The sequence below is a fragment of the Scyliorhinus torazame genome, chromosome 19 (assembly GCF_047496885.1).
Source record: "Scyliorhinus torazame isolate Kashiwa2021f chromosome 19, sScyTor2.1, whole genome shotgun sequence".
NCBI lineage: Eukaryota > Metazoa > Chordata > Chondrichthyes > Carcharhiniformes > Scyliorhinidae > Scyliorhinus > Scyliorhinus torazame.
The window spans coordinates 43,513,122-43,792,664 of record NC_092725.1 but is presented as its reverse complement, the minus strand read 5'-3'; the positions used below and the strand labels follow the sequence as shown (position 1 = coordinate 43,792,664).

At 47.3% G+C, this 279,543-nt stretch overlaps 2 long non-coding RNA genes across 3 annotated transcripts; one reads left to right on the top strand and one right to left on the bottom strand.

Moving 5' to 3' along the window:
• Positions 1-40,429: 40,429 nt before the first annotated feature.
• On the bottom strand, positions 40,430-163,070 carry LOC140396099 (uncharacterized). Its single transcript, XR_011936449.1, has 6 exons — positions 163,002-163,070; positions 145,535-145,670; positions 125,859-126,481; positions 70,071-70,293; positions 42,429-42,503; positions 40,430-40,933 (listed from the first exon to the last, which is right to left on the bottom strand). It is a non-coding gene; the product is annotated as an uncharacterized lncRNA (long non-coding RNA).
• Positions 69,592-85,538, top strand: LOC140396100 (uncharacterized). Of its 2 annotated transcripts, none has more exons than XR_011936450.1 (3): positions 69,592-69,654; positions 70,734-70,953; positions 85,302-85,538. It is a non-coding gene; the product is annotated as an uncharacterized lncRNA (long non-coding RNA). The 2 variants fall into 2 exon arrangements; XR_011936451.1 differs by lacking the exon at positions 69,592-69,654 and adding an exon at positions 70,134-70,224.
• Positions 163,071-279,543: the final 116,473 nt, after the last annotated feature.

Genomic DNA, 279,543 nt, shown 5'->3' with positions numbered 1-279,543 from the left:
TAGATTGCCTGCACCATAGCCTTATAACTTTTATGGTCCTGAAAATCTTATTGTGGTTATTTCATTTTTCCATTCTACATGCTCCCCTTTGGCAGATCATCTAGACAATGTCAGCTTTAGCACCACTCCACTTGTTCCTGCACGCTGCCACCTGTGTTACCACATAACAACATCTGTCTGTTTTCTATGAGCTGCAATTTAATCTACATGAATATTGGAAAGACTGAAACCCTCCACCTTTGGTGCCAACACAATTGGATTATTCTTCTCATAGATCCAGTCATGGCTTTCAAAGTGGCTTATTCTCTAAAGAACGAAAATTAAGTGCTGGACTACGGTATAAGGGCCCGCGCTCAGAGAAAACGTCCTGCTCTCTTTTTCCTTCTATGTTTGTCTGTGTTGTGTGTGTGTAGAGGGTGATACGGGATAAAATGGGGGATTATGAACTAGATAAGAGTTAATCTGTAGTGTTAGCTGCATATTTAATTATTATTATTGTTAGTAATAAAATTAATTGTGTCTAAATTTTCACATTTGGTGATTGTAGATATTGTACACTAAGGGCCAAAAACATCAGATTAGTTCCCAAGAAATAGTTTTAAAATTTTAATTGTGTTTTGACTCTGGGTTAAGTGGGGCTGGAATTGAGCACGCACTAGCCCAGGGTGTCGTAAAAGTGGGCAAGGTGTGGGAAGCGGTACTTGGTGCATTATTCTTTTACAATGCCAGTGCTGACACACCTGGCTCAATGACCTTGTTTGCCGTTGTAATTATTCCAAGATTCCAGGAATATTTTAAGAACATAATAAGAACATAAGAACTAGGAGCAGGAGTAGGCCATCTGGCCCCTCGAGCCTGCTCCGCCATTCAATGAGATCATGGTGATCTTTTGTGGACTCAGCTCCACTTTCCGGCCCGAACACCATAACCCTTAATCCCTTTATTCTTCAAAAAACTATCCATCTTTATCTTAAAAACATTTAATGAAGGAGCCTTAACTGCTTCACTGGGCAAGGAATTCCATAGATTCACAACCCTTTGGGTGAAGATGTTCCTCCTAAGCTCAGTCCTAAATCTACTTCTCCTTATTTTGAGGCAATGCCCCCTTGTTCTGCTTTCACCCGCCAGTGGAAACACCTTGTCAAAATCTTTCTGGAAATCCAGATATACCACATCCATTGGTTCCCCGTTATCTACCGCACTGGTAATGTCCTCAAAATTTTCCATCCTGATTAGGCCATGCGACCTGAGACGCAACTCAAACCCCTTTTATCAATTGATGTTAGCTTTTAATATCGCATCTACCCCACGCCAGAACTCACTCTGCCCCTATCTCAATCCAACTAGCACTCGACCTCAAAACCACAAAGCTGTAAATTCCAGATTCTCAAGAATTATTCCAATTCAACGTCACTTAATTCATTTCATGCAATCCCATCTTTTGTTAGGAATTCCATTATATGCTTCAACATTTAATTATCTGCTTGCTGCCATTCAATTTCACCTGGTGAAAACAGCAGCTCAGATTTCCACTCTTACCTCATTAACTTATTGAACTTTCACCACCCCCGTACCAACTTTCTTCCAGTTTCCCCAAGTGTAATAACTGCCAGCACTTCCTGAGCATCTCCTTAGCAGCGTGCCCTCTTTCTCTTCCCACTCCTCCCGCAAATCCCATTTTCCAGCTCCCCCCCACCCGAACGCAACACCCGACCGCAACACCCGACTTGATGGCTGGCCGTCGCTCAGCCCAGAGGTTCGAGTCACGCGATGTGGAGGCGCTCCTGGACGCGGTGGAGCAGAGGAGGGACGCCCTGTATCCCGGGCACGGCCGCAGAGTTGCCCCACGCCACAGCCGGCGTCTGTGGAGGGAGGTGGCAGAGGCCGTCACCGCTGTGGCCCTAACACCACGGACAGGCACCCAGTGCCACAAGAAGGTGAACGACCTCGTCAGAGCAGGCAGGGTGAGCCTCCCCATATCCCCCCTCCCCATATCCCCCATATCCCCCCTCCCCCATATCCCCCATATCCCCCCTCCCCCATATCCCCCCTCCCCCATATCCCCCCTCCCCCATATCCCCCATATCCCCCCTCCCCCATATCTCCCTCCCCCATATCCCCCCTCCCCCATATCCCCCATATCCCCCCTCCCCATATCCCCCCTCCCCCATATCCCCCATAATCCCCCCCTCCCCCATATCCCCCTCCCCCATTTCCCCCCCTCCCCATATCCCCCATAATCCCCCCCTCCCCCATATCCCCCCTCCCCCATATCCCCCATATCCCCCCTCCCCCATATCCCCCCTCCCCCATATCCCCCCTCCCCCATATCCCCCATATCCCCCCTCCCCCATATCACCCATATCCCCCTCCCCCATATCCCCCATATCCCCCCTCCCCCATATTCCCCCCTCCCCCATATCCCCCATACCCCCCTCCCCCATATCCCCCATATCCCCCCTCCCCCATATCACCCCTCCCCCATATCCCCCATGCCCCCCTCCCCATATCCCCCCTCCCCCATATCCCCCATATCCCCCCTCCCCCATATCCCCCATATCCCCCCTCCCCCATATCCCCCCTCCCCCATATCCCCCCTCCCCCATATCCCCCCTCCCCCATATCCCCCCTCCCCCATATCCCCCTCTCCCCCATATCCCCCTCTCCCCCATATCCCCCTCTCCCCCATATCCCCCATATCCCCAAGTGAATCCAGCCCTAACCTTAACCTCTGCAATGCACGCGCAACCGATGGCGTGCATTCATATACCTGCCTAACACTGTTGCCTTTTACCCCTGCCACCATCCCCCCCCCCACAGGAGAAGCGCGCACACAACAATAGGGAGCATGTGAGGACTGGAGGAGGGCCCGCTGATGAGAGGCCACTGACCGTACACAAGGAAAGGGCCCTGGAACTGGCTGGCGGACCTGAGGACCGGGAGGTTGCTGATGCAGAGGTCGGGGCCCCACGAGCAAGTGAGCCACCAACAGCCCGTCCCCATATCCCCCCTCCCCTATATCCCCCTCCCCCGTATCACCTGATCACTGCCTGATGTCTAACATGCTTCATTGTGTATCGCAGGACCAAACGTCCAGGCACCCATCCCCGCAGATGCAGACCGCCCGCAGGATGCCCCTCGGAGACCACAGGAGACGGAGAGACCCGCACCCTCCAGCATGCGACGCCCGCAGGATGCCCCTCGGAGACCACGGGAGACGGAGAGACCCGCACCCTCCAGCATGCGATGCCCGCAGGATGCCCCTCGGAGACCACAGGAGACGGAGAGACCCGCACCCTCCAGCATGCGACGCCCGCAGGATGCCCCTCGGAGACCACGGGAGACGGAGAGACCCGCACCCTCCAGCATGCGACGCCCGCAGGATGCCCCTCGCACACCACGGGAGACGGAGAGACCTGGAGCAACAGGGAGACGACACCCCCGTCACGTGCGGGAGCGACCACCCAGCGATGAGGGGGGCAGCCACAGGCCCCCGTCACATCCGAGCCAGGACACCACTACCCAGGACACCACTATCCAGGACACCCCTACCTGGGACACCACTACCCAGGACACCCCTACCCGGGACAGCACTACCCGGGACAGCACTACCCGGGACAGCACTACCCAGGACACCCCTACCCGGGAAGACGAAATACCGGACAGTGACTCAGAGTGGATGGGTGGAGACGAACCCCCACCCCAAAGTGCCATGGACTCAGAGTGGGACGAAGAGCACGACACAACGCCACTGCTGTCACCAACACCCTCCACCATCGCAGAAACACTCACCACGGTTGGGCACTTTAGTGATGAGGCGTCTGGTACACTCACTGGTGCGCACAACACAGCCGTCCCGGTACAGCAGGTGGAGGTAGGAGCAGCAGAGGGACCGGGCGGTCGGAGGGCAGCCCACGCCAAGCGAACATCTGCCGCCCAGATGGATCCCGGGTTCCTGCAGTTACCACACCCACACATAGATCCGATGCAACCACCGACACGGAGACGAGCGAATAGGGTGACGGGTGGCTTGCGGCGGCTGCGGTCGCAGGTGGAGGAGTCCACCCGCGTCCAGGAGCTGGGAGTGGTCCCGGTCATGCGTGCCACCCAGGCTGACACCGCACGGGTGGCGTCCGCGGTGGAGGCAATGGGTGCGACGGTGTCAGACATGGGGAACGGTTTGCAAGGCCTGGGGCCTTCCGTGCAGGCGGCGTCTGTGGCCCAGGAAATGGCTGCCCTCTCACAGGCGGCCATGAGCCAGTGCCAGCGCCAGATGGCAGAGGCGCTCAACGCCATAGCCCAGTCTCAGCAGGCCATGGCCCAGTCTCAGCAGGCCATGGCCCAGTCTCAGCAGGCCATAGCCCAGTCTCTGCAGGCCATGGCCCAGTCTCTGCAGGCCATGGCCCAGTCACAGCAGGCCATCGCTGAGGGCATCGGCGCCAGTGGCCATGTGCGAGCTGGCGTCGCACTGTCGCAGACAGGGTTCGACAACCCCCTGGGCTCCATGGCTGCAAACCTGCACGGGCCTCCAGGACTGGCAGCGCCAGATGTCGGGGGCACGTCGGATGGCCAGTCCGTTCACATCCCCCACCCATGTAGAGGCCTGGGGGCCATCGGGCACCCCGAGGGAGGGGAGGTGGTGTGGTCCGTCCCGGCTCCCTCTGTAGGGGAGGTCCCGGTACACCGCGACACCTCGGACTCCCCCCCTTCCGTCCCAGGTGCATCGGGTGGGCAACGGGCAGGACAGGCTGGCAGCTCGCCATCCCAGTCGCCCGGGCCGCAGCCTGGCCCATCTAGGCCAGGACGCCTCAGGAAACGGCCGCCAAAGGGATCCGGTGTCAGAGGGCAGGAATCACAGGAGTCCACCTCCAGTTCTGCTGTACCGTCTGGGGAACCACGTAGACGTAGTCAAAGGGCCCGTAAGGCCAAACAATTAGACACTGAGTAAGTTGGCACGGGTGCAGGGCACAGATGAGTTTTAGGGGCTAGGGCACGTGCATGAACTCCTTTGGTTATTAAAGTCAATGTTACACCAAAGCTGCCTTTGTGCTCTGTCCAAAGTGTGCGGGCGTGTCATGTACGTTGAGCGCAAGTGTGTGTGTGACGGGTGGTCTTACCTCAGCCCCAGGTGAGTCTGCCCCCTTCCCCCTGGGCCGCCATCAACATCCCCCGGGCAGAGGACGGGACCGTGCGCTGCAGTGTCACAGCCGCATGCAGGGATGGTCCGGGTGGATGGTGGTACTGTGGCCATGGGTCAGACATAGTCCAACGATGTAGAGCCAGGAGCTCATCGGAGGCGGGTTGTCACCATCCTCCATGGCCTGCGATAGACACGCGTCCACCTGCAACTGGGTGAGCCCGGCCCGTTGTGCCGCCGGTGGATCGGCAATTGGGGGTGGGGGGGTGGTGTGCATGCGGGTGGGGTGTGTGGGGTTGGGGAGGGGGGTGAGGGTGCTGGGTGGGTGGATGGGTGGGGGGTGTGGGTGGTCGGCTGTTGTCATGGTGTGCGGTCTGTGGCCATACTACCCGATTCCCACGCCTATCTAGTCAGTGAAGCGGGCGTCTATCAGTCTGTCCCGTGCCCGCTGGGCCAGCCGGTAACGGTGGACAGCCACCCGCCTGTGTCTACCCCGTCTGCCCTGACCATTGCCCCCAACCCCCTCATCTGGGGAGGACTGGGCCTCTTCCTGCTGCTCCTCCACTCCGCCCTCCTCTGCCTGCGGAACATCGCCCCTCTGCTGGGCTATGTTGTGCAGGACGCAGCACACCACAATGATGCGGCCGACCCTATCTGACCGATACTGGAGGGCGCCCCCAGAGAGGTTCAGGCACCTGAAACGCATCTTCAGCACGCCAAAGCACCTCTCGATCACTCCCCTTGTCGCTACATGGGCATCATTGTAGCGGTTCTCCGCCTCATTGCGTGGCCTCCGTATAGGCGTCATCAGCCACGATCGCAATGGGTAGCCCCTGTCGCCCAGCAACCAGCCCCTCAGCCGGGGATGGCGTCCCTCGTACATGCCGGGGATGGATGACCGCGACAATACGAATGAGTCGTGTACACTGCCTGGGTGACGGGCGCAGACGTGCAGGATCATCATGCGGTGGTCGCAGACCACCTGTACGTTCATTGAATAGGTCCCCTTCCTATAAGTGAACACGGCCCTGTTCTCTGCAGGTGGCCGCACGGCGACGTGCATCCCATCGATCGCGCCCTGGACCATGGGGAACCCGGCAACGGCAGAGAAGCCCACGGCCCGGGCATCTTGGCTGGCCCGGTCCACGGGGAAGCGGATGTAGCGGTGCTCCATGGCATAAAGGGCATCTGTCACTGCCCGGATGCACCGATGCACCGATGTCTGCGATATGCCGGACAGGTCCCCACTCGGTGCCTGGAATGATCCCGTTGCATAAAAGTTCAGGGCCACCGTAACCTTGACGGACACGGGGAGAGGGTGTCCCCCGCCAGTGCCACGCGGTGACAGGTGTGCCAGCAGGTGGCAGATGTGTGCCACGGTTTCCCGGTTCATCCGGAGTCTCCTCCTGCATTCCCGGTCCGTGAGGTCCTGGTATGACTGCCGGGGCCGGTACACACGGGGCGCCCTCGGGTGCCTCCGTTGCCGTGGGGCCACGACGTCCTCCTCCCCCTCCTCGTCCTGTCGGTCAGGTGTCCCTCCAGCCTGCGCGGCTGCCGCCTGCCCCTCTGCGGCAGCCTGCGCCGCCTCTCTGGCACGCTCCTCCTCCTCCTCCTCCTCCTCATCCAGGGCAACATAGACATGAGCGGCTGCCACCACGGCGGCCAACATCGCTGGATGGTCTGAAAACATGACGGCCTGGTGGGGGGAGGGGAACGACGACATGTCATCATTGCCCATATCCCCTCCTACCCCCAGCCAGGTGGCATGGACCGCATGGGTCCAACTGTTGGAGGCTGGCACCTGGCCAGGTGGACCAACTCATTTGCCCTCCCATCACCCACCCCGACACGGACCCCCTCCCCAACCCCCAACCTCCACCCCAGCACGGACCCCCCCCCCCAACCTCCACCCCGGCACGGACCCCCTCCCCAACCCCCAACCTCCACCCCAGCACGGACCCCCCCACAACCTCCACCCCGGCACGGACCCCCTTCCCAACCGCCAACCTCCACCCCAGCACGGACCCCCCCCCAACCTCCACCCCGGCACGGAACCCCTCCCCAACCCCCAACCTCCACCCCAGCACGGACCCCCCCCAACCTCCACCCCGGCACGGACCCCCTCCCCAACCTCCACCCCGGCACGGACCCCCCCCCTCAACCTCCACCCCGGCACGGACCCCCTCCCCAACCCCCAACCTCCACCCCAGAACGGACCCCACCCCCAACCTCCACCCCGGCACGGACCCCTTCCCCAACCTCCACCCCAGGACGGACCCCCCCCCCAACCTCCACCCCGGCACGGACCCCCTCCCCAACCCCCAACCTCCACCCCAGCACGGACCCACCCCCAACCTCCACCCCGGCACGGACCCCCACCCAACCTCCACCCCGGCACGGGCCCCCTCCCCAACCGCCACCCCGGCACGGACCCCCTCCCCAACCTCCACCCCGGCACGGACCCCCTCCCCAACCCCCAACCTCCACCCCAGCACGGACCCCTCCCCAACCTCCACCCCGGCACGGACCCCCCCCCGAACCTCCACCCTGGCACGGACCCCCTCCCCAACCTCCACCCCAGCACGGACCGCCCCCCCCAACCTCCACCCCGGGACGGACCCCCTCCCCAACCCCCAACCTCCACCCCAGCACGGACCCCCCCCCCAACCTCCACCCCGGCACGGACCCCCTCCCAAACCTCCATCCCAGCACGGACCCCCCCCCAACCTCCACCCCGGCACGGACCCCCTCCCCAACCTCCACCCCATCACGGATCCCCCCCAACCTCCACCCCAGCACGGACCCCCTCCCCAACCTCCACCCCGGCACGGACCCCCTCCCCAACCTCCACCCCAGCACGGACCCCAGCACGGACCCCCCCCAACCTCCACCCCGGCACGGACCCCCTCCCCAACCCCCAACCTCCACCCCAGCACGGACCCCCCCCAACCTCCACCCCGGCACGGACCCCCTCCCCAACCCCCAACCTTCACCCCAGCACGGACCCCCCCCAACCTCCACCCCGGCACGGACCCCCTCCCCAACCCCCAACCTCCACCCCAGCAGGGACTCCCCCCCAACCTCCACCCCGGCACGGACCCCCTCCCCAACCTCCACCCCGGCACGGACCCCCTCCCCAACCTCCACCCCAGCACGGACCCCCCCCCAACCTCCACCTCGGCACGGACCCCCTCCCCAACCTCCACCCCAGCACGGACCCCCTCCACAACCCCCAACCTCCACCCCAGCACGGACCCCCCCCCAACCTCCACCGCGACACGGACCCCCTCCCCAACCTCCACCCCGGCACGGACCCCCTCCCCAACCCCCAACCTCCACCCCAGCACGGACCCCCCCCCCAACCTCCACCCCGGCACGGACCCCCCTCCCCAACCTCCACCCCAGCACGGACCCCCTCCCCAACCTCCACCCCGGCACGGACCCCCTCCCCAACCCCCAACCTCCACCCCAGCACGGACCCCCCCAACCTCCACCCCAGCACGGACCCCCCCCAACCCCCAACCTCCACCCCAGCACGGACCCCCCCCCAACCTCCACCCCGACACGGACCCCCTCCCCAACCTCCACCCCGGCACGGACCCCCTCCCCAACCCCCAACCTCCACCCCAGCACGGATCCCCCCCAACCTCCACCCCGGCACGGGCCCCCTCCACAACCCCCAACCTCCACCCCAGCACGGATCCCCCCCCCAAACCTCCACCCCGGCACGGACCCCCTCCCCAACCCCCAACCTCCACCCCAGCACGGACCCCCCCCAACCTCCACCCCGGCACGGACCACCTCCCCAACCCCCAAACTCCACCCCAGCACGGACCCCCCCCAACCTACACCCCGGCACGGACCCCCTCCCCAACCCCCAACCTCCACCCCACCACGGACCCCCCACAACCTCCACCCCGGCACGGACCCCCTCCCCAACCTCCACCCCGGCACGGACCCCCTCCCCAACCTCCACCCCGGCACGGACCCCCTCCCCAACATCCACCCCAGCACGGACCCCCCCCCAAACTTCACCCCAGCACGGACCCCCTCCACAACCCCCAACCTCCACCCCAGCACGGACCCCCCCCCCAACCTCCACCCCGACACGGACCCCCTCCCCAACCTCCACCCCGGCACGGACCCCCTCCCCAACCCCCAACCTCCACCCCAGCACGGACCCCCCCCCAACCTCCACCCCGGCACGGACCCCCCCCCAACCTCCACCCCAGCACGGACCCCCTCCCCAACCTCCACCCCGGCACGGACCCCCTCCCCAACCCCCAACCTCCACCCCGGCACGGACCCCCCCCCAACCTCGACCCCGGCATGGACCCCCTCCCCAACCCCCAACCTCCACCCCATCACGGACCCCCCCCAACCTCCACCCCAGCACGGACCCCCCCAACCCCCAACCTCCACCCCAGCACGGACCCCCCCAACCCCCAACCTCCACCCCAGCACGGACCCCCCCCCCAACCTCCACCCCGGCACGGACCCCCTCCCCATCCCCCAACCTCCACACCAGCACAACCCCCCCCCAACCTCCACCCCGGCACGGACCCCCTCCACAACCCCCAACCTCCACCCCAGCACGGACCCCCCCCCAACCTCCACCCCAGCACGGACCGCCCCCCCCAACCTCCACCCCGGTACGGACGCCCTCCCCAACCTCCACCCCAGCACGGACCGCCCCCCCCAACCTCCACCCCGGCACGGACCCCCTCCCCAAACCCCAACCTCCACCCCAGCACGGACCCCCCCCTCAACCTCCACCCCGGCACGGACCCCCTCCCCAACCTCCACCCCATCACGGACCCCCCCCCAACCTCCACCCCGGCACGGACCCCCTCCCCAACCTCCACCCCAGCACGGACCCCCTCCCCAACCTCCACCCCAGCACGGACCCCCCCCAACCTCCACCCCGGCACGGACCCCCTCCCCAACCCCCAACCTCCACCCCAGCACGGACCCCCCCAAACCTCCACCCCGGCACGGACCCCCTCCCCAACCCCCAACCTCCACCCCAGCACGGACCCCCTCCCCAACCTCGACCCCGGCACGGACCCCCTCCCCAACCTCCACCCCAGCACGGACCGCCCCCTCCCCAACCTCCACCCCGGCACGGACCCCCTCCCCAACCCCCAACCTCCACCCCAGCACGGACCCCCCCCCCCAAACTCCACCCCGGCACGGACCCCCCCCAATCTCCACCCCAGCACGGACCGCCCCCCCCAACCTCCACCCCGGCACGGACCCCCTCCCCAAACCCAACCTCCACCCCAGCACGGACCCCCCCCAACCTCCACCCCGGCACGGATCCCCTCCCCAACCTCCACCCCAGCACGGACCCCCCCCAACCTCCACCCCGGCACGGACCCCCTCCCCAACCTCCACCCCATCACGGACCCCCCCCCCCAACCTCCACCCCGGCACGGACCCCCTCCCCAACCCCCAACCTCCACCCCAGCACGGACCCCCCCCAACCTCCACCCCGGCACGGACCCCCTCCCCAACCCCCAACCTCCACCCCAGCACGGACCCCCCCCAACCTACACCCCGGCACGGACCCCCTCCCCAACCCCCAACCTCCACCCCACTACGGACCCCCCCAACCTCCACCCCGGCACGGACCCCCTCCCCAACCTCCACCCCGGCACGGACCCCCTCCCCAACCTCCACCCCGGCACGGACCCCCTCCCCAACATCCACCCCAGCACGGACCCCCCCCCAAACTCCACCCCAGCACGGACCCCCTCCACAACCCCCAACCTCCACCCCAGCACGGACCCCCCCCAACCTCCACCCCGACACGGACCCCCTCCCCAACCTCCACCCCGGCACGGACCCCCTCCCCAACCCCCAACCTCCACCCCAGCACGGACCCCCCCCCAACCTCGACCCCGGCACGGACCCCCCCCCAACCTCCACCCCAGCACGGACCCCCTCCCCAACCTCCACCCCGGCACGGACCCCCTCCCCAACCCCCAACCTCCACCCCGGCACGGACCCCCCCCCAACCTCGACCCCGGCACGGACCCCCTCCCCAACCCCCAACCTCCACCCCAGCACGGACCCCCCCCAACCTCCACCCCGGCACGGACCCCCTCCCCAACCCCCAACCTCCACCCCAGCACGGACCCCTCCCCAACCTCCACCCCGGCACGGACCCCCCCCCGAACCTCCACCCTGGCACGGACCCCCTCCCCAACCTCCACCCCAGCACGGACCGCCCCCCCCAACCTCCACCCCGGGACGGACCCCCTCCCCAACCCCCAACCTCCACCCCAGCACGGACCCCCCCCCCAACCTCCACCCCGGCACGGACCCCCTCCCAAACCTCCATCCCAGCACGGACCCCCCCCCAACCTCCACCCCGGCACGGACCCCCTCCCCAACCTCCACCCCATCACGGATCCCCCCCAACCTCCACCCCAGCACGGACCCCCTCCCCAACCTCCACCCCGGCACGGACCCCCTCCCCAACCTCCACCCCAGCACGGACCCCAGCACGGACCCCCCCCAACCTCCACCCCGGCACGGACCCCCTCCCCAACCCCCAACCTCCACCCCAGCACGGACCCCCCCCAACCTCCACCCCGGCACGGACCCCCTCCCCAACCCCCAACCTTCACCCCAGCACGGACCCCCCCCAACCTCCACCCCGGCACGGACCCCCTCCCCAACCCCCAACCTCCACCCCAGCAGGGACTCCCCCCCAACCTCCACCCCGGCACGGACCCCCTCCCCAACCTCCACCCCGGCACGGACCCCCTCCCCAACCTCCACCCCAGCACGGACCCCCCCCCAACCTCCACCTCGGCACGGACCCCCTCCCCAACCTCCACCCCAGCACGGACCCCCTCCACAACCCCCAACCTCCACCCCAGCACGGACCCCCCCCCAACCTCCACCGCGACACGGACCCCCTCCCCAACCTCCACCCCGGCACGGACCCCCTCCCCAACCCCCAACCTCCACCCCAGCACGGACCCCCCCCCCAACCTCCACCCCGGCACGGACCCCCCTCCCCAACCTCCACCCCAGCACGGACCCCCTCCCCAACCTCCACCCCGGCACGGACCCCCTCCCCAACCCCCAACCTCCACCCCAGCACGGACCCCCCCAACCTCCACCCCAGCACGGACCCCCCCCAACCCCCAACCTCCACCCCAGCACGGACCCCCCCCCAACCTCCACCCCGACACGGACCCCCTCCCCAACCTCCACCCCGGCACGGACCCCCTCCCCAACCCCCAACCTCCACCCCAGCACGGATCCCCCCCAACCTCCACCCCGGCACGGGCCCCCTCCACAACCCCCAACCTCCACCCCAGCACGGATCCCCCCCCCAAACCTCCACCCCGGCACGGACCCCCTCCCCAACCCCCAACCTCCACCCCAGCACGGACCCCCCCCAACCTCCACCCCGGCACGGACCACCTCCCCAACCCCCAAACTCCACCCCAGCACGGACCCCCCCCAACCTACACCCCGGCACGGACCCCCTCCCCAACCCCCAACCTCCACCCCACCACGGACCCCCCACAACCTCCACCCCGGCACGGACCCCCTCCCCAACCTCCACCCCGGCACGGACCCCCTCCCCAACCTCCACCCCGGCACGGACCCCCTCCCCAACATCCACCCCAGCACGGACCCCCCCCCAAACTTCACCCCAGCACGGACCCCCTCCACAACCCCCAACCTCCACCCCAGCACGGACCCCCCCCCCAACCTCCACCCCGACACGGACCCCCTCCCCAACCTCCACCCCGGCACGGACCCCCTCCCCAACCCCCAACCTCCACCCCAGCACGGACCCCCCCCCAACCTCCACCCCGGCACGGACCCCCCCCCAACCTCCACCCCAGCACGGACCCCCTCCCCAACCTCCACCCCGGCACGGACCCCCTCCCCAACCCCCAACCTCCACCCCGGCACGGACCCCCCCCCAACCTCGACCCCGGCATGGACCCCCTCCCCAACCCCCAACCTCCACCCCATCACGGACCCCCCCCAACCTCCACCCCAGCACGGACCCCCCCAACCCCCAACCTCCACCCCAGCACGGACCCCCCCAACCCCCAACCTCCACCCCAGCACGGACCCCCCCCCCAACCTCCACCCCGGCACGGACCCCCTCCCCATCCCCCAACCTCCACACCAGCACAACCCCCCCCCAACCTCCACCCCGGCACGGACCCCCTCCACAACCCCCAACCTCCACCCCAGCACGGACCCCCCCCCAACCTCCACCCCAGCACGGACCGCCCCCCCCAACCTCCACCCCGGTACGGACGCCCTCCCCAACCTCCACCCCAGCACGGACCGCCCCCCCCAACCTCCACCCCGGCACGGACCCCCTCCCCAAACCCCAACCTCCACCCCAGCACGGACCCCCCCCTCAACCTCCACCCCGGCACGGACCCCCTCCCCAACCTCCACCCCATCACGGACCCCCCCCCAACCTCCACCCCGGCACGGACCCCCTCCCCAACCTCCACCCCAGCACGGACCCCCTCCCCAACCTCCACCCCAGCACGGACCCCCCCCAACCTCCACCCCGGCACGGACCCCCTCCCCAACCCCCAACCTCCACCCCAGCACGGACCCCCCCAAACCTCCACCCCGGCACGGACCCCCTCCCCAACCCCCAACCTCCACCCCAGCACGGACCCCCTCCCCAACCTCGACCCCGGCACGGACCCCCTCCCCAACCTCCACCCCAGCACGGACCGCCCCCTCCCCAACCTCCACCCCGGCACGGACCCCCTCCCCAACCCCCAACCTCCACCCCAGCACGGACCCCCCCCCCCAACCTCCACCCCGGCACGGACCCCCCCCAATCTCCACCCCAGCACGGACCGCCCCCCCCAACCTCCACCCCGGCACGGACCCCCTCCCCAAACCCAACCTCCACCCCAGCACGGACCCCCCCCAACCTCCACCCCGGCACGGATCCCCTCCCCAACCTCCACCCCAGCACGGACCCCCCCCAACCTCCACCCCGGCACGGACCCCCTCCCCAACCTCCACCCCATCACGGACCCCCCCCCCCAACCTCCACCCCGGCACGGACCCCCTCCCCAACCCCCAACCTCCACCCCAGCACGGACCCCCCCCAACCTCCACCCCGGCACGGACCCCCTCCCCAACCCCCAACCTCCACCCCAGCACGGACCCCCCCCAACCTACACCCCGGCACGGACCCCCTCCCCAACCCCCAACCTCCACCCCACTACGGACCCCCCCAACCTCCACCCCGGCACGGACCCCCTCCCCAACCTCCACCCCGGCACGGACCCCCTCCCCAACCTCCACCCCGGCACGGACCCCCTCCCCAACATCCACCCCAGCACGGACCCCCCCCCAAACTCCACCCCAGCACGGACCCCCTCCACAACCCCCAACCTCCACCCCAGCACGGACCCCCCCCAACCTCCACCCCGACACGGACCCCCTCCCCAACCTCCACCCCGGCACGGACCCCCTCCCCAACCCCCAACCTCCACCCCAGCACGGACCCCCCCCCAACCTCGACCCCGGCACGGACCCCCCCCCAACCTCCACCCCAGCACGGACCCCCTCCCCAACCTCCACCCCGGCACGGACCCCCTCCCCAACCCCCAACCTCCACCCCGGCACGGACCCCCCCCCAACCTCGACCCCGGCACGGACCCCCTCCCCAACCCCCAACCTCCACCCCAGCACGGACCCCCCCCAACCTCCACCCCAGCACGGACCCCCCTAACCCCCAACCTCCACCCCAGCACGGACCCCCCCCCCAACCTCCACCCCGACACGGACCCCCTCCACAACCTCCACCCCGGCACGGACCCCCTCCCCATCCCCCAACCTCCACACCAGCACAACCCCCTCCCAACCTCCACCCCGGCACGGACCCCCTCCACAACCCCCAACCTCCACCCCAGCACGGACCCCCCCCCAACCTCCACCCCAGCACGGACCGCCCCCCCTAACCTCCACCCCGGCACGGACGCCCTCCCCAACCTCCACCCCAGCACGGACCGCCCCCCCCCAACCTCCACCCCGGCACGGACCCCCTCCCCAACCCCCAACCTCCACCCCAGCACGGACCCCCCCCCAACCTCCACCCCGGCACGGACCCCCTCCCCAACCTCCACCCCATCACGGACCCCCCCCCAACCTCCACCCCGGCACGGACCCCCTCCCCAACCTCCACCCCAGCACGGACCCCCTCCCCAACCCCCAACCTCCACCCCAGCACTGACCCCCCCAAACATCCACCCCGGCACGGACCCCCTCCCCAACCCCCAACCTCCACCCCAGCACGGACCCCCTCCCCAACCTCGACCCCGGCACGGACCCCCTCCCCAACCTCCACCCCAGCACGGACCGCCCCCTCCCCAACCTCCACCCCGGCACGGACCCCCTCCCCAACCCCCAACCTCCACCCCAGCACGGACCCCCCCCCCCAACCTCCACCCCGGCACGGACCCCCCCCGAACCTCCACCCCAGCACGGACCGCCCCCCCCAACCTCCACCCCGGCACGGACCCCCTCCCCAACCCCCAACCTCCACCCCAGCACGGACCCCCTCCCCAACCTCGACCCCGGCACGGACCCCCTCCCCAACCTCCACCCCAGCACGGACCGCCCCCTCCCCAACCTCGACCCCGGCACGGACCCCCTCCCCAACCCCCAACCTCCACCCCAGCACGGACCCCCCCCCCAACCTCCACCCCGGCACGGACCCCCCCCCAACCTCCACCCCAGCACGGACCGCCCCCCCCAACCTCCACCCCGGCACGGACCTCCTCCCCAACCCCCAACCTCCACCCCAGCACGGACCCCCCCCAACCTCCACCCTGGCACGGATCCCCTCCCCAACCTCCACCCCAGCACGGACCCCCCCCCAACCTCCACCCCGGCACGGACCCCCTCCCCAACCTCCACCCCATCACGGACCCCCCCCCCAACCTCCACCCCGGCACGAACCCCCTCCCCAACCCCCAACCTCCACCCCAGCACGGACCCCCCCCAACCTCCACCCCGGCACGGACCCCCTCCCCAACCCCCAACCTCCACCCCAGCACGGACCCCCCCCAACCTACACCCCGGCACGGACCCCCTCCCCAACCCCCAACCTCCACCCCACCACGGACCCCCCCAACCTCCACCCCGGCACGGACCCCCTCCCCAACCTCCACCCCGGCACGGACCCCCTCCCCAACATCCACCCCAGCACGGTCCCCCCCCCCAACCTCCACCCCGGCACGGACCCCCTCCCCAAACTCCACCCCAGCACGGACCCCCTCCACAACCCCCAACCTCCACCCCAGCACGGACCCCCCCCCCAACCTCCACCCCGACACGGACCCCCTCCCCAACCTCCACCCCGGCACGGACCCCCTCCCCAACCCCCAACCTCCACCCCAGCACGGACCCCCCCCCAACCTCCACCCCGGCACGGACCCCCCACCCCAACCTCCACCCCAGCACAGACCCCCTCCCCAACCTCCACCCCGGCACGGACCCCCTCCCCAACCCCCAACCTCCACCCAGGCACGGACCCCCCCCCAACCTCCACCCCGGCACGGACCCCCTCCCCAACCCCCAACCTCCACCCCAGCACGGACCCCTCCCAACCTCCACCCCAGCACGGACCCCCCCAACCCCCAACCTCCACCCCAGCACGGACCCCCCCCCCCAACCTCCACCCCGACACGGACCCCCTCCCCAACCTCCACCCCGGCACGGACCCCCTCCGCAACCCCCAACCTCCACCCCAGCACGGATCCCCCCCAACCTCCACCCCGGCACGGACCCCCTCCACAACCCCCAACCTCCACCCCAGCACGGACCCCCCCCCCCAACCTCCACCCCAGCACGGACCGCCCCCCCCAACCTCCACCCCGGCACGGACCCCCTCCCCAACCTCCACCCCAGCACGGACCGCCCCCCCCAACCTCCACCCCGGCACGGTCCCCCTCCCCAACCCCCAACCTCCACCCCAGCACGGACCCCCCCACCAACCTCCAACCCGGCACGGACCCCCTCCCCAACCTCCCCAACCTCCACCCCAGCACGGACCCCCCCCCCAACCTCCACCCCGGCACGGACCCCCTCCCCAACCTCCACCCCATCACGGACCCCCCCCCCAACCTCCACCCCGGCACGGACCCCCTCCCCAACCTCCACCCCAGCACGGACCCCCTCCCCAACCTCCACCCCAGCACGGACCCCAGCACGGACCCCCCCCAACCTCCGCCCCGGCACGGACCCCCTCCCCAACCCCCAACATCCACCCCAGCGCGGACCCCCCAAAACCTCCACCCGGGCACGGACCCCCTCCCCAACCCCCAATCTCCACCCCAGCACGGACCCCCTCCCCAACCTCCACCCCGGCACGGACCCCCTCCCCAACCTCCACCCCAGCACGGACCGCCCCCTCCCCAACCTCCACCCTGGCACGGACCCCCTCCCCAACCCCCAACCTCCACCCCAGCACGGACCCCCCCCCAACCTCCACCCCGAAACGGACCCCCTCCCCAACCTCCACCCCAGCACGGACCGCCCCCCCCAACCTCCACCCCGGCACGGACCCCCTCCCCAACCCCCAACCTCCACCCCAGCACGGACCCCCCCCCAACCTCCATCCCGGCACGGACCCCCTCCCCAACCTCCACCCCAGCACGGACCCCCCCCCAACCTCCACCCCGGCACGCACCCCCTCCCCAACCTCCACCCCATCATGGACCCCCCCCCAACCTCCAACCCGGCACGGACCCCCTCCCCAACCTCCACCCCGGCACGGGCCCCCTCCCCAACCTCCACCCCAGCACGGACCCCAGCACGGACCCCCCCCCAACATCCACCCCGGCACGGACCCCCTCCCCAACCCCCAACCTCCACCCCAGCACGGACCCCCCCCAACCTCCACCCCGGCACGGACCCCCTCCCCAACCCCCAACCTCCACCCCAGCACGGACCCCCCCCAACGTACACCCCGGCACGGACCCCCTCCCCAACCCCCAACCTCCACCCCACCACGGACCCCCCCCAACCTCCACCCCGGCACGGACCCCCTCCCCAACCTCCACCCCGGCACGGACCCCCTCCCCAACCTCCACCCCGGCACGGACCCCCTCCCCAACATCCACCCCAGCACGGACCCCCCCCAACCTCCAACCCGGCACGGACCCCCTCCCCAACCTCCCCAACCTCCACCCCAGCACGGACCCCCCCCCCAACCTCCACCCCGGCACGGACCCCCTCCCCAACCTCCACCCCATCACGGACCCCCCCCCCCAACCTCCACCCCGGCACGGACCCCCTCCCCAACCTCCACTCCAGCACGGACCCCCTCCCCAACCTCCACCCCAGCACGGACCCCAGCACGGACCCCCCCCAACCTCCGCCCCGGCACGGACCCCCTCCCCAACCCCCAACATCCACCCCAGCACGGACCCCCCAAAACCTCCACCCGGGCACGGACCCCCTCCCCAACCCCCAACCTCCACCCCAGCACGGACCCCCTCCCCAACCTCGACCCCGGCACGGACCCCCTCCCCAACCTCCACCCCAGCACGGACCGCCCCCTCCCCAACCTCCACCCTGGCACGGACTCCCTCCCCAACCCCCAACCTCCACCCCAGCACGGACCCCCCCCCAACCTCCACCCCGGCACGGACCCCCTCCCCAACCTCCACCCCAGCACGGACCGCCCCCCCCAACCTCCACCCCGGCACGGACCCCCTCCCCAACCCCCAACCTCCACCCCAGCACGGACCCCCCCCCCAACCTCCATCCCGGCACGGACCCCCTCCCCAACCTCCACCCCAGCACGGACCCCCCCCCAACCTCCACCCCGGCACGCACCCCCTCCCCAACCTCCACCCCATCATGGACCCCCCCCCCAACCTCCAACCCGGCACGGACCCCCTCCCCAACCTCCACCCCGGCACGGGCCCCCTCCCCAACCTCCACCCCAGCACGGACCCCAGCACGGACCCCCCCCCCAACATCCACCCCGGCACGGACCCCCTCCCCAACCCCCAACCTCCACCCCAGCACGGACCCCCCCCAACCTCCACCCCGGCACGGACCCCCTCCCCAACCCCCAACCTCCACCCCAGCACGGACCCCCCCCAACGTACACCCCGGCACGGACCCCCGCCCCAACCCCCAACCTCCACCCCACCACGGACCCCCCCCAACCTCCACCCCGGCACGGACCCCCTCCCCAACCTCCACCCCGGCACGGACCCCCTCCCCAACCTCCACCCCGGCACGGACCCCCTCCCCAACATCCACCCCAGCACGGACCCCCCCCCAACCTCCACCACGGCACGGACCCCCTCCCCAAACTCCACCCCAGCACGGACCCCCTCCACAACCCCCAACCTCCACCCCAGCACGGACCCCCCCCAACCTCCACCCCGACACGGACCCCCTCCCCAACCTCCACCCCGGCACGGACCCACTCCCCAACCCCCAACCTCCACCCCAGCACGGACCCCCCCCCCAACATCCACCCCGGCACGGACCCCCCCCCAACCTCCACCCCAGCACGGACCCCCTCCCCAACCTCCACCCCGGCACGGACCCCCTCCCCAACCCCCAACCTCCACCCCGGCACGGACCCCCTCCCCAACCTCCCCAACCTCCACCCCAGCACGGACCCCCCCCCCCAACCTCCACCCCGGCACGGACCCCCTCCCCAACCTCCACCCCATCACGGACCCCCCCCAACCTCCACCCCGGCACGGACCCCCCCCAACCTCCACCCCAGCTCGGACCCCCTCCCCAACCTCCACCCCAGCACGGACCCCAGCACGGACCCCCCCCAACCTCCACCCCGGCACGGACCCCCTCCCCAACCCCCAACCTCCACCCCAACACGGACCCCCCCAAACCTCCACCCCAGCACGGACCCCCTCCCCAACCTCCACCCCGGCATGGACCCCCTCCCCAACCTCCACCCCAGCACGGACCGCCCCCTCCCCAACCTCCACCCCGGCACGGACCCCCTCCCCAACCCCCAACCTCCACCCCAGCACGGACCCCCCCCCCAACCTCCACCCCGGCACGGACCCCCTCCCCAAACTCCACCCCAGCACTGACCCCGCCCCCAAACTCCACCCCGGCACGGACCCCCTCCCCAACCTCCACCCCATCACGGACCCCTCCCCACCAACCTCCACCCCGGCACGGACCCCCTCCCCAACCTCCACCCCGGCACGGACCCCCTCCCCAACCCCCAACCTCCACCCAGGCACGGACCCCCTCCCCAACCCCCAACCTCCACCCCAGCACGGACCCCCCCCAACCTCCACCCCGGCACGGACCCCCTCCCCAAACTCCACCCCAGCACTGACCCCCCCCCAACCTCCACCCCGGCACGGACCCCCTCCCCAACCTCCACCCCATCACGGACCCCTCCCCACCAACGTCCACCCCGGCACGGACCCCCTCCCCAACCTCCACCCCGGCACGGACCCCCTCCCCAACCCCCAACCTCCACCCAGGCACGGACCCCCCCCCAACCTCCACCCCGGCACGGACCCCCTCCCCAACCCCCAACCTCCACCCCAGCACGGACCCCTCCCAACCTCCACCCCAGCACGGACCCCCCCCAACCCCCAACCTCCACCCCAGCACGGACCCCCCCCCCAACCTCCACCCCGTCACGGACCCCCTCCCCAACCTCCACCCCGGCACGGACCCCCTCCCCAACCCCCAACCTCCACCCCAGCACGGACCCCCCCCAACCTCCACCCCGGCACGGACCCCCTCCACAACCCCCAACCTCCACCCCAGCACGGACCCCTCCCCCAACCTCCACCCCAGCACGGACCGCCTCCCCCAACCTCCACCCCGGCACGGACCCCCTCCCCAACCTCCACCCCAGCACGGACCGCCCCCCCCCAACCTCCACCCCGGCACGGACCCCCTCCCCAACCCCCAACCTCCACCCCAGCACGGACCCCCCCACCAACCTCCACCCCGGCACGGACCCCCTCCCCAACCTCCCCAACCTCCACCCCAGCACGGAGCCCCCCCCCCAACCTCCACCCCGGCACGGACCCCCTCCCCAACCTCCACCCCAGCACGGACCCCCCCCAACCTCCACCCCGGCACGGACCCCCTCCACAACCCACAACCTCCACCCCAGCACGGACCCCCCCCCCCAACCTCCACCCCAGCACGGACCGCCCCCACCAACCTCCACCCCGGCACGGACCCCCTCCCCAACCTCCACCCCAGCACGGACCGCCCCCCCAACCTCCACCCCGGCACGGACCCCCTCCCCAACCCCCAACCTCCACCCCAGCACGGACCCCCCCACCAACCTCCACCCCGGCACGGACCCCCTCCCCAACCTCCCCAACCTCCACCCCAGCACGGACCCCCCCCCCAACCTCCACCCCGGCACGGACCCCCTCCCCAACCTCCACCCCATCACAGACCCCCCCCCAACCTCCACCCCGGCAAGGACCCCCTCCCCAACCTCCACCCCAGCACGGACCCCCTCCCCAACCTCCACCCCAGCACGGACCCCAGCACGGACCCCCCCCAACCTCCACCCCGGCACGGACCCCCTCCCCAACCCCCAACATCCACCCCAGCACGGACCCCCCCAAACCTCCACCCCGGCACGGACCCCCTCCCCAACCCCCAACCTCCACCCCAGCACGGACCCCCTCCCCAACCTCCACCCCGGCACGGACCCCCTCCCCAACCTCCACCCCAGCACGGACCGCCCCCTCCCCAACCTCCACCCTGGCACGGACCCCCTCCCCAACCCCCAACCTCCACCCCGGCACGGACCCCCTCCCCAACCTCCACCCCAGCACGGACCGCCCCCCCCAACCTCCACCCCGGCACGGACCCCCTCCCCAACCCCCAACCTCCACCCCAGCACGGACCCCACCCCCAACCTCCATCCCTGCACGGACCCCCTCCCCAACCTCCACCCCAGCACGGACCCCCCCCCCAACCTCCACCCCGGCACGCGCCCCCTCCCCAACCTCCACCCCATCATGGACCCCCCCCCAACCTCCACCCCGGCACGGACCCCCTCCCCAACCTCCACCCCGGCATGGGCCCCCTCCCCAACCTCCACCCCAGCACGGATCCCAGCACGGACCCCCCCCCAACATCCACCCCGGCACGGACCCCCTCCCCAACCCCCAACCTCCACCCCAGCACGGACCCCCCCCAACCTCCACCCCGGCACGAACCCCCTCCCCAACCCCCAACCTCCACCCCAGCACGGACCCCCCCAACGTACACTCCGGCACGGACCCCCTCCCCAACCCCCAACCTCCACCCCACCACGGACCCCCCCCAACCTCCACCCCGGCACGGACCCCCTCCCCAACCTCCACCCCGGCACGGACCCCCTCCCCAACCTCCACCCCGGCACGGACCCCCTCCCCAACATCCACCCCAGCACGGACCCCCCCCCCCCAACCTCCACCCCGGCACGGACCCCCTCCCCAAACTCCACCCCAGCACGGACCCCCTCCACAACCCCCAACCTCCACCCCAGCACGGACCCCCACCAACCTCCACCCCGACACGGACCCCCTCCCCAAACTCCACCCCGGCACGGACCCACTCCCCAACCCCCAACCTCCACCCCAGCACGGACCCCCCCCCCAACATCCACCCCGGCACGGACCCCCCCCCAACCTCCACCCCAGCACGGACCCCCTCCCCAACCTCCACCCCGGCACGGACCCCCTCCCCAACCCCCAACCTCCACCCCGGCACGGACCCCCCCAACCTCCACCCCGGCATGGACCCCCTCCCCAACCCCCAACCTCCACCCCAGCACGGACCCCCCCCAACCTCCACCCCAGCACGGACCCCCCCCAACCCCCAACCTCCACCCCAGCACGGACCCCCTCCCCAACCTCCACCCCAGCACGGACCCCAGCACGGACCCCCCCCAACCTCCACCCCGGCACGGACCCCCTCCCCAACCCCCAACATCCACCCCAGCACGGACCCCCCCAAACCTCCACCCCGGCACGGACCCCCTCCCCAACCCCCAACCTCCACCCCAGCACGGACCCCCTCCCCAACCTCCACCCCGGCACGGACCCCCTCCCCAACCTCCACCCCAGCACGGACCGCCCCCTCCCCAACCTCCACCCTGGCACGGACCCCCTCCCCAACCCCCAACCTACACCCCAGCACGGACCCACCCCCCAACCTCCACCCCGGCACGGACCCCCTCCCCAACCTCCACCCCAGCACGGACCGCCCACCCCAACCTCCACCCCGGCACGGACCCCCTCCCCAACCCCCAACCTCCACCCCAGCACGGACCCCCCCCCCAACCTCCATCCCGGCACGGACCCCCTCCCCAACCTCCACCCCAGCACGGACCCCCCCCCAACCTCCACCCCGGCACGCACCCCCTCCCCAACCTCCACCCCATCATGGACCCCCCCCCAACCTCCACCCCGGCACGGACCCCCTCCCCAACCTCCACCCCGGCACGGGCCCCCTCCCCAACCTCCACCCCAGCACGGATCCCAGCACGGACCCCCCCCCAACATCCACCCCGGCACGGACCCCCTCCCCAACCCCCAACCTCCAGCCCAGCACGGACCCCCCCCAACCTCCACCCCGGCACGAACCCCCTCCCCAACCCCCAACCTCCACCCCAGCACGGACCCCCCCCAACGTACACTCCGGCACGGACCCCCTCCCCAACCCCCAACCTCCACCCCACCACGGACCCCCCCCAACCTCCACCCCGGCACGGACCCCCTCCCCAACCTCCACCCCGGCACGGACCCCCTCCCCAACCTCCACCCCGGCACGGACCCCCTCCCCAACATCCACCCCAGCACGGACACCCCCCCCAACCTCCACCCCGGCACGGACCCCCTCCCCAAACTCCACCCCAGCACGGACCCCCTCCACAACCCCCAACCTCCACCCCAGCACGGACCCCCACCAACCTCCACCCCGACACGGACCCCCTCCCCAACCTCCACCCCGGCACGGACCCACTCCCCAACCCCCAACCTCCACCCCAGCACGGACCCCCCCCCCAACATCCACCCCGGCACGGACCCCCCCCCTACCTCCACACCAGCACGGACCCCCTCCCCAACCTCCACCCCGGCACGGACCCCCTCCCCAACCCCCAACCTCCACCCCGGCACGGACCCCCCCCAACCTCCACCCCGGCATGGACCCACTCCCCAACCCCCAACCTCCACCCCAGCACGGACCCCCCCCAACCTCCACCCCAGCACGGACCCCCCCCAATCCCCAACCTCCACCCCAGCACGGACCCCCCCCCCCAACCTCCACCCCGACACGGACCCCCTCCACAACCTCCACCCCGGCACGGACCCCCTCCCCAACCCCCAACCTCCACCCCAGCACGAACCCCCCCCAACCTCCACCCCGGCACGCACCCCCTCCCCAACCTCCACCCCATCATGGACCCCCCCCCGAACCTCCACCCCGGCACGGACCCCCTCCCCAACCTCCACCCCGGCACGGGCCCCCTCCCCAACCTCCACCCCAGCACGGACCCCAGCACGGACCCCCCCCAACATCCACCCCGGCACGGACCCCCTCCCCAACCCCCAACCTCCACCCCAGCACGGACCCCCCTCAACCTCCACCCCGGCACGGACCCCCTCCCCAACCCCCAACCTCCACCCCAGCACGGACCCCCCCCAACGTACACCCCGGCACGGACCCCCTCCCCAACCCCCAACCTCCACCCCACCACGGACCCCCCCCAACCTCCACCCCAGCACGGACCCCCTCCCCAACCTCCACCCCGGCACGGACCCCCTCCCCAACCTCCACCCCGGCACGGACCCCCTCCCCAACATCCACCCCAGCACGGACCCCCCCCCCAACCTCCACCCCGGCACGGACCCCCTCCCCAAACTCCACCCCAGCACGGACCCCCTCCACAACCCCCAACCTCCACCCCAGCACGGACCCCCCCCCAACCTCCACCCCGACACGGACCCCCTCCCCAACCTCCACCCCGGCACGGACCCACTCCCCAACCCCCAACCTCCACCCCAGCACGGACCCCCCCCCAACATCCACCCCGGCATGGACCCCCCCCCCATCCTCCACCCCAGCACGGACCCCCTCCCCAACCTCCACCCCGGCACGGACCCCCTCCCCAACCGCCAACCTCCACCCCGGCACGGACCCCCCCCAACCTCCACCCCGGCACGGACCCCCTCCCCAACCCCCAACCTCCACCCCAGCACGGACCCCCCCCAACCTCCACCCCAGCACGGACCCCCCCCAACCCCCAACCTCCACCCCAGCACGGACCCCCCCCCCCCAACCTCCACCCCGACACGGACCCCCTCCACAACCTCCACCCCGGCACGGACCCCCTCCCCAACCCCCAACCTCCACCCCAGCACGAACCCCCCCCCCCAACCTCCAACCCGGCACGGACCCCCTCCACAACCCCCAACCTCCACCCCAGCACGGACCCCCCCCCAACCTCCACCTCAGCACGGACCGCCTCCCCCAACCTCCACACCGGCACGGACCCCCTCCCCAACCTCCAGCCCAGCACGGACCGCCCCCCCCAACCTCCACCCCGGCACGGACCCCCTCCCCAACCCCCAACCTCCACCCCAGCACGGACCCCCCCCCAACCTCCACCCCGGCACGAACCCCTCCCCAACCTCCCCAACCTCCACCCCATCACGGACCCCCCCCAACCTGCACCCCGGCACGGACCGCCCCCCCCAACCTCCACCCCAGCACGGACCCCCTCCCCAACCTCCACCCCAGCACGGACCCCAGCACGGACCCCCCCCAACCTCCACCCCGGCACGGACCCCCTCCCCAACCCCCAACCTCCACCCCAACACGGACCCCCCCAAACCTCCACCCCGGCACGGATCCCCTCCCCAACCCCCAACCTCCACCCCAGCACGGACCCCCTCCCCAACCTCCACCCCGGCATGGACCCCCTCCCCAACCTCCACCCCAGCACAGACCGCCCCCTCCCCAACCTCCACCCCGGCACGGACCCCCTGCCCAACCCCCAACCTCCACCCCAGCACGGACCCCCCCCCAACCTCCACCCCGGCACGGACCCCCTCCCCAAACTCCACCCCAGCACTGACCCCCCCCCAACCTCCACCCCGGCACGGACCCCCTCCCCAACCTCCACCCCATCACGGACCCCCCCCAACCTCCACCCCGGCACGGACCCCCTCCCCAACCCCCAACCTCCACCCCAGCACGGACCCCCCCCAACCTCCACCCCGGCACGGACCCCCTCCCCAACCCCCAACCTCCACCCCAGCACGGACCCCCCCCAACCTACACCCCGGCACGGACCCCCTCCCCAACCCCCAACCTCCACCCCACCACGGACCCCCCCCAACCTCCACCCCGGCACGGACCCCCTCCCTAACATCCACCCCAGCAGGGACCCACCCCCCAACCTCCACCCCGGCACGGACCCCCTCCCCAAACTCCACCCCAGCACGGACCCCCTCCACAAACCCCAACCTCCACCCCAGCACGGACCCCCCCCCCAACCTCCACCCCGACACGGAACCCCTCCCCAACCTCCACCCCGGCACGGACCCCCTCCCCAATCCCCAACCTCCACCCCAGCACGGACCCCCCCCCAACCTCCACCCCGGCACGGACCCCCCTCCCAACCTCCACCCCAGCACAGACCCCCTCCCCAACCTCCACCCCGGCACGGACCCCCTCCCCAACCCCCAACCTCCACCCCGGCACGGACCCCCCCACAACCTCCACCCCGGCACGGACCCCCTCCCCAACCCCCAACCTCCACCCCAGCACGGACCCCCCCCCAACCTCCACCCCAGCACGGACCCCCTCCACAACCCCCAACCTCCACCCCAGCACGGACCCCCCCCCCAACCTCCACCCCAGCACGGACCGCCCCTCCCAACCTCCACCCCGGCACGGACCCCCTCCCCAACCTCCACCCCAGCACGGACCGCCCCCCCCAACCTCCACCCCGGCACGGACCCCCTCCCCAACCCGCAACCTCCACCCCAGCACGGACCCCCCCACCAACCTCCACCCCGGCACGGACCCACTCCCCAACCTCCCCAACCTCCACCCCAGCACGGACCCCCCCCCCCCAACCTCCACCCCGGCACGGACCCCCTCCCCAACCTCCACCCCATCACGGACGCCCCCCCCAACCTCCACCCCGGCACGGACCCCCTCCCCAACCTCCACCCCGGCACGGACCCCCTCCCCAACCTCCACCCCAGCACGGACCGCCCCCTCCCCAACCTCCACCCCGGCACGGACCCCCTCCCCAACCCCCAACCTCCACCCCAGCACGGACCCCCCCCCCCAACCTCCACCCCGGCACGGACCCCCTCCCCAACCTCCACCCCAGCACGGACCGCCCCCCCCAACCTCCACCCCGGCACGGACCCCCTCCCCAACCCCCAACCTCCACCCCAGCACGGACCCCCCCCCAACCTCCACCCCGGCACGGACCCCCTCCCCAACCTCCACCCCAGCACGGACCCACCCCCCAACCTCCACCCCGGCACGGACCCCCTCCCCAACCTCCACCCCATCACAGACCCCCCCCCAACCTCCACCCCGGCACGGACCCCCTCAACAACCTCCACCCCGGCACGGACCCCCTCCCCAACCTCCACCCCAGCTCGGACCCCAGCACGGACCCCCCCAACCTCCACCCCGGCACGGACCCCCTCCCCAACCCCCAACCTCGACACCAGCACGGACCCCCCCCAACCTCCACCCCGGCACGGACCCCCTCCCCAACCCCCAACCTCCACCCCAGCACGGACCCACCCCAACCTCCACCCCGGCACGGACCCCCTCCCCAACCCCCAACCTCCACCCTAGCACGGACCCCCCCCCAACCTCCACCCTGGCACGGACCCCCTCCCCAACCTCCACCCGGTCACGGACCCCCTCCCCAACCTCCACCCCAGCACGGACCCCCCCAACCTCCACCCCGGCACGGACCCCCTCCCCAACCTCCACCCCAGCACGGACCCCCTCCACAACCCCCAACCTCCACCCCAGCACGGACCCCCCCCCCCAACCTCCACCCCGACACGGACCCCCTCCCCAACCTCCACCCCGGCACGGACCCCCTCCCCAACCCCCAACCTCCACCCCAGCACGGACCCCCCCCAACCTCCACCCCGGCACGGACCCCCCCCCCAACCTCCACCCCAGCACGGACCCCCTCCCCAACCTCCACCCCGGCACGGACCCCCTCCCCAACCCCCAACCTCCACCCCGGCACGGACCCCCCCCCAACCTCCACCCCGGCACGGACACCCTCCCCAACCCCCAACCTCCACCCCAGCACGGACCCCCCCAACCTCCACCCCAGCACGGACCCCCCCAACCCCCAACCTCCACCCCAGCACGGACCCCCCCCCAACATCCACCCCGACACGGACCCCCCCACAACCTCCACCCCGGCACGGACCCCCTCCCCAACCCCCAACCTCCACCCCAGCACGGACCCCCCCCCAACCTCCACCCCAGCACGGACCCCCTCCACAACCCCCAACCTCCACCCCAGCACGGACCCCCCCCCCAACCTCCACCCCAGCACGGACCGCCCCTCCCAACCTCCACCCCGGCACGGACCCCCTCCCCAACCTCCACCCCAGCACGGACCGCCCCCCCCAACCTCCACCCCGGCACGGACCCCCTCCCCAACCCGCAACCTCCACCCCAGCACGGACCCCCCCACCAACCTCCACCCCGGCACGGACCCACTCCCCAACCTCCCCAACCTCCACCCCAGCACGGACCCCCCCCCCCCAACCTCCACCCCGGCACGGACCCCCTCCCCAACCTCCACCCCATCACGGACGCCCCCCCCAACCTCCACCCCGGCACGGACCCCCTCCCCAACCTCCACCCCGGCACGGACCCCCTCCCCAACCTCCACCCCAGCACGGACCGCCCCCTCCCCAACCTCCACCCCGGCACGGACCCCCTCCCCAACCCCCAACCTCCACCCCAGCACGGACCCCCCCCCCCAACCTCCACCCCGGCACGGACCCCCTCCCCAACCTCCACCCCAGCACGGACCGCCCCCCCCAACCTCCACCCCGGCACGGACCCCCTCCCCAACCCCCAACCTCCACCCCAGCACGGACCCCCCCCCAACCTCCACCCCGGCACGGACCCCCTCCCCAACCTCCACCCCAGCACGGACCCACCCCCCAACCTCCACCCCGGCACGGACCCCCTCCCCAACCTCCACCCCATCACAGACCCCCCCCCAACCTCCACCCCGGCACGGACCCCCTCAACAACCTCCACCCCGGCACGGACCCCCTCCCCAACCTCCACCCCAGCACGGACCCCAGCACGGACCCCCCCAACCTCCACCCCGGCACGGACCCCCTCCCCAACCCCCAACCTCGACCCCAGCACGGACCCCCCCCAACCTCCACCCCGGCACGGACCCCCTCCCCAACCCCCAACCTCCACCCCAGCACGGACCCACCCCAACCTCCACCCCGGCACGGACCCCCTCCCCAACCCCCAACCTCCACCCTAGCACGGACCCCCCCCCAACCTCCACCCTGGCACGGACCCCCTCCCCAACCTCCACCCGGTCACGGACCCCCTCCCCAACCTCCACCCCAGCACGGACCCCCCCAACCTCCACCCCGGCACGGACCCCCTCCCCAACCTCCACCCCAGCACGGACCCCCTCCACAACCCCCAACCTCCACCCCAGCACGGACCCCCCCCCCAACCTCCACCCCGACACGGACCCCCTCCCCAACCTCCACCCCGGCACGGACCCCCTCCCCAACCCCCAACCTCCACCCCAGCACGGACCCCCCCCAACCTCCACCCCGGCACGGACCCCCCCCCCCAACCTCCACCCCAGCACGGACCCCCTCCCCAACCTCCACCCCGGCACGGACCCCCTCCCCAACCCCCAACCTCCACCCCGGCACGGACCCCCCCCCAACCTCCACCCCGGCACGGACCCCCTCCCCAACCCCCAACCTCCACCCCAGCACGGACCCCCCCCAACCTCCACCCCAGCACGGACCCCCCCAACCCCCAACCTCCACCCCAGCACGGACCCCCCCCCAACATCCACCCCGACACGGACCCCCTCACCAACCTCCACCCCGGCACGGACCCCCTCCCCAACCCCCAACCTCCACCCCAGCACGGATCCCCCCCAACCTCCACCCCGGCACGGACCCCCTCCACAACCCCCAACCTCCACCCCAGCACGGATCCCCCCCCAACCTCCACCCCGGCACGGACCCCCCCCAACCTCCACCCCGGCACGGACCCCCTCCCCAACCCCCAACCTCCACCCCAGCACGGACCCCCCCCAACCTCCACCCCGGCACGGACCCCCTCCCCAACCTCCACCCCGGCACGGACCCCCTCCCCAACCCCCAACCTCCACCCCAGCACGGACCCCCCCAACCTCCACCCCGGCACGGACCCCCTCCCCAACCTCCACCCCGTCACGGACCCCTCCCCAAACTCCACCCCAGCACGGACCCCCTCCACAACCCCCAACCTCCACCCCAGCATGGACCCCCCCCCCCAACCTCCACCCCGACACGGACCCCCTCCCCAACCTCCACCCCGGCACGGACCCCCTCCCCAACCCCCAACCTCCACCCCAGCACGGACCCCCCCCCCAACCTCCACCCCGGCACGGACCCCCCCCCCAACCTCCACCCCAGCACGGACCCCCCCCCCAACCTCCACCCCGGCACGGACCCCCCCCCCAACCTCCACCCCAGCACGGACCCCCTCCCCAACCTCCACCCCGGCACGGACCCCCTCCCCAACCCCCAACCTCCACCCCGGCACGGACCCCCCCCCCCAACCTCCACCCCGGCACGGACCCCCTCCCCAACCCCCAACCTCCACCCCGGCACGGACCCCCCCCCCCAACCTCCACCCCGGCACGGACCCCCTCCCCAACCCCCAACCTCCACCCCAGCACGGACCCCCCCCAACCTCCACCCCAGCACGGACCCCCCCCAACCCCCAACCTCCAACCTCCACCCCAGCACGGACCCCCCCCAACCTCCACCCCGACACGGACCCCCTCCCCAACCTCCACCCCGGCACGGACCCCCTCCCCAACCCCCAACCTCCACCCCAGCATGGACCCCCCCCAACCTCCACCCCGGCACGGACCCCCTCCACAACCCCCAACCTCCACCCCGGCACGGATCCCCTCCCGGCACTCCCCCGGAGCCCAGCCTACTCTAACCACCCCCCCCCCCCCCCCGCCGCACACACACACAAGCCGAGACACACCTCTCCTCACGCAATCAGTCTGCGGCCACGCCATTTCCTGCCCAGAGCCAACCCCCCAAGCCGTCACTCACCTCCTCGCTGGTCGGCATGAGCCTGGAGCACCGGGTCACGCCGATGAAAAGGAGGTTTGATTGACGTCGACAAGAACGGTCATCACGTCGACGGGACTTCGGCCCATCCGGAAGGGAGAATATCGGCAGGCCGAAAATCGACTGCCAGGCGCAGACCCGTGACATTCTCCGCGGCAGCGGTGCCATTAACGCCCCGCCGACTTTTCTCCCTTCGGAGACTTCGGCGGGGGCGGGGGCGGGATTCACGGCGGCCAACGGCCATTCTCCGACCCGGCGGGGGGTCGGAGAATGACGCCCCAGGTGTCAGCTTTCAGGAACCCGGCATGGCGTTTGCATACTGTGTCCAGCGCAGCCACAGTCGGGCGGGAACCATGCTGCTGGCCGGCGGGGCTTCCGCAAGGATTAGGGGGACTTGGTGCCTGGTGGCCAGGGTGAGCCGGGGGACACTATCTGGCAGATCGGGTCTGCGCACGGCCGGCATCATGTTTTACCGCGTGACCGCTGCAGGTTATCTCACCATGCGCTGCCATGGGCCCAGCTATTCTCCAGCCTTTTATATCATGGGAGCCGGGGGGGGGGGGGGCGGTTCGCAGCATGGCTGCTAGCACCTCACTGGTCACAGGATACTGATTGGCAGTGCCAATTTGTTTCCACATAAAACGCGACACATCCTCCACAATCAGGCTCAAAATCGGAGTATCCAGCCCATTGTCTATCCCGAGGAGGGTCGAGTTAGTGAAATCAGACTGTGTATAATCGGGGAAGATGGTGCCAGTGGGATCAGACAACGTGCAGGCCGGTGATGATGGAGTCAATGAAATTAGACAGTGAGTAACCCGCGTAGGATGGAGCCAGTGAGATCAGGCCATGAGCAACCTGGGAATATGGAGCCAGTGTTACCCAGTGAAGTTAGATGTAGCGAGATCAGACAGTGCGTAATATGGGGATCATGGAGCCAGTGAGAGTAGAATGTTTGTAAACTCGGAATGATAGAAACAGTGATATGAGACAGTGTGTAACCCGGTACGGTGGGGCCAGTGCGATTAGAGCGTGTAACAGGTGAGGTTTAATTCAGTGAGATCAGTCAGTGGAGAACGGGCAGGATGTTTATTTTGTGGCCAGGATGGGATCGGCCATGATCACATTGAGGGTGTTTAGGCTTGGAAGGCTAAATTGCCGACTCCCACTCCTAGGTCATGTGTGCTAGGAGGAGATGCTCTGGCTGATTTTGCAATCCAGCTCTTGGTCAGTTACATTGTAGGGAACAGATGAGGAACATATCAACCTAATTCTGCTTGTATATTTTATGAATTTATGAATTTATAATCCGGGGAAGATGGAGCCAGTGAGATCAGACAGTGTGTAACCCGGGTTGATAGAGTCAGTAAGATCAGACAGTGTGTAATCCAGCGGGAATGGAGCCATTTACATCAGGCAGTGTGTAACCCGGGGAGGATACTGCCAGTGAGATCAGACAGTGTGTAACCAAGCGGAGAACTGAGTCCGTGAGATCGGACAGTATGTAACCCAGGGAGGATGGTGCCAGTGACATCAGGCAGTCTATGACACGCGGAGGATGGATCCTGTGAGAGCAGGCAGCTTTTAAACTGGCCGGATGGAGTCAATTAGATCCGAAAGTGATGATATACATGACCGTTTTTCTGTAACCATGTGTCCTAGTTACACAGCGAGCTTACATCCATGAACCTTAATCTGTAACTGTGGACACGATTCTCCGGAAAAGTTTCCATGTGCTGTAGCGAGTGGGAATTTCTGCGTACTTCCCAGTGCTTGTTGTGGCGCAGTGGGCAACATTATTCAACATTACTTGGTCCACTTCACGGGGCCTCACGAGCTCCCATCCCCGAATGCCAGCTTGCCAGCTGATTTGCCAACCCCGCTTGCCATTCCCCCGCTAACAAAGTTGAGCAGCACTTAAGCTGATCTTGCCCAGCCAACCCCAGCAAGCCCAGAACAATGGTGCCGAGGAGACCAGCCCCAAGATTCAGGGATGCTGACTTGGGAGGCTTGTGGGCGCGGTGGAGACCAAGAAGGATGTCCTTTCCACCCAGGGTCCCGGAGGGTGTGCCACAAGGCAGCCAGAGCTGCCTGGGACTGGTGACGGCAGCAATCAGCTCTGGCAGTGTGACCAGGAGGACTGGCCTCCAGTGTTGGAAGAAGGTCAATGACCTACACCGGACAGCCAGAGTGAGTCGACACCAACATCACACCCCTAACCCCCCAACGGAGCATCCCTCCAGGTGTGTCCCAATCCTCCCTCCATCCCCCTACCCCTCAAACCCTCCCTCCACCCCAACCCTACCTCCCACCCCCCCACCCCTCCACAATTGTGAAACACACATGGGGCTAACGGTGCCCTCTCTGTGTCCACTCAGGAAAAGCTCTCCCATAATTGGTGGGAGAGGGCCCAGACTGGTGGAGGAGTGCCGGATCTGAGGATCCTCACCTCCTTCGAGGAGCATGCCCTGGAGGTGAGTGGGGTGGACGAGGACAGGACAGTCACCCACGTGGAGGCTAGCAGACGCTGCAGAGATGAGGAACCACCAGGCCCCACGGGAGGACATGTCAAACGGCGTGGGTGGTGGCTTGATATTACAATATGGTAACGTGGTAGAGTTTATAGTTATGGAGGTACCGTAATACCTCCGTACAGCGTTTTGTAACTATTTACAGATTCATAATTAACTATATACTTTAAAATTAAGCAATCAGTCGATCAGGGGCCTTGGTCATCCTCTGTGAATGTCGAAGCTTCGGTGGTGACTCCCGTGGAGGCTCGGGCGTCTGTGACTCCGGGAGCGTGGCCTCGATCTCTGTGGCAGCTTCAACGCTCCTAGATGGCGCTGGTAGGGAAAACGGTTGACCTGGCAAGGGAGCGTCTGCGGGGTGCGTCGGTGGGTGGGGGAGCATAGACGGGGCCGGCGGAAGGACCGATCCTCCTGTAAGGTGCACTGGTGGGAGGGAGGGTGGGACTGGTGGCTGGGGTGTGCGCCAAGATCCGGAGGGCACCAGGTCTCGTAGGGAGACCGTATCTTGTCGGCCGTCGGGATACGCCACGTAGGCGTACTGGGGGTTAGCATGAAGAAGATGAAACCTCTCGACCAACGGGTCCGACTTGTGCGCCCGCACGTGTTTTCGGAGCAGGATGGGTCCGGGAGCTGCCAGCCAGGTCGGGAGCGAGATCCCAGAGGAGGACCTCCTGGGGAAGACAAGGAGACGTTTGTGAGGTGTTTGGTTGGTCGTGGTACACAGCAGTTACCGAATGGAGTGGAGGACATCCGGGAGGACTTCCAGCCAGTGGGAGACTTGGAGATTCCTGGACCGTAGGGCCAGTAGGACGGTCTTCCAGTCCGTTTCATTCTCCCTCTCTACCTGTCCGTTACCCCGGGGGTTGTAACTGGTCGTCCTGCTCGAGGCGATGCCCTTGTAAGCAGGAATTGACGCAGTTCATCGCTCATAAAGGAGGACCCCCTATCACTATGTATGTAAGCGGGGAACCCGAACTGTGCAAAGATGCTATGGAGGGCCTTGATGACGGTGGTTGCGGTCATGTCAGGGCAGGGGATGGCGAATGGGAACTGAGAATACTCGTCAATCACATTCAGGAAGTACATTCAGGAAGTCGGTGGAGGGGAGGGGGCCTTTGAAGTCCATGCTGAGGCGTTCAAAGGGACGGGAAGCCTTTATCAGGTGCGCTTTCTCTGGCCGGTAGAGGTGCGGTTTGCACTCCGCGCAGATTCGGCAGTCCCTGGTGGCTGTCCTGACCTCCTCGATGGAGTAGGGCAGGTTGCGGGTCTTGATAAAGTGGAAAAAGCGAGTGACCCACAGGTGGCAGACGTCCTCGTGGCGGGCTCGGAGGCGGTCCACTTGTGCGTTGGCACATGTGCCGCGGGACAGGGCATCAGGAGGCTCGTTTAGCTTCCCAGGATGATACAAGATCTCGTAGTTGTAGGTGGAGAGTTCGATCCTCCACTGCAAGATCTTATCGTTTTTTATCTTGCCCCAACTGTGCATTATCGAACATGAAAGCGACCGACCGTTGGTCAGTGAGGAGAGTGAATCTCCTGCCGCCCAGGTAATGCCTCCAATGCCGCACAGCTTCTACTATGGCCTGGGCCTCCTTTTCGACTGAGGAGTGGCGGATTGCGGAAGCATGGAGGGTGCGTGAGAAGAAGGCCACGGGTCTGCCCGCTTGGTTGAGGGTGGTCGCCAGAGCTACGTCAGGCGCGTCGCTCTCAACCTGGAAAGGGAGGGACTCGTCGATGGCGTGTATCGTGGCCATTCCAATGTCTGCTTTGATGCGGCTGAAGGCTTGGCGGGCCTCTATCGACGGGGGAAAACTGTGGATTGGATCAGGGGACAGGCCTTGTCTGTGTAGTTTGGGAACCACTGGGCGTAGTAGGTAAAAAACCCGAGGCAACGTTTCAGGGCCTTGGAGCAGTGAGGGAGGGGGATCTCCATAAGGGGGCGCATGCGTTCAGGGTCGGGGCCTATAACTCCATTTCGCACTACGTAGCCGAGGATGGCTAGGCGGTCGGTGCTAAACACGTATTTATCCTTGTTGTATGTAAGGTTAAGGATTTTTGCGGTCTGGAGAAATTTTCGGAGGGTGGTGTCGTGGTCCTGTTGGTCGTGGCCGCAGATGGTGACATCATCGAGATACGGGAATGTTGCCCGTAAACTGTACCGGTTAACCATTCGGCCCATCTCACACTGGAAGACACCGTTGGTGACACCGAAGGGAACCCTTAAGAAGTGATAGAGCCGCCCATCTGCCTCGAAGGCAGTGTATTTGCGGTCACGAGTGCGGATGGGGAGCTGGTGATAGGCGGACTTAAGATCCACCATGGAGAAAACCTTGTAATGTGCGATCCTGTTTACCAGGTCGGCTATACGGGGGAGAGGGTACGCGTACAGCTGCGTAAACCTGTTAATGGTCTGACTGTAGTCGATGACCATCCTATGCTTCTCCCCGGTCTTTACCACCACTACTTGAGCTCTCCAGGGACTGTTGCTAGCTTCAATGACTCCTTACCTCAGTAGCCTTTGGACCTCTGACCGAATAAATATCCGATCCTGGGCACTGTACCGTCTGCTCCTGGTGGCGACGGGTTTGCAATCAGGGGTGAGGTTCGCAAACAGGGACGGCGGATCGACCTTGAGGGTCGCGAGGCCGCAGACAGTGAGGGGGGGTATAGGGCCGCCGAATTTGAAGGGTAGAGTTTGGAGATTACACTGGAAGTCTAAACCCAGGAGTGTGGCCGCGCAGAGGTGGGGAAGGACGTAGAGCCGGTAATTTCTAAACTCCCTTCCTTGGACTGTGAGGTTTGCTGCACAAAACCCCTTTATCTTTACTGAGTGGGAACCGGAGGCCAGGGAGATTTTTTGATTAACAGGGTGGACGAGGAGAGAACAGCGCCTTACCGCGTCGGGGTGTATTTTTACCGTGTCTTTTTCCAGCAATCGCTGGCGGATTTGGGAAGACAGCATACCTGCCACGAAAGCGTCCCGGTTCAAGAGTTCCGTGTGTTCGCTCGCTGAAACATGCGGGCAGCTGCAGTTTCTCCCCAACACCAGGAACGCACGGTAGAATTCTTCCAGCGATTCCCCAGGGATTTGTTGCCTCGTTGCTAGCAGATATCGGGCGTAGATCTGGTTTACCAGGTGAATATAATGTCCTTTTAGCAGCTCCATTGCTGCATCGAAGTCGTCCGCGTCCTCGATGAGGGTGTAAATTTCCGGGCTCACCTTCGAGTGCAGGACTTGCAATTTCTGTTCTCCCGTGGGTGTGTTTTCGACCGTTCCGAGATACCCTTTAAAAAACGCCAGCCAGTGCTTGAAGGTTGCCGGTGAGTTCGCCGCGTGGGGGCTGAGTTGCAGACACTCCGGCTTGATTCGGTGCTCCATCCTTTTAAATCTAGCTTATTAAATTGATGCACGATCAATGACCACTAAAGCGAGGTTGTAGTCGAACTGAAGGCTTTAATAAGCTAGATGTTTCCCCCAGCAGCTCAGGTACAGAAAGAAGGCTGCTGGGGCAGCACGGGGTCTTATACCCCACCTTGCAGGGTGGAGCTACCACACATCTTGACCAATAGGACACATACAATATCTACCAATGGTGTTCCAGCATTACTAGGTACAGTAATATCTCTACACAGACTACCACACTACGGTACAACAGAACTTTAAGATACTCATCAAAATGCTCCAACAGCACAGTTCATTAAAAACAATTTCGCCTCATAGAATCCATGCTGACTCTTACTAATCAAACCACATTTTTCGATGTGACTATTAATGCTCTCAAAATTAATATTTCTCGAAGCTTCCTCACCAACGACTGGGCCCCAAATGTTGTGCTTCTCCTTCCAAACCTTTTTGAACAATATCATATTTCTATCATTATCAATCCTCTAACACCCCCCCCCCCCCCACCACCACCACCACCCCGTGTCCAACAAAGATTGAAAGATTGAAATGGTAAAAGAGGCAAAGAACCAACAGCGGCTATTGGAGTTGAGACACAGTCGTGAACAAATGAAACAGGAGAACCACGACGATAGAAAGAATGACATCCTCCGGTCTCCCTGAAAACGTTAAAGATTGTGTACGGACAGATATACACACTTCAAGCTGTTCAAAACAGTCTTCAAGCTGTGAGTTGTAAGAACTTACAGTTGTACCTGGCAGTCTTCCAGATTGCATATTGCGAGATGCACTAACCTCTGAAAATCCAGTGTCAAGCTACTTAGACGTGTGCAGTGAAAGACTGCACACGTCTAAGTGGTAAGGCTCCTCATATGCCGCTGATCTCGTCTCAGTCACAATGAGTGAACTGAAATGCAGAATATCTTTATATGGACGCACATAATGTTCTGTTGTAACTAATTGCACCCACACAACGCGAATGGAGTGCAACGTGGGAGGATTTAATGGACAGTTCATTAATTCAGCCCAATATTCACTGGAATCGAATAGTTTTGTTTATTTATTACCCCCTTTCTATGATCGCTCTCCTTCATCACGCAATTTACTCCCTCTTAATTATTTCTCCAATTCCTTTTTGATTTAAGTTTTACATATCCCCTAATCATCCACCAAAGTAAGTCACTATTGGGAGAAGACTTGCGAGACCTCACAGGAGTCCTGGGTTCAAAATTGTTATCAAAGATTTCTCACTCAGTGTCCCATTTCTTTTGGTGAGAGCTTGCTGTGTGCAAATTGGCTGCCACATTTCGTACAATAAGCACTGACTGCTATTTGGCATGCCTTCATTGGCTGTAAAGAACTTTGCAACGTTCTGGTTAAAGTTCCTGTATAAATGTGTGTGCATCCATCCATCTCATAATCCCCACTTTCCCCTTCATCTCTGCCTCGCATTACAACTATGAGGTGTTTATAATTATTAAGTTTTCGGACTGTATGATTTATTAGAATCTGAAAGTTTGGCTCGATATCTCTAAAGGTACGGGTACCAGAAGACGGCAATGTGCTTTTTTGTGGAGCACAAGATGTACAAGCCTCTGAATAGAGACTTGTACATCTCAATACCTGACTCCTTCAATACCTGATACGTTGCAAAAACAGTGTTTTCTTTCAATCTCCACAGATTCACAATGAATAGCTGAAGCAGTGGAGCTTTTTATGTGTACACATGAATTGTTCTGCAGTTAATAATCAAGCACAGATGTCTCAGGGAGGCCCCGTCGCTAACTTGCTGAGGGGACAGTTCACCAACTGAGTAGAAAACAAACTGAAATCAAGTATTATGAAGGTCACTGGCAGATTTGAATGATTCTGAACTTACAAACCTTTGCAGGAATACGTTGCTGAATTTCACATAAAAATTAAGAAAAAAAAGAAACTATTCGACTGTGCCTCTGGCAGCTCTTTCAAACAGTCATACTTGCGCTCCCAATTCTCTCTTTCCATCACACTTTGCCACTGAATCAGCATCCAGTGATATTTCAGAGAGCGAGTTCCAGAGGCGAGATGATTACCCGTCTAAGGACAACACAGCAGAATAAAGGTCACCTACCCCAGGTCACCAATCTGGACTTAGAGTGAGGAATCACCTGGGAACGAGTTCTCTTGAGCTATCTGAATTCGTGTTCACGAATGGAAACTCTGTAAGTGCATCAATACAACTGGCAAAGAGAATAAATTAACCTGAACCTGCTTCTGGCCCGACACCTTTTAGTATCCTTTAAATGAGGTCAAGAACATATATTTTATACTCAGATGTGGAGCTATCCTTAAAATAAATGTTATGGGATACGTTAGACTGTTGTGTGAATTCTGAAGTTTACAAAGAAATATACAGAGAAATAGAAGCAGGCGGAGACCATTCGGCGCTTCGAGCAGGCTCTACCATTCGTTATGATCATGCCTGATCATCAAGTTCAATTCAAATCACCCTGATAACACCTTCCTCCATATTCCTTGATCCTGTTAATCCCAAGGGCTATATCTAATTCCTTCTTGAAATTACAATGTTTTCACGTCAACATTTTTGTGGTAGTGAAGTCCACAGATTCACCATTCTCCAGGTCCTCACCTCAGTGCTAAAACTTATCCTCAAACTATGACGAAGCGTGAAGGGTCACATTACTGCGTCGTCTTCGTTCTGACCAAACGGGGCACCCATAATCAGGCTCTGCTCTGCCCTATCCTATGAAACACAATTTTACCCAAATCATTTTAAATACATACATTATTATAACACTCTACGGGGCGCTATGACATTAATGCATGCATTGCAGAAAAATAAAAAAACTGGAATCTCTAACTATCCTCAATAAACTCTCCTCACTCAAACAATCCCAAAAATAATCTATAACATCTTAAACTGTACAAAATAGCAGCACACAAATTTATCTGGCCTGGCAGTCAGGCACAGAGGTTTACATTTCTTTATTTAACAGAATACATAAAGAGAAATGCACTTTAATTCATGTCAAGGGGTTTGGGGGTTTGGTGAAGTCTGAAAATTGGGGACCTAAACGTGTATACCGGGGTGCGAGAGCGATAGGATCAGAAAATGGTGAAGGAGAGCCTAAGTGTCTGCACGACACTGCAAAGTATCGCCAGTACTAAGAGGGCTTCTACTACATACGATAGTGAATACCAGGTGATAAACCTATCACACCAGGTCGGGGTATTGTTAACTGTCGCGGGGCTAACTATCTGGGGGTTCTGTGTATTGCGGGGATGGGAATCATTCACGGCTTGTGTGGTAGGGGTCAGGAGGGTAGCGCCTGTGCGCAACTGAAGGGATCCCGCTAAGATCCAGGTGAAAAAGATGGAGGTAGTCTTCATCTTTCCGTTTTCTGTCTGCTTCTTTGTCTTCCTCTGGGGTTCCTGAGGTTCCGGAGTTCTGAGGACACAAGCATAATATCTGTTATTATCTTGCTTAAGATCTCGTATGCCTGTCTGTCTGTCCTTTATTACCAATTTCCCTTTATAATTGGTCACCATCTGTGACTCCCTCATTTTTATTTTAAACCGAATATTTCGACAAGACATCGGAGAAAACTGACATACTGCGAGCTGTCTCGCAGACTGTGCGATTTACCATCCTAGTGTCTTAGGATGTAAATAGCATACGGAAGCAACCTAAGGGTTGCCAAAAACAAACAAAAGAGTTTTGAACCGAAAATGCCAAAATGGGGTGCGTGCAGGTAAGAAATGGGTGGAACCGGGTAGGACGGTGATCAATGCCGTTTGTGCTCCACCTGAGCGTAGCTGACCAGAGGGGGGTCCTCAGGCAGGGCAGGGACCAGTGCCGTTTCTCCACTGCCTGAGCAACCAGCAAGAATGGGTAAGAATGTGGTCATCGTGGGGGTTGCCTTGTTGTCTGCTGACAAACTTGTCTGGCTGAACAGGTGTCTGTCAACAAACTTGTACCTCTAAACTGGTCTGTTGACAACTAGTTCCTCTGAACTGGTTTCTGTTGACACACTAGTTCCTCTGAACAGTTGTCTGTGGACAAAATTGTTCCATTAACTGACAGGGGTTAAAGGCGCCGTGAAAAATTTTCAAGTTTACAAACAAAACTTAACATTAACACTAACGAACAAACATGGTGTAGGTTCCATCAGAAAGGACACCATATCTCTCCATCGGTTCCTTTTTTCCATCATCTGGTGTAGCCACCTGGGTTGGCCAGTTCCCGACTTTAAAATGGAGATCCGCTAAGAATGCAGGGAAATTCAGTCAAACGCAGGGAAAACAAGCAGGTGCAAAGTTTCCTGTATATCAGAACTTGCAGGAATCCAGACAGCACTGAAACTAACAACCATCTACATATTGATGATCCCCGGGAACAATTGGAAACAGTTAAAATAAACAAGGCCAAGCCAGACTCCTCGGCGCCAGCAGGAGCCAAGACAAAGGAATGGACACTTAGGAACCGCCCAGCGATCAGGGAACAGCTCCAGTATTGGAGAAATCGATCCAAGTGATCACAACTTAGTCCAATCACTTGGAACCAGGTACGGGGCCCACCCAAAAGGGCGCGAAGCCCCTGGGGACTATAAAATAGAGTCCCCAAGTTCAATTCGTCCTTCTTGGCAGGGTCTCTCAGCAGATCGAAACAACCCTTGATAGTGACCTGTCTAGTAGCTGCACCAACCAAGTAAGTCTCCAGTCAATGCACACTATGAGATAGGTGCTCCTAGCTACCAGTCGATACCAGCTTTGAAGCCTGCAGACTCAGAATCGAATGAAAGGCCATTTGTTCCCTTGACCTGGTGGGCCAGTTCCAAAGCTAAGTATAGGCCTTTTAGTGTTAGAGATAATCTAGTAAGGAGTGTTTTATACATGAGTAGTGATTGACTGTGTATAACAAATTTGTTTTATTTGAAACTTACTAACTGGTGCATTGAGTTAATGATCAGCACTTGAACTTGAACCTCGTGGTGGTATCATAAAGATACCTGGCGACTCTAGAGCAAAGGTTATAAAACAGAGCAAATTAAGTAAAGACACAACGAGCAACACTGGACACCTCATTGCTCAATAGCGAACAGGGTTGCAAAGGGCTTTGTTTGGTGGGAGTCAGACTCTATGTCATCATCTTCTCCCGGTTGCCAAACTCTTGTCTGTAGTAACCGTGCTAAAGCTGCTTGGGGTGAATTGGGGTCCATTTCATCATTCCAGATGAGCCTGAACGAATTGTCTCATTGCCAGAATCGTGTGCAGAGGTTGGAGCTACTAGGTTTCAATCCGTAATCGTCGGGCGGTGGGTCTGGGTCAAGGGCTTTGATATATGTAATCTCGAAGGGGGCAGTGGAATCATGCTCGGATTTGCTGGGAGTAGGGCCTGGTACAGGGGAATAATCGTAACGTGTTGTGTTGTGGCTTTCGTCATTGTGATCGCTGTCGCTGCTGGTTGAGGGAAGGGAGAGGCGGAGTCGTGCCTCTGGGGGTGGAGTTGAAGTCGTGTCTGAGGACGGGCTGAACTGGTTGGGGGAGGGTAGGAAAACATCTGTGGGCGGGGCATGCTCGTCTGCTGCTGCGAGCAGGATGTGATGTATGTGGCTATTCTGCGAGCCATAAGCCTTGAGCTGGTTTATGTGAAACCTAGCAGACTTGCCATTGGGATATGTAATCTTGTGTACCGAGGGGCTGACTTTGTCCGAAATGGAGTACGGTCCGGAGAATTTAGGGGAAATGAATGAACTGGGGTTGTATCGGGAAAGCATCACTTCCTGCCCTATTGCAAACTATGTGGCGTGTACTGTTTAGTCGAAACAAGCCTTGCTCTGTTTCTTCCTGGTCCCAAGTCTCACAGCTGCTGCGAGCTGGGCTGCCTTTATGTTCTCTATCAATTGTTGTACAGCATTTTCATGCGTGAGGGCGGTGACTGCGGGGCTGGCCAAATCCAGTCCTAATAAATACTGTGTCCCTTTCATGGGGCGTCCGGTCATGAGAGTGTGGGGGGTGTATCCTGTGGACGTGGATACCGTGTTCCTTAGAAACATTAAAGCAAATGGGGGAACTGAAACTCAGGTGCTGTTGTACCATTTTCCTGAGGGTGGCTTTTAATGTCCTGTTCATCCTCTCTACAATACCACTTGACTGGGGGTGGTATACTATGTGAAACTTTTGTCCAATGCCGAAAATCGTGAGGACGTTTTTCATTACACGTCCTGTGAAATGGGAGCCTTGATCGGATTCTATACTATGGGGGAGGCCCCATCTTGTAAAGATGTGCTGTGTTAGTATTTTAGCTGCTGTTTTGGCCGTATTAGTTCTCAACGGAAATGCTACCACCCATTTTGTGAAGGTATCGATGGCCACCAACACATACTTATAACCATTTCTGCAAGGAGGTAGGGATCCTATATAGTCTATCTGTAGATTTGTCCAGGGACCATTAACGGGCCGGGTATGACTAAGCTGAGCCTTTCTTACATATCTGTCCGGATTTTTCTGGGCACAGATTAAGCAATTCTCTATGTAGTGGGTAACATCGGCTTTTAAATCAGGCCACCAGCAGAGCGGTCTGAGGGGGGTTAGGGTGGGTTCAATACCTTGGTGTCCATGATTGTCATGGAACTGACAAATGATCTGGTTCCTGTCCTGGCTGGGAACTATACAAATGCCATCCTTTAAGTGTGGCTATTGCATTCTTGTATTTATCATACGGGGCTGGGAAGGTACCCGTTAAAATGTCCCTGAGTTTCTCATCCTCTTTCTGTGCCTTCGCTGTGCCAAGATCCTGAATATTGGTCTGTGAGACCTGAACTGCGTGTCCTGGGGTGCTTTCGGGGGGAGGGATCCAAAAATAACCATGCCTGGAGCCTGCCTTCGCTAGGGCATCTGCTTTAACGTTACCAGGGGGGGAAGAAATATGGAATAACCTTAATTATTCCATATTTTCTGCCCTTCGCTGTCTCTAAGATATGGCAGAGTAATGGGGCTGAGGGTAGGGGTTTAACGTCCGCGGAATCAAATCCTCTCGTTTCCCACAGGGGTAGGAATTCCTTCAAACTATTGCAGACATACAAGCTGTCCGAATAGATATCTGCTGGGGTCGGGTATGAGTCGGGGTGTAAGCGATCGCTGCCAGTTCTGCTGCCTTGCGAGCCTAAGTGTCCTGGCAACTTTAGTGAAATCTCATCTAGCGGCGTCCCTGTGCGTCCTCTATGTAAATATGGTGATTCTCTTTCCATTTAAAACTGTGGAGGAGCCATCCACATAAATCTTCAGAGGTGCGCACGTGTCTGTGGGCTGGGGTCTCTGGGGTGTATTACCTGCTTTCCTAGGGGGTGTTTTGGGGATAAATGGGCCTATGTTGTGTTTTGTGGTGATGATCTCACATTCATGAAGGGTGCCTGCATACTGCAAATTATCGGCAAGGAAGGTGTGGGTCTTGGATCTTTTAACTGTAATGTCCCGTCCCTGTAAAAGAAGGGTCCAACGGGCTGCGCGGATTTGGCTGAGTGTGCCATCTTTAAGTCAGCCGTCTAATAATAGCTGTGTTGGGGTGTGTTCTGTGAGGATGGTGAGGGGGTTGAGTGCTGTAATCTAGGCGAAGGACTGTACTGCCCAAAAAGCTGCGAGCAGGTGCCTTTCACAGGCAGAAAATCCTTGCTCTACGGGGTCTAACACGCGTGAGGCATATGCTACGGGGCGTAATTGGTCATGGCGTTCCTGGAGGAGCACGGCCGAAAGGGTTCGGTCGGTGCTTGCTACTTCGATAGAGTCCGGGGAAAGTGGATCTGGGACCTGTAATGCAGAGGCTGTGCTGAGTGCTCTTTTTAAAGCATCCACGGCATCCGTATGCTGTGGAAGCCATTCCCAGGGTGCCTGTTTCTTGAGAAGGTCGGAAGTTCCTTGCTTTAGTGGCGAAACCGTCAACATGGTTTCGGCAGTAGCCAACCAGTCCTAAAAATGACCGGAGGGCTGAGACATCGTGGGGAAGGGGCAATTTGATGATCGAGTCAATTCTCTTTTGCTCGATCTCATTTACCATGTGTGATCACTGTTCCCAAGTAAATCACTTTCTCTTTCAAAATCTGGGCCTTCTTGGGGTTAACTTTACAACCAATTTCTCTTCGGAGCCCTAGGAGTTCGGCAAGAAGCGAAATGTGCTCTCCCTTTGTGTCTGTCTGTACTAACAAGTCGTCTACATACTGGACCAGACAATTGGGGCGGTAAAACTTTGCTAATCCATTTGCCAGCTGTCGGTGGAAAATGGAGGGGGAGTTGTGGAAGCCTTGTTGAAGGCACGTCCATGTATATTGTCCCTGGAATGTAAAGGGGAATTTGTACTGGCACGCTTTAGCCAATGGAATGGACCAAAAGTCGTTGCTAATGTCCAAAACCGAACTTTTTTTTGACTGGAGTCCCTGTTTGAGCATGGTCTCGGGACTCGTGGCTACGGTGGGGGCTGCTGCTGGGGTTACTTTGTTCAGCTCCTGATAATTAATGGTCGGTCGCCATGATCCATCCAGTTTCCTGATGGGCCAAATTGGTGCGTTGTTTGTGGAGGCTACTGATCTGAGTACGCCTTGCTCCAACAATCTCTCTATTACTTTGGAGATTTCTCCCTCTGCTTCCTGGGGAAATCCGTACTGCTTCTGGGGTTTAGGGTCGGGACCTGTAACGTTCACAAAGCCAGTCAAACTGCCACAGTCTTGCTTGTATCGCTACAGGGGCTGTGATGTGTCCCTGTTGTAAATGACCAGTAAAACCGCTGAGTGTGCTGGTGTCTGTTGTGGGCCATGAGTCTCGTTGAAACATCGTGGAGGAATTGAGTGTGGTGCGGGACCCTCCTGTGACCCAAAGAAATTCTATGGGGTGTCCCCGGACTTTGCCTGCTACTACCGGTCTACCGGACTTGTCCCAAAGGATGTCACAGACCCAAGTTGGGGAGCCCAAACACCGTCAGTCAGTGCTGTTCATGTCTGCATTCTCTGAACGGGTGCCAACACTATAGATCGGCTTTGCCTATTCCTGTTTAGGGTGCCTGTCTGTTGGTTTCTCTGCTGCTTTTGGGCGCGTTGCACTCTCATGCAAAGTGTCCTAACTGACCACAATTGTAACATTCGTGAGCTTTGGGCTGGGGTGGGCTGTTCCTACTCTCATTTACCCATGTGGAGTTCTGGTGCACTTTAACTGGATTCATGTCTGCCTGCTCTTCATCAGGTTTTATAAATGTGGTTTTGCCTTGGACTGATTGCTCCCAAGCGCGGGACAATAAGAGGGGTGGGTTCCCTGGTTGCTGGGCGTGTCCTAGGTGGTCGTTGGTCTGCTTTGTTTTAGTCTCCTCTGGCACCGGGACGTCTGTCTGAGCATTGTTTACCTAAATACCTGGGAATTTGAACCTAGGTGGGAATTGAATCCTGGGAATTGAATACCTTGGAATTGAATCCAATCCAACCAGTAAGGCAGTTCCTTTTAAATTTCAGGAGTTTAAATTTATTTCAATTGATCTAGTATTGTGCAGTGTAGGTTAACAAGGGCTGCCCCACCCACTCACATAACTGGTTGGCAGTTAAGTGTCAGTCACTTTAATCTACTTTGATCTAAAAGCAGGTGGGGGAGGGGAGTCAACTCAGGCCAATTTAAAAAGAGCAACTTGTAGCTCACTCCCAGTGAGCCAGAGAGAAGACAGCCAGGAGTGAGAAACAACCTCCCTGGTAAGTAGTTTTTCTTTTCCATTGTCTCATTTATTTATTCTTTCTTTCGTTTTTTGGAATTGTAGTTGTATAAGTTGACCTAAGGTTTAAGACATGGCAGGAGATCCCAGACCCGTGCCATGCTCCTTGTGTGCGATGTGGGAGCTCAGGGACACGTCCACTGACCCTGGTTCCTTCACGTGCAAGAAGTGTGTCCAGTTGCAGCTCCAGTTAGATCGCTTGACGGCTCTGGAGCTGCTGATGGACTCACTTTGGAGCATCCGCGATGCTGAGGATGTCATGGATAGCACGTTTAGCGAGTTGGTCACACCGCAGGTGAAAGTTACTGAGGGAGATAGAAAATGGGTGACCAAAAGACAGAGCAAGAGTCGGAAGGCAGTGCAGGTTTCCCCTGCGGTCATCTCCCTGCAAAATAGATATACTGCTTTGGATACTGTTGAAGGAGATGGATCACCAGGGGAAAGTAGCAGCAGCCAGGTTCATGGCACTGTGGCTGGCTCTGCTGAGCAGCTGGGCAGGAAGAAGAATGGCAGGGCTATAGTGACAGGGGACTCAATCGTAAGGGGAATAGTCAGACGGTTCTGCGGACGCAATCAAGACTCCAGGATTGTATGTTGCCTCCCTGGTGCAAGGGTCAAGGATGTCTCGGAGCGGCTGCAGGACATTCTGGGGTGGGATGTTGAACAGCCAGCTGTCGTGGTGCACATCGGCACCAACGATATAGGTCAAAAACGGGACGAGGTCCTAAAAGCTGAATTCAGGGAGTTGGGAGTTAAACTAACAAGTAGGACCTCAAAGGTAGTAATCTCAGGATTGCTACCTGTGCCACGAGCTAGTCAGAGTAGGAATGTCAGGATATATAGGATGAATGCGTGGCTTGAGAGATGGTGCAAGAGGGAGGGATTCAAATTCCTGGGGCATTGAAACGGTTCTGGGGGAGGTGGGACCAGTACAAACCGGATGGTCTGCACCTGGGCAGGGCTGAAACCAATGTTCCATCTGGAACCGTGTTTGCTAGAGCTGTTGGGGAGGGTTTAAACTAATGTGGCAGGGGGATGGGAACCGATGTAGGAAGTTGGAAGGTAGTAAAACAGGGACAGAAACAAAAGGCAGTAAAGGGAAAAGTGTAAAGCAGAGAAGCCATAGTCAAAAATCAAAAAGAGCGACAGTACAAGGTACAGTGACTGAGGGGAGCTCAGTGAATAGGACCAGGAAGACTAAAAGGAATAAAACGGGAAGTAAAAACATTAATGGTAAGTGTTACCATTAATGGCAGGTTATTACATGAAGATATCAGTTCAACGACAAGGAAAATTAGGAGAAACGTTAAGAGGAAATATAACTTAGGAGAGGTTACTGATCGAGGTGCTAAGATTCAAAACAGAGGTAAAAAAGCCAACATAAGTGTACTTCACCTGAATGCTTGTAGTATTTGGAATAAGGTAAATGAGTTGATGGCACAAATCATCGTGAATGACTATGATTTAGTGCCCATTACTGAAACATGGTTAAAGGATGGTCACGACAGAGTTAAATATCCAAGGGAGTTAAATATGGTGGGGCAGGCAATAAACAAAGAAATAATGGATGCATATAGAAATGGTACAGCAGTTATCATGGGGGATTTTAATCTGCATGTCGATTGGTTTAACCAGGTCGGTCAAGGCAGCCTTGAGGAGGAGTTTATAGAATGTCTCCGCGATAGTTTCCATAACAGTATGTAATGGAACCTACGAGGGAACAAGCGGTCCTAGATCTGGTCCTGTGTAATGAGACAGGATTGATTAATGATCTCATAGTTAGGGATCCTCTCGGAAGGAGCGATCACAATATGGTGGAATTTAATATACAGATGGAGGGTGAGAAGGTAAAATCAAACACTCGTGTTTTGTGCTGAAACAAAGGAGATTGCAATGGGATGAGAGAAGAACTAGCTAAGGTAGACTGGGAGCAAAGACTTTATGGGGAAACAGTTGAGGAACAGTGGAGAACCTTCCAAGCGATTTTTCACAGTGCACAGCAAAGGTTTATACCAACAAAAAGGAAGGACGGTAGAAAGAGGGAAAATTGACCATGGGTATCTAAGGAAAATGCATACAAAGTGGCAAATTTTAGTGGGAGACTAGAGGACTGGGAAACCTTTAAGGGGCAACAGAAAGCTACTAAAAAAGCTATAAAGAAGAGTAAGATAGATTATGAATAAACTTGCTCAGAATATAAAAACAGATAGTAAAAGCTTCTATAAATATATACAACAAAAAAGAGTGGCTAAGGTAAATATTGGTCCTTTCGAGGATGAGAAGGGAGATTTAATAATGGGAGATGAGGAAATGGCTGAGGAACTGAACAGGTTGTTTGGGTCGGTCTTCACAGTGGAAGACACAAATAACATGCCAGTGACTGATAGAAATGAGGCTTTGACAGGTGAGGACCTTGAGATGATTGTTATCACTAAGGAGGTAGTGACAGGCAAGCTAATGGGGCTAACGGTAGAGAAGTTTCCTGGCCCTAATGGAATGCATCCCAGCGTGCCAAAAGAGATCGCTAGGGAAATTGCAAATGCACTAGTGATAATTTACCAAAATTCACTAGACTCTGGGGTGGTACCGGCGGATTGGAAATTAGCAAACGTGACACCACTGTTTAAAAAAGAAGATAGGCAGAAAGCGGGTAATTATAGACCAGTGAGCTTAACATCGGTAGTAGGGAAGATGCTGGAATCTATCATCAAGGAAGAAATAGCTGGATAGAAATTGTCCCATTGGGCAGCTGCAGCATGGGTTCATAAAGGGCAGGTCATGCCTAACTAATTTAGTGAAATTTTTTGTGGACATTACCAGTGTGGTAGATAACGGGGAGCCAATGGATGTGGTATATCTGGATTTCCAGAAAGCCTTTTTGCTGCATAAGATAAAGATGCATGCCATCAAGCGTAAAGTAGTAGCATGGATAGAGGATTGGTTAATTAATAGAAAGCAAAGATTGGGGATTAATGGGTGTTTCTCTGGTTGGCAATCAGTAGCTAGTGGTGTCCCTCAGGGATCAGTGTTGGGCCCACAATTATTCACAATTTACATAGATGATTTGGAGTTGGGGACCAAGGGCAATGTGTCCAAGTTTGCAGACGACACTAAGATGAGTGGTAAAGCAAAAAGTGCAGAGGATACTGGAAGTCTGCAGAGGGATTTGGATAGGCTAGGTGAATGGGCTAGGGTCTGGCAGATGGAATACAATGTTGACAAATGTGAGGTTATCCATTTTGGTAGGAATAACAGCAAAAGGGATTACTATTTAAAGGATAAAATATTAAAACATGCTGCTGCGCAGAGAGACCTGGGTGTGCTAGTGCATGTGTCGCAAAAAGTTGGTTCACAGGTGCAACAGGTGATTAAGAAGGTGAATGGAATTTTGTCCTTCATTGCAAGAGGGATGGAGTTTAAGACTAGGGAGTTTATGCTGCAATTGTATGAGGTGTTAGTAAGGCCACACCTGGAGTATTGTGTTCAGTGTGATGGATATCACGTTCACCGCAGAATTTGGATTAAAAATAAGGCAGTAATACACAGCATTCTAAGTCAAGGTGGAATAAAACCACTCCAGCCAAAGGTCAGATAGAGGTTACCACCTGATGGGAGAGACTCCAAGCTGGTTCCAATGACATTAGTATCAAACAGTTAGAAACTCTTCTTTGATAGACCATAAATCCGTTGAGACGAACTCCCCTCCCGAGAAGTATTCAAAATATAAGGACAGGGAATTCTCCAGATAAATAGATACACAAATCTTTCCATAACTATACCTCTTGACACTTAGGATAACACCCTCACAAAAGTGTCTGTTTTGATATCTGTAAAAAATGTCACCCTTACAAGAGGCAGGCACCAACCAGTCCCTCCCTTGCCAATATATCTTAGAATCTTTGATTCTAAGCCAGAGAAAATGGGTGAGGTACTAAATGAATACTTTGCATCAGTATTCACCAAAGAGAAGGAATTGGTAGATGTTGAGTCTGGAGAAGGGTGTGTAGATAGCCTGGGTCACATTGAGATCCAAAAAGAAGAGGTGTTGGGTGTCTTAAAAAATATTCAGGTAGATAAGTCCCCAGGGCCTGATGGGATCTACCCCAGAATACTGAAGGAGGCTGGAGAGGAAATTGCTGAGGCCTTGACAGAAATCTTTGGATCCTCACTGTCTTCAGGTGATGTCCCGGAGGACTGAAGACTAGCCAATGTTGTTCCTCTGTTTAAGAAGGGTAGCAAGGATAATCCAGGGAACTACAGGCCGGTGAACCTTACTTCAGTGGTAGGGAAATTACTGGAGAGAATTCTTCAAGACAGGATCTACTCCCATTTGGAAGCAAATGGATGTATTAGAGAGAGGCAGCATGGTTTTGTGAAGGGGAGGTCGTGCCTCACTAACTTGATAGAGTTATTCGAGGAGGTCACAAAGATGATTGATGCAGGTAGGGCAGTGGATGTTGTCTATATGGACTTCAGTAAGGCCTTTGACAAGGTCCCTCATGGTAGACTAGTACAAAAGGTGAAGTCACACGGGATCAGGGATGAGCTGGCAAGGTGGATACAGAACTGGCTAGGTCATAGAAGGCAGAGAGTAGCAATGGAAGGATGCTTTTCTAATTGGAGGGCTGTGACCAGTGGTGTTCCACAGGGATCAGTGCTGGGACCTTTGCTGTTTGTAGTATATATAACTGATTTGGAGGAAAATGTAACTGGTCTGATTAGTTAGTTTGCAGACGACACAAAGGTTAGTGGAATTGCGGATAGCGATGAGGACTGTCAGAGGATACAGCAGGATTTGGATTGTTTGGAGACTTGGGCAGAGAGATGGCAGATGGAGTTTAATCTGGACAAATGTGAGGTAATACATTTTGTAAGGTCTAATGCAGGTAGGGAATATACAGTGAATGGTAGAACCCTCAAGAGTATTGAAAGTCAGAGAGATCTTGGTGTACAGGTCCCTGAAAGGGGCAACACAGGTGGAGAAGGTAGTCAAGAAGGCATACGGCATGCTTACCTTCATTGGCCGGGGCATTGAGTATAAGAATTGGCAAGTCATGTTGCAGCTGTATAGAACCTTAGTTAGGCCACACTTGGAGTATAGTGTTCAATTCTGGTCGCCACACTACCAGAAGGATGTGGAGGCTTTAGAGAGGGTGCAGAAGAGATTTACCAGACACTTGCCTGGTATGGAGGGCATTAGCTATGAGGAGCAGTTGAATAAACTTGGTTTGTTCTCACTGGAATGACGGAGGTTGTGGGGTGACCTGATAGAGGTCTACAAAATTATGAGGGGCATAGACAGATTGGATAGTCAGAGGCTTTTACCCAGGGTAGAGGGGTCAATTACTAGGGGGCATAGGTTTAAGGTGAGAGGGGCAAGGTTTAGAGTAGATGTACGAGGTAAGTTTTTTTTACACAGAGTGTAGTGGGTGCCTGGAACTCGCTACTGGAGGAGGTGGTGGAAGCAGGGACGATAGTGACATTTAAGGGGCATCTTGACAAATGCATGAATAGGATGGGAATAGAGGGATACGGACCCAGGAAGTGTAGAAGATTGTAGTTAGTCGGGCAGCATGGTAGGCACGGGCTTGGAGGGCCGAAGGGCCTGTTCCTATGCTGCACATTTCTTTGTTCTATGTACTTTGTTCTAACCCTGGACAATTACACAGACATTACAACCATTAAAAGATCTATCAGTAATAGTACATCCAATTAGACATTTGGCTATAGGTAATTAACCAACAATAAATGCCAAGGTAACAAATGCCTTCCTGAACCGATAAGCAAGTTTCATGCATAAAAGGAGGAGGCATTTTAGCAGAAGAGCTAGAGTTCTCTCTCCTTCCGTTTTCTGACCCCCGGTAGCGCACAAAGACTCACGAGAGACGAATGGCGATGAAGTCGATGAGGCTTTATTCAGCGTGACTTGTTCCCTGCAGTTCAGCAACAGACTGGCCTGCGGGGGAGAACTCCTGGTTCTTATACTCCGCCTTCAGGGCGGAGCTAGAGATCAACAGCCAACCAGGACCCGGGATCTGTCAGCCAATGACATCACGGCTTCACAGTCCCACATGACCCCTAATGCATACTACCACACCCCCCTCTTAGGGCAAGAGTCAGTCAGTTCTCAAGAAGCTTGTCTCATCGGGCAAAACCTGTTGTAAGTATGGTTCTGCAATGACTTCTTAGAAATGTACTAAGAAACTGATAGAGATGTTTTAAGGATTTTGCCATGTTTAGATATCTCATTCGATTGAGAGAAGTTAGTATGTTAGTAAATAACTAGAAGGACTGTTTAGTCCACTTATACTTTAACTCTGCAATTCAGGATGTATCTATTGGTAGTATTTTCACAATAAAGATACTTGAATTAAAATCATACTGTGTAAAAATTAATCTCGAGGTTGAATTCTTGGACACCCATTTAGGATAGGACCCATGACCTCAAGAGGTATCGATTTAGTTATGAGTGACGAATCTGAGCTCTCCCTATAGAAAGTAACTGAAATCCTGTTTAACTGTCTGAGACCCGGAAAAGCATTCTTCCTTCGAGAGATCTATTCTGAGTCTTGGCAGGAAAACAGGTTTTAATAGGTTAATCTACGGCATAGGTTAGTAATAGAGTATTATCAGATCGGGATAACCTAAACCCACGACAGTTGGCGCCCATAACGTGAGGCAATGTTACTATCCTCATAAAAATAATAAATATTAAAAAGTAATATTTAAAAATAAAGCAGAGAAAAAACGGTGTGATCCCTAAAATAGAAAGCGTTCAAACCTGTAAACATGGCAAATACCCCAAATGCGGGAAGAATATATAAAGTTGCCCAAGGAATAAATGAACTAATAAATGGAACTGCCCTATTCCAAGTTGCAGACAATTAATTGTTTACCCTTAAAATTTTAAAACAAAGTCGCATCCATAGAACTGGATGCTGCATGTTAGTTAAAGCAGAAGTTTCTCAAAGGGTTAACAGCAGCCAAAGTTAAAGACTACAGACAGTGCTTATCACACAGGCCTTGAGATAACAGGCAGTAATTGGTTACCTTCCTTTCGAGTCAGTGAAACTCCAGCAAAGTTAATTTTTGAATTAATTAAAGGAAACCAGTGGATTTCCCCACCTCTTTGATAACAGTTAATTATTTTAGCAAGCAATTGATTGAAATTGCCAGAACCTTAAGTTTGAATTACTTGGAATAATGTTTATTTCATTTTATTTGTGAATTAATAGAAACTTAAAGAAACTCACTGACACCATTTTAAAAAGTGTAAATCTGGAGATGACAGTTGACTTTGCTCCGCTATAAATCACCGCAGCTAACTGCTCCCTCATTGGTAGCAGCCAACATTTTCGTGAATGTAAGAAAAACTTGTTAAAAGAAAAATTGTTAAGATAAATAATTAATTAAGTTGTAAAAGTTATACAAGTTTGTGTTAAGCAAATCTTAAATTCAGTTCTGTGTTGAGATCAGAACTAAGCTTGCAGTTTGCAGTAATTCAATTTGAATTTTCAAACATTTAAAGTTTTAAAAGAAAACTGTTAAAACCTTTTTTAAATAACTTTGCCAAGGAGCAAAAATTGCCATTGGTTATAAATAGGCAAATAAATAAATAAAAAGAGAGCTAAACGATAGTGGACTCATAGCAGCAAACGATTTAAAAGACAATCTCCTAAAAGTAATAACTGTAAATCACAGAGACCTCAGTCACATAAATGACAATTACTCTCAGGAGAATTCTCCTCGGCAACAACCACAGACACAGCTACCCCCGAGAAAAGAATTCCAAATTCCAGATATTACGGTAGCCAGTGGGAAAATCAAGGACAGACTCCCCGCACACCGAAAAGGCAGGGAGGAAATGGAAATCGCCAGAGTCAAACACCTAAAGCTCAGCAGACTCCAACACATGCCCGGACTAATATGATAAAAATTAAACAACCAGGGAATTCCCAGCATCAGATTAAACAACAAAAAATTGACTCACCCAGCCCAAGGCATAGGAGTCATTACCCTTCCGTAGATATTAAAATCAGGGATTTATTTGGAACAGCGTTAATTGATACAGGGTCAGACATTTCAATTGGAGATCCTCAAGTAAGCTCCAAGTGTCAGCTAATCGGCCCCCTAGATGAAATTTAAATTGTGGGTATAACAGGACAATCACAGTCAACTCAAATTTTTGACTGCCCATCGAATTAAATGGCATGCAGCACACTTTAAAAACTGCAATGATAGGCATTAATCAAATATCACCTTCTGGTCAAAAGGTCTTGTTATTAATTGGAGCTAAAGATTCAAAATTGTGGTTTAACACTTTTCCTGTTAATTCTGACATAGATGAAAGAGCTGAACACGTCATCAAACAGCTAGAATACCAGACTGACTCCACAGCGCGAGCAAAATTAAAACACCTCTTAAATCATCTCTGGGAATCTCTGCAGCAGCACGCAAACCATTGCGGAAAACTGCAAATTGAGCCTACCCCACTAGGGGTTAACCCATTCCCTGTCCAAAAGCAATGGCACATTCCAGAACATCGCGGGAGAACCAGTCTTATTAAAACAATTGACTCACTTGAACAACAAGAATTTTAATTAAAAAGCCCTCACGATACAATTCCCCGATGTTCGGCGTTGCTAAAGCCAACAACAAATGGAGTCTTGTGATTGACTATACAAAATTAAACAAATACACTGAGCCAAACTCAGCTCAGCAGGCAAGTGCCCAACAGATGGTAAGTCAATTAGTTAGAAAAACGTACAAGTCTTGCGTGGCCAATGGCTTTTGGTCACACCCAATTAAGGAAAGTGATCATCAATATACGGCTTTCACAGCACCCAATGGATATCAATATGTGTGGACTCGCCTTCCAAAGGGATTTAGAAAATCCCCACAAATCTTTTCAGCCAGAGTAATGGAAATATTGTCGGACTTACCACAAGTCACTAGTTATGTAGATGACATCTACCTGACAACAGACAATTTGGATGAACACTTTGGACTTTTGAATTAAGTTTTTAAACGACTCGCTGACAATGGCTATCTAATCAAAGAACAAAGAAATGTACAGCACAGGAACAGGCCCTTCGGCCCTCCAAGCTCGCGCCGACCATACTGCCCGACTAAACTACAATCTTCTACACTTCCTGGGTCCGTATCCTTCTATTCCCATCCTATTCATATATTTGTCAAGATGCCCCTTAAATGTCCCTATCGTCCCTGCTTCCACTACCTCCTCCGGTAGCGAGTTCCAGGCACCCACTACCCTCTGCGTAAAAAACTTGCCTCGTACATCTACTCTAAACCTTGCCCCTCTCACCTTAAACCTATGCCCCCTAGTAATTGACCCCTCTACCCTGGGGAAAAGCCTCTGACTATCCACTCTGTCTATGCCCCTCATAATTTTGTAGACCTCTATCAGGTCGCCCCTCAACCTCCTTCGTTCCAGAGAGAACAAACCGAGTTTATTCAATCGCTCCTCATAGCTTATGCCCTCCATACCAGGCAACATTCTGGTAAATCTCTTCTGCACCCTCTCTAAAGCCTCCACATCCTTCTGGTAGTGTGGCGACCAGAATTGAACACTATACTCCAAGTGTGGCCTAACTAAGGTTCTATACAGCTGCAACATGACTTGCCAATTCTTATACTCAATGCCCCGTCCAATGAAGGCAAGCATGCCGTATGCCTTCTTGACTACCTTCTCCACCTGTGTTGCCCCTTTCAATGACCTGTGGACCTGTACTCCTAGATCTCTTTGACTTTCAATACTCTTGAGGGTTCTACCATTCACTGTATATTCCCTACCTGCATTAGCCCTTCCAAAATGCATTACCTCACATTTGTCCGGATTAAACTCCATCTGCCATCTCTCCGCCCAAGTCTCCAGACAATCTAAATCCTGCTGTATCCTCAGACAGTCCTCATCGCTATCCGCAATTCCACCAACCTTTGTGTCGTCTGCAAACTTACTAATCAGACCAGTTACATTTTCCTCCAAATCATTTATATATACTACAAACAGCAAAGGTCCCAGCACTGATCCCTGTGGAACACCACTGGTCACAGCCCTCCAATTAGAAAAGCATCCCTCCATTGCTACCCTCTGCCTTCTATGGCCTAGCCAGTTCTGAATCCACCTTGCCAGCTCACCCCTGATCCCGTGTGACTTCACCTTTTGTACTAGTCTACCATGAGGGACCTTGTCAAAGGCCTTACTGAAGTCCATGTAGACAACATCCACTGCCCTACCTGCATCAATCATCTTAGTGACCTCCTCGAAAAACTCTATCAAGTTAGTGAGACACGACCTCCCCTTCACAAAACCGTGCTGCCTCTCACTAATACGTCCATTTGCTTCCAAATGGGAGTAGATCCTGTCTCGAAGAATTCTCTCCAGTAATTTCCCTACCACTGACGTAAGGCTCACCGGCCTGTAGTTCCCGGGATTATCCTTGCTACCCTTCTTAAACAGAGGAACAACATTGGCTATTCTCCAGTCCTCCGGGACATCCCCTGAAGACAGCGAGGATCCAAAGATTTCTGTCAAGGCCTCAGCAATTTCCTCTCCAGCCTCCTTCAGTATTCTGGGGTAGATCCCATCAGGCCCTGGGGACTTATCTACCTTAATATTTTTTAAGACACCCAACACCTCGTCTTTTTGGATCACAATGTGACCCAGGCTATCTACACCCCCTTCTCCAGACTCAACATCTACCAATTCCTTCTCTTTGGTGAATACTGATGCAAAGTATTCATTTAGTACCTCGCCCATTTCCTCTGGCTCCACACATAGATTCCCTTGCCTATCCTTCAGTGGGCCAACCCTTTCCCTGGCTACCCTCTTGCTTTTTATGTACGTGTAAAAAGCCTTGGGATTTTCCTTAACCCTATTTGCCAATGACTTTTCATGACCCCTTCTAGCCCTCCTGACTCCTTGCTTAAGTTCCTTCCTACTTTCCTTATATGCCACACAGGCTTCGTCTGTTCCCAGCCTTTTAGCCCTGACAAATGCCTCCTTTTTCTTTTTGACGAGGCCTACAATATCACTCGTCATCCAAGGTTCCCGAAAATTGCCGTATTTATCTTTCTTCCTCACAGGAACATGCCTGTCCTGTATTCCCTTCAACTGACACTTGAAAGCCTCCCACATGTCAGATGTTGATTTGCCCTCAAACATCCGCCCCCAATCTATGTTCTTCAGTTCCCGCCTAATATTGTCATAATTAGCCTTCCCCCAATTTAGCACATTCATCCTCGGACCACTCTTATCCTTGTCCACCAGTACTTTAAAACTTACTGAATTGTGGTCACTGTTACCGAAATGCTCCCCTACTGAAACATCTACCACCTGGCCGGGCTCATTCCCCAATACCAGGTCCAGTACCGCCCCTTCCCTAGTTGGACTGTTTACATATTGTTTTAAGAAGCCCTCCTGGATGCTCCTTACAAACTCCGCCCCGTCTAAGCCCCTGGCACTAAGTGAGTCCCAGTCAATATTGGGGAAGTTGAAGTCTCCCATCACCACAACCCTGTTGTTTTTACTCTTTTCCAAAATCTGTCTACCTATCTGCTCCTCTATCTCCCGCTGGCTGTTGGGAGGCCTGTAGTATACCCCCAACATTGTGACTGCACCCTTCTTATTCCTGATCTCTACCCATATAGCCTCACTGCCCTCAGGTGTCCTCTCGCAGTATAGCTGTGATATTCTCCCGAACAAGTAGCGCAACTCCGCCTCCCCTTTTACATCCCCCTCTATCCCGCCTGAAACATCTAAATCCTGGAACGTTTAGCTGCCAATCCTGCCCTTCCCTCAACCAGGTCTCTGTAATGGCAATAACATCATAGTTCCAAGTAGTAATCCAAGCTCTAAGTTCATCTGCCTTACCCGTAATGCTCCTTGCATTAAAACATATGCACTTCAGGCCACCAGACCCGCTGTGTTCAGCAACTTTTCCCCGTCTGCTCTGCCTCAGAGCCACACTGTCCCTATTCCCTAGTTCTCCCTCAATGCTCTCACCTTCTGACCTATTGCTCCCGTACCCACCCCCCTGCCATACTAGTTTAAACCCTCCCGTGTGACACTAGCAAACCTCGCGGCCAGGATATTTATGCCTCTCCGGTTTAGATGCAACCCGTCCATCTTATACAGGTCACACCTGCCCCGGAAGAGCTCCCAGTGGTCCAGAAAACGGAAACCCTCCCTCCTACACCAGCTGTTTAGCCACGTGTTTGTCTGCTCTATCTTCCTATTTCTAGCCTCACTGGCACGTGGCACAGGGAGTAATCCCGAGATTACAACCCTCGAGGTCCTGTCTTTTAACTTTCTGCCTAGCTCCCTGAACTCCTGCTGCAGGACCTCATGCCCCTTCCTGCCTATGTCGTTAGTACCAATATGTACAACGACCTCTGCCTGTTTGCCCTCCCCCTTCAGGATTCCCTCTACCCGTTCGGAGACATCCTGGACCCTGGCACCAGGGAGGCAACATACCATCCTGGAGTCTCTTTCACGTCCACAGAAGCGCCTATCTGTGCCCCTGACTATAGAGTCCCCTATTACTATTACTCTTCTGCGCTTTGACCCTCCCTTCTGACCATCAGAGCCAGCCGTGGTGCCACTGCTCTGGCTGCTGCTGTTTTCCCCTGATAGGCTATCCCCCCCGACAGTATCCAAAGGGGTATATCTGTTCGAGAGGGGGACAACCACAGGGGATTCCTGCACTGACTGCCTGCCCTTTCTGGTGGTCACCCATTTCTCTGCCTGCACCTTGGGTGTGACCACATTTACATAACTGCGATCTATGACGCTTTCCGCCACCTGCATGCTCCTAAGTGCATCCAATTGCTGCTCCAACCGAACCATGCGGTCTGTGAGGAGCTCCAGTTGGGTGCACTTTCTGCAGATGAAGCCACCCGGGACGCTGGAAGCCTCCCGGACCTGCCACATCTCACAGTCAGAGCACAGCACCCCTCTAACTGACATTGCGTCAATTAATTAAAATTAAAATTTGTCTCTTTTTTTTTTAAATACTTTTTTTTTTTAAATTGCAAAGTTACTGTCAACTATCTGTTTCCTAGCACTAGATTTCTAATAGAAATGCGATAGCTAACTATAATACTCTCCGATCTCTGGCTTAGATATCCTCTAAATTATAATTAAGTTATTATGTTTAATTAGTTCCCAAATACTCAAATATTTTTTAAATTTAGGTTAGAATCCCAACCAGCCACTCAGGTCACAGCTTTTCTGTGATGTCGCTTCAATTTCCCCCCCGACACACACAATTTGAAAAAAGGTATAAAAGTAAAAATCACTTACTTGCCTTCTGAGTGTCTGAGATGTTCTCAGGTTCTCTCGCTGACAGAGACTGCTCCTCCACCACCGATCCTTGACCTGCACAATGCTAATAATATAATATGGCACTTACCTTACACGTGTAGTGTCTCGGGTTTCCTCTCCACCAGAATTTATTGGTTGGGGGGGGGGGGGGGGGCACTTGCCAGAGGTAGAACTTCCGGTTCCCGCCTTATATAAAAACAAATAAAACTGAAAAGAAGAACAGACACGGGACCAGGCAAGGCTTTTGAAACTAACTACTCACCTCCCAGAAGGCCCCTGCGCACCGCTGCCGCCGAAATCCAAAGGGCTGCTCCTGTAAAGGTAAGTGCTTTTAAACTCACTACTCACCTCAAAGAAGGCCCCTGCGCACCGCTGCCGCCGAAATCCAATGGGCTGCTCCTGTAAAGGTAAGTGGTTTTAAACTAACTACTCACCTCCCAGAAGGCCCCTGCGCACCGCTGCCGCCGAAATCCAAAGGGCTGCTCCTGTAAAGGTAAGTGCTTTTAAACTCACTACTCACCTCAAAGAAGGCCCCTGCGCACCGCTGCCGCCGAAATCCAATCTTCAAAAGTCTCAGGTATGCAGCCAAACAGTCAACTTCCTTGGCCTGAGTGTCACAGACACAGGCAGGGGGCTGACAAATGATTTTAGAGCGAAAGTTTCATGCATTCAAATGCCCACGAAACTCAAAGAGCTTCAGTCAATCTTAGGATTGTTAAATTATGCGAAGGCATTCATCCCAAATTATTCTGCATTAGCTAAACAGATGTTTATGACAGATGTTCACCAAAAAACAATCCATTCATTTTCACCCATGAGGATTATCAATCCCTGTGCAAAGAGCCATCGATTTGAATACCAGAAATAGCATTCTGCAATTGATCCTTCAAATTAAAATTGGATCAAAGACAGGGATAGCGATCGCCTACAACAAGGGTGAAATAATTCCAGTAGCTTTCTATTCCTACAATTTTACATCCACCGAACAGCGATATAATGATACTGAGCGAACCCTGACTTTTATCTTACAAGTTTTAATTAAAGTCAGGCCTTGGCAAGGAGAGAAGCCAATTCTGATACAGACTGCTTGTCATGCTTTGAAAGATTAAACAGGCTGCCAGAGAATGAAAGAAAGGCGACAGCCCTTAGATATGGTAAGTGGTTAACACATCTCCATGACCATACACTTGAGTGGGAAGTCACTCCAGAGAAATTTGATTTACAATTCCTTCCTCAAATGGAAGATGAATACCCGGAGAGCGAGAGAGAGAATGTACCCCAACACAATCTAGCAGACTACAAAGAAGCCTGGTATTGTGACGGCTCTTCAATGAAAATACTTCAACCAGATGGATTAATGAAATCCTCTGCAGGGAAAGGACTAATCAAAGGGCAATTTCAGGAGTCCAGATATATCCCAGAACAAATCATTGCGATCCCTCTCGGACCTCACACTGCACAATATGCAGAAGCAATGGCATTAAAAGAAGCAATGCAACGGGCAGATTCTAAAAATCCAGTACTAATATGCACCGATTCAGCATATGCAAGAAATGCATATGAGCGAGACCTCCCCATATAGGAAAGAACTAAATGGAAGACACATAGAAATAAGGTTATCAATCATAAGTCCATATGGCAAACAGTAGCTATGTTGAGAACAGACACCAAACATACAGGTATTACACATCACTGGACACACCAAGGGCCAGCAGCACAGCTACGGAAATAACTTAGCAGATGAGCAAGCAAAACAAGCTGTAGGGATGTACCTAACTGAGGTTAGGGAGGCCAGGGTCAATGTCATAACTAGACAACAAATAGCAGAAAATCAAGATGATGAATTAAAAATACTGCTAGACCCATATAAAGAAAACCCACCTGGATATCCTTTAAAGTACCTCTATCAAACAAATCAAGGAGGGAAGGTATTGGTATCACGGCCCAAAAAATCAGACCGAGTGATCTCTCCTAAAACAAAACGATTGGAATTAATAAGGGAAGCTCACCAAGGTCAAGGTCATCTCTATGGAGGCGCCCAAGCCACATGTGCACAATTAGGAATGCACTATTGGTGGCCATACATGATAACTGATTGTAAACGATTTGTTGCAAATTGCAAACCGTGTCTCCTCCATAATAAAGGAGCAGTCACGAGGCCACCTTTGATTCGGCCTGCCAAACCAGACCAGCCAATGGTAAAATGGCAAATTGTTTATATTGGACCATTCACCCCTTCTGTGGGTAAAAAACCTTACGGGCAAAAGAACCAATACATCTTGGTAGTGGTAGATTGTTGTACCGCATTTACCTGGTTAGTCCCGACCGCCCGCTGTTCAGAACTCGCAATGATCACAGCACTCTCGTACTCACTGTTCCCTGTTACTGGATTGCCAGCCTGCATACATGCCGACCGAGGTTCAGCCTTCATTGGTTTCAGAGACATGTGTTAACAATCAGGTATACGATTGGAATTCAGTACTCCGTACCATCCCACATCTAGTGGGATGGTGGAGCGTCGGAATCAAGAAGTAAAGAGAGGACTGGCAAAACTGATGATGATCAGGGGATCAAAGTGGGCTAACCTGGTACCTGAGGTGCAAATGTGTCTTAATAACATGCCTTTAGCTAAGTTAGGCATGCATCAAAATATTACACCCTGCCGTTTAATGTTTGGGATACACATGAATACCCCTTTATCCCAAAATGCTTTGATACCCCTTCCAGAGCCTGAGCTCACTAAGGAACTAAGATCACTAATTTCTGTAACCTCTGAAATTCCCCCACCAGGCACTTGGATGCCTCAAGTAGGTGAGTGCGTGCAGGAGAAAAAACAGTCCAAACAATCAGGCTTAAGAGCTAAATGGAAACCCCCTTGTGTCATCACGCAGGAACTCAACAAGAGAACTGTGGTGATTGAAACAGGAAGAGGGGACCGAACCACTCAGAGAACAGTATCTGTGGATAATTTAAAGCCAGCACCCAGGTACTTTGAACCTTAAACAAAATGGATCATGACAATCCATATTTAGGTCTGTATGGACCCCCTATAGAGCAAACTCCTCCCCAAATTAATGATGAATTAAAATAAACTAAACAATCAAAAGGACGGCTCACAAGCCTGTCACAAATCACCAGTTTAAAGATCAGCCCTTGCAGGCAGCCAGTACAGCTGCAGCCAGCCCGCCCCCACGGCAGACTGATAGCTCAGCTATCACAGAACACACTTCTGTGGAAATGATTCTTGACAATTTAAATCCACCAGCAGCGCCTGATGAGAGGCACGAAACATGCCGCACCCTCGGAAGGTGGTTGAATAAGAAAGGATGTCAAAGAATTTGTCAACATTGTACACTAATGTTACTTTTTATGATGGTTACCATCGCTTTAATTGTATAGACAGTAGTAATCGTGATTGGGAATGAAACCCTCCAACAAACAGTTTTTCTAGGGAAAGAACCCCAGGCCCCGACTCAATTAACTTTGGGCCGAACTATTCAAAGAGTTGCGCGATCCGCACCTCATAAATTGGACTATACAAAATTTTCCAATCCCGACAGAAATATATGGACACCTGTCCTGGAACCAACCTGTCTTTCCCCAGGAAAGGTTCTCATTCCACTAAATATAATTGTCAATTTGGGAAAATTGATAGAGAATCACCAAATAATTTCCCATGACAGCCAAATTTTCCGAATGAAAGAATTAGAGGAAACCATGAAGTTTCTAAAAGAATCTTCTCCAGAAATATCTTATAATTCTCTCACTGATCCCCAGGCACATCTTTTGGATCAGTATAGACATAGAGTGGACAGGAATCAAAAAGATAGAGCCATCTCTCGGCTCTCATTTTAAATTCTCTCATTGTACATCTGTACTAGGTGACTATAAAGGTTATGTCATAGAACATGATTAACCCATCAATCTCTATTATCACAACTTAGTATATGATTGGTCAATTCCAGCCTGGAATCAGGTAATGTTTGAAGTAATACCTTCAGAATTTAAATTTCAAAAACCAAATGTACTCGAAAATCCTGGCAACGTCACTATAGTTCGTTCATCTTTACTATATGACAGCTGGTACTATCAATCAGGAGACCCCGATAAAAAATGGGAAGAAAAAATTTCACAATGCCTATATCAAAGTGGTCAAAAAACAAATGACACTAATTTTACGGGAAAACTTAAAAGAGAATGTTATTCCTCCTGGCTCACAGATCCAGGTGAGACGCATCAAAAGAATGATGATCACAATAATCAGCAGAATGAAACCGACCTCATGTCTCTGTTCCGCATCCTGGGACCGAAACAGACATATGCCCTATGTGATATAGTATTTGGGGTAAACAAAACCATTTATGAGAGTCATGTTATACTAATGATTCTGACCCGACTCGACCCTCTAATCGATATTCAGTAAACCACACTATTGAGGCACGCTCCAAAATGTCACTGTGACAAACCTGGATGGGTGACTAGTGCGGATGCTCAACGCATGGTGTGGGTATCTAATAACTTCTCCATTTACGATTGGAAACCTGCTAATCAGTCTAGTCACACCATTCAGGCCGTCTACTCCATAGGATTGTATTTTAAACAGAATCCCTCAGTCAAACGGACTGATTTATTTAAAAATCTTCTTTTATTACCCCCTGAGCTAATCCATCAAAATCTTAAAGTGAATTATACTGATAGAGTGCGAGGATGCTTACGCAGCTATCCTAACTGTGGAAATAGTACCTCACCAATCAATAGTAAGCAGGAATCATCTCTGATTTGAGGCTCCACCACCTTTTAGGGTCATAATGAGAAATGACACTTGGCAGAATTTTGTCACCCCTAAATCGAAGAAACCAAACACATCGTATTTGGTCCCACGCTCCGCCCATCAAAGACGGAGGCCGATGAGTGTACAATTTAAAAAACACTAAACTTCTAACCTCAGCTACCTCTTCAGTCGTACAAGCCTTAGAAATGTTCTCGCGGTGGTTAAGTGAGACCACTTCGAATCTCAAAAACATATCTTCATATGTCACTATAATGACGAGTCTGACTATGGACTCACTGGTAGTACTTCGAGATCAAACATTGGCAAATAATGATCTTGTTAAAGCTAACTATAACCATATTTAAATATCTCTCAACTATTCGGCAGTTGAAGGTAATCCAGAAATCCACTTCTAGAGTCATGTTACTCAAAGTGAGCGAAATTGAACAGCATAAACCTGACAGAGTTGATACTCTGTGGTGGTTTAAATACAGAGTATGGAGAATTTCTTTAATAGTGTCCATGCCAAGTATACAACCGGACAAATGTTATTTTCGGATTTGTAACTGTGTCCAACTCGGACAAATTGCTTCCACAGGAAATTTAAAAGCACATGTACGAGTTCACACTCCGTACACTTTAATTGGTCAGGCTGGATTTAATAGAACTTCCTTACAGCCATTAGAATATTTTTCCGCTGACATGTGTATAGGGACAACCCTACGCTTATTTTGATTGGCAAAAACACCACGATTGTAGGAATGCATCCTGTTCAGTGGTTGCAACCCCTATTTTTGAAAAACTATCTAGAATTCACATTCTGGGCAATGGATCAGTAGCGATACTCACTTCTGAGTATTGTGATGACTGTCAACTTGCTCCAGGAACATGGATGTTGACGCCACATGAAAATGTAACTTGCTGTGGCTATGGCCTTAAAAAGGACCACAGACACGCAGCAGCAGTTTCCATATCCCCAGAGAATCGCATCTCATCCACCATTAGGATTTCTAAATTGACCGCTCTCTTAGCACATATGTATCATGCTCACCTTACGGTCACTTTCACTAATTATGATATAACTGAGCATATTCGGCATGCCAAACATTTATTATCCCAAGTTCAGATCTTCGATCCTGTCCATGCCCCGGACTGGATCCGTGTCCTTGGTATGGCTGCTGAAGATGTTTTTCCCAAAATGGGTTCCATTTTTCAAGGAATTACTCATGCTGCTAGTGATGTTATTTCCTATTTTTCAGGATTCTTTGGATCCTTTGGTAATGTTCTGCATTACGCACTGACTTACGCACTGCCTATCAGTGGCACAATATGTTTGATTTTACTCATTTCCTGTCTCCGCAGATAGACCCTCACCATGTCCTCAGTATTTCCAGTCCACCTTCAGGATTGGGCCGAGCACATGCAATTCCTTATTGATACAGGAAACGGCACTGATCATCAATGAGAATCAATTTTTATTTATTTATTTTTGCCTAAGTGGCTAGACAGCTGGTCTGTATTACAGAACAAGGCCAGCAGCGCGGGTTCAATTCCTGTACCAGCTTACCCGAACAGGCGCCAGAAAGTGGCGACTAGAGACTTTTCACAGTAGCTTCATACTTGTGACAATGGAAGATTATTATTATTTTTATTATTAATGTCTTTCTGAACATGAGAAATATTCTGAACAGATAATACTGTATACGAAAGGTCAATCAACCGACTCTCCCAACCCGGAAATCCTTCCGTACTTTTGTTTTCATATAGTCCCTATAGCTTATAACCTTTTACAAATGATGCCTCATCAACGTATTGATAGAAAGCCCGATAGGATCATTAACCTTCATGAAGAAGGATCCCTTTCCACCTCTATGGTAATTGTACTGTGTCCTCGTTGTAATCGACGAGGTCTCTTACGTCCTACTGTTACTACACCCAGGAGATATGGCACTCCTTTTAACATTCATGGACCACGAACGTACTGTCATCAGCAGTATGTTGCCATGACACAATCCCCAACGGGACTCAAATATTGTCACGGTTATCTTCTACCAGATCTACGTCCGTGCAGCTACGCTTCCTGGCGACCACCACAGTTTGCAGCTGCTGTGGCCCCCGCCCTTTTTGATCACTTCATGCATCATCATCTTTTTGGTCCTTTCCCGCCCCGAGCATCTATTGTTTTTTGCCTCAATGATAAAAATGGCCCCATACTGGGACTATCTCTGACGTCATCGCTAAACTCCTCACTCCCTTACCTGGAGATGAGGTTGGATGTTGAAAGTGAGCCCACCGCTGCCGGTTCATCTTCTCCACCCATATCTGTATTGCTCCACAGCCAGGCGGATGATCTTGCAACAGTTGAACGTCATATCACGGATTGGCGAGACCTTAATGAGGTACCTTCAGATTTCGCACCTCTTACGTACCAAGGTGCAATATCATCAATGATATTGAAATTCCCGGCCTTTATCAAGGGGATCTGACACTGATGTCACCAATATAAGGTGCTGCACAGGGCACACATGACCGGGACAAGGATGAGCAGGTTCTTTGGGGGTGAGGACAGGTGTGTTAGGTGCTCAGGGAGCCCAGCAAATCACACCCATATGTTCTGGGCATGCCCAGCGCTGGAGGAATTTTGGAAGGGCATAGCGAGGACGGTGTTGAGGGTGGTAGGATCCAGGGTCAAACCGGGCTGGGGGCTCACAATATTTGGGGTGACAGAGGAGCTGGGAGTGCAGGAGGCGAAAGAGGCCGGAATTCTGGCCTTTGCGTCCCTGGTAGCCCGGCGAAGGATTCTCCTTCAGTGGAAAGATACAAGGCCCCCAAGCGTGGAATCCTGGATCAGCCGGGCTAATCCCGGTTCATTAAATTGGAGAGGGTGAAATTTGCCTTGAGAGGGTTGGTACAAGGGTTCTTCAGGCGGTGGCAACCGTTCTTAGACTTTCTGGCAGAACGATAGACATTGGTCAATGGCAGCAGCAGCTCGGGGGGTGGGGGGGGGTTACTTTATTTTTGTTTATGTTATTTACACTGGAAGGGTCTGAGGGGGTGTATACACCTGTTGTCTTAAGTCAGGGTGTTAATGTTAATTTATTATTTAGGTACGGGGGGGAGGAGTTTGGGGGGTTGCTTTTTTAGATTGTGTTTTGTACTTAACCCTGTTGGGTTCTTTTTTCTTTCTCATTTTGTTATTGATATTTTATGAAAACCTTTAATAAATTTTTTTTTTTTTTTAAATAACTTTTGTATTTGAAGCATAACCTCAGTTAGAAAGGATGGCGAGTGGTGGCAGCATACTCCGGTTCAGAAGAAAATATTGAACAAAGAGACAGTAGCTTCAAGTTTAACTGGGCAGTTGGATAAGCAGGGTGTTGCAGGCACGGGGAGGTAGCGTGATAGGAAAATGGGAAGGAGAGGGAGGACAGATGGATAATCAGAGGACACCAATGTAAGAAGCTCACTAGCCATGATGTTTTTACACAGCGAGTGGATCGAATCTGGAATGGACTGTCTGAGAGTCTGGTGGAGGCTTATTCAATCCTGTCTTTCAAAAGAGGAAATTGATATTGATCTGAGGACCAAAAATAAGTAGGGCTGTGGTGAAAAGGCCCTCGAATAGCCATCACTGAGTTACTTTTTAAGAAATGTACCGGGGCAGCAAGGTAGCCTTGTGGATAGCACAATTGCTTCACAGCTCCAGGGTCCCAGGTTCGATTCCAGCTGGGTCACTGTCTGTGCGGAGTCTGCACATCCTCCCCGTGTGTGCGTGGGTTTCCTCCGGGTGCTCCGGTTTCCTCCCACAGTCCAAAGATGTGCAGGTTAGGTGGATTGGCCATGATAAATTGCCCTTAGTGTTGGATGGGGTTACTAGGTTATGGGGATAGGGTGGCGGTGTTGACCTTGGATAGGGTGCTCTTTCCAAGAGCCGGTGCAGACACGATGGGCTGAATGGCCTCCTTCTGCACTGTAAATTCTATGACAATCTATGAAATCTTTATTGTCACAATCAGGCACACAGAGGGAGAATTCAGAATGTCCAAATTACCTAAAAGCACGTCTTGCGGGACTTGTGGGAGGAAACCGGAGCACTTGGAGGAAACACACGCAGACACGGGGAGAACGTGCAGACTCCGCACAGTAACTCAAGCCGGGAATCGATCCCCGGTCCCTGGCGCACTGACGCAACAGTGCTAACCATGATGCTAACCTGCCGCTTCAACGGGGAGACAGCTCAGGCACTTGCTGAGTTATTCTGGCACCTACACTTCGTGAGTTACTCCAACAGGGAGACAGGACAGACACCAGGTGAGTTACTCCGCAGGGAGAAAGCACAGACAGCGGGTGACAAATGATCCCGGGTTGCTCTGTAATCTTTATGTTTCTATGATGAGGCGAAAAACATGAAGCGAGAGAGAGAGACTAAGTGAGAGAGAGCGACAGAGAATCTCTGCGAGATTATAGAAAAATGTATTTGCTGGGACAAACACTGAAAGACAGAAATATAGGGAAGCCGAGATGAATTAACAGGGGGAAGGTCTAGCAGAGAAGGAGATACAGAGATAGTGAAAGAGACAAGAGAGTGGGAGAAAGAAAGAGACGGAAATACATTTGAAGAACAGAGGAGAGGCAGAGAGCGAGAAAAAATTTTTAAAACACAATTACAAGTGAGTGTAAAGTGCAATGCAGATAACGAGCTAACAAAACAACCATAAAATAGTTACATTCCTAAAACATCTTTCACAGCCTCAGAAAGTTTAAATTCGTTTCAATTGTAAAGAGTTGAAGCGCTGTTATTGTCGAATGTAGTAATCATCCAGGCCAAGTTGTTCACAGAATCTCGAACCGGCAACAACGGTATTCCGACCGGATAACCTGGTATAGTAATACTGTTGATTCATATAATATTGGTCCGAGGGCATCAGGGAGAACTTTTCAAATCTTGTTCTAATCGTGGCCACGGGAACGTCATCGAGGCAGATTCAGTAATCGGTCAAAACATATTGAAGAAAACAAGATAAACAATTAGATGCGAGAATAAATCATTTCTAAGCAGTCAATTGTGATCAGTAATTTGACCCCTCCATGTGTGGTAGGGTTAGATTCTGTAGTGAAGTCCTGAAGAGAATTTGATTACATTATTGAAATTTAAAACTCTAGACTAAGGTGAAAGAGAAGATAGAGCGCATGAATAGTTTTCTGTCCCTGTTTTAAGTGTCAGGACAGGCACGGTGGACAGAACGTTCCCCATATCCACTGCATGGTTCTTAATTTATTTACAGAAAATGACATGTTAACCTTCCCCAGTTCAAACACCTGCTTGAGATACGGAAAGCTTTCAATCGTTAATGTATTTAATGTTTGATTCTATGTTCTTTTGTTCTCAGGTGGTGGATTGCTCCTTAAGCTGATCCTCACCACCGCTGATCAGTAACTATAATAATCTTTGAGTTCATATAAAGAACTTAGTTACATCATGCACTTGATCTTCACTCTGACGAACTGAATGGAAGATGAGGAAAGCAATTATCTTGGCCCTTCAAGTCCTGCTTCTGGTATCGCCCATAACTGCCGAAGGAGGAGTGAGCGCAAGGTTTTTATACGGAGGTTAGTGCATCTCACAGCAAGAAATCTACAGGAATATTCGTAGAAACTGAAGGCGGACATTCAAATTTCCAAGCGTGTACTGTCATCCAATATGGTTAGTTAGACCATAACGATGTCTCCCAGTATCCTAATGAAATCATAGAATTTGATAAGGTTTTGTTGTTCACAGTTCCGGTTGTGCCAGAACATGAGGAGACTAAGTAAAAGAGAAGAGGAAAAAACTGACATGAGGAGGTATTTCTTCAGCCCTCTGGCTGTGGAATTCTTTACTGCAGAAGGCTGTGGAGGCCAAATCACTGAGTGTCTTTAAGACAGAGATAGATTGGTTCTTGATTAATCGGGTGTGAGGGAATACCGGGAGAAGCCCATGAGAATGGAGGTGAGAAACATATCACCTACGATTGAATGGCGAACCAGGCTCAATGGGACAAATGGCCTAATTCTGCTTAGGGTCTTATGGTGGTATGATTACACCATGAGCGCAGAGTATATTTTTACTCCCCATGTAGTTCTTTTAAACATGATTGCAGCATAGTGCGCATTTTGGGTCTCCATAAAACGTGTTCAATATCTACTATCACGTAGTGTATATTTATCGTATGCTAAGAAGTATTTTAAATGACTTCCGGTTGCGGCTATGCCTGGGTAGGTCGCACGTTCGGCAGCTCCCGCCAAGAACGGACTTTTGGGCCCTTTTGAGGAGCCCCAGCGGCAGTTGGATGACAATTCCCGGTGTGGGAAGGCAGCAGTAGGGTTCCCCCAGCATTGTATGGAGTGGACCAAAACAAACAGAGGATAACAAAGAGAGAAATAAGGAAAGAGAGGATCAAATATGAAGGTAGGCTAGCCAGTAACATTAGGAATGATAGTAAAAGTTTATTTAAATAGAACATAGAACAATACAGCGCAGTACAGGCCCTTCGGCCCACGATGTTGCACCAAAACAAAAGCCATCTAACCTACACTATGCCATTATCATTCATATGTTTATCCAATAAACTTTTAAATGCCCTCAATGTTGGCGAGTTCACTACTGTAGCAGGTAGGGCATTCCATGGCCTCACTACTCTTTGCGTAAAGAACCTACCTCTGACCTCTGTCCTATATCTATTACCCCTCAGTTTAAAGCTATGTCCCCTCGTGCCAGCCATTTCCATCCGCGGGAGAAGGCTCTCACTGTCCACCCTATCTAACCCCCTGATCATTTTGTATGCCTCTATTAAGTCTCCTCTTAACCTTCTTCTCTCCAACGAAAACAACCTCAAGTCCATCAGCCTTTCCTCATAAGATTTTCCCTCCATACCAGGCAACATCCTGGTAAATCTCCTCTGCACCCGCTCCAAAGCCTCCACGTCCTTCCTATAATGCGGTGACCAGAACTGTACGCAATACTCCAAATGTGGCCGAACCAGAGTTCTGTACAGCTGCAACATGACCTCCCGATTCCGGAACTCAATCCCTCTACCAATAAAGGCTAACACTCCATAGGCCTTCTTCACAACTCTATCAACCTGGGTGGCAACTTTCAGGGATCTATGTACATGGACACCTAGATCCCTCTGCTCATCCACACTTTCAAGAACTTTACCATTAGCCAAATATTCCGCATTCCTGTTATTCCTTCCAAAGTGAATCACCTCACACTTCTCTACATTAAACTCCATTTGCCACCTCTCAGCCCAGCTCTGCAGCTTATCTATATCCCTCTGTAACCTGCTACATCCTTCCACACTATTGACAACACCACCGACTTTAGTATCGTCTGCAAATTTACTCACCCACCCTTCTGCGCCTTCCTCTAGGTCATTGATAAAAATGACAAACAGCAACGGCCCCAGAACAGATCCTTGTGGTACTCCACTTGTGACTGTACTCCATTCTGAACATTTACCATCAACCACCACCCTCTGTCTACTTTCAGCTAGCCAATTTCTGATCCACATCTCTAAATCACCCTCAGTCCCCAGCCTCCGTATTTTCTGCAATAGCCTACCGTGGGGAACCTTATCAAACGCTTTGCTGAAATCCATATACACCACATCAACTGCTCTACCCTCATCTACCTGTTCAGTCACCTTCTCAAAGAACTCAATAAGGTTTGTGAGGCATGACCTACCCTTCACAAAGCCATGCTGACTATCCCTGATCATATTATTCCTATCTAGATGATTATAAATCTTGTCTCTTATAATCCCCTCCAAGACTTTACCCACTACAGACGTGAGGCTCACCGGTCTATAGTTGCCGGGGTTGTCTCTGCTCCCCTTTTTGAACAAAGGGACCACATTCGCTGTCCTCCAGTCCTCTGGCACTATTCCTGTAGCCAATGATGACATAAAAACCAAAGCCAAAGGTCCAGCAATCTCTTCCCTGGCCTCCCAGAGAATCCTAGGATAAATCCCATCAGGTCCTGGGGACTTATCTATTTTCAGCCTGTCCAGAATTGCCAACACCTCTTCCCTACGCACCTCAATGCCATCTATTCTATTAGCCTGCGGCTCAGCATTCTCCTCCACAACATTATCTTTTTCCTGAGTGAATACTGACGAAAAATATTCATTTAGTATCTCGCCTATCTCTTCAGACTCCACACACAATTTCCCATCCCTGTCCTTGACTGGTCCTACTCTTTCCCTAGTCATTCGCTTATTCCTGACATACCTATAGAAAGCTTTTGGGTTTTCCTTGATCCTTCCTGCCAAATACTTCTCATGTCCCCTCCTTGCTCGTCTTAGCTCTCTCTTTAGATCCTTCCTCGCTACCTTGTAACTATCCATCGCCCCAACTGAAACTTCACACCTCATCTTCACATAGGCCTCCTTCTTCCTCTTAACAAGAGATTCCACTTCCTTGGTAAACCACGGTTCCCTCGCTCGTCGCTTTCCTCCCTGCCTGACTGGTACATACTTATCAAGAACACGCAGTAGCTGATCCTTGAACAAGCCCCACTTATCCAGTGTGCCCAACACTTGCAGCCTACGTCTCCACCTTATCCCCCCCAAGTCACGTCTATTGGCATCATAATTGCCCTTCCCCCAGCTATAACTCTTGCCCTGCGGTGTATACTTATCCCTTTCCATCATTAACGTAAACGTCACCGAATTGTGGTCACTGTCCCCAAAGTGCTCTCCTACCTCCAAATCCAACACCTGGCCTGGTTCATTACCCAAAACCAAATCCAACGTGGCCTCGCCTCTTTTTGGCCTGTCAACATATTGTTTCAGGAAACCCTCCTGCACACACTGTACAAAAAACAACCCATCTATTGTACTCGAACTATATCTTTTCCAGTCAATATTTGGAAAGTTAAAGTCTCCCATAATAACTACCCTGTTACTTTCGCTCTTATCCAGAATCATCTTCGCCATCCTTTCCTCTACATCCCTAGAACTATTAGGAGGCCTATAAAAAACTCCCAACAGGGTGACCTCTCCTTTCCTGTTTCTAACTTCAGCCCATACTACCTCGGAAGAAGAGTCCCCATCTAGCATCCTCTCCGCCACCGTAATACTGCTCTTGACTAGCAGCGCCACACCTCCCCCTCTTTTGCCTCCATCTCTGAGCTTACTAAAACACCTAAACCCCGGAACCTGCAACATCCATTCCTGTCCCTGCTCTATCCATGTCTCCGAAATGGCCACAACATCGAAGTCCCAGGTACCAACCCATGCTGCCAGTTCCCCTACCTTGTTTCGTATACTCCTGGCATTGAAGTAGACACACTTCAAACCACCTACCTGAACACTGGCCCCCTCCTGCGACGTCAAATCTGTGCTCCTGACCTCTATACTCTCATTCTCCCTTACCCTAAAACTACAATCCAGGTTCCCATGCCCCTGCTGCATTAGTTTAAACCCCCCCAAAGAGCACGAACAAATCTCCCCCCCAGGATATTTGTGCCCCTAAGGTTCAGATGTAGACCATCCTGTCTGTAGAGGTCCCACCTTCCCCAGAAAGAGCCCCAGTTATCCAGAAATCTGAATCCCTCCCGCCTGCACCATCCCTGTAGCCACGTGTTTAAATGCTCTCTCTCCCTATTCCTCATCTCACTATCACGTGGCACGGGCAACAACCCAGAGATAACAACTCTGTTTGTTATAGTTCTGAGCTTCCATCCTAGCTCCCTGAAAGCCTGCCTGACATCCTTGTCCCCTTTCCTACCTATGTCATTAGTGCCAATGTGGACCACGACTTGGGGCTGCCCCCCTCCCCCGAAGGACCCAGAAAACACGATCCGAGACATCACGTACCCTTGCACCTGGGAGGCAACATACCAAACGTGAGTCTCTCACGCTCCCACAAAATCTCCTATCTGTGCCCCTGACTATAGAGTCCCCAATTACTAATGCTCTGCTCCTCTCCCCCTTCCCTTCTGAGCAACAGGGACAGACTCCGTGCCAGAGGCCCGTACCCCATGGCTTACCCCTGGTAAGTCCCCCCCCCCCACAAGTATCCAAAGCGGTATACTTGTTTCTCAGGGGAACGGCCGCAGGGGATCCCTGCACTGACTGCTTTTTCCCAGTCCCTATTACAGTTACCCACCTATCTCCAATCTTTGGTGTAACTAATTCCCTGAAGCTGCTATCTATGACCCCTTCTGCCTCCCGAATGATCCGAAGTTCTTCCAACTCCAGCTCCAGTTCCCTAACTCGGTCTTGGAGGAGCTGGAGATGGCAGCACTTCCTGCAGGTAAAATCAGCAGGGACACTAACTGCATCCCTCACCTCAAACATCCTGCAGGAGGAACATTGCACTCCCTTCCCTGCCATTCCTCTAACTTTCTACCGAGATCTGGCTAACAACTCAATTAAAATTTTTATAAAAAAACAATAATAATATCATAAAATATGGTACTTACCTCAGACCAATGGGTTTTATTATTAGGTTAGAGGAGGAGGGCGGGTGGGAGACACTACATGTGTAGTGTCTCGGGTTTCCTCTCCACCAGAATTTATTGGTGAGGGTCTTCCCAGACGTCCGCGGGTCGACTTCCTGTTCCCGCCTAAAACACTAATTTAAAAAAAAAATTTGCAGCTCCTGCTGAAATTGACTAACCAGCCAGCTCCACTCCTGCCGAAATACATTAAAAACAAACGGGAGACAAAAGTAGACATTGGGCCGCTCCAAAATGACGCTGGTAATCTAGTGATGGGAGACAAGGAAATAGTTGAGGAACTAAATAAGTACTTTGCGTCAGTCTTCACAGTAGAAGACATGAGTAATATCCCAACAATTCAGGAGAGTCAGGGGGCAGAGTTGAATATGGTAGCCATCACAAAGGAGAAAGTGCGAGAGAAACTAAGAGGTCTAAAAATTGATAAATCTCCGGGCCCAGATGGGCTACATCCTAGAGTTCTGAAGGAGATAGCTGAAGAAATAGTGGAGGCGTTAGTTATGATCTTTCAAAAGTCACTGGAGTCAGGGAAAGTCCCAGAGGATTGGAAAATCACTGTTGTAACACCCCTGTTCAAGAAGGGAACAAGGAAAAAGATGGAAAATTATAGGCCAATTAGCCTAACCTCGGTTGTTGGCAAGAATCTAGAATCCATTGTTAAGGATGAGATTTCTAAATTCTTGGAAGTGCAGGGTCGGATTAGGACAAGTCAGCATGGATTTAGTAAGGGGAGGTCGTGCCTGACAAACCTGTTAGAGTTCTTTGAAGGGATAACAAATAGGTTAGACCAAGGAGAGCCAATGGATGTTATCTATCTTGACTTCCAAAAGGCCTTTGATAAGGTGCCTCACGGGAGACTGCTGAGTAAAAAAGGGCCCATGGTATTCGAGGCAAGATAATAACACGGATTGACAATTGGTTGTCAGGCAGAAGGCAGAGAGTTGGGATAAAAGGTTCTTTTTCGGAATGGCAACCGGTGACGAGTGGTGTCCCGCAGGGTTCAGTGTTGGGGCCACAGCTGTTCTCTTTGTATATTAACGAACTAGATGACGGGACTGGGGGCATTCTGGCTAAGTTTGCCGATGATACAAAGATAGGTGGAGGGGAAGGTAGTATGGAGGAGGTGGGGAGGCTGCAGAAACATTTAGACAGTTTAGGAGCGTGGTCCAAGAAATGGCTGATGAAATTCAACGTGGGCAAGTGCGAGGTCTTGCACTTTGGAAAAAAGAATAGAGGCATGGACTATTTTCTAAACGGTGACAAAATTCATAATGCTGAAGTGCAAAGGGACTTGGGAGTCCTAGTCCAGGATTCTCGAAAGGTAAACTTGCAGGTTGAGTCCGTAATTAAGAAAGCAAATGCAATGTTGTCATTTATCTCAAGAGGCTTGGAATATAAAAGCAGGGATGTATTTCTGAAGCTTTACAAAGCATTAGTTAGGCCCCATTTAGAAGACTGTGAGCAATTTTGGGCCCCACACCTCAGGAAGGGCATACTGGCACTGGAGCGGGTCCAGCGGAGATTCACACGGATGATCCCAGGAATAGTCGGCCTAACATTCAATCGTAGTTTAGGAGGTTGAGGGGAGATCTAATAGAAACTTACAAGATAATGAATGGCTTAGATAGGGTGGATGTAGGGAAGTTGTTTCCATTAGCAGGGGAGACTAGGACCCGGGGGCATAGCCTTAGAATAAAAGGGAGTCACTTTAGAACAGAGATGAGGAGAAATTTCTTCAGCCAGAGAGTGGTGGGTCTGTGGAATTCATTGCCACAGAGGGCGGTGGAGGCCGGGACGTTAAGTGTCTTTAAGACAGAAGTTGATAAATTCTTGATTTCTCAAGGAATTAAGAGCTATGGAGAGAGAACGGGTAAATGGAGTTGAAATCAGCCGTGATTGAATGGTGGAGTGGACTCGATGGGCCGAATGGCCTTACCTCCGCTCCTATGTCTTATGGTCTTATGGTCTTATGGACCAGGAGTGGAGCGATTTAAAAAGTGGTTTTGGAGCAGAGAGGAGAACGGGTGCGGAAAGGTAAGATGGGCTCAATGGTCGTGGGAGCAGCAGGAGCTCCTGAAAAGCTGCTTTGTGGAGCTGAAAGCAGAAATGCTGGCCCCAATGAAGGCGTCGATAGAAAATCTGGTGAAGATCCAGAAGGTCCAAGGGGCAGCGATTCGAGAGGTGCAGCAGAAAGCCTCTGAAAACGAGGATGAGATTCTGGGCGTGGCGGTGAAAGTGGAGGCACGAGGCGCTGCACAAGAAGTGGCAGGAAAAGTTCGAGGACATGGAGAATAGGTCGAGGTGGAAGAATCTCCGGATCCTGGGTCTCCCTGAAGGGGTGGAGGGGTCCGACGTTGGGGCATACGTAGCCACAATGCTGAACACAATGCCTTCCCGCGGCCCTTGGAGCTGGATGGGGCTCACAGAGTCCTGGCAAGGAGGCCTAAAGCCAATGAGCTGCCAAGGTCTGTAGTGGTGAGGTTTCAGGGAGTGATAAATTCACTCAGGGACAGGGAGTGCGTCCTGAGATGGGCGAAGAAGGAACGGAGCAGCAGGTGGGAGAATATGGAGATCCGTATTTATCAAGACTGGAGTGCAGAGCTGGCTAAGAAGAGGGCTGGATTCAACCGGGCCAAGGCGGTGCTCCACCAAAAGGGGGTGAAGTTCGGGCTGTTGCAGCTAGCGCGATTGTGGGTCACTTTTCAAGATCGCCATCATTATTTTGATACGCCGGATGAGGCGTGGACCTTTATACAAAATGAGAAATTGGACTCGAACTAAGGGTTTGATGTGGGGTTGGGTTTGTTTTTTTCATTGTTGTGTGGGAAAGCGGGGGAGTGGATGTGATATGTGGGTTTTGTGCGTAGCGGTACTGTTTTGCAGGGGCCAGTCCCCGAGTGCGAAGGGGAGAGGGGGGGGCAGGAAGCCCTGGGCCGTGGGGAACTGGGGTGAGGTTGTAGGAGAAAACCTGGGCAGGCGTTTTCCCGCGCGAAGGAAGGGTGGAGGGGCCTAAGGGGAGGGGCGGTGCTGGAGGAGTGCTCACATCGGCCTGAAGGGGGGGATGGGATGGGGATTCCACACGGAGGGTCATTGGCAAAGGCGGGAGCGGCCAGGGTCAGCAGGAGTCAGCTGACTTACGGGAGTGCAATGCGGGGAGCAAAGGGGCTAGACGGTGGTCTAGCTTGGAGGGGGCGGGGGGGGGGGGGGCGGGGGACTGGGTTGCTGCTGTAATGACCGAAGGGAAGCTGGAGGTAAAAGGGAGAGTCGGGCGGGGTTTCGCCGCCTGGGGGACTGGAGTGTCCGGGAGGCGTGGGCACGTGGCTGGCCTAAGAAAGGGGATGGCTAGTTGGCAGGGGGGTGGGGGGGTGGGTGGGCGAGTAGCCCCGTGATCTGGCTCATAACATGGAATGTGAGGGGCCTAAATGGACTGGTCAAGAGGGCCCGGGTGTTCACGCACTTAAAGGGACTGAAGGCAGACGTGGTTATGCTTCAGGAGATGCACTTGAAGGTGGCAGTTCAGATCAGGCTGAGAAAAGGATGGGTCGGGGAGATCTTTCATTCAGGGCTGGATGCGAAGAACAGAGGGGTTGCAATACTGGTGGGGAAGCGGGTGTCGTTCGAGGCGCTGAATATTGTGGCGGATAATGGGGTCGATACGTGATGGTGATGTGGTAGGTTGCAGGGACCCGGGTGGTACTGATGGCTGTGTATGCCCAGAATTGGGACGATGCAGGGTTTATGAAGTGGGGAGCTTGATAATGGGGAGGGACCGAGCATTGGACCGATCCAGGTCAAGGATGGGTAAGAGGCCAGCTGCGGCCAAGGTGCTAAAGGGTTTTATGGACCAGATGGGGGGAGTTGATCCATGGAGGTTTGCCAGGCCGGTGGCCAGAGAGTTCTCTTTTTTCTCCCATGTACATAAGGCCTATTCACGGATAGACTTCTTTGTGATGAGTAGGGCACTGATCCCAAGAGTGGAGGGAATGGAATATTTGGCTATAGCGATTTCGGACCACGCCCCACACTGGGTGGAGTTGGGGTTGGGTGAGGAGAGGGACCAGCGCCCGCTGTGGCGCCTGGATGTGGGACTGTTGGCGGATGAGGAAGTTAGTGGGCGTGTCCGGGGGTGCATTCAGAGATACATAGAGGCCAATGATAATGGGGAAGTGCAGGTGGGTGTAGTTTGGAAGGCTCTGAAGGCGGTGGCTAGAGGAGAGCTAATTTCAATTAGGGCTCACAGGGAGAAAAGAGAGAGGATGGAGAGGGAGAGGTTGGTGGGGGAGATAGTAAGGGTGGACAGGAGCTATGCAGAGGCTCCCGAAGAGGGGCTGCTGAGGGAGCGACGGAACCTCCAAACGGAATATGATTTATTGTCCACGGGGAAGGCAGAGGCTCAGTGGAGGAAAATGCAGGGGGCAGTGTATGAGTATGAGGAGAAGACGAGTCGGATGCTGGCGCATCAGCTACGTAAGAGGGAGGCGGTGAGGGAGATTGGAGGAATCAGGGATGGGGGGGAATATGGTGCGGGGTGCGGTTAAAATAAATGAGGTATTTAGGGATTTCTATGGGGACCTGTACAAGTCGGAGCCCCCAGAGGGGGGAGAGGGGATGCGGCGGTTCTTAGATCAGTTGAGGTTCCCGAGGGTGGAGGAAGAGCAGGTGGCTGGCCTGGGGTCCCGGTTGAATTTTATAGGACGTTTGTGGATCTGTTGGGCCCGTTGCTGGTGAGAACCTTCAATGAGGCGAGGGAGGAAGGGACTCTGCCCCCAACAATGTCTCGGGCACTGATCTCGCTGATTCTCAAGCGGGATTAGGACCCACTGCAGTGCGGTTCTGTTGATTCCCAAAATTCTTTCTCCGTCAGTCTGGCCTCAATAAAAGTCGAGATGGATTCGCACGTAAAAAGAAGTTATTTCATTCAGCTTGCAAGCTTGATTCATTTCATAGAAACATAAGAGACATCCAGTCTCCTACATCCCAGAAAGCGAATGAACAAAGAGACAAAGGGATCTCTGCAAATCAATTCAAATGGTATCAAGTTTCACATACTCGACGCCCATAGGTCAGCCTATATCCCTCCTGACCTGTTTGATCTATTCTGATTGGCTCACTTCCAATCCCTTTCTCTGGCCCCTATCAATGCAGCATCACTCTCTTAGACACAGCTACCGCCCTAAGTACCTTATTTTTTTGTATTCTGTCAGGTAATCATAAGACCATAAGACATAGGAGTGGAAGTAAGGCCATTCAGCCCATCGAGTCCACTCCACCATTCAATCATGGCTGATTTCAACCCCATTTACCCGCTCTCTCTCCATAGCCCTTAATTCCTTGAGAAATCAAGAATTTATCAATTTCTGTCTTAAAGACACTCAACGTCCCGGCTTCCACCGCCTTCTGTGGCAATGAATCCCACAGACCCACCACTCTCTGGCTGAAGAAATTTCTCCTCATCTCTGTTCTAAAGTGACTCCCTTTTATTCTAAGGCTGTGCCCACGGGTTCTAGTCTCCCCTGCTAATGGAAACAACTTCCCTACATCCACCCTATCTAAGCCATTCATTATCTTGTAAGTTTCTATTAGATCTCCCCTCAACCTCCTAAACTCCAATGAATATAATCCCAGGATCCTCAGACGTTCATCGTATGTTAGGCCTACCATTCCTGGGATCATTCGTGTGAATCTCCGCTGGACCCGCTCCAGTGCCAGTATGTCCTTCCTGAGGTGTGGGGCCCAAAATTGCTCACAGTATTCTAAATGGGGCCTAACTAATGCTTTATAAAGCTTCAGAAGTACATCCCTGCTTTTATATTCCAAGCCTCTTGAGATAAATGACAACATTGCATTTGCTTTCTTAATTACAGACTCAACCTGCAAGTTTACCTTTCGAGAATCCTGGACTAGGACTCCCAAGTCCCTTTGCACTTCAGCATTATGAATTTTGTCACCGTTTCGAAAATAGTCCATGCCTCTATTCTTTGTTCCAAAGTGCAAGACCTCGCACTTGCCCACGTTGAATTTCATCAGCCATTTCTTGGACCAGTCTCCTAAACTGTCTAAATCTTTCTGCAGCCTCCCCACCTCCTCCATACTACCTGCCCCTCCACCTATCTTTGTATCATCGGCAAACTTAGCCAGAATGCCCCCAGTCCCGTCATCTAGATCGTTAATATATAAAGAGAACAGCTGTGGCCCCAACACTGAACCCTGCGGGACCCCACTCGTCACCGGTTGCCATTCCGAAAAAGAACCTTTTATCCCAACTCTCCGCCTTCTGCCTGACAGCCAATCGTCAATCCATGTTAGTACCTTGCCTCGAATACCATGGGCCCTTATTTTACTCAGCAGTCTCCCGTGAGGCACCTTATCAAAGGCCTTTTGGAAGTCAAGATAGATAACATCCATTGGCTCTCCTGGGTCTAACCTATTTGTTATCTCTTCAAAGAACTCTAACAGGTTTGTCAGGCACGACCTCCCCTTACTAAATCCATGCTGACTTGTCCTAATCCGACCCTGCACTTCCAAGAATTTAGAAATCTCATCCTTAACAATGGATTCTAGAATCTTGCCAACAACCGAGGTTAGGCTAATTGGCCTATAATTTTCCATCTTTTTCCTTGTTCCCTTCTTGAACAGGGGTGTTACAACAGCGATTTTCCAATCCTCTGGGACTTTCCCTGACTCCAGTGACTTTTGAAAGATCATAACTAACGCCTCCACTATTTCTTCAGCTATCTCCTTTAGAACTCTAGGATGTAGCCCATCTGGGCCCGGGGATTTATCAATTTTTAGACCTTAGTTTCTCTAGCACTTTCTCCTTTGTGATGGCTACCATATTCAACCCTGCCCCCTGACTCTCTGGAATTGTTGGGATATTACTCATGTCTTCTACTGTGAAGACTGAGGCAAAGTACTTATTCAGTTCCTCAGCTATTTCCTTGTCTCCCATCACAAAATTACCAGCATCATTTTGGAGCGGCCCAATGTCAACTTTTGCCGCCCGTTTGTTTTTAATGTATTTAAAGAAACTTTTACTATCATTCCTAATGTTACTGGCTAGCCTACCTTCAAATTTGATCCTCTCTTTCCTTATTTCTCTCTTTGTTATCCTCTGTTTGTTTTTGTAGTCTTCCCAATCTTCTGACTTCCCACTACTCTTTGCCACATTATAGGCTTTCTCTTTTGCTTTGATGCATTCCCTAACTTCCTTTGTCAGCCATGGCTGCCTAATCCCCCCTCTGATAACCTTTCTTTTCTTTGGGATGAACCTCTGTATTGTGTCCTCAATTACTCCTAGAAACTCCTGCCATTGCTGTTCTACTGTCTTTCCCACTAGGCTCTGCTCCCAGTCGATTTTCGTCAGTTCCTCCCTCATGCCCCTGTAGTTACCTTTATTTAACTGTAACACCTTTGCATCTGATTCCACCTTCTTTCTTTCAAATTGGAGATTGAATTCTACCATATTATGATCACTGCCTCCCAAGTGCTCCCTTACTTTAAGATCTTTAATCAAGTCTGGCTCATTACATAACACTAAGTCCAGAATGGCCTGTTCCCTCGTGGGCTCCATCACAAGCTGTTCCAAAAAGCCCTCCTGTAAACATTCAATGAATTCCCTTTCCTTGGGTCCACTGGCAGCATTATTTACCCAGTCCACCTGCATATTGAAGTCCCCCATGATCACTGTGACCTTGCCTTTCTGACATGCACTTTCTATTTCGTGGTGCATTTTGTGCCCCCGTTCCTGACTACTGTTAGGAGGCCTGTACATAACTCCCATTCTGGTTTTTTTGCCTTTGTGGTTCCTCAACTCTACCCACACAGACTCCACATCACCTGACCCTATGTCGTTTAGTGCTATTGATTTAATTTCATTCCTAATTAACAAGGCAACCCCGCCCCCTCTGCCCACCTCTCTGTCTTTTCGATAGGTTGTGAATCCCTGGATGTTTAAATGCCAGTCCTGAACCCCCTGCAACCATGTCTCTGTGATGCCTACCACATCATACCTGCCAGTCAAAATCTGGGCCACAAGCTCATCTACCTTGTTCCGTACACTGCGCGCATTTAAATATAGCACCTTTAATTCTCTATTGACCGTCCCTTTTTGTTTTCTTAGTGTGGTGGACCTTGGTTTACTGAGCCTTTCCATACACTGTGTCATATTTTGTGGGATGGGGTAAATCGTAACCACTCTTGAGTTTTGTCTGTTCGTGTTTTTTTTCTATTCCTAAGCAGCTGCGCTCCCCGCTGATTACTTCACCTCTTGGTTCCCTGACTTTCCCTTCCCCCCCAATCTTTAGTTTAAAGTCCTATTGACTGTCCTGTTAACTGAAATGTTTTTGCCATATCTAAAAGCCTGTTTGTAGTCTCTGTTCATAAGGTACTGCGTGTGACCTTCTCCACCCCCAAAAACTTCAGAGCCTCTAAGAGCCATTGTCCACAACACACTCCCTACTTAAACTGGAATACCACACATGAAAAGCAAACACAAATATGCCCCTCACTGTCTTTAAGCCAACCCAATCATGAAAGATCGACTTTTATCCCACGAGCCCCCAATTTATTATGGGCCAGGGTTTAGAGAACACCAAAAGTGTATCATGGAGTTCACCTGACCCACAACGTTTATGGTTATGGGGAGCACAATGGCCACTTCACAGGTGTGATGCAACAGAGATCCAAAGTATTTTCAAAACAAAATGTTAACATTTTGTAAACCCACAGTAAACATCTAACCAACTGCCAATACTGATAACCACCCAAAAAAGATACAGCCCTCCACAGGTAACCTTTAGTAACTTTCCTAACAACATCATAAGCCAAAGCACGTTTTAACAAAGATCGTCGGTTTGAATTCTCTAGAGAGAACGGTTGACACTTTTAAATTATCAAGTGATCTAAACACCTTGTTTAACAAGAGAGAGAGACAAGTGTACATCTGCTTGGTTTGAATGCAGCTCTCCAACTGAAAGTGAAACTAAAACACAGAGCCAAAAAGAGCTTCCAGTTCAAAACGAAAGTATAAAACAGAATCACATTCCAGCTCCACCCACACAATGACATCACTGCAGCCATTTTAGTCCCTTTTCTTAAAGGGACTCTCACATGACACGCCCACAGATACACTGTTCTGGCCTCTCTAAATCATATTTGTGTCTGACTGGAGCGCAATGTACAGTTCTGGTCTGCGTAACTCTGGATAAAATGCTATTCGTGCACCAAGTAAAGTTCTGTAAATCTCTGTACCATGTAAAACGCCTTGAAACATGGTTGCAGCCCAGGAAAGCTCTGGTCTCCAGAACCCCACTCAAATATGATTGGAGCTCAGAACACCCATGTTTAATCATGATTAGAGGATAGTAAGCCATCTTAGTTTCAATGTATTTGCTGAGATCATATGTGAATGACAGAGTCGGGACTGGTGAATTTAATGCACACTTCTGTATTTCAGGTGCCGTCTTTGGATGTGACAGGGTGAATGGAAATTGCAGGATGGGTCCATGTCATAGAAACGAGAATTGGTTACGTGGGAAATGCTTCTGGTTTTATAAATGCTGCAAACTCAAATGTGTTCAGAAACGGGAATATGTTCCACTGGGAGATACATCGGAGGCTCTGATAGAGGTTAACTGTAACTGAGGGTCTGCTTGATAGTGTGACCCCCAGATCTCGAGAACGCTGACCCACTCTGGCCTCAACAATGTGAATAAAAATCTCTGCATTTATCTCCGACTCTTTTCAGTGTCACATTTGTCAATGGGAGGAGAGGTCAGAATAGGAAAAGAAAATATTTTCATCTTGTACCCATGGCAGTTTGACAAGATGACTCGCTATCACCATTGCTGAACGAGTTTGTGGCCTGAATAATGCATCTAGACTAGAAGACTTGGCCTGGAAATTCCCACAGTGCAGAAGGAGGCCATCCGGCCCATCGAAGTTGCAACCTAACCCTATCCCTAACCCTCTGAAAGAGCAATTTAATTTGGTCCACACACCCATGTTATCCCTGCGCATTAATCGTGACCAATCCATCTGACCAGCACATCTATGGAGTTTGCGAGGGAATCATAGCACCTGAACAAACCCTCGCAAGCACAGGGATAATTGGCAAACTCCACCCAAACAGTCGCCCAAGCCCGGCATTGAACCTAGGTCCTGACGCTGTGGGGCTGCAGTGCAAACCACCTTGTCGTCCACTCCAATCTTGTCCACTCAAATCTATCTGCCTCGGGCACTCCTTTCTAATGGCCACATCTTCCAGTGTCTCGCCCCTTGTCCCCCTCACCAGGAGTGCTTCTGGCCATATCCAGTCTTCAAACATTATTTGGGGTGCAACGGGATAGATTTGGAGCACATAAAGCTGCTCAAATCGGGTGTCCAAATATATCATTGATCATCCGTGGCAACAGGATTACATTCAACACGATCAGTAGACTCATAACCTGGCATATCCTTCATTCTACCAGCGCTATCAAACCGAGGGGTCAAACCTCCTTGAATGAAGTGTTTAGAGAGCAGACCAGCAGGAGCACCAGGAATACAAATAAACATGCCCAGCTAAGCTAAAGTAGACAGCAGTGTGCATGGCAAGCATCTGCCTGGATTTGCGCTCAGCTGTGTGGTCACAGGGAAGGTTATTTGCCCCTTTTTAATAACATTGGCTGTCCTACAGCAGACATATCTAATTATTCAGCTACATCGAGGAGACAAGGAGAAGCTAAGTTTCTAAGGTCTACCGGAAGATTGGGACGTGGGATACCTCGTCTCTTGGGAGGTTAGTTGGACTTGGTCGATTGGATAGCGGGGCATTTAGTTTGTCAGTAGGGGGTCGTGTGATCAGGTGCTGTCAACTGCTCAGAGGTGCTCCACGGGAGGGGCTTCAAGTGGTTATTGGCATGCTGGTCAGTGGAAGATTGTATGATTAGGAGGGCAGTGGAGGAGTGAGTGGTTGGTTGTCGGGTGCTCAGTTGGGATGTCATTAACGCGGGTGGTCAGAGGTGGCTTAGTGACGGGGTTTCTGCCAGCTGGAGGGTGGCAAGTTAGACTAGAATCATCAAAGAATTTGCAGTGCAGAAGGAGGCCACTAGGCTCATCGAGTCTGCATCAGCCCTTGGAAAAAGTGCCCTTCCCAAGCCCACACTTCCACCTTTTTGAACACTAAGGGAAATTTAGCACGGCCAATCCACCTAACCTGCACATCTTTGGACTGTGGGAGAAAACCGGAGCACCCGGAGGAAACCCAAGTGGGGCTGCTCGGTGTGAAGGTCAGAATATCAATGGCTAAGTGGGGAGATGGGTAGACAAATGTAAAACTGAGTCCAGAGAGAGGTCAGGCGAGAGGGTTAGGCAGTGAACCTCATGCGTGTTCGGGTGACCACTGACGAGAGTGAGCGACGGTGGTAGTCGAAGATATTCCTTTGAGGGGGAGGAGAGAGAGGTGGCGGGGATTAGAGAGGGGGATGGTGAATCACAGATTCCCTAGAGTGCAGAAGTAGGCCTTTCGAGTCTGCATCATCCATCCGAAAGAGCACCCTACATCACCCCACTCCCCCAACATATCTCCATGACCCAGTAACCCCACCTCAACGTTTTGTATCCAAAACGGCAAATTAACATTGCCTAATTGGGGGTAGCACGATAGCATAGTGGTTAGCACTGTGGCTTCACAGCGCCAGGGTCCCAGGTTCGATTCCAAGCTGGGTCACTGCCTGTTTTCCCCTGCACATTCTCCCCGTGTCTGCGTGGGTTTCCTCCGGGTGCTCCGGTTTCCTCCCACAGTCCAAAGACGTGCAGGTTAGGTGGATTGGCCATGCTAAATTGCCCTTTGTGTCCAAAAAGGTTAGGAGGGGTTATTGCGTTACGCGGTGAGGGTAGAAGTGAGGGCTTAAGTGGGTCAGTGCAGACTCTATGGGCCGAATGGCCTCCTTCTGCACTGTATGTTCTATGATATATTAACCTAACTGGCACATGTTTAGATTGTGGGAGCAAACTAGTGTAATCAGATGAAACCCACGCAGACAAAGAACAAAGAAAAGTACAGCACAGGAACAGGCCCTTCGGCCCTCCAAGCCCGTGCTGACCATGCTGCCCGACTAAACTACAATCTTCTGCACTTCCTGGGTCCGTATCCCTCTATTCCCATCCTAGTCATGTTCAGACACGAAGAGAACGTGCAAACTCCACACAGACCGTACCCAAGGCCGGAATTGAATACAGTGTCACCGTGCCGCCCATACCGGGTGAGGTCCCATGGGTTCGGGAAGGGGGAAGGATGGTCTTATATTTCTGGCAAAGTTATACGTCATTTCAATTCTTCTGCAGAAGAACGGCTGCAGAAAGGCAGTCGAGAGGGACCTACCTACTGAGGTAATATGGGCTGAAGTTAGAAACACGAAAGGAGCAGTCACTTTGTTAGGAGTTTTCTCTAGGCCCCCAAATAGTAATAGAGATGTGGATGAAGAAATTGCAAAACAGATTATGGATAGGTGTGGAGGTCTCAGGGTAGTTGTCATGGGTGACTTTTACTTTCCAAATATTGATTGGAACCTTTATAGGTCGAACAGTTCGGATGGGGCAGTTTTTGTACAGTGTGTGCAGGAGGGTTTCCTGACACAATATGTGGATAGGCCGACAAGAGGTGGGGCCACATTGGATTTGGTACTGGGTAATGAACCGGGTCAAGTGTTAGATTTGTTTGTGGGAGAGCACTTTGGAGATAGTGACCACAATTCGGTGTCTTTCACTATTGCAATGGTGAGGGACAGGGCCATATGGCAGGGCAAGGTTTATATTTGGAGGAGGGGTAATTATGATGCGATTAGGCAAGAATTAGGGAGCATAAGATGGGAACAGAAACTGTCAGGGAAAGGCACAAATGAAAAGTGAAGCTTGTTCAACGAACAAATACTGCGTGTCCTTGATAGGTATGTCCCTGTCAGGCAGGAAGGAAATGGCCGTGTGAGGGAACCATAGAACATAGAACATTACAGCGCAGTACAGGCCCTTTGGCCCTCGATGTTGCGCCGACCTGTGAAACCACTCTAAAGCCCATCTACACTATTCCCTTATCGTCCATATGCCTATCCAATGACCATTTGAATGCCCTTAATGTTGGTGACTCCACTACTGTTGCAGGCAAGGCATTCCACATTCTTACTACCACAACCTACCTCTGACATCTGTCCTATATCTATCTCCCCTCAATTTAAAGCTATGTCCCCTCGTGCTAGACATCACCATCCGAGGAAAAAGGCTCTCACTGTCCACCCTATCTAATCCTCTGATCATCTTGTATGCCTCAATTAAGTCACCTCTTAACCTTCTTCTCTCTAACGAAAACAGCCTCAAGTCCGTCAGCCTTCCCTCATAAGATCTTCCCTCCATACTAGGCAACATTCTGGTAAATCTCCTTTACACCCTTTCCAATGCTTCCACATCCTTCCTATAATGCGGCGACCAGAATTGCACGCAATACTCCAAATGCGGCCGCACCAGAGTTTTGTACAGCTGCAACATGACCTCATGGCTCCGAAACTCAGTCCCTCTACCAATAAAAGCTAACACACCGTACGCCTTCTTAACAGCCCTCTCAACCTGGATGGCAACTTTCAGGGATCTATGTACATGGACACCGAGATCTCTCTGCTCATCCACACTACCAAGAATCTTACCATTAGCCCAGTACTCTGTCTTCCTGTTATTCCTTCCAAAATGAATCACCTCACTCTTTTCTACATTAAACTCAATTTGCCACCTCTCAGCCCAGCTCTGCAGCTTATCTATGTCCCTCTGTAACTTGTAACATCCTTCCGCACTGTCCACAACTCCAACGACTTTAATGTCATCTTCAAATTTACTCACCCATCCTTCTACGCCCTCCTCCAGGTCATTTATAAAAATGATGAACAGCAGTGGCCCCAAAACAGACCCTTGTGGTACACCACTAGTAACTGGACTCCAGTCTGAACACTTCCCATCAACCACCACCCTTTGTCTTCTTCTAGCTAGCCAATTTCTGATCCAAACTGCTAAATCACCCTGAATCTCATGCCTCCGGATTTTCTGCAATAGCCTACCGTGTGGAACCTTATCAAACGCTTCACTGAAATCCATATACACCACATCAACTGCTTTACCCTCATCCACCTGTTTGGTCACCTTCTCAAAGAACTCAATAAGGTTTGTGAGGCATGACCTACCCTTCACAAAACCGTATTGACTATCTTTAGTCAAATTATTCCTTTCCAGATGATTATACACCTTGGGCGAAATTCTCCGGAAATGGTGCAATGTCCGCCGACTGGCACCCAAAATGGCACAAATCAGACGGGCATCGCGCCGCCCCAAAGGTGCGGAATGCTCCGCAATTTTGGGGGCCGAGCCCCAACATTGAGGGGCTAGGCTGGCGCCGGACGAATTTCCACCCCGCCAGCTGGCGGAAAAGGCCTTTGGTGCCCCGCCAGCTGGCGCGGAAATGACATCTCCGGGCGGCGCATGCGCAGGAGCGTCAGCGGCCGCTGATGGCATTCCCGCGCATGCGCAGTGGAGGGAGTCTCTTCCGTCTCCGCCAAGGTGGAGACCGTGGTGGAGGCGGAAGGGAAAGAGTGCCCCCACGGCACAGGCCCGCCCGCAGATCGGTGGGCCCCGATCGCGGGCCAGGCCACCGTGGGGGCACCCCCCGGGGCCAGATCGCCCCGTGCCCCCCCCCCCAGGACCCCGGAACCCGCCCGCGCCGCCTTGTCCCGCCGGTAAGGTAGGTGGTTTAATTTACGCCGGCGGGACAGGCATTTTAGCAGCGGGACTTCGGCCCATCCAGGCCGGAGAATCGAGCGGGGGGGGGCCCGCCAACCGGCGCGGCGTGATACCCGCCCCCGCCGAATCTCCAGTGCCGGAGACTTTGGCAACCGGCTGGGGCGGGATTCACTCCAGCCCTCGGCGATTCTCTGACCCGGTCGGAGAATCTCGCCCCCTACCTCTTATAAACCTTTCCAAGGCTTTGCCCACAACAGAAGTAAGGCTCACTGGTCTATAGTTACCGGGGTTGTCTCTACTCCCGTTCTTGAACAAGGGGACAACATTTGCTATCCTCCAGTCTTCTGGCACTATTCCTGTAGACAAAGATGACTTAAATATCAAAGCCAAAGGCTCAGCAATCTCCTCCCTAGCTTCCCAGAGAATCCTAGGATAAATCCCATCCAGCCCAGGGGACTTATCTATTTTCACACTTTCCAGAATTGCTAACACCTCCTCCTTATGAACGTCAAGCCCTTCTAGTCTAGTAGCCTATATCTCAATATTCTCCTCGTCAACATTGTCCTTTTCCTGTGTGAATACTGACGAAAAATATTCATTTAGCTCCTCTCCTATATCCTCGGAATCCACGCACAACATCCCACTATTGTCCTTGACTGGCCCTACTCTTACCCTAGTCATTCTTTTATTCCTGACATATCTATAGAAAGCTTCAGGGTTATCCTTGATCCTACCTGCCAAAGACATCTCATGTCCCCTCTTGGCTCTTCTTAGCTCTCTCTTTAGGTCCTTCCTAGCTAACTTGTAACTCTCGAGTGCCCTAACTGAACCTTGACGTCTCATCTTTACATAAGCCTCCTTCTTCCTCTTGACAAGTGTTTCAACTGCTTTAGTAAATCATGGTTCACAAAAGTGGGTGAATGTCTTGTTAAGAGGAAAAAAGAAGCGTATGTATGGATGAGAAAACAAGGTTCAGTTGGGTCATTTGAGGGTTACAAGGTAGCAAGGAAGGATCTAAAGAGAGAGCTAAGACGAGCAAGGAGGGGACATGAGAAGTATTTGGCAGGAAGGATCAAGGAAAACCCAAAAGCTTTCTATAGGTATGTCAGGAATAAGCGAATGACTAGGGAAAGAGTAGGACCAGTCAAGGACAGGGATGGGAAATTGTGTGTGGAGTCTGAAGAGATAGGCGAGATACTAAATGAATATTTTTCGTCAGTATTCACTCAGGAAAAAGATAATGTTGTGGAGGAGAATGCTGAGCCCCAGGCTAATAGAATAGATGGCATTGAGGTACGTAGGGAAGAGGTGTTGGCAATTCTGGACAGGCTGAAAATAGATAAGTCCCCGGGACCTGATGGGATTTATCCTAGGATTCTATGGGAGGCCAGGGAAGAGATTGCTGGACCTTTGGCTTTGATTTTTATGTCATCATTGGCTACAGGAATAGTGCCAGAGGACTGGAGGACAGCAGATGTGGTCCCTTTGTTCAAAAAGGGGAGCAGAGACAACCCCGGCAACTATAGACCGGTGAGCCTCACGTCTGTAGTGGGTAAAGTCTTGGAGGGGATTATAAGGGACAAGATTTATAATCATCTAGATAGGAATAATATGATCAGGGATAGTCAGCATGGCTTTGTGAAGGGTAGGTCATGCCTCACAAACCTTATTGAGTTCTTTGAGAAGGTGACTGAACAGGTAGACGAGGGTAGAGCAGTTGATGTGGTGTATATGGATTTCAGCAAAGTGTTTGATAAGGTTCCCCACGGTAGGCTATTGCAAAAAATACGGAGGCTGGGGATTGAGGGTGATTTAGAGATGTGGATCAGAAATTGGCTAGCTGAAAGAAGACAGAGGGTGGTGGTTGATGGGAAATGTTCAGAATGGAGTACAGTCACAAGTGGAGTACCACAAGGATTTGTTCTGGGGCCGTTGCTGTTTGTCATTTTTATCAATGACCTAGAGGAAGGCGCAGAAGGGTGGGTGAGTAAATTTGCAGACGATACTAAAGTCGGTGGTGTTGTCGATAGTGTGGAAGGATGTAGCAGGTTACAGAGGGATATAGATAAGCTGCAGAGCTGGGCTGAGAGGTGGCAAATGGAGTTTAATGTAGAGAAGTGTGAGGTGATTCACTTTGGAAGGAATAACAGGAATGCGGAATATTTGGCTAATGGTAAAGTTCTTGAAAGTGTGGATGAGCAGAGGGATCTAGGTGTCCATGTACATAGATCCCTGAAAGTTGCCACCCAGGTTGATAGGGTTGTGAAGAAGGCCTATGGAGTGTTGGCCTTTATTGGTAGAGGGATTGAGTTCCGGAGTCGGGAGGTCATGTTGCAGCTGTACAGAACTCTGGTCCGGCCGCATTTGGAGTATTGCGTACAGTTCTGGTCACCGCATTATAGGAAGGACGTGGAGGCTTTGGAGCGGGTGCAGAGGAGATTTACCAGGATGTTGCCTGGTATGGAGGGAAAATCTTATGAGGAAAGGCTGATGGACTTGAGGTTGTTTTCGTTGGAGAGAAGAAGGTTAAGAGGAGACTTAATAGAGGCATACAAAATGATCAGGGGGTTGGATAGGGTGGACAGTGAGAGCCTTCTCCCGCGGATGGATATGGCTGGCACGAGGGGACATAACTTTAAACTGAGGGGTAATAGATATACAAAGAACAAAGAACAAAGAAATGTACAGCACAGGAACAGGCCCTTCGGCCCTCCAAGCCCGTGCCGACCATACTGCCCGACTAAACTACAATCTTCTACACTTCCTGGGTCCGTATCCTTCTATTCCCATCCTATTCATATATTTGTCAAGATGCCCCTTAAATGTCCCTATCGTCCCTGCCTCCACTACCTCCTCCGGTAGCGAGTTCCAGGCACCCACTACCCTCTGCGTAAAAAACTTGCCTCGTACATCTACTCTAAACTTTGCCCCTCTCACCTTAAACCTATGCCCCCTAGTAATTGACCCCTCTACCCTGGGGAAAAGCCTCTGACTATCCACTCTGTCTATGCCCCTCATAATTTTGTATACCTCTATCAGGTCGCCCCTCAACCTCCTTCGTTCCAGTGAGAACAAACCGAGTTTATTCAATCGCTCCTCATAGCTTATGCCCTCCATACCAGGCAACATTCTGGTAAATCTCTTCTGCACCCTCTCTAAAGCCTCCACATCCTTCTGGTAGTGTGGCGACCAGAATTGAACACTATACTCCAAGTGTGGCCTAACTAAGGTTCTATACAGCTGCAACATGACTTGCCAATTCTTATACTCAATGCCCCGGCCAATGAAGGCAAGCATGCCGTATGCCTTCTTGACTACCTTCTCCACCTGTGTAGCCCCTTTCAGTGATCGGTGGACCTGTACTCCTAGATCTCTTTGACTTTCAATACTCTTGAGGGTTCTACCATTCACTGTATATTCCCTACCTGCATTAGCCCTTCCAAAATGCATTACCTCACATTTGTCCAGGTTAAACTCCATCTGCCATCTCTCCGCCCAAGTCTCCAGACAATCTAAATCCTGCTGTATCCTCAGACAGTCCTCATCGCTATCCGCAATTCCACCAACCTTTGTGTCGTCTGCAAACTTACTAATCAGACCAGTTACATTTTCCTCCAAATCATTTATTTGGACAGAGGTCAGAGGTAGGTTCTTTACGCAAAGAGTAGTGAGGCCGTGGAATGCCCTACCTGCTACAGTAGTGAACTCGCCAACATTGAGGGCATTTAAAAGTTTATTGGATAAACATATGGATGATAATGGCATAGTGTAGGTTAGATGGCTTTTGTTTCGGTGCAACATCGTGGGCCGAAGGGCCTGTACTGCGCTGTATTGTTCTATGTTCTATGTTCTATGTTCTATGAATAAGCTAAAAAAAGGGGCTTAGGAGAGCTAGGAGGGGGCATGAGAAGTCCTTAGCGGGTCGGATCAAGGAAAACCCCAAGGCTTTTTACTCTTATGTGAGAAATAAAAGAATGACCAGAGTGAGGTTAGGGCCGGTCAAGGACAGTAGTGGGAACTTGTGCATGGAGTCAGAAGAGATAGGAGAGGCGTTGAATGAATACTTTTCTTCAGTGTTCACCAAGGAGAGTGGCCATGATTTTGAGGATGAGAGTGAGATACAGGTGGGTAGGCTGGAGAAGGTAGATGGTCTGAGGAAGGATATATTAGCAATTTTGAAAAACCTTAGGGTCGACAAGTCCCCTGGGCCAGATGGAATATATCCTAGGATTCTTTGGGAAGCAAGGGATGAGATTGCAGAGCCTTTGGCTTTGATCTTTGTGTCCTCACTGTCCACGGGGATAGTGCCAGAGGACTGGGGAGTGGTGAATGTTGTTCCTCTGTTCAAGAAAGGGAATAGGAATGATCCTGGTAATTATAGGCCGGTTAGTCTTACTTCGGTGGTCGGTAAGTTAATGGAAAAGGTCCTGAAGGATAGGATTTGTGACCATTTGGAAAGATGCAGTTTAATCCAGGATAGTCATCACGGATTCGTGAAGGGTAAATCTTGCCTCACAAATTTGATTGAATTCTTTGAGGAGGTTACTAGGTGTGTAGATGAAGGTAGAGCAGTTGATGTTGTATACATGGATTTAGTAAGGCATTTGATAATGTACCCCATGGTCGGCTCATGAAGAAAGTAAGGAGGTGTGGGATAAAGGGAAATTTGGCCAATTGGATGAGTAACTGGCTATCATATAGAAGACAGAGAGTGGTGGTGGATGGAACATTTTCAGGCTAGAGACCAGTTACCAGCGGAGTATCACAGGGATCAGTGCTGGGTCCTCTGCTATTTGTGATTTTTATCAATGACTTGGAGGAGGGGGCTGAAGGGTGCGTCAGTAATTTGCTGATGACACCAAGATTGGTGGAGCAGTGGATGGGGTGGAGGGCTGTTGTAGGCTGCAAAGAGACATTGATAGGATGCAGAGCTGGGCCAAAAAAATGGCAGATGGAGTTTAATCCTGATAAGTGAGAGGTGATTCATTTTGATAGAAAAAATTTGAATGCGAATTACAGGGTCAACGGCAGGGTTCTGAGGAATGTGGAGGAACAGAGAGATCTTGGGGTTCATGTCCACCAGACCTCTGAAGGTTGCCACTCAAGTGGATAGAGCCGTGAAGAAGGCCTAGAGTGTTAGTGTTTATTAACAGGGGGCTTGAGTTTAAGAGCCGTGGGGTTATGCTGCAACTGTACATGACCTTGGTAAGACCACATTTGGAGTACTGTGTGCAGTTCTGGTCACCTCACTATAGGAAGGATGTGGAAGCATTGGAAATGGTGCAAAGAAGATATACCAGGATGCTGCCTGGTTTGGAGGATAGGAATTATGAGGAAAGGTTGAGGGAGCTATGGCTTTTCTCTTTGGAGCGGAGGAGGATGAGAGGCGACTTAATAGAGGTTTATAAGATAATGAGGGGGGTAGATAGAGTGGACGTTCAGAGACTATTTCCTCAGGTGGATGTAGGTGTTACAAGGGCGCATAACTATAAGATTCAGGGTGGGAGATATAGGAGGGATGTCCGAAGTAGGTTCTTTACTCAGAGAGTGGTTAGGGTGTGGAATGGACTGCCTGCTGTGATAGTGAAGTCAGATACTTTAGGAACTTTCAAGCGGTTATTGGATAGGCACATGGAGCACACCAGAATGACAGGGAGTGGGATAGCTTGATCTTGGTTTCGGACAATGCTCAGCACAACATCGAGGGCTGAATGGCCTGTTCTGTGCTGTGCTGTTTTATGTTCTATGTGAAGCCCATCCATTGTGGGCGGGATATGTACTTGCAAATCTGCATATTGGAGCGACACCGCTTCTCTCACTTTAATATGCTGTTCCCCTAGGTAAGCAAAGCTTTGGGATCTATCCCCTGCTACTTGGAGACCTGGGCTGAGTGCCGTTTGTCCCTATTAACGAGGACCAGACGGGAACGGCATTCGTGGGTTCTCCCTGGGGATCAGAGGCCCCCAGCCCTCTACGCAGGGCAGTACCGTTGCAGTGCTGGTGCCACCTGAACAACTTAGCACTATCAACGTGACACCCTGGCAGTGTTTCCGCCTGGCACTGCCAAAGTGACGAGATGTCACTGGCATGGGCACGGCCAGGGAGCCAAGCTGGCATTTTTTGTGCTGTGGTGATTGGGCCGCGGGGTGCCCTGGCATGTGTGCGGGATTGGGGGCCGAGGGCACCATTATTGTCAGTTGAGGGGGCATTGTGGGTCATGCCAGGGGATAGGAGATCAGGACGAGATCAAATCTGTCCCTGCACTGAGTTTAGTCGAGCAGGTCTCCTCAGTGGGCTAAGTGTGGCCTTGGTCGTGTGGTCCACACTGAAGACACGTATCTAACTGGAGCCACGTCAGATAGCATTGTGTTCCTCGGTGCTGGGCGCACCGGGAATTACGTGGCTATGTGAAAGTTCCCATTTGCTTCAATCAAGCCCCTTATTTTCTGAAATTACTCCTGCATTAAATTACCTGATGCCTTTCAATGAGCCAATACCATTGCATCTACTTACCCTCCCTTGTTTAGAATCATATAACCCATACAGTGCAGAAGGCCCATTGACTTTGCACAGAACGTCTGAAAGAGAAACCTCCCTTTGCCCACTCCCCTGCCCTATTCCCATAACCCCACATGACATATAATAGTAAGAATAATCACTTATTGTCACAAGTAGGCTTCAGTGAAGTTACTGTGAAAATTTGTACACTAAGGCCAATTTAGCATGGCCAATGCACCTAACCTGCACATCTTGGGCCTGTGGGAGGAAACCGGAACACCCGAAGGAAAGCCACGCAGACATTCGGAGCAGCCCCACACAGACAGTCACCTGTGGCGTCATTCTCCGACCCCCCAGCGGGTCGGCGAATGGCCGTTGGCCGCCATGAATCCCGCCCCCGCCGGTTGCCGAAGTCTCCAGTACCGGAGATTGGGCGGGGGCGGGAATCGGGCCGCGCCGGTTGGCGGGCCCCCCCGCTCGATTCTCCGGCCCGGATGGGCCGAAGTCCCGCCGAGAGATTGCCTGTCCCGCCGGCGTAAATTAGAGTACCTATTTACCGGCGGGACAAGGCGGCGTGGGCAGGCTCCGGGGTCCTGGGGGGGCGCGGGGCGATCTGACCCTGGGGGGTGCCCCCACGGTGGCCTGGCCCGCGATCGGGGCCCACCGATCCACGGGCGGGCCTGTGCCGTGGGGGCACTCTTTCCCTTCCGCCTCCGCAACGGTCTCCACCATGGCGGAGGCGGAAGAGACTCTCCCCACTGTGCATGCGCGGGAAACTGTCAGCGGCCGCTGGCGCTCCCGTGCATGCGCCGCCCCGACATGTCATTTCCGCTCCAGCTGGCGGGGCAACAAACGCCGTTTCCGCCAGCTGGCGGGGCTGAAATCCCTCCGGCGCCGGCTCAGCCCCTCAATGTTGGGGCTCGGCCCCCAAAGATGCAGAGCATTCCGCACCTTTGGGGCGGCACGATGCCCGTCTGATTGGCGCCGTTTTGGGCGCCAGTCAGCGGACATCGCGCCGTTTGGGGAGAATTTCGCCCTTGAGGTTATAATTGAACCCGGGACCTGGAACTGTGAGGCAGCAGTACTAATCACTGTGCCACCGTGCTGCCCAGTGGGGGATAGTTGGAGACATTTTACTCAGCTTGATAAGATGTAGTAGCTAAGGCAAAAGGCATTTTTTTCAGAAAAGCAGATAATTCTGCTTGGTTCCCGGAAGACAAACTATTGAAACAGCTCCTCAAGAATTCAGCTCGAGTTCCCACATTATTCTGAATGGTTTATGTCTATCTCTTAAAAACGTTTCTAAGACCATCACTTCATAAAATATCCTTGAATCTGCTAGCTGTACTTAAAAGTGAATCGAGATGGGAGACAGATATGCTTCAAATCCCATAAGGGTATTTTGCCCATTGTATTTGTACAGTAAGAAGTCTTACAATACCAGGTTAAAGTCCAACAGGTTTGTTTCAAATCACTAGCTTTCGGAGCACTGCTCCTTCCTCAGGTGAATCCACCTGAGCAGTGCTCCGAAAGCTAGTGATTTGAAACAAACCTGTTGGACTTTAACCTGGTGTTGTAAGACTTCTTATTGTGCTCACCCCAGTCTAACGCTGGCATCTCCACATCATTGTATTTGTAAGCATTGTTTAATAAGTGACTGTGAGTTATTTTCTGAGTGATACTAAACACAGATATACTGTGTTAGTAATAGCATTTGCTTCAATACAACATAACCTTATTTATGCATGTAATAACTTCTGGAGCAAAGTATCTTTTCCTCACAGTCTTAGATTAAACTTGGCGGAAGTACATTTAATCGGAACAGGAGAAACAGGCCTGACAGGTGTTCTTTCCAAGGAGAGTTTGAAATTAAGAAAGCAATAGCCGTGAAACAGAATATCAAGATTCACTCTCAATGAGAAATTCTGAAGGACAGACGATGAATGATCAAAAATGTCGCCGAGTGTCTGTTAAATAAGAGTCTCGGTACCTGTACATAATAATCCCCCGCCCGTGCTTGTGCACGAATTCCATTGCCTCTGCTGATGCGAGGACATAGTACTCCCTACTCTGGAAACTCACCCAGAGTTTCAAGGGGTGCAGCACCCCGAACCGCACATTGTTCTTGGTAGCACAGTGGTTAGCACTGTTGCTTCACAGCGCCAGGGGCCCCGGTCCGATCCCCCGCTTGGGTAACTTGTCAGGTGAGGGTCCCTTTAAGAAAAGTGTGTTTTCTCAAATGGCTGCAGTGATGTCACTGTATGGGCTGTGATTCTGTCTTTTACTTTTGTTTTGAGCTGGAAGCTGCTTTGTGGCTCTGAGTTTTTTTGGTTTCGTTTTCAGTTGATGGCTGCATTCAAACAAAGCTGGTGTATTTGTGGTCTCTCTCTGCATGCTAAAGATGTCTCCAGACCACTTAATAACTTCAAAGTACTACCTGATCCGTAAGGATCTCAAACCTACTGTTTTTGTAGAAAAAGAGTGTTTGCTCATGGATTGTTGTTAGGAGAGTTATTAAGGGTTACCTATAGAGTTCTGTATCTTTGGGGGGCGGGGGGTGTATTTGCGTTGGTAGTTGATACGATGTTTACTGTGTGTTTAAAAAATGTTTACTGCATTCATAGATTAAAAATTGTTTTGTTAAAAATACTTAAAATCTCTGTTGCATAACACTTGGAAAGTGGGCCCTTGTGCTCCTCATAATCAAAATCTATTAACAGTTGTAGGTCAGGTGAACTCCATAATATACTTTGGTGTTCTCTAAAACCTGGCCCATGAAAAATTGGGGGCTCGTGGGGTAAACATTTATTTTTCGTGATTGGGTTGGCTTAGTGACCTTAAAGACAGTGAGGGGTGAACATATTTGTGTTTGCTTTTCAGGTGTGGTATTCCAGTTTAAGTACGGAGTGTGTTGTGGACAATGGCTCTTTCAGAGGCTCGGAGGTTTTTAGGGGTGGAGAAGGTCTCACGCAGAACCTTATGAACAGAGACTAAAAAAAGGCTTTTAGATTTGGCAAAAACATTTCAGTTAATGTTACCTGACAGCATACAAAAAGAAGAGGTATTTATGGTGGTCGCTGAGCATTTAAAATTGCCTGAGATACAGACCGACTAATTAGGACTGACAGAAATTCAGTTACAGATTAAACAACTTAAACATGGAAAAGAATTAAAGCAGCCCGAATATGAAGTGAGGGAAAAAGAAAGAGAAAAGGAGAGAGAAGAAAGAAAAAAAAAAGAATAGCTTCAGCAGAACAGCAAAAAAAGAGAAAGGGAGATACAGATCAGGGAAAAAGAAAAAGAGAGTTTGAACTTCAGAAAATGGCCTTGAAATACAACAGCCAGTTAAAATTGACGGATGTAAAGAGAAACGTATAGTTTGAGGAGAGTGATGAGGATAAACAGAAAGAGTGTCATAGTCGAAGGCTTGGTGGGGATCTATTTAAATATGTCCAAGCATTGCCAAGGATTGATGAGAAGGAGGTAGAAACCTTTTTCATTTCATTTGAGAAGGTAGCTAAACAAATGAAATGGCCACAGGCCATGTGGGTATTACTGATCAAACAAAGCTGGTAGGTAGAGCTTGTGAAGTGTTTGCATCACTATCAGAGGAGGTATCTGGGACGTATGAGGAGGTGAAAAAATCCATCTTTGATGCATATGAACTAGTGCCTGATATAGGGTTAGAAATTTCAGGAAAGAAACTGGTCAAACATACATGGCGCTTGAAAGGATCAAACGGAGTAATTTTGATAGGTGGATAAGGGCTTTGAAAATAGACCAACATATGAAGCTCTCAGAGAATTTACACTTTTGGAGGAGTTTTAAAATTCAGTTCCTGATGTAGTGAGAACTCATGTGGAAGAGCAGGGTTTAAAACTCCAAGATTAGCAGCAGAAATTGCAGATGATTTTTAATTAGTTCATAATCAAAGTTTGGTTTCCAACATTAGTTTCAGACTGTGAGGGATAGAAACTGGGTAAAGGAGAAATACTCAACTGGTAAAGATAAAGGGGATCTGATGGGAGATAATAAGGAGAGTGTTCCTCAGATTAAAAAGGAAATCCAGGAGGGTGGAAGAGAAATGAAAAGTTTCAAATGTTTTCACTGTAATAAACTAGGCCATGTAAAGTCACAGTGTTGGTGGTTGAAGAAAAGCACTGGGAAGGCTGAGATGGTAAAACAGGATAAGCCAGGATAAGTGGGGTTTGTTAAAGTGGTAAAGGAAAGCCCAAGTGAAGCGATGGAGGTGCAAAGGATTGTACACCCTGATCAAGAGGTGATTGATAAGAAGGTGCCAGATCTCTTTGAAGAATTTAATTGTGTGGGTAATGTTTGCTCATGTGTACCAGGAGGAGTAGGTAAAGAAGTCACAATTTTAAGAGATACGGGAGCTAGTCAATCTTTGACGATAAGCGATGAGGAGTTATGTAGTTTGGGAGGAATATTGCCAGAAAAAGTGGTAATATGTGGAATTCCGGGTGAGAAGAGTAGTGTTCCATTATATAAAGTAAGGTCCAGTGAAGAGTTGTGAAGTGATAGTAGGAGTAATAAAGAAACTATCTTGTTCAGGAATGCAAGATATAATGTAATGATACACTGGATCGTAGGTAGGAGTGATGCCTACTGTGGTTGAGAAGCCAGTGGAAAATCAGACAACTGAAGTGTTGAACATAGAACATAGAACATAGAAAATACAGCACAGAACAGGCCCTTCGGCCCACGATGTTGTGCCGAACCTTTGTCCTAGATTAATCATAGATTATCATTGAATTTACAGTGCAGAAGGAGGCCATTCGGCCCTTTGAGTCTGCACCAGCTCTTGGAAAGAGCACCCTACCCAAACTCAACACCTCCATCCAACACCAAGGGCAATTTGGACATTAAGGGCAATTTATCATTGGCCAATTCACCTAACCCGCACATCTTTGGACTGTGGGAGGAAACTGGAGCACCCGGAGGAAACCCACGCAGACACGGGAAGGACGAATATCCTGGGATTTTTCTGGATTGGGTAGTAACAAGGTTGCAAAGTCACAGCTTAAGACAAGAGGAGAAATCAAAGAGTGAAGATAAAGTTTAAGTTCAATTATCACAAATGATTTTTGATCATATGGTTGGAAAAGAACAAGAACAAGTGGAGCGTGAGGCGGATATTTTTAGTTCTGGAAAATTGGCGGAGTTACAACAGAAAAATATAGAAATAAAACGGATGTATCAGAAAGCATACACGGAACAGGAGTCTGAGTGCATACCAGAACGTTATTACCGTAAAAGTGATGTCTTGATGAGAAAATGGAGACCTTTACATATGCAGGCGGATGAAAAGTGGGCATAAGTTCATCAAGTGGTATTGCCGGTAGGGTATAGAAATGAGGGGCGGGATTCTCCACCCCCACGGCAAGTGGCCGCGCCGTCGTGAACGCCGTTGAGGTTCACGACGGCGCGGAACGGCCCCGGTCCTGACCGATTCAGGCCCTGACAATGGGCCAGGATCGGGGCCGCGTCATCTACCCGTGCCAGGCCTTGTCGCCCGCGTAGATGACGCGGCCGGCGCCCCATAACAGACGTCATCCGCGCATGCGCAGGTTGGCCGGCGGCAACCCGCGCATGCGTCGTTGCCATCCCGTCCATATCCACCCCGCAAGAAGATGGGGGATGGATCTTGCGGGGCCGCGGAAGGAAGGAGGTCCTCCTTCAGAGAGGACGGCCCGACGATCAGTGGGCACCGATCGCGGGCCACCCCACATTCAAGGTGAAGCCCGGTGCAGGATCCTCCCTTGCCCCCCCACAGGCCGCCCCCCCCCAGCGTTCACGCACCGCCCACGACTGTAGCGACCAGGTGTGGACGGTGCTGGGGGGGACCCGCCGTTCTGACCTGACCGCTCGGCCCATCCGGGCCTCAGAATAGCGGGGGTGCCGGAGAATCGCAATTTTGGGTATCTCCAGTGATTCTCCGGCCTGCGGCCCGCGAAACTCGACCGGCCCGTTCCCGCCGCTTGAGAGAATCGGGGGCGTCAGACCGGCGTCCCCGGAAATTTTGGCGGCTCAGGCGATTCTCCCAACCGGCGTGGGAGTGGAGAATCGCGCCCGAGGTGATGCGAGTGGCACATGAAGTACTGGTGGGAGATCATTTGGGAGTAACAAAAACTCAAGCTAAAATACAAAAACATTTTTATTGGCCTGGACTACATAAAGATGCAGTTAAATTTTGTCACTCATGTCACACTTGTCAAGTGAAAGGGAAACCTCCAGCTGTGATAAAACCAGTGCCCTTAGTACCATTCCAGCATTTGAGGAACCTTTTACAAGGGTCTGAATTGATTGCCTAAGATCGCTTCCTAACACAAAAAGTGGGAACCAATATCTGTTGACTATATTGGATGTGTCTACGAGGTTTCCAGAGGCCATTCCAGTACGCAATATTACAGCTGAAACGATTGTGGAGGAGTTACTTAAATTCTCTACTAGATTAGGACTACCCACAGAAATACAATCGGATCGAGGATCAAATTTTACCTCAAGGTTATTCAAAGAAGTTATGGATAGCTTAGGAATGAAACTATTTACATCAACTACGTTTTTTAAATTTATTTATTAACCAGATCTTGGTTGGAGGTTAGAGGGATGGCAGGGAAGGGAGTGCAATGTTCCTCCTGCAGGATGTTTGTGGTGAGGGATGCCGTTAGTGTCCCTGCTGATTTTACCTGCAGGAAGTGCAGCCATCTCCAGCTCCTCCAAGACCGAGTTAGGGAGATAGCAGCTTCAGGGAATTAGTTACACCAAAGATTGGAGATAGATGGGTAACTGTAAGAGGGACTGGGAAGAAGCAGTCAGTGCAGGGATCCCCTGCGGTCGTTCCCCTGAGTAACAAGTAAACCGCTTTGGATACTTGTGGGGGGAAGCCATGGGGTACGGGCCTCTGGCATGGAGTCTGTCCCTGTTGCTCAGAAGGGAAGGGGGGAGAGGAGCAGAGCATTAGTAATTGGGGACTCGATAGTCAGGGGCACAGATAGGAGATTTTGTGGGAGCGAGAGAGACTCACGTTTGGTATGTTGCCTCCCAGGTGCAAGGGTACGTGATGCCTCGGATCGTGTTTTCCGGGTCCTTAAGGGGGAGGGGGAGCAGCCCCAAGTCGTGGTCCACATTGGCACTAACGACATCGGTAGGAAAGGGGACAAGGATGTCAGGCAGGCTTTCAGGGAGCGAGGATGGAAGCTCAGAACGAGAACAAACAGAGTTGTTACATAGGTTACATAGGTTACATAGAGCATACAGTGCAGGAGGCAGCCATTCGGCCCATCAAGTCTGCACCGACCCACTTAAGCCCTCACTTCCACCCTATCCCCGTAACCCAATAACCCTTTTTGGACATTAAGGGCAATTTATCATGGCCAATCCACCTAACCTGCACATCTTTGGACTGTGGGAGCAAACCGGAGGAAACCCACGCAGACACGGGGAGAACGTGCAGACTCCGCACAGACAGTGACCCAAGCCGGGAATTGAACCTGGGACCCTGGCGCTGTGAAGCAACGGTACTAATCACTTGTGCTACCGTGCTGCCCCTTTATTCCAAATGCGGCCGTATTGTTATCTCTGGGTTGTTGCCCATGCCATGTGATAATGAGATGAGGAATAGGGAGAGAGAGCAATTAAACACGTGGCTACAGGGATGGTGCAGGCGGGAGGGATTCAGATTTGTGGATAACTGGGGCTCTTTCTGGGGAAGGTGGGACCTCTACAGACAGGATGGTCTACATCTGAACCTGCGGGGCACAAATATCCTGGGGGGGAGATTTGTTAGTGCTCTTTGGGGGGGTTTAAACTAATGCAGCAGGGGCATGGGAACCTGGATTGTAGTTTTAGGGTACGAGAGATTGAGAGTATAGAGGTCAGGAGCACAGATTTGACTTCGCAGGAGGGGGCCAGTGTTCAGGTAGGTGGTTTGAAGTGTGTCTACTTCAATGCCAGGAGTATAGAAAATAAGGTAGGGGAACTGGCAGCGTGGGTTGGTACCTGGGACTTCGATGTTGTGGCCATTTCGGAGACATGGATAGAGCAGGGACAGGAATGGTTGTTGCAGGTTCCGGGGTTTAGGTGTTTTAGTAAGCTCAGAGAAGGAGGCAAAAGCGGGGGAGGTGTGGCGCTGCTCGTCAAAAACAGTATTACGGTGGCGGAGAGGATGCTAGATGGGGACTCTTCTTCCGAGGTCGTATGGGCTGAGGTTAGAAACAGGAAAGGAGAGGTCACCCTGTTGGGAGTTTTCTATAGGCCTCCAAATAGTTCTAGGGATGTAGTGGAAAGGATGGCGAAGATGATTCTGGACAAGAGCGAAAGTAACAGGGTAGTTATTATGGGAGACTTTAACTTTCCAAATATTGACTGGAAAAGATATAGTTCGAGTACATTAGATGGGTCGTTTTTTGTACAATGTGTGCATGAGGGTTACCTGACACAATATGTTGACAGGTCAACAAGAGGAGAGGCCACATTGGATTTGGTTTTGGGTAATGAACCAGGCCAGGTGTTAGATTTGGAGGTATGTGCGCACTTTGGGGACAGTGACCACAATCCGGTGACGTTTACGTTAGTGATGGAAAGGGATAAGTATACCCCGCAGGGCAAGAGTTATAGCTGGGGGAAGGGCAATTATGATGCTATTAGACATGACTTGGGGGGGATAGGTTGGAGAAGTATGCTGCAAGTGTTGGGCACACTGGATATGTGGAGCTTGTTCAAGGAACAGCTACTGCGTGTTCTTGATAAGTACGTACCGGTCAGGCAGGGAGGAAGGCGTAGAGCGAGGGAACCGTGGTTTACCAAAGAAGTGGAATCTCTTGTTAAGAGGAAGAAGGAGGCCTATGTGAAGATGAGGTGTGAAGTTTCAGTTGGGGCGCTTGATAGTTACAAGGTAGCGAGGAAGGATCTAAAGAGAGAGCTAAGACGAGCAAGGAGGGGACATGAGAAGTATGTGGCAGGTAGGATCAAGGAAAACCCAACAGCTTTCTATAGGTATGTCAGGAATAAAAGAATGACTAGGGTAAGAGTAGGGCCAGTCAAGGACAGGGATGGGAAGTTGTGTGTGGAGTCTGAAGAGATAGGCGAGATACTAAATGAATATTTTTCGTCAGTATTCACTCAGAAAAAAAATAATGTTGTGGAGGAGAATGCTGAGACCCAGGCTATTAGAATAGATGGCATTGAGGTACGTAGGGAAGAGGTGTTGGCAATTCTGGACAGGCTGAAAATAGATAAGTCCCCGGGGCCTGATGGGATTTATCCTAGGATTCTCTGGGAAGCCAGGGAAGAGATTGCTGAGCCTTTGGCTTTGATTTTTATGTCATTATTGGCTACAGGAATAGTGCCAGAGGACTGGAGGATAGCAAATGTGGTTCTTTTGTTCAAGAAGGGGAGTAGAGACAACCCCGGTGAGCCTCACGTCTGTTGTGGGTAAAGTCTTGGAGGGGATTATAAGAGACAAGATTTATAATCATCTAGATAGTAATAATATGATTAGGGATAGTCAGCATGGCTTTGTGAAGGGTAGGTCATGCCTCACAAACCTTATCGAGTTCTTTGAGAAGGTGACTGAGCAGGTAGACGAGGGTAGAGCAGTTGATGTGGTGTATATGGATTTCAGTAAAGCGTTTGATAAGGTTCCCCACGGTAGGCTATTGCAGAAAATACGGAGGCTGGTGATTGAGGGTGATTTAGAGATGTGGATCAGAATTTGGCTAGCTGAAAGAAGACAGAGGGTGGTGGTTGATGGGAAATGTTCAGAATGGAGTTCAGTTACAAGTGGCGTACCACAAGGATCTGTTCTGGGGCCGTTGCTGTTTGTCATTTTTATTTGGCTAATGGTAAAGTTCTTGGATGTGTGGATGAGCAGAGGGATCTCGGTGTCCATGTACATAGATCCCTGAAAGTTGCCACCCAGGTTGATAGGGTTGTGAAGAAGGCCTATGGAGTGTTGGCCTTTATTGGTAGAGGGATTGAGTTCCGGAGTCATGAGGTCATGTTGCAGCTGTACAAAACTCTAGTACGGCCGCATTTGGAGTATTGCATACAGTTCTGGTCACCTCATTATAGGAAGGACGTGGAAGCTTTGGAGCGGGTGCAGAGGAGATTTACCAGGATGTTGCCTGGTATGGAGGGAAAATCTTATGAGGAAAGGCTGATGGACTTGAGGTTGTTTTCGTTAGAGAGAAGAAGGTTAAGAGGAGACTCAATAGAGGCATACAAAATGATCAGGGGGTTAGATAGGGTGGACAGTGAGAGCCTTCTACCGCAGATGGAAATGGCTAGCACGGGGGGACATAGCCTTAAACTGAGGGGTAATAGATATAGGACAGAGGTCAGAGGTAGGTTCTTTACGCAAAGAGTGGCGAGGCCGTGGAATACCCTACCTGCAACAGTAGTGAACTCGCCAACATTGAGGGCATTTAAAAGTTTATTGGATAAGCATATGGATGATAATGGCATAGTGTAGGTTGGATGGCTTTTGTTTTTTGACTTCCCATGTCGGTGCAACATCGTGGGCCGAAGGGCCTGTACTGCGCTGTATCGTTCTATGTTCTATGTACCATCGAGAATCACAGGGAGCGTTAGAAAGGTGGCATCAGATATTAAAGACAATTTGGAGGGCTTATTGTCAAGATTATCCAGAGGACTGGGACAAAGGGGCTTTGATGATAACGGCATAGAGATAATGGTTAGATGGCTTTTGTTTCGGTGCAACATCGTGGGCCGAAGGGCCTGTACTGCGCTGTATCGTTCTATGTTCTATAAAGGAATTCCATTCGTACCATTTGCAATTAGGGGTGCACCCAATGAGTCAAACAAATTCAGTCCTTTTGAACTAATTTTTGGTCATGAGGTAAGAGGACCACTTAAATTGATGAAGGAAAAATTGGTGAGTGAGCAGTCGTAACTTACATATTGGATTACGTGTCAATTTTTAGGGAACAATTAAATAGAGCAGGGGAATTGGCTGGACAACATTTAAAAGTTGCACAACATGTGATGAAACGGGTAGTGGACACGAAAGCTAAAGTTCGTAGCTTTCCCAGTGGAGATAAAGTTTTAGTATTGATACCAGTGGTAGGTGAACCTTTAAAAGCAAGGTTTTGTGGACCTTATCAGATTGAAAGGGGAATTAAGTGAGGTGAATTATTTGGTAAGAACGCAAGATAAAAGGAAAACTCACCGAGTGTGTCATGTGAATATGCTTAAGGTACTTTGAAAGGGAAGGAGAGCAAAAGGAATAGGTTTTAATAATTCTTACTCAAAGTGAAGAACCAAATCCAGATGACTTTGAATTTGACATCCCACAAATTAAAATGGAAAACGAGAATGTTCTTAAAAATTGGGATAAATTGTTGAGTTATCTTCCAGAGAAAAAGCGAACTGACCTGAAAGAGTTATTGCAAGTTTGTGGAGATAAGTTGGAACGTACTGAAATGGCTATAAATGATGTAAATGTGGGAAATGCTTTTCCAATTAAACAACATCCATATAGACTTAACCTTTTAAAATTTGGACAGGTTAAAAAAGAAATTGAAAGTATGCTTTAAAATGGCATAATTGAAGTGGGTTGCAGCCAATGGAGCAAAAGTGATGGTACTGAAACCGGACGGTACGCAATGATTGTGTGTGGACTAGAAAGGTTAATGCAGTTACAAGAACAGACTCTTCTCCTTTCCCACGCTTGGAGGATTGCATTGCGAAGGTGGGACAATCAGCTTTTATTTCCAATCTGGGTTACTGGCAGGTACGTTTATCCGAAAGGGCGAAGGTGATTTCAGCTTTTGTAACTCCAGGTGGTATGTACCAATTCAAAGTTATGCCATTTGGCATGAAAAACACTGCAGCCATATTTGAACGGTTAACTAACAAAGTGGTTTCAGGGTTACCCAGTTGTGCGGTATACATCGACGATCTGGTCATTTTTACTCAGACATGGAAAGAACATTTGAAGCATCTGATGGAGTTACTCGATCGACTTCAGAAGGCAGGTTTGGTGGTAAACCTAGCCAAAAGTGAATTTGGGAAAACTCAAGTCACTTTCCTTGGCCAATTGGACAAGGTGGAATGGTCCCACGGGATGTGAAAGCAAAAGTTATAGGGAGTTTCCAATACCTTCGACATGAAGGGAAATAATGCAATTTCTTGGCATGAGTGGATTTCACCGGATGTTTGTGCCAGATTTTCGCAGTGTGGTCGCTCCATTGACGGACTTGCTAAAGATGCGGAGCAAATTTCAGTGGGCAGGGGAGTCTCATCAGGCATTTAGGGCAGCACGGTAGCATTGTGGATAGCACAATTGCTTCACAGCTCCAGGGCCCCAGGTTCGATTCCGGCTTGGGTCACTGTCTGTGCGGAGTCTGCACATCCTCCCCGTGTCTGGGTGGGTTTCCTCCGGGTGCTCCGGTTTCCTCCCACAGTCCAAAGATGTGCAGGTTAGGTGGATTGGCCATGATAAATTGCCCTTAGTGTCCAAAATTGCCCTTGGTGTTGGGTAGGGTTACTGGGTTATGGGGATAGGGTGGGGGTGTTGACCTTGGGTGGGGTGCTCTTTCCAAGTGCCGGTGCAGACTCGATGGGCCAAATGGCCTCCTTCTGCACTGTAAATTCTATGATTCTATGATTTGACGACCTGAAGGCAGTGTTACTTTTGTGTTCGCCATCCCAAATTACACAAAACCATTCAAAGTGACTGTTGATGCAAGTGATGTGGGTGTAGGTGCGGTGCTCTTACAAGAAGACAACGAAGGACTAGAGCGGCCTATTGGTTATTTTTCAAAGAAATTAAATAAGCACCAGAAGGAGTATTCAATGATTGAGAAGGAGACTTTGAGCTTGGTGCTGGCTTTGCAACATTTTCAAATACATATTACCAGCAATTCGTCAGAAACAATTACATACACTAATCATAAGCCATTGATGTTTCTGGAGCGATTCCGGAATAACAATGCCAGACTGTTTCGATGGAGTTTATTGTTACAGCCATTTCATTTGAAAATAATACGTGTGGCAGGAAGAGAAAATGTGATAGCCGATGCTTTGTCACGAACGTGATGAAGAGAAGCAGGTTCGATGGAGGAAGAAGAACTAAACTGGACTATGTTATTATAAATGTTTGCGTGTTTTGTTTTGTTAAACAAAAAGTATATTTACTTTCAATATTTCTTAAAGGAAAATGAAGAGGTGAAAAATGAAACCACCTTGAAGTTGATTTATTTATTTTTCTTGGGGGGGGGGGGGAAGTGTCATGTGAGGGTCCCATTAAGAAAAGTGTATTTTATCAAATGGCTGCAGTGATGTCATTCTGTGGGTGGTGCAGGGCTCTGATTCTGTCTTTTACTTTCATTTTGAGCTGGAAGCTGCTTTGTGGCTCTGAGTTTTTTTGGTTTTGTTTTCAGTTGAGAGCTGCATTCAAACAAAGAAGGTGTATTTTTGGTCTCCCTTTGCATTCTAAAGAATGTCTCCATACCACTTGATAACTTCAAAGTAATACGTGTTTTCTATAAGGAACTCAAACTTTGTAGAAAAGGGGTGTTTGCTTATGGATGTTGTTAGGAGAGTTATTAAGTGTTACCTACAGAGTACTGTATCTGTTGTGTTGGTAGTTGATAAGATGTATGCTGTGTGTATATAAAATATTAACTCGATTCATAGAATAAACATTGTTTTGTTTAAAAATACTTAAGATCTCTGTTGCACAACATCTGGAAAGTGGGCCCTTGTGCTCCTCATAACCAAAATCCATTAAATGTTGTAGGTCAGGTGAACTCCATGATATACTTTGGTGTTCTCTAAACCCTCCCCCATAACACACTGCCTTTGCAGAGTCTGCACGTTCTCCCCGTGTCTGATTTGGTTTCCTCCGGATGCTCCAGTTTCCTCCAACAAGTCCTGAAATACGTGCTTGTTCGGTGAATTGGACATTCTGATTTCAGTATACCCGAACAGGCAGTGGACTGTGGTGGCCAGGGGATTTTTACAGTAACGTCATTGCAGTGTTAATGGAAGCCTACTTGTGACATTAATAATGATTATTAAAAGGACGCCTTCACTGTGGTAAATTATGCCCGGGGTTGGCCATATTTGCCCCAGTGCGCTGGTATGCATGGTTCCAGCATCCCTCCCACCTGTAGGACCGGGTGTGCCTTCCCAGTTGAGGATATTTTCCCAGCCTTGGTACTAGTGATGGCCCACGGCTGCACCCCGTCGTGGGCTTAAGTTACCTGTAGGCTCTGTCCACTGCTGGGGACTTGGGGAATCTTTCCTTTCCAACAGGTTTGCCCACCATCTGTGCCACAGACTTGTTGGGTTCTTGCCCTTAGTACTGTAGCCACCTGGGTTGGCCAACTCCCAACGTAAAAGGGAGAACAGCAAAGGCTGAAGGGAAATTCAGCCAACACAGGCAGAAACTAGCAGGTGCAAGTTTACTGTGTATTAAACTCTGCAAAAGCCCAGACAGCATCGACACAAGAAGCCATCTGCATAATAATGTAGCAACCTACATACAAATGAGCGAACCCCAGGAATAATCGAAACATTTGAGATAAACAAGGCCAAGCCAGACTCCTCGGCGCCAGCAGGAGCCAACAGAAAAGAGGTTAACGGACACCTCAAGACCGCCCATCGATCAGGGAACCGCTCCAGTATTGGAGAAGTCGAACCAAGCGATTGGAATGAAGTCCAATCACTTGAAACCAGGTATGGGATCCGCCCCGAAAGGCGGGAAGCCCCTTTACTATAAAGTAAAGCCCCCAAGTTCAAATCGTCCTTCTTGACAGGGTCACTCAGCAACGCGAACCAACCCTTGACAGTGACCTGTTCAGCTGCCGCCAAAAGACCATAAGGCTCAAGTCAACGCTCGCTACGAGATAGGCGCTCCTAGCTACCAGTCCACACCAGCTTTTGAAATCCGCAGACTCAGAACCCGAACGAAAGGCCATTTGTTCCCCTGACCTGGTGGGCCAGTCCGAAGCTAAGTATAGGCCTGTTAGTTGTAGAAGTAGCTTAGAAAGTAGCGTTTATGCATGAGTAGATTCGACGGTGTGTAAATAAATGTGCTTTGATTTGAATCTTACTAATTGGTGTATTGAGTTATGGATCATTACTTGAACTTGAACCTCGTGGCGGTATCGTAAAGATACCTGGCAACTCGAGAGCAAAGATTATAAAACAGCCAATTGAACCAACCAAAAGTTAGCTACATATTACTGGCGACTCCGCCGGGACCCGATCTAGAAGTGGCTTCACCACTCCGGGAGAACCCAAAAATTTGAATTAGAGATCCAATTGGGAACTGAAAACCACAAGTGTTCAAGCAGTTCTGATCAATCCTCATAATTAGGAAGTGTGTTAAATGCATGCGTAACTAACAGATAAGGTAAACTGATAGATTTTTTTTGTTGCGACAAAACTGTCGGGAGTTTGTATTCCGGAAAATAGCGAAAGCCGTACCCGCAATTACAGCACTGCCTTAATACCCCTTGTTCCAAATTTTAAGAAAGTATTCAGAGATGAAAGGTGGCAATGCAGGCAATGCAACGCCTCATGAACCCCAAAGAATTTGTGGTTGCAGCGACCAGCAGCAGTAGAGTAGGACAGTGTCACGTTTGGGAAGAGGAAATCAGGAAGTACCTCAAAGGGAAAGGATGGCCCCTTTGGAGCGAATTCTGTAACAATGAGGAAACAGGTCCCGGGGGTATAGGACATACTTGGTGGGAGAACCTGAGCGAGATTCACAAGAAGAGCTTAGGAAAAGCTCGCAAGCTGATGGCAATTGTGTCCTGCTTGGCACAATTGCGAGGCACAGAGGAGGTCGTTAGGATGCTCCGGAAAGAAATAGAAGGCATACATCGAATGAGCAAGGTCGAATCCAGTGAGGTAGAAAGAGAGAACGTAGAGTTAAGGAGGAAGTTGGCAGCAAAAGACGGAGAGGTGGATGATGCCAAGGGGGCACACCAGTCTTGTCTGACGCACCTAAGCAGCTTCCAGTCATAGTATGAAAAGGCCTATCAGGACACGCAACGTGCAGTCCTGGTATGAGAGGAAGCCGAGAAGCAGGTAGAGGCATTGCAGAGGCAGTGTAGTGACCTGAAGGCAGCATTAAGAGCACTCCATGCTGCCACCACGGAGCAAAGACAAAGCTCGTTAGACCACGCAAAGTGCCAGAAGCAGATTGCAGAACTGCAATCTCTGCTTTCAGTTCAAAAAGGATTCCAGGAAACCTTTGGATCACAGCTCTGGATCTTTGGAACCTTTGGAAGACGGCCCTGATTGGGAAGAATTGAGTGAGACAGCGCAGAGATATGTTCAGGGAACATGTGCGCAGGGAAAGCCCCAGAAGAGAAAAGCGCCCCAACCCCCCACAAAGCAGATAGTTCAGGCTCCAATGAACCCAGTCACCACCCACCGCACAGCCACATCGGACGACACGGAATTTCTGTACACTAACCCCTTAACAGTGACCCAATTATGGGACGCGTGCGATAAAATCAAATCGTTCCTCCCCACCTCAGACCCCCACCACTTCTTTGCCAGAGTAAAGCAGCAGGCGACCATGTACGACCTGGATGAGCGAGAGCATGTAAAGCTCACAGTTTTGAGTGTCGACCCTTCGGTCGTAGCAGCCCTTCCCGACCCACAGAATGTAGGAGGAGGCACCCTTGCAGAAATGCATACCGCGATCCTAGACGCGATCGGGTATAACAGGGGTGACCCCGTAGACGGCCTCAATAAATGCAGACAAAAGAAAACCGAGCACCCCACAGCATTTGCTGGACGCCTGTGGATCCATTTCGCAGCAGTTTTCGGAGACTTAGACCGCGCCCATTTGTCCCCAGACAACATGGCCAAATGGACCCGCACCCTTATCTCCCATGCCACAGAAACAGGACAAAAAGCTTGTGCGAATTATGATCCCTCAGAGGAGGCTCATAATGAGAAATGGGTTGTAAAAAGATTTGGAGCAATCTGTTCAAAACAAACCCACAAATAAAAATCCTGAGGAACAGCAGGAACAGCAGGCAGAAACAGACATACAAGCAGTTAAGGCACACCAGAACACCGCATGGGCAAATGAAGGCAAGAACAGCCCCCCACGGAAGCCACAGGAGTGTTACAACTGAGAAAATGCAATGCCCCACGAAAACCACAGAGTGCCCAGCAGGTAGGCACCCTGAATAAGAATAAGACAGAGCCCATACATAGTGTGAGCACCCGTTCAGATCAGACGGACCTGTACGGAACGGACTGACGGTGTTCGGGCTCCCCCAGTTGGGTCTGCGAAACCCTTTGGGATAGGTCCGGCCGACCAGTAGTTGCAGCAAAGATTCGGGGACAGCCCATCGAGTTTCTCTGGGACACAGGAGGGTCCCGCACCACAATAAATTCCTCCACCATGTTTCAAAAGGACACGTGGCCACCATCACCCTCAGCGGCTTTACAGGCCACTCACAGCAGGGACACATCACAGGCCCTGTACCCATTCAAATCGGCAACATCACCACCAAGCACCCCATAGTTTTAGTCGATCTACCCCACACAGCAGAACACATTTTAGGCATAGACTTTATGATTCCCACAACTTATGTGTCTGGAAAATGGCAAAATCCGCAATGCTCCCCATAGGAGAATATGCAAACAAAATTAGCGCAGTAGGCGAATTTTGGTTTGACCCGACTACGATTAGCACGGACAAGCAGGTTAGGGCAGTTTTACAAAAGAACAGGACAGCATTCGCGACCCACAAACACGACTGTGGCCGGATGACTGGTTCAGTACAAATCACAGGACCTGACCCTAGACCCCAAAAGCAATAGGGATTTCCCCAAGAGGCAGAGGGAGAAATCGTAAAAGTAATCGACAGCTTATTAGAGCAGGGCGTACTTAGATCAGTAGCCTCCACTAATAATGCCCCGATTTGGCCAGTGAGAAAGCCCGATGGATCTTGGCGACTGACCATCGATTACCGGGAACTCAATAAAGTCACCCCCGCAGCAGCCCCCACGGTAGCCACAAGTCCCGAGACCATGCTCAAGCAGGGACTCAATTCCCGATACTTTACGGTTTTGGATATCAGTAATGGATTCTGGTCCATTCCATTGGCAAAAGCGTGCCAGTACAAATTTGCCTTCACCTTTAAAAATCAGCAGTACAAGTGGACATGCCTCCCACAAGGATTCCGCAACTCCCCCTCCATTTTCCACCGACAGCTGGCAAATGGATTATCAAAATTTTCTCGCCCCGAATGTCTGGTCCAGTATGTAGACGACCTACTACTGCAGACAGACACCAAGGAAGAGCACATAGAGCTTCTGTCCGAACTCCTGTAACTCCTACAAGCAATTGGTTGTAAAGTCAACCCCAAAAAGGCCCAGATTTTGGAAAACAAGGTGATATATTTGGGTACAATTATCACGCACGGTAAACGCGAGATCGAGCATAAAATGATTGACTCGATTGCTAAATTGCCGCTTTCCCAGAACATTTCGGCCCTCCAGTCGTTTTTAGGACTGGTTGGCTACTGCCGAAACCACATTGATGGTTTTGCCAGCAAGGCAGCACCCCTCTCAGACCTCCTAAAGAAAGGGAATAGCTTCCGCAGCATACGGATGCTGTGGACTCGTTGAAAAGAGCACTCATAGCAGCCCCCGCATTACAAGTTCCAGACCCGCTTTCCCCCTATGCAATAGAGGTAGCAAGCACAGACCGCACCCTTTCGGCCATGCTCCTCCAGGAACGGCACGAACAGCTAAGGCCCATGGCTTATGCCTCCAGAGTTATAGATGCTGTGGAGCAGGGATTTGCAGCCTGTGAAAGGCACCTGCACGCAGCTTTTTGGGCAGTTCAGTATTTTTCTTACACAACCGGACTAAACCCCATCACAATCCTCACAGAATACACCCCCACCCAACTTTTACTGGACGGACGACTCAAGGACGGTACAGTTAGTCAGATTAGAACAGCCAGATGGACCCTTCTTTTGCAGGGATGGGACATCACTGTTAACCAATAACCTACAGTACCCCGGAACTCCCCATGAATGTGAAATTATCTCTCCACACCACAACACAGGCCCCTTTATTGCAAAAATACCCCCCAGAAAGATAGGTAGTTCAACCCAGAGCCTCAAACACACAGACACGTGCAAACCCATTAGGATATATGTGGATGGATCTTCCACAATATTAGAAGGGAAGCGCATAACAGGATGTGGCATTTACATCGAGGATGCGCAGGGACGTGCCCTAGAAGAAATAGCAAATAAACTTCCAGGACACTTAGGCGCGCAGGCGGCAGAACTTTCGGCCATCGCATACATAGTGGAACACCCAGATTCCTTCCCCAGCCCAGCAGACATATATTCGGACAGCCTCTTTGTCTGCAACAGCCTTACGGAATTCCCCTGTGGAAAGCAAGAGGATTTGTTTCCGCAGACGGAAAACTCCTCCCTTCAGCCCCATTGCTCCGCCACATTTTAGAAAAAGCACAGAACAGGACCTTTGAAATAGTTAAAGTTCGTAGTCACCATCGTTCCTCCCCCCCTGGAAATGTAAAAGCCGACGCACTGGCAAAAGCAGGTTCCAGGCACGGATATTTTTGGACACCCCCCGAAAGCGCACCAGTGAATGCAGTTCAGGACTCGCAGACTAATATCGAGGATTTAGTGCAGGCCCAGAAGCAGGATAGCAATCGCAGGGAGATTTTGAAAGGAAAATTTACAGCACCTTACGATAGGTTTAAAAATGCTCTGACCACACATGACGGTGTGGTGTTAAAAGACACCCTTTATGTGGTTCCTGAACAGGACAGGAATCAACTGATTTGTTTATTCCATGACAGTCATGGACATCAGGGAATTGATCCCACTACAGTCCACCTCAGGCAGCTCTGTTGGTGGCCGAGTTTAAAAGATGATGTAACTCACTACATTGAGAATTGCCTTATCTGTGCCCAGAACAACCCGGACAGGTACGCCAAAAAGGCTCAGCTCAGTCACACCCGACCCATTAATGGCCCCTGGACTAACCTCCAGATTGATTATATTGGACCATTGCCCCCTTGCAGGAATGGTTACAAATATGTACTCGTGGTGATAGACACGTTTACAAAATGGGTGGAAGCAGTCCCATCCAGAACGAACACGGCAAAGACCACAGCAAAGATTTTAACCCACCACATATTTACGAGATGGGGACTCCCCCGCAGGATTGAATCCGACCAAGGTTCCCATTTTATGGGACATGTCATGAAGAACGGCCTCACGATATCTGGCATTACCTAAAAATTCCACATCGCATACCACCCCCAGTCAAGTGGTATCGTGGAGCGCATGAATCGGACCCTAAAATCCACCCTCAGAAAAATGGTCCAGCAAAACAACACCACTTGGGATTCAGTCCTCCCCTTTGCGCTGATGTTTTGCGAAATACAGTTTCAACATCCACAGGTTACACCCCACACACTCTCATGACCAGACGCCACATGAAAGGCACAGAATTTTTATTAGGATTAGATTTGACCAGCCCCGAAGTGATGGCCCTCACACACGAGAAAGCAGTAGAACAATTAATGGTGAATGTTAAAACGGCTCAGCTAGCAGCCGCAGTGAAATTGGGGCACAAGAAAGAAACAGAGCAAGGCCTGTTTCGATAAGACATTGCATGAGACTGAGTCCAGTGCAGGACAGCAAGTCATGCTCTCCGTATACAACCCCAGCACATTCCTGTCACCTAAGTATTCGGGTCCGTACTCCATTGCGGACAAAGTAAGCCCTTCCGTCTACCAAATAAAGTACCCCAATGGAAAGACTGCGTGGTTCCATATCAACCAGCTGAAGGCATATGGATCACAGTCTAACCACGCACATCACGTCATGCTCGACGCAGCAGACCTCGCCCCGCCCACAGCCAACGTAACCCCAATACGTCCAGCCCAGCCACGGACTCAACCCCGACTCCACCCCCGAAATATACACTCCGCCCCGGAACGTCCACAGACTGCAGCAGCAGCGACAGCGACTGTGACTCGGACAATAGCTATAGCACGCCTCCCTATTATCCCCATGCAACAGCACCCACACCCAACAAATCTGACCACGATTCGAGTGATCCCTTCATGATCACTTTCCTAAACAAACGCCACCACCGACCACTGACCTACAATGACGACCCCGATTCCGTCCCCACAGAACTAGACACCATCTTTTGGCACCGAGATAATTCATACAGACTCGTCCGGAATGACGAGAGCGATCCCAAATCACACCATGCAGCCCTATCAGCCCTGATACACTCGAGAGTTTGGCATCCGGGAGAAGATGACGACTTTGAGTCTGACTCCCAAAACGAGAACCCCTTTGCGATTTGCAACCGATAACTGAGGTATCCAGATTATGTTTTAAAAAGGAACCGCTTGAGAGAAAACGGTGTTCTTTCTGATGGAACCTGCAGCATGTTTAATGTTGTTTGTACTAGTATTGTTAAATGTTGTATGTTAGACCGGAAATATTTTTCCATGGCCCCACGCCAGCACCCTTCCGACGCCCACTGGCAGTCAGAGAAACTAGTTTGTCCGGACGCTAGTTCAGAGGAACTAGTTTGTCCGCAGAGACTTGTTAATGTCCCAGACGCCAGTTCAGAGGAACTCGTCTGTCGACAGATGCACAGACCCCCGTTCATAACGGCCCTTCTGGTTCGAAGGAAGAACCAATACGGCAACCCCCCACGATGACTACATTTCTTGCCTGTTCTTGTCGGTTGCTCAGGCAGTGGAGAAACGGCATTGGGACCTGCCCTTCTTGGGAACCCCCCTCTGGTCAACTACACTCGGGTAGAGCACACACGGCATTGGTCGCCGTCCTACCCGGGGACTCCATCCAAATGTTACCCATTAGAACAAAGAACAAAGAAATGTACAGCACAGGAACAGGCCCTTCGGGCCTCCAAGCCCGTGCCGACCATGCTGCCCGACTAAACTACAATCTTCTACACTTCCTGGGTCCGTATCCCTCTATTCCCATCCTATTCATGTATTTGTCAAGATGCCCCTTAAATGTCACTATCATCCCTGCTTCCACCACCTCCTCCGGTAGCGAGTTCCAGGTACCCACTACCCTCTGCGTAAAAAACTTGCCTCGTACATCTACTCTAAACCTTGCCCCTCTCACCTTAAACCTATGCCCCCTAGTAATTGACCCCTCTACCCTGGGGAAAAGCCTCTGACTATCCACTCTGTCTATGCCCCTCATAATTTTGTAGACCTCTATCAGGTCTCCCCTCAACCTCCTTCGTTCCAGTGAGAACAAACCGAGTTTATTCAACCGCTCCTCATATGCCCTTTGTATCTCCTTTTTACGTCGGGAGTTGGCCAACCCAGGTGGCTACACACCCTCCTTGTGATCCTAACGCGAAGTGTGAAGGATCACATAACTGCGTTGTTCTTCATTCCCTGACCCGGCGAGCACTCTTCTATGGCCTCTACACTGACCATAACTATGCAAGAAATTTTTAACTGACAATTCTGAGGGGCGCTATGTATGGACCAGGCAACATTCTGGTAAATCTCTTCTGCACCCTCTCTAAAGCCTCCACATCCTTCTGGTAGTGTGGCGACCAGAATTGAACACTATACTCCAAGTGTGGCCTAACTAAGGTTCTATACAGCTGCAACATGACTTGCCAATTCTAATACTCAATGCCCCGGCCAATGAAGGCAAGCATGCCGTATGCCTTCTTGACTACCTTCTCCACCTGTGTTGCCCCTTTCAATGACCTGTGGACCTGTACTCCTAGATCTCTTTGACTTTCAATACTCTTGAGGGTTCTACCATTCACTGTACATTCCCTACCTGCATTAGACCTTCCAAAATGCATTACCTCACATTTGTCCGGATTAAACTCCATCTGCCATCTCTCCGCCCAAGTCTCCAAACAATCTAAATCCTGCTGTATCCTCCGACAGTCCACATCGCTATCTGCAATTCCACCAACGTTTGTGTCGTCTGCAAACTTACTAATCAGACCAGTTACATTTTCCTCCAAATCATTTATATATACTACAAAGAGCAAAGGTCCCAGCACTGATCCCTGTGGAACACCACTGGTCACAGCCCTCCAATTAGAAAAGCATCCTTCCATTGCTACTCTCTGCCTTCTATGGCCTAGCCAGTTCTGTATCCACCTTGCCAGCTCACCCCATTGCGGCCCATACGCACCTCATTTCGGCAAGTTTTGTTCAAAAAGTTTGTTTTGTTTCAGGTAACCCTTAGGTTGCCAAACCTCTGCTATTTACATCCTCAAACATTTGGATGGTAAATTGCACAGTCTGCGAGGTGGCTCGCACTGTTTCAGTATTTGTAAGTGTGTCTTGTCCTGAAATTCGTTTTTTGGAGAGAAAAAAATGAGGGAGTCACACATAGTGACCAATTATAAAGGGAGTAATTGGCACTAAAGGACAGACAGGCTATCATACGAGATATTAAACCAAGATAGTAACAGACACTATGCTTGATCCCACAGAACTCCAGAAGCTCCAGGACCAGAGAAGAGAAGAGAAGAGAAAAGAGAAAGAGGAAGAACCATGAGGACATCCTCCGTGTTGCTCATCACCATAATGGACATTTGGTTGCGTGAAATCGCGAACCCCCTGACCTTGGATGGGCCGAAGTCCCGCCCAGAAATTGCCTGTCCCGCCGGCGTAAATTAAAGTAGGTATTTACCGGCGGGACAAGGTGGCGTGGGCGGGCTCCAGGGTCCTGGGGGGGGGGGGGCGCAGGGCGATCTGACCCCGAGGGGTGCCCCTACGATGGCCGTCTGATTGGCGCCGTTTTGGCGGGCGGGCCTGTGCCGTGGGGGCACTCTTTCCCTTCCGCCTCCGGAACGGCCTCCACCATGGCGGAGGCAGAAGAGACTCTCCCCACTGTGCATGCGCGGGAAACTGTCAGCGGCCGCTGACGCTCCCGCGCATGCGCCGCCCCGAATGTCATTTCCGCGCCAGCTGGCGGGGCAGCAAACGCCATTTCCGCCAGCTGGCGGGGCAACAAACGCCATTTCCGCCAGCTGGCGGGGCGGAAATCCCTCCGGCGCCGGCCTAGCTCCTCAATGTCGGGGCTCGGCCCCCAAAGATGCGGAGCATTCCGCACCTTTGGGGCGGCGCGGTGCCCGTCTGATTGGCGCCGTTTTGGGCGCCAGTCGGCGGACATCACGCCGTTGGGGGAGAATTTCGCCCCAGATATGAATTAACAATTGACCTGGGTGAATTGCCTTTTGTGGAAGAGAGTGTTCTTGCCCTCAGGTTAGGTCATCAACTGACGTGGTGGTCAAATGCATTCTTACACGAGATATATTGTACAAATCAATCTTTATAAGTATTTGTTGATTTACTGATTACTTGTTCCAAAGAACCGCGCGTCATATGGCTTGGACTCAAATACAACCGTTTCAGGTGAGGTGACCAATCTCACTTTTATGTATTGTCCCCTTTTTCTCTGAGTCCCGAACGTTGGGTGGTCTTCTTACGGGATTGCTGGTCCTGCAGGTCTCATTGCTGGTCCTGCAGGTCTCATTCCTGGTCCTGCAGGTCTCGCTTCTGAGCCTGCTAGCGTCTCCCGTTTTATCCAGTTCTACCAACAAGAAGCTGCATTAGCCACTTTGACCCTGACGTGTTACCCGTTTTTTCTCAAAGCTAGCTTGCTAAAACAGTACACATTTGCTGTCCTTGCTCTCTTTATCTATCTGTGTCCAGCATTCTTAGCAATTATCGAGATTTCATGCTGAATGATTCTGATCACGCTTGCAAAGACATGTGGGGCGCGATTCTCCGCTCCCGCGCCGGTTGGGAGAATCGCCTGGGTCTCCAGATTTTCCCGCGACGCCGGTCCGACGCCCTCCTGCGATTCTCCCAAGCGGCGGGAACTGCCCCGTCGAGTTCCGCGCGGCGCAGGCTGGAGAATCGCACGAGACACCCAAAATGGCGATTCTCCGGCACCCCTGCTATTCTCAGGCCCGGATGGGCTGAGCGGCCAGCCCAAAACGGTGGGTTCCCCCCCGACGCCATCCGCACCTGGGGCGAAATTCTCCCCCAACGGCGCGATGTCAGCCGACTGACGCCCAAAACGGCGCCAATCAGACGGGCATCGTGCCACCCCAAAGGTGCGGAATGCTCCGCATCTTTGGCGGCCGAGCCCAAACATTGAGGGGCTAGGCCGACGCCGGAGGGATTTCCGCCCCGCCAGCTGGCGGAAATGGCGTTTGTTGCCCCGCCAGCTGGCGCGGAAATGACATTCGGGGCGGCGCATGCGCGGGAGTGTCAGCGGCCGCAGACAGTTTCCCGCGCATGCGCAGTGGGGAGAGTCTCTTCCGCCTCCGCCATGGTGGAGGCCGTGGCGGAGGCGGAAGGGAAAGAGTGCCCCTACGGTACAGGCCCGCCCGCGGATCGGTGGGCCCCGATCGCGGGCCAGGCCACCGTGGGTTCACCCCCCGGGGTCAGATCGCCCCACGCCCCCCCCAGGACCCTGGAGCCCGCCCACGCCGCCTGGTCCCGCCGGTAAATACCAACTTTAATTTACGCCGGCGGGACAGGCAATTTCTGGGCGGGACTTCGGCCCATTCGGGCCGGAGAATTGAGTGGGGGGTCCCGCCAACCGGTACGGCCCGATTCCCGCCCCCGCCCAATCTCCGGTACCAGAGACTTCGGCGGGCGGCGGGGGCGGGATTCACGGCGGCCAACGGCCATTCTCCGACCTGCTGGGGGGTCGGAGAATGGCGCCCCAGGCCACTGCCGGCGGGAACAGCGCGGGAACGCTGGGGGGGCGGCCTGCGGTGGGGGGAAGGGGGATCCAGCACCGGGGGGGGCCTCAAATGGGATGTGGCCCGCGATCGGTGCCCACCGATCGTCGGGCCGTCCTCTCTGAAGGAGGACCTCCTTTCTTCCGCAGCCCCGCAACATCCGTATGACATCTTCTTGCGGGGCGGACTCGGAGAGGATGGCAACCGCGGGTGACGCCAGTTTTGTGGTGCCGGCCGCGTCATGTATACGGCGCCGCCTTTACGCGGCGCCAAGGCCTGGCGCGTGTAAATGATGCTGCGCCGCTCTTAGCCCATTATCGGGCCCCGAATCGGTCGGGATAGGGGCCGTTTTGCCCCGTCGTGAACCTCGACGGCGTTCACGACGGCGCAAACACTCTGCCTCCATTTCGGAGAATCCCGCCCAAGCTGTTTCAAAGGCCTTCTGTGGTGTAAGTTTTCTACATTTTTCATCATACTTTGGAGAAGTTTAGCCTTCAGCCATGCGGCATCAGTGTCACATTTTGACCTCCCCTTTTTGGAATGAAGGAGTTGTAATTTCATTCTTGGAAATATTGGTTCGAGGTCTCCGCCACCAGAGATTCGGCGGGCCGGGAATCGCGCCGCGCCGGTTGGCGGGCCCACCCCTGCCGATTCTCCGGCCTGCGATGGACCGAAGTCCCGCTGCTGGAATGCCTGTCCCGCCAGCGTGGATTAAACCACCTTTTGAACGGCGGGACAAGGCAGCGCGGGCGGGCTCCGGGTTCCTGGAGGCTGATCTGGCCCCGGGGGGTGCCCCCAAGGTGACTTGGTCTGCGATCGGGGCCCACCGATCGGCGGGCAGGCCTGCGCCGTGGGGGCACTCTTTTTCTTCCGCCTTCGCCATGGTCTTCACTATGGCGGAGGCAGAGGAAACCCCCTCCCCTGCGCATGCGCGGGGATGACGTCAGCAGCCGCTGACGTTCCCGCACATGCTCAGGCCTGCGTCGCCCGGCGAAGACCTTTCGGCCCCGGCTGGTGTGGCACCAAAGGCCTTTCCCGCCAGCCGGTTGAGCAGAAACCGCTCCGGCGTGGGCCTAGCCCCTCAAGGTGAGGGCTTGGCCCCTGACCTTTGGGGCGGCCCGAAGCCAGAGTGGTTCCCGCCACTCCATCACGCCGGGACCCCCCCCCTCCCGCCCCGCCAGCTAGGGGAGAATCCCCTCCCCGATATTTGCAGATAATAATGATAATAATAATCTTTATTATCACGAGTAGGCTTACATTGACATTGCAATGAAGTTACTGTGAAAATCCCAGGCACATTCCGGCGTCTGTTCAGATACACAGAGGGAGAATTCAGAATATCCAAATGACCTAATGCCTAATAGCACGTCTTTCAGGACGGTACCGTGGGCAGCACGGTAGCATTGTGAATAGCACAATTGCTTCACAGCTCCAGGGTCCCAGGTTCAATTCCGGCTTGGGTCACTATCTGTGCGGAGTCTGCACATCCTCCCCGTGTGTGCGTGGGTTTCCTCCGGGTGCTCCGGTTTCCTCCCACAGTCCAAAGATGTGCAGGTTAGGTGGATTGGCCATGATAAATTGCCCTTAGTGTCCAAAATTACCCTTAGTGTTGGGTGGGGTTAATGGGTTATGGGGATAGGGTGGAGGTGTTGACCTTGGGTAGGGTGTTCTTTCCAAGAGCCGGTGCAGACTCGATGGGCCGAATGGCCTCCTTCTGCACTGTAAAAACTATGACTTGTGGCAGGAAACCAGAGCACCCGGAGGAAACCCACGTAGACACGGTGAGAATGTGTAAGCTCCGCACAGACAGTGACCCAAGCTGGGAATCGAACCTGGGACCCTGGCACTAGCCACTATGCTACCGTGCTGCCTATCTTGATCAATGGGAAATGCGCCTCAGGATATCCTGCAACAAACTGATCATGGAGTCCTTTCTTACAAGTCTATCCCTCAGATTATTCTTATAGCCAACCATTATTCAGTTTTGGTTTATAGTTAATGGTAGACTTCCGGGAGCCCAAATGCAAAATGTGTTCCTTCTACGACCACTGTTCACTTCTGTATTATTTCCTCTCGTGTTAGGAATACAGTTGATGATTCTGGCTTTGAATTTTCCCAATTATGGGGGAATTTAGCGTGGCGTTTCCACCTATCCTGTTTGGGCTGTGGGTGTGACGCTCACGTAGATACGTGGAGAATGTGCAAATTCCACACGAACAGTGACCCGGTGCCAGGATCGAACCCGGGTCCTCGGCTTTGTGAGGCAGCAGTGCTAACCACTGTGCCACTGTATTGCCCAGGAATTTGGCATTCGAAGATATGCCCAGTGAAATATGTTTTTACAAAATGTGAATAATTTATGCAAGTTCGGTCCTTTCCCGACTAATTTTATGAACAGTGCACTTGTTAAATTAAGACTCGGGCATAGCACCAATGTATCAATGAAGTCATGTTTAACAGTTTTGACCCCTCATTATTAAGAATATTTGATTGTTCTCGAGAGACCCTTTGCGGCACGCTTTGGGGAAAAATGCTTGGACCCTTGATTTTTTTATTATGGTAGCGGTAAAGTATGGAGGGCAATGTACGTACACGTCGTGCTTGAATTGATTATTTTTCCTGCTGATGTTCCACAGTGCCCCAGTGATCATGTAATCCCTACGGTGCCGGCAGAAGCCATTCAGCCCATCAAGTCTGCACCTTCTCTTGGAAAGAGCACTCTACCTTAACTCACACCATCTCTGCACATGATTAATCCACCTAACCTGGACATCTTTGGTCAATGAGGACAATTTAGTCGGCGTTTGAACCACTTGAATGAGTATATCTCATTGATAAAGATGATTGTCCCGTAACATTATGGATTGTGCCCTCACAGTTAACACAGAGACTCATTGCTACAATAACGGTGTAGTTATTATTCCTACCCACAATTACAGGGCCAGATGTACCTGTCGATTGTAGGCCATGAAGTCATATAAACTTATGTATATACGAACAAGGAGCAGGTGTGGGTCATTAAGTTTGAGGACTCCCAAAGCGAGTTTCACCAGAGTGAAAGACATTGTCTTGTCACTAATTCCAGGTCGGTCCTGTCATTCAGACAGCGTCTCATCAGCAATGGGGATGGACGAGACCAGAACATTGGCAGTCAGGTACTTGTCCACGAAGCTGGATACTTCAGAGCAGCAGGATTTCAGCATGGCCTTGAACATTTATGTTCTCCCCTCCTTCTGCCAAGTCAATATGCTGACTCACTGATCCGAGTGGCAAATCACACCTGGGCAAGACACAGGCATCAACGAAGCTGGTTTTATTCATATGATTCAGAAAGCAGCGGTCATTGAATCTATACAAGGTATCTGAGAAAGATGAGTAAAATCACAGTTAGATTCATTCAGAGCGTCAGGCAGGTCTCACAGTGGTGCATGTCATCTGACTGGCACCGATAGAGGTTGGCAGCACCGAAAGATGAAGGAGTTGTTGCATTTGCCAATGGTATCAACCGCCTCACTGTCCTCACACGACATATTGCTGCAGAACTTTCCACCTCCCTCACATAGTGCAATGGGACCTAGCAAAGAGAAAGGAAGTGTTACTTAGTGTAACAATCGGAAGCTCTGCGTGTCCATGTGTGCTTCAACTGAGTTATTGGGTGCAGGGACTTTGCAGATTACTCGCAGTGTGGTCCAACCAAGAAACATGGAACATAATTGTTCATTGTACACCAGGCTGTACTGGCCAAGGCAACTGCTAAGCAGAACCGTGAACACTGCTTCCAGCGGTAATATGGGGACCAGAACTGCTCACAGTTCTCCAAGTGTGGTTTACCTGCATGCTTACTTTCAGCAACAAATGCACAAGGACACCAAGGTCTCGCTAAGCATCCACCTCTTTCAATTTAGACCCATTCAAATAATAATCTGCTTCCCTATTTTTTGCTACCAAAGCAGATAACCTCGCATTTATCCACATTATACTGCAATTGCCATTCACGTGCCCACTAGCTCAGCCTGTCCAACTCCCGCTGATGCATGTCTGCATCCTCCTCACACCTCACCCTCCCACCTAACTTTGTATCATCCGCAAATTTGGCGATCATACAAAAGAACAAAGAACAAAGAAATGTACAGCACAGGAACAGGCCCTTCGGCCCTCCAAGCCCATGCTGCCCGACTAAATTACAATCTTCTACACATCCTGGGTCCGTATCCCTCTATTCCCATCCTGTTCATAAGACCATAAGACCATAAGACATAGGAGTGGAAGTAAGGCCATTCGACCCATCGAGTCCACTCCACCATTCAATCATGGCTGATTTCAACTCCATTTACCCGCTCTCTCTCCATAGCCCTTAATTCCTCGAGAAATCAAGAATTTATCAAATTCTGTCGAAAAGACACTCAACGTCGCGGCCTCCGCCGCCCTCTGTGGCAATGAATTCCACAGACCCACACTCTCTGGCTGAAGAAATTTCTCCTCATCTCTGTTCTAAAGTGACTCCCTGTTATTCTAAGGCTGTGCCCCCGGGTCCTAGTCTCCCCTGTTAATGGAAACAACTTCCCTACATCCACCCGATCTAAGCCATTCATTATCTTGTAAGTTTCTATTAGATCTCCCCTCAACCTCCTAAACTCCAATGAATATAATCCCAGGATCCTCAGACGTTCATCGTATGTTAGGCCTACCATTCCTGGGATCATCCGTGTGAATCTCCGCTGGACCCGCTCCAGTGCCAGTATGTCCTTCCTGAGGTGTGGGGCCCAAAATTGCTCACAGTATTCTAAATGGGGCCTAACTAATGCTTTATAAAGCTTCAGAAGTACATCTCTGCTTTTATATTCCAAGCCTCTTGAGATGAATGACAACATTGCATTTGCTTTCTTAATTACGGACTCAACCTGCAAGTTTACCTTTAGAGAATCCTGGACTAGGACTCCCAAGTCCCTTTGCACTTCAGCATTATGAATTTTGTCACCGTTTAGAAAATAGTCCACGCCTCTATTCTTTTTTCCAAAGTGCAAGACCTCGCACTTGCACACGTTGAATTTCATCAGCCATTTCTTGGACCACTCTCCTAAACTGTCTAAATCTTTCTGCAGCCTCCCCACCTCCTCCATACTACCTGCCCCTCCACCTATCTTTGTATCATCGGCAAACTTAGCCAGAACGCCCTCAGTCCCGTCATCTAGATCGTTAATATATAAAGAGAACAGCTGTGGCCCCAACACTGAACCCTGCGGGACACCACTCGTCACCGGTTGCCATTCCGAAAAAGAACATTTTATCCCAACTCTCTGCCTTCTGCCTGACAGCCAATCGTCAATCCATGTTAGTACCTTAAAATAAGGGCCATGGGCCCTTATTTTACTCAGCAGTCTCCCGTGAGGCACCTTATCAAAGGCCTTTTGGAAGTCAAGATAGATAACATCCATTGGCTCTCCTTGGTCCTATTTGTTATCTTTTCAAAGAACTCTAACAGGTTTGTCAGGCAAGACCTTCCCTTACTAAATCCATGCTGACTTGTCCGAATCCGACCCTGCACTTCCAAGAATTTAGAAATCTCATCCTTAACAATGGATTCTAGAATCTTGCCAACAACTGAGGTTAGGCTAATTGACCTATTATTTTCCATCTTTTTCCTTGTTCCCTTCTTGAACAGGGGGGTTACAACAGCGATTTTCCAATCCTCTGGTACTTTCCCTGACTCCAGTGACTTTAGAAACATGGGGCGAAATTCTCCATTATCGGCGGAAAGTCCGCCGATCGGCGCAAAAAACGGCGCAAATCCCACTTGCGTCACGTCATAAAAATGGGCCGATAGTCTGCGGCCCGAAATGGGCTAGCAGCGACGTAACGGGATCCACGCTTGCGCAGTGGTTCACGCCGTGCAGCGTCATACGCGCTGCACGGCGTGACGGCTCATAAGGCCGCGCAGCTCCCCCCCACCCGACCGGAACAGCCGACCGCAACACCCGACTTGATGGCTGGCCGTCGCTCAGCCCCGAGGTTCGAGTCACGCGATGTGGAGGCGCTCCTGGACGCGGTGGAGCAGAGGAGGGACGCCCTGTATCCCGGGCACGGCCGCAGAGTTGCCCCACACCACAGCCGGCGTCTGTGGAGGGAGGTGGCAGAGGCCGTCACCGCTGTGGCCCTAACACCACGGACAGGCACCCAGTGCCACAAGAAGGTGAACGACCTCGTCAGAGCAGGCAGGTTGAGCCTCCCCCATATCCCCCATATCCACCCTCCCCATATCCCCCCTCCCCATATCCCCCCCTCCCCCATATCCCCCCTCCCCCATATCCCCCATATCCCCCCTCCCCCATATCCCCCATATCCCCCCCCCATATCCCCCCCCCATATCCCCCATATCCCCCCTCCCCCATATCCCCCCTCCCCCATATCCCCCATATCCCCCCTCCCCCATATCCCCCATATCCCCCCTCCCCCATATCCCTCATATCCCCCCTCCCCCATATCCCCCCTCCCCCATATCCCCCATATCCCCCCTCCCCCATATCCCCCATATATCCCCCCCTCCCCCATATCCCCCATATCCCCCATATCCCCCCTCCCCCATATCCCCCATATCCCCCCCTCCCCATATCCCCCTCCCCCATATCCCCCCTCCCCCATATCCCCCCTCCCCCATATCCCTCATATCCCCCCTCCCCCATATCCCCCCTCCCCCATATCCCCCATATCCCCCCTCCCCCATATCCCCCATATATCCCCCCCTCCCCCATATCCCCCATATCCCCCATATCCCCCCTCCCCCATATCCCCCATATCCCCCCTCCCCCATATCCCCCCTCCCCCATATCCCCCATATCCCCCCTCCCCCATATCCCCCATATCCCCCCTCCCCCATATCCCTCATATCCCCCCTCCCCCATATCCCCCCTCCCCCATATCCCCCATATCCCCCCTCCCCCATATCCCCCATATATCCCCCCCTCCCCCATATCCCCCATATCCCCCATATCCCCCCTCCCCCATATCCCCCATATCCCCCCCTCCCCATATCCCCCTCCCCCATATCCCCCCTCCCCCATATCCCCCCCTCCCCCATATCCCCCATATCCCCCATATTCCCCTCTCCCCCATATCCCCCCTCCCCCATATACCCCATATCCCTCCCTCCCCCATATCCCCCCATATCCCCCCTTCCCCCATATCCCCCCTCCCCCATATCCCCCATATCCCCCCTCCCCCATATCCCCCATATTCCCCCCTCCCCCATATCCCCCCTCCCCATATCCCCCATATTCCCCCCTCCCCCATATCCCCCCTCCCCCATATCCCCCATATCCCCCCTCCCCCATATCCCCCCCTCCCCCATATCCCCAAGTGAATCCAGCCCTAACCTTAACCTCTGCAATGCACGCGCAACCGATGGCGTGCATTCATATACCTGCCTAACACTGTTGCCTTTTACCCCTGCCACCACCCCGACCCCCCCCCCCCCCAGGAGAAGCGCGCACACAACAATAGGGAGCATGTGAGGACTGGAGGAGGGCCCGCTGATGAGAGGCCACTGACCGTACACGAGGAAAGGGCCCTGGAACTGGCTGGCGGACCTGAGGACCGGGAGGTTGCTGATGCAGAGGTCCGGGCCCCACGAGCAACTGAGCCACCAACAGCCCGTCCCCATATCCCCCCTCCCCTATATCCCCCTCCCCCGTATCACCTGATTACTGCCTGATGTCTAACCATGCATGCTTCATTGTGTATCGCAGGACCAAACGTCCAGGCACCCATCCCCGCAGATGCAGACCGCCCGCAGGATGCCCCTCGGAGACCACAGGAGACAAGGAGACCCGCACCCTCCAGCATGCGACGCCCGCAGGATGCCCCTTGGAGACCACAGGAGACGGAGAGACCCGCACCCTCCAGCATGCGACGCCCGCAGGATGCCCCTCGGAGACCATGGGAGACGGAGAGACCCGCACCCTCCAGCATGCGACGCCCGCAGGATGCCCCTCGGAGACCACAGGAGACGGAGAGACCCGCACCCTCCAGCATGCGACGCCCGCAGGATGCCCCTCGGAGACCACGGGAGACGGAGAGACCCGAACCCTCCAGCATGCGACGCCCGCAGGATGCCCCTCGGAGACCACGGGAGACGGAGAGACCCGCACCCTCCAGCATGCGACGCCCGCAGGATGCCCCTCGGAGACCACAGGAGACGGAGAGACCCGCACCCTCCAGCATGCGACGCCCGCAGGATGCCCCTCGGAGACCACGGGAGACGGAGAGACCCGCACCCTCCAGCATGCGACGCCCGCAGGATGCCCCTCGCACACCACGGGAGACGGAGAGACCTGGAGCAACAGGGAGACGACACCCCCGTCACGTGCGGGAGCGACCACCCAGCGATGAGGGGGGCAGCCACAGGCCCCTGTCACATCCGAGCCAGGACACCACTACCCAGGACACCACTATCCAGGAAACCCCTACCCGGGACACCACTACCCAGGACACCCCTACCCGGGACACCACTACCCAGGACAGCACTACACGGGACAGCACTACCCGGGACAGCACTACCCAGGACACCCCTACCCGGGAAGACGAAATACAGGACAGTGACTCAGAGTGGATGGGTGGAGACGAACACCCACCCCAAAGTGCCATGGACTCAGAGTGGGACGAAGAGCACGACACAACGCCACTGCTGTCACCAACACCCTCCACCATCGCAGAAACACTCACCTCGGTTGGGCACTTTAGTGATGAGGCGTCTGGTACACTCACTGGTGCGCACAACACAGCCGTCCCGGTACAGCAAGTGGAGGTAGGAGCAGCAGAGGGACCGGGCGGTCGGAGGGCAGCCCAGGCCAAGCGAACATCTGCCGCCCAGATGGATCCCGGGTTCCTGGAGTTACCACACCCACACATAGATCCGATGCAACCACCGACACAGAGACGAGCGAATAGGCTGACGGGTGGCTTGCGGCGGCTGCGGTCGCAGGTGGAGGAGTCCACCCGCGTCCAGGAGCTGGGAGTGGTCCCGGTCATGCGTGCCACCCAGGCTGACACCACACGGGTGGCGTCCGCGGTGGAGGCAATGGGTGCGACGGTGTCAGACATGGGGAACGGTTTGCGAGGCCTGGGGCCTTCCGTGCAGGCGGCGTCTGTGGCCCAGGAAATGGCTGCTCTCTCACAGGAGGCCATGAGCCAGTGCCAGCGCCAGATGGCAGAGGCGCTCAACGCCATAGCCCAGTCTCAGCAGGCCATGGCCCAGTCTCAGCAGGCCATGGCCCAGTCTCAGCAGGCCATAGCCCAGTCTCTGCAGGCCATGGCCCAGTCTCAGCAGGCCATAGCCCAGTCTCTGCAGGCCATGGCCCAGTCTCTGCAGGCCATGGCCCAGTCTCAGCAGGCCATCGCTGAGGGCATCGGCGCCAGTGGCCATGTGCGAGCTGGCGTCGCACTGTCGCAGACAGGGTTCGACAACCCCCTGGGCTCCATGGCTGCAAACCTGCAGACCCCTGTCGATACCAGCACGGGCCTCCAGGACTGGCAGCGCCAGATGTCGGGGGCGCGTCGGATGGCCAGTCCGTTCGCATCCCCCACCCATGTAGAGGCCTGGGGGCCATCGGGCACCCCGAGGGAGGAGGAGGTGGTGTGGTCCATCCCGGCTCCCTCTGTAGGGGAGGTCCCGGTACACCGCGACACCTCGGACTCCCCCCCTTCCGTCCCAGGTGCATCGGGTGGGCAACGGGCAGGACAGGCTGGCAGCTCGCCATCCCAGTCGCCCGGGCCGCAGCCTGGCCCATCTAGGCCAGGACGCCCAGGAAACGGCCGCCAAAGGGATCCAGTGTCAGAGGGCAGGAATCACAGGAGTCCACCTCCAGTTCTGCTGTACCGTCTGGGGAACCACGTAGACGTAGTCAAAGGGCCCGTAAGGCCAAACAATTAGACACTGAGTAAGTTGGCACGGGTGCAGGGCACAGATGAGTTTTAGGGGCTAGGGCACGTGCATGAACTCCTTTGGTTATTAAAGTCAATGTTACACCTACCGAAGCTGCCTTTGTGCTCTGTCCAAAGTGTGCGGGGGTGTCATGTACGTTGAGCGCAAGTGTGTGTGTGAGGGGTGGTCTTACCTCAGCCCCAGGTGAGTCTGCCCCCTTCCCCCTGGGCCGCCATCAACATCCCCCGGGCAGAGGACGGGACCGTGCGCTGCAGTGTCACAGCCGCATGCAGGGATGGTCCGGGTGGATGGTGGTACTGTGGCCATGGGTCAGACATAGTCCAACAATGTAGAGCCATGAGCTCATCGGAGGCGGGTTGTCATCATTCTCCATGGCCTGCGATAGACACGCGTCCACCCGCAACTGGGTGAGCCCGGCCCGTTGTGCCGCCGGTGGATCGGCAATTGGGGGTGGGGGGGTGGTGTGCATGCAGGTGGGGTGTGTGGGGTTGGGGAGGGGGGTGAGGGTGCTGGGTGGGTGGATGGGTGGGGGGTGTGGGTGGTCGGCTGTTGTCATGGTGTGCGGTCTGTGGCCATACTACCCGATTCCCACGCCCATCTAGTCAGTGAAGCGGGCGTCTATCAGTCTGTCCCGTGCCCGCTGGGCCAGCCGGTAACGGTGGACAGCCACCCGCCTGTGTCGACCCCATCTGCCCTGACCATTGCCCCCATCCCCCTCATCTGGGGAGGACTGGGCCTCTTCCTGCTGCTCCTCCACTCCGCCCTCCTCTGCCTGCGGCACATCGCCCCTCTGCTGGGCTATGTTGTGCAGGACGCAGCACACCACAATGATGCGGCCGACCCTATCTGACCGATACTGGAGGGCGCCCCCAGAGAGGTCCAGGCACCTGAAACGCATCTTCAGCACGCCAAAGCACCTCTCGATCACTCCCCTTGTCGCTACATGGGCATCATTGTAGCGGTTCTCCGCCTCATTGCGTGGCCTCCGTATAGGCGTCATCAGCCACGATCGCAATGGGTAGCCCCTGTCGCCCAGCAACCAGCCCCTCAGCCGGGGATGGCGTCCCTCGTACATGCCGGGGATGGATGACCGCGACAACACGAATGAGTCGTGTACACTGCCTGGGTGACGGGCGCAGACGTACAGGATCATCATGCGGTGGTCGCAGACCACCTGTACGTTCATTGAATAGGTCCCCTTCCTATTAGTGAACACGGCCCTGTTCTCTGCAGGTGGCCGCACGGCGATGTGCATCCCATCGATCGCGCCCTGGACCATGGGGAACCCGGCAACGGCAGAGAAGCCCACGGCCCGGGCACCTTGGCTGGCCCAGTCCACGGGGAAGCGGATGTAGCGGTGCGCCATGGCATAAAGGGCATCTGTCACTGCCCGGATGCACCGATGCACCGATGTCTGCGATATGCCGGACAGGTCCCCACTCGGTGCCTGGAATGACCCCGTTGCATAAAAGTTCAGGGCCACCGTAACCTTGACGGACACGGGGAGAGGGTGTCCCCGCCAGTGCCACGCGGTGACAGGTGTGCCAGCAGGTGGCAGATGTGTGCCACGGTTTCCCGGCTCATCCGGAGTCTCCTCCTGCATTCCCGGTCCGTGAGGTCCTGGTATGACTGCCGGGGCCGGTACACACGGGGCGCCCTCGGGTGCCTCCGTTGCCGTGGGGCCGCGACGTCCTCCTCCCCCTCCTCGTCCTGTTGGTCAGGTGTCCCTCCAGCCTGGGCGGCTGCCGCCTGCCCCTCTGCGGCAGCATGCGCCGCCTCTCTGGCACGCTCCTCCTCCTCCTCCTCCTCCTCATCCAGGGCAACATAGACATGAGCGGCTGCCACCACGGCGGCCAACATCGCTCGATGGTCTGACAACATGACGGCCTGGTGGGGGGGAGGGGAACGACGACATGTCATCATTGCCCATATCCCCTCCTCCCCCCAGCCAGGTGGCATGGACCGCATGGGTCCAACTGTTGGAGGCTGGCACCTGGCCAGGTGGACCAACTCATTTGCCCTCCCATCACCCACCCCAGCACGGACCCCCTCCCCAACCCCCAACCTCCATCCCGGCACGGACCCCCCCTCCAACACCCAACCTCCACCCCGGCACGGACCCCCCCCCAGCCTCCACCCCGGCATGGACCCCCCCCCCAACCCCCAACCTCCACCCCGGCACGGACCCCAACCCCCAACCTCCACCCCAGCACGGACCCCCCCCCAACCCCAAACCTCCACCCCGGCACGGACCCCCCCCCCAACATCCACCCCGGCACGGACCCCCCCCCAACCTCCACCCCGGCACGGACCCCCTCCCGGCACTCCCCCGGAGCCCAGCCTACTCTAACCATGCCCCCCCCCCCCCCCGCCGCACACACACACACACACACAAGCCGAGACACACCTCGCCTCACGCAATCAGTCTGCGGCCACGCCATTTCCTGCCCAGAGCCAACCCCCCAGGCCGTCACTCACCTCCTCGCTAGTCGGCGTGAGCCTGGAGCACCGGGTCACGCCGATGAAAAGGAGGTTTGATTGACGTCGACGTGAACGGTCATCACGTCGACGGGACTTCGGCCCATCCGGAAGGGAGAATATCGGCAGGCCGAAAATCGGCTGCCTTGCGCAGACCCGTGACATTCTCTGCGGCAGCGGCGCCATTAACGCCCCGCCGACTTTTCTCCCTTCGGAGACTTCGGCGGGGGCGGGATTCACGCCGGCCAACGGCCATTCTCCGACCCGGCGGGGGGTCGGAGAATGACGCCCATCATCACCAACGCCTCCACTATTTCTTCAGCTATCTCCTTTAGAACTCTAGGATGTAGCCCATCTGGGCCCGGAGATTTATCAATTTTTAGACTTCTTAGTTTCTCTAGCACTTTCTCCTTTGTGATGGCTACCATATTCAACTCTGTCCCCTGACTCTCCGGAATTGTTGGGATATTACTCATGTCTTCTACTGTGAAGACTGAGGCAAAGTACTTATTCAGTTCCTCGGCTATTTCCTTGTCTCCCATCACAAAATTACCAGCGTCATTTTGGAGCGGCCCAATGTCAACTTTTGCCTCCCGTTTGTTTTTAATGTATTTAAAGAAACTTTTACTATCATTCCTAATGTCATTGGCTAGCCTACCTTCAAATTTGATCCTCTCTTTCCTTATCTCTCTCTTTGTTATCCTCTGTTTGTATTTGTAGCCTTCCCAATCTTCTGACTTCGCACTACTCTTTGCCACATTATAGGCTTTCTCTTTTGCTTTGATGCATTCCCTCACTTCGTTTGTCAGCCATGGCTGCCTAATCCCCCTCCGATAACCTTTCTTTTCTTTGGGATGAACCTCTGTACTGTGTCCTCAATTACTCCCAGAAACTCCTGCCATTGCTGTTCTACTGTCTTTCCCACTAGGCTCTGCTCCCAGTCGATTTTCGTCAGTTCCTCCCTCATGCCCCTGTAGTTACCTTTATTTAACTGTAACACCTTTACATCTGATTCTACCTTCTTTCTTTCAAATTGGAGATTGAATAGACCATATTATGATCACTGCCTCCTAAGTGCTCCCTTACTTTAAGATCTTTAATCAAGTCTGGCTCATTACATAACACTAAGTCCAGAATGGCCTGTCCCCTCGTGGGCTCCATCACAAGCTGTTCCAAAAAGCCCTCCTGTAAACATTCAATGAATTCCCTTTCCTTGGGTCCACTGGCAGTATTATTTACCCAGCCCACCTGCATATTAAAGTCCCCCATGATCACTGTGACCTTGCCTTTCTGACATGCACTTTCTATTTCGTGGTGCATCTTGTGCCCCTGGTCCTGACCACTGTTAGGAGGCCTGTACATAACGCCCATTCTGTTTTTTTTGCCTTTGTGGTTCCTCAACTCTACCCACACAGACTCCATATCATCCGACCCCATGTCGTTTAGTGCTATTGATTTAATTTCATTCCTAATTAACAAGGCAACCCCACCCCCTCTGCCCACCTCTCTGTCTTTTCGATAGGTTGTGAATCCCTGGATGTTTAAATGCCAGTCCTGAACCCCCTGCAACCATGTCTCTGTGATGCCTACCACATCATACCTGCCAGTCACAATCTGGGCCACAAGCTCATCTACCTTGTTCCGTACACTGCGCGCATTTAAATATAGCACCTTTAATTCTCTATTGACCGTCCCTTTTTGTTTTCTTAGTGTGGTGGACCTTGGTTTACTGAGCCTTTCCATACACTGTGTCATATTTTGTGGGATGGGGACTATTGTAACCTCTCGTGAGTTCTGTCTTTTCGTGCTTTTTTGTATTCCTAAGCAGCTACGCTTCCCACTGATTACTTCACCTCTTGGTTCCCTGACTTTCCCTTCCCGCCCCAATCTTTAGTTTAAAGTCCTATTGACCACCCTATTTACTCTTTTCGCCAGAACACTGGTCCCAGCTCGGTTCAGGTGGAGACCGTCCCAACGGTATAGGTCCCCCCTGTCCCAAAACTGACGCCAGTGTCCCATGAAAAGGAACCCCTCATTCCCACACCACTCTTTCAGCCACGTGTTAACTTCCCTTATTCTTGCCTCCCGATGCCAATTTGCACGTGGCTCGGGCAGTAATCCGGAGATTATGACCCTTGAGGACCTGTTTTTTAATTTGAATCCTAGCTCTTTATAATCTCTAAACAGGTCCTCTTTCCTAGACTTGCCTATGTTGTTGGTACCGACATGGACCACAACAACTGGATCCTCCCCCTCCCTCTCCAGTATCCTTTCAAGCCGGTCAGAGATGTCCCGCACCCTAGCACCGGGCAGGCAACATACCATGCGGGACTCTTTATCCTGCTCACAAAGGATACTATCTATCCCCCTGATAATAGAATCCCCTACAACTACAACTTGCCTATTTACTCCCTCCCCTTGAATGGCCTGCTGAACCATGGTGCCTTGGTCAGTTGACTCATCCTTCCTGCAACCCTGTTCGCCATCCACACAGGGAGCAAGTGCCTCATACCTGTTGGACAGAGTCAAGGGCTAAGGCTCCTGAGTTCCTGACTGCTGGTTCCCTTTACCTGCCTGACTTGCTGTCAACCCTGCTGTCCCTGGCCACTAGCAGGATTTAAACTACTTACTCTGACAGGTGTGACTGCCTCCTGAAACACAGTGTCCAGGTAAGTCTCCCCCTCCCGGATGTGCCTCAGTGTTTGAAGCTCAGACTCCAGCTCATCAACTCTGAGCCGGAGCTCTTCGAGCAGCCAACACTTACTGCAGATGTGGTCGCTGCAGCTCGCAATGGGATCTGCCAGCTCCCACATCAAGCAGCTCAAGCACATCACCTGACCAGCCATCACTAATTAATTAATTAAATTTAAGTTTATGGTGGGGGCAGCTTCAGCCAATCAGACACTACCCTGCACTTTTAACTGAAAAACAGCACAATTAGATTAACCACTTACCTTTCCTGGTTACCTCACTGCACCAAACTAGCAAATTCTCACTGTCTCTCTCTCACTCCGGCTGTGTCTCCTTGACCTGCGCAATGCTGATAATATAATAATGCTAATAATAATATAATATGGCACTTACCTCACACCAATGGGTCTTTTTATTAGGTTAGAGGAGGAGGGTGGGTGGGAGACACTACACGTGTAGTAATGTATTTGTGAAGATGTCCCTTAAATGTCACTATCGTCCCTCCACCTCCTCCGATAGTGAGTTCCAGGCACCCACTACCCTCTGTGTAAAAAACTTGCCTCGTACATCTACTCTAAACCTTGCCCCTTAAACTTATGCCCCCTAGTAATTGACCCCTCTACCCTGGGGAAAAGCCTCTGACTATCCACTCTGTCTATGCCCCTCATAATTTTGTAGACCTCTATCAGGTCGCCCCTCAACCTCCGTCATTCCAGTGAGAACAAACCAAGTTTATTCAACCACTGCTCCATAGCTAATGCCCTCCATACCAGGCAACATTCTGGTAAATCTCTTCTGCACCCTCTCTAAAGCCTCCACATCCTTCTGGTAGTGTGGCGACCAGAATTGAACACTATACTCCAAGTATGGCCTAACTAAGGTTCTATACAGCTGCAACATGACTTGCCAATTCTTATACTCAATGCCCCGGCCAATGAAGGCAAGCATGCCGTATGCCTTCTTGACTACCTTCTCCACCTGTGTTGCCCCTTTCAGTGACCTGTGGACCTGTACTCCCAGATCTCTCTGACTTTCAATACTCTTGAGGGTTCTACCATTCACTGTACATTCCCTACCTGCATTAGACCTTCCAAAATGCATTACCTCACATTTGTCCGGATTAAACTCCATCTGCCATCTCTCCGCCCAAGTCACCAAACAATCTAAATCCTGCTGTATCCTCTGACAGTCCTCATCGCTATCCGCAATTCCACTAACCTTTGTGTCGTCTGCAAACTTACTAATCAGACCAGTTACATTTTCCTCCAAATCATTTATATATACCACAAACAGCAAAGGTCCCAGCACTGATCCCTGCGGAACACCACTGGTCACAGCCCTCCAATTAGAAAAGCATCCTTCCATTGCTACTCTCTGCCTTCTATGACCTGGCCAGTTCTGTATCCACCTTGCCAGCTCACCCCTGATCCCGTGTGACTTCACCTTTTGTACTAGTCTACCATGAGGGACCTTGTCAAAGGCATGACTGAAGTCCATATAGACAACATCCACTGCCCTACCTGCATCAATCATCTTAGTAACCGCCTCGAAAAACTCTTTCAAGTTAGTGAGACACGACCTCCCCTTCACAAAACCATGCTGCCTCTCACTAATACGTCCATTTGCTTCCAAATGGGAGTAGATCCTGTCTCGAAGAATTCTATCCAGTAATTTCCCTACCACTGAAGTAACGCTCACCGGCCTGTAGTTCCCTGGATTATCCTTGCTACCCTTCTTGAACAGAGGAACAACATTGGCTATTCTCCAGTCCTCCGGGACACCACCTGAAGACAGTGAGGATCCAAAGATTTCTGTCAAGTCCTCAGCAATTTTCTCTCCAGCCTCCTTCAGTATTCTGGGGTAGATCCCATCAGGTCCTGGGACTTATCTACCTTGATATTTTTTAAGACGCCCAACACCTCGTCTTTTTGGACCTCAATGTGACCCAGGCTATCTGCACACCCTTCTCCAGACTCAACATCTACCAATTTCTTCTCTTCTTCACCCTAGGACCACTCTTATCCTTGTCCACCAGCACTTTAAAACTTACTGAATTATGGGACGTCATTCTCCGACCCCCCGCCGGGTCGGAGAATGGCCGTTGGCCGTCGTGAATCCCGCCCCCGCCCAAGTCTCCGGCACCGGAGATTGGGCGGGGGCGGGAATCGGGCCGCGCCGGTTGGCGGGACCCCCCGCTCAATTCTCCGGCCCGGATGGGCCGAAGTCCCGCCCAGAAATTGCCTGTCCCGCCGGCGTAAATCAAAGCTGGTATTTACTGGCGGGACCAGGCGGCGTGGGCAGGCTCCGGGGTCCTAGGGGGGCGTGGGGCGATCTGACCCCGGGGGGTGCCCCCACGGTGGCCTGGCCTGCGATCAGGGCCCACCGATCCGCGGGCGGGCCTGTGCCGTGGGGGCACTCTTTCCCTTCCGCCTCCGCCACGGCCTCCACCATGGCGGAGGCGGAAGAGTCTCTCCCCACGGCGCATGCGCGGGAAACTGTCGCCGGCCGCTGACGCTCCCGCGCATGCGCCGCATTTCTGCGCCAGCTGGCGTGGCACCAAACGCCATTTCCGCCAGCTGGCGGGGCAACAAACGCCATTTCCGCCAGCTGGCGGGGCGGAAATTCCTCCGGTGCCGGCCTAGCCCCTCAATGTTGGGGCTCGGCCCCCAAAGATGCGGAGCATTCCGCACCTTTGGGCCGGCGCGATGCCCGTCTGATTGGTGCCGTTTTGGGCGCCAGTCGGTGGACATCGCGCCGTTGGGGGAGAATTTCGCCCGTGGTCACTGTTCCCGAAATGCTCCCCTGCTGAAACTTCTACCACTTGGCAGGGCTCACTCCCCAATACCAGGTCCAGTACCGCCCCTTCCCTAGTTGGACTGTCTAAAAAGCCCTCCTGGATGCTCCTTACAAACTCTGCCCCGTCTTAGCCCCTGGCACTAAGTGAGTCCCAGTCAATATTGGGGAAGTTGAAGTCTCCCATCACCACAACCCTGTTGTTTTTACTCTTTTCCAAAATCTGTCTACCTATCTGCTCCTCTATCTCCTGCTGGCTGTTGGGAGGCCTGTAGTAAACTCCCAACATTGTGACTGCACCCTTCTTATTCCTGATCTCTACCCATATAGCCTCACTGCCCTCTGAGGTGTCCTCCCACAGTACAGCTGTGATATTCTCCCTAACCAGTAGCGCAACTCCGCCACCCCTTTTACATCTCCCTCTATCCCGCCTGAAACATCTAAATCCTGGAACATTTAGCTGCAATCCTGCCCTTCCCTCAACCAGGTCTCTGTAATGGCAACAACATCATAGTTCCAAGTACTAATCCAAGCTCTAAGTTCATCTGCCTTACCCGTAATACTTCTTGCATTAAAACATATGCACTTCAGGCCACCAGACCCGATGAGTTTAGCAACTTCTCCCTGTCTGCTCTGCCTCAGAACCACACTGTCCCTATTCCCTAGTTCTCCCTCAATGGTCTCACCTTCTGACCTATTGCTACCGTGCCCACCCCTCTGCCATACACTTAGTTCCCTCGTCCAAATCATTAATATATAATGTGAACAGTTGGAGTCCTAGCATAGATCCATGTGGTACCCCACTAGTCACTGCCTGCCAATCAAAAAAGATCCATTTATTCCAACGTTTTGCTTCCTGCCTGCTAACATGCTTTTTTCCACCTCAAGACGTGACCCATAATTCCCATGCACTTTACCTTTGCATATTAATCTGCTATGTGAGACCTATTCCGAAGGTCTGAATAAACCACAACTCCCTGATCAACCCTATATTTTACATCATTCCAGCAGATTTGTCAAACATGATTTTCCTTTCATAAATCCATGCTGACTTTGTCTGATTACCCCACTACTTTCCAAATGCTGTGTTATGAAATCCTTGATAATGGACTCCAGCAACTTCTCTACTATCGACGTTCGGCTCACTGATCTATAGTTCCCTCTTTTCTTGCCACCTCCCTTTTGTAACAGTGGTGTTACATTTGCACCCCTGCAATCTGTAGGAACCATTCCAGAGTCCAAATAATTTTGGAAAATTAACACCAATTAATCTACTCTTTCTGGAGCCACTTCCTTAATTCAACTGGGATTAAGATTAATTGCCCTGGAGATTGATAGCCCTGGGGATTTGTCTGTCTTTAATACCATGAATTTTGCCAAAACCATTTCTTTACTGATACTAATTTCCTTTCGCTCCTCACTACAATTTGTGCTGCTCAGAACTTCCAGTATATTATTATGTTGGGGTACACAGAGGGTCAATTCTGACTTCTCCCTCTGTGTACCCGAACAGGTGCCGGAATGTGGCGACTCGGGGTTTTTCACAGTATCCTCATTGCAGTGTTAATTTAAGCCTCACAGCGTGACAACAAAGAAACAAAGTTAGAATTTAGTTCCTCAGCCTTTTCTTTGTTCCCTGTTATAAATTCCTCTGTTACTGATTGTAAGGGGCCTCCATTAGGTTTTATTAATCTTTTTCTCTAATATACCTGGAGAAACTTTACAGTCAGTTTTTATGTTCCCCGCTAGTTTACTTTCAATTATATTTTCCCCTACTTAATTAATCCGTGGTCTGCCTTTACTGAATTGTAAAGTGTTCCCAATCTTTAGGTCCATTGCTTTTTCTTGCTAATTTGTATGCCTCTTCTTTCAATCTAATACTATCTCTAATTCGTCTTGCAAGCCATGGTTTGGCCACTAATTCCTTTCTACTCTTGCACCAAATAGGAATAAACAACTTTTGGCTTCCACCTATTTGTTCCTTCAATCCTGCAATTGCTGGTCCACTGTCCTTCTTTACATTAATGTTTCTCAGTCCATCATTGCCACCTCATGCCTCATACCATCAGAGTTACCTTTTTTGAGGTTCAGGACCTTGGTCTCAGAATCAACGACCTCATTATTTACCTTAATATGGTCACTCACCCCCAAGGGTACTCTCACAACTGGATTGCAATCTAATCATTTATCATTTCACAACACCCAGTCCAAGTTGGCCTGTTCCCTTGTTGGTTCCTCTATGTACTGGTCCAGAAAACTGTTCAGTAAACACTCCATAAATTCTTCCTCATTTGTACTGTGACTAATTTGAGCCACCCAATCTATATTCAGATTAAAGTCACCCATAATCACCAATGTTCCCTTAACCCATGTATCTCTAATTCCCTGTTACTGATTGTAAGGGGCCTCCATTAGGTTTTATTAATCTTTTTCTCTAACATACCTGGAGAAACTTTACAGTCAGTTTTTATGTTCCCCGCTAGTTTACTTTCAATTATATTTTCCCCTACTTAATTAATCCTGCTGTACCCAACATTACCACTGCACTTTGGAGGTCTGTATACCACCCCAACGAATGATTTTTTGGCCCTTGATATTTCATAACTCCACCCAGACAGATTCCAAATCATCTGTACTAATATAATTCCCGAATGTTGTATTAAAACTTTATTTAATCAACAATTCAAATCCACCACCTTCTCATGTCTGTCCATCTTTCCTAAAAACTGAATAGCCCTCAATGCTTAGTTCCAGTCTTGGTCACCTTGGAGCCATGTCTTCGTAATCCAAACTATATCAGACCCCTTTACATCTATCTGCCCAACTAATTCATCCATTTTATTTCAAATGGTCCACGAATTCAAGAACAAAACATTAAGGCTATGCCCCAATAATCTAAAACACTCCCCCTCACACAATCCATGCATTCACCCGATACACCCTACTATTCCTACTCTGACTAGCATGTGGCACTGGTATTAATCCTGTGATCAAAATCTTTGAGGTCCCACTTCTCAATTCTCTTCCTGACTCCCTATAACCTGCTTTCAGGGCATCATTCATTTTTTTTTTTAGCGATATTCTTTACCATCCGGGAGTCTCGTTTATGACCACATACATGCCTATCTATTCCCCTTACAGTCGAATCCCATATAATTTTGCAAACTCATGCTTTTTACTCCTCCCCGCTGCAGCAGAACCAACCTGGTGCAGCGAATTTGGATGTTGCTGCTTTGCCCTGAGAGGTCATTCCCCTTAAAAGTATCCAAAACGGTATCTCTGTTTTGCAGGGGAATGACCACAGGAGATTCACAAACTGCCTGCCTTGTTCTCTTGTTCTGCCTCATGGTCACCCATTGTCTCCCTGCCTGTGGAGTCTGAGCCTGCGGTGTGACCGCCATGTGCTATCTATGATACACTCCATCTGACGGATGCTCCAGAGTGTCCCCAGCCACCAATCTAGCTCCGAAACACGGGCTTCCAGGAGCTGAGGCTGACGACACGTCCACCACATGCTGGCCCCAGGTACCCACATGCCACAAGAGGAACAAACCATGGCTTTGAGTTCTCCTGCCATGACTTATTCTTTTAAATTACAGCTTTTGAAGATGCTAGATATTTGATTAAATCGAATTCTCTTTGGCCTTTCTTTGCTTGTCCTCATTAATAACAATTAGAGCCCATACAGATTATAAACCACAGAACTTATTTTTCAAACTATAATTGATGATAGTTGTAAAAACTTACCGATGTTGTCAACTACTTTCCAATCTGCTCTCCCCCTTGTAGCCTCAGCTGCAGCAGGGCAAGGCCAGTCTCTGAAGATTATTTACAAAGCAAGGAGAAAAAGCAAAGAACACGTCTACCCCTCTGCAGCGAATCCCCACTCTGCTTCAAATTCGCAACTTAAAAGTTTCAAGTTGATTCTGCCTGTGGCCTTTCCCCCACTGCTCATGCGCAAAACTCACAGGAGCATTTCAAAACTACATTGATACTGAATCATATTAACAAATAGCAGTGACTGGTAACCAAACTGTTGCACGAGAAGTATTAGTTTAAGGGCTATCTTCAGGGATGGGAAAAGCATAGATATGTTTACAATGGGAATTTTCTAGCCCAGGAGCCAGGCGGTTGAGGCAAGTTGATCAATGGTGGGTCAGTTCAATTGTCGGAATGGTAGGAGGCAAGAATGATTGCTATAACATTAATGCAATATATCACAAGCGATTGAATGTCGATGGGAATGCGAGGCAACTCAAGCTCACTCCTTAGAGAATCATAGATGAGGTTGGATCACAAAAACAAATATGAAATTTCTGATAAAGACTCAACAGTCGACAGTGATAACTCTCTGTTTGGAAATAAATGTACAGCTTATTTAAATAACGTTTTCTGGTGGACATAAGGCACACATCAGTCATGATTCTATTGAATATCAGTCATGATACAGAGATAGATAGATTCTATATTAATAAGGGGATCAGGAAGGCAGGAGAACAGGAGAATGGGGATGAGAAAAATATCAGCCATGATTGAATGACGGAGTAGACTCGATGGGCCGAGTGGCCTAATTCTGCTCTTATGCCTCATGGTCTTATGGTCTTATGATTCAACTGAATGATAGTATAGTCCTGATGGGCTGAATGGTCTCCGCTTGTTTCTTTCACTTTATCAAGACTTTGGGACTGTGAGATAATTTTCAATTATAAAATCACCGTGGTAACCTACCAATAGGTGTGAGCTCCACCAGCACCAGCAGTCCAAGCACCAAGAGTGGAGTTTTACACATCTTCCGCTGAGTCCCTCAGTGTCACAATGAAGAGGATGCAGCAGTGACGCTCTTTATATAATCGGAGTGAGCTTTCTGTAGTAAATAATCACACAGACATGACTCTACCTTGGTTAATCAAATTGGGCAGTGGTGTATAATGCAACTGGAATCGACTCCTAAATATGTTACCCAAGATCTTTTTTAAATATCAAGCGAGACTGATTTCTGCAATGATTGAAATGGTAAAGGTTTAACGGATTTTATCAGTGTTGAAAGCAAGAATCCTTCTGCCGTGAAGGGGACATTTGGCCCATTTTGTCTCTGCTGGTTCTTTAAATGTTCTGCCAAATTCTTCCTCCTCAATTGCTTCTCTTTTTCCAACGGCCCAAAATTCCTGCCTTGTCAATTATTGATCCAATTCCCAGTGTTCAGATTTTTACTGGACATGGCTCAATTATCAGTCAAGACAGCAGATTCCAGATTACATCGAATTTCCAACGTGGTGCTTCTTTCTGAACCATGATGTCCCAGAGCAGCACGGTGGCCCAGTGGTTAGCATTGCTGCCTCACGACGCCGAGGTCCCAGGTTCGATCCCGGCCCTGGGTTACTGTCCGTGTGGAATTTGCACATTCTGCCTATGTCTGCATGGGTTTCGCCCCCATAACCCAAAGTTGTGCAGGGTAGGTGGATTGGCCATGCTAAATTGCCCCGTAAGTGGAAAAAATAAATTGTGCACTCTAAATTTATAAAATAAAACGTGATTTCCCACCTACAGTTGTTTACAGGGCCCTGAACAGCGCGTGGTCCATCTCCCGCACCAGTATCTACTCCCTCCCAGAACAAGGATGGAGTCCGCCTCGTTCTCACATTTCACACCACCTGCCTCTGCCATTTTCGCGTCCTCCAGCATGATGCCACCACCAAACACATCTTCCCTTCACTTTCCCTGTCAGCATTCCGCAGAGACCATTCCCTCCAAGAAAATCAAGTCCAATCCTCTACCATGCCCAACACCTCTCCCATCACCCATGGCACCTTCCCATACAAATCACCTGCCCCTTGACCTCTTCCATGCTTAACATCTCAGGCCCAAAACACAAATTCCAGGTTAAGCAGCGTTTCATCTGCACCTCTTTCAATTTGGTATATTGCATTCGCTGCTCCCAATGTGCTCTCCTTTGTATTGGAGAGACCAAACGTCGTCTGGGTGATGGCTTTGCTCAGCACCTTCAGTCTGTGCGCATTAGGGACCCTGACCTTCCTGTTGCTTCCCATGTAACACACGACCCTGCTACCATGCCCACATGCCTGCCCTTGGCCTGCTGCAATATTCCAGTGCAGATCAATGTAAGCTGGAGGAACAGCATCTCATCTTCCGGTTAGTCACGCTCAACACTTCCGGTCTCAACATAGAATTCAACAACTTCAGATGATTAGCTCTACCCCACTCGACCTCTTTGTTTTCATTCCATTTCATTTTAGACAACAAGGAACAAAGAAAAACAACATGTATAGAACCTTGGAATATTGCGCACAATTCTGGTCACCACAGTACCAGAAGGATGTAGAGGCTTTAGAGAGGGTGGAGAGAAGGTTTACCAAGATGTTGGCTGTCTGGAAGGTGTTAGCTATGTGGAGAAGCTGAATAGATTAGAGCTGTTTTCAATAGAAAGACGGAAGTTGAGGGGTGACCTGATAGAGGTCTACAAGATTATGAGGTTCATGGATAGAATGGATGAGGAGGCACTCTTTCCCAGGGTGGAGGGGTCAGTCACATGGGGGCATAGGTTTAAGATCCGTGGAGCAAAGTTTAAAAGGGATGTGTGATGCAGGTGTTTTACGCAGAGGGTGGTGAGTGCCTGGAACGCGTTGCCAGGGGAGGTTCTGGAAGCAGATGCATTAACGGCGTTCAAAAAGCATCTTGACAAACACATGGATAGGACGGGTATAGAGGGGTACGGCACAAGGAAGTACTGAGGGTTTTGACAATGATTGATATCATGACCAGTACAGGCTTGGAAGGCTGAATGGCCATTGCTGTGCTGTATTGTTCTTTGTTCTTTGTTCTAACACAGGAACAGGCCCTTCGACTCTCCAAGCCTACGCAGACCATGGTACCTGCCTAACTAGAACCATATGCACTAACGGAGTCCATATCCTTCTATTCCCACCGTATTCAAATATTTGTCTCGATAGCCCTTAAATGCTGCTATCATACCTGCTCCTACCACGTCCCAAGGCAGCGTGTTTCATATATTTACCACCCTCCGTGTAAAAACCTTGCCTCACACATCTGTTCTAAACTTTTGCCCACGCACTTTTCCCCTAGTACTTGACTCTCCTACCCTAGGGAAGAGCATCTGACTATCCACTCTATCCATGCCTCTCAGAATCTTGTAGACTTCTATCAGGTCGCCTCTCAACCTCCGTCATGCCAATGACAACTGACCGAGTTTATCGAACGTCTCCTCATAGCCAATGCCCTCCATGTCAGGCAACATCCTAATAAACTGTTTCTGTACCCTGTCTAAAGCATTCACATCCTTATAGTAGGATGGAGGGCAGAATTGTATGCAATATTCCAAATGAGGCCGAACTAAGATCCTGGGCGAAATTCTCCGTTATCGGCGCAAAATCCGCCGATTGGCGCAAAAAACGGCGCACATTCGACTTGCGTCATGTCGGAAAAATGGGTCGAAAGTCTCCGGCCCGAAATGGGCTAGCAGCGACGTAACGGGATCCGCGCTTGCGCACGTGGTTGACGCCGTGCAGCGTCATACGTGCCGCACAGCGTGATGGCTCATAAGGCCGCGCTGCTCCCCCCCACCCGACCGGAACACCCGTCCGGAACACCCGACTGGATGGCTCGCCGCCGCTCAGCCCCGAGGTTCGAGTCACGGGATGTGGAGGCGCTCCTGGACGCAGTGGAGCAGAGGAGGGACACCCTGTATCCCGGGCACGGCCGCAGAGTTGCCCCACGCCACAGCCGGCGACTGTGGAGGGAAGTGGCAGAGGCCGTCACCGCTGCGGCCCTGACACCACGGACAGGCACCCAGTGACACAAGAAGGTGAACGGCCTCATCAGAGCAGGCAGGGTGAGCCTCCCCATATCCCCCCTCCCCCATATCCCCCCTCCCCCATATCCCTCCTCCCCATATCCCCCCTCCCCCATATCCCCCTCCCCCATATCCCCCTCCCCCATATCCCCCTCCCCCATATCCCCCCCTCCCCCATATCCCCCATATCCCCCCTCCCCCATATCCCCCCTCCCCCATATCCCCCATATCCCCCCATATCCCCCCTCCCCCATATCCCCCCTCCCACATATCCCCCATATCCCCCCTCCCCCGTATCCCTCCCCCGCCATAACCCCCCCTCCCCCATATCCCCAAGTGAATCCAGCCCTAACCTTAACCTCTGCAATGCACGCGCAACCGATGGCGTGCATTCATATACCTGCCTAACACTGTTGCCTTTTACCCCTGCCACCACCCCCACCCACCCGCCCACCCCCCCCCCCCCACAGGAGAAGCGAGCACACAACAATATCCCGATTGCATGTGAGGACTGGAGGAGGCCCCGCTGATGAGAGGCCATTGACCGAACACGAGGAAAGGGCCCTGGAACTTTCTGGCGGACCTGACGACCGGGAGGTTGCTGATGCAGAGGTCGGGGGCGTACTAGCAAGTGAGCCACCGACAGCCCGTCCCCATATCCCCCCTCCCCTATATCCCCCTCCCCCATATCACCTGATCACTGCCTGCGTGTCTAACCATGCATTCTTCATTGTGTATCGCAGGAGCAAACGTCCAGGCACCCATCCCCGCAGATGCAGACCGCCCGCAGGATGCCCCTCGGAGGCCACGGGAGACAGAGAGACCCGGACCCTCTAGCATGCGACGCCCGCAGGATGCCCCTCGGAGGCCACGGGAGACAGAGAGACCCGGACCCTCTAGCATGCGACGCCCGCAGGATGCCCCTCGGAGGCCACGGGAGACAGAGAGACCCGGACCCTCTAGCATGAGACGCCCGCAGGATGCCCCTCGGAGGCCACGGGAGACAGAGAGACCCGGACCCTCTAGCATGCGACGCCCGCAGGATGCCCCTCGGACACCACGGGAGACGGAGAGACCTGGAGCAACAGGGAGACGACGCCCCCGTCACGTGCGGGAGTGACCACCCAGCGACGAGGGGGGCAGCCACAGGCCCCCGTCATATCCGAGCCAGGACACCACTACCCAGGACACCACTACCCAGGGCACCACTACCCAGGACACCACTACCCAGGTCACCACTACCCAGGACACCACTACCCGGGACAGCACTGCCCAGGACACCCCTACCCGGGACAGCACTACCCAGGAAGACGAAATACCGGACAGTGACTCAGAGTGGATGGGTGGAGACGAACACCCACCCCAAAGTGCCATGGACTCAGAATGGGACGAAGAGCACGACACAACGCCACTGCTGTCACCAACACCCTCCACCATCGCAGAAACACTCACCTCGGTTGGGCACTTTAGTGATGAGGCGTCTGGTACACTCATTGGTGCGCACAACACAGCCATCCCGGTACAGCAGGTGGAGGTAGGAGCAGCAGAGGGGCCGGGCGGTCGGAGGGCAGCCCAGCCCAAGCGAACATCTGCCGCCCAGATGGATCCCGGGTTCCTGGAGTTTCCACACCCACACATAGATCCGATGCAACCACCGACCCGGAGACGAGCGAAGAGGGTGACGGCCGGCTTGCGGCGGCTGCAGTCGCAGGTGGAGGAGTCCACCCGCGTCCAGGAGCTGGAAGTGGTGCCGGTCATACGTGCCACCCAGGCCGACACCGCACGGGTGGCGTCCGCGGTGGAGGCAATGGGTGCGACAGTGTCAGACATGGGGAACGGTTTGCGAGGCCTGGGGCTTTCCGTGCAGGCGGCGTCTGTGGCCCAGGACATGGCTGCCCTCTCACAGGAGGCCATGAGCCAGTGCCAGCCATAGCCCAGTCTCTGCAGGCCATGGCCCAGTCTCTGCAGGACATCGCTGAGGGCATCGGCGCCAGTGGCCATGTGCGAGCCGGCGTCGCACAGTCACAGACAGGGTTTGCCAATCCCCTGGGCTCCATGGCTGCAAATCTGCAGACCCCTGTCGATACCAGCACGGGCCTCCAGGACTGGCAGCGCCAGATGTCGGGGGGGCGTCGGATGGCCAGTCCCTTCGCATCCCCCACCCATGTAGAGGCCTGGGGGCCATCAGGCACCCTGAGGGAGGAGGAGGTGGTGTGGTCCGTCCCAGCTCCCCCTGGAGGGGAGGTCCGGGAACACCGCGACACCTCGGACTCCCCCCCCTTCCGTCCCAGGTGCATCGGGTGGGCAACGGGCAGGACAGGCTGGCAGCTCGCCATCCCAGTCGCCCGGGCCGCAGCCTGGCCCATCGAGGCCAGGACGCCCCAGGAAACGGCCGCCAAAGGGATCCAGTGTCAGAGGGCAGGAATCACAGGAGCCCACCTCCAGTTCTGCTGTACCGTCTGGGGAACCATGTAGACGTAGTCAAAGGGCCCGTAAGGCCAAACAATTAGACACTGAGCAGGGCACAGATGAGTTTTAGGGGCTAGGGCATGTGCATGAACTCCTTTGGTTATTAAAGTCAATGTTACACCTACAGAAGCTGCCTTTGTGCTCTGTCCAAAGCGTGCGGGGGGTGTCATGTACGTTGAGCGCAAGTGTGTGTGTGAGGGGTGGTCTTACCTCAGCCCCAGGTGAGTCTGCCCCTTCCCCCTGGGCCGCCATCAACATCCCCCCGGGCAGAGGACGGGACCGTGCGCTGCAGTGTCACAGCCGCATGCAGGGATGGTCCGGGTGGATGGTGGTACTGTGGCCATGGGTCAGACATAGTCCAACGATGTGCAGCCAGGAGCTCACCGCAGGGTGGGTTGACATCATCCTCCATGGCCTTCAATAGACACGCGTCCACCCGCAACTGTGTGAGCCCGGCCGTTGTGCCGCAGGTGGATCGGCAATGGGGGTGGTGGTGTGCATGTGGGTGGGGTGGGTGGGGTTGGGGAGGGGGGTGAGGGTGCTGGGTGGGTGGATGGGTGTGGGGTGTGGGTGGTCGGCTGTTGCCATGGTGTGCGGTCTGTGGCCATACTACCCGATTCCCACGCCCATCTAGTCAGTGAAGCGGGCGGCTATCAGTCTGTCCCGTGCCCGCTGGGCCAGCCGGTAACGGTGGACAGCCACCCGCCTGTGTCTACCCCGTCTGTCCTGACCATTACCCCCATCCCCCTCATCTGGGGAGGACTGCGCCTCTTCCTGCTGCTCCTCCACTCCGCCCTCCTCTGCCTGCGGCACATCGCCCCTCTGTTGGGCTATGTTGTGCAGGACGCAGCACACCACAATGATGCGGCCGACCCTATCTGACCGATACTGGAGGGCGCCCCCAGAGAGGTCCAGGCACCTGAAACGCATCTTCATCACGCCAAAGCACCTCTCTATCACTCCCCTTGTCGCTACATGGGCATCATTGTAGCGGTTCTCCGCCTCATTGCGTGGCCTCCGTACAGGTGTCATCAGCCACGATCGCAATGGGTAGCCCCTGTCGCCCAGCAACCAGCCCCTCAGCCGGGGATGCCGTCCCTCGTACATGCTGGGGATGGATGTCCGCGACAACACGTATGAGTCGTGTACACTGCCTGGGTAACGGGCGCAGACTTGCAGGATCATCATTTGGTGGTCGCAGACCACCTGTACGTTCATCGAATAGGTCCCCTTCCTATTGGTGAACACGGCCCTGTTATCTGCAGGTGGCCGCACGGCGACGTGCATCCCATCAATCGTGCCCTGGACCATGGGGAACCCGGCCACGGCAGAGAAGCCCACGGCCCGGGCATCTTGGCTGGCCCGGTCCACAGGAAGCAGATGTAGCGGTGCGCCATGGCATATAGGGCATCTGTCACTGCCCGGATGCACCGATGTCTGCGATATGCCGGACAGGTCCCCACTCGGTGCCAGGAATGACCCGTTGCATGAAAGTTCAGGGCCACCGTAACCTTGACAGACACGGGGAGAGGGTGTCCCCTGCCAGTGCCACGCGGTGACAGGTGTGCCAGCAGGTGGCAGATGTGTGCCACGGTTTCCCGCCTCATCCGGAGTCTCCTCCTGCATTCCCGGTCCGTGAGGTCCTGGTATGACTGCCGGGGCCGGTACACACGGGGCGCCCTCGAGTGCCTCCGTTGCCGTGGGGCCGCGACATCCTCCGCCCCCTCCTCGTCCTGTCGGTCAGGTGTCCCTCCAGCCTGGGTGGCTGCCGCCTGCCCCTCTGCGGCAGCCTGCGCCGCCTCTCTGGCACGCTCCTCCTCCTCCTCCTCATCCAGGGCAACATGGACATTAGCGGCTGCCGCCACGGTGGCCAACATCGCTGGATGATCGGAAAACATGACGGCCTGGTGGGGGGGGGGGGGGGGGAACGGCGACATGTCATCATTGCCCATATCCCCTCCTACCCCCCAGCCAGGTGGCATGGACCGCATGGGTCCAACTGTTGGAGGCTGGCACCCGGCCAGGTGGACCAACTCACTTGCCCTCGCAACCCCCCTCCCCGGCATGGACCCCCCCCCCCATCCCCCTCCCCGGCACGGACCCCAACCTCCTCCCTGCACGGAAGCCCCCATCCCCCTCCCCGGCACGGACCCCCCCCCATCCCCCTCCCCGGCACGGACCCCAACCTCCTCCCCGGCACGGAGCCCCCATCCCCCTCCCCGGCACGGACCCCCTATCCCCCTCCCCGGCACGGACCCCAACCTCCTCCCCGGCACGGACCCCCCATCCTCCTCCCCGGCACGGACCCCCCCAACCTCCTCCCCGGCACGGACCCCCCCCCAACCTCCTCCCCGGCACGGACCCCCCATCCCCCTCCCCGGCACGGACCCCAACCTCCTCCCCGGCATGGACACCAACCTCCTCCCCGGCACGGACCGCCCCATCCTCCTCCCCGGCACGGACCCCCCCAACCTCCTCCCCGGCACGGACCCCCCCCAACCTCCTCACCGGCATGGACCCCCCATCCCCCTCCCCAGCATGGACCCCAACCTCCTCCCCGGCACGGACCCCAACCTCCTACCCGGCATGGACCCCCCCATCCTCCTCCCCGGCACGGACCCCCCCCAACCTCCTCCCCGGCACGGACCCCCCCCATCCCCCTCCCAGGCACGGACCCCAACCTCCTCCCCGGCACGGACCCCAACCTCCTCCCCGGCACGGACCCCCCCCAACCTTCTCCCCGGCATGGACCCCAACCTCCTCCCCGGCACGGATGCCAACCTCCTCCCCGGCACGGACCCCCCCATCCTCCTCCCCGGCACGGACCCCCCTCCCGGCACTCCCCCGGAGCCCAGCCCACTCTAACCACCACCCCCCCCGTCACACACACACACACACAACCCGAGACACACCTCTCCCCACACATTCAGACTGCGGCCACGCCATCGCCTGCCCAGCGGCCAACCCCCCAGGCCGTCACTCACCTCCACGCTGGTCGGCGTGAACCTGGAGCACAGGTTCACGCCGATGAAAAGGAGGTTCGACTTACGTCAACGTGAACGGTCATCACGTCGACGGGACTTCGGCCCATCCGGAAGGGAGAATATCGGCAGGCCAAAAATCGGCTGCCTTGCGCAGACCTGTGCCATTCTCCGAAGTCAGCGGCGCCATTAATGGCCCGCCGACTTTTCTCCCTTCGGAGACTTCGGCAACCGGCGGGGGCGGGATCCACGGCGGCCAACGGCCATTCTCCGACCCGCTGGGGGGTCGGAGAATGACGCCCCCTGTCTTTTACATTTTATCTATTTCCTGTCTTTCTTTATACATATATTTCCCCCATCTTATCCCCCTCTTCTTACCTTTTCTCCTCTTTGCTTCCCTCTACATCTCTCACCGCTTGCACTCTGATTTTAGTTTCTCTGCTGTTAGGCCTTTCACACCTTTTATTCTCTCCGTGGACTGCCATTAGCACTCTTGGTTTCTGTGGCTATTAGTACTCTTTTCCCTTGGTTTATGTGGCTATAACTCATCTTTCAGTCCCTCACCCCACAGTATAAATATCTCCAACTTTCTATGTCTTTTAGCTTTGACAAAGTGTCATCTGGACTCGAAACGTTAGCTCTTTTTAGGACAGAGTTTAGGAGGAACTTCTTCACCCAAAGGGTTGTGAATCTATGGAATTCCTTGCCCAGTGAAGCAGTAGAGGCTCCTTCATTAAATGTTTTTAAGATAAAGATAGATAGTTTTTTGAAGAATAAAGGGATTAAGGGTTATGGTGTTCGGGCCGGAAAGTGGAGCTGAGTCCACAAAAGATCAGCCATGATCTCATTGAATGGTGGAGCAGGCTCGAGGCCAGGTGGCCTACTCCTGCTCCTAGTTCTTATGTTCTTATGTTCTTTTCTCTCCCTACAGATGTTGCCAGACCTGCTGAGATTTTACAGCATTTTCTCTTTTGGTTTCAGATTCCATCATCCGCTTTTATCCAGATTAGATCCAACTCACTGTGTAAAAAGCAAGTTCTCCTCGGCCTCCATCTAGTTTATCAACCAATTACCTTCAATGTGCCTCCACTGGTCAATGAACATCGCATGATCACTGCCATTAATACACAAGGGATAGTTATCCCTTTTTACCTGGTATAAATAGTAACATGTAGTTCAGTGCAAGGAACAGATTATCCCCTAATTATGTCAGTGACGATTGGGGCAATTTACACTATTGTGGAAATATCAACAGTAACTGTGGGATGTCCTTAGATTCTGAAATACTGTGGAGGATTTTTATTCATTGTTGACATTGAAATGTGAGGGCAAGCTAGCAAGCAATAAAAAAGAAGACAGGAACAGTTTTTTTCAATATATAAAAGTTAGGAGATAAGCAAAAATAGACATTGGACTACTGGAACATAAGGCTGGAGAAGGAGTCATAGGAAACAAAGAAATGGCAGAGGAACTGAAAAGTTACTTTGCATCAGTCCTCGCGGTGAAGATCCAGACAGCCAGGGGAATTAGGGCACTGAGGTGAGTGTAGTGGCCATCACTAAAGGGGGGGTTCAGGGGAATCTGAAAGGTCTGAAGTGCTGAATTTGGTGCATTTGAGTGCTATATTGAGAGTTTGGTGACTGAGGGAGTGCTGAATTTGGTGCATTTGAGTGCTATATTGAGAGTTTGGTGACTGAGGGAGTTAGGTGAGGAGGGAGTAAGGTGCTCTTTTCATTTTGTTTCCTACGTTTCTGCAAATAGTGAGAAGAGAGCCAGGAGTTTACAAAGAGTGCAGCTGACTGGGAGCAGAGTCAGAGGGCGGAGATCCAGTTGGTCCACAGGGCAGCTATATTCTGTAAGGTAAGAGGGGATGGAGGCTAGGCTTCCTGTAGGATGTAGGTGGTGAGGGATACCACCGGTGTCCCCGTTGACTATTCCTGTGGGAAGTGCACCCAACTCCAGCTCCTCAAAGACCATGTTAGGGAACTGGAGCTGAAGCTGGATGAACTTCGGATCATCCGGGAGGCAGAGGGGGTGATAAAGAAGAGTTACAGGGAGGTAACCACAAACAGGCAGACAGTGCAGGGATCCCTCGTGGCCGTTCCCCTTCAAAACAAGTATACCGTTTTGGATGCTGTTAGGGGGATGACCTACCGGGAGAAGGCCCTAGCGGCCAGGTCTCTGGCACTGAGTCTGGCTCTGGGGCTCAGAAGGGAAGGGGGGAGAATAGAAAAGCAATAGTTGTAGGAGATTCAATGGTTAGGGGAATAGATAGGAGATTCTGTGGTCGCGAGCGAGACTCCCGGAAGGTATGTTGCCTCCCGGGTGCCAGGGCCAGGGATATCTCGGATCGTGTCTTCAGGATCCTTAAGCGGGAGGGGGAGCAGACAGAAGTCGTGGTGCACATTGGTACCAACGACGTAGGTAGGAAAAGGGGTGTGGAGGTAATAAACGAGTTTAGGGAGTTAGGCTGGAAGTTAAAAGCCAGGACAGACAGAGTTGTCATCTCTGGTTTGTTGCTGGTGCCACGTGATAGTGAGGCTAGGAATAGGGAGAGAGTGCAGCTGAACACGTGGCTGCAGGAATGGTGTAGGAGGGAGGGCTTCGGGTATTTGGATAATTGGAGCGCATTCTGGGGAAGGTGGGACCTGTACAAGCAGGACGGGTTGCATCTGAACCAGAGGGGCACCAATATCCTGGGAGGGAGGTTTTCTAGTACTCTTCGGGAGGGTTTAAACTAATTTGGCTGGGGAATGGGAACCGGATTTGTAGTCCAGCAACTAAGGTAGCCGATATTCAGGACGCCAAAGCGTGTAGTGAGGCAGTGGGGAAGAGAACACTGACAAAGGAGAGTACTTGCAGGTACGGAGATGGGTTGAAGTGTGTATACTTCAACGCAAGAAGCATCAGGAATAAGGTGGGTGAACTTAAGGCATGGATCGGTACTTGGGACTACGATGTGGTGGCCATCACGGAAACTTGGATAGAAGAGGGGCAGAAATGGTTGTTGGAGGTCCCTGGTTATAGATGTTTCAATAAGATTAGGGAGGGTGGTAAAAGAGGTGGGGGGGGGGGTGGCATTGTTAATTAGAGAGAATATAACAGCTGCAGAAAGGCAGTTCGAGGAGTATCAGCCTACTGAGGTAGTATGGGTTGAAGTCAGAAATAGGAAAGGAGCAGTCACCTTGTTAGGAGTTTTCTATAGGCCCCCCAATAGGAGCAGAGATGTGGAGGAACAGATTGGGAAACAGATTTTGGAAAGGTGCAGAAGTCACAGGGTAATAGTCATGGGTGACTTTAACTTCCCAAATATTGAGTGGAAACTCTTTAGATCAAATAGTTTGGATGGGGTGGTGTTTGTGCAGTGTGTCCAGGAAGCTTTTCTAACACAGTATGTAGATTGTCCGACCAGAGGAGGGGCAATATTGGATTTAGTACTTGGTAATGAACCAGGGCAAGTGATAGATTTGTTAGTGGGGGAGCATTTTGGAGATAGTGACCACAATTCTGTGACTTTCACTTTAGTAATGGAGAGGGATAGGTGCGTGCAACTGGGTAAGGTTTACAATTGGGTAAATACGATGTTGTCAGACAAGAATTGAAGTGCATAAGTTGGGAACATAGGCTGTCAGGGAAGGACACAAGTGAAATGTGGAACTTGTTCAAGGAACAGGTACTACGTGTCCTTGATATGTATGTCCCTGTCAGGCAGGGAAGAGGTGGTCGAGTGAGGGACCCATGGTTGACAAGAGAGGTTGAATGTCTTGTTAAGAGGAAAAAGGAGACTTATGTAAAGGCTGAGGAAACAAGGTTCAGACAGGGCATTGGAGGGATACAAGATAGCCAGGAGGGAACTGAAGAAAGGGATTAGGAGAGCTAAGAGAGGGCATGAACAATCTTTGGCGGGTAGGATCAAGGAAAACCCCAAGGCCTTTTACACATATGTGAGAAATATGAGAATGACTAGAGAGAGGGTAGGTCCGATCAAGGACAGTAGCGGGAGATTGTGCATTGAGTCTGAAGAGATAGGAGAGGTCTTGAACGAGTACTTTTCTTCTGTATTTACAAATGAGAGGGGCCATATTTTTGGAGAGGACAGTGTGAAGCAGACTGGTAAGCTCGAGGAAATACTTGTTAGGAAGGAAGATGTGTTGGGCATTTTGAAAAACTTGAGGATAGACAAGTCCCCCGGGCCTGACGGGATATATCCAAGGATTCTATGGGAAGCAAGAGATGAAATTGCAGATCCGTTGGCAATGATCTTTTTGTCCTCACTGTCAACAGGGGTGGTACCAGGGATTGGAGAGTGGCGAATGTCGTGCCCCTGTTCAAAAAAGGGACTAGGGATAACCCTGGGAATTACAGGCCAGTTGGTCTTACTTCAGTGGTAGGCTAAGGAATGGAAAGGGTAGGATTTCTGAGCATCTGGAAAGACACTGCTTGATTAGGGATAGTCAGCACGGATTGGTGAGGGGTAGGTCTTGCCTTACAAGTCTTATTGAATTCTTTGAGGAGGTGACCAAGCATGTGGATGAAGGTAAAGCAGTGGATGTAGTGTACATGGATTTTAGTAAGGCATTTGACAAGGTTCCCCATGGTAGGCTTCTGCAGAAAGTAAGGAGGCATGAGATAGTGGGAAATTTGGCCAGTTGGATAACAAACTGGCTAACCGATAGAAGTCAGAGAGTGGTGGTGGGTGGCAAATATTCAGCCTGGATCCCTGTCACCAGTGGCGTACCGCAGGGATCAGTTCTGGGTCCTCTGCTGTTTGTGATTTTCATTAATGACTTGGATCAGGGAGTTGAAGGATGGGTCAGTAAATTTGCAGACGATACGAAGATTGGTGGAGTTGTGAATAGTGAGGAGGGCTGTTGTCGGCTGCAAAGAGACAGAGATAGGATGCAGAGCTGTGCTGAGAAGTGGCAGATGGAGTTTAACCCTGAAAAGTGTGAGGTTGTCCATTTTGGAAGGACAAATATGAATGCGGAATACAGGGTTAACAGTAGAGTTCTTGGCAATGTGGAGGAGCAGAGAGATCTTGGGGTCTATGTTCATACATCTTTGAAAGTTGCCACTCAAGTGGATAGAGCTGTGAAGAAGGCCTATGGTGTGCTAGCGTTCATTAACAGAGGGATTGAATTTAAGAGCCATGAGGTGATGATGCAGCTGTACAAAACTTTGGTAAGGCCACATTTGGAGTACTGTGTACAGTTCTGGTCGCCTCATTTTAGGAAGGATGTGGAAGCTTTGGAAAAGGTGCAAAGGAGATTTACCAGGATGTTGCCTGGAATGGAGAGTAGGTCTTACGAGGAAAGGTTGAGGGTGCTAGGCCTTTTCTCATTATAACGGAGAAGGATGAGGGACGACTTGATCGAGGTTTATAAGATGATCAGGGGAATAGATAGAGTAGACAGTCAGAGACTTTTTCCCCGGGTGGAACAAACCATTACAACGGGACATAAATTTAAGGTGAGTGGTGGAAGATATGGGGGGGATGTCAGAGGTAGGTTTTTTACCCAGAGAGTAGTGGGGGCATGGAATGCACTGCCTGTGGAAGTAGTTGAGTCGGAAACATTAGGAACTTTCAAGCAGCTATTGGATAGGTACATGGATTACGGTTAAATGATATAGTGTAGATTTATTTGTTCTTAAGGGCAGCACGGTAGCATTGTGGATAGCACAATTGCTTCACAGCTCCAGGGTCCCAGGTTCGATTCTGGCTTGGGTCACTGTCTGTGCGGAGTCTGCACATCCTCCCCGTGTCTGCGTGGGTTTCCTCCAGGTGCTCCGGTTTCCTCCCACAGTCCAAAGATGTGCAGGTTAGGTGGATTGGCCATGATAAATTGCCCTTAGTGTCCAAAATTGCCCTTAGTGTTGGGTGGAGGTGTTGACTTTGGGTAGGGTGCTCTTTCCAAGAGCTGGTGCAGACTCAATGGGCCGAATGGCCTCCTTCTGCACTTTAAATTCAATGATAATCTATGATTAATCTAGGACAAAGGTTCGGTACAACATCGTGGGCCGAAGGGCCTGTTCTATGCTGTATTTTTCTATATTCTATGTTCTGTGACTGAAGGTGGACAAATCACCTGGAACAGATGGACTACATCCCAGGGTTCTAAATGAGATAGCTGAGGAGATTGTGAAGGCATTGGTGGTGATCCTAAATGAATCACTGGAGGCAGGAAGTGTCGCAGAGGACTGGCAAGTGACTAACGTAACACCGCCGTTTTAGAAGGGGGGGAGGCAGAAGACGGGAAAGTACAGGTCGTTTAGCCTGACTTACGCCATTGGTAAGATTTTTAGGCCATTAGTAAAGATGAGACCGCTGAGTACTTGGAAGTGCATGATAAAATAGGACTGAGTCAGCACGGCTTGTTCAACGGGTGGTCATGTCTGACAAATCTGTTCCAGTTGACACTGGAATGATGGAGGGTGAGAGGCGACCTGAGGTCTACAAGAGTATGAGTGGCATGGACAGAGTTCTTTGAGGAGGTAACAAGGAAGTTAGACAAATGAGTGGACATGATTTATTTACATTTCTAGAAGGTTTTTGACAAGGTGCCGCATAGGTCATCTCCCGGTAGGTCATCCCCCCAACAGCATCCAAAACGGTATAATAAGTTAAGAGCCCATGTTGTTAAGGGTAAGATCCTGGTATTGGCTGACTGGAGGAAGGGAGAGAGTAAGGAGAAAGGTTTTTTTTTCACGATGGCAGCTGGTGACTAGTGGTCTGCCTTGGGGGCCGGTGCTGAGACCACAACCTTTCACAATATACATTAATGATTTGGAAGAAGGAACTGAAGGCACTGTTACTAAGTTTGCAGATGATACAAAGATCTGAGGAGGGACAGGTAGTATTGAGGATGCAGAAGGGCTGCAGAAAGTCTTGGACTGGCTAGGAGAGTGGGCAAAGAAGTGACAGATGGAATACAATGTGGTAAAGTGTGAGATTATGCACTTTGGGAGGAGCAATGGAGGCATAGACTATTTTCTAAGCGAGGAAATACTTAGGGCCAAGGGACTTGGAAGTCTTCGTTCAAGATGCTATTTAGGTTAACGTGCAGGTTCAGTCACCAGTTTGGAAGGCAAATGCAATGTCAAGAGGGCTAGATACAAGAGCAGGGATACACTTCTGAGGCTGTATAAGGCTCTAGCCTGACCCCATTTAGTGTATTGTGAGCAGTTTTGGGCCCCGTGTCTGAGGAAGGACATGCTGGCCTTGGAAAGGGTTCAGAGGATATTCACAACAATGGTCACTGGAATGAAGAGCTTTTCATTTAAGGAACCGTTGAGGACGCTGTGTCTGTACTCGTTGGAGTGTGGGAGGATGTGGGGGGAACTTTTTGAAAGTTGCAGGATACTGCATCGGGTGGACATGGAGGGTATGTTTCTACTTGTAGGAAAATCTAGAAAGCGAGGACACAATCTCAGATTAAAGGGACGATCCTTTAAAACAGAGATGAGGAGGAATTTCTTCAGCCAGAGGGTGATCAACCTGTGTAACTCTTTGCTGCAGAAGCCTGTGGAGGCCAAATCACTGAGTTCTTGATTAATCAGAAGTTATGGAGAGAAGGCAGGAGAATTGGGATGAGAAAAATATCTACCATAACTGAATGGCGGAGCAGACTTGATAGGCCGAGTGGCCTAATTCTTTTACTATGTCTTATGGTCTTATCCCCAGCAATGATGACCAGACCTTTGCCCCAACCCTGGAAAGCACATTTATGCACAAGCCTGACACACCCTCCACATCCAACCCCAAATATGTTTGATTAAGTTGTGAGGGAGTGTTGAAGACATGCGGGTTGAGAGGGTAAATGGTTAAGTCTGACACAATGCACCCCGGTACAAACTATGGAAATTAGTTCAACATGGATGACGTAAAGAACAGACAGAGACATAGGGAGAGGGTGGAGAACCAGAGAGAGAGAAACCGACACAATATAGGTAAAGAAACTGAGCAGAGGCATTGAGATAGACAGATGAGAGAGAGATAAAGAGACAGCAAGAGAGAGAAACTGAGACAGAAAATAAGAGGGAGAGACAGAGATAAAGACAGAGGGCGAAATTCTCCCCCAACGGCGCGATGTCCGCCGACTGGCGCCAAAAGCGGCGCCAATCAGACGGGCATTGCGCCGGCCCAAAGGTGCGGAATGCTTCGCATCTTTGGAGGCCGAGCCCCAACATTGAGGGGCTATGCCGGCGCCGGAGGGATTTCCGCCCCGCCAGCTGGCGGAAATGGCGTTTGTTGCCCCGCCAGCTGGCGCGGAAATGCGGTGCATGCGCGGGAGCGTCAGCGGCCGCCAACAGTTTCCCGCACATGCACAGTAGGGAGAGTCTCTTCCGCCTCCGCCATGGTGGAGGCCGTGGCGGAGGCGGAAGGGAAAGAGTGCCCCCACGGCACAGGCCCGCCCGCGGATCGGTGGGCCCCGATCGCGGGCCAGGCCACCGTGGGGGCACCCCGGGGTCAGATCACCCCACGCCCCCCCCCCCCCAGGACCCCGGAGCCCGCCCACGCCGCCTGGTCCCGCCGGTAAATACCAGCTTTGATTTACCCCGGCGGGACAGGCAATTTCTGGGCGGGACTTCGGCCCATCCGGGCCGGAGAATTGAACGGGGGTCCCGCCAACCGATGCGGCCCGATTCCCGCCCCCGCCCAATCTCTGGTACCGGAGGTTTCAGCGGGGGCGGGGGCGGGATTCACGGCGGCCAGCGGCCATTCTCCGACCCGGCGGGGGGTCGGAGAATGACGCCCAGAAATCGAGAGAGAAAATAGAGACAGAGAAAAAGAATGATCAGCGAAAGAGAGTGATAGAGAGATAGGGATAGAGGCAGAGGGAGAGGTGAGAGACACGTTGAGACAGGGAGACGGAGAACGAAGGGAGTGAGAGACGGGAGGATAACGTGCTGCTCCTACCGACAACTTTGAATTGTGATCAGAAATCCTGCTTTGCAATTCCTTAGAGTTCTTCACTGATGTTGAAGCGTGAACAGTCCAGTCTGTCAACGAGTTCCGCCTATTCATACAGGGCAGATGATTCAATGTGCTACAGTTACTTTTTATAAAACATCGTTACATTTTCAGGATAAAGTCTGGAATTGTGTTTTGTTGCAACAATATTAAGATTAGAGCTTTCTTTATGATGATGACATCCCATCCTTCGAGGCCCTATCTTTTGTCACCGGGACAGACAGAAACTTTTGTGCTCTACTGGGTAAGGAGTACCCGCTAACTATGTACCCTGGACAGGGAGAACCTTCTTGAGTGTGTATCGATTCCATGGCCATCTTTTCACGCCTGTCACAGACGCAGGCCCACCCAGAGACTGTCTCCTACTGATAATCAGACTCTTGAGTTGGTGAGTGCTTCAAGAACGACAGAGAGAGACCGAGACAGGCAGGCAGACAGACAGGAGCTATCAGATAGTCTGACTGGGTCCCGGCCACAGTCTTAATTCTTAATTCCGGTCAGTTAAAGACGCCTGCCCACCGTGTTGGAAGATCAGGAAATGGCAGTTGACTGCAGATTGTAACATGTAAACAGTAAAATGCTCTGAGGATCATACATTCAATTATCGTAGAGATGGAACACCATCGGTAGTGGTGTCTGTGTGTGCGCGTTTGGGGGTGGGAAGAGCGGAGGAGAGAGGAGGGGAGTGGAGATTGGGTGTGGTAATAGGTCAGTCAACTCAGTTCAAGGATCAGGGAACATCAGTTGGAGAATTAGTCAGGAGCAATTGGGAGACGAATCTACTTGGATACATCCAGCTGAGCGGCTGTGCATTTCGCTCTGAGGAGCCGGGATGGGAGAGATCTCGGAGTCAGCTGGTAACTCCAGTGCAGCTGTTCCTTACGGAATCCCATGCGAAGATGAGAAGTTGGCGGCATGTGCTGGTCCTTGCCGGTGGCCAGTTCTACATTGGCGTTCACGTATCAGCTCAGTTTGCGGAAAATGATCTGTCTTGTGGAGAGCTGTCACTTTGGGCATGTTGAAGCCGAAGAGCGAGAATCGTGCAGGTGATTCGAAGCTGGAGGGAAATTTTGTGGATTCGAAGGGTTGGGATCTCAGAGAAAGAAATTGGGAGGCAAGCAGTCGTTGAGGAAATGCTCCTTTTTCGGAACGATTGTTGAAGCAATCAGATGCCCGAAAAATATTGAGACACGGTTTTAACAATGAAATGCAACTCATCAGAATGTTGCCCTGGCTCTCCCGGCTGACTTTTGGGTGTGTTGCTCAGCAGCTCCGAGGATCTGTAGTCGCTGTGATTGCCTTTTAATGTACAGTTTGCGGTGTCGTAGATCACCGTTTTCTTATTAATCCATGTCTACTTCTGGGGCGAGATTCTCCGACCCCCGGCCGGGTCGGAGAATCGCCGGGGTTTGGCGTGAATCCCGCCCCGCCGGTTGCCGAAGTCTCCGGCACCAGAGATTCGGCGGGGGCGGGAATCGCGCCGCGCCGGTTGGCGCCCCCCCCCCCCCACTCCACGGTCTCCACCATGGCGGAAGCAGAAGAGACTCCCTCTACTGCACATGCGTGGGAATGCTGTCAGCGGCCGCTGACGCTCCCGCGCATGCGCCGCCCGGAGATGTCATTTCCGCGCCAGCTGGCGGGGCACCAAAGGCCTTTTCCGCCAGCTGGCGGGGCGGAAATTCGTCCGGCGCCGGCCTAGCCCCTGAATGTTGGGGCTTGGCCCCCAAAGATGCGGAGCATTCCACACCTTTGGGGCGGCGCGATGCCAGTCTGATTTGCGCCGTTTTGGGCGCCAGTCGGCGGACATTGCGCCATTTCCGGAGAATTTTGCCCCAGGTTAATATCGGCTGCTAGAGTCTAAGAAAGGTATTTATAATTGTTTATGTTACGACTTTACTAAATAAAGTTGTTTGTATAAACCCGATAACGCTTTGTTGTTTTGGTAATTAACTGGGATTTCAAATTTCATTTATATCAAATACAACGGGCGTGATTCTCCGCACCCGCGCCGGTTTGGAGAATTGCCTGGCGTGCCATTTTTCCCCGCGACGCCGGTCCGACGCCCTCCCGCGATGCACCCAAGCGGCGGGAACCGCCCCGTCAAGTTTTGCGCGGCGCAGGCCGGAGAATCGCCGGGACACCCAAAATGGCGATTTTCCGCTACACCCGCTATTCTTCGGCCCGGGTGGGCCAAGCGGCCTGCCCAAATTCCACACCTGGTCGCTGCCGGCGGGAACAGCGGCCTGTGGGTGGGCGAGGGGGGTTCTTTCACCGGGGCTGCAGTCAAAAGGGGTCTGGCCACCGATTGGCGGGCCGGCCTCTCTGAAGGTGGACCTCCTTTACTTCGCCGCCCCGCAAGATCCATCCGACATCTTCTTGCGGGGCGGCCTCAGGGAGGACGGCAACCACGCATGCGCGGGTTGGCGCTGGCTGGAGCCGGCCAACCCGCGCATGCGCGGGTGACGCCAGTTAGGTGGCGGATGACGTGGCACCGCTTTTACGCGCCGCCAATGCCAGGCGCGCGCTGACGACGCTGCTTTAGCGACACACCCCCCCCCGAGTTTCTCGCGGCCCCGATCCTCGCCCATTTTCGGGCCCTGAATCGGTCGATATCGGGGCCATTTCGCGCCGTCATGAACCTCAACGGCATTCACGATGGCGTGGGCACTTAGTCGCAGGAGCGGAGAATCGCACCCAACGTGTCGGTTCCCCATCAGCATTGCAACTGATGGTTTGTTCTTGTACTTGGGTTGGATTCTCCGCCCCGCCATGCCACTTTTCAGCCTCGACCCGCCCGCGGGATTTTCTGTTACGTCGGCCGTTCAATGTGGTTTCCCATTGTGGGGCAGCCCCACGCGGTCGAGAAACCCCCGGGCGCCGGCAAAATGGAGAGTCACGCCGGTGGACTCTGAATGTCCAGAACATTGTTTAAGATTGACTTCAAATAGACAGAATGTTCCCATTACCACAGAATTGAAGGTCACAGTTTGTAGAAAATGTGTTTCCACTCAGAGCATTGAGGTTCTTTTCATAACAGTGACCCTGGTGTTATCAGTGACTTTGTTAATGGCCCGGACCCCCGTGGATATAACTTTGAACTGGAACATTAGCATTGCGTTTAATCCTCATGCGAGCCTGTTAAATGTTCATGGTGTACAATAGCAAACAGAATGCTAAATACTTGACCTTATCCACAGGATGCTGAGTAAATATAATCAGTGGATCCATAAAAGGCTAATGGTATGTTGGCCTTCATTGAGAAAGGTTTCCAGTACAGGAGCAGAGATGTGTTGTTGCAATTATACACACCCTTGGTGAGGCCACACCTGGAATATTGTGTGCAGTTTTGGTCTCCTTTTCTGAGGAAGGATGTTCTTGCTCTCCAGGGAGTGCAGCAAAGTTTTACCAGACTGATTCCAGGGATGGCGGGACTGTCATATGAGGTGAGAGGGACTAGGTTAGGATTATTCTCGCTGGAGTTCAGAAGAATGAGAGGGGATAAATAGAGACTTATCAAATTCTAAAGGACTAGATAGGGTAGATGCAGGGAAGATGTTCCCGATGATGGGTGTGTCCAGAACTGATGATTCAGGATAAACCATTTCGGACAGAGATGAGGAAACATGGGCGAAATTCTCCGGAAACGGCGCGATGTCCGCCGACTGGCGTCCAAAACGGCGCAAATCAGACGGGCATCGCGCCGCCCCATATGCACATCTTTGGGGGCCGAGCCCCAACCTTGAGGGGCTAGGCTGGCGGCGGACGAATTTCCGCCCCGCCAGCTGGCGGAAAAGGCCTTTGGTGCCCCGCCAGCTGGCGCGGAAATGACATCTCCGGGCGGCGCATGCGCGGGAGCGTCAGCGGCCGTGACAGCTTCCCATGCATGCGCAGTGGAGGGAGTCTCTTCTGCTTCCGCCATGGTGGAGACCGTGGCGGAGACGGAAGGGAAAGAGTGCCCCCACCGCACATGCCCGCCCGCGGATCGGTGGGCCCCGATCGTGGGCCAGGCCACCGTGGGGCCACCCCCCGGGGCCAGATCGCCCTGCGCCCCCCCCCCCCCAGGACCCCGGAGCCCGCCCGTGCCGCCTTGTCCCGCCGGTTAGGTAGGTGGTTTAATTTACGCCGGCGGACAGGCATTTTAGCGGCGGGACTTCGGCCCATCCGGGCCGGAGAATCGCGCGGGGGGGGCCACCAACCGGAGCGGCGTGATTCCCGCCCCCGCTGAATCTCCGGTGCCCCCCCTCACGCCAGCACCCGGCGATTCTCCGACCCGGCGGGGGGGTCGGAGAATCTCGCCCCAGGTCTTCACCCAAAGGGTTGTGAGCCTGTGGAATTCATTACCACAGGAGGTAGTTGATGCTAAAACATTGAATATATTCAAGAGGTGGCTAGATGTAGCATTCGTGGCCAATGGGATCAAAGGGAGGAAGCAGGATTAGGCTATTACATAGAACAAAGAACAAAGAAAAGTACAGCACAGGACAGGCCCTTCGGCCCTCCAACCCCGTGTCGACCATGCTGCCCGACTAAACTACAATCTTCTACACTTCCTGGGCCCGTATCTGTCTATTCCCATCCTATTCATGTATTTGTCAAGATGCCCCTTAAATGTTACTATCGTCCCTGCTTCCACCACCTCCTCCGAGTTCCAGGCACCCACTACCCTCTGTGTAAATAGAACAAAGAACATAGAACATACAGTGTAGAAGGAGGCCATTTGGCCCATCGAGTCTGCACCGACCAACTTTCACCCTATCCCCGTAACCCAATAACCCTTCCTAACCTTTTTGGACACTAAGGGCAATTTATCATGGCCTTATCCACCTAACCTGCACGTCTTTGGACTGTGGGAGGAAACTTGAGCACCTGGAGGAAACCCAAGCAGGCATAGGGTGAACTTGCAGACTCTGCACAGACAGTGACCCAGTGGGGAATCGAACCTGGGACCCTGGTGCTGTGAAGCCACAGTGCTAATCACCTGTGCTATGGTGCTGTCCAATTGAGTTGGTTGATCAGCCATGATCATGATAAATGGCGAAGCAGTGTCGAAGGGCCAAAAGGCCTCCTCCTGCTCCAATCTTGTATGTGTCTATGGATCGATGACTATCTTGTTGAATTGTTTCATCTTGCACTCGTTAGGATAATTCATAGCAATACCTATACCGGGGGAAAACAGATGAGTATCTATGAGATGAAAATGCTAATGGTTTGCAAGGGCATTGATTTTTAGAACCATTAGAATGGAGATTGTACCTGGTGACTGACAGTTAACTTCAAAATATTGTTTGAAATTTAAACCCGGGAACTTCCCCTGACAAGTTAAACTTTGAAAAAAGTAGCAGGCCAGAGGATTTGGTAAAATTTACAAATGAGCAAAGGAGATCCAATGAATTGATGAAGAGGTAATCGAAGGAAAAAATGACAGAAACATGAAATAGACCGAGAATTTGATATAGGATGCAGAAAGGGAAACGGTAGCGCAAATGATGGAGCAATAAAGGAGAGACAGGGTAATGGGGAATAAGGTAATTTGAGAGAGCTACACAATTCCTCCGTGAAGATTCTGACAATGAAAATCTCCCAGAAGTAAGAGATGAAAATGGGGCAAGAGAAATTGGGGATCAAAATCAAAATGGTATTATTTAGAAAACAATGCTGCAGAAATTAACGGACTAAACATAGATACATTCCCTGATCCTGATGTTCTACATTCTAATGCAGCACGGTTTTGTGAAGGGGAGGTTGTGTCTCACTAACTTGATAGCGTTTTTCGAGGAGGTCACAAAGATGATTGATGCAGGTAGGGCAGTGGATGTTGTCTATGTGGACTTCAGTAAGGCCTTTGACAAGGTCCCTCATGGTAGACTAGTACAAAAGGTGAAGTCACACGGGATCAGGGGTGAGCTGGCAAGGTGGATACAGAACTGGCTAGGTCATAGAAGGCAGAGAGTAGCAATGGAAGGATGCTTTTCTAATTGGAGGGCTGTGACCAGTGGTGTTCCACAGGGATCAGTGCTGGGACCTTTGCTGTTTCTAGTATATATAAATGATCTGGAGGAAAATGTAACTGGTCTGATTAGTAAGTTTGCAGACGACACAAAGGTTGGTGGAATTGCGGATCGTGATGAGGACTGTCAGAGGATACAGCAGGATTTAAATTGTTTGGAGGCTTACGCGGAGAGATGGCAGATGGAGTTTAATCCGGACAAATGTGAGGTAATGCATTTTGGAAGGTCTAATGCAGGTAGGGAATATACAGTGAATGGTAGACCCCTCAAGAGTATTGAAAGTCAAAGAGATCTAGGAGTACAGGTCCACAGGTCACTGAAAGGGGCAACACAGGTGGAGAAGGTAGTCAAGAAGGCATACGGCATGCTTGCCTTCATTGGCCGGGGCATTGAGTATAAGAATTAGCAAGTCATGTTGCAGCTGTATAGAAACTTAGTTAGGCCACACTTGGAGTATAGTGTTCAATTCTGGTCGCCACACTACCAGAAGGATGTGGAGGCTTTAGAGAGGGTGCAGAAGAGATTTACCAGAATGTTGCCTGGTATGGAGGGCATTAGCTATGAGGAGCGGTTGAATAAACTCGGTTTGTTCTCACTGGAACGAAGGAGGTTGAGGGGCGACCTGATAGAGGTCTACAAAATTATGAGGGGCATAGACAGAGTGGATAGTCAGAGGTTTTTCCCCGGTGTAGAGGGGTCAATTACTAGGGGGCATAGGTTTAAGGTGAGAGGGGCAAGGTTTAGAGTAGATGTACGAGGCAAGTTTTTTACACAGAGGGTAGTGGGTGCCTGGAACTCGCTACCGAAGGAGGTGGTGGAAGCGGGGACGATAGTGACATTTAAGGGGCATCTTGACAAATACATGAATAGGATGGGAATAAAGGGATACGGACCCAGGAAGTGTAGAAGATTGTAGTTTAGTCGGCAGCATGGTCGGCACGGGCTTGGAGGGCCGAAGGGCCTGTTCCTGTGCTGTACATTTCTTTGTTCTTTGTTCTTTATAATGTAAGAAATGGTGGCTGCAGATTAGTGCAAACGGACATATAGGTGAGACAAGCAATTAAAATAATAAATGGCACATTAATCATTATAGTAATGTGATTCAAGAACACTAATGTGCCCTTGCTCCTGCTGTGTAGAACTATCAGATACCTTAAGGCGTTCAAAAAGTATCATGACAAATACATGTAGGGTTTTGGCCCAGGTTGCTATCATGACCGGTACAGGCTTGGAGGGCCGAAGGACCTGTTCTTGTGCGGTATTGTACTTTGTTCTTTATTGTATCGTCAGACTACAGAAGGGCCATGGTGTACAGCTCTACTATCCTTACTTCGGAAGGATTACTAGCCTTGAAGCTGAACTGGCCTGATTCCTGGGATTGGCCCATGAGGAGAGATTGAGGAGACTGTGCCTCTATTCATTGAACATAGAACATAGAACAGTATAGCACAGTACAGGCCCTTCAGCACACGATGTTGTGCCGACCATCCTAATCTAAGATCAACCTAACCTACACCCCTTCAATTTACTGCTGTCCATGTGCCTGTCTAAGAGTCGCTTAAATATCCCTAATGACTCTGACTCCACTATCTCTGCTGGCAGTGCATTTCAAACACCCACCACTCTCTGTATAAAGAACCTACCTCTGACATCTCCCCTATACCTTCCTTCAATCACCTTACAACTATGTCCCCTCATGACAGCCATTTCCACCCTGGGGAAATGTTTCTGGCTATCCACTCTATCCATGCCTCTCACCACTTTGTACACCTCTATCAAGTCACCTCTCTGCCTTCTTCGCTCCAGTGAGAAAAGCCCTAGCTCCCTCAACCTTTCTTCAAAAGACATGCCCTCCAGTCCAGGCAGCATCCTGATCAATATCCTCTGAACCCTCTCCAAAGCATCCACATCCTTCCTATAATGAGGCGACCAGAACGGGACACAATATTCCAAGTGTGGTCTAACTGGCGTTTTATAAAGCTGCAGCAAAACCTCACGGCCCTTAAACTCAATCCCCCTGTTAATGAAAGCCAACACACCATACGCCTTCTTACCAACCCTATCAACCTGGGTGGCAACTTTGAGGGATCTATGTAGGTGGACCCCAAGATCCCTCTGTTCCTCCACACTTCCAAGAATCCTGCCTTTAACCCTGTATTCAGCATTCAAATTCGACCTTCCAAAATGAATCACTTCACATTTTTCAAGGTTGAACTCCATCTGCCACTTCTCAGCCCAGCCCTGCATCCTGTCAATGTCCTGTTGTAACCTGCAACAACCCTTAACACTATCTACAACTCCACCAAGCTTCGTGTCATCTGCAAACTTACTAACCCACCCTTTCACTTCCTCATCCAAGTCATTTATAAAAACCACAAATAGCAGAGGTCCCAGAACAGATCCTTGCGGGTAAAATACTTTCCATCCACTACCACTACCACTTCTTTCGGCCAGCAAATTCTGTATCCAGACAGCCAAATTTCCCTGTATCCCATGCCCCCTATGGGGAACCTTATCAAATGCCTTCCTGAAATCCATATACACCACATCCACTGCCCAACCTTCATCAATGTGTCTCGTCACATCCTCAAAGAATTCAATAAGGCTTGTGAGGCATGACCTGCCCCTCACAAAGCCATGGTGACTACCTTTAATCAAACTATGTTTTTCTAAATAATCATAAATCCTGGGCGGGATTCTCCACTCCCGCGCCGAAGTGCCCACGCCATCGAGGTTCACGACGGCGCGAAACGGCCCCCATCCCGACCAATTCAGGGCCCGATAATGGACTAGGTAGGAGCGGGGCCGCGACATTTACACGCGCCAGGCCTTGTCGCCACGTAAAGGCGGCACCGCATACATGACGCGGCCAGCGCCGCATAACTGGCGTCACCCGCGCATGCGTGGTTGCCGTCCTCTCCGAGTCCGCCCCGCAAGAAGATGATAGACAGATCTTGCGGAGCTGCGGAAGAAAGGAGGTCCTCCTTCAGAGAGGACGGCCCGACGATTGGTGGGCACCGATCGCGGGCCAGACCCCATTTGAGGCCCCCCCCCCGGTGCGGGATCCCCCCTCCCCCCCCCCCGCAGGCCGCCCCCCCCCCCAGCATTCCTGTGCTGCTCCCGCCGACAGCGACCAGGTGTGGATGGTGCCGGGGGGAACCCACCGTTTTGGCCTGGCCACACGGCCCATCCGGGCCTGAGAATAGCAGGGGTGCCGGAGAATCGCCATTTTGGGTGTCTCAGGCGATTCTCCGGCCTACGCCATGGGGAACTCGGCGGGGCCGTTCTCGTCGCTTGGGAGAATTGCGGGAGGGCGTCGGACTGTCGACGCGGTAAAATTCGGCAACCCAGGCGATTCTCCCAACCGGCGCGTGAGTGGAGAATCCCGCCCCCTATCCCGCAGAATCCTTTCCAATATTTTGCTCACAACAGACGTAAGATTGATGGGTCTGTTATTCCCAGAGATTTCCCTATTCCCTTTCTTGAACAGGGGAACAACATTCGCCTCCTTCCAATCATCCGGTACTACTCCAGTGGAGAATGAGGGCGCAAAGATCATCGCCAACGGCGCAGCATCTCCTCCCTCCCTTCCCGTAGTAACCTTGGGTATATCCCGGCAGGTCCAGGGGACCCATCTATCCTGATGCTTTTCAAAATTTCCAGCACATCCTCCTTCTTAATATCAACCTGTTCGAGTCTATTAACCTGGTTCACACTGTTCTCATGGGCAACAAGGTCCCTCTCGCTCTCGTGAATACTGAAGCAAAGTATTCATTTAGGGCCTCCCCCATCTCTTCAGACTCTAGGCACAAGTTCCCTCCACTATCCCTGATCGGCCCTACTCTCACTCTGAGCATCCTCTTATTTCTCTATTCTCTAGAGTTTCAAAACTGAGAGCTTCACTCACTGATATGTGCAAAGTTCTTGCAACTCAGGTACCAAACGGATGTTTCCCATGGCCACCCGACATAGGTTGCCAAAATAATAGGCATTTAGGACAGAGATGAAGAATAGCTGAAGACGGTTGGGCCTAGGGCAATGGCGAACACATGCAGCAAGATCCTACGACTGTAATTAATGACCAAGAACAATAAACTACCTTTTCTGCAGGGTATGCCTCAAACCAGGAAAACAGAACAGTTAAGTCTGAAACACTACACTAGTGTTTCTCTCCATCCCTCCTCCTCCAATCAAAAAAAAAGGCACTGTGAGGAGGACAAGCAAGGGTAAAGAAAGGTATCACGGTCAGCAGATAGCTTCTGGGAGAAGTAAACTCAGTCACTTCGACCAGCAGGTAGGTAATTGGCAGATGACTGGTCGGTAGTTTTTCCTTTAATTTTTCTCTTTTTCTCTTGGTATTGTAGTTGTTGTTGCAAGTTAACATTAAAGGTTAAGACATGGCTGGAGATCCCAGACCCGTGTCATGCTCCTCTTGTGCAATGTGAGAGTTCAGGGGCGAAATTCTCCCCCAACGGCGCGATGTCCGCCGACATGCGCCAAACACGGCGCCAATCAGACGGCCATCGCGCCGGCCCAAAGGTGCGGAATGCTCCGCATCTTTGGTGGCCTAGCCCCAACATTGAGGGGCTAGGCCGACGCCGGAGGGATTTCCGCCCCGCCAGCTGGTGGAAATGGCGTTTTTTTGCCCCGCCAGCTGGCGCGGAAATGCGGCGCATGCGCAGGAGCGTCAGCGGCCGCTGACAGTTTCCCGGTGCATGCGCAGGAGCGTCAGTGGCCGCTGTCAGTTTCCCGCGCATGCGCAGTGGGGAGAGTCTCTTCCGCCTCCGCCATGGTGGAGGCCGTAGCAGAGGCGGAAGGGAAAGAGTGCCCCCATGGCACAGGCTCGCCCACGGATCGGTGGGCCCCGATCGCGGGCCAGGCCACCGTGGGGGCACCCCCCGGGGTCAGATCACCCCGCGCCCCCCCCCCCCAGGACCCCGGAGCCCGCCCACGCCGCCTGGTCCCGCCGGTAAATACCAAGTTTGATTTACGCCGGCGGGACAGGCAATTTTTGGGTGGGACTTCGGCCCATCCGGGCCGGAGAATCCAGCGGGGGGTCTCGCCAACCGGCGCGGCCCGATTCCCGCCCCTGCCCAATCTCCGGTACCGGAGACTTCGGCGGGGGTGGGATTCACGGCGGCCTACGGCCATTCTCCGACCCGGCGGGGGGTCGGAGAATGACGCCCCAGGGACGTGACGACTGTCCCTGGCTCGTTCGTTGCAAGACGTGTTTCTAGCTGCAGCTCCTGTTAGACCACTTGACGGCCCTGGAGCTGCAGATGGATTCACTTTGGAGCATCCACGATGCTGAGAAAGTTGTGGATGTTTAGCAATTAGGTCACACTGCAGATAAAGAGTACTAAGGGAGATAGGAAATTGGTGACCACCAGACAGAGGAAGAGCAGGAAGGCAATACAGGGGTCCACGGCGGTCATCTCACTCCAAAATAGGTATATCGTTTTGGATACTGTTGGGGGAAACGGATCATCAGGGGAAGGCAGCCGTAGCCAGTTTCATGGCACCATGGCTGCCTCTGCTGCGCAGGAGGGCAGGGAAATTTGTGGTAGAGCAAGAGTAATAAGGGATTCGATTTTAAGGGGAGTAGACAGGCGTTTCTGTGCATGCAAACGAGACTCCAGGAAAGTATGTTGCCACCCGGGTGCAAGAGTCCTGGATGTTTCAGAGCGGCTGCAGGGCATTCTAAAGGGGGAGGGGGAGCAGCCAGCTGTCCTGCTGCATAAAGGCACCAACGATAACGGTAAAAAAACGGGATGAGGTCCAACATGCCGAATTTAGGGAGTTAGGAGTAAAGTAAAAAGTCGGACCTCAAAGGTAGTAACCTGCGGATTGCTACAAGTGCCACGTTCTAGACAGAGTAGGGACGACAGGATAGACATGATGAATGCGTGGCTTGAGAGATGGTGCAGGAGGGAGTGATTCAGATTTGTGGGACATTGGAACCGGTTCTGGGAGAGCAGGCACCATTACAAATCGGATGGTCTACACCTGGGCAGGACTGGGACCTATGTCCTAGGGGGAGTGTTTGCTAGTGCTGTTGGGGAGGGTTTAAACTAATGTGGCGGGGGATGGAAACCAATGCAGGAATTCAGAGGGTAGTTAAGAGGGGATAGAAACAAAAGCTAGTAAGTTGAAAAGTGGAAGGCAGAGAAACAGATTGAAATGCGCAGGGATGTGGGAACCAGAGCAATTTGGTCAGCAATAGGCCCTTTGGCCCTCCAAGCCTGTACTGGTCATGATACCAACCTTCGCCAAAACCCTCAACGCTTCCTAGTACCCTATCTCTCTATAGCCATCCTATCCAGGTGTTGGTCAAAATGCGTTTTCAACATCGTTACTGTATCTGCTTCCACAACCTCCCCTGGCAACGTGTTCCAGGCACTCACCACCATCTGCAAAAAAAACCTGCCTCACATATCTCCTCTAAACTTTGCCCCACAGAGCTTAAACCTATGCCCCCTGGTGACTGGCCCCTCCACCCTGTGAAAGAGTGCCTGCCCATCCACTCTGTCCATGCCCCTCATAATCTTGTAGACCTCTATCTGGTCACCCCTCAACCTGCGTCTTCCTAATGAAAACAGTCCCAGTCTATTCCGCCTCTCCACATAGCTAACACCCTCCAGAAGCGGCAACATCTAGTAAACCTCTTCTTCACCCTCTCTAAAGCCTCCACATTCTTCTGATAGTGTGGTGACCAGAATTGTGCGCAATATTCCAAGTGCGGCCTTACCAAGGTTCTATACAACGGTAGCATGACTTGCCGGTTTTTACGCTCAATGCTCCGTCCAATGAAAGCAAGCATTCCGTATGCTTTCTTGACTATCTTGTCCACTTGTGTTGCCACCTTCAAAGATGTGCGGAACTGCATGCCCAGATGTCTCTAATTTTCTATATTCCTAAGAGTTTTACCATTTACGGTATATTTCCCCTCTATGTTAGCCCTACCAAAATTACGTTACATTAGGGGCTGGTTTAGCACAGTGGGCTAAACAGCTGGCTTGCAATGCAGAACAATGCCAGCAGGGCGGGTTCGATTCCCGTACCGACCTCCCCGAACTGGCGCCCAAATGTGGCAACTAGGGGCTTTTCACAGTAACTTCATTGAAGACTACTTGTGACAATAAGTTATTATTATTTGTCCGGATTAAACTACATTTTCCATTTCAATACTCAAGTCTCCTATCTATCTCTGTCCTGCTGTATCTTCTGACAATCCTCAACACTATCTGCCACTCCACCAACCTTGGTGCGATCCGCAAACTTACTAATCAGACCGGCTACATTTTCCTCCAAATCGTTTATGTATCGTACAAACAACAGAAGCCCAAGCACCGATCCCTGTGGAAAACCACATGTCACAACCTTCCATTCAGAAAAACACCCTTCTACTGCTACCCTTTGCCTCTGTGACTGAGCCAGCTCTGTATCCATCTTACCACCTCACCTCTGATCCCTTGTGACATCACCTTTTGTACCAGTCAATCATGAGGCACCTTGTCAAAGGCTTTACTGAAGTCCATGTAAACAACATCTACCACCCTCACCTCATCAATCATCTTTGTCACCTCCTCAAAAAACTCGATTAAGTTAGTGAGGCACGACCTCCCCTTCATAAAACCATGCTGTCTATTGCTAATGAGTCTATTTGTTTCCAAATGGGTATAAATCATGTCCCTGAGAATTCTCTCCAATAATATACCTACTATTGGGGCGTCATTCTCCGACCCCCCAGCGGGTCGGAGAATGGCCATTGGCCGCCGTGAATTCCGCCCCCGCCGCCCGCCGAAGTCTCCGAAAGGAGAAAAGTCGGCGGGGCGTTAATGGCGCCGCAGACGTCGGAGAATGGCACGGGTGGGCGCAAGGCAGCCGATTTTGGGCCTGCCGATATTCTCCCGTCCGGATGAGCCGAAGTCCCGTCGACGTGATGACGGGTCACGGCGACGTAAATCAAACGTCCTTTTAATCGGCGTCAACCTGTGCTCCAGGTTTACGCCGACCAGCGTGGAGGTGGGTGACGGCCTGGGGGGTTGGCCGCTGGGCAGGCGATGGCGTGGTCGTAGTCTGAATGTGTGGGGAGAGGTGTGTGTAGGGTTGTGTGTGTGTGTGTGTGCGGCGGGGGGGTGGTGGTTAGAGTGGGCTGGGCTCCGGGGAGTGCCGGGAGGGGGGGTCAGTGCCGGGGAGGAGGATGGGGGGGTCCGTGCCGGGGAGGAGGACGGGGTCCGTGCCGGGGAGGAGGATGGGGTCCGTGCCGGGGAGGAGGATGGGGGGGTCCGTGCCGGGGAGGAGGACGGGGTCCATGCCGGGGAGGAGGATGGGGTCCGTGCCGGGGAGGAGGATGGGGGGGGGTCCGTGCCGGGGAGGGGGATGGGGGGGTCTGTGCCGCGGAGGGGGGTGGGGGGTCCGTGCCGGGGAGGAGGATGGGGGGGTCCGTGCCGGGAGGAGGACGGGGTCCGTGCCGGGGAGGAGGATGGGGTCCGTGCCGGGGAGGAGGATGGGGGGGGGGGGTCCGTGCCAGGGAGGGGGATGGGGGGGTCCGTGCCGGGGAGGGGGATGGGGGGGTCACTCCCGGGGAGGAGGATGGGGTCCGTGCCGGGGGGTGGGGGTGCGAGGACAAGTGAGTTGGTCCACCTTGCCAGGTGCCAGCCTCCAACAGTTGGACCCATGCGGTCCATGCCACCTGGCTGGGGGGAGGAGGGGGTATGGGAAATGATGACATGTCGTCGTTCCCCCCCCCCCCCCACGAGGCCGTCATGTTTTCCGATCAGCCAGCGATGTTGGCCGCCGTGGCGGCAGCCGCTAATGTCTATGTTGCCCTGGATGAGGAGATGGAGGAGGAGGAGCGTGCCAGAGAGGGAGGCTGCCGCAGAGGGGCAGGCGGCAGCCGCCCAGGCTGGAGGGACACCTGACCGACAGGACGAGGATGGGGAGGTGGACGTCGCGGCCCCACGGCAACGGAGGCACCCGAGGGCGCCCCGTGTGTACCGGCCCCGGCAGTCATACCAGGACCTCATGGACATGGAATGCAGGAGGGGACTCCGGATGAGGCGGGAAACCGTGGCACACATCTGCCACCTGCTGGCACACCTGTCACCGCGTGGCACTGGCGGGGGACACCCTCTCCCCGTGTCCGTCAAGGTTACGGTGGCCCTGAACTTTTATGCAACGGGATCATTCCCGGCACCGAGTGGGGACCTGTCCGGCATATCGCAGACATCGGTGCACCGGTGCATCCGGGCAGTGACAGACGCCCTATATGCCATGGCGCACCGCTACATCCGCTTCCCTGTGGACCGGGCCAGCCAAGGTGCCCGGGCCGTGGGCTTCTCTGCCGTGGCCGGGTTCCCCATGGTCCAGGGCGCGATTGATGGGATGCAGGTCGCCGTGCGGCCACCTGCAGATAACAGGGCCTTGACCGACCTGGTTAAACCAATCGATATGTAGATTAAAATCCCCCATGATAACTGCTGTACCATTTCTACATGCATCAGTTATTTCTTTGTTTATTGCCTGCCCCACCATAATGTTACTATTTGGTGGCCTGTAGACTACTCCTATCAGTGACTTTTTCGCCTTACTATTCCTGATTTCCACCCAAATGGATTCAACCTCCATAGAACCAATGCCATCCCTTACTATTGCCCGGATGTCATCCTTAAATAACAGAGCTACACCACCTCCTTTACCATCCACTCTGTCCTTTCAATAGTTTGATACCCTTGGATATTTAACTCCCAGTCGTTACCACCCTTTAACCATGTTTCAGTAATGGCCACTAAATCATAGTCATTCACGATGATTTGCGCCATCAACTCATTTACCTTATTCGGAATACTACGAGCATTCAGGTAAAGTACACTTATGTTGGCTTTTATACCTCTGTTTTGAATCTAAACACCTTGATCAGTAACCTCTCCTAAGTTATTTTTCCTCTTAACGTTTCTCCTAATTTTCCTTGTCGTTGAACCCATATCTTCATGTAACAACCTGCCGCCTCACTTTCCATTTTTGTTTTTACTTCCTGTTCTATTCCTTTTAGTATTACTGGGCCTATTCACTGAGCTCCCCTCGGTCACTGGTACTTTGTACTGTCGCCCTTTTTGATTTTTGACTGTGGCTTCTCTGCCTTACACTTTCCCCCTTACTGCCTTTTGTTTCTGCCCTTATTTTACTACCTTCCGATTTCCTGCATCGTGTCCCACCCACCTGGGCAGCACGGTAGCATTGTGGATAGCACAATTGCTTCACAGCTCCAGGGTCCCAGGTTCGATTCTGGCTTGGGTCACTGTCTGTGCGGAGTCTGCACATCCTCCCCGTGTGTGCGTGGGTTTCCTCCGGGTGCTCCGGTTTCCTCCCTCAGTCCAAAGATGTGCAGGTCAGGTGGATTGGCCATGATAAATTGCCCATAGTGTCCAAAATTGCCCTTAGTGTTGGGTTGGGTCATGGGGATAGGGCGGAGGTGTGGACCTTGGGTAGGGTGCTCGTTCCAAGAGCCGGTGCAGACTCGATGGGCCGAATGGCCTCCTTCTGCACCGTAAATTCTATGATGATACCTCTATGATACCTGCCACATTAGTTTAAACACTCCCCAACCGCTCTAGCAAATTCCTAGGACATCAGTTCCAGTCCTGCCCAGGTGTAACATGCCCAGTTTGTACAGGTCCCACCTCCCCCAGAACCGGTCCCAGTGCCCCAGGCATCTGAAACCCTCCCCCTGACCCATCCCTTCAGCCATGTATTCATCCTATATATCCTGTCATTTCTACTCCGACAAGCACGTGGCACGATAGTAATCCTGAGATTAGGTCCGATTTCTTAACTTTCTTCCTAGCTCCCTGTATTGTGTTTTTAGGACCTCATCCCTTTTTTTGCCTGTGTCGTTTGTACCGATGTGTACCACGACCACTGGCTGTTCATCCTCCCCCTCCAGAATGTCCTATACCACACTCCGAGACATCCTTGACCCTAGCACCAGGGAGGCAACATACAATCCTGGAGTCTCGATTGTGGCCACAGAAACGCCTGTCTATTCCCCTTGCAATTGGAATCCCCTATACGTGCTATCCACGATGCTCTCCGACTCGCGGATGCTCCACGGTGTCTCCAGCCGCCTCTCCAGCTCTGAAACTCTTGCTTCCAGTTCCAGGACCTGTAACTGGAGACACTTCCTGCACACATGCTGACCCTGGGGACTGGAGCTGTCCCCAGCCTGCCACATGGAGCATAAGGAGCAGACCACGCCTTGGAGCTGTCCTGCCATGAATTTATCAAGAACAAAAAACAAGGACCAAAGAAATTTACAGCACAGGAACAGGCCCTTCGGCCCTGCAAGCCCTTGGCGACCATGCTGCCTGATTAAACTACAATCTTCTTCACTTCCTGGGTCCGTATCCCTCTATTCCCATCCTATTCATGTATTTGTCAAGATGCCCCTTAAATGTCACTATCGTCCCTGCTTCCACCACCTCCTCCGGTAGCGAGTTCCAGGCACCCACTACCCTCTGTGTAAAAAACTTGCCTCGTACATCTACTCTAAACCTTGCCCCTCTCACCTTAAACCTATGCCCCCTAGTAATTGACCCCTCTACCCTGGGGAAAAGCCTCTGACTATCCACTCTGCCTATGCACCTCATAATGTTGTAGACCTCTATCAGGTCACCCCTCAACCTCCTTCGTTCCAGTGAGAACAAACCGAGTTTATTCAACCGCTCCTCATAGCTAATGCCCTCCATACCAGGCAACATTCTGGTAAATCTCTTCTGCACCCTCTGGTAGTGTGGCAACCAGAATTGAACACTATATTCCAAGTGTGGCCTAACTAAGGTTCTATACAGCTGCAACATGACTTGCCAATTCTTATACTCAATGCCCCGGCCAATGAAGGCAAGCATGCCGTTATGCCTTCTTCACTACCTTCTCCACCTGTGTTGCCCCTTTCAGTGACCTGTGGACCTGTACTCCTAGACCTCTTTTACTTTCAGTACTCTTGAGGGTTCTACCATTCACTGTATATTCCCTACCTGCATTAGACCTTCCAAAATGCATTACCTCACATTTGTCTGTATTAAACTCCATCTGCCATCTCTCCGCCCAAGTCTCCAAACAATCTAAATCCTGCTATATCCTCTGACAGTCCTCATCGCTATCCGCAATTCCACCACCTTTGGGTCGTCTGCAAACTTACTAATCAGACCAGTTACATTTTCCTCCAAATCATTTATATATACTACAAACAGCAAAGGTCCCAGCACTGATCCCTGTGGAACCTCCAATTGGCCCTCCAATTAGAAAAGCATCCTTCCATTGCTACTCTCTGCCTTCTATGACCTAGCCAGTTCTGTATCCACCTTGCCAGCTCACCCCTGATCCCGTGTGACTTCACCTTTTGTACTAGTCTACCATGAGGGACCTTGTCAAAGGCCCTACTGAAGTCCATATAGACAACATCCACTGCCCTACCTGCATCAATCATCTTAGTGACCTCCTCGAAAAACTCTATCAAGTTAGTGAGACACGACCTCCCCTTCACAAAACCATGCTGCCTCTCACTAATAAGTCCATTTGCTTCCAAATGGGAGTAGATCCTGTCTCGAAGAATTCTCTCCAGTAATTTCCCTACCACTGAAGTAAGGCTCACCGGCCTGTAGTTCCCTGGATTATCCTTGCCACCCTTCTTAAACAGAGGAACAACATTGGCTATTCTCCAGTCCTCCAGGACATCCCCTGAAGACAGTGAGGATCCAAAGATTTCTGTCAAGGCCTCAGCAATTTCCTCTCCAGCCTCCTTCAGTATTCTGGGGTAGATCCCATCAGGCCATGGGGACTTATCTACCTTAATATTTTTTAGGACACCCAACACCTCGTCTTTTTGGATCTCAATGTGACCCAGGCTATCTACACACCCTTCTCCAGACTCAACATTTACCAATTTCTTCTCTTTGGTGAATACTGATGCAAAGTATTCATTTAGTACCTCGCCCATTTCCTCTGGCTCCACACATAGATTCCCTTGCCTATCCTTCAGTGGGCCAACCCTTTCCCTGGCTACCCTCTTGCTTTTTATGTACGTGTAAAAAGCCTTGGGATTTTCCTTAACCCTATTTGCCAATGACTTTTCGTGACCCCTTCTAGCCCTCCTGACTCCTTGCTTAAGTTCCTTCCTACTTTCCTTATATTCCACGCAGGCTACGTCTGTTCCCAGCCTTTTAGCCCTGACAATTGCCTCCTTTTTCTTTTTGACGAGGCCTACAATATCTCTCGTTATCCAAGGTTCCTGAAAATTGCCGTATTTATCCTTCTTCCTCACAGGAACGTGCCAGTCCTGAATTCCTTTCAACTGACACTTGAAAGCCTCCCACATGTCAGATGTTGATTTGACCTCAAACATCCGCCCCCAATCTATGTTCTTCAGTTCCCTCCTAATAGTGTTATAATTTGCCTTCCCCCAATTTAGCACATTCATCCTCGGACCACTCTTATCCTTGTCCACCAGTACTTTAAAACTTACTGAATTGTGGTCACTGTTACCGAAATGCTCCCCTACTGAAACATCTACCACCTGGCCGGGCTCATTCCCCAATACCAGGTCCAGTACCACCCCTTACCTAGTTGGACTGTCTACATATTGTTTTAAGGAGCCCTCCTGGATGCTCCTTACAAACTCCGCCCCGTCTAAGCCCCTGGCACTAAGTGAGTCCCAGTCAATATTGGGGAAGTTGAAGTCTCCCATCACCACAACCCTGTTGTTTTTACTCTTTTCCAAAATCTGTCTACCTATCTGCTCCTCTATCTCCCACTGGCTGTTGGGAGGCCTGTAGTAAATCCCCAACATTGTGACTGCACCCTTCTTATTCCTGATCTCTACCCATAACGCCTCACTGCCCTCTGAGGTGTCCTCCCGGAGTACAGCTGTGATATTCTCCCTAACCAGTAGCACAACTCCGCCTCCCCTTTTACATCCCCCTCTATCCCGCCTGAAACATCTAAATCCTGGAACGTTTAGCTGCCAATCCTGCCCTTCCCTCAACCAGGTCTCTGTAATGGCAACAACATCATAGTTCCAAGTACTAATCCAAGCTCTAAGTTCATCTGCCTTACCCGTAATACTTCTTGCATTAAAACATATGCACTTCAGGCCACCAGACCCGCTGTGTTCAGCAACTTCTCCCTGCCTGCTCTGCCTCAAAGCCCCACTGTCCCTATTCCCCAGTTCTCCCTCAATGCTCTCACCTTCTGACCTAAAGCTCCCGTGCCCACCCCCCTGCCATACTAGTTTAAACCCTCCCGTGTGACACTAGCAAACCTCGCGGCCAGGATATTTATGCCTCTCCGGTTTAGATGCAGCCCGTCCTTCTTATATAGGTCACACCTGCCCCAGAAGAGCTCCCAGTGGTCTAGATAACGGAAACCCTCCCTCCTACACCAGCTGTTTAGCCACGTGTTTAACTGCTCTATCGTCCTATTTCTAGCCTCACTGGAACGTGGCACAGGGAGTAATCCCGAGATTACAACCCTAGAGGTCCTGTCTTTTAACTTTCTGCCCAGCTCCCTGAACTCCTGCTGAAGGACCTCATGCCCCTTCCTGCCTATGTCATTAGTACCAATATGTACAACGACCTCTGCCTGTTTGCCCTCCCCCTTCAGGATGCCCTCTACCCGTTCCGAGACATCCTGGACCCTGGCACCAGGGAGGCAACATACCATCCTGGAGTCTCTTTCACGTCCACAGAAGCGCCTATCTGTGCCCCTGACTATAGAGTCCCCTATTACTGTTGCTCTTCTGCGCTTTGACCCTCCCTTCTGAACATCAGAGCCAGCAGTGTTGCCACTGCTCTGGATGCTGCTGTTTTCCCCTGATAGGCTATCCCCCCCCCCCCCAACAGTATCCAAATTACTCAAAATGCTTAACTCGCCGAGAAATTCACTTTTTTTCCAATATGAATGTCTGGCAAAAAATAGTTACTTTTGACGCAAGACGTTCTGAAACCAATCGGCAAATTACTCAAAATGCTTAACTCGGCGAGAAAATAAGTTTTTTCCAAAATGAATGTCTGGCAAACAATAGTTAATTTTAATGCAAGACGTTCTGAAACCAATCGGCAAATTATTCAAAATGCTTAACTCGCCGAGAAAATAAGTTTTTTCCACAATGAGTGTCTGGCAAAAAAGAGTAAATTTCAATGCAAGCCGTTCTGAAACCAATCGGCAAATTACTCAAAATGCTTAACTGGCCGAGAAATTCACTTTTTTTCCAATATGAATGTCTGGCAAAAAATAGTTAATTTTGATGCAAGACGTTCTGAAACCAATCGGCAAATTACTCAAAATGCTTAACTCGCCGAGAAAATCACTTTTTTTCCATTATGAATGTTTGGCAAAAAATAATTCATTTTGATGCAAGCAGTTCTGAAACCAATCGGCAGATTACTCAAAATGTTTAACTCGCTGAGAAAATCAGTTGTTTCCCACAGACAATGCCTGGCAAAAATAGTTAATTTTGAAGCAATCCGTTCTGAAACCAATCGGCAAATTACTCAAAATGCTTAACTCGCCGAGAAATCGCTTTTTTCGAAAATGAATGTCTGGCAAAAAATAGTTAATTTTGATGCAAGACGTTCTGAAACCAACCGGCAAAGTACTCAAAATGCTTAACTCGCCGAGAAAATCACTTTTTCCACAATTAATGTCTGGCAAAAATAGTAAATTTCAAAGCAAGACGTTCTGAAACCAATCGGCAATTTACTCAAAATGCTTAACTCACCTAGTAAATCACTTTTTTCCAAAATGAATGTCTGGCAAAAATTAGTTCATTTTGATGCAAGCAGTTCTGAAACCAATCGGCAGATTACTCAAAATGCTTAACTCGCTGAGAAAATCACTTTTTTTCTACAATGAATGTCTGGCAATAAATAGTAAATTTTGATACAAGACGTTCTGAAACCAATCGGCAAATTACTCAAAATGCTTAACTCGGCGAGAAATTCATTTTTTTCCACAATGAATGTCTGGCAAAAATAGTTAATTTTGACGCAAGACGTTCTGAAACCAATCGGCAAATTACTCAAAATGGTTAACTCGCCGAGAAAATCTCTTTTATCTCAAATTGAATGTCTGGCAAAAAATAGTTAATTTTGATGCAAGCCGTTCTGAAAACAATCGGCAAATTACTCAAAATGCTTAACTCGGCGAGAAATTCACTTTTTTTCCAAAATGAATGTCTGGCAAAAAATAGTTAATTTTGATGCAAGCCGTTCTGAAAGCCATCGGCAAATTTCTCAAAATGCTTAACTGGCCGAGAAAATCACTTTTTCCCACAATGAATGTCTGGCAAAAATAGTTAATTTTGACGCAAGACGTTCTGAAACCAATCGGCAAATTACTCAAAATGCTTAACGCGCCGAGGAAATCACTTTTTTCCAACAATGAATGTCTGGCAAAAAATAGTCAATTTCAATGCAAGCCGTTCTGAAACCAATCGGCAAATTACTCAAAATGCTGAACGCGCCGAGAAAATCACTTTTGTTCCACAATGAATGTCTGGCAAAAAATAGTTAATTTTGATGCAAGACGTTCTGAAACCAATCGGCAAATTATTCAAAATGCTTAACTCGCCGAGAAAATAAGTTTTTTCCACAATGAGTGTCTGGCAAAAAAGAGTAAATTTCAATGCAAGCCGTTCTGAAACCAATCGGCAAATTACTCAAAATGCTGAACTCGCCGAGAAATTCACTTTTTTTCCCACAGACAATGCCTGGCAAAAATAGTTAATTTTGAAGCAAGCCGTTCTGAAACCAATCGGCAAATTACTCAAAATGCTTAACTCGCCGAGAAAATCACTTTCTTGCCACAATGAATGTCTGGCAAAAAATAGTTAATTTAGATGCAAGACGTTCTGAAACCAATCGACAAATTACTCAAAATGCTTAACTCGCCGAGAAATTCACTTTTTTTCCAACATGAATGTCTGGCAAAAAATAGTTACTTTTGACGCAAGACTTTCTGAAACCAATCGGCAAATTACTCAAAATGCTTAACTCGCCGAGAAAATCACTTTTTTTCCACAATGAATGTCTGCCAAAAAATAGTAAATTTTGATGCAAGCCGCTCTGAAACCAATCGGCAAATTACTCAAAATTCTTAACTCGCTGAGAAAATCACATTTTCCCAATATGAATGTTTGGCAAAAAATAGTTCATTTTGATCCAAGCCGTCCTGAAACCGACAGGCAAAGTACTCAAAATGCTTAACTCGCCGAGAAAATCAGCTTTATTCCACAATTAATGTCTGGCAAAAAATATATAATTTTGATGCAAGACGTTCTGAAACCAATCGGCAAATTACTCAAATTGCTTAACTCGCCGAGAAATTCACTTTTTTTCCAAAATGAACGTCTGGCAAAAAAGAGTAAATTTCAATGCAAGCCGTTCTGAAACCAATCGGCAAATTACTCAAAATGCTTAACTCGCCGAGAAAATCTCTTTTTTCTCAAATTGAATGTCTGGCAAAAAATAGTTAATTTTGATGCAAGCCGTTCGGAAACCAATGGGCAAATTACTCAAAATGCTTAACTCGCCGAGAAAATCGCTTTTTTCGAAAATGAATGTCTGGCAAAAAATAGTTAATTTTGATGCAAGACGTTCTGAAACCAACCGGCAAAGTACTCAAAATGCTTAACTCGCCGATAAATTCACTTTTTTCCAAAATGAATGTCTGGTAAAAAATAGTTAATTTTGATGCAAGCCGCGCTGAAACCAATCGGCAAATCACTCAAAATGCTTAACTCGCCGAGAAAATCACTTTCTTGCCACAATGAATGTCTGGCAAAAAATAGTTAATTTAGATGCAAGACGGCCTGAAACCAATCGGCAAATTACTCAAAATGCTTAACTCTCCGAGAAAATCGCTTTTTTCGAAAATGAATGTCTGGCAAAAAATAGTTAATTTTGATGCAAGACGTTCTGAGACCAACCGGCAAAGTACTCAAAATGCTTAACTGGTCGAGGAAATCACTTTTTTCCCACAATGAATGGCTGGCAAAAATAGTAAATTTCAATGCAAGACGTTCTGAAACCAATCGGTAATTTACTCAAAATGCTTAACTCACCTAGTAAATCACTTTTTTCCAAAATGAATGTCTGGCAAAAATTAGTTCATTTTGATGCAAGCAGTTCTGAAACCAATCGGCAGATTACTCAAAATGCTTAACTCGCTGAGAAAATCACTTTTTTCCACAATGAATGTCTGGCAAAAAATAGTAAATTTTGATACAAGACGTTCTGAAACCAATCGGCAAATTACTCAAAATGCTTAACTGGCCGAGAAATTCACTTTTTTTCCAATATGAATGTCTGGCAAAAAATAGTTAATTTTGATGCAAGACGTTCTGAAACCAATCGGCAAATTACTCAAAATGCTTAACTCGCCGAGAAAATCTCTTTTTTCTCAAATCGAATGTCTGGCAAAAAATAGTTAATTTTGATGCAAGCCGTTCTGAAACCAATCGGAAAATTACTCAAAATGCTTAACTCGCCGAGAAAATCACTTTTTTTCCATTATGAATGTTTGGCAAAAAATAGTTCATTTTGATGCAAGCAGTTCTGAAACCAATCGGCAGATTACTCAAAATGTTTAACTCGCTGAGAAAATCAGTTGTTTCCCACAGACAATGCCTGGCAAAAATAGTTAATTTTGAAGCAATCCGTTCTGAAACCAATCGGCAAATTACTCAAAATGCTTAACTCGCCGAGAAATCGCTTTTTTCGAAAATGAATGTCTGGCAAAAAATAGTTAATTTTGATGCAAGACGTTCTGAAACCAATCGGCAAATTACTCAAAATGCTTAACTCGCCGAGAAAATCTCTTTTTTCTCAAATTGAATGTCTGGCAAAAAATAGTTAATTTTGATGCAAGCCGTTCTGAAACCAATCGGCAAATTACTCAAAATGCTTAACTCGCCGAGAAAATCACTTTTTTTCCATTATGAATGTTTGGCAAAAAATAGTTCATTTTGATGCAAGCAGTTCTGAAACCAATCGGCAGATTACTCAAAATGTTTAACTCGCTGAGAAAATCAGTTGTTTCCCACAGACAATGCCTGGCAAAAATAGTTAATTTTGAAGCAATCCGTTCTGAAACCAATCGGCAAATTACTCAAAATGCTTAACTCGCCGAGAATATCACTTTTTTTCCACAATGAATGTCTGCCAAAAATAGTAAATTTTGATGCAAGCCGCTCTGAAACCAATCGGCAAATTACTCAAAATTCTTAACTCGCTGAGAAAATCACTTTTTCCCAATATGAATGTTTGGCAAAAAATAGTTCATTTTGATCCAAGCCGTCCTGAAACCGACAGGCAAAGTACTCAAAATGCTTAACTCGCCGAGAAAATCAGCTTTATTCCACAATTAATGTCTGGCAAAAAATATATAATTTTGATGCAAGACGTTCTGAAACCAATCGGCAAATTACTCAAATTGCTTAACTCGCCGAGAAATTCACTTTTTTTCCAAAATGTACGTCTGGCAAAAAAGAGTAAATTTCAATGCAAGCCGTTCTGAAACCAATCGGCAAATTACTCAAAATGCTTAACTCGCCGAGAAAATCTCTTTTTTCTCAAATTGAATGTCTGGCAAAAAATTGTTAATTTTGATGCAAGCCGTTCTGAAACCAATCGGCAAATTACTCAAAATGTTTAACTCGCCGAGAAAATCACTTTCTTGCCACAATGAATGTCTGGCAAAAAATAGTTAATTTAGATGCAAGACGGCCTGAAACCAATCGGCAAATTACTCAAAATGCTTAACTCGCCGAGAAATTCACTTTTTTCCCACAGACAATGCCTGGCAAAAATAGTTAATTTTGAAGCAAGCCGTTCTGAAACCAATCGGCAAATTACTGAAAATGCTTAACTCTCCGAGAAAATCGCTTTTTTCGAAAAAGAATGTCTGGCAAAAAATAGTTAATTTTGATGCAAGACATTCTGAAACCAACCGGCAAAGTACTCAAAATGCTTAACTCGCCGACAAAATCACTTTTTCGACAATTAATGTCTGGCAAACAATAGTTAATTTTGATGGAAGCCGCTCTGAAACCAATCGGCAAATTACTCAAAATGCTTAACTCGCCGAGAAATTCACTTTTTTTCCAAAATGAATGTCTGGCAAAAAATGGTTAATTTTGATGCAAGCTGGTCTGAAAGCCATCGGCAAATTACTCAAAATGCTTAACTGGCCGAGAAAATCACTTTTTTCCCACAATGAATGGCTGGCAAAAATAGTAAATTTCAATGCAAGACGTTATGAAACCAATCGGCAATTCATTCAAAATGCTTAACTCACCTAGAAAATCACTTTTTTTCCAAAATGAAAGTCTGGCAAAAAATAGTTCATTTTGATGCAAGCAGTTCTGAAACCAATCGGCAGATTACTCAAAATGCTTAACTCGCTGAGAAAATCAGTTGTTTCCCACAGACAATGCCTGGCAAAAATAGTTAATTTTGAAGCAAGCCGTTCTGAAACCAATCGGCAAATTACTCAAAATGCTTAACTCGCCTAGAAATCGCTTTTTTCGAAAATGAATGTCTGGCAAAAAATAGTTAATTTTGATGCAAGACGTTCTGAAACCAACCGGCAAAGTACTCAAAATGCTTAACTCGCCGAGAAAATCACTTTTTCCACTATTAATGTCTGGCAAAAAATAGTTAATTTTGAAGCAATCCGTTCTGAAACCAATCGGCAAATTACTCAAAATGCTTAACTCGACGAGAAATCGCTTTTTTCGAAAATGAATGTCTGGCAAAAAATAGTTAATTTTGATGCAAGACGTTCTGAAACCAATCGCCAAATTACTCAAAATGCTTAACTGGTCGAGGAAATCACTTTTTTCCCACAATGAATGGCTGGCAAAAATAGTAAATTTCAATGCAAGACGTTCTGAAACCAATCGGCAATTTACTCAAAATGCTTAACTCACCTAGTAAATCACTTTTTTCCAAAATGAATGTCTGGCAAAAATTAGTTCATTTTGATGCAAGCAGTTCTGAAACCAATCGGCAGATTACTCAAAATGCTTAACTCGCTGAGAAAATCACTTTTTTCCACAATGAATGTCTGGCAAAAAATAGTAAATTTTGATACAAGACGTTCTGAAACCAATCGGCAAATTACTCAATATGCTTAACTGGCCGAGAAATTCACTTTTTTTCCAATATGAATGTCTGGCAAAAAATAGTTAATTTTGATGCAAGCCGTTCTGAAACCAATCGGCAAATTACTCAAAATGTTTAACTCGCTGAGAAAATCAGTTGTTTCCCACAGACAATGCCTGGCAATAATAGTTAATTTTGAAGCAATCCGTTCTGAAACCAATCGGCAAATTACTCAAAATGCTTAACTCGCCGAGAAATCGCTTTTTTCGAAAATGAATGTCTGGCAAAAAATAGTTAATTTTGATGCAAGACGTTCTGAAACCAATCGACAAAGTACTCAAAATGCTTAACACGCCGAGAAAATCACTTTTTCCACAATTAATGTCTGGCAAACAATAGTTAATATGGATGCAAGGCGTTCTGAAACCAATCGCCAAATTACTCAAAATGCTTAACTGGTCGAGGAAATCACTTTTTTCCCACAATGAATGGCTGGCAAAAATAGTAAATTTCAATGCAAGACGTTCTGAAACCAATCGGTAATTTACTCAAAATGCTTAACTCACCTAGTAAATCACTTTTTTCCAAAATGAATGTCTGGCAAAAATTAGTTCATTTTGATGCAAGCAGTTCTGAAACCAATCGGCAGATTACTCAAAATGCTTAACTCGCAGAGAAAATCACTTTTTTTCTACAATGAATGTCTGGCAAAAAATAGTAAATTTTGATACAAGACGTTCTGAAACCAATCGGCAAATTACTCAAAATGCTTAACTCAGCGAGAAATTCATTTTTTTCCACAATGAATGTCTGGCAAAAATAGTTAATTTTGACGCAAGACGTTCTGAAACCAATCGGCAAATTACTCAAAATGGTTAACTCGCCGAGAAAATATCTTTTATCTCAAATTGAATGTCTGGCAAAAAATAGTTAATTTTGATGCAAGCCGTTCTGAAAACAATCGGCAAATTACTCAAAATGCTTAACTCGGCGAGAAATTCACTTTTTTTCCAAAATGAATGTCTGGCAAAAAATAGTTAATTTTGATGCAAGCCGTTCTGAAAGCCATCGGCAAATTTCTCAAAATGCTTAACTGGCCGAGAAAATCACTTTTTCCCACAATGAATGTCTGGCAAAAATAGTTAATTTTGACGCAAGACGTTCTGAAACCAATCGGCAAATTACTCAAAATGCTTAACGCGCAGAGCAATTCATTTTTTTCCACAATGAATGTCTGGCAAAAATAGTTAATTTTGACGCAAGACGTTCTGAAACCAATCGGCAAATTACTCAAAATGCTTAACGCGCCGAGAAAATAACTTTATTCCCACAATGAATGTCTGGCAAAAAATAGTCAATTTCAATGCAAGCCGTTCTGAAACCAATCGGCAAATTACTCAAAATGCTTAAGTCGCCGAGAAAATCAGTTTTTTTCCACAATGAATGTCGGGCAAAAATAGTTAATTTTGACGCAAGACGTTCTGAAACCAATCGGCAAATTACTCAAAATGCTTAACGCGCCGAGGAAATCACTTTTTTCCAACAATTAATGTCTGGCAAAAAATAGTCAATTTCAATGCAAGCCGTTCTGAAACCAATCGGCAAATTACCCAAAATGCTTAACTCGCCGAGAAATTCACTTTTTTCCAAAATGAATGTCTGGCACAAAATAGTTAATTTTGATGCAAGACGTTCTGAAACCAATCGGCAAATTACTCAAAATGCTTAACTCGCCGAGAAAATCACTTTCTTGCCACAATGAATGTCTGGCAACAAATAGTTCATTTAGATGCAAGACGTTCTGAAACCAATCGACAAATTACTCAAAATGCTTAACTCGCCGAGAAATTCACTTTTTTTCCAACATGAATGTCTGGCAAAAAATAGCTACTTTTGACGCAAGACTTTCTGAAACCAATCGGCAAATTACTCAAAATGCTTAACTCGCCGAGAAAATCACTTTTTTTCCACAATGAATGTCTGCCAAAAAATAGTAAATTTTGATGCAAGCCGCTCTGAAACCAATCGGCAAATTACTCAAAATTCTTAACTCGCTGAGAAAATCACATTTTCCCAATATGAATGTTTGGCAAAAAATAGTTCATTTTGATGCAAGCAGTTCTGAAACCAATCGGCAGATTACTCAAAATGCTTAACTCGCAGAGAAAATCACTTTTTTTCTAAACAATGAATGTCTGGCAAAAAATAGTAAATTTTGATACAAGACGTTCTGAAACCAATCGGCAAATTACTCAAAATGCTTAACTCAGCGAGAAATTCATTTTTTTCCACAATGAATGTCTGGCAAAAATAGTTAATTTTGACGCAAGACGTTCTGAAACCAATCGGCAAATTACTCAAAATGGTTAACTCGCCGAGAAAATATCTTTTATCTCAAATTGAATGTCTGGCAAAAAATAGTTAATTTTGATGCAAGCAGTTCTGAAAACAATCGGCAAATTACTCAAAATGCTTAACTCGGCGAGAAATTCACTTTTTTTCCAAAATGAATGTCTGGCAAAAAATAGTTAATTTTGATGCAAGCCGTTCTGAAAGCCATCGGCAAATTTCTCAAAATGCTTAACTGGCCGAGAAAATCACTTTTTCCCACAATGAATGTCTGGCAAAAATAGTTAATTTTGACGCAAGACGTTCTGAAACCAATCGGCAAATTACTCAAAATGGTTAACGCGCAGAGCAATTCATTTTTTTCCACAATGAATGTCTGGCAAAAATAGTTAATTTTGACGCAAGACGTTCTGAAACCAATCGGCAAATTACTCAAAATGCTTAACGCGCCGAGAAAATAACTTTATTCCCACAATGAATGTCTGGCAAAAAATAGTCAATTTCAATGCAAGCCGTTCTGAAACCAATCGGCAAATTACTCAAAATGCTTAAGTCGCCGAGAAAATCAGTTTTTTTCCACAATGAATGTCGGGCAAAAATAGTTAATTTTGACGCAAGACGTTCTGAAACCAATCGGCAAATTACTCAAAATGCTTAACGCGCCGAGAAAATAACTTTATTCCCACAATGAATGTCTGGCAAAAAATAGTCAATTTCAATGCAAGCCGTTCTGAAACCAATCGGCAAATTACTCAAAATGCTTAAGTCGCCGAGAAAATCAGTTTTTTTCCACAATGAATGTCGGGCAAAAATAGTTCATTTTGATGCAAGCAGTTCTGAAACCAATCGGCAGATTACTCAAAATGCTTAACTCGCAGAGAAAATCACTTTTTTTCTAAACAATGAATGTCTGGCAAAAAATAGTAAATTTTGATACAAGACGTTCTGAAACCAATCGGCAAATTACTCAAAATGCTTAACTCAGCGAGAAATTCATTTTTTTCCACAATGAATGTCTGGCAAAAATAGTTAATTTTGACGCAAGACGTTCTGAAACCAATCGGCAAATTACTCAAAATGGTTAACTCGCCGAGAAAATATCTTTTATCTCAAATTGAATGTCTGGCAAAAAATAGTTAATTTTGATGCAAGCAGTTCTGAAAACAATCGGCAAATTACTCAAAATGCTTAACTCGGCGAGAAATTCACTTTTTTTCCAAAATGAATGTCTGGCAAAAAATAGTTAATTTTGATGCAAGCCGTTCTGAAAGCCATCGGCAAATTTCTCAAAATGCTTAACTGGCCGAGAAAATCACTTTTTCCCACAATGAATGTCTGGCAAAAATAGTTAATTTTGACGCAAGACGTTCTGAAACCAATCGGCAAATTACTCAAAATGCTTAACGCGCAGAGCAATTCATTTTTTTCCACAATGAATGTCTGGCAAAAATAGTTAATTTTGACGCAAGACGTTCTGAAACCAATCGGCAAATTACTCAAAATGCTTAACGCGCCGAGAAAATAACTTTATTCCCACAATGAATGTCTGGCAAAAAATAGTCAATTTCAATGCAAGTCGTTCTGAAACCAATCGGCAAATTACTCAAAATGCTTAAGTCGCCGAGAAAATCAGTTTTTTTCCACAATTAATGTCGGGCAAAAATAGTTAATTTTGACGCAAGACGTTCTGAAACCAATCGGCAAATTACTCAAAATGCTTAACGCGCCGAGGAAATCACTTTTTTCCAACAATGAATGTCTGGCAAAAAATAGTCAATTTCAATGCAAGCCGTTCTGAAACCAATCGGCAAATTACTCAAAATGCTTAACTCGCCGAGAAATTCACTTTTTTCCAAAATGAATGTCTGGCACAAAATAGTTAATTTTGATGCAAGACGTTCTGAAACCAATCGGCAAATTACTCAAAATGCTTAACTCGCCGAGAAAATCACTTTCTTGCCACAATGAATGTCTGGCAAAAAATAGTTCATTTAGATGCAAGACGTTCTGAAACCAATCGACAAATTACTCAAAATGCTTAACTCGCCGAGAAATTCACTTTTTTTCCAATATGAATGTCTGGCAAAAAATAGTTACTTTTGACGCAAGACTTTCTGAAACCAATCGGCAAATTACTCAAAATGCTTAACACGCCGAGAAAATCACTTTTTTTCCACAATGAATGTCTGCCAAAAAATAGTAAATTTTGATGCAAGCCGCTCTGAAACCAATCGGCAAATTACTCAAAATTCTTAACTCGCTGAGAAAATCACTTTTTCCCAATATGAATGTTTGGCAAAAAATAGTTCATTTTGATCCAAGCCGTCCTGAAACCGACAGGCAAAGTACTCAAAATGCTTAACTCGCCGAGAAAATCAGCTTTATTCCACAATTAATGTCTGGCAAAAAATATATAATTTTGATGCAAGACGTTCTGAAACCAATCGGCAAATTACTCAAAATGCTTAACTCGCCGAGAAATTCACTTTTTTTCCAAAATGAACGTCTGGCAAAAAAGAGTAAATTTCAATGCAAGCCGTTCTGAAACCAATCGGCAAATTACTCAAAATGCTTAACTCGCCGAGAAAATCACTTTCTTGCCACAATGAATGTCTGGCAAAAAATAGTTAATTTAGATGCAAGACGTTCTGAAACCAATCGACAAATTACTCAAAATGCTTAACTCGCCGAGAAATTCACTTTTTTTCCAATATGAATGTCTGGCAAAAAATAGTTACTTTTGACGCAAGACTTTCTGAAACCAATCGGCAAATTACTCAAAATGCTTAACACGCCGAGAAAATCACTTTTTTTCCACAATGAATGTCTGCCAAAAAATAGTAAATTTTGATGCAAGCCGCTCTGAAACCAATCGGCAAATTACTCAAAATTCTTAACTCGCTGAGAAAATCACTTTTTCCCAATATGAATGTTTGGCAAAAAATAGTTCATTTTGATCCAAGCCGTCCTGAAACCGACAGGCAAAGTACTCAAAATGCTTAACTCGCCGAGAAAATCAGCTTTATTCCACAATTAATGTCTGGCAAAAAATATATAATTTTGATGCAAGACGTTCTGAAACCAATCGGCAAATTACTCAAATTGCTTAACTCGCCGAGAAATTCACTTTTTTTCCAAAATGAACGTCTGGCAAAAAAGAGTAAATTTCAATGCAAGCCGTTCTGAAACCAATCGGCAAATTACTCAAAATGCTTAACTCGCCGAGAAAATCTCTTTTTTCTCAAATTGAATGTCTGGCAAAAAATAGTTAATTTTGATGCAAGCCGTTCTGAAACCAATCGGCAAATTACTCAAAATGCTTAACTCGCCGAGAAAATCGCTTTTTTCGAAAATGAATGTCTGGCAAAAAATAGTTAATTTTGATGCAAGACGTTCTGAAACCAACCGGCAAAGTACTCAAAATGCTTAACTCGCCGATAAATTCACTTTTTTCCAAAATGAATGTCTGGTAAAAAATAGTTAATTTTGATGCAAGCCGCGCTGAAACGAATCGGCAAATCACTCAAAATGCTTAACTCGCCGAGAAAATCACTTTCTTGCCACAATGAATGTCTGGCAAAAAATAGTTAATTTAGATGCAAGACGGCCTGAAACCAATCGGCAAATTACTCAAAATGCTTAACTCTCCGAGAAAATCGCTTTTTTCGAAAATGAATGTCTGGCAAAAAATAGTTAATTTTGATGCAAGACGTTCTGAAACCAAACCGCAAAGTACTCAAAATGCTTAACTCGCCGATGAATTCACTTTTTTCCAAAATGAATGTCTGGTAAAAAATAGTTAATTTTGATGCAAGCCGCGCTGAAACCAATCGGCAAATTACTCAAAATGCTTAACTCGCCGAGAAAATCACTTTCTTGCCACAATGAATGTCTGGCAAAAAATAGTTAATTTAGATGCAAGACGGCCTGAAACCAATCGGCAAATTACTCAAAATGCTTAACTCTCCGAGAAAATCGCTTTTTTCGAAAATGAATGTCTGGCAAAAAATAGTTAATTTTGATGCAAGACGTTCTGAAACCAACCGGCAAAGTACTCAAAATGCTTAACTGGCCGAGAAAATCACTTTTTTCCCACAATGAATGGCTGGCAAAAATAGTAAATTTCAATGCAAGACGTTATGAAACCAATCGGCAATTCATTCAAAATGCTTAACTCACCTGGAAAATCACTTTTTTTCCAAAATGAAAGTCTGGCAAAAAATAGTTCATTTTGATGCAAGCAGTTCTGAAACCAATCGGCAGATTACTCAAAATGGTTAACTCGCTGAGAAAATCACTTTTTTTCCATTATTCATGTTTGGCAAAAAATAGTTCATTTTGATGCAAGCAGTTCTGAAACCAATCGGCAGGTTACTCAAAATGTTTAACTCGCTGAGAAAATCAGTTGTTTCCCACAGACAATGCCTGGCAAAAATAGTTAATTTTGAAGCAATCCGTTCTGAAACCAATCGGCAAATTACTCAAAATGCTTAACTCGCCGAGAAATCGCTTTTTTCGAAAATGAATGTCTGGCAAAAAATAGTTAATTTTGATGCAAGACGTTCTGAAACCAACCGGCAAAGTACTCAAAATGCTAAACACGCCGAGAAAATCACTTTTTCCACAATTAATGGCTGGCAAAAATAGTAAATTTCAATGCAAGACGTTCTGAAACCAATCGGCAATTTACTCAAAATGCTTAACTCACCTAGTAAATCACTTTTTTCCAAAATGAATGTCTGGCAAAAAATTAGTTCATTTTGATGCAAGCAGTTCTGAAACCAATCGGCAGATTACTCAAAATGCTTAACTCGCTGAGAAAATCACTTTTTTCCACAATGAATGTCTGGCAAAAAATAGTAAATTTTGATACAAGACGTTCTGAAACCAATCGGCAAATTACTCAAAATGATTAACTCGGCGAGAAATTCATTTTTTTCCACAATGAATGTCTGGCAAAAATAGTTAATTTTGACGCAAGACGTTCTGAAACCAATCGGCAAATTACTCAAAATGCTTAACTCGGCGAGAATTTCACTTTTTTTCCAAAATGAATGTCTGGCAAACAATAGTTAATTTTAATGCAAGACGTTCTGAAACCAATCGGCAAATTATTCAAAATGCTTAACTCGCCGAGAAAATAAGTTTTTCCACAATGAGTGTCTGGCAAAAAAGAATAAATTTCAATGCAAGCCGTTCTGAAACCAATCGACAAATTACTCAAAATGCTTAACTGGCCGAGAAATTCACTTTCTTTCCAATATGAATGTCTGGCAAAAATAGTAAATTTCAATGCAAGACGTTATGAAACCAATCGGCAATTCATTCAAAATGCTTAACTCGCCTGGAAAATCACTTTTTTTGCAAAATGAAAGTCTGGCAAAAAATAGTTCATTTTGATGCAAGCAGTTCTGAAACCAATCGGCAGATTACTCAAAATGCTTAACTCGCTGAGAAAATCACTTTTTTTCCATTATTCATGTTTGGCAAAAAATAGTTCATTTTGATGCAAGCAGTTCTGAAACCAATCGGCAGGTTACTCAAAATGTTTAACTCGCTGAGAAAATCAGTTGTTTCCCACAGACAATGCCTGGCAAAAATAGTTAATTTTGAAGCAATCCGTTCTGAAACCAATCGGCAAATTACTCAAAATGCTTAACTCGCCGAGAAATCGCTTTTTTCGAAAATGAATGTCTGGCAAAAAATAGTTAATTTTGATGCAAGACGTTCTGAAACCAACCGGCAAAGTACTCAAAATGCTAAACACGCCGAGAAAATCACTTTTTCCACAATTAATGGCTGGCAAAAATAGTAAATTTCAATGCAAGACGTTCTGAAACCAATCGGCAATTTACTCAAAATGCTTAACTCACCTAGTAAATCACTTTTTTCCAAAATGAATGTCTGGCAAAAAATTAGTTCATTTTGATGCAAGCAGTTCTGAAACCAATCGGCAGATTACTCAAAATGCTTAACTCGCTGAGAAAATCACTTTTTTCCACAATGAATGTCTGGCAAAAAATAGTAAATTTTGATACAAGACGTTCTGAAACCAATCGGCAAATTACTCAAAATGCTTAACTCGGCGAGAAATTCATTTTTTTCCACAATGAATGTCTGGCAAAAATAGTTAATTTTGACGCAAGACGTTCTGAAACCAATCGGCAAATTACTCAAAATGCTTAACTCGGCGAGAATTTCACTTTTTTTCCAAAATGAATGTCTGGCAAACAATAGTTAATTTTAATGCAAGACGTTCTGAAACCAATCGGCAAATTATTCAAAATGCTTAACTCGCCGAGAAAATAAGTTTTTCCACAATGAGTGTCTGGCAAAAAAGAATAAATTTCAATGCAAGCCGTTCTGAAACCAATCGACAAATTACTCAAAATGCTTAACTGGCCGAGAAATTCACTTTCTTTCCAATATGAATGTCTGGCAAAAAATAGTTAATTTTGATGCAAGACGTTCTGAAACCACTCGGCAAATTACTCAAAATGCTTAACTCGCCGAGAAAATCTCTTTTTTCTCAAATTGAATGTCTGGCAAAAAATAGTTAATTTTGATGCAAGCCGTTCTGAAACCAATCGGCAAATTACTCAAAATGCTTAACTCGCCGAGAAAATCACTTTTCTTCCATTATGAATGTTTGGCAAAAAATAGTTCATTTTGATGCAAGCAGTTCTGAAACCAATCGGCAGATTACTCAAAATGTTTAACTCGCTGAGAAAATCAGTTGTTTCCCACAGACAATGCCTGGCAAAAATAGTTAATTTTGAAGCAATCCGTTCTTAAACCAATCGGCAAATTACTCAAAATGCTTAACTCGCCGAGAAATCGCTTTTTTCGAAAATGAATGTCTGGCAAAAAATAGTTAATTTTGATGCAAGACGTTCTGAAACCAACCGGCAAAGTACTCAAAATGCTTAACACGCCGAGAAAATCACTTTTTCCACAATTAATGTCTGGCAAACAATAGTTAATATGGATGCAAGGCGTTCTGAAACTAATCGCCAAATTACTCAAAATGCTTAACTGGTCGAGGAAATCACTTTTTTCCCACAATGAATGGCTGGCAAAAATAGTAAATTTCAATGCAAGACGTTCTGAAACCAATCGGCAATTTACTCAAAATGCTTAACTCACCAAGTAAATCACTTTTTTCCAAAATGAATGTCTGGCAAAAATTAGTTCATTTTGATGCAAGCCGTTCTGAAACCAATCGGCAGATTACTCAAAATGCTTAACTCGCTGAGAAAATCACTTTTTTTCTACAATGAATGTCTGGCAAAAAATAGTTAATTTTGATGCAAGCCGTTCTGAAACCAATCGGCAAATTACTCAAAATGCTTAACTCGCCGAGAAAATCGCTTTTTTCGAAAATGAATGTCTGGCAAAAAATAGTTAATTTTGATGCAAGACGTTCTGAAACCAACCGGCAAAGTACTCAAAATGCTTAACTCGCCGATAAATTCACTTTTTTCCAAAATGAATGTCTGGTAAAAAATAGTTAATTTTGATGTAAGCCGCGCTGAAACCAATCGGCAAATCACTCAAAATGCTTAACTCGCCGAGAAAATCACTTTCTTGCCACAATGAATGTCTGGCAAAAAATAGTTAATTTAGATGCAAGACGGCCTGAAACCAATCGGCAAATTACTCAAAATGCTTAACTCTCCGAGAAAATCGCTTTTTTCGAAAATGAATGTCTGGCAAAAAATAGTTAATTTTGATGCAAGACGTTCTGAAACCAACCGGCAAAGTACTCAAAATGCTTAACTGGCCGAGAAAATCACTTTTTTCCCACAATGAATGGCTGGCAAAAATAGTAAATTTCAATGCAAGACGTTATGAAACCAATCGGCAATTCATTCAAAATGCTTAACTCACCTAGAAAATCACTTTTTTTCCAAAATGAAAGTCTGGCAAAAAATAGTTCATTTTGATGCAAGCAGTTCTGAAACCAATCGGCAGATTACTCAAAATGCTTAACTCGCTGAGAAAATCACTTTTTTTCCATTATTCATGTTTGGCAAAAAATAGTTCATTTTGATGCAAGCAGTTCTGAAACCAATCGGCAGGTTACTCAAAATGTTTAACTCGCTGAGAAAATCAGTTGTTTCCCACAGACAATGCCTGGCAAAAATAGTTAATTTTGAAGCAATCCGTTCTGAAACCAATCGGCAAATTACTCAAAATGCTTAACTCGCCGAGAAATCGCTTTTTTCGAAAATGAATGTCTGGCAAAAAATAGTTAATTTTGATGCAAGACGTTCTGAAACCAACCGGCAAAGTACTCAAAATGCTAAACACGCCGAGAAAATCACTTTTTCCACAATTAATGGCTGGCAAAAATAGTAAATTTCAATGCAAGACGTTCTGAAACCAATCGGCAATTTACTCAAAATGCTTAACTCACCTAGTAAATCACTTTTTTCCAAAATGAATGTCTGGCAAAAATTAGTTCATTTTGATGCAAGCAGTTCTGAAACCAATCGGCAGATTACTCAAAATGCTTAACTCGCAGAGAAAATCACTTTTTTTCTACAATGAATGTCTGGCAAAAAATAGTAAATTTTGATACAAGACGTTCTGAAACCAATCGGCAAATTACTCAAAATGCTTAACTCAGCGAGAAATTCATTTTTTTCCACAATGAATGTCTGGCAAAAATAGTTAATTTTGACGCAAGACGTTCTGAAACCAATCGGCAAATTACTCAAAATGGTTAACTCGCCGAGAAAATATCTTTTATCTCAAATTGAATGTCTGGCAAAAAATAGTTAATTTTGATGCAAGCCGTTCTGAAAACAATCGGCAAATTACTCAAAATGCTTAACTCGGCGAGAAATTCACTTTTTTTCCAAAATGAATGTCTGGCAAAAAATAGTTAATTTTGATGCAAGCCGTTCTGAAAGCCATCGGCAAATTTCTCAAAATGCTTAACTGGCCGAGAAAATCACTTTTTCCCACAATGAATGTCTGGCAAAAATAGTTAATTTTGACGCAAGACGTTCTGAAACCAATCGGCAAATTACTCAAAATGCTTAACGCGCAGAGCAATTCATTTTTTTCCACAATGAATGTCTGGCAAAAATAGTTAATTTTGACGCAAGACGTTCTGAAACCAATCGGCAAATTACTCAAAATGCTTAACGCGCCGAGAAAATAACTTTATTCCCACAATGAATGTCTGGCAAAAAATAGTCAATTTCAATGCAAGCCGTTCTGAAACCAATCGGCAAATTACTCAAAATGCTTAAGTCGCCGAGAAAATCAGTTTTTTTCCACAATGAATGTCTGGCAAAAATAGTTAATTTTGACGCAAGACGTTCTGAAACCAATCGGCAAATTACTCAAAATGCTTAACGCGCCGAGAAAATAACTTTATTCCCACAATGAATGTCTGGCAAAAAATAGTCAATTTCAATGCAAGCCGTTCTGAAAGCCATCGGCAAATTTCTCAAAATGCTTAACTGGCCGAGAAAATCACTTTTTCCCACAATGAATGTCTGGCAAAAATAGTTAATTTTGACGCAAGACGTTCGGAAACCAATCGGCAAATTACTCAAAATGGTTAACGCGCAGAGCAATTCATTTTTTTCCACAATGAATGTCTGGCAAAAATAGTTAATTTTGACGCAAGACGTTCTGAAACCAATCGGCAAATTACTCAAAATGCTTAACGCGCCGAGAAAATAACTTTATTCCCACAATGAATGTCTGGCAAAAAATAGTCAATTTCAATGCAAGCCGTTCTGAAACCAATCGGCAAATTACTCAAAATGCTTAAGTCGCCGAGAAAATCAGTTTTTTTCCACAATGAATGTCGGGCAAAAATAGTTAATTTTGACGCAAGACGTTCTGAAACCAATCGGCAAATTACTCAAAATGCTTAACGCGCCGAGGAAATCACTTTTTTCCAACAATGAATGTCTGGCAAAAAATAGTCAATTTCAATGCAAGCCGTTCTGAAACCAATCGGCAAATTACTCAAAATGCTTAACTCGCCGAGAAATTCACTTTTTTCCAAAATGAATGTCTGGCACAAAATAGTTAATTTTGATGCAAGACGTTCTGAAACCAATCGGCAAATTACTCAAAATGCTTAACTCGCCGAGAAAATCACTTTCTTGCCACAATGAAAGTCTGGCAAAAAATAGTTCATTTAGATGCAAGACGTTCTGAAACCAATCGACAAATTACTCAAAATGCTTAACTCGCCGAGAAATTCACTTTTTTTCCAATATGAATGTCTGGCAAAAAATAGTTACTTTTGACGCAAGACTTTCTGAAACCAATCGGCAAATTACTCAAAATGCTTAACACGCCGAGAAAATCACTTTTTTTCCACAATGAATGTCTGCCAAAAAATAGTAAATTTTGATGCAAGCCGCTCTGAAACCAATCGGCAAATTCCTCAAAATTCTTAACTCGCTGAGAAAATCACTTTTTCCCAATATGAATGTTTGGCAAAAAATAGTTCATTTTGATCCAAGCCGTCCTGAAACCGACAGGCAAAGTACTAAAAATGCTTAACTCGCCGAGAAAATCAGCTTTATTCCACAATTAATGTCTGGCAAAAAATATATAATTTTGATGCAAGACGTTCTGAAACCAATCGGCAAATTACTCAAAATGCTTAACTCGCCGAGAAATTCACTTTTTTTCCAAAATGAACGTCTGGCAAAAAAGAGTAAATTTCAATGCAAGCCGTTCTGAAACCAATCGGCAAATTACTCAAAATGCTTAACTCGCCGAGAAAATCACTTTCTTGCCACAATGAATGTCTGGCAAAAAATAGTTAATTTAGATGCAAGACGTTCTGAAACCAATCGACAAATTACTCAAAATGCTTAACTCGCCGAGAAATTCACTTTTTTTCCAATATGAATGTCTGGCAAAAAATAGTTACTTTTGACGCAAGACTTTCTGAAACCAATCGGCAAATTACTCAAAATGCTTAACACGCCGAGAAAATCACTTTTTTTCCACAATGAATGTCTGCCAAAAAATAGTAAATTTTGATGCAAGCCGCTCTGAAACCAATCGGCAAATTACTCAAAATTCTTAACTCGCTGAGAAAATCACTTTTTCCCAATATGAATGTTTGGCAAAAAATAGTTCATTTTGATCCAAGCCGTCCTGAAACCGACAGGCAAAGTACTCAAAATGCTTAACTCGCCGAGAAAATCAGCTTTATTCCACAATTAATGTCTGGCAAAAAATATATAATTTTGATGCAAGACGTTCTGAAACCAATCGGCAAATTACTCAAATTGCTTAACTCGCCGAGAAATTCACTTTTTTTCCAAAATGAACGTCTGGCAAAAAAGAGTAAATTTCAATGCAAGCCGTTCTGAAACCAATCGGCAAATTACTCAAAATGCTTAACTCGCCGAGAAAATCTCTTTTTTCTCAAATTGAATGTCTGGCAAAAAATAGTTAATTTTGATGCAAGCCGTTCTGAAACCAATCGGCAAATTACTCAAAATGCTTAACTCGCCGAGAAAATCGCTTTTTTCGAAAATGAATGTCTGGCAAAAAATAGTTAATTTTGATGCAAGACGTTCTGAAACCAACCGGCAAAGTACTCAAAATGCTTAACTCGCCGATAAATTCACTTTTTTCCAAAATGAATGTCTGGTAAAAAATAGTTAATTTTGATGCAAGCCGCGCTGAAACCAATCGGCAAATCACTCAAAATGCTTAACTCGCCGAGAAAATCACTTTCTTGCCACAATGAATGTCTGGCAAAAAATAGTTAATTTAGATGCAAGACGGCCTGAAACCAATCGGCAAATTACTCAAAATGCTTAACTCTCCGAGAAAATCGCTTTTTTCGAAAATGAATGTCTGGTAAAAAAATAGTTAATTTTGATGCAAGCCGCGCTGAAACCAATCGGCAAATTACTCAAAATGCTTAACTCGCCGAGAAAATCACTTTCTTGCCACAATGAATGTCTGGCAAAAAATAGTTAATTTAGATGCAAGACGGCCTGAAACCAATCGGCAAATTACTCAAAATGCTTAACTCTCCGAGAAAATCGCTTTTTTCGAAAATGAATGTCTGGCAAAAAATAGTTAATTTTGATGCAAGACGTTCTGAAACCAACCGGCAAAGTACTCAAAATGCTTAACTCGCTGAGAAAATCACTTTTTTTCCATTATTCATGTTTGGCAAAAAATAGTTCATTTTGATGCAAGCAGTTCTGAAACCATTCGGCAGGTTACTCAAAATGTTTAACTCGCTGAGAAAATCAGTTGTTTCCCACAGACAATGCCTGGCAAAAATAGTTAATTTTGAAGCAATCCGTTCTGAAACCAATCGGCAAATTACTCAAAATGCTTAACTCGCCGAGAAATCGCTTTTTTCGAAAATGAATGTCTGGCAAAAAATAGTTAATTTTGATGCAAGACGTTCTGAAACCAACCGGCAAAGTACTCAAAATGCTAAACACGCCGAGAAAATCACTTTTTCCACAATTAATGGCTGGCAAAAATAGTAAATTTCAATGCAAGACGTTCTGAAACCAATCGACAAATTACTCAAAATGCTTAACTCGCCGAGAAATTCACTTTTTTTCCAATATGAATGTCTGGCAAAAAATAGTTACTTTTGACGCAAGACTTTCTGAAACCAATCGGCAAATTACTCAAAATGCTTAACACGCCGAGAAAATCACTTTTTTTCCACAATGAATGTCTGCCAAAAAATAGTAAATTTTGATGCAAGCCGCTCTGAAACCAATCGGCAAATTACTCAAAATTCTTAACTCGCTGAGAAAATCACTTTTTCCCAATATGAATGTTTGGCAAAAAATAGTTCATTTTGATCCAAGCCGTCCTGAAACCGACAGGCAAAGTACTCAAAATGCTTAACTCGCCGAGAAAATCAGCTTTATTCCACAATTAATGTCTGGCAAAAAATATATAATTTTGATGCAAGACGTTCTGAAACCAATCGGCAAATTACTCAAATTGCTTAACTCGCCGAGAAATTCACTTTTTTTCCAAAATGAACGTCTGGCAAAAAAGAGTAAATTTCAATGCAAGCCGTTCTGAAACCAATCGGCAAATTACTCAAAATGCTTAACTCGCCGAGAAAATCTCTTTTTTCTCAAATTGAATGTCTGGCAAAAAATAGTTAATTTTGATGCAAGCCGTTCTGAAACCAATCGGCAAATTACTCAAAATGCTTAACTCGCCGAGAAAATCGCTTTTTTCGAAAATGAATGTCTGGCAAAAAATAGTTAATTTTGATGCAAGACGTTCTGAAACCAACCGGCAAAGTACTCAAAATGCTTAACTCGCCGATAAATTCACTTTTTTCCAAAATGAATGTCTGGTAAAAAATAGTTAATTTTGATGCAAGCCGCGCTGAAACCAATCGGCAAATCACTCAAAATGCTTAACTCGCCGAGAAAATCACTTTCTTGCCACAATGAATGTCTGGCAAAAAATAGTTAATTTAGATGCAAGACGGCCTGAAACCAATCGGCAAATTACTCAAAATGCTTAACTCTCCGAGAAAATCGCTTTTTTCGAAAATGAATGTCTGGCAAAAAATAGTTAATTTTGATGCAAGACGTTCTGAAACCAAACCGCAAAGTACTCAAAATGCTTAACTCGCCGATAAATTCACTTTTTTCCAAAATGAATGTCTGGTAAAAAATAGTTAATTTTGATGCAAGCCGCGCTGAAACCAATCGGCAAATTACTCAAAATGCTTAACTCGCCGAGAAAATCACTTTCTTGCCACAATGAATGTCTGGCAAAAAATAGTTAATTTAGATGCAAGACGGCCTGAAACCAATCGGCAAATTACTCAAAATGCTTAACTCTCCGAGAAAATCGCTTTTTTCGAAAATGAATGTCTGGCAAAAAATAGTTAATTTTGATGCAAGACGTTCTGAAACCAACCGGCAAAGTACTCAAAATGCTTAACTGGCCGAGAAAATCACTTTTTTCCCACAATGAATGGCTGGCAAAAATAGTAAATTTCAATGCAAGACGTTATGAAACCAATCGGCAATTCATTCAAAATGCTTAACTCACCTAGAAAATCACTTTTTTTCCAAAATGAAAGTCTGGCAAAAAATAGTTCATTTTGATGCAAGCAGTTCTGAAACCAATCGGCAGATTACTCAAAATGCTTAACTCGCTGAGAAAATCACTTTTTTTCCATTATTCATGTTTGGCAAAAAATAGTTCATTTTGATGCAAGCAGTTCTGAAACCAATCGGCAGGTTACTCAAAATGTTTAACTCGCTGAGAAAATCAGTTGTTTCCCACAGACAATGCCTGGCAAAAATAGTTAATTTTGAAGCAATCCGTTCTGAAACCAATCGGCAAATTACTCAAAATGCTTAACTCGCCGAGAAATCGCTTTTTTCGAAAATGAATGTCTGGCAAAAAATAGTTAATTTTGATGCAAGACGTTCTGAAACCAACCGGCAAAGTACTCAAAATGCTAAACACGCCGAGAAAATCACTTTTTCCACAATTAATGGCTGGCAAAAATAGTAAATTTCAATGCAAGACGTTCTGAAACCAATCGGCAATTTACTCAAAATGCTTAACTCACCTAGTAAATCACTTTTTTCCAAAATGAATGTCTGGCAAAAAATTAGTTCATTTTGATGCAAGCAGTTCTGAAACCAATCGGCAGATTACTCAAAATGCTTAACTCGCTGAGAAAATCACTTTTTTCCACAATGAATGTCTGGCAAAAAATAGTAAATTTTGATACAAGACGTTCTGAAACCAATCGGCAAATTACTCAAAATGCTTAACTCGGCGAGAAATTCATTTTTTTCCACAATGAATGTCTGGCAAAAATAGTTAATTTTGACGCAAGACGTTCTGAAACCAATCGGCAAATTACTCAAAATGCTTAACTCGGCGAGAATTTCACTTTTTTTCCAAAATGAATGTCTGGCAAACAATAGTTAATTTTAATGCAAGACGTTCTGAAACCAATCGGCAAATTATTCAAAATGCTTAACTCGCCGAGAAAATAAGTTTTTCCACAATGAGTGTCTGGCAAAAAAGAGTAAATTTCAATGCAAGCCGTTCTGAAACCAATCGACAAATTACTCAAAATGCTTAACTGGCCGAGAAATTCACTTTCTTTCCAATATGAATGTCTGGCAAAAAATAGTTAATTTTGATGCAAGACGTTCTGAAACCACTCGGCAAATTACTCAAAATGCTTAACTCGCCGAGAAAATCTCTTTTTTCTCAAATTGAATGTCTGGCAAAAAATAGTTAATTTTGATGCAAGCCGTTCTGAAACCAATCGGCAAATTACTCAAAATGCTTAACTCGCCGAGAAAATCACTTTTCTTCCATTATGAATGTTTGGCAAAAAATAGTTCATTTTGATGCAAGCAGTTCTGAAACCAATCGGCAGATTACTCAAAATGTTTAACTCGCTGAGAAAATCAGTTGTTTCCCACAGACAATGCCTGGCAAAAATAGTTAATTTTGAAGCAATCCGTTCTTAAACCAATCGGCAAATTACTCAAAATGCTTAACTCGCCGAGAAATCGCTTTTTTCGAAAATGAATGTCTGGCAAAAAATAGTTAATTTTGATGCAAGACGTTCTGAAACCAACCGGCAAAGTACTCAAAATGCTTAACACGCCGAGAAAATCACTTTTTCCACAATTAATGTCTGGCAAACAATAGTTAATATGGATGCAAGGCGTTCTGAAACCAATCGCCAAATTACTCAAAATGCTTAACTGGTCGAGGAAATCACTTTTTTCCCACAATGAATGGCTGGCAAAAATAGTAAATTTCAATGCAAGACGTTCTGAAACCAATCGGCAATTTACTCAAAATGCTTAACTCACCAAGTAAATCACTTTTTTCCAAAATGAATGTCTGGCAAAAATTAGTTCATTTTGATGCAAGCAGTTCTGAAACCAATCGGCAGATTACTCAAAATGCTTAACTCGCTGAGAAAATCACTTTTTTTCTACAATGAATGTCTGGCAAAAAATAGTAAATTTTGATTCAAGACGTTCTGAAACCAATCGGCAAATTACTCAAAATGCTTAACTCGGCGAGAAATTCATTTTTTTCCACAATGAATGTCTGGCAAAAATAGTTAATTTTGACGCAAGACGTTCTGAAACCAATCGGCAAATTACTCAAAATGCTTAACTCGGCGAGAAATTCACTTTTTTTCAAAAATGAATGTCTGGCAAACAATAGTTAATTTTAATGCAAGACGTTCTGAAACCAATCGGCAAATTATTCAAAATGCTTAACTCGCCGAGAAAATAAGTTTTTTCCACAATGAGTGTCTGGCAAAAAAGAGTAAATTTCAATGCAAGCCGTTCTGAAACCAATCGGCAAATTACTCAAAATGCTTAACTGGCCGAGAAATTCACTTTTTTTCCAATATGAATGTCTGGCAAAAAAGAGTAAATTTCAATGCAAGCCGTTCTGAAACCAATCGGCAAATTACTCAAAATGCTTAAGTCGCCGAGAAATCGCTTTTTTCGAAAATGAATGTCTGGCAAAAAATAGTTAATGTTGATGCAAGACGTTCTGAAACCAACCGGCAAAGTACTCAAAATGCTTAACACGCCGAGAAAATCACTTTTTCCACAATTAATGTCTGGCAAACAATAGTTAATATGGATGCAAGGCGTTCTGAAACCAATCGCCAAATTACTCAAAATGCTTAACTGGTCGAGGAAATCACTTTTTTCCCACAATGAATGGCTGGCAAAAATAGTAAATTTCAATGCAAGACGTTCTGAAACCAATCGGCAATTTACTCAAAATGCTTAACTCGCCGAGAAAATCTCTTTTTTCTCAAATTGAATGTCTGGCAAAAAATAGTTAATTTTGATGCAAGCCGTTCTGAAACCAATCGGCAAATTACTCAAAATGCTTAACTCGCCGAGAAAATCGCTTTTTTCGAAAATGAATGTCTGGCAAAAAATAGTTAATTTTGATGCAAGACGTTCTGAAACCAACCGGCAAAGTACTCAAAATGCTTAACTCGCCGATAAATTCACTTTTTTCCAAAATGAATGTCTGGTAAAAAATAGTTAATTTTGATGCAAGCCGCGCTGAAACCAATCGGCAAATCACTCAAAATGCTTAACTCGCCGAGAAAATCACTTTCTTGCCACAATGAATGTCTGGCAAAAAATAGTTAATTTAGATGCAAGACGGCCTGAAACCAATCGGCAAATTACTCAAAATGCTTAACTCTCCGAGAAAATCGCTTTTTTCGAAAATGAATGTCTGGTAAAAAAATAGTTAATTTTGATGCAAGCCGCGCTGAAACCAATCGGCAAATTACTCAAAATGCTTAACTCGCCGAGAAAATCACTTTCTTGCCACAATGAATGTCTGGCAAAAAATAGTTAATTTAGATGCAAGACGGCCTGAAACCAATCGGCAAATTACTCAAAATGCTTAACTCTCCGAGAAAATCGCTTTTTTCGAAAATGAATGTCTGGCAAAAAATAGTTAATTTTGATGCAAGACGTTCTGAAACCAACCGGCAAAGTACTCAAAATGCTTAACTCGCTGAGAAAATCACTTTTTTTCCATTATTCATGTTTGGCAAAAAATAGTTCATTTTGATGCAAGCAGTTCTGAAACCATTCGGCAGGTTACTCAAAATGTTTAACTCGCTGAGAAAATCAGTTGTTTCCCACAGACAATGCCTGGCAAAAATAGTTAATTTTGAAGCAATCCGTTCTGAAACCAATCGGCAAATTACTCAAAATGCTTAACTCGCCGAGAAATCGCTTTTTTCGAAAATGAATGTCTGGCAAAAAATAGTTAATTTTGATGCAAGACGTTCTGAAACCAACCGGCAAAGTACTCAAAATGCTAAACACGCCGAGAAAATCACTTTTTCCACAATTAATGGCTGGCAAAAATAGTAAATTTCAATGCAAGACGTTCTGAAACCAATCGACAAATTACTCAAAATGCTTAACTCGCCGAGAAATTCACTTTTTTTCCAATATGAATGTCTGGCAAAAAATAGTTACTTTTGACGCAAGACTTTCTGAAACCAATCGGCAAATTACTCAAAATGCTTAACACGCCGAGAAAATCACTTTTTTTCCACAATGAATGTCTGCCAAAAAATAGTAAATTTTGATGCAAGCCGCTCTGAAACCAATCGGCAAATTACTCAAAATTCTTAACTCGCTGAGAAAATCACTTTTTCCCAATATGAATGTTTGGCAAAAAATAGTTCATTTTGATCCAAGCCGTCCTGAAACCGACAGGCAAAGTACTCAAAATGCTTAACTCGCCGAGAAAATCAGCTTTATTCCACAATTAATGTCTGGCAAAAAATATATAATTTTGATGCAAGACGTTCTGAAACCAATCGGCAAATTACTCAAATTGCTTAACTCGCCGAGAAATTCACTTTTTTTCCAAAATGAACGTCTGGCAAAAAAGAGTAAATTTCAATGCAAGCCGTTCTGAAACCAATCGGCAAATTACTCAAAATGCTTAACTCGCCGAGAAAATCTCTTTTTTCTCAAATTGAATGTCTGGCAAAAAATAGTTAATTTTGATGCAAGCCGTTCTGAAACCAATCGGCAAATTACTCAAAATGCTTAACTCGCCGAGAAAATCGCTTTTTTCGAAAATGAATGTCTGGCAAAAAATAGTTAATTTTGATGCAAGACGTTCTGAAACCAACCGGCAAAGTACTCAAAATGCTTAACTCGCCGATAAATTCACTTTTTTCCAAAATGAATGTCTGGTAAAAAATAGTTAATTTTGATGCAAGCCGCGCTGAAACCAATCGGCAAATCACTCAAAATGCTTAACTCGCCGAGAAAATCACTTTCTTGCCACAATGAATGTCTGGCAAAAAATAGTTAATTTAGATGCAAGACGGCCTGAAACCAATCGGCAAATTACTCAAAATGCTTAACTCTCCGAGAAAATCGCTTTTTTCGAAAATGAATGTCTGGCAAAAAATAGTTAATTTTGATGCAAGACGTTCTGAAACCAAACCGCAAAGTACTCAAAATGCTTAACTCGCCGATAAATTCACTTTTTTCCAAAATGAATGTCTGGTAAAAAATAGTTAATTTTGATGCAAGCCGCGCTGAAACCAATCGGCAAATTACTCAAAATGCTTAACTCGCCGAGAAAATCACTTTCTTGCCACAATGAATGTCTGGCAAAAAATAGTTAATTTAGATGCAAGACGGCCTGAAACCAATCGGCAAATTACTCAAAATGCTTAACTCTCCGAGAAAATCGCTTTTTTCGAAAATGAATGTCTGGCAAAAAATAGTTAATTTTGATGCAAGACGTTCTGAAACCAACCGGCAAAGTACTCAAAATGCTTAACTGGCCGAGAAAATCACTTTTTTCCCACAATGAATGGCTGGCAAAAATAGTAAATTTCAATGCAAGACGTTATGAAACCAATCGGCAATTCATTCAAAATGCTTAACTCACCTAGAAAATCACTTTTTTTCCAAAATGAAAGTCTGGCAAAAAATAGTTCATTTTGATGCAAGCAGTTCTGAAACCAATCGGCAGATTACTCAAAATGCTTAACTCGCTGAGAAAATCACTTTTTTTCCATTATTCATGTTTGGCAAAAAATAGTTCATTTTGATGCAAGCAGTTCTGAAACCAATCGGCAGGTTACTCAAAATGTTTAACTCGCTGAGAAAATCAGTTGTTTCCCACAGACAATGCCTGGCAAAAATAGTTAATTTTGAAGCAATCCGTTCTGAAACCAATCGGCAAATTACTCAAAATGCTTAACTCGCCGAGAAATCGCTTTTTTCGAAAATGAATGTCTGGCAAAAAATAGTTAATTTTGATGCAAGACGTTCTGAAACCAACCGGCAAAGTACTCAAAATGCTAAACACGCCGAGAAAATCACTTTTTCCACAATTAATGGCTGGCAAAAATAGTAAATTTCAATGCAAGACGTTCTGAAACCAATCGGCAATTTACTCAAAATGCTTAACTCACCTAGTAAATCACTTTTTTCCAAAATGAATGTCTGGCAAAAAATTAGTTCATTTTGATGCAAGCAGTTCTGAAACCAATCGGCAGATTACTCAAAATGCTTAACTCGCTGAGAAAATCACTTTTTTCCACAATGAATGTCTGGCAAAAAATAGTAAATTTTGATACAAGACGTTCTGAAACCAATCGGCAAATTACTCAAAATGCTTAACTCGGCGAGAAATTCATTTTTTTCCACAATGAATGTCTGGCAAAAATAGTTAATTTTGACGCAAGACGTTCTGAAACCAATCGGCAAATTACTCAAAATGCTTAACTCGGCGAGAATTTCACTTTTTTTCCAAAATGAATGTCTGGCAAACAATAGTTAATTTTAATGCAAGACGTTCTGAAACCAATCGGCAAATTATTCAAAATGCTTAACTCGCCGAGAAAATAAGTTTTTCCACAATGAGTGTCTGGCAAAAAAGAGTAAATTTCAATGCAAGCCGTTCTGAAACCAATCGACAAATTACTCAAAATGCTTAACTGGCCGAGAAATTCACTTTCTTTCCAATATGAATGTCTGGCAAAAAATAGTTAATTTTGATGCAAGACGTTCTGAAACCACTCGGCAAATTACTCAAAATGCTTAACTCGCCGAGAAAATCTCTTTTTTCTCAAATTGAATGTCTGGCAAAAAATAGTTAATTTTGATGCAAGCCGTTCTGAAACCAATCGGCAAATTACTCAAAATGCTTAACTCGCCGAGAAAATCACTTTTCTTCCATTATGAATGTTTGGCAAAAAATAGTTCATTTTGATGCAAGCAGTTCTGAAACCAATCGGCAGATTACTCAAAATGTTTAACTCGCTGAGAAAATCAGTTGTTTCCCACAGACAATGCCTGGCAAAAATAGTTAATTTTGAAGCAATCCGTTCTTAAACCAATCGGCAAATTACTCAAAATGCTTAACTCGCCGAGAAATCGCTTTTTTCGAAAATGAATGTCTGGCAAAAAATAGTTAATTTTGATGCAAGACGTTCTGAAACCAACCGGCAAAGTACTCAAAATGCTTAACACGCCGAGAAAATCACTTTTTCCACAATTAATGTCTGGCAAACAATAGTTAATATGGATGCAAGGCGTTCTGAAACCAATCGCCAAATTACTCAAAATGCTTAACTGGTCGAGGAAATCACTTTTTTCCCACAATGAATGGCTGGCAAAAATAGTAAATTTCAATGCAAGACGTTCTGAAACCAATCGGCAATTTACTCAAAATGCTTAACTCACCAAGTAAATCACTTTTTTCCAAAATGAATGTCTGGCAAAAATTAGTTCATTTTGATGCAAGCAGTTCTGAAACCAATCGGCAGATTACTCAAAATGCTTAACTCGCTGAGAAAATCACTTTTTTTCTACAATGAATGTCTGGCAAAAAATAGTAAATTTTGATTCAAGACGTTCTGAAACCAATCGGCAAATTACTCAAAATGCTTAACTCGGCGAGAAATTCATTTTTTTCCACAATGAATGTCTGGCAAAAATAGTTAATTTTGACGCAAGACGTTCTGAAACCAATCGGCAAATTACTCAAAATGCTTAACTCGGCGAGAAATTCACTTTTTTTCAAAAATGAATGTCTGGCAAACAATAGTTAATTTTAATGCAAGACGTTCTGAAACCAATCGGCAAATTATTCAAAATGCTTAACTCGCCGAGAAAATAAGTTTTTTCCACAATGAGTGTCTGGCAAAAAAGAGTAAATTTCAATGCAAGCCGTTCTGAAACCAATCGGCAAATTACTCAAAATGCTTAACTGGCCGAGAAATTCACTTTTTTTCCAATATGAATGTCTGGCAAAAAAGAGTAAATTTCAATGCAAGCCGTTCTGAAACCAATCGGCAAATTACTCAAAATGCTTAAGTCGCCGAGAAATCGCTTTTTTCGAAAATGAATGTCTGGCAAAAAATAGTTAATGTTGATGCAAGACGTTCTGAAACCAACCGGCAAAGTACTCAAAATGCTTAACACGCCGAGAAAATCACTTTTTCCACAATTAATGTCTGGCAAACAATAGTTAATATGGATGCAAGGCGTTCTGAAACCAATCGCCAAATTACTCAAAATGCTTAACTGGTCGAGGAAATCACTTTTTTCCCACAATGAATGGCTGGCAAAAATAGTAAATTTCAATGCAAGACGTTCTGAAACCAATCGGCAATTTACTCAAAATGCTTAACTCACCAAGTAAATCACTTTTTTCAAAAATGAATGTCTGGCAAAAATTAGTTCATTTTGATGCAAGCAGTTCTGAAACCAATCGGCAGATTACTCAAAATGCTTAACTCGCTGAGAAAATCACTTTTTTTCTACAATGAATGTCTGGCAAAAAATAGTAAATTTTGATACAAGACGTTCTGAAACCAATCGGCAAATTACTCAAAATGCTTAACTCGGCGAGAAATTCATTTTTTTTTCCACAATGAATGTCTGGCAAAAATAGTTAATTTTGACGCAAGACGTTCTGAAACCAATCGGCAAATTACTCAAAATGCTTAACTCGCCGACAAAATCACTTTTTCGACAATTAATGTCTGGCAAACAATAGTTAATTTTGATGGAAGCCGCTCTGAAACCAATCGGCAAATTACTCAAAATGCTTAACTCGCCGAGAAATTCACTTTTTTTCCAAAATGAATGTCTGGCAAAAAATGGTTAATTTTGATGCAAGCTGGTCTGAAAGCCATCGGCAAATTACTCAAAATGCTTAACTGGCCGAGAAAATCACTTTTTTCCCACAATGAATGGCTGGCAAAAATAGTAAATTTCAATGCAAGACGTTATGAAACCAATCGGCAATTCATTCAAAATGCTTAACTCACCTAGAAAATCACTTTTTTCCCAAAATGAAAGTCTGGCAAAAAATAGTTCATTTTGATGCAAGCAGTTCTGAAACCAATCGGCAGATTACTCAAAATGCTTAACTCGCCGAGAAAATCCCTTTTTTTCCATTATGAATGTTTGGCAAAAAATAGTTCATTTTGATGCAAGCAGTTCTGAAACCAATCGGCAGATTACTCAAAATGTTTAACTCGCTGAGAAAATCAGTTGTTTCCCACAGACAATGCCTGGCAAAAATAGTTAATTTTGAAGCAATCCATTCTGAAACCAATCGGCAAATTACTCAAAATGCTTAACTCGCCGAGAAATCGCTTTTTTCGAAAATGAATGTCTGGCAAAAAATAGTTAATTTTGATGCAAGACGTTCTGAAACCAACCGGCAAAGTACTCAAAATGCTTAACTCGCCGATAAATTCACTTTTTTCCAAAATGAATGTCTGGCAAACAATAGTTAATTTTAATGCAAGACGTTCTGAAACCAATCGGCAAATTATTCAAAATGCTTAACTCGCCGAGAAAATAAGTTTTTTCCACAATGAGTGTCTGGCAAAAAAGAGTAAATTTCAATGCAAGCCGTTCTGAAACCAATCGGCAAATTACTCAAAATGCTTAACTGGCCGAGAAATTCACTTTTTTTCCAATATGAATGTCTGGCAAAAAATAGTTAATTTTGATGCAAGACGTTCTGAAACCAATCGGCAAATTACTCAAAATGCTTAACTCGCCGAGAAAATCTCTTTTTTCTCAAATTGAATGTCTGGCAAAAAATAGTTAATTTTGATGCAAGCCGTTCTGAAACCAATCGGCAAATTACTCAAAATGCTTAACTCGCCGAGAAAATCACTTTTCTTCCATTATTCATGTTTGGCAAAAAATAGTTCATTTTGATGCAAGCAGTTCTGAAACCAATCGGCAGATTACTCAAAATGTTTAACTCGCTGAGAAAATCAGTTGTTTCCCACAGACAATGCCTGGCAAAAATAGTTAATTTTGAAGCAATCCGTTCTGAAACCAATCGGCAAATTACTCAAAATGCTTAACTCGCCGAGAAATCGCTTTTTTCGAAAATGAATGTCTGGCAAAAAATAGTTAATTTTGATGCAAGACGTTCTGAAACCAACCGGCAAAGTACTCAAAATGCTTAACACGCCGAGAAAATCACTTTTTCCACAATTAATGTCTGGCAAACAATAGTTAATATGGATGCAAGGCGTTCTGAAACCAATCGCCAAATTACTCAAAATGCTTAACTGGTCGAGGAAATCACTTTTTTCCCACAATGAATGGCTGGCAAAAATAGTAAATTTCAATGCAAGACGTTCTGAAACCAATCGGCAATTTACTCAAAATGCTTAACTCACCTAGTAAATCACTTTTTTCCAAAATGAATGTCTGGCAAAAATTAGTTCATTTTGATGCAAGCAGTTCTGAAACCAATCGGCAGATTACTCAAAATGCTTAACTCGCTGAGAAAATCACTTTTTTCCACAATGAATGTCTGGCAAAAAATAGTAAATTTTGATACAAGACGTTCTGAAACCAATCGGCAAATTACTCAAAATGCTTAACTGGCCGAGAAATTCACTTTTTTTCCAATATGAATGTCTGGCAAAAAATAGTTAATTTTGACGCAAGACGTTCTGAAACCAATCAGCAAATTACTCAAAATGCTTAACTGGCCGAGAAAATCTCTTTTTTCTCAAGTTGAATGTCTGGCAAAAAATAGTTAATTTTGATGCAAGCCGTTCTGAAACCAATCGGCAAATTACTCAAAATGCTTAACTCGGCGAGAAATTCACTTTTTTTCCAAAATGAATGCCTGGCAAACAATAGTTAATTTTAATGCAAGACGTTCTGAAACCAATCGGCAAATTATTCAAAATGCTTAACTCGCCGAGAAAATAAGTTTTTTCCACAATGAGTGTCTGGCAAAAAAGAGTAAATTTCAATGCAAGCCGTTCTGAAACCAATCGGCAAATTACTCAAAATGCTTAACTGGCCGAGAAATTCACTTTTTTTCCAATATGAATGTCTGCCAAAAAATAGTTAATTTTGATGCAAGACGTTCTGAAACCAATCGGCAAATTACTCAAAATGCTTAACTCGCCGAGAAAATCTCTTTTTTCACAAATTGAATGTCTGGCAAAAAATAGTTAATTTTGATTCAAGCCGTTCTGAAACCAATCGGCAAATTACTCAAAATGCTTAACTCGCCGAGAAAATCACTTTTCTTCCATTATGAATGTTTGGCAAAAAATAGTTCATATTGATGCAAGCAGTTCTGAAACCAATCGGCAGATTACTCAAAATGTTTAACTCGCTGAGAAAATCAGTTGTTTCCCACAGACAATGCCTGGCAAAAATAGTTAATTTTGAAGCAATCCGTTCTGAAACCAATCGGCAAATTACTCAAAATGCTTAACTCGCCGAGAAATCGCTTTTTTCGAAAATGAATGTCTGGCAAAAAATAGTTAATTTTGATGCAAGACGTTCTGAAACCAACCGGCAAAGTACTCAAAATGCTTAACACGCCGAGAAAATCACTTTTTCCACAATTAATGTCTGGCAAACAATAGTTAATATGGATGCAAGGCGTTCTGAAACCAATCGCCAAATTACTCAAAATGCTTAACTGGTCGAGGAAATCACTTTTTTCCCACAATGAATGGCTGGCAAAAATAGTAAATTTCAATGCAAGACGTTCTGAAACCAATCGGCAATTTACTCAAAATGCTTAACTCACCAAGTAAATCACTTTTTTCCAAAATGAATGTCTGGCAAAAATTAGTTCATTTTGATGCAAGCAGTTCTGAAACCAATCGGCAGATTACTCAAAATGCTTAACTGGCCGAGAAAATCACTTTTTCCCACAATGAATGTCTGGCAAAAATATTTAATTTTGACGCAAGACGTTCTGAAACCAATCGGCAAATTACTCAAAATGCTTAACGCGCAGAGCAATTCATTTTTTTCCACAATGAATGTCTGGCAAAAATAGTTAATTTTGACGCAAGACGTTCTGAAACCAATCGGCAAATTACTCAAAATGCTTAACGCGCCGAGAAAATAACTTTATTCCCACAATGAATGTCTGGCAAAAAATAGTCAATTTCAATGCAAGCCGTTCTGAAACCAATCGGCAAATTACTCAAAATGCTTCAGTCGCCGAGAAAATCAGTTTTTTTCCACAATGAATGTCGGGCAAAAATAGTTAATTTTGACGCAAGACGTTCTGAAACCAATCGGCAAATTACTCAAAATGCTTAACGCGCCGAGGAAATCACTTTTTTCCAAAATGAACGTCTGGCAAAAAAGAGTAAATTTCAATGCAAGCCGTTCTGAAACCAATCGGCAAATTACTCAAAATGCTTAACTCGCCGAGAAAATCGCTTTTTTCGAAAATGAATGTCTGGCAAAAAATAGTTAATTTTGATGCAAGACGTTCTGAAACCAACCGGCAAAGTACTCAAAATGCTTAACTCGCCGATAAATTCATTTTTTCCAAAATTAATGTCTGGCAAAAAATAGTTAATGTTGATGCAAGACGTTCTGAAACCAACCGGCAAAGTACTCAAAATGCTTAACACGCCGAGAAAATCACTTTTTCCACAATTAATGTCTGGCAAACAATAGTTAATATGGATGCAAGGCGTTCTGAAACCAATCGCCAAATTACTCAAAATGCTTAACTGGTCGAGGAAATCACTTTTTTCCTACAATGAATGGCTGGCAAAAATAGTAAATTTCAATGCAAGACGTTCTGAAACCAATCGGCAATTTACTCAAAATGCTTAACTCACCAAGTAAATCACTTTTTTCAAAAATGAATGTCTGGCAAAAATTAGTTCATTTTGATGCAAGCAGTTCTGAAACCAATCGGCAGATTACTCAAAATGCTTAACTCGCTGAGAAAATCACTTTTTTTCTACAATGAATGTCTGGCAAAAAATAGTAAATTTTGATACAAGACGTTCTGAAACCAATCGGCAAATTACTCAAAATGCTTAACTCGGCGAGAAATTCATTTTTTTTCCACAATGAATGTCTGGCAAAAATAGTTAATTTTGACGCAAGACGTTCTGAAACCAATCTGCAAATTACTCAAAATGCTTAACTCGCCGACAAAATCACTTTTTCGACAATTAATGTCTGGCAAACAATAGTTAATTTTGATGGAAGCCGCTCTGAAACCAATCGGCAAATTACTCAAAATGCTTAACTCGCCGAGAAATTCACTTTTTTTCCAAAATGAATGTCTGGCAAAAAATGGTTAATTTTGATGCAAGCTGGTCTGAAAGCCATCGGCAAATTACTCAAAATGCTTAACTGGCCGAGAAAATCACTTTTTTCCCACAATGAATGGCTGGCAAAAATAGTAAATTTCAATGCAAGACGTTATGAAACCAAACGGCAATTCATTCAAAATCCTTAACTCACCTAGAAAATCACTTTTTTTCCTAAATGAAAGTCTGGCAAAAAATAGTTCATTTTGATGCAAGCAGTTCTGAAACCAATCGGCAGATTACTCAAAATGCTTAACTCGCTGAGAAAATCAGTTGTTTCCCACAGACAATGCCTGGCAAAAATAGTTAATTTTGAAGCAAGCCGTTCTGAAACCAATCGGCAAATTACTCAAAATGCTTAACTCGCCGAGAAATCGCTTTTTTCGAAAATGAATGTCTGGCAAAAAATAGTTAATTTTGATGCAAGACGTTCTGAAACCAACCGGCAAAGTACTCAAAATGCTTAACTCGCCGAGAAAATCACTTTTTCCACAATTAATGTCTGGCAAACAATCGTTAATATGGATGCAAGGCGTTCTGAAACCAATCGCCAAATTACTCAAAATGCTTAACTGGTCGAGGAAATCACTTTTTTCCCACAATGAATGGCTGGCAAAAATAGTAAATTTCAATGCAAGACGTTCTGAAACCAATCGGCAATTTACTCAAAATGCTTAACTCACCTAGTAAATCACTTTTTTCCAAAATGAATGTCTGGCAAAAATTAGTTCATTTTGATGCAAGCAGTTCTGAAACCAATCGGCAGATTACTCAAAATGCTTAACTCGCTGAGAAAATCACTTTTTTCCACAATGAATGTCTGGCAAAAAATAGTAAATTTTGATACAAGACGTTCTGAAACCAATCGGCAAATTACTCAAAATGCTTAACTCGGCGAGAAATTCATTTTTTTCCACAATGAATGTCTGGCAAAAATAGTTAATTTTGACGCAAGACGTTCTGAAACCAATCGGCAAATTACTCAAAATGCTTAACTGGCCGAGAAAATCACTTTTTTCCACAATGAATGTCTGGCAAAAATAGTTAATTTTGACGCAAGACGTTCTGAAACCAATCGGCAAATTACTCAAAACGCTTAAGTCGCCGAGAAAATCAGTTTTTTCCACAATGAATGTCGGGCAAAAATAGTTAATTTTGACGCAAGACGTTCTGAAACCAATCGGCAAATTACTCAAAATGCTTAACGCGCCGAGGAAATCACTTTTTTCCCACAATGGATGTCTGGCAAAAAATAGTCAATTTCAATGCAAGCCGTTCTGAAACCAATCGGCAAATTACTCAAAATGCTGAACGCGCCGAGAAAATCACTTTTGTTCCACAATGAATGTCTGGCAAAAAATAGTTAATTTTGATGCAAGCCGTTCTGAAACCAATCGGCAAATTACTCAAAGTGCTCAACTCGCCGAGAAAATCTCTTTTTTTCCATTATGAATGTTTGGCAAAAAATAGTTCATTTTGACGCAAGACGTTCTGAAACCAATCGGCAAATTACTGAAAATGCTTAACTCGCCGAGAAAATAAGTTTTTTTCCAAAATTAATGTCTGGCAAACAATAGTTAATATTGATGCAAGACGTTCTGAAACTAATCGGCAAATTATTCAAAATGCTTAACTCGCCGATAAAATAAGTTTTTTTCCACAATGAATGTCTGGCAAAAAAGAGTAAATTTCAATGCAAGCCGTTCTGAAACCAATCGGCAAATTACTCAAAGTGCTTAACTCGCCGAGAAAATCTCTTTTTTTCCATTATGAATGTTTGGCAAAAAATAGTTCATTTTGATCCATGCCGTTCTCAAACCAATCGGCAAATTACTCAAAGTGCTTAACTCGCGGAGAAAATCTCTTTCTCCCAAATTGAATGCCTGGCTAAAAATAGTTAATTTTGATGCAAGCTGTTCTGAAACCAATCGGCAAATGACTCAAAATGCTAAACTCGCCGAGAAAATAAGTTTTTCCAAAATGAATGTCTGGCAAACAATAGTTAATTTTGATGCAAGACGTTCTGAAACCAATCGGCAAATTATTCAAAATGCTTAACTCGCCGAGAAAATAAGTTTTTTCCACAATGAGTGTCTGGCAAAAAAGAGTAAATTTCAATGCAAGCCGTTCTGAAACCAATCGGCAAATTACTCAAATTGCTTAACTCGCCGAGAAATTCACTTTTTTTCCAATATGAATGTCTGGCAAAAAATAGTTAATTTTGATGCAAAACGTTCTGCAACCAATCGGCAAATTACTCAAAATGCTTAACTCGCCGAGAAAATCTCTTTTTTCTCCAATTGAATGTCTGGCAAAAAATAGTTAATTTTGATGCAAGCCGTTCTGAAACCAATCGGCAAATTACTCAAAATGCTTAACTCGCCGAGAAAATCGCTTTTTTCGAAAATGAATGTCTGGCAAAAAATAGTTAATTTTGATGCAAGACGTTCTGAAACCAACCGGCAAAGTACTCAAAATGCTTAACTCGCCGATAAATTCACTTTTTTCCAAAATGAATGTCTGGTAAAAAAATAGTTAATTTTGATGCAAGCCGCGCTGAAACCAATCGGCAAATTACTCAAAATGCTTAACTCGCCGAGAAAATCAGTTTTTTTCCACAATGAATGTCGGGCAAAAATAGTTAATTTTGACGCAAGACGTTCTGAAACCAATCGGCAAATTACTCAAAATGCTTAACGCGCCGAGGAAATCACTTTTTTCCAAAATGAACGTCTGGCAAAAAAGAGTAAATTTCAATGTAAGCCGTTCTGAAACCAATCGGCAAATTACTCAAGATGCTTAACTCGCCGAGAAAATCTCTTTTTTCTCAAATTGAATGTCTGGCAAAAAATAGTTAATTTTGATGCAAGCCGTTCTGAAACCAATCGGCAAATTACTCAAAATGCTTAACTCGCCGAGAAAATCGCTTTTTTCGAAAATGAATGTCTGGCAAAAAATAGTTAATTTTGATGCAAGACGTTCTGAAACCAACCGGCAAAGTACTCAAAATGCTTAACTCGCCGAAAAATTCACTTTTTTCCAAAATGAATGTCTGGTAAAAAATAGTTAATTTTGATGCAAGCCGCGCTGAAACCAATCGGCAAATTACTCAAAATGCTTAACTCGCCGAGAAAATCACTTTCTTGCCACAATGAATGTCTGGCAAAAAATAGTTAATTTAGATGCAAGACGGCCTGAAACCAATCGGCAAATTACTCAAAATGTTTAACTCGCCGAGAAATTCACTTTTTTCCCACAGACAATGCCTGGCAAAAATAGATAATTTTGAAGCAAGCCGTTCTGAAACTAATCGGCAAATTACTGAAAATGCTTCACTCTCCGAGAAAATCGCTTTTTTCGAAAATGAATGTCTGGCAAAAAATAGTTAATTTTGATGCAAGCAGTTCTGAAACCAATCGGCAGATTACTCAAAATGCTTAACTCGCTGAGAAAATCAGTTGTTTCCCACAGACAATGCCTGGCAAAAATAGTTAATTTTGAAGCAAGCCGTTCTGAAACCAATCGGCAAATTACTCAAAATGCTTAACTCGCCGAGAAATCGCATTTTTCGAAAATGAATGTCTGGCAAAAAATAGTTAATTTTGATGCAAGACGTTCTGAAAACAACCGGCAAAGTACTCAAAATGCTTAACTCGCCGAGAAAATCACTTTTTCCACAATTAATGTCTGGCAAACAATCGTTAATATGGATGCAAGGCGTTCTGAAACAAATCGCCAAATTACTCAAAATGCTTAACTGGTCGAGGAAATCACTTTCTTCCCACAATGAATGGCTGGCAAAAATAGTAAATTTCAATGCAAGACGTTCTGAAACCAATCGGCAATTTACTCAAAATGCTTAACTCACCTAGTAAATCACTTTTTTCCAAAATGAATGTCTGGCAAAAATTAGTTCATTTTGATGCAAGCAGTTCTGAAACCAATCGGCAGATTACTCAAAATGCTTAACTCGCTGAGAAAATCACTTTTTTCCACAATGAATGTCTGGCAAAAAATAGTAAATTTTGATACAAGACGTTCTGAAACCAATCGGCAAATTACTCAAAATGCTTAACTCGCTGAGAAAATCAGTTGTTTCCCACAGACAATGCCTGGCAAAAATAGTTAATTTTGAAGCAATCCGTTCTGAAACCAATCGGCAAATTACTCAAAATGCTTAACTCGCCGAGAAATCGCTTTTTTCGAAAATGAATGTCTGGCAAAAAATAGTTAATTTTGATGCAAGACGTTCTGAAACCAACCGGCAAAGTACTCAAAATGCATAACTCGCCGAGAAAATCACTTTTTCCACAATTAATGTCTGGCAAACAATCGTTAATATGGATGCAAGGCGTTCTGAAACCAATCGCCAAATTACTCAAAATGCTTAACTGGTCGAGGAAATCACTTTTTTCCCACAATGAATGGCTGGCAAAAATAGTAAATTTCAATGCAAGACGTTCTGAAACCAATCGGCAATTTACTCAAAATGCTTAACTCACCTAGTAAATCACTTTTTTCCAAAATGAATGTCTGGCAAAAATTAGTTCATTTTGATGCAAGCAGTTCTGAAACCAATCGGCAGATTACTCAAAATGCTTAACTCGCTGAGAAAATCACTTTTTTCCACAATGACTGTCTGGCAAAAAATAGTAAATTTTGATACAAGACGTTCTGAAACCAATCGGCAATTACTCAAAATGCTTAACTCGGCGAGAAATTCATTTTTTTCCACAATGAATGTCTGGCAAAAATAGTTAATTTTGACGCAAGACGTTCTGAAACCAATCGGCAAATTACTCAAAATGCTTAACTCGCCGAGAAAATCTCTTTTTTCTCAAATTGAATGTCTGGCAAAAAATAGTTAATTTTGATGCAAGCCGTTCTGAAACCAATCGGCAAATTACTCAAAATGCTTAACTCGGCGAGAAATTCACTTTTTTTCCAAAATGAATGTCTGGCAAAAAATAGTTAATTTTGATGCAAGCCGTTCTGAAAGCCATCGGCAAATTACTCAAAATGCTTAACTGGCCGAGAAAATCACTTTTTTCCACAATGAATGTCTGGCAAAAATAGTTAATTTTGACGCAAGACGTTCTGAAACCAATCGGCAAATTACTCAAAACGCTTAAGTCGCCGAGAAAATCAGTTTTTTCCACAATGAATGTCGGGCAAAAATAGTTAATTTTGACGCAAGACGTTCTGAAACCAATCGGCAAATTACTCAAAATGCTTAACGCGCCGAGGAAATCACTTTTTTCCCACAATGAATGTCTGGCAAAAAATAGTCAATTTCAATGCAAGCCGTTCTGAAACCAATCGGCAAATTACTCAAAATGCTGAACGCGCCGAGAAAATCACTTTTGTTCCACAAAGAATGTTTGGCAAAAAAGAGTAAATTTCAATGCAAGCCGTTCTGAAACCAATCGGCAAATTACTCAAAGTGCTTAACTCGCCGAGAAAATCTCTTTTTTTCCATTATGAATGTTTGGCAAAAAATAGTTCCTTTTGATCCAAGCCGTTCTGAAACCAACCGGCAAATTACTCAAAGTGCTTAACTCGCCGAGAAAATTTCTTTCTCCCAAATTGAATGCCTGGCTAAAAATAGTTAATTTTGATGCAAGCTGTTCTGAAACCAATCGGCAAATGACTCAAAATGCTTAACTCGCCGAGAAAATAAGTTTTTCCAAAATGAATGTCTGGCAAACAATAGTTAATTTTGATGCAAGACGTTCTGAAGCCAATCGGCAAATTATTCAAAATGCTTAACTCGCCGAGAAAATAAGTTTTTTCCACAATGAGTGTCTGGCAAAAAAGAGTAAATTTCAATGCAAGCCGTTCTGAAACCAATCGGCAAATTACTCAAATTGCTTAACTCGCCGAGAAATTCATTTTTTTTCCAATATGAATGTCTGGCAAAAAATAGTTAATTTTGATGCAAAACGTTCTGCAACCAATCGGCAAATTACTCAAAATGCTTAACTCGCCGAGAAAATCTCTTTTTTCACCAATTGAATGTCTGGCAAAAAATAGTTAATTTTGATGCAAGCCGTTCTGAAACCAATCGGTAAATTACTCAAAATGCTTAACTCGCCGAGAAAATCGCTTTTTTCGAAAATGAATGTCTGGCAAAAAATAGTTAATTTTGATGCAAGACGTTCTGAAACCAATCGGCAAATTACTCAAAAAGCTTAACTCGCCGAGAAAATCACTTTTTTTCCATTATGAATCTTTGGCAAAAAATCGTTCATTTTGATCCAAGCCGTTCTGAAACCAACCGGCAAAGTACTCAAAATGCTTAACTCGCCGATAAATTCACATTTTTCCAAAATGAATGTCTGGTAAAAAATAGTTAATTTGGATGCAAGACGTTCTGAAACCAATCGGCAAATTACTCAAAATGCTTAACTCGCCGAGAAAATCACTTTCTTGCCACAATGAATGTCTGGCAAAAAATAGTTAATTTAGATGCAAGACGGCCTGAAACCAATCGGCAAATTACTCAAAATGCTTAACTCGCCGAGAAATTCACTTTTTTCCCACAGACAATGCCTGGCAAAAATAGTTAATTTTGAAGCAAGCCGTTCTGAAACCAATCGGCAAATTACTGAAAATGCTTAACTCTCCGAGAAAATCGCTTTTTTCGAAAATGAATGTCTGGCAAAAAATAGTTAATTTTGATGCAAGACGTTCTGAAACCAACCGGCAAAGTACTCAAAATGCTTAACTCGCCGATAAATTCACTTTTTTCCAAAATGAATGTCTGGTAAAAAAAATAGTTAATTTTGATGCAAGCCGCGCTGAAACCAATCGGCAAATTACTCAAAATGCTTAACTCGCCGAGAAAATCTCTTTTTTCTCAAATTGAATGTCTGGCAAAAAATAGTTAATTTTGACGCAAGACGTTCTGAAACCAATCGGCAAATTACTCAAAATGCTTAACGCGCCGAGGAAATCACTTTTTTCCAAAATGAACGTCTGGCAAAAAAGAGTAAATTTCAATGCAAGCCGTTCTGAAACCAATCGGCAAATTACTCAAAATGCTTAACTCGCCGAGAAAATCTCTTTTTTCTCAAATTGAATGTCTGGCAAAAAATAGTTAATTTTGATGCAAGCCGTTCTGAAACCAATCGGCAAATTACTCAAAATGCTTAACTCGCCGAGAAAATCGCTTTTTTCGAAAATGAATGTCTGGCAAAAAATAGTTAATTTTGATGCAAGACGTTCTGAAACCACCCGGCAAAGTACTCAAAATGCTTAACTCGCCGATAAATTCACTTTTTTCCAAAATGAATGTCGGGTAAAAAAATAGTTAATTTTGATGCAAGCCGCGCTGAAACCAATCGGCAAATTACTCAAAATGCTTAACTCGCCGAGAAAATCACTTTCTTGCCACAATGAATGTCTGGCAAAAAATAGTTAATTTAGATGCAAGACGGCCTGAAACCAATCGGCAAATTACTCAAAATGCTTAACTCGCCGAGAAATTCACTTTTTTCCCACAGACAATGCCTGGCAAAAATAGTTAATTTTGAAGCAAGCCGTTCTGAAACTAATCGGCAAATTACTGAAAATGCTTAACTCTCCGAGAAAATCGCTTTTTTCGAAAATGAATGTCTGGCAAAAAATAGTTAATTTTGATGCAAGACGTTCTGAAACCAACCGGCAAAGTACTCAAAATGCTTAACTCGCCGACAAAATCACTTTTTCGACAATTAATGTCTGGCAAACAATAGTTAATTTAATGGAAGCCGCTCTGAAACCAATCGGCAAATTACTCAAAATGCTTAACTCGCCGAGAAATTCACTTTTTTTCCAAAATGAATGTCTGGCAAAAAATGGTTAATTTTGATGCAAGCTGGTCTGAAAGCCATCGGCAAATTACTCAAAATGCTTAACTGGCCGAGAAAATCACTTTTTTTCCACAATGAATGGCTGGCAAAAATAGTAAATTTCAATGCAAGACGTTATGAAACCAATCGGCAATTCATTCAAAATGCTTAACTCACCTAGAAAATCACTTTTTTTCCTAAATGAAAGTCTGGCAAAAAATAGTTCATTTTGATGCAAGCAGTTCTGAAACCAATCGGCAGATTACTCAAAATGCTTAACTCGCTGAGAAAATCAGTTGTTTCCCACAGACAATGCCTGGCAAAAATAGTTAATTTTGAAGCAAGCCGTTCTGAAACCAATCGGCAAATTACTCAAAATGCTTAACTCGCCGAGAAATCGCTTTTTTCGAAAATGAATGTCTGGCAAAAAATAGTTAATTTTGATGCAAGACGTTCTGAAACCAACCGGCAAAGTACTCAAAATGCATAACTCGCCGAGAAAATCATATTTTCCACAATTAATGTCTGGCAAACAATCGTTAATATGGATGCAAGGCGTTCTGAAACCAATCGCCAAATTACTCAAAATGCTTAACTGGTCGAGGAAATCACTTTTTTCCCACAATGAATGGCTGGCAAAAATAGTAAATTTCAATGCAAGACGTTCTGAAACCAATCGGCAATTTACTCAAAATGCTTAACTCACCTAGTAAATCACTTTTTTCCAAAATGAATGTCTGGCAAAAATTAGTTCATTTTGATGCAAGCAGTTCTGAAACCAATCGGCAGATTACTCAAAATGCTTAACTCGCTGAGAAAATCACTTTTTTCCACAATGAATGTCTGGCAAAAAATAGTAAATTTTGATACAAGACGTTCTGAAACCAATCGGCAAATTACTCAAAATGCTTAACTCGGCGAGAAATTCATTTTTTTCCACAATGAATGTCTGGCAAAAATAGTTAATTTTGACGCAAGACGTTCTGAAACCAATCGGCAAGTTACTCAAAATGCTTAACTCGCCGAGAAAATCTCTTTTTTCTCAAATTGAATGTCTGGCAAAAAATAGTTAATTTTGATGCAAGCCGTTCTGAATCCAATCGGCAAATTACGCAAAATGCTTAACTCGGCGAGAAATTCACTTTTTTTCCAAAATGAATGTCTGGCAAAAAATAGTTAATTTTGATGCAAGCCGTTCTGAAAGCCATCGGCAAATTACTCAAAATGCTTAACTGGCCGAGAAAATCACTTTTTTCCACAATGAATGTCTGGCAAAAATAGTTAATTTTGACGCAAGACGTTCTGAAACCAATCGGCAAATTACTCAAAATGCTTAACGCGCAGAGCAATTCATTTTTTTCCACAATGAATGTCTGGCAAAAATAGTTAATTTTGACGCAAGACGTTCTGAAACCAATCGGCAAATTACTCAAAATGCTTAACGCGCCGAGAAAATAACTTTATTCCCACAATGAATGTCTGGCAAAAAATAGTCAATTTCAATGCAAGCCGTTCTGAAACCAATCGGCAAATTACTCAAAATGCTTAAGTCGCCGAGAAAATCAGTTTTTTTCCACAATGAATGTCGGGCAAAAATAGTTAATTTTGACGCAAGACGTTCTGAAACCAATCGGCAAATTACTCAAAATGCTTAACGCGCCGAGGAAATCACTTTTTTCCAAAATGAACGTCTGGCAAAAAAGAGTAAATTTCAATGCAAGCCGTTCTGAAACCAATCGGCAAATTACTCAAAATGCTTAACTCGCCGAGAAAATCGCTTTTTTCGAAAATGAATGTCTGGCAAAAAATAGTTAATTTTGATGCAAGACGTTCTGAAACCAACCGGCAAAGTACTCAAAATGCTTAACTCGCCGATAAATTCATTTTTTCCAAAATTAATGTCTGGCAAAAAATAGTTAATGTTGATGCAAGACGTTCTGAAACCAACCGGCAAAGTACTCAAAATGCTTAACACGCCGAGAAAATCACTTTTTCCACAATTAATGTCTGGCAAACAATAGTTAATATGGATGCAAGGCGTTCTGAAACCAATCGCCAAATTACTCAAAATGCTTAACTGGTCGAGGAAATCACTTTTTTCCCACAATGAATGGCTGGCAAAAATAGTAAATTTCAATGCAAGACGTTCTGAAACCAATCGGCAATTTACTCAAAATGCTTAACTCACCAAGTAAATCACTTTTTTCAAAAATGAATGTCTGGCAAAAATTAGTTCATTTTGATGCAAGCAGTTCTGAAACCAATCGGCAGATTACTCAAAATGCTTAACTCGCTGAGAAAATCACTTTTTTTCTACAATGAATGTCTGGCAAAAAATAGTAAATTTTGATACAAGACGTTCTGAAACCAATCGGCAAATTACTCAAAATGCTTAACGCGCAGAGCAATTCATTTTTTTCCACAATGAATGTCTGGCAAAAATAGTTAATTTTGACGCAAGACGTTCTGAAACCAATCGGCAAATTACTCAAAATGCTTAACGCGCCGAGAAAATAACTTTATTCCCACAATGAATGTCTGGCAAAAAATAGTCAATTTCAATGCAAGCCGTTCTGAAACCAATCGGCAAATTACTCAAAATGCTTAAGTCGCCGAGAAAATCAGTTTTTTTCCACAATGAATGTCGGGCAAAAATAGTTAATTTTGACGCAAGACGTTCTGAAACCAATCGGCAAATTACTCAAAATGCTTAACGCGCCGAGGAAATCACTTTTTTCCAAAATGAACGTCTGGCAAAAAAGAGTAAATTTCAATGCAAGCCGTTCTGAAACCAATCGGCAAATTACTCAAAATGCTTAACTCGCCGAGAAAATCGCTTTTTTCGAAAATGAATGTCTGGCAAAAAATAGTTAATTTTGATGCAAGACGTTCTGAAACCAACCGGCAAAGTACTCAAAATGCTTAACTCGCCGATAAATTCATTTTTTCCAAAATTAATGTCTGGCAAAAAATAGTTAATGTTGATGCAAGACGTTCTGAAACCAACCGGCAAAGTACTCAAAATGCTTAACACGCCGAGAAAATCACTTTTTCCACAATTAATGTCTGGCAAACAATAGTTAATATGGATGCAAGGCGTTCTGAAACCAATCGCCAAATTACTCAAAATGCTTAACTGGTCGAGGAAATCACTTTTTTCCCACAATGAATGGCTGGCAAAAATAGTAAATTTCAATGCAAGACGTTCTGAAACCAATCGGCAATTTACTCAAAATGCTTAACTCACCAAGTAAATCACTTTTTTCAAAAATGAATGTCTGGCAAAAATTAGTTCATTTTGATGCAAGCAGTTCTGAAACCAATCGGCAGATTACTCAAAATGCTTAACTCGCTGAGAAAATCACTTTTTTTCTACAATGAATGTCTGGCAAAAAATAGTAAATTTTGATACAAGACGTTCTGAAACCAATCGGCAAATTACTCAAAATGCTTAACTCGGCGAGAAATTCATTTTTTTTCCACAATGAATGTCTGGCAAAAATAGTTAATTTTGACGCAAGACGTTCTGAAACCAATCTGCAAATTACTCAAAATGCTTAACTCGCCGACAAAATCACTTTTTCGACAATTAATGTCTGGCAAACAATAGTTAATTTTGATGGAAGCCGCTCTGAAACCAATCGGCAAATTACTCAAAATGCTTAACTCGCCGAGAAATTCACTTTTTTTCCAAAATGAATGTCTGGCAAAAAATGGTTAATTTTGATGCAAGCTGGTCTGAAAGCCATCGGCAAATTACTCAAAATGCTTAACTGGCCGAGAAAATCACTTTTTTCCCACAATGAATGGCTGGCAAAAATAGTAAATTTCAATGCAAGACGTTATGAAACCAAACGGCAATTCATTCAAAATGCTTAACTCACCTAGAAAATCACTTTTTTTCCTAAATGAAAGTCTGGCAAAAAATAGTTCATTTTGATGCAAGCAGTTCTGAAACCAATCGGCAGATTACTCAAAATGCTTAACTCGCTGAGAAAATCAGTTGTTTCCCACAGACAATGCCTGGCAAAAATAGTTAATTTTGAAGCAAGCCGTTCTGAAACCAATCGGCAAATTACTCAAAATGCTTAACTCGCCGAGAAATCGCTTTTTTCGAAAATGAATGTCTGGCAAAAAATAGTTAATTTTGATGCAAGACGTTCTGAAACCAACCGGCAAAGTACTCAAAATGCTTAACTCGCCGAGAAAATCACTTTTTCCACAATTAATGTCTGGCAAACAATCGTTAATATGGATGCAAGGCGTTCTGAAACCAATCGCCAAATTACTCAAAATGCTTAACTGGTCGAGGAAATCACTTTTTTCCCACAATGAATGGCTGGCAAAAATAGTAAATTTCAATGCAAGACGTTCTGAAACCAATCGGCAATTTACTCAAAATGCTTAACTCACCTAGTAAATCACTTTTTTCCAAAATGAATGTCTGGCAAAAATTAGTTCATTTTGATGCAAGCAGTTCTGAAACCAATCGGCAGATTACTCAAAATGCTTAACTCGCTGAGAAAATCACTTTTTTCCACAATGAATGTCTGGCAAAAAATAGTAAATTTTGATACAAGACGTTCTGAAACCAATCGGCAAATTACTCAAAATGCTTAACTCGGCGAGAAATTCATTTTTTTCCACAATGAATGTCTGGCAAAAATAGTTAATTTTGACGCAAGACGTTCTGAAACCAATCGGCAAATTACTCAAAATGCTTAACTGGCCGAGAAAATCACTTTTTCCCACAATGAATGTCTGGCAAAAATAGTTAATTTTGACGCAAGACGTTCTGAAACCAATCGGCAAATTACTCAAAACGCTTAAGTCGCCGAGAAAATCAGTTTTTTCCACAATGAATGTCGGGCAAAAATAGTTAATTTTGACGCAAGACGTTCTGAAACCAATCGGCAAATTACTCAAAATGCTTAACGCGCCGAGGAAATCACTTTTTTCCCACAATGGATGTCTGGCAAAAAATAGTCAATTTCAATGCAAGCCGTTCTGAAACCAATCGGCAAATTACTCAAAATGCTGAACGCGCCGAGAAAATCACTTTTGTTCCACAATGAATGTCTGGCAAAAAATAGTTAATTTTGATGCAAGCCGTTCTGAAACCAATCGGCAAATTACTCAAAGTGCTCAACTCGCCGAGAAAATCTCTTTTTTTCCATTATGAATGTTTGGCAAAAAATAGTTCATTTTGACGCAAGACGTTCTGAAACCAATCGGCAAATTACTGAAAATGCTTAACTCGCCGAGAAAATAAGTTTTTTTCCAAAATTAATGTCTGGCAAACAATAGTTAATATTGATGCAAGACGTTCTGAAACTAATCGGCAAATTATTCAAAATGCTTAACTCGCCGATAAAATAAGTTTTTTTCCACAATGAATGTCTGGCAAAAAAGAGTAAATTTCAATGCAAGCCGTTCTGAAACCAATCGGCAAATTACTCAAAGTGCTTAACTCGCCGAGAAAATCTCTTTTTTTCCATTATGAATGTTTGGCAAAAAATAGTTCATTTTGATCCATGCCGTTCTCAAACCAATCGGCAAATTACTCAAAGTGCTTAACTCGCGGAGAAAATCTCTTTCTCCCAAATTGAATGCCTGGCTAAAAATAGTTAATTTTGATGCAAGCTGTTCTGAAACCAATCGGCAAATGACTCAAAATGCTAAACTCGCCGAGAAAATAAGTTTTTCCAAAATGAATGTCTGGCAAACAATAGTTAATTTTGATGCAAGACGTTCTGAAACCAATCGGCAAATTATTCAAAATGCTTAACTCGCCGAGAAAATAAGTTTTTTCCACAATGAGTGTCTGGCAAAAAAGAGTAAATTTCAATGCAAGCCGTTCTGAAACCAATCGGCAAATTACTCAAATTGCTTAACTCGCCGAGAAATTCACTTTTTTTCCAATATGAATGTCTGGCAAAAAATAGTTAATTTTGATGCAAAACGTTCTGCAACCAATCGGCAAATTACTCAAAATGCTTAACTCGCCGAGAAAATCTCTTTTTTCTCCAATTGAATGTCTGGCAAAAAATAGTTAATTTTGATGCAAGCCGTTCTGAAACCAATCGGCAAATTACTCAAAATGCTTAACTCGCCGAGAAAATCGCTTTTTTCGAAAATGAATGTCTGGCAAAAAATAGTTAATTTTGATGCAAGACGTTCTGAAACCAACCGGCAAAGTACTCAAAATGCTTAACTCGCCGATAAATTCACTTTTTTCCAAAATGAATGTCTGGTAAAAAAATAGTTAATTTTGATGCAAGCCGCGCTGAAACCAATCGGCAAATTACTCAAAATGCTTAACTCGCCGAGAAAATCAGTTTTTTTCCACAATGAATGTCGGGCAAAAATAGTTAATTTTGACGCAAGACGTTCTGAAACCAATCGGCAAATTACTCAAAATGCTTAACGCGCCGAGGAAATCACTTTTTTCCAAAATGAACGTCTGGCAAAAAAGAGTAAATTTCAATGCAAGCCGTTCTGAAACCAATCGGCAAATTAATCAAGATGCTTAACTCGCCGAGAAAATCTCTTTTTTCTCAAATTGAATGTCTGGCAAAAAATAGTTAATTTTGATGCAAGCCGTTCTGAAACCAATCGGCAAATTACTCAAAATGCTTAACTCGCCGAGAAAATCGCTTTTTTCGAAAATGAATGTCTGGCAAAAAATAGTTAATTTTGATGCAAGACGTTCTGAAACCAACCGGCAAAGTACTCAAAATGCTTAACTCGCCGAAAAATTCACTTTTTTCCAAAATGAATGTCTGGTAAAAAATAGTTAATTTTGATGCAAGCCGCGCTGAAACGAATCGGCAAATTACTCAAAATGCTTAACTCGCCGAGAAAATCACTTTCTTGCCACAATGAATGTCTGGCAAAAAATAGTTAATTTAGATGCAAGACGGCCTGAAACCAATCGGCAAATTACTCAAAATGTTTAACTCGCCGAGAAATTCACTTTTTTCCCACAGACAATGCCTGGCAAAAATAGATAATTTTGAAGCAAGCCGTTCTGAAACTAATCGGCAAATTACTGAAAATGCTTCACTCTCCGAGAAAATCGCTTTTTTCGAAAATGAATGTCTGGCAAAAAATAGTTAATTTTGATGCAAGCAGTTCTGAAACCAATCGGCAGATTACTCAAAATGCTTAACTCGCTGAGAAAATCAGTTGTTTCCCACAGACAATGCCTGGCAAAAATAGTTAATTTTGAAGCAAGCCGTTCTGAAACCAATCGGCAAATTACTCAAAATGCTTAACTCGCCGAGAAATCGCATTTTTCGAAAATGAATGTCTGGCAAAAAATAGTTAATTTTGATGCAAGACGTTCTGAAAACAACCGGCAAAGTACTCAAAATGCTTAACTCGCCGAGAAAATCACTTTTTCCACAATTAATGTCTGGCAAACAATCGTTAATATGGATGCAAGGCGTTCTGAAAAAAATCGCCAAATTACTCAAAATGCTTAACTGGTCGAGGAAATCACTTTCTTCCCACAATGAATGGCTGGCAAAAATAGTAAATTTCAATGCAAGACGTTCTGAAACCAATCGGCAATTTACTCAAAATGCTTAACTCACCTAGTAAATCACTTTTTTCCAAAATGAATGTCTGGCAAAAATTAGTTCATTTTGATGCAAGCAGTTCTGAAACCAATCGGCAGATTACTCAAAATGCTTAACTCGCTGAGAAAATCACTTTTTTCCACAATGAATGTCTGGCAAAAAATAGTAAATTTTGATACAAGACGTTCTGAAACCAATCGGCAAATTACTCAAAATGCTTAACTGGCCGAGAAATTCACTTTTTTTCCAATATGAATGTCTGGCAAAAAATAGTTAATTTTGATGCAAGACGTTCTGAAACCAATCGGCAAATTACTCAAAATGCTTAACTCGCCGAGAAAATCTCTTTTTTCTCAAATTGAATGTCTGGCAAAAAATAGTTAATTTTGATGCAAGCCGTTCTGAAACCAATCGGCAAATTACTCAAAATGTTTAACTCGCTGAGAAAATCAGTTGTTTCCCACAGACAATGCCTGGCAAAAATAGTTAATTTTGAAGCAATCCGTTCTGAAACCAATCGGCAAATTACTCAAAATGCTTAACTCGCCGAGAAATCGCTTTTTTCGAAAATGAATGTCTGGCAAAAAATAGTTAATTTTGATGCAAGACGTTCTGAAACCAACCGGCAAAGTACTCAAAATGCATAACTCGCCGAGAAAATCACTTTTTCCACAATTAATGTCTGGCAAACAATCGTTAATATGGATGCAAGGCGTTCTGAAACCAATCGCCAAATTACTCAAAATGCTTAACTGGTCGAGGAAATCACTTTTTTCCCACAATGAATGGCTGGCAAAAATAGTAAATTTCAATGCAAGACGTTCTGAAACCAATCGGCAATTTACTCAAAATGCTTAACTCACCTAGTAAATCACTTTTTTCCAAAATGAATGTCTGGCAAAAATTAGTTCATTTTGATGCAAGCAGTTCTGAAACCAATCGGCAGATTACTCAAAATGCTTAACTCGCTGAGAAAATCACTTTTTTCCACAATGACTGTCTGGCAAAAAATAGTAAATTTTGATACAAGACGTTCTGAAACCAATCGGCAATTACTCAAAATGCTTAACTCGGCGAGAAATTCATTTTTTTCCACAATGAATGTCTGGCAAAAATAGTTAATTTTGACGCAAGACGTTCTGAAACCAATCGGCAAATTACTCAAAATGCTTAACTCGCCGAGAAAATCTCTTTTTTCTCAAATTGAATGTCTGGCAAAAAATAGTTAATTTTGATGCAAGCCGTTCTGAAACCAATCGGCAAATTACTCAAAATGCTTAACTCGGCGAGAAATTCACTTTTTTTCCAAAATGAATGTCTGGCAAAAAATAGTTAATTTTGATGCAAGCCGTTCTGAAAGCCATCGGCAAATTACTCAAAATGCTTAACTGGCCGAGAAAATCACTTTTTTCCACAATGAATGTCTGGCAAAAATAGTTAATTTTGACGCAAGACGTTCTGAAACCAATCGGCAAATTACTCAAAACGCTTAAGTCGCCGAGAAAATCAGTTTTTTCCACAATGAATGTCGGGCAAAAATAGTTAATTTTGACGCAAGACGTTCTGAAACCAATCGGCAAATTACTCAAAATGCTTAACGCGCCGAGGAAATCACTTTTTTCCCACAATGGATGTCTGGCAAAAAATAGTCAATTTCAATGCAAGCCGTTCTGAAACCAATCGGCAAATTACTCAAAATGCTGAACGCGCCGAGAAAATCACTTTTGTTCCACAAAGAATGTTTGGCAAAAAAGAGTAAATTTCAATGCAAGCCGTTCTGAAACCAATCGGCAAATTACTCAAAGTGCTTAACTCGCCGAGAAAATCTCTTTTTTTCCATTATGAATGTTTGGCAAAAAATAGTTCCTTTTGATCCAAGCCGTTCTGAAACCAACCGGCAAATTACTCAAAGTGCTTAACTCGCCGAGAAAATTTCTTTCTCCCAAATTGAATGCCTGGCTAAAAATAGTTAATTTTGATGCAAGCTGTTCTGAAACCAATCGGCAAATGACTCAAAATGCTTAACTCGCCGAGAAAATAAGTTTTTCCAAAATGAATGTCTGGCAAACAATAGTTAATTTTGATGCAAGACGTTCTGAAGCCAATCGGCAAATTATTCAAAATGCTTAACTCGCCGAGAAAATAAGTTTTTTCCACAATGAGTGTCTGGCAAAAAAGAGTAAATTTCAATGCAAGCCGTTCTGAAACCAATCGGCAAATTACTCAAATTGCTTAACTCGCCGAGAAATTCATTTTTTTTCCAATATGAATGTCTGGCAAAAAATAGTTAATTTTGATGCAAAACGTTCTGCAACCAATCGGCAAATTACTCAAAATGCTTAACTCGCCGAGAAAATCTCTTTTTTCACCAATTGAATGTCTGGCAAAAAATAGTTAATTTTGATGCAAGCCGTTCTGAAACCAATCGGTAAATTACTCAAAATGCTTAACTCGCCGAGAAAATCGCTTTTTTCGAAAATGAATGTCTGGCAAAAAATAGTTAATTTTGATGCAAGACGTTCTGAAACCAATCGGCAAATTACTCAAAAAGCTTAACTCGCCGAGAAAATCACTTTTTTTCCATTATGAATCTTTGGCAAAAAATCGTTCATTTTGATCCAAGCCGTTCTGAAACCAACCGGCAAAGTACTCAAAATGCTTAACTCGCCGATAAATTCACATTTTTCCAAAATGAATGTCTGGTAAAAAATAGTTAATTTGGATGCAAGACGTTCTGAAACCAATCGGCAAATTACTCAAAATGCTTAACTCGCCGAGAAAATCACTTTCTTGCCACAATGAATGTCTGGCAAAAAATAGTTAATTTAGATGCAAGACGGCCTGAAACCAATCGGCAAATTACTCAAAATGCTTAACTCGCCGAGAAATTCACTTTTTTCCCACAGACAATGCCTGGCAAAAATAGTTAATTTTGAAGCAAGCCGTTCTGAAACCAATCGGCAAATTACTGAAAATGCTTAACTCTCCGAGAAAATCGCTTTTTTCGAAAATGAATGTCTGGCAAAAAATAGTTAATTTTGATGCAAGACGTTCTGAAACCAACCGGCAAAGTACTCAAAATGCTTAACTCGCCGATAAATTCACTTTTTTCCAAAATGAATGTCTGGTAAAAAAATAGTTAATTTTGATGCAAGCCGCGCTGAAACCAATCGGCAAATTACTCAAAATGCTTAACTCGCCGAGAAAATCTCTTTTTTCTCAAATTGAATGTCTGGCAAAAAATAGTTAATTTTGACGCAAGACGTTCTGAAACCAATCGGCAAATTACTCAAAATGCTTAACGCGCCGAGGAAATCACTTTTTTCCAAAATGAACGTCTGGCAAAAAAGAGTAAATTTCAATGCAAGCCGTTCTGAAACCAAACGGCAAATTACTCAAAATGCTTAACTCGCCGAGAAAATCTCTTTTTTCTCAAATTGAATGTCTGGCAAAAAATAGTTAATTTTGATGCAAGCCGTTCTGAAACCAATCGGCAAATTACTCAAAATGCTTAACTCGCCGAGAAAATCGCTTTTTTCGAAAATGAATGTCTGGCAAAAAATAGTTAATTTTGATGCAAGACGTTCTGAAACCACCCGGCAAAGTACTCAAAATGCTTAACTCGCCGATAAATTCACTTTTTTCCAAAATGAATGTCGGGTAAAAAAATAGTTAATTTTGATGCAAGCCGCGCTGAAACCAATCGGCAAATTACTCAAAATGCTTAACTCGCCGAGAAAATCACTTTCTTGCCACAATGAATGTCTGGCAAAAAATAGTTAATTTAGATGCAAGACGGCCTGAAACCAATCGGCAAATTACTCAAAATGCTTAACTCGCCGAGAAATTCACTTTTTTCCCACAGACAATGCCTGGCAAAAATAGTTAATTTTGAAGCAAGCCGTTCTGAAACTAATCGGCAAATTACTGAAAATGCTTAACTCTCCGAGAAAATCGCTTTTTTCGAAAATGAATGTCTGGCAAAAAATAGTTAATTTTGATGCAAGACGTTCTGAAACCAACCGGCAAAGTACTCAAAATGCTTAACTCGCCGACAAAATCACTTTTTCGACAATTAATGTCTGGCAAACAATAGTTAATTTAATGGAAGCCGCTCTGAAACCAATCGGCAAATTACTCAAAATGCTTAACTCGCCGAGAAATTCACTTTTTTTCCAAAATGAATGTCTGGCAAAAAATGGTTAATTTTGATGCAAGCTGGTCTGAAAGCCATCGGCAAATTACTCAAAATGCTTAACTGGCCGAGAAAATCACTTTTTTCCCACAATGAATGGCTGGCAAAAATAGTAAATTTCAATGCAAGACGTTATGAAACCAATCGGCAATTCATTCAAAATGCTTAACTCACCTAGAAAATCACTTTTTTTCCTAAATGAAAGTCTGGCAAAAAATAGTTCATTTTGATGCAAGCAGTTCTGAAACCAATCGGCAGATTACTCAAAATGCTTAACTCGCTGAGAAAATCAGTTGTTTCCCACAGACAATGCCTGGCAAAAATAGTTAATTTTGAAGCAAGCCGTTCTGAAACCAATCGGCAAATTACTCAAAATGCTTAACTCGCCGAGAAATCGCTTTTTTCGAAAATGAATGTCTGGCAAAAAATAGTTAATTTTGATGCAAGACGTTCTGAAACCAACCGGCAAAGTACTCAAAATGCATAACTCGCCGAGAAAATCACATTTTCCACAATTAATGTCTGGCAAACAATCGTTAATATGGATGCAAGGCGTTCTGAAACCAATCGCCAAATTACTCAAAATGCTTAACTGGTCGAGGAAATCACTTTTTTCCCACAATGAATGGCTGGCAAAAATAGTAAATTTCAATGCAAGACGTTCTGAAACCAATCGGCAATTTACTCAAAATGCTTAACTCACCTAGTAAATCACTTTTTTCCAAAATGAATGTCTGGCAAAAATTAGTTCATTTTGATGCAAGCAGTTCTGAAACCAATCGGCAGATTACTCAAAATGCTTAACTCGCTGAGAAAATCACTTTTTTCCACAATGAATGTCTGGCAAAAAATAGTAAATTTTGATACAAGACGTTCTGAAACCAATCGGCAAATTACTCAAAATGCTTAACTCGGCGAGAAATTCATTTTTTTCCACAATGAATGTCTGGCAAAAATAGTTAATTTTGACGCAAGACGTTCTGAAACCAATCGGCAAGTTACTCAAAATGCTTAACTCGCCGAGAAAATCTCTTTTTTCTCAAATTGAATGTCTGGCAAAAAATAGTTAATTTTGATGCAAGCCGTTCTGAATCCAATCGGCAAATTACGCAAAATGCTTAACTCGGCGAGAAATTCACTTTTTTTCCAAAATGAATGTCTGGCAAAAAATAGTTAATTTTGATGCAAGCCGTTCTGAAAGCCATCGGCAAATTACTCAAAATGCTTAACTGGCCGAGAAAATCACTTTTTTCCACAATGAATGTCTGGCAAAAATAGTTAATTTTGACGCAAGACGTTCTGAAACCAATCGGCAAATTACTCAAAATGCTTAACTCGCCGAGAAAATAAGTTTTTCCAAAATGAATGTCTGGCAAACAATAGTTAATTTTGATGCAAGACGTTCTGAAGCCAATCGGCAAATTATTCAAAATGCTTAACTCGCCGAGAAAATAAGTTTTTTCCACAATGAGTGTCTGGCAAAAAAGAGTAAATTTCAATGCAAGCCGTTCTGAAACCAATCGGCAAATTACTCAAATTGCTTAACTCGCCGAGAAATTCATTTTTTTTCCAATATGAATGTCTGGCAAAAAATAGTTAATTTTGATGCAAAACGTTCTGCAACCAATCGGCAAATTACTCAAAATGCTTAACTCGCCGAGAAAATCACTTTTTTTCCATTATGAATCTTTGGCAAAAAATCGTTCATTTTGATCCAAGCCGTTCTGAAACCAACCGGCAAAGTACTCAAAATGCTTAACTCGCCGATAAATTCACATTTTTCCAAAATGAATGTCTGGTAAAAAATAGTTAATTTGGATGCAAGACGTTCTGAAACCAATCGGCAAATTACTCAAAATGCTTAACTCGCCGAGAAAATCACTTTCTTGCCACAATGAATGTCTGGCAAAAAATAGTTAATTTAGATGCAAGACGGCCTGAAACCAATCGGCAAATTACTCAAAATGCTTAACTCGCCGAGAAATTCACTTTTTTTCCCACAGACAATGCCTGGCAAAAATAGTTAATTTTGAAGCAAGCCGTTCTGAAACCAATCGGCAAATTACTGAAAATGCTTAACTTTCCGAGAAAATCGCTTTTTTCGAAAATGAATGTCTGGCAAAAAATAGTTAATTTTGATGCAAGACGTTCTGAAACCAACCGGCAAAGTACTCAAAATGCTTAACTCGCCGATAAATTCACTTTTTTCCAAAATGAATGTCTGGTAAAAAAATAGTTAATTTTGATGCAAGCCGCGCTGAAACCAATCGGCAAATTACTCAAAATGCTTAACTCGCCGAGAAAATCTCTTTTTTCTCAAATTGAATGTCTGGCAAAAAATAGTTAATTTTGACGCAAGACGTTCTGAAACCAATCGGCAAATTACTCAAAATGCTTAACGCGCCGAGGAAATCACTTTTTTCCAAAATGAACGTCTGGCAAAAAAGAGTAAATTTCAATGCAAGCCGTTCTGAAACCAATCGGCAAATTACTCAAAATGCTTAACTCGCCGAGAAAATCTCTTTTTTCTCAAATTGAATGTCTGGCAAAAAATAGTTAATTTTGATGCAAGCCGTTCTGAAACCAATCGGCAAATCACTCAAAATGCTTAACTCGCCGAGAAAATCGCTTTTTTCGAAAATGAATGTCTGGCAAAAAATAGTTAATTTTGATGCAAGACGTTCTGAAACCACCCGGCAAAGTACTCAAAATGCTTAACTCGCCGATAAATTCACTTTTTTCCAAAATGAATGTCGGGTAAAAAAATAGTTAATTTTGATGCAAGCCGCGCTGAAACCAATCGGCAAATTACTCAAAATGCTTAACTCGCCGAGAAATTCACTTTTTTCCCACAGACAATGCCTGGCAAAAATAGTTAATTTTGAAGCAAGCCGTTCTGAAACTAATCGGCAAATTACTGAAAATGCTTAACTCTCCGAGAAAATCGCTTTTTTCGAAAATGAATGTCTGGCAAAAAATAGTTAATTTTGATGCAAGACGTTCTGAAACCAATCGGCAAATTACTCAAAAAGCTTAACTCGCCGAGAAAATCACTTTTTTTCCATTATGAATCTTTGGCAAAAAATCGTTCATTTTGATCCAAGCCGTTCTGAAACCAACCGGCAAAGTACTCAAAATGCTTAACTCGCCGATAAATTCACATTTTTCCAAAATGAATGTCTGGTAAAAAATAGTTAATTTGGATGCAAGACGTTCTGAAACCAATCGGCAAATTACTCAAAATGCTTAACTCGCCGAGAAAATCACTTTCTTGCCACAATGAATGTCTGGCAAAAAATAGTTAATTTAGATGCAAGACGGCCTGAAACCAATCGGCAAATTACTCAAAATGCTTAACTCGCCGAGAAATTCACTTTTTTTCCCACAGACAATGCCTGGCAAAAATAGTAAATTTTGAAGCAAGCCGTTCTGAAACCAATCGGCAAATTACTGAAAATGCTTAACTCTCCGAGAAAATCGCTTTTTTCGAAAATGAATGTCTGGCAAAAAATAGTTAATTTTGATGCAAGACGTTCTGAAACCAACCGGCAAAGTACTCAAAATGCTTAACTCGCCGATAAATTCACTTTTTTCCAAAATGAATGTCTGGTAAAAAAATAGTTAATTTTGATGCAAGCCGCGCTGAAACCAATCGGCAAATTACTCAAAATGCTTAACTCGCCGAGAAAATCTCTTTTTTCTCAAATTGAATGTCTGGCAAAAAATAGTTAATTTTGACGCAAGACGTTCTGAAACCAATCGGCAAATTACTCAAAATGCTTAACGCGCCGAGGAAATCACTTTTTTCCAAAATGAACGTCTGGCAAAAAAGAGTAAATTTCAATGCAAGCCGTTCTGAAACCAATCGGCAAATTACTCAAAATGCTTAACTCGCCGAGAAAATCTCTTTTTTCTCAAATTGAATGTCTGGCAAAAAATAGTTAATTTTGATGCAAGCCGTTCTGAAACCAATCGGCAAATCACTCAAAATGCTTAACTCGCCGAGAAAATCGCTTTTTTCGAAAATGAATGTCTGGCAAAAAATAGTTAATTTTGATGCAAGACGTTCTGAAACCACCCGGCAAAGTACTCAAAATGCTTAACTCGCCGATAAATTCACTTTTTTCCAAAATGAATGTCGGGTAAAAAAATAGTTAATTTTGATGCAAGCCGCGCTGAAACCAATCGGCAAATTACTCAAAATGCTTAACTCGCCGAGAAAATCACTTTCTTGCCACAATGAATGTCTGGCAAAAAATAGTTAATTTAGATGCAAGACGGCCTGAAACCAATCGGCAAATTACTCAAAATGCTTAACTCGCCGAGAAATTCACTTTTTTCCCACAGACAATGCCTGGCAAAAATAGTTAATTTTGAAGCAAGCCGTTCTGAAACTAATCGGCAAATTACTGAAAATGCTTAACTCTCCGAGAAAATCGCTTTTTTCGAAAATGAATGTCTGGCAAAAAATAGTTAATTTTGATGCAAGACGTTCTGAAACCAACCGGCAAAGTACTCAAAATGCTTAACTCGCCGACAAAATCACTTTTTCGACAATTAATGTCTGGCAAACAATAGTTAATTTAATGGAAGCCGCTCTGAAACCAATCGGCAAATTACTCAAAATGCTTAACTCGCCGAGAAATTCACTTTTTTTCCAAAATGAATGTCTGGCAAAAAATGGTTAATTTTGATGCAAGCTGGTCTGAAAGCCATCGGCAAATTACTCAAAATGCTTAACTGGCCGAGAAAATCACTTTTTTCCCACAATGAATGGCTGGCAAAAATAGTAAATTTCAATGCAAGACGTTATGAAACCAATCGGCAATTCATTCAAAATGCTTAACTCACCTAGAAAATCACTTTTTTTCCTAAATGAAAGTCTGGCAAAAAATAGTTCATTTTGATGCAAGCAGTTCTGAAACCAATCGGCAGATTACTCAAAATGCTTAACTCGCTGAGAAAATCAGTTGTTTCCCACAGACAATGCCTGGCAAAAATAGTTAATTTTGAAGCAAGCCGTTCTGAAACCAATCGGCAAATTACTCAAAATGCTTAACTCGCCGAGAAATCGCTTTTTTCGAAAATGAATGTCTGGCAAAAAATAGTTAATTTTGATGCAAGACGTTCTGAAACCAACCGGCAAAGTACTCAAAATGCATAACTCGCCGAGAAAATCACATTTTCCACAATTAATGTCTGGCAAACAATCGTTAATATGGATGCAAGGCGTTCTGAAACCAATCGCCAAATTACTCAAAATGCTTAACTGGTCGAGGAAATCACTTTTTTCCCACAATGAATGGCTGGCAAAAATAGTAAATTTCAATGCAAGACGTTCTGAAACCAATCGGCAATTTACTCAAAATGCTTAACTCACCTAGTAAATCACTTTTTTCCAAAATGAATGTCTGGCAAAAATTAGTTCATTTTGATGCAAGCAGCTCTGAAACCAATCGGCAGATTACTCAAAATGCTTAACTCGCTGAGAAAATCACTTTTTTCCACAATGAATGTCTGGCAAAAAATAGTAAATTTTGATACAAGACGTTCTGAAACCAATCGGCAAGTTACTCAAAATGCTTAACTCGCCGAGAAAATCTCTTTTTTCTCAAATTGAATGTCTGGCAAAAAATAGTTAATTTTGATGCAAGCCGTTCTGAATCCAATCGGCAAATTACGCAAAATGCTTAACTCGGCGAGAAATTCACTTTTTTTCCAAAATGAATGTCTGGCAAAAAATAGTTAATTTTGATGCAAGCCGTTCTGAAAGCCATCGGCAAATTACTCAAAATGCTTAACTGGCCGAGAAAATCACTTTTTTCCACAATGAATGTCTGGCAAAAATAGTTAATTTTGACGCAAGACGTTCTGAAACCAATCGGCAAATTACTCAAAACGCTTAAGTCGCCGAGAAAATCAGTTTTTTCCACAATGAATGTCGGGCAAAAATAGTTAATTTTGACGCAAGACGTTCTGAAACCAATCGGCAAATTACTCAAAATGCTTAACGCGCCGAGGAAATCACTTTTTTCCCACAATGGATGTCTGGCAAAAAAATAGTCAATTTCAATGCAAGCCGTTCTGAAACCAATCGGCAAATTACTCAAAATGCTGAACGCGCCGAGAAAATCACTTTTGTTCCACAATGAATGTCTGGCAAAAAAGAGTAAATTTCAATGCAAGCCGTTCTGAAACCAATCGGCAAATTACTCAAAGTGCTTAACGCGCCGAGAAAATCTCTTTTTTTCCATTCTGAATGTTTGGCAAAAAATAGTTCATTTTGATCCAAGCCGTTCTGAAACCAACCGGCAAATTACTCAAAGTGCTTAACTCGCCGAGAAAATCTCTTTCTCCCAAATTGAATGCCTGGCTAAAAATAGTTAATTTTGATGCAAGCTGTTCTGAAACCAATCGGCAAATGACTCAAAATGCTTAACTCGCCGAGAAAATAAGTTTTTCCAAAATGAATGTCTGGCAAACAATAGTTAATTTTGATGCAAGACGTTCTGAAGCCAATCGGCAAATTATTCAAAATGCTTAACTCGCCGAGAAAATAAGTTTTTTCCACAATGAGTGTCTGGCAAAAAAGAGTAAATTTCAATGCAAGCCGTTCTGAAACCAATCGGCAAATTACTCAAAATGCTTAACTCGCCGAGAAAATCACTTTCTTGCCACAATGAATGTCTGGCAAAAAATAGTTAATTTAGATGCAAAACGTTCTGCAACCAATCGGCAAATTACTCAAAATGCTTAACTCGCCGAGAAAATCTCTTTTTTCTCCAATTGAATGTCTGGCAAAAAATAGTTAATTTTGATGCAAGCCGTTCTGAAACCAATCGGTAAATTACTCAAAATGCTTAACTCGCCGAGAAAATCGCTTTTTTCGAAAATGAATGTCTGGCAAAAAATAGTTAATTTTGATGCAAGACGTTCTGAAACCAATCGGCAAATTACTCAAAAAGCTTAACTCGCCGAGAAAATCACTTTTTTTCCATTATGAATCTTTGGCAAAAAATCGTTCATTTTGATCCAAGCCGTTCTGAAACCAACCGGCAAAGTACTCAAAATGCTTAACTCGCCGATAAATTCACTTTTTTCCAAAATGAATGTCTGGTAAAAAATAGTTAATTTGGATGCAAGACGTTCTGAAACCAATCGGCAAATTACTCAAAATGCTTAACTCGCCGAGAAAATCACTTTCTTGCCACAATGAATGTCTGGCAAAAAATAGTTAATTTAGATGCAAGACGGCCTGAAACCAATCGGCAAATTACTCAAAATGCTTAACTCGCCGAGAAATTCACTTTTTTCCCACAGACAATGCCTGGCAAAAATAGTTAATTTTGAAGCAAGCCGTTCTGAAACCAATCGGCAAATTACTGAAAATGCTTAACTCTCCGAGAAAATCGCTTTTTTCGAAAATGAATGTCTGGCAAAAAATAGTTAATTTTGATGCAAGACGTTCTGAAACCAACCGGCAAAGTACTCAAAATGCTTAACTCGCCGATAAATTCACTTTTTTCCAAAATGAATGTCTGGTAAAAAAATAGTTAATTTTGATCCAAGCCGTTCTGAAACCAATCGGCAAATTACTCAAAGTGCTCAACTCGTCGAGAAAATCTCTTTTTTTCCATTATGAATGTTTGGCAAAAAATAGTTCATTTTGACGCAAGACGTTCTGAAACCAATCGGCAAATTACTCAAAATGCTTAACTCGCCGAGAAAATAAGTTTTTTTCCAAAATTAATGTCTGGCGAACAATAGTTAATATTGATGCAAGACGTTCTGAAACTAATCGGCATATTATTCAAAATGCTCAACTCGCCGATAAAATAAGTTTTTTTCCACAATGAATGTCTGGCAAAAAAGAGTAAATTTCAATGCAAGCCGTTCTGAAACCAATCGGCAAATTACTCAAAGTGCTTAACTCGCCGAGAAAATCTCTTTTTTTCCATTATGAATGTTTGGCAAAAAATAGTTCATTTTGATCCAAGCCGTTCTGAAACCAACCGGCAAATTACTCAAAGTGCTTAACTCGCCGAGAAAATCTCTTTCTCCCAAATTGAATGCCTGGCTAAAAATAGTTAATTTTGATGCAAGCTGTTCTGAAACCAATCGGCAAATGATTCAAAATGCTTAACTCGCCGAGAAAATAAGTTTTTCCAAAATGAATGTCTGGCAAACAATCGTTAATTTTGATGCAAGACGTTCTGAAACCAATCGGCAAATTATTCAAAATGCTTAACTCGCCGAGAAAATAAGTTTTTTCCACAATGAGTGTCTGGCAAAAAAGAGTAAATTTCAATGCAAGCCGTTCTGAAACCAATCGGCAAATTACTCAAATTGCTTAACTCGCCGAGAAATTCACTTTTTTTCCAATATGAATGTCTGGCAAAAAATAGTTAATTTTGATGCAAAACGTTCTGCAACCAATCGGCAAATTACTCAAAATGCTTAACTCGCCGAGAAAATCTCTTTTTTCTCCAATTGAATGTCTGGCAAAAAATAGTTAATTTTGATGCAAGCCGTTCTGAAACCAATCGGCAAATTATTCAAAATGCTTAACTCGCCGAGAAAATCGCTTTTTTCGAAAATGAATGTCTGGCAAAAAATAGTTAATTTTGATGCAAGACGTTCTGAAACCAACCGGCAAAGTACTCAAAATGCTTAACTCGCCGATAAATTCACTTTTTTCCAAAATGAATGTCGGGTAAAAAAATAGTTAATTTTGATGCAAGCCGCGCTGAAACCAATCGGCAAATTACTCAAAATGCTTAACTCGCCGAGAAAATCACTTTCTTGCCACAATGAATGTCTGGCAAAAAATAGTTAATTTAGATGCAAGACGTCCTGAAACCAATCGGCAAATTACTCAAAATGCTTAACTCGCCGAGAAATTCACTTTTTTCCCACAGACAATGCCTGGCAAAAATAGTTAAATTTGAAGCAAGCCGTTCTGAAACCAATCGGCAAATTACTGAAAATGCTTAACTCTCCGAGAAAATCGCTTTTTCGAAAATGAATGTCTGGCAAAAAATAGTTAATTTTGATGCAAGACGTTCTGAAACCAACAGGCAAAGTACTCAAAATGCTTAACTCGCCGACAAAATCACTTTTTCGACAATTAATGTCTGGCAAACAATAGTTAATTTTGATGGAAGCCGCTCTGAAACCAATCGGCAAATTACTCAAAATGCTTAACTCGCCGAGAAATTCACTTTTTTTCCAAAATGAATGTCTGGCAAAAAATGGTTAATTTTGATGCAAGCTGGTCTGAAAGCCATCGGCAAATTACTCAAAATGCTTAACTGGCCGAGAAAATCACTTTTTTCCCACAATGAATGGCTGGCAAAAATAGTAAATTTCAATGCAAGACTTTATGAAACCAATCGGCAATTCATTCAAAATGCTTAACTCACCTAGAAAATCACTTTTTTTCCAAAATGAAAGTCTGGCAAAAAATAGTTCATTTTGATGCAAGCAGTTCTGAAACCAATCGGCAGATTACTCAAAATGCTTAACTCGCTGAGAAAATCAGTTGTTTCCCACAGACAATGCCTGGCAAAAATAGTTAATTTTGAAGCAAGCCGTTCTGAAACCAATCGGCAAATTACTCAAAATGCTTAACTCGCCGAGAAATCGCTTTTTTCGAAAATGAATGTCTGGCAAAAAATAGTTAATTTTGATGCAAGACGTTCTGATACCAACCGGCAAAGTACTCAAAATGCTTAACTCGCCGAGAAAATCACTTTTTCCACAATTAATGTCTGGCAAACAATCGTTAATATGGATGCAAGGCGTTCTGAAACCAATCGCCAAATTACTCAAAATGCTTAACTGGTCGAGGAAATCACTTTTTTCCCACAATGAATGGCTGGCAAAAATAGTAAATTTCAATGCAAGACGTTCTGAAACCAATCGGCAATTTACTCAAAATGCTTAACTCACCTAGTAAATCACTTTTTTCCAAAATGAATGTCTGGCAAAAATTAGTTCATTTTGATGCAAGCAGTTCTGAAACCAATCGGCAGATTACTCAAAATGCTTAACTCGCTGAGAAAATCACTTTTTTCCACAATGAATGTCTGGCAAAAAATAGTAAATTTTGATACAAGACGTTCTGAAACCAATCGGCAAATTACTCAAAATGCTTAACTCGGCGAGAAATTCATTTTTTTCCACAATGAATGTCTGGCAAAAATAGTTAATTTTGACGCAAGACGTTCTGAAACCAATCGGCAAATTACTCAAAATGCTTAACTCGCCGAGAAAATCTCTTTTTTCTCAAATTGAATGTCTGGCAAAAAATAGTTAATTTTGATGCAAGCCGTTCTGAAACCAATCGGCAAATTACTCAAAATGCTTAACTCGGCGAGAAATTCACTTTTTTTCCAAAATGAATGTCTGGCAAAAAATAGTTAATTTTGATGCAAGCCGTTCTGAAAGCCATCGGCAAATTACTCAAAATGCTTAACTGGCCGAGAAAATCACTTTTTTCCACAATGAATGTCTGGCAAAAATAGTTAATTTTGACGCAAGACGTTCTGAAACCAATCGGCAAATTACTCAAAACGCTTAAGTCGCCGAGAAAATCAGTTTTTTCCACAATGAATGTCGGGCAAAAATAGTTAATTTTGACGCAAGACGTTCTGAAACCAATCGGCAAATTACTCAAAATGCTTAACGCGCCGAGGAAATCACTTTTTTCCCACAATGGATGTCTGGCAAAAAATAGTCAATTTCAATGCAAGCCGTTCTGAAACCAATCGGCAAATTACTCAAAATGCTGAACGCGCCGCGAAAATCACTTTTGTTCCACAATGAATGTCTGGCAAAAAATAGTTAATTTTGATGCAAGCCGTTCTGAAACCAATCGGCAAATTACTCAAAGTGCTCAACTCGCCGAGAAAATCTATTTTTTTCCATTATGAATGTTTGGCAAAAAATAGTTCATTTTGACGCAAGACGTTCTGAAACCAATCGGCAAATTACTCAAAATGCTTAACTCGCCGAGAAAATAAGTTTTTTTCCAAAATTAATGTCTGGCAAACAATGGTTAATATTGATGCAAGACGTTCTGAAACTAATCGGCATATTATTCAAAATGCTCAACTCGCCGATAAAATAAGTTTTTTCCCACAATGAATGTCTGGCAAAAAAGAGTAAATTTCAATGCAAGCCGTTCTGAAACCAATCGGCAAATTACTCAAAGTGCTTAACTCGCCGAGAAAATCTCTTTTTTTCCATTATGAATGTTTGGCAAAAAATAGTTCATTTTGATCCAAGCCGTTCTGAAACCAACCGGCAAATTACTCAAAGTGCTTAACTCGCCGAGAAAATCTCTTTCTCCCAAATTGAATGCCTGGCTAAAAATAGTTAATTTTGATGCAAGCTGTTCTGAAACCAATCGGCAAATGACTCAAAATGCTTAACTCGCCGAGAAAATAAGTTTCTCCAAAATGAATGTCTGGCAAACAATCGTTAATTTTGATGCAAGACGTTCTGAAACCAATCGGCAAATTATTCAAAATGCTTAACTCGCCGAGAAAATAAGTTTTTTCCACAATGAGTGTCTGGCAAAAAAGAGTAAATTTCAATGCAAGCCGTTCTGAAACCAATCGGCAAATTACTCAAATTGCTTAACTCGCCGAGAAATTCACTTTTTTTCCAATATGAATGTCTGGCAAAAAATAGTTAATTTTGATGCAAAACGTTCTGCAACCAATCGGCAAATTACTCAAAATGCTTAACTCGCCGAGAAAATCTCTTTTTTCTCCAATTGAATGTCTGGCAAAAAATAGTTAATTTTGATGCAAGCCGTTCTGAAACCAATCGGCAAATTACTCAAAATGCTTAACTCGCCGAGAAAATCGCTTTTTTCGAAAATGAATGTCTGGCAAAAAATAGTTAATTTTGATGCAAGACGTTCTGAAACCAACCGGCAAAGTACTCAAAATGCTTAACTCGCCGATAAATTCACTTTTTTCCAAAATGAATGTCGGGTAAAAAAATAGTTAATTTTGATGCAAGCCGCGCTGAAACCAATCGGCAAATTACTCAAAATGCTTAACTCGCCGAGAAAATCACTTTCTTGCCACAATGAATGTCTGGCAAAAAATAGTTAATTTAGATGCAAGACGTCCTGAAACCAATCGGCAAATTACTCAAAATGCTTAACTCGCCGAGAAATTCACTTTTTTCCCACAGACAATGCCTGGCAAAAATAGTTAATTTTGAAGCAAGCCGTTCTGAAACCAATCGGCAAATTACTGAAAATGCTTAACTCTCCGAGAAAATCGCTTTTTCGAAAATGAATGTCTGGCAAAAAATAGTTAATTTTGATGCAAGACGTTCTGAAACCAACCGGCAAAGTACTCAAAATGCTTAACTCGCCGACAAAATCACTTTTTCGACAATTAATGTCTGGCAAACAATAGTTAATTTTGATGGAAGCCGCTCTGAAACCAATCGGCAAATTACTCAAAATGCTTAACTCGCCGAGAAATTCACTTTTTTTCCAAAATGAATGTCTGGCAAAAAATGGTTAATTTTGATGCAAGCTGGTCTGAAAGCCATCGGCAAATTACTCAAAATGCTTAACTGGCCGAGAAAATCACTTTATTCCCACAATGAATGGCTGGCAAAAATAGTAAATTTCAATGCAAGACGTTAATAAACCAATCGGCAATTCATTCAAAATGCTTAACTCACCTAGAAAATCACTTTTTTTCCAAAATGAAAGTCTGGCAAAAAATAGTTCATTTTGATGCAAGCAGTTCTGAAACCAATCGGCAGATTACTCAAAATGCTTAACTCGCTGAGAAAATCAGTTGTTTCCCACAGACAATGCCTGGCAAAAATAGTTAATTTTGAGGCAAGCCGTTCTGAAACCAATCGGCAAATTACTCAAAATGCTTAACTCGCCGAGAAATCGCTTTTTTCGAAAATGAATGTCTGGCAAAAAATAGTTAATTTTGATGTAAGACGTTCTGAAACCAACCGGCAAAGTACTCAAAATGCTTAACTCGCCGAGAAAATCACTTTTTCCACAATTAATGTCTGGCAAACAATCGTTAATATGGATGCAAGGCGTTCTGAAACCAATCGCCAAATTACTCAAAATGCTTGAGTAATGCTTACTCAAATGCAACTGGTCGAGGAAATCACTTTTTTCCCACAATGAATGGCTGGCAAAAATAGTAAATTTCAATGCAAGACGTTCTGAAACCAATCGGCAATTTACTCAAAATGCTTAACTCACCTAGTAAATCACTTTTTTCCAAAATGAATGTCTGGCAAAAATTAGTTAATTTTGATGCAAGCAGTTCTGAAACCAATCGGCAGATTACTCAAAATGCTTAACTCGCTGAGAAAATCACTTTTTTCCACAATGAATATCTGGCAAAAAATAGTAAATTTTGATACAAGACGTTCTGAAACCAATCGGCAAATTACTCAAAATGCTTAACTCGGCGAGAAATTCATTTTTTTCCACAATGAATGTCTGGCAAAAATAGTTAATTTTGACGCAAGACGTTCTGAAACCAATCGGCAAATTACTCAAAATGCTTAACTCGCCGAGAAAATCTCTTTTTTCTCAAATTGAATGTCTGGCAAAAAATAGTTAATTTTGATGCAAGCCGTTCTGAAACCAATCGGCAAATTACTCAAAATGCTTAACTCGGCGAGAAATTCACTTTTTTTCCAAAATGAATGTCTGGCAAAAAATAGTTAATTTTGATGCAAGCCGTTCTGAAAGCCATCGGCAAATTACTCAAAATGCTTAACTGGCCGAGAAAATCACTTTTTCCCACAATGAATGTCTGGCAAACATAGTTAATTTTGACGCAAGACGTTCTGAAACCAATCGGCAAATTACTCAAAATGCTTAACTCGCCGAGAAAATCACTTTCTTGCCGCAATGAATGTCTGGCAAAAAATAGTTAATTTAGATGCAAGACGGGGTGAAACCAATCGGCAAATTACTGAAAATGCTTAACTCTCCGAGAAAATCGCTTTTTTCGAAAATGAATGTCTGGCAAAAAATAGTTAATTTTGATGCAAGACGTTCTGAAACCAACCAGCTAAGTACTCAAAATGCATAACTCGCCGACAAAATCACTTTTTCGACAATTAATGTCTGGCAAACAATAGTTAATTTTGATGCAAGCCACTCTGAAACCAATCGGCAAATTACTCAAAATGCTTAACTCGCCGAGAAATTCACTTTTTTTCCAAAATGAATGTCTGGCAAAAAATGGTTAATTTTGATGCAAGCCGTTCTGAAAGCCATCGGCAAATTACTCAAAATGCTTAACTGGCCGAGAAAATCACTTTTTCCCACAATGAATATCTGGCAAAAATAGTTAATTTTGACGCAAGACGTTCGGAAACCAATCGGCAAATTACTCAAAATGCTTAACGCGCAGAGCAATTCATTTTTTTCCACAATGAATGTCTGGCAAAAATAGTCAATTTTGACGCAAGACGTTCTGAAACCAATCGGCAAATTACTCAAAATGCTTAACGCGCCGAGAAAATAACTTTATTCCCACAATGAATGTCTGGCAAAAAATAGTCAATTTCAATGCAAGCCGTTCTGAAACCAATCGGCAAATTACTCAAAATGCTTAAGTAGCCGAGAAAATCAGTTTTTTTCCACAATGAATGTCGGGCAAAAATAATTAATTTTGACGCAAGACGTTCTGAAACCAATCGGCAAATTATTCAAAATGCTTAACTCGCCGAGAAAATAAGTTTTTTCCACAATGAGTGTCTGGCAAAAAAGAGTAAATTTCAATGCAAGACGTTCTGAAACCAATCGACAAATTACTCAAAATGCTTAACTCGCCGAGAAATTCACTTATTTTCCAATATGAATGTCTGGCAAAAAAATAGTTACTTTTGACGCAAGACTTTCTGAAACCAATCGGCAAATTACTCAAAATGCTTAACTCGCCGAGAAAATCACTTTTTTCCACAATGAATGTTTGCCAAAAAATAGTTAATTTTGATGCAAGCCGCTCTGAAACCAATCGGCAAATTACTCAAAATTCTTAACTCGCTGAGAAAATCACTTTTTCCCAATATGAATGTTTGGCATAAAATAGTTCATTTTGATCCAAGCCGTCCTGAAACCGACAGGCAAAGTACTCAAAATGCTTAACTCGCCGAGAAAATCAGCTTTATTCCACAATTAATGTCTGGCAAAAAATATATAATTTTGATGCAAGACGTTCTGAAACCAATCGGCAAATTACTCAAAATGCTGAACTCGCCGAGAAAATCACTTTTTTTCCAAAATGAACGTCTGGCAAAAAAGAGTAAATTTCAATGCAAGCCGTTCTGAAACCAATCGGCAAATTACTCAAAATGCTTAACTCGCCGAGAAAATCACTTTTTTCCCACAGACAATGCCTGGCAAAAATAGTTAATTTTGAAGCAAGCCGTTCTGAAACCAATCGGCAAATTACTGAAAATGCTTAACTCGCCGAGAAAATCGCTTTTTTCGAAAATGAATGTCTGGCAAAAAATAGTTAATTTTGATGCAAGACGTTCTGAAACCAACCGGCAAAGTACTCAAAATGCTAAACTCGCCGAGAAAATCACTTTTTCGACAATTAATGTCTGGCAAACAATAGTTAATTTTGATGCAAGCCGCTCTGAAACCAATCGGCAAATTGCTCAAAATGCTTAACTCGCCGAGAAATTCACTTTTTTTCCAAAATGAATGTCTGGCAAAAAATGGTTAATTTTGATGCAAGCCGTTCTGAAAGCCATCGGCAAATTACTCAGAATGCTTAACTGTCCGAGAAAATCACTTTTTTCCCACAATGAATGGCTGGCAAAAATAGCAAATTTCAATGCAAGACGTTATGAAACCAAGCGGCAATTCACTCAAAATGCTTAACTCGCCGAGAAAATCCCTTTTTTTCCAAAATGAATGTCTGGCAAAAAATAGTTCATTTTGATGCAAGCAGTTCTGAAACCAATCGGCAAATTACTCAAAATGCTTTACTCGCTGAGAAAATCAGTTGTTTCCCACAGACAATGCCTGGCAAAAATAGTTAATTTTGAAGCAAGCCGTTCTGAAACCAATCGGCAAATTACTCAAAAAGCTTAACTCGCCGAGAAATCGCTTTTTTCGAAAATGAATGTCTGGCAAAAATAGTTAATTTTGAAGCAAGCCGTTCTGAAACCAATCGGCAAATTACTCAAAATGCTGAACTCGCCGAGAAATCGCTTTTTTCGAAAATGAATGTCTGGCAAAAAATAGTTAATTTTGATGCAAGACGTTCTGAAACCAACCGGCAAAGTAGTCAAAATGCTTAACACGCTGAGAAAATCACTTTTTCCACAATTAATCTCTGGCAAACAATAGTTAATATGGATGCAAGGCGTTCTGAAACCAATCGCCAAATTACTCAAAATGCTTAACTGGTCGAGGAAATCACTTTTTTCCCACAATGAATGGCTGGCAAAAATAGTAAATTTCAATGCAAGACGTTCTGAAACCAATCGGCAATTTACTCAAAATGCTTAACTCGCCGAGAAAATCTCTTTTTTCTCAAATTGAATGTCTGGCAAAAAATAGTTAATTTTGATGCAAGCCGTTCTGAAACCAATCGGCAAATTACTCAAAATGCTTAACTCGGCGAGAAATTCACTTTTTTTCCAAAATGAATGTCTGGCAAAAAATAGTTAATTTTGATGCAAGCCGTTCTGAAAGCCATCGGCAAATTACTCAAAATGCTTAACTGGCCGAGAAAATCACCTTTTTCCACACTGAATGTCTGGCAAAAATAGTTAATTTTGACGCAAGACGTTCTGAAACCAATCGGCAAATTACTCAAAACGCTTAAGTCGCCGAGAAAATCAGTTTTTTCCACAATGAATGTCGGGCAAAAATAGTTAATTTTGACGCAAGACGTTCTGAAACCAATCGGCAAATTACTCAAAATGCTTAACGAGCCGAGGAAATCACTTTTTTCCCACAATGGATGTCTGGCAAAAAATAGTCAATTTCAATGCAAGCCGTTCTGAAACCAATCGGCAAATTACTCAAAATGCTGAACGCGCCGAGAAAATCACTTTTGTTCCACAATGAATGTCTGGCAAAAAATAGTTAATTTTGATGCAAGCCGTTCTGAAACCAATCGGCAAATTACTCAAAGTGCTCAACTCGCCGAGAAAATCTCTTTTTTTCCATTCTGAATGTTTGGCAAAAAATAGTTCATTTTGACGCAAGACGTTCTGAAACCAATCGGCAAATTACTCAAAATGCTTAACTCGCCGAGAAAATAAGTTTTTTTCCAAAATTAATGTCTGGCAAACAATAGTTAATATTGATGCAAGACGTTCTGAAACTAATCGGCATATTATTCAAAATGCTCAACTCGCCGATAAAATAAGTTTTTTTCCACAATGAATGTCTGGCAAAAAAGAGTAAATTTCAATGCAAGCCGTTCTGAAACCAATCGGCAAATTACTCAAAGTGCTTAACTCGCCGAGAAAATCTCTTTTTTTTCCATTATGAATGTTTGGCAAAAAATAGTTCATTTTGATCCAAGCCGTTCTGAAACCAACCGGCAAATTACTCAAAGTGCTTAACTCGCCGAGAAAATCTCTTTCTCCCAAATTGAATGCCTGGCTAAAAATAGTTAATTTTGATGCAAGCTGTTCTGAAACCAATCGGCAAATGATTCAAAATGCTTAACTCGCCGAGAAAATAAGTTTTTCCAAAATGAATGTCTGGCAAACAATAGTTAATTTTGATGCAAGACGTTCTGAAACCAATCGGCAAATTATTCAAAATGCTTAACTCGCCGAGAAAATAAGTTTTTTCCACAATGAGTGTCTGGCAAAAAAGAGTAAATTTCAATGCAAGCCGTTCTGAAACCAATCGGCAAATTACTCAAATTGCTTAACTCGCCGAGAAATTCACTTTTTTCCAATATGAATGTCTGGCAAAAAATAGTTAATTTTGATGCAAAACGTTCTGCAACCAATCGGCAAATTACTCAAAATGCTTAACTCGCCGAGAAAATCTCTTTTTTCTCCAATTGAATGTCTGGCAAAAAATAGTTAATTTTGATGCAAGCCGTTCTGAAACCAATCGGCAAATTACTCAAAATGCTTAACTCGCCGAGAAAATCGCTTTTTTTGAAAATGAATGTCTGGCAAAAAATAGTTAATTTTGATGCAAGACGTTCTGAAACCAACCGGCAAAGTACTCAAAATGCTTAACTCGCCGATAAATTCACTTTTTTCCAAAATGAATGTCGGGTAAAAAAATAGTTAATTTTGATGCAAGCCGCGCTGAAACCAATCGGCAAATTACTCAAAATGCTTAACTCGCCGAGAAAATCACTTTCTTGCCACAATGAATGTCTGGCAAAAAATAGTTAATTTAGATGCAAGACGTCCTGAAACCAATCGGCAAATTACTCAAAATGCTTAACTCGCCGAGAAATTCACTTTTTTCCCACAGACAATGCCTGGCAAAAATAGTTAATTTTGAAGCAAGCCGTTCTGAAACCAATCGGCAAATTACTGAAAATGCTTAACTCTCCGAGAAAATCGCTTTTTCGAAAATGAATGTCTGGCAAAAAATAGTTAATTTTGATGCAAGACGTTCTGAAACCAACCGGCAAAGTACTCAAAATGCTTAACTCGCCGACAAAATCACTTTTTCGACAATTAATGTCTGGCAAACAATAGTTAATTTTGATGGAAGCCGCTCTGAAACCAATCGGCAAATTACTCAAAATGCTTAACTCGCCGAGAAATTCACTTTTTTTCCAAAATGAATGTCTGGCAAAAAATGGTTAATTTTGATGCAAGCTGGTCTGAAAGCCATCGGCAAATTACTCAAAATGCTTAACTGGCCGAGAAAATCACTTTATTCCCACAATGAATGGCTGGCAAAAATAGTAAATTTCAATGCAAGACGTTAATAAACCAATCGGCAATTCATTCAAAATGCTTAACTCACCTAGAAAATCACTTTTTTTCCAAAATGAAAGTCTGGCAAAAAATAGTTCATTTTGATGCAAGCAGTTCTGAAACCAATCGGCAGATTACTCAAAATGCTTAACTCGCTGAGAAAATCAGTTGTTTCCCACAGACAATGCCTGGCAAAAATAGTTAATTTTGAAGCAAGCCGTTCTGAAACCAATCGGCAAATTACTCAAAATGCTTAACTCGCCGAGAAATCGCTTTTTTCGAAAATGAATGTCTGGCAAAAAATAGTTAATTTTGATGTAAGGCGTTCTGAAACCAATCGCCAAATTACTCAAAATGCTTGAGTAATGCTTACTCAAATGCAACTGGTCGAGGAAATCACTTTTTTCCCACAATGAATGGCTGGCAAAAATAGTAAATTTCAATGCAAGACGTTCTGAAACCAATCGGCAATTTACTCAAAATGCTTAACTCACCTAGTAAATCACTTTTTTCCAAAATGAATGTCTGGCAAAAATTAGTTCATTTTGATGCAAGCAGTTCTGAAACCAATCGGCAGATTACTCAAAATGCTTAACTCGGCGAGAAATTCACTTTTTTTCCAAAATGAATGTCTGGCAAAAAATAGTTAATTTTGATGCAAGCCGTTCTGAAAGCCATCGGCAAATTACTCAAAATGCTTAACTGGCCGAGAAAATCACTTTTTCCCACAAAGAATGTCTGGCAAACATAGTTAATTTTGACGCAAGACGTTCTGAAACCAATCGGCAAATTACTCAAAATGCTTAACTCGCCGAGAAAATCACTTTCTTGCCGCAATGAATGTCTGGCAAAAAATAGTTAATTTAGATGCAAGACGGGGTGAAACCAATCGGCAAATTACTGAAAATGCTTAACTCTCCGAGAAAATCGCTTTTTTCGAAAATGAATGTCTGGCAAAAAATAGTTAATTTTGATGCAAGACGTTCTGAAACCAACCGGCTAAGTACTCAAAATGCTTAACTCGCCGACAAAATCACTTTTTCGACAATTAATGTCTGGCAAACAATAGTTAATTTTGATGCAAGCCACTCTGAAACCAATCGGCAAATTACTCAAAATGCTTAACTCGCCGAGAAATTAACTTTTTTTCCAAAATGAATGTCTGGCAAAAAATGGTTAATTTTGATGCAAGCCGTTCTGAAAGCCATCGGCAAATTACTCAAAATGCTTAACTGGCCGAGAAAATCACTTTTACCCACAATGAATGTCTGGCAAAAATAGTTAATTTTGACGCAAGACGTTCGGAAACCAATCGGCAAATTACTCAAAATGCTTAACGCGCAGAGCAATTCATTTTTTTCCACAATGAATGTCTGGCAAAAATAGTCAATTTTGACGCAAGACGTTCTGAAACCAATCGGCAAATTACTCAAAATGCTTAACGCGCCGAGAAAATAACTTTATTCCCACAATGAATGTCTGGCAAAAAATAGTCAATTTCAATGCAAGCCGTTCTGAAACCAATCGGCAAATTACTCAAAATGCTTAAGTCGCCGAGAAAATCAGTTTTTTTTCCACAATGAATGTCGGGCAAAAATAATTAATTTTGACGCAAGACGTTCTGAAACCAATCGGCAAATTACTCAAAATGCTTAACGCGCCGAGGAAATCACTTTTTTCCAACAATGAATGTCTGGCAAAAAATAGTCAATTTCAATGCAAGCCGTTCTGAAACCAATCGGCAAATTACTCAAAATGCTGAACGCGCCGAGAAAATCACTTTTGTTCCACAATGAATGTCTGGCAAAAAATAGTTAATTTTGATGCAAGACCTTCTGAAACCAATCGGCAAATTATTCAAAATGCTTAACTCGCCGAGAAAATAAGTTTTTTCCACAATGAGTGTCTGGCAAAAAAGAGTAAATTTCAATGCAAGCCGTTCTGAAACCAATCGGCAAATTACTCAAAATGCTTAACTCGCCGAGAAAATCACTTTCTTGCCACAATGAATGACTGGCAAAAAAATAGTTAATTTTGATGCAAGACGTTCTGAAACCAATTCGGCAAATTACTCAAAATGCTTAACTCGCCGAGAAATTCACCTTTTTTCCACTATGGATGTCTGGCAAAAAATAGTTACTTTTGACGGAAGACGTTCTGAAACCAATCGGCAAATAACTCAAAATGCTTAACTCGCCGGGAAAATAAGTTTTTTTCCAAAATGAATGGCTGGCAAACAATAGTTAATTTTGATGCAAGACGTTCTGAAACCAATCGGCAAATTGTTCAAAATGCTTAACTCGCCGAGAAATTAAGTTTTTTCCACAATGAGTGTCTGGCAAAAAAGAGTAAATTTCAATGCAAGACGTTCTGAAACCAATCGACAAATTACTCAAAATGCTTAACTCGCCGAGAAATTCACTTTTTTTCCAATATGAATGTCTGGCAAAAAAATAGTTACTTTTGACGCAAGACTTTCTGAAACCAATCGGCAAATTACTCAAAATGCTTAACTCGCCGAGAAAATCACTTTTTTCCACAATGAATGTTTGCCAAAAAATAGTTAATTTTGATGCAAGCCGCTCTGAAACCAATCGGCAAATTACTCAAAATTCTTAACTCGCTGAGAAAATCACTTTTTCCCAATATGAATGTTTGGCAAAAAATAGTTCATTTTGATCCAAGCCGTCCTGAAACTGACAGGCAAAGTACTCAAAATGCTTAACTCGCCGAGAAAATCAGCTTTATTCCACAATTAATGTCTGGCAAAAAATATATAATTTTGATGCAAGACGTTCTGAAACCAATCGGCAAATTACTCAAAATGCTGAACTCGCCGAGAAATTCACTTTTTTTCCAAAATGAACGGCTGGCAAAAAAGAGTAAATTTCAATGCAAGCCGTTCTGAAACCAATCGGCAAATTACTCAAATTGCTTAACTCGCCGAGAAATTCACTTTTTTCCAATATGAATGTCTGGCAAAAAATAGTTAATTTTGATGCAAAACGTTCTGCAACCAATCGGCAAATTACTCAAAATGCTTAACTCGCCGAGAAAATCTCTTTTTTCTCCAATTGAATGTCTGGCAAAAAATAGTTAATTTTGATGCAAGCCGTTCTGAAACCAATCGGCAAATTACTCAAAATGCTTAACTCGCCGAGAAAATCGCTTTTTTTGAAAATGAATGTCTGGCAAAAAATAGTTAATTTTGATGCAAGACGTTCTGAAACCAACCGGCAAAGTACTCAAAATGCTTAACTCGCCGATAAATTCACTTTTTTCCAAAATGAATGTCGGGTAAAAAAATAGTTAATTTTGATGCAAGCCGCGCTGAAACCAATCGGCAAATTACTCAAAATGCTTAACTCGCCGAGAAAATCACTTTCTTGCCACAATGAATGTCTGGCAAAAAATAGTTAATTTAGATGCAAGACGTCCTGAAACCAATCGGCAAATTACTCAAAATGCTTAACTCGCCGAGAAATTCACTTTTTTCCCACAGACAATGCCTGGCAAAAATAGTTAATTTTGAAGCAAGCCGTTCTGAAACCAATCGGCAAATTACTGAAAATGCTTAACTCTCCGAGAAAATCGCTTTTTCGAAAATGAATGTCTGGCAAAAAATAGTTAATTTTGATGCAAGACGTTCTGAAACCAACCGGCAAAGTACTCAAAATGCTTAACTCGCCGACAAAATCACTTTTTCGACAATTAATGTCTGGCAAACAATAGTTAATTTTGATGGAAGCCGCTCTGAAACCAATCGGCAAATTACTCAAAATGCTTAACTCGCCGAGAAATTCACTTTTTTTCCAAAATGAATGTCTGGCAAAAAATGGTTAATTTTGATGCAAGCTGGTCTGAAAGCCATCGGCAAATTACTCAAAATGCTTAACTGGCCGAGAAAATCACTTTATTCCCACAATGAATGGCTGGCAAAAATAGTAAATTTCAATGCAAGACGTTAATAAACCAATCGGCAATTCATTCAAAATGCTTAACTCACCTAGAAAATCACTTTTTTTCCAAAATGAAAGTCTGGCAAAAAATAGTTCATTTTGATGCAAGCAGTTCTGAAACCAATCGGCAGATTACTCAAAATGCTTAACTCGCTGAGAAAATCAGTTGTTTCCCACAGACAATGCCTGGCAAAAATAGTTAATTTTGAAGCAAGCCGTTCTGAAACCAATCGGCAAATTACTCAAAATGCTTAACTCGCCGAGAAATCGCTTTTTTCGAAAATGAATGTCTGGCAAAAAATAGTTAATTTTGATGTAAGACGTTCTGAAACCAACCGGCAAAGTACTCAAAATGCTTAACTCGCCGAGAAAATCACTTTTTCCACAATTAATGTCTGGCAAACAATCGTTAATATGGATGCAAGGCGTTCTGAAACCAATCGCCAAATTACTCAAAATGCTTGAGTAATGCTTACTCAAATGCAACTGGTCGAGGAAATCACTTTTTTCCCACAATGAATGGCTGGCAAAAATAGTAAATTTCAATGCAAGACGTTCTGAAACCAATCGGCAATTTACTCAAAATGCTTAACTCACCTAGTAAATCACTTTTTTCCAAAATGAATGTCTGGCAAAAATTAGTTCATTTTGATGCAAGCAGTTCTGAAACCAATCGGCAGATTACTCAAAATGCTTAACTCGGCGAGAAATTCACTTTTTTTCCAAAATGAATGTCTGGCAAAAAATAGTTAATTTTGATGCAAGCCGTTCTGAAAGCCATCGGCAAATTACTCAAAATGCTTAACTGGCCGAGAAAATCACTTTTTCCCACAAAGAATGTCTGGCAAACATAGTTAATTTTGACGCAAGACGTTCTGAAACCAATCGGCAAATTACTCAAAATGCTTAACTCGCCGAGAAAATCACTTTCTTGCCGCAATGAATGTCTGGCAAAAAATAGTTAATTTAGATGCAAGACGGGGTGAAACCAATCGGCAAATTACTGAAAATGCTTAACTCTCCGAGAAAATCGCTTTTTTCGAAAATGAATGTCTGGCAAAAAATAGTTAATTTTGATGCAAGACGTTCTGAAACCAACCGGCTAAGTACTCAAAATGCTTAACTCGCCGACAAAATCACTTTTTCGACAATTAATGTCTGGCAAACAATAGTTAATTTTGATGCAAGCCACTCTGAAACCAATCGGCAAATTACTCAAAATGCTTAACTCGCCGAGAAATTAACTTTTTTTCCAAAATGAATGTCTGGCAAAAAATGGTTAATTTTGATGCAAGCCGTTCTGAAAGCCATCGGCAAATTACTCAAAATGCTTAACTGGCCGAGAAAATCACTTTTACCCACAATGAATGTCTGGCAAAAATAGTTAATTTTGACGCAAGACGTTCGGAAACCAATCGGCAAATTACTCAAAATGCTTAACGCGCAGAGCAATTCATTTTTTTCCACAATGAATGTCTGGCAAAAATAGTCAATTTTGACGCAAGACGTTCTGAAACCAATCGGCAAATTACTCAAAATGCTTAACGCGCCGAGAAAATAACTTTATTCCCACAATGAATGTCTGGCAAAAAATAGTCAATTTCAATGCAAGCCGTTCTGAAACCAATCGGCAAATTACTCAAAATGCTTAAGTCGCCGAGAAAATCAGTTTTTTTTCCACAATGAATGTCGGGCAAAAATAATTAATTTTGACGCAAGACGTTCTGAAACCAATCGGCAAATTACTCAAAATGCTTAACGCGCCGAGGAAATCACTTTTTTCCAACAATGAATGTCTGGCAAAAAATAGTCAATTTCAATGCAAGCCGTTCTGAAACCAATCGGCAAATTACTCAAAATGCTGAACGCGCCGAGAAAATCACTTTTGTTCCACAATGAATGTCTGGCAAAAAATAGTTAATTTTGATGCAAGACCTTCTGAAACCAATCGGCAAATTATTCAAAATGCTTAACTCGCCGAGAAAATAAGTTTTTTCCACAATGAGTGTCTGGCAAAAAAGAGTAAATTTCAATGCAAGCCGTTCTGAAACCAATCGGCAAATTACTCAAAATGCTTAACTCGCCGAGAAAATCACTTTCTTGCCACAATGAATGACTGGCAAAAAAATAGTTAATTTTGATGCAAGACGTTCTGAAACCAATTCGGCAAATTACTCAAAATGCTTAACTCGCCGAGAAATTCACCTTTTTTCCACTATGGATGTCTGGCAAAAAATAGTTACTTTTGACGGAAGACGTTCTGAAACCAATCGGCAAATAACTCAAAATGCTTAACTCGCCGGGAAAATAAGTTTTTTTCCAAAATGAATGGCTGGCAAACAATAGTTAATTTTGATGCAAGACGTTCTGAAACCAATCGGCAAATTGTTCAAAATGCTTAACTCGCCGAGAAATTAAGTTTTTTCCACAATGAGTGTCTGGCAAAAAAGAGTAAATTTCAATGCAAGACGTTCTGAAACCAATCGACAAATTACTCAAAATGCTTAACTCGCCGAGAAATTCACTTTTTTTCCAATATGAATGTCTGGCAAAAAAATAGTTACTTTTGACGCAAGACTTTCTGAAACCAATCGGCAAATTACTCAAAATGCTTAACTCGCCGAGAAAATCACTTTTTTCCACAATGAATGTTTGCCAAAAAATAGTTAATTTTGATGCAAGCCGCTCTGAAACCAATCGGCAAATTACTCAAAATTCTTAACTCGCTGAGAAAATCACTTTTTCCCAATATGAATGTTTGGCAAAAAATAGTTCATTTTGATCCAAGCCGTCCTGAAACTGACAGGCAAAGTACTCAAAATGCTTAACTCGCCGAGAAAATCAGCTTTATTCCACAATTAATGTCTGGCAAAAAATATATAATTTTGATGCAAGACGTTCTGAAACCAATCGGCAAATTACTCAAAATGCTGAACTCGCCGAGAAATTCACTTTTTTTCCAAAATGAACGGCTGGCAAAAAAGAGTAAATTTCAATGCAAGCCGTTCTGAAACCAATCGGCAAATTACTCAAAATGCTTAACTCGCCGAGAAAATCACTTTTTTCCCACAGACAATGCCTGGCAAAAATAGTTAATTTTGAAGCAAGCCGTTCTGAAACCAATCGGCAAATTACTGAAAATGCTTAACTCGCCGAGAAAATCGCTTTTTTCGAAAATGAATGTCTGGCAAAAAATAGTTAATTTTGATGCAAGACGTTCTGAAACCAACCGGCAAAGTACTCAAAATGCTAAACTCGCCGAGAAAATCACTTTTTCGACAATTAATTTCTGGCAAACAATAGTTAATTTTGATGCAAGCCGCTCTGAAACCAATCGGCAAATTGCTCAAAATGCTTAACTCGCCGAGAAATTCACTTTTTTTCCAAAATGAATGTCTGGCAAAAAATGGTTAATTTTGATGCAAGCCGTTCTGAAAGCCATCGGCAAATTACTCAGAATGCTTAACTGTCCGAGAAAATCACTTTTTTCCCACAATGAATGGCTGGCAAAAATAGCAAATTTCAATGCAAGACGTTATGAAACCAAGCGGCAATTCACTCAAAATGCTTAACTCGCCGAGAAAATCCCTTTTTTTCCAAAATGAAAGTCTGGCAAAAAATAGTTCATTTTGATGCAAGCAGTTCTGAAACCAATCGGCAAATTACTCAAAATGCTTAACTCGCTGAGAAAATCAGTTGTTTCCCACAGACAATGCCTGGCAAAAATAGTTAATTTTGAAGCAAGCCGTTCTGAAACCAATCGGCAAATTACTCAAAATGCTTAACTCGCCGAGAAATCGCTTTTTTCGAAAATGAATGTCTGGCAAAAATAGTTAATTTTGAAGCAAGCCGTTCTGAAACCAATCGGCAAATTACTCAAAATGCTTAACTCGCCGAGAAATCGCTTTTTTCGAAAATGAATGTCTGGCAAAAAATAGTTAATTTTGATGCAAGACGTTCTGAAACCAACCGGCAAAGTAGTCAAAATGCTTAACACGCTGAGAAAATCACTTTTTCCACAATTAATGTCTGGCAAACAATAGTTAATATGGATGCAAGGCGTTCTGAAACCAATCGCCAAATTACTCAAAATGCTTAACTGGTCGAGGAAATCACTTTTTTCCCACAATGAATGGCTGGCAAAAATAGTAAATTTCAATGCAAGACGTTCTGAAACCAATCGGCAATTTACTCAAAATGCTTAACTCACCTAGTAAATCTCTTTTTTCCAAAATGAATGTCTGGCAAAAATTAGTTCATTTTGATGCAAGCAGTTCTGAAACCAATCGGCAGATTACTCAAAATGCTTAACTCGCTGAGAAAATCACTTTTTTTCCACAATGAATGTCTGGCAAAAAATAGTAAATTTTGATACAAGACGTTCTGAAACCAATCGGCAAATTACTCAAAATGCTTAACTCGGCGAGAAATTCATTTTTTTCCACAATGAATGTCTGGCAAAAATAGTTAATTTTGACGCAAGACGTTCTGAAACCAATCGGCAAATTACTCAAAATGCTTAACTCGCCGAGAAAATCTCTTTTTTCTCAAATTGAATGTCTGGCAAAAAATAGTTAATTTTTATGCAAGCCGTTCTGAAAGCCATCGGCAAATTACTCAAAATGCTGAACTGGCCGAGAAAATCACTTTTTCCCACAATGAATGTCTGGCAAAAATAGTTAATTTTGACGCAAGACGTTCTGAAACCAATCGGCAAATTACTCAAAATGCTTAACGCGCAGAGAAATTCAATTTTTCCACAAAGAGTGTCTGGCAAAAAATAGTCAATTTCAATGCAAGCCGTTCTGAAACCAATCGGCAAATTACTCAAAATGCTTAAGTCGCCGAGAAAATCAGTTTTTTCCACAATGAATGTCGGGCAAAAATAGTTAATTTTGACGCAAGACGTTCTGAAACCAATCGGCAAATTACTCAAAATGCTTAACGCGCCGAGGAAATCACTTTTTTCCCACAATGGATGTCTGGCAAAAAATAGTCAATTTCAATGCAAGCCGTTCTGAAACCAATCGGCAAATTACTCAAATTGCTGAACGCGCCGAGAAAATCACTTTTGTTCCACAATGAATGTCTGGCAAAAAATAGTTAATTTTGATGCAAGCCGTTCTGAAACCAATCGGCAAATTACTCAAAGTGCTTAACTCGCCGAGAAAATCTCATTTTTTCCATTATGAATGTTTGGCAAAAAATAGTTCATTTTGACGCAAGACGTTCTGAAACCAATCGGCAAATTACTCAAAATGCTTAACTCGCCGAGAAAATAAGTTTTTTTCCAAAATTAATGTCTGGCAAACAATAGTTAATATTGATGCAAGACGTTCTGAAACTAATCGGCAAATTATTCAAAATGCTTAACTCGCCGATAAAATAAGTTTTTTTCCACAATGAATGTCTGGCAAAAAAGAGTAAATTTCAATGCAAGCCGTTCTGAAACCAATCGGCAAATTACTCAAAGTGCTTAATTCGCCGAGAAAATCTCTTTTTTTCCATTATGAATGTTTGGCAAAAAATAGTTCATTTTGATCCAAGCCGTTCTGAAACCAACCGGCAAATTACTCAAAGTGCTTAACTCGCCGAGAAAATCTCTTTTTCCCAAATTGAATGCCTGGTTAAAAATAGTTAATTTTGATGCAAGCTGTTCTGAAACCAATCGGCAAATTACTCAAAATGCTTAATTCGCCGAGAAAATAAGTTTTTTCCAAAATGAATGTCTGGCAAACAATAGTTAATTTTGATGCAAGACGTTCTGAAACCAATCGGCAAATTATTCAAAATGCTTAACTCGCCGAGAAAATAAGTTTTTTCCACAATGAGTGTCTGGCAAAAAAGAGTAAATTTCAATGCAAGCCGTTCTGAAACCAATCGGGAAATTACTCAAATTGCTTAACTCGCCGAGAAATTCACTTTTTTTCCAATATGAATGTCTGGCAAAAAATAGTTAATTTTGATGCAAGACGTTCTGAAACCAATCGGCAAATTACACAAAATGCTTAACTCGCCGAGAAAATCTCTTTTTTCTCAAATTGAATGTCTGGCAAAAAATAGTTAATTTTGATGCAAGCCGTTCTGAAACCAATCGGCAAATTACTCAAAATGCTTAACTCGCCGAGAAAACCACTTTTTTTCCATTATGAATCTTTGGCAAACAATCGTTCATTTTGATCCAAGCCGTTCTGAAACCAACCGGCAAAGTACTCAAAATGCTTAACTCGCCGATAAATTCACTTTTTTCCAAAATGAATGTCTGGTAAAAAATAGTTAATTTTGATGCAAGCCGTTCTGAAAGCCATCGGCAAATTACTCAAAATGCTTAACTGGCCGAGAAAATCACTTTTTCCCACAATGAATGTCTGGCAAACATAGTTAATTTTGACGCAAGACGTTCTGAAACCAATCGGCAAATTACTCAAAATGCTTAACTCGCCGAGAAAATCACTTTCTTGCCGCAATGAATGTCTGGCAAAAAATAGTTAATTTAGATGCAAGACGGGGTGAAACCAATCGGCAAATTACTGAAAATGCTTAACTCTCCGAGAAAATCGCTTTTTTCGAAAATGAATGTCTGGCAAAAAATAGTTAATTTTGATGCAAGACGTTCTGAAACCAACCGGCTAAGTACTCAAAATGCTTAACTCGCCGACAAAATCACTTTTTCGACAATTAATGTCTGGCAAACAATAGTTAATTTTGATGCAAGCCACTCTGAAACCAATCGGCAAATTACTCAAAATGCTTAACTCGCCGAGAAATTAACTTTTTTTCCAAAATGAATGTCTGGCAAAAAATGGTTAATTTTGATGCAAGCCGTTCTGAAAGCCATCGGCAAATTACTCAAAATGCTTAACTGGCCGAGAAAATCACTTTTTCCCACAATGAATGTCTGGCAAAAATAGTTAATTTTGACGCAAGACGTTCGGAAACCAATCGGCAAATTACTCAAAATGCTTAACGCGCAGAGCAATTCATTTTTTTCCACAATGAATGTCTGGCAAAAATAGTCAATTTTGACGCAAGACGTTCTGAAACCAATCGGCAAATTACTCAAAATGCTTAACGCGCCGAGAAAATAACTTTATTCCCACAATGAATGTCTGGCAAAAAATAGTCAATTTCAATGCAAGCCGTTCTGAAACCAATCGGCAAATTACTCAAAATGCTTAAGTCGCCGAGAAAATCAGTTTTTTTTCCACAATGAATGTCGGGCAAAAATAATTAATTTTGACGCAAGACGTTCTGAAACCAATCGGCAAATTACTCAAAATGCTTAACGCGCCGAGGAAATCACTTTTTTCCAACAATGAATGTCTGGCAAAAAATAGTCAATTTCAATGCAAGCCGTTCTGAAACCAATCGGCAAATTACTCAAAATGCTGAACGCGCCGAGAAAATCACTTTTGTTCCACAATGAATGTCTGGCAAAAAATAGTTAATTTTGATGCAAGACCTTCTGAAACCAATCGGCAAATTATTCAAAATGCTTAACTCGCCGAGAAAATAAGTTTTTTCCACAATGAGTGTCTGGCAAAAAAGAGTAAATTTCAATGCAAGCCGTTCTGAAACCAATCGGCAAATTACTCAAAATGCTTAACTCGCCGAGAAAATCACTTTCTTGCCACAATGAATGACTGGCAAAAAAATAGTTAATTTTGATGCAAGACGTTCTGAAACCAATACGGCAAATTACTCAAAATGCTTAACTCGCCGAGAAATTCACCTTTTTTCCACTATGGATGTCTGGCAAAAAATAGTTACTTTTGACGGAAGACGTTCTGAAACCAATCGGCAAATAACTCAAAATGCTTAACTCGCCGGGAAAATAAGTTTTTTTCCAAAATGAATGGCTGGCAAACAATAGTTAATTTTGATGCAAGACGTTCTGAAACCAATCGGCAAATTGTTCAAAATGCTTAACTCGCCGAGAAATTAAGTTTTTTCCACAATGAGTGTCTGGCAAAAAAGAGTAAATTTCAATGCAAGACGTTCTGAAACCAATCGACAAATTACTCAAAATGCTTAACTCGCCGAGAAATTCACTTTTTTTCCAATATGAATGTCTGGCAAAAAAATAGTTACTTTTGACGCAAGACTTTCTGAAACCAATCGGCAAATTACTCAAAATGCTTAACTCGCCGAGAAAATCACTTTTTTCCACAATGAATGTTTGCCAAAAAATAGTTAATTTTGATGCAAGCCGCTCTGAAACCAATCGGCAAATTACTCAAAATTCTTAACTCGCTGAGAAAATCACTTTTTCCCAATATGAATGTTTGGCAAAAAATAGTTCATTTTGATCCAAGCCGTCCTGAAACTGACAGGCAAAGTACTCAAAATGCTTAACTCGCCGAGAAAATCAGCTTTATTCCACAATTAATGTCTGGCAAAAAATATATAATTTTGATGCAAGACGTTCTGAAACCAATCGGCAAATTACTCAAAATGCTGAACTCGCCGAGAAATTCACTTTTTTTCCAAAATGAACGGCTGGCAAAAAAGAGTAAATTTCAATGCAAGCCGTTCTGAAACCAATCGGCAAATTACTCAAAATGCTTAACTCGCCGAGAAAATCACTTTTTTCCCACAGACAATGCCTGGCAAAAATAGTTAATTTTGAAGCAAGCCGTTCTGAAACCAATCGGCAAATTACTGAAAATGCTTAACTCGCCGAGAAAATCGCTTTTTTCGAAAATGAATGTCTGGCAAAAAATAGTTAATTTTGATGCAAGACGTTCTGAAACCAACCGGCAAAGTACTCAAAATGCTAAACTCGCCGAGAAAATCACTTTTTCGACAATTAATGTCTGGCAAACAATAGTTAATTTTGATGCAAGCCGCTCTGAAACCAATCGGCAAATTGCTCAAAATGCTTAACTCGCCGAGAAATTCACTTTTTTTCCAAAATGAATGTCTGGCAAAAAATGGTTAATTTTGATGCAAGCCGTTCTGAAAGCCATCGGCAAATTACTCAGAATGCTTAACTGTCCGAGAAAATCACTTTTTTCCCACAATGAATGGCTGGCAAAAATAGCAAATTTCAATGCAAGACGTTATGAAACCAAGCGGCAATTCACTCAAAATGCTTAACTCGCCGAGAAAATCCCTTTTTTTCCAAAATGAAAGTCTGGCAAAAAATAGTTCATTTTGATGCAAGCAGTTCTGAAACCAATCGGCAAATTACTCAAAATGCTTAACTCGCTGAGAAAATCAGTTGTTTCCCACAGACAATGCCTGGCAAAAATAGTTAATTTTGAAGCAAGCCGTTCTGAAACCAATCGGCAAATTACTCAAAATGCTTAACTCGCCGAGAAATCGCTTTTTTCGAAAATGAATGTCTGGCAAAAATAGTTAATTTTGAAGCAAGCCGTTCTGAAACCAATCGGCAAATTACTCAAAATGCTTAACTCGCCGAGAAATCGCTTTTTTCGAAAATGAATGTCTGGCAAAAAATAGTTAATTTTGATGCAAGACGTTCTGAAACCAACCGGCAAAGTAGTCAAAATGCTTAACACGCTGAGAAAATCACTTTTTCCACAATTAATGTCAGGCAAACAATAGTTAATATGGATGCAAGGCGTTCTGAAACCAATCGCCAAATTACTCAAAATGCTTAACTGGTCGAGGAAATCACTTTTTTCCCACAATGAATGGCTGGCAAAAATAGTAAATTTCAATGCAAGACGTTCTGAAACCAATCGGCAATTTACTCAAAATGCTTAACTCACCTAGTAAATCTCTTTTTTCCAAAATGAATGTCTGGCAAAAATTAGTTCATTTTGATGCAAGCAGTTCTGAAACCAATCGGCAGATTACTCAAAATGCTTAACTCGCTGAGAAAATCACTTTTTTTCCACAATGAATGTCTGGCAAAAAATAGTAAATTTTGATACAAGACGTTCTGAAACCAATCGGCAAATTACTCAAAATGCTTAACTCGGCGAGAAATTCATTTTTTTCCACAATGAATGTCTGGCAAAAATAGTTAATTTTGACGCAAGACGTTCTGAAACCAATCGGCAAATTACTCAAAATGCTTAACTCGCCGAGAAAATCTCTTTTTTCTCAAATTGAATGTCTGGCAAAAAATAGTTAATTTTTATGCAAGCCGTTCTGAAAGCCATCGGCAAATTACTCAAAATGCTGAACTGGCCGAGAAAATCACTTTTTCCCACAATGAATGTCTGGCAAAAATAGTTAATTTTGACGCAAGACGTTCTGAAACCAATCGGCAAATTACTCAAAATGCTTAACGCGCAGAGAAATTCAATTTTTCCACAAAGAGTGTCTGGCAAAAAATAGTCAATTTCAATGCAAGCCGTTCTGAAACCAATCGGCAAATTACTCAAAATGCTTAAGTCGCCGAGAAAATCAGTTTTTTCCACAATGAATGTCGGGCAAAAATGGTTAATTTTGACGCAAGACGTTCTGAAACCAATCGGCAAATTACTCAAAATGCTTAACGCGCCGAGGAAATCACTTTTTTCCCACAATGGATGTCTGGCAAAAAATAGTCAATTTCAATGCAAGCCGTTCTGAAACCAATCGGCAAATTACTCAAAATGCTGAACGCGCCGAGAAAATCACTTTTGTTCCACAATGAATGTCTGGCAAAAAATAGTTAATTTTGATGCAAGCCGTTCTGAAACCAATCGGCAAATTACTCAAAGTGCTTAACTCGCCGAGAAAATCTCTTTTTTTCCATTATGAATGTTTGGCAAAAAATAGTTCATTTTGACGCAAGACGTTCTGAAACCAATCGGCAAATTACTCAAAATGCTTAACTCGCCGAGAAAATAAGTTTTTTTCCAAAATTAATGTCTGGCAAACAATAGTTAATATTGATGCAAGACGTTCTGAAACTAATCGGCAAATTATTCAAAATGCTTAACTCGTCGATAAAATAAGTTTTTTTCCACAATGAATGTCTGGCAAAAAAGAGTAAATTTCAATGCAAGCCGTTCTGAAACCAATCGGCAAATTACTCAAAGTGCTTAATTCGCCGAGAAAATCTCTTTTTTTCCATTATGAATGTTTGGCAAAAAATAGTTCATTTTGATCCAAGCCGTTCTGAAACCAACCGGCAAATTACTCAAAGTGCTTAACTCGCCGAGAAAATCTCTTTTTCCCAAATTGAATGCCTGGTTAAAAATAGTTAATTTTGATGCAAGCTGTTCTGAAACCAATCGGCAAATTACTCAAAATGCTTAATTCGCCGAGAAAATAAGTTTTTTCCAAAATGAATGTCTGGCAAACAATAGTTAATTTTGATGCAAGACGTTCTGAAACCAATCGGCAAATTATTCAAAATGCTTAACTCGCCGAGAAAATAAGTTTTTTCCACAATGAGTGTCTGGCAAACAATAGTTAATTTTAATGCAAGCCGTTCTGAAACCAATCGGGAAATTACTCAAATTGCTTAACTCGCCGAGAAATTCACTTTTTTTCCAATATGAATGTCTGGCAAAAAATAGTTAATTTTGATGCAAGACGTTCTGAAACCAATCGGCAAATTACACAAAATGCTTAACTCGCCGAGAAAATCTCTTTTTTCTCAAATTGAATGTCTGGCAAAAAATAGTTAATTTTGATGCAAGCCGTTCTGAAACCAATCGGCAAATTACTCAAAATGCTTAACTCGCCGAGAAAACCACTTTTTTTCCATTATGAATCTTTGGCAAACAATCGTTCATTTTGATCCAAGCCGTTCTGAAACCAACCGGCAAAGTACTCAAAATGCTTAACTCGCCGATAAATTCACTTTTTTCCAAAATGAATGTCTGGTAAAAAATAGTTAATTTTGATGCAAGACGTTCTGAAAGCCATCGGCAAATTACTCAAAATGCTTAACTGGCCGAGAAAATCACTTTTTTCCCACAATGAATGGCTGGCAAAAATAGTAAATTTCAATGCAAGACGTTATGAAACCAATCGGCAATTCATTCAAAATGCTTAACTCACCTAGAAAATCACTTTTTTTCCAAAATGAAAGTCTGTCAAAAAATAGTTCATTTTGATGCAAGCAGTTCTGAAACCAATCGGCAGATTACTCAAAATGCTTAACTCGCTGAGAAAATCAGTTGTTTCCCACAGACAATGCCTGGCAAAAATAGTTAATTTTGAAGCAAGCCGTTCTGAAACCAATCGGCAAATTACTGAAAATGCTTAACTCTCCGAGAAAATCGCTTTTTTCGAAAATGAATGTCTGGCAAAAAATAGTTAATTTTGATGCAAGACGTTCTGAAACCAACCGGCAAAGTACTCAAAATGCTTAACTCGCTAAGAAAATCACTTTTTCCACAATTAATGTCTGACAAACAATAGTTAATATGGATGCAAGGCGTTCTGAAACCAATCGCCAAATTACTCAAAATGCTTAACTGGTCGAGGAAATCACTTTTTCCCCAGAATGATTGGCTGGCAAAAATAGTAAATTTCAATGCAAGACGTTCTGAAACCAATCGGCAATTTACTCAAAATGCTTAACTCACCGAGTAAATCACTTTTTTCCAAAATGAATGTCTGGCAAAAATTAGTTCATTTTGATGCAAGCAGTTCTGAAACCAATCGGCAGATTACTCAAAATGCTTAACTCGCTGAGAAAATCACTTTTTTCCACAATGAATATCTGGCAAAAAATAGTAAATTTTGATACAAGACGTTCTGAAACCAATCGGCAAATTACTCAAAATGCTTAACTCGGCGAGAAATTCATTTTTTTCCACAATGAATGTCGGGCAAAAATAGTTAATTTTGACGCAAGACGTTCTGAAACCAATCGGCAAATTACTCAAAATGCTTAACTCGCCGAGAAAATCTCTTTTTTCTCTAATTGAATGTCTGGCAAAAAATAGTTAATTTTGATGCAAGCCGTTCTGAAACCAATCGGAAAATTACTCAAAATGCTTAACTCGGCGAGAAATTCACTTTTTTTCCAAAATGAATGTCTGGCAAAAAATGGTTAATTTTGATGCAAGCCGTTCTGAAAGGCATCGGCAAATTACTCGAAATGCTTAACTGGCCGAGAAAATCACCTTTTCCCACAATGAATGTCTGGCAAAAATAGTTAATTTTGACGCAAGACGTTCTGAAACCAATTGGCAAATTAGTCAAAATGCTTAACGCGCAGAGAAATTCATTTTTTTTCCACAATGAATGTCTGTCAAAAATAGTTAATTTTGACGCAAGACGTTCTGAAACCAATCGGCAAATTACTCAAAATGCTTAAGTCGCCGAGAAAATCAGTTTTTTCCACAATGAATGTCGGGCAAAAATAGTTAATTTTGACGCAAGACGTTCTGAAACCAATCGGCAAATTACTCAAAATGCTTAACGCGCCGAAGAAATCACTTTTTTCCCACAATGGATGTCTGGCAAAAAATATACAATTTCAATGCAAGCCGTTCTGAAACCAATCGGCAAATTACTCAAAATGCTGAACGCGCCGAGAAAATCACTTTTGTTCCACAATGAATGTTTGGCAAAAAATAGTTAATTTTGATGCAAGCCGCTCTGAAACCAATCGGCAAATTACTCAAAATTCTTAACTCGCTGAGAAAATCACTTTTTCCCAATATGAATGTTTGGCAAAAAATAGTTCATTTTGATCCAAGCCGTCCTGAAATCGACAGGCAAAGTACTCAAAATGCTTAACTCGCCGAGAAAATCAGCTTTATTCCACAATTAATGTCTGGCAAAAAATATATAATTTTGATGCAAGACGTTCTGAAACCAATCGGCAAATTACTCAAAATGCTGAACTCGCCGAGAAATTCACTTTTTTTCCAAAATGAACGGCTGGCAAAAAAGAGTAAATTTCAATGCAAGCCGTTCTGAAACCAATCGGCAAATTACTCAAAATGCTTAACTCGCCGAGAAAATCACTTTTTTCCCACAGACAATGCCTGGCAAAAATAGTTAATTTTGAAGCAAGCCGTTCTGAAACCAATCGGCAAATTACTGAAAATGCTTAACTCGCCGAGAGAATCGCTTTTTTCGAAAATGAATGTCTGGCAAAAAATAGTTAATTTTGATGCAAGACGTTCTGAAACCAACCGGCAAAGTACTCAAAATGCTAAACTCGCCGAGAAAATCACTTTTTCGACAATTAATGTCTGGCAAACAATAGTTAATTTTGATGCAAGCCGCTCTGAAACCAATCGGCAAATTGCTCAAAATGCTTAACTCGCCGAGAAATTCACTTTTTTTCCAAAATGAATGTCTGGCAAATAATGGTTAATTTTGATGCAAGCCGTTCTGAAAGCCATCGGCAAATTACTCAGAATGCTTAACTGTCCGAGAAAATCAATTTTTTCCCACAATGAATGGCTGGCAAATATAGCAAATTTCAATGCAAGACTTTATGAAACCAAGCGGCAATTCACTCAAAATGCTTAACTCGCCTAGAAAATCCCTTTTTTTCCAAAATGAAAGTCTGGCAAAAAATAGTTCATTTTGATGCAAGCCGTTCTGAAACCAATCGGCAAATTACTCAAAATGCTTAACACGCCGTGAAATCGCTTTTTTCGAAAATGAATGTCTGGCAAAAATAGTTAATTTTGAAGCAAGCCGTTCTGAAACCAATCGGCAAATTACTCAAAATGCTTAACTCGCCGAGAAATCGCTTTTTTCGAAAATGAATGTCTGGCAAAAAATAGTTAATTTTGATGCAAGACGTTCTGAAACCAACCGGCAAAGTAGTCAAAATGCTTAACACGCTGAGAAAATCACTTTTTCCACAATTAATGTCTGGCAAACAATAGTTAATATGGATGCAAGGCGTTCTGAAACTAATCGCCAAATTACTCAAAATGCTTAACTGGTCGAGGAAATCACTTTTTTCCCACAATGAATGGCTGGCAAAAATAGTAAATTTCAATGCAAGACGTTCTGAAACCAATCGGCAATTTACTCAAAATGCTTAACTCACCTAGTAAATCACTTTTTTCCAAAATGAATGTCTGGCAAAAATTAGTTCATTTTGATGCAAGCAGTTCTGAAACCAATCGGCAGATTACTCAAAATGCTTAACTCGCTGAGAAAATCACTTTTTTTCCACAATGAATGTCTGGCAAAAAATAGTAAATTTTGATACAAGACGTTCTGAAACCAATCGGCAAATTACTCAAAATGCTTAACTCGCCGAGAAAATCTCTTTTTTCTCAAATTGAATGTCTGGCAAAAAATAGTTAATTTTTATGCAAGCCGTTCTGAAACCAATCGGAAAATTACTCAAAATGCTTAACTCGGCGAGAAATTCACTTTTTTTCCAAAATGAATGTCTGGCAAAAAATGGTTAATTTTGATGCAAGCCGTTCTGAAAGGCATCGGCAAATTACTCGAAATGCTTAACTGGCCGAGAAAATCACCTTTTCCCACAATGAATGTCTGGCAAAAATAGTTAATTTTGACGCAAGACGTTCTGAAACCAATTGGCAAATTAGTCAAAATGCTTAACGCGCAGAGAAATTCATTTTTTTTCCACAATGAATGTCTGTCAAAAATAGTTAATTTTGACGCAAGACGTTCTGAAACCAATCGGCAAATTACTCAAAATGCTTAAGTCGCCGAGAAAATCAGTTTTTTCCACAATGAATGTCGGGCAAAAATAGTTAATTTTGACGCAAGACGTTCTGAAACCAATCGGCAAATTACTCAAAATGCTTAACGCGCCGAGGAAATCACTTTTTTCCCACAATGGATGTCTGGCAAAAAATATACAATTTCAATGCAAGCCGTTCTGAAACCAATCGGCAAATTACTCAAAATGCTGAACGCGCCGAGAAAATCACTTTTGTTCCACAATGAATGTTTGGCAAAAAATAGTTAATTTTGATGCAAGCCGCTCTGAAACCAATCGGCAAATTACTCAAAATTCTTAACTCGCTGAGAAAATCACTTTTTCCCAATATGAATGTTTGGCAAAAAATAGTTCATTTTGATCCAAGCCGTCCTGAAATCGACAGGCAAAGTACTCAAAATGCTTAACTCGCCGAGAAAATCAGCTTTATTCCACAATTAATGTCTGGCAAAAAATATATAATTTTGATGCAAGACGTTCTGAAACCAATCGGCAAATTACTCAAAATGCTGAACTCGCCGAGAAATTCACTTTTTTTCCAAAATGAACGGCTGGCAAAAAAGAGTAAATTTCAATGCAAGCCGTTCTGAAACCAATCGGCAAATTACTCAAAATGCTTAACTCGCCGAGAAAATCACTTTTTTCCCACAGACAATGCCTGGCAAAAATAGTTAATTTTGAAGCAAGCCGTTCTGAAACCAATCGGCAAATTACTGAAAATGCTTAACTCGCCGAGAAAATCGCTTTTTTCGAAAATGAATGTCTGGCAAAAAATAGTTAATTTTGATGCAAGACGTTCTGAAACCAACCGGCAAAGTACTCAAAATGCTAAACTCGCCGAGAAAATCACTTTTTCGACAATTAATGTCTGGCAAACAATAGTTAATTTTGATGCAAGCCGCTCTGAAACCAATCGGCAAATTGCTCAAAATGCTTAACTCGCCGAGAAATTCACTTTTTTTCCAAAATGAATGTCTGGCAAATAATGGTTAATTTTGATGCAAGCCGTTCTGAAAGCCATCGGCAAATTACTCAGAATGCTTAACTGTCCGAGAAAATCAATTTTTTCCCACAATGAATGGCTGGCAAAAATAGCAAATTTCAATGCAAGACTTTATGAAACCAAGCGGCAATTCACTCAAAATGCTTAACTCGCCTAGAAAATCCCTTTTTTTCCAAAATGAAAGTCTGGCAAAAAATAGTTCATTTTGATGCAAGCCGTTCTGAAACCAATCGGCAAATTACTCAAAATGCTTAACACGCCGTGAAATCGCTTTTTTCGAAAATGAATGTCTGGCAAAAATAGTTAATTTTGAAGCAAGCCGTTCTGAAACCAATCGGCAAATTACTCAAAATGCTTAACTCGCCGAGAAATCGCTTTTTTCGAAAATGAATGTCTGGCAAAAAATAGTTAATTTTGATGCAAGACGTTCTGAAACCAACCGGCAAAGTAGTCAAAATGCTTAACACGCTGAGAAAATCACTTTTTCCACAATTAATGTCTGGCAAACAATAGTTAATATGGATGCAAGGCGTTCTGAAACCAATCGCCAAATTACTCAAAATGCTTAACTGGTCGAGGAAATCACTTTTTTCCCACAATGAATGGCTGGCAAAAATAGTAAATTTCAATGCAAGACGTTCTGAAACCAATCGGCAATTTACTCAAAATGCTTAACTCACCTAGTAAATCAC